The sequence below is a fragment of the Panicum hallii genome, chromosome 1 (genome assembly GCF_002211085.1).
Source record: "Panicum hallii strain FIL2 chromosome 1, PHallii_v3.1, whole genome shotgun sequence".
Lineage (NCBI taxonomy): Eukaryota > Viridiplantae > Streptophyta > Magnoliopsida > Poales > Poaceae > Panicum > Panicum hallii.
Window position 1 is genome coordinate 52,479,776 of NC_038042.1, and position 274,702 is coordinate 52,754,477.

The 274,702-nt window shown below is 47.8% G+C and overlaps 32 protein-coding genes, 2 long non-coding RNA genes, 1 other non-coding gene and 4 pseudogenes across 59 annotated transcripts; 18 read left to right on the forward strand and 21 right to left on the reverse strand.

The window, feature by feature from the left end:
* Positions 1 to 18,321: 18,321 nt before the first annotated feature.
* On the reverse strand, positions 18,322 to 19,486 carry LOC112872578 (annotated as a pseudogene).
* Positions 19,487 to 19,686: 200 nt separating this feature from the next.
* LOC112878622 lies at positions 19,687 to 22,127 on the reverse strand. Its single transcript, XM_025942866.1, has 4 exons — positions 20,940 to 22,127; positions 20,497 to 20,824; positions 20,164 to 20,419; positions 19,687 to 20,063 (listed from the first exon to the last, which is right to left on the reverse strand). Exons 1-4 carry the CDS (start codon positions 22,110 to 22,112, stop codon positions 19,826 to 19,828), a joined length of 1,995 nt encoding a protein of 664 aa, XP_025798651.1. The 5' UTR covers positions 22,113 to 22,127; the 3' UTR covers positions 19,687 to 19,825.
* A 2,362-nt stretch (positions 22,128 to 24,489) lies between these two features.
* On the forward strand, positions 24,490 to 29,097 carry LOC112892492. Its single transcript, XM_025959643.1, has 4 exons — positions 24,490 to 25,140; positions 26,261 to 26,485; positions 26,581 to 26,925; positions 28,073 to 29,097. Exons 1-4 carry the CDS (start codon positions 24,679 to 24,681, stop codon positions 28,538 to 28,540), a joined length of 1,500 nt encoding a protein of 499 aa, XP_025815428.1. The 5' UTR covers positions 24,490 to 24,678; the 3' UTR covers positions 28,541 to 29,097.
* Positions 29,098 to 29,370: 273 nt separating this feature from the next.
* Positions 29,371 to 30,389, reverse strand: LOC112892503. The gene has a single exon (XM_025959651.1). The coding sequence runs from the start codon at positions 30,170 to 30,172 to the stop codon at positions 29,633 to 29,635; it is 540 nt and encodes a 179-aa protein (XP_025815436.1). The 5' UTR covers positions 30,173 to 30,389; the 3' UTR covers positions 29,371 to 29,632.
* A 1,212-nt stretch (positions 30,390 to 31,601) lies between these two features.
* Positions 31,602 to 32,474, forward strand: LOC112889567. The gene is made up of 2 exons (XR_003228130.1): positions 31,602 to 32,123; positions 32,189 to 32,474. It is a non-coding gene; the product is annotated as an uncharacterized LOC112889567 (long non-coding RNA).
* Positions 32,475 to 35,135: 2,661 nt separating this feature from the next.
* LOC112889557 (histone H4) lies at positions 35,136 to 35,839 on the reverse strand. The gene has a single exon (XM_025956268.1). It carries the CDS (start codon positions 35,708 to 35,710, stop codon positions 35,399 to 35,401), a length of 312 nt encoding a protein of 103 aa, XP_025812053.1. The 5' UTR covers positions 35,711 to 35,839; the 3' UTR covers positions 35,136 to 35,398.
* Positions 35,840 to 35,962: 123 nt separating this feature from the next.
* On the forward strand, positions 35,963 to 41,329 carry LOC112889545. 2 transcript variants are annotated; one of them, XM_025956256.1, is made up of 9 exons: positions 35,963 to 36,820; positions 36,897 to 37,033; positions 37,113 to 38,016; positions 38,555 to 38,653; positions 39,289 to 39,652; positions 40,165 to 40,299; positions 40,453 to 40,535; positions 40,650 to 40,755; positions 40,877 to 41,329. In XM_025956256.1, the coding sequence occupies exons 3-9, from the start codon at positions 37,652 to 37,654 to the stop codon at positions 40,982 to 40,984; spliced, it is 1,260 nt and encodes a 419-aa protein (XP_025812041.1). In that variant the 5' UTR covers positions 35,963 to 36,820; positions 36,897 to 37,033; positions 37,113 to 37,651; the 3' UTR covers positions 40,985 to 41,329. The 2 variants fall into 2 exon arrangements, with proteins under 2 accessions (XP_025812041.1, XP_025812033.1); XM_025956248.1 differs by having other exon boundaries at positions 36,897 to 38,016.
* Positions 36,145 to 37,630, forward strand: LOC112898490 (annotated as a pseudogene).
* A 4,498-nt stretch (positions 41,330 to 45,827) lies between the features above and the next one.
* On the forward strand, positions 45,828 to 52,369 carry LOC112891665 (PH, RCC1 and FYVE domains-containing protein 1-like). Its single transcript, XM_025958616.1, has 9 exons — positions 45,828 to 45,954; positions 46,466 to 46,552; positions 47,799 to 47,888; positions 47,990 to 48,076; positions 48,163 to 48,357; positions 49,138 to 51,174; positions 51,322 to 51,468; positions 51,555 to 51,925; positions 52,024 to 52,369. The coding sequence occupies exons 1-9, from the start codon at positions 45,898 to 45,900 to the stop codon at positions 52,121 to 52,123; spliced, it is 3,171 nt and encodes a 1,056-aa protein (XP_025814401.1). The 5' UTR covers positions 45,828 to 45,897; the 3' UTR covers positions 52,124 to 52,369.
* A 196-nt stretch (positions 52,370 to 52,565) lies between these two features.
* On the reverse strand, positions 52,566 to 55,478 carry LOC112891747 (protein REVEILLE 1-like). The gene is made up of 6 exons (XM_025958729.1): positions 55,333 to 55,478; positions 55,095 to 55,199; positions 54,829 to 54,940; positions 54,679 to 54,740; positions 54,005 to 54,436; positions 52,566 to 53,670 (listed from the first exon to the last, which is right to left on the reverse strand). Exons 1-6 carry the CDS (start codon positions 55,345 to 55,347, stop codon positions 53,026 to 53,028), a joined length of 1,371 nt encoding a protein of 456 aa, XP_025814514.1. The 5' UTR covers positions 55,348 to 55,478; the 3' UTR covers positions 52,566 to 53,025.
* Positions 55,479 to 61,669: 6,191 nt separating this feature from the next.
* Positions 61,670 to 64,483, reverse strand: LOC112894951 (probable protein phosphatase 2C 25). Its single transcript, XM_025962807.1, has 5 exons — positions 64,326 to 64,483; positions 63,737 to 64,166; positions 62,693 to 63,057; positions 62,243 to 62,479; positions 61,670 to 62,099 (listed from the first exon to the last, which is right to left on the reverse strand). The coding sequence occupies exons 2-5, from the start codon at positions 64,044 to 64,046 to the stop codon at positions 61,848 to 61,850; spliced, it is 1,164 nt and encodes a 387-aa protein (XP_025818592.1). The 5' UTR covers positions 64,047 to 64,166; positions 64,326 to 64,483; the 3' UTR covers positions 61,670 to 61,847.
* Positions 64,484 to 68,334: 3,851 nt separating this feature from the next.
* On the forward strand, positions 68,335 to 73,428 carry LOC112887329 (calcium-dependent protein kinase 5). The gene is made up of 7 exons (XM_025953476.1): positions 68,335 to 69,456; positions 70,129 to 70,272; positions 70,462 to 70,614; positions 70,849 to 70,964; positions 71,313 to 71,480; positions 72,271 to 72,495; positions 72,959 to 73,428. Exons 1-7 carry the CDS (start codon positions 68,691 to 68,693, stop codon positions 73,079 to 73,081), a joined length of 1,695 nt encoding a protein of 564 aa, XP_025809261.1. The 5' UTR covers positions 68,335 to 68,690; the 3' UTR covers positions 73,082 to 73,428.
* Positions 73,429 to 78,224: 4,796 nt separating this feature from the next.
* On the reverse strand, positions 78,225 to 79,170 carry LOC112879095 (RING-H2 finger protein ATL8-like). Its single transcript, XM_025943437.1, has one exon. The coding sequence runs from the start codon at positions 79,054 to 79,056 to the stop codon at positions 78,520 to 78,522; it is 537 nt and encodes a 178-aa protein (XP_025799222.1). The 5' UTR covers positions 79,057 to 79,170; the 3' UTR covers positions 78,225 to 78,519.
* Positions 79,171 to 79,590: 420 nt separating this feature from the next.
* Positions 79,591 to 85,724, reverse strand: LOC112879094 (uncharacterized protein At4g15970-like). 5 transcript variants are annotated; one of them, XM_025943433.1, is made up of 8 exons: positions 85,293 to 85,724; positions 84,296 to 84,661; positions 83,689 to 84,170; positions 83,452 to 83,546; positions 82,879 to 83,009; positions 82,580 to 82,764; positions 80,125 to 82,249; positions 79,591 to 80,031 (listed from the first exon to the last, which is right to left on the reverse strand). In XM_025943433.1, exons 1-4 carry the CDS (start codon positions 85,596 to 85,598, stop codon positions 83,525 to 83,527), a joined length of 1,176 nt encoding a protein of 391 aa, XP_025799218.1. In that variant the 5' UTR covers positions 85,599 to 85,724; the 3' UTR covers positions 79,591 to 80,031; positions 80,125 to 82,249; positions 82,580 to 82,764; positions 82,879 to 83,009; positions 83,452 to 83,524. The 5 variants fall into 5 exon arrangements, with proteins under 5 accessions (XP_025799218.1, XP_025799217.1, XP_025799220.1 ...); XM_025943432.1 differs by having other exon boundaries at positions 80,125 to 81,773; positions 82,580 to 82,934; XM_025943435.1 differs by lacking the exons at positions 80,125 to 82,249; positions 82,580 to 82,764; positions 82,879 to 83,009.
* A 1,245-nt stretch (positions 85,725 to 86,969) lies between these two features.
* On the forward strand, positions 86,970 to 88,461 carry LOC112890877. Its single transcript, XM_025957750.1, has 3 exons — positions 86,970 to 87,324; positions 87,705 to 87,864; positions 88,085 to 88,461. The coding sequence occupies exons 1-3, from the start codon at positions 87,246 to 87,248 to the stop codon at positions 88,305 to 88,307; spliced, it is 462 nt and encodes a 153-aa protein (XP_025813535.1). The 5' UTR covers positions 86,970 to 87,245; the 3' UTR covers positions 88,308 to 88,461.
* Positions 88,462 to 88,566: 105 nt separating this feature from the next.
* LOC112890868 (UPF0160 protein C694.04c-like) lies at positions 88,567 to 92,598 on the reverse strand. Its single transcript, XM_025957739.1, has 7 exons — positions 92,218 to 92,598; positions 91,461 to 91,607; positions 91,047 to 91,145; positions 90,180 to 90,371; positions 89,925 to 90,044; positions 89,472 to 89,543; positions 88,567 to 89,074 (listed from the first exon to the last, which is right to left on the reverse strand). The coding sequence occupies exons 1-7, from the start codon at positions 92,521 to 92,523 to the stop codon at positions 88,850 to 88,852; spliced, it is 1,161 nt and encodes a 386-aa protein (XP_025813524.1). The 5' UTR covers positions 92,524 to 92,598; the 3' UTR covers positions 88,567 to 88,849.
* Positions 92,599 to 94,993: 2,395 nt separating this feature from the next.
* On the reverse strand, positions 94,994 to 95,961 carry LOC112890906. The gene is made up of 2 exons (XM_025957784.1): positions 95,641 to 95,961; positions 94,994 to 95,535 (listed from the first exon to the last, which is right to left on the reverse strand). The coding sequence occupies exons 1-2, from the start codon at positions 95,730 to 95,732 to the stop codon at positions 95,346 to 95,348; spliced, it is 282 nt and encodes a 93-aa protein (XP_025813569.1). The 5' UTR covers positions 95,733 to 95,961; the 3' UTR covers positions 94,994 to 95,345.
* A 1,611-nt stretch (positions 95,962 to 97,572) lies between these two features.
* Positions 97,573 to 98,505, reverse strand: LOC112890886. Its single transcript, XM_025957761.1, has 2 exons — positions 98,121 to 98,505; positions 97,573 to 97,985 (listed from the first exon to the last, which is right to left on the reverse strand). Exons 1-2 carry the CDS (start codon positions 98,387 to 98,389, stop codon positions 97,817 to 97,819), a joined length of 438 nt encoding a protein of 145 aa, XP_025813546.1. The 5' UTR covers positions 98,390 to 98,505; the 3' UTR covers positions 97,573 to 97,816.
* Positions 98,506 to 101,552: 3,047 nt separating this feature from the next.
* LOC112890897 lies at positions 101,553 to 102,544 on the reverse strand. The gene is made up of 2 exons (XM_025957771.1): positions 102,257 to 102,544; positions 101,553 to 102,161 (listed from the first exon to the last, which is right to left on the reverse strand). The coding sequence occupies exons 1-2, from the start codon at positions 102,469 to 102,471 to the stop codon at positions 101,996 to 101,998; spliced, it is 381 nt and encodes a 126-aa protein (XP_025813556.1). The 5' UTR covers positions 102,472 to 102,544; the 3' UTR covers positions 101,553 to 101,995.
* Positions 102,545 to 108,090: 5,546 nt separating this feature from the next.
* LOC112878450 lies at positions 108,091 to 108,779 on the reverse strand. Its single transcript, XM_025942824.1, has 2 exons — positions 108,565 to 108,779; positions 108,091 to 108,452 (listed from the first exon to the last, which is right to left on the reverse strand). The coding sequence occupies exons 1-2, from the start codon at positions 108,696 to 108,698 to the stop codon at positions 108,275 to 108,277; spliced, it is 312 nt and encodes a 103-aa protein (XP_025798609.1). The 5' UTR covers positions 108,699 to 108,779; the 3' UTR covers positions 108,091 to 108,274.
* Positions 108,780 to 113,446: 4,667 nt separating this feature from the next.
* LOC112878828 (BOI-related E3 ubiquitin-protein ligase 1) lies at positions 113,447 to 115,285 on the reverse strand. Its single transcript, XM_025943058.1, has 4 exons — positions 115,042 to 115,285; positions 114,814 to 114,905; positions 114,350 to 114,726; positions 113,447 to 114,259 (listed from the first exon to the last, which is right to left on the reverse strand). Exons 1-4 carry the CDS (start codon positions 115,086 to 115,088, stop codon positions 113,729 to 113,731), a joined length of 1,047 nt encoding a protein of 348 aa, XP_025798843.1. The 5' UTR covers positions 115,089 to 115,285; the 3' UTR covers positions 113,447 to 113,728.
* A 21,462-nt stretch (positions 115,286 to 136,747) lies between these two features.
* Positions 136,748 to 138,530, forward strand: LOC112898500 (annotated as a pseudogene).
* Positions 138,531 to 138,974: 444 nt separating this feature from the next.
* Positions 138,975 to 142,536, forward strand: LOC112879073 (probable dolichyl pyrophosphate Glc1Man9GlcNAc2 alpha-1,3-glucosyltransferase). The gene is made up of 4 exons (XM_025943405.1): positions 138,975 to 139,814; positions 140,971 to 141,177; positions 141,272 to 141,509; positions 141,763 to 142,536. Exons 1-4 carry the CDS (start codon positions 139,083 to 139,085, stop codon positions 142,131 to 142,133), a joined length of 1,548 nt encoding a protein of 515 aa, XP_025799190.1. The 5' UTR covers positions 138,975 to 139,082; the 3' UTR covers positions 142,134 to 142,536.
* A 709-nt stretch (positions 142,537 to 143,245) lies between these two features.
* TRNAM-CAU lies at positions 143,246 to 143,317 on the reverse strand. Its single transcript has one exon. It is a non-coding gene; the product is annotated as a tRNA-Met (tRNA).
* Positions 143,318 to 149,957: 6,640 nt separating this feature from the next.
* LOC112878756 (E3 ubiquitin-protein ligase ATL4-like) lies at positions 149,958 to 151,494 on the forward strand. Its single transcript, XM_025942970.1, has one exon. The coding sequence runs from the start codon at positions 150,115 to 150,117 to the stop codon at positions 151,267 to 151,269; it is 1,155 nt and encodes a 384-aa protein (XP_025798755.1). The 5' UTR covers positions 149,958 to 150,114; the 3' UTR covers positions 151,270 to 151,494.
* A 13,170-nt stretch (positions 151,495 to 164,664) lies between these two features.
* LOC112886817 (adenosylhomocysteinase) lies at positions 164,665 to 167,365 on the forward strand. Its single transcript, XM_025952816.1, has 3 exons — positions 164,665 to 165,447; positions 166,187 to 166,723; positions 166,819 to 167,365. Exons 1-3 carry the CDS (start codon positions 164,737 to 164,739, stop codon positions 167,026 to 167,028), a joined length of 1,458 nt encoding a protein of 485 aa, XP_025808601.1. The 5' UTR covers positions 164,665 to 164,736; the 3' UTR covers positions 167,029 to 167,365.
* A 1,183-nt stretch (positions 167,366 to 168,548) lies between these two features.
* On the reverse strand, positions 168,549 to 172,615 carry LOC112881604 (phosphatidylinositol glycan anchor biosynthesis class U protein-like). 3 transcript variants are annotated; one of them, XM_025946503.1, is made up of 14 exons: positions 172,394 to 172,615; positions 172,251 to 172,298; positions 172,008 to 172,068; positions 171,856 to 171,888; positions 171,533 to 171,657; positions 171,125 to 171,244; positions 170,871 to 170,947; positions 170,533 to 170,777; positions 170,196 to 170,252; positions 169,946 to 170,114; positions 169,761 to 169,818; positions 169,602 to 169,687; positions 169,466 to 169,522; positions 168,549 to 168,986 (listed from the first exon to the last, which is right to left on the reverse strand). In XM_025946503.1, exons 1-14 carry the CDS (start codon positions 172,524 to 172,526, stop codon positions 168,912 to 168,914), a joined length of 1,344 nt encoding a protein of 447 aa, XP_025802288.1. In that variant the 5' UTR covers positions 172,527 to 172,615; the 3' UTR covers positions 168,549 to 168,911. The 3 variants fall into 3 exon arrangements, with proteins under 3 accessions (XP_025802288.1, XP_025802365.1, XP_025802206.1); XM_025946580.1 differs by having other exon boundaries at positions 171,125 to 171,259; positions 171,533 to 171,597; positions 172,394 to 172,614; XM_025946421.1 differs by having other exon boundaries at positions 171,125 to 171,259; positions 172,394 to 172,614.
* Positions 172,616 to 172,876: 261 nt separating this feature from the next.
* LOC112872805 (pectinesterase inhibitor 12-like) lies at positions 172,877 to 173,849 on the forward strand. The gene has a single exon (XM_025935851.1). The coding sequence runs from the start codon at positions 173,004 to 173,006 to the stop codon at positions 173,577 to 173,579; it is 576 nt and encodes a 191-aa protein (XP_025791636.1). The 5' UTR covers positions 172,877 to 173,003; the 3' UTR covers positions 173,580 to 173,849.
* A 1,050-nt stretch (positions 173,850 to 174,899) lies between these two features.
* Positions 174,900 to 177,383, forward strand: LOC112894740 (probable purine permease 11). Of its 2 annotated transcripts, XM_025962552.1 has the most exons (3): positions 174,903 to 175,257; positions 175,425 to 175,488; positions 176,106 to 177,383. In XM_025962552.1, exon 3 carries the CDS (start codon positions 176,186 to 176,188, stop codon positions 177,179 to 177,181), a length of 996 nt encoding a protein of 331 aa, XP_025818337.1. In that variant the 5' UTR covers positions 174,903 to 175,257; positions 175,425 to 175,488; positions 176,106 to 176,185; the 3' UTR covers positions 177,182 to 177,383. The 2 variants fall into 2 exon arrangements, with proteins under 2 accessions (XP_025818329.1, XP_025818337.1); XM_025962544.1 differs by lacking the exon at positions 175,425 to 175,488 and having other exon boundaries at positions 174,900 to 175,257.
* Positions 177,384 to 182,600: 5,217 nt separating this feature from the next.
* LOC112876581 lies at positions 182,601 to 184,204 on the reverse strand. Its single transcript, XM_025941076.1, has one exon. It carries the CDS (start codon positions 183,833 to 183,835, stop codon positions 182,951 to 182,953), a length of 885 nt encoding a protein of 294 aa, XP_025796861.1. The 5' UTR covers positions 183,836 to 184,204; the 3' UTR covers positions 182,601 to 182,950.
* A 5,312-nt stretch (positions 184,205 to 189,516) lies between these two features.
* On the reverse strand, positions 189,517 to 194,625 carry LOC112887177 (50S ribosomal protein L18). Of its 10 annotated transcripts, XR_003227519.1 has the most exons (7): positions 194,344 to 194,625; positions 193,816 to 194,226; positions 193,504 to 193,654; positions 191,837 to 192,435; positions 190,654 to 190,760; positions 189,853 to 189,905; positions 189,517 to 189,779 (listed from the first exon to the last, which is right to left on the reverse strand). XR_003227519.1 is itself a non-coding variant. In XM_025953287.1 (2 exons), exons 1-2 carry the CDS (start codon positions 194,515 to 194,517, stop codon positions 193,828 to 193,830), a joined length of 573 nt encoding a protein of 190 aa, XP_025809072.1. In that variant the 5' UTR covers positions 194,518 to 194,620; the 3' UTR covers positions 193,696 to 193,827. The 10 variants fall into 10 exon arrangements, 2 of the variants coding, with proteins under 2 accessions (XP_025809072.1, XP_025809110.1); XR_003227521.1 differs by lacking the exon at positions 191,837 to 192,435 and having other exon boundaries at positions 189,853 to 189,893; XR_003227518.1 differs by lacking the exon at positions 191,837 to 192,435.
* A 241-nt stretch (positions 194,626 to 194,866) lies between these two features.
* Positions 194,867 to 208,420, reverse strand: LOC112887135 (protein PHOTOPERIOD-INDEPENDENT EARLY FLOWERING 1). 8 transcript variants are annotated; one of them, XR_003227507.1, is made up of 22 exons: positions 208,063 to 208,419; positions 206,455 to 206,626; positions 206,129 to 206,209; positions 205,896 to 206,003; positions 205,731 to 205,811; positions 205,535 to 205,623; positions 205,293 to 205,435; positions 205,163 to 205,212; positions 204,761 to 204,896; positions 204,583 to 204,666; positions 204,323 to 204,477; positions 204,170 to 204,208; positions 203,378 to 203,419; positions 203,127 to 203,195; positions 202,078 to 202,137; positions 198,855 to 202,002; positions 198,625 to 198,689; positions 198,471 to 198,541; positions 197,524 to 198,238; positions 196,570 to 197,063; positions 195,758 to 196,396; positions 194,867 to 195,638 (listed from the first exon to the last, which is right to left on the reverse strand). XR_003227507.1 is itself a non-coding variant. In XM_025953239.1 (21 exons), the coding sequence occupies exons 2-21, from the start codon at positions 206,512 to 206,514 to the stop codon at positions 195,976 to 195,978; spliced, it is 6,111 nt and encodes a 2,036-aa protein (XP_025809024.1). In that variant the 5' UTR covers positions 206,515 to 206,626; positions 208,063 to 208,419; the 3' UTR covers positions 194,867 to 195,975. The 8 variants fall into 8 exon arrangements, 6 of the variants coding, with proteins under 6 accessions (XP_025809024.1, XP_025809016.1, XP_025809037.1 ...); XR_003227505.1 differs by having other exon boundaries at positions 195,743 to 196,396; XM_025953239.1 differs by having other exon boundaries at positions 194,867 to 196,396.
* Positions 208,421 to 210,539: 2,119 nt separating this feature from the next.
* On the reverse strand, positions 210,540 to 213,944 carry LOC112879038 (protein NRT1/ PTR FAMILY 7.2-like). The gene is made up of 4 exons (XM_025943360.1): positions 213,798 to 213,944; positions 213,425 to 213,617; positions 212,448 to 212,665; positions 210,540 to 212,248 (listed from the first exon to the last, which is right to left on the reverse strand). Exons 1-4 carry the CDS (start codon positions 213,798 to 213,800, stop codon positions 210,809 to 210,811), a joined length of 1,854 nt encoding a protein of 617 aa, XP_025799145.1. The 5' UTR covers positions 213,801 to 213,944; the 3' UTR covers positions 210,540 to 210,808.
* A 21,400-nt stretch (positions 213,945 to 235,344) lies between these two features.
* LOC112888102 (probable protein phosphatase 2C 26) lies at positions 235,345 to 239,826 on the forward strand. Its single transcript, XM_025954457.1, has 4 exons — positions 235,345 to 236,991; positions 237,425 to 237,538; positions 237,625 to 237,889; positions 239,162 to 239,826. Exons 1-4 carry the CDS (start codon positions 235,693 to 235,695, stop codon positions 239,284 to 239,286), a joined length of 1,803 nt encoding a protein of 600 aa, XP_025810242.1. The 5' UTR covers positions 235,345 to 235,692; the 3' UTR covers positions 239,287 to 239,826.
* A 7,408-nt stretch (positions 239,827 to 247,234) lies between these two features.
* LOC112878053 (E3 ubiquitin-protein ligase PUB23-like) lies at positions 247,235 to 248,685 on the forward strand. The gene has a single exon (XM_025942450.1). It carries the CDS (start codon positions 247,271 to 247,273, stop codon positions 248,543 to 248,545), a length of 1,275 nt encoding a protein of 424 aa, XP_025798235.1. The 5' UTR covers positions 247,235 to 247,270; the 3' UTR covers positions 248,546 to 248,685.
* Positions 248,686 to 249,393: 708 nt separating this feature from the next.
* On the forward strand, positions 249,394 to 254,243 carry LOC112876942 (AP-2 complex subunit mu). Its single transcript, XM_025941127.1, has 13 exons — positions 249,394 to 249,686; positions 250,538 to 250,715; positions 251,371 to 251,461; positions 251,545 to 251,639; positions 251,766 to 251,855; positions 252,130 to 252,178; positions 252,272 to 252,410; positions 252,551 to 252,667; positions 252,770 to 252,860; positions 252,930 to 253,072; positions 253,198 to 253,312; positions 253,647 to 253,691; positions 253,766 to 254,243. Exons 1-13 carry the CDS (start codon positions 249,604 to 249,606, stop codon positions 253,844 to 253,846), a joined length of 1,317 nt encoding a protein of 438 aa, XP_025796912.1. The 5' UTR covers positions 249,394 to 249,603; the 3' UTR covers positions 253,847 to 254,243.
* A 388-nt stretch (positions 254,244 to 254,631) lies between these two features.
* On the reverse strand, positions 254,632 to 256,297 carry LOC112898509 (annotated as a pseudogene).
* A 358-nt stretch (positions 256,298 to 256,655) lies between these two features.
* Positions 256,656 to 260,416, forward strand: LOC112874062 (acetylornithine deacetylase). The gene is made up of 10 exons (XM_025937231.1): positions 256,656 to 257,145; positions 257,768 to 258,021; positions 258,100 to 258,208; positions 258,728 to 258,866; positions 258,954 to 259,011; positions 259,401 to 259,418; positions 259,506 to 259,631; positions 259,732 to 259,888; positions 259,971 to 260,004; positions 260,175 to 260,416. Exons 1-10 carry the CDS (start codon positions 256,807 to 256,809, stop codon positions 260,282 to 260,284), a joined length of 1,344 nt encoding a protein of 447 aa, XP_025793016.1. The 5' UTR covers positions 256,656 to 256,806; the 3' UTR covers positions 260,285 to 260,416.
* A 115-nt stretch (positions 260,417 to 260,531) lies between these two features.
* On the forward strand, positions 260,532 to 261,675 carry LOC112874071. Its single transcript, XR_003224883.1, has 2 exons — positions 260,532 to 261,210; positions 261,276 to 261,675. It is a non-coding gene; the product is annotated as an uncharacterized LOC112874071 (long non-coding RNA).
* The last annotated feature ends 13,027 nt before the right edge of the window (positions 261,676 to 274,702 follow it).

Genomic DNA, 274,702 nt, shown 5'->3' on the forward strand with positions numbered 1-274,702 from the left:
GCCTTTTGTTTAGAATGAAGCATTTGCACCCAAACACTCTAAAGTATGATACCTTTGGTTTGTTACCGGTGAGAAGTTCATATGAAGTCTTCTTAAGTTTCTTGTGTAAGTAGAGGCGGTTGATAGCATGACAAGCGGTGTTGACGGCTTCACACCAAAAGATGTCCGACGTCTTGTACTCATTAAGCATCGTCCTTGCCATATCAATGAGTGTCCTATTCTTCCTCTCTACTACACCATTTTGTTGAGGGGTGTATGGGGTTGAAAACTCATGCTTGATGCCCTCATCATCAAGAAATTCTTCAACTTGGGTATTTCTAAATTCGGTCCCATTGTCGCTTCTCACTTTCTTGATAGGGAGACCGAATTCCTTTTGTGCCCTTCTTACAAATGTCTTTACCTTGTCCTGTACCTGGCACTTATCAAAGACAAAGAATACCCAAGTGAAACGGGAATAATCATCAACAATAACTAATCCGTATTTGTTACCCCCGATGCTAAGGTAGGCAACCGGTCCAAAGAGATCCATATGAATCAACTCCAAAGGTTGAGTGGTGGTCATGATGCTCTTTGGTGGGTGAGGTACGCCTACTTGCTTTCCGGCTTGGCAAGCGCTACAAATCCTGTCTTTGTCAAAGTCAATATTGGTTAGTCCAAGAATGTGGTTGTCCTTTTGTAGTTTGGCCAAGTTCCTCATCCCAACATGAGCTAGTCGGCGATGCCATAACCAACCCATGCTAGATTTTGCCACTAAACAGGTCTCAAGCGTAGGCTCACTTTTGTTGAAATCAACTAAGTAGAGCTTGTTCTTGAGGTGACCTGTGAAGACAATAGAGGAATCCTCCCTACTAGAGACTTCCACACCCTTATCCGTAAAGAGACAATTGAAGCCTTTCTCACAAAGTTGTGAAACCGACAACAAATTGTAACTCAACGAATCAACATGTAAAACATCAGAAATTGAATGCTCAAGTGTAATAGCAACTTTACCAAGACCAATCACATCCCCCTTTGAGTTATCACCAAAAATAATATTCTCACTAGAATCTGTAGTTGGGGAATATGATGAGAACATACTCCTTTCTCCGGTCATATGATTTGTACATCCGCTGTCAAGCACCCAACTTGATCCACCGGAGGAGTATGCCTACAAAACAGATTTAGTTCCTTGATTTAGGTCCCCAAATATTTTTGGGGCCTTGCATATTAGTAACAAGAATCTTAGGAACCCAAATAGAGGTGTTAATATAAATATTTCTGTCCTTGCCAACATATTTGGCATACACCTCCCCCTTGCTGTTTTTCTTCAGCACAAAGCATGAACTCAAGCTTTGTCTATATGCATGAGCCTTCGGTTGATAAGAATATCTGTTTGGGGTGGTCCAGATGGTATTTTTCGACTTCTGGGGCTCATTCTTCACTTTGTAGACCTGCTTCTTGGGCTTATCATGAGCAAAGGAAAAGTAGGTGACCTTCCCCTTTCTTGGGGTCGTGACACTGCCGCCCTTCACAGCAGCACTGCTGCGCTTGACAGGCTGTGCTGCTCGGGTTGGCTTTTGTGTCACACACTGTGCAGGTCTATCTGTACCTATCTTCCCTTTGCTGATGAACTGAACACACTCAAAACCATTGATCACTTTGCGACCATTGGTTTTGTTACCCCTTTCATGACCAAGTCCATTTTTGATGTGAGGTAATCTCCCATCCTTGTATTTTGGCCTCTTTTGTTCATCTTTGCCACTTTTGTTCAGCATAGCATTGAGCCTAATAATCTCCTTTCTCATTGCCTCCATGTTTGCAAGGTTAGTGGAATAGATATTCAAATCAACATTATGACATTTTCCACAATCTTGACTAGTGGAGGGAGTAGAGGTGTCCTTTGCTTTAGAAGGATGTGAGGTGCTCTCCCAAAGAAGGTTATATTGCATCTCAAGGTCCTTGTGCTTTTCATCTAAGACACAATACTTGTCATTGAGTGCAATATTTGCCTTCTTTGTGAGAACATGTTCTCTTTGCTCATTAGCCAAAGCTTTGCGCAAAGAGGACACCTCACTTCTCTCTAATGCAAGAGCTTCCTTGCAAGCAATGTACATCTTTTCTTGTGCTAAGAGATCATCATCTCTAGCTGCTAGCTCAGCTTGTACACTCTCTAAGTCCTCCAAAGTTTTAATGATGAAGATTTTAGTTGAAGGGTCTAGTTTTCTAGTTATCTCATTTAGTTCCTCATCACTAGAGACATCATCTTCACTAGAGCTATCACTAAGTTCACTAGAGATATCACCAAGAGATGGTGAGGGAGGAGATGTGGCTTTCAGTTTTACCTTCTCACCTTTTGCCATAAGACAAACGTGAGAGTGGTAGTCATCATCATCGGACATGTTGTTGAAGAGCCTTGGTGTTGAGGACGTCTTTTGGATGGCTACGGTTGCAATCTTCATATCCTCTTCACTTGACTCCTTACTCGAATCCCATTCATGCCCAATGTGTGCTTCTCCCATAGGCTTCTTCTTTCTCTTATACTCTTGTTTGTGCTCATGCTTGCTTTCATGATTGTCCTTCTTGTAGTTGTTACTTTTCTTCTCATAAGGACAATTTGCTATGAAGTGCTCGGTGCTGCCACACTTGTAGCAAGTCCGTTTCTTCTTGTTTGGGAACCTTCTTTGCACAAGCTTGTACCCATTTGATTTCAGCCCTTTGTGATACTTCTTGATGAATAGTGCCATATCATCTATCTTCTTGAAATCTGCCCCATGGTCTTCTTCTTCGCTTGAGGAGGAAGTTGGATCATCATTTTGTTGCATTTCCTTCTCTTTCTTGGGCTGAGAAGTAGAAGTTTGCTTGCTGCCCTTTGCCTTGCTTGAACAGCCTTGTTTGCTTGATTTGTTGGCCTTGAGAGCTACATCTTTGATTTTCATGCCATCCAACCTTGCTTGCAGCTCACCAAGCTTTCTTCTCTCATTTGCTTCTTCTCTTTGCATATCAAATGTCAAAAGTCTTCCAAGCACATCATTGGGAGTGAAGTGCTCAAACTTCTTCTTGTCTCTAATCAAGGTGACTACGGTCTCATTTCTCGGTGAGTAAGCTTCTAACATAATCTTCACTACCTTGTGGTCATCAAGCTCATCACCACCATAGCCTCTAATCTTGCCCACCAAAATCATCAACCTATCAAACATCTCTTGTGGTCCTTCTCCATCAACAATGACAAACCGGTTGAGCTTGGCCATCAACAAATCAATCTTTGCTTTTCTCACTTTATCAACACCTTCATGTGCTAGATGCAAAGTGTCCCAAATCTGTTTTGCAACATCAACATTCATCACTCTATTGTACTCATTTCCATCCAAGGCGCTAAGAAGAATGCTTGTAGCTTGGCCGTTGAGATGGACAGCAGCTAGCTCATCATTTGTGGGAGCTTCGGGATCCTCCGGTCCTTCAAAACCACTGCACACAATTTCCCAAAGACCGGGGTGAAGGCCAATAAGATAGGCTCTCATTAAGTGCTTCCACTTGGCAAAGTTGGTCCCATCAAAATGAGGCAACTTGCCCGCGGGTACATTAATGAAAGACTTCTTATCGCGGTTAGTGAAATAAGAAGAATAATTGAAGGATACAGCGGAGTATTTATTCTTGTTGCTGCTGCTCTCATCCTTCTTCTTCTTCTCACCCTTCTTGCTGTCCTTAGAGACATGGTATGATACATCATCATCACCATCATCCGAACTAGATGATAGTTCACTTGATGATGCTTCATGCACCTTCTTGACCCTTTCTTCTCTTCTCTTGGCTCTTTCTTCTCTTGTGATTCTTCTAGCTTCCTTGCGGCTCAGCTTCTCTTGAAGCTTCTTTTCTTGCTCACGCTCCTCTCTTTTCTTGAGTTTTGCTTCTCTTCTTTCTTTTCTTTCTTTTCTTCTCGTAGCATCGGTGGTGTTTCCTTCGGGAGCATCCTTGAGAGTGGTGTTGCTGGCTGTAGATAGTGACAACTCACTACTACTACCAACATCCTCCATGCGAACTTCTTTTCCCTTGCCACCGATCTTCCTCGAACCTCCACCGGTCTCCATACTTCACGCGGTGAAGCGTATACGAAGCAACGCGGCTCTGATACCACTTGTAGGATCACTGGACCAGTAAAGAGGCCTAGAGGGGGGGGGTGAATAGGCCTGCAAAAACTCAACTCCAAATTCTTGTTAGAGGAGAGTGCGGCACTGCCGTGCCGAGTGTGGCACTGCCGTGCTCAGACAGAACACAAATTACAGAATTCAAAAACTGCTGAAACAAAAATAGATCGAGTTAATTCCTAGGCTTCCTGCAGGTGTCAGCAACACATATATGGAACTAGAACAGGGAACACGGCAGTAGATAAATAGATCGGCCTCAAACCTTGAACAAGAACGAAACTAACCAATAAAGTAAATCAGCACGCAAGACAAGGATTTATCCCGTGGTTCGGCGTCGCCACAAAGGCTGGCCTAAGTCCACGTTGTTGAGGCTGCCACAAAAGGCTTGGGCTTCACCACAAAGGTCGGCCCTTCCTCGTTCTCAAGTCAAGAGGGTGAACTCTTGAGATGAGGAGTGATTTTACTAGCTGCAAGGGAAAGTTACAGACCTCCCAAGGCTGCCACACGAAGGGGCAAGCTCGAGGGCGACCACTAGCCGGCTAGGAGCGAACTCCAAGAGTAACAGACCCTAGATCCGCTGGCCAAACGTGAACCAAATGCTCTTTTGAGTGGGGGAAACAGTAGATCTGCTCTCCAATCGAAGTTTGCTGCCTTTTCCCTCAAGATTTGGTGGTGGGATGTGGAGATCCGCTTGGGGGAAGAGGTGGGAGCAATGGAGGAGAGAGAGAAGAGCTCTGGTTCTGTCTTCTGCGAATATGAACGTTGGGAAGCACTCTTTTGAGGTCTGTAACCGTTGGGGAATTTATACCCCTCTGGTCCCAGCGGTACATTAAGTGCAGCACTGCCGCACCCATCAAAACAACTCTGCTGAATGTGAAATTTTGCTGGCTGTTTTGGTTGAGTATGAGGATGTGGTTTTCAGAATTTGAGCATTTGGTTCAACAGTTGGACAGTAGTTCTTGGATCCCTCTTTATAGTACGGCTTTCCTTAAACTCAATATTCAAAATATAAAATAAATTAAGCCTTCATGAGTCAAGATAGCCATCATATCAATTTGGGGAATCCTCCAACCTGTACATCATCCTCTTTTTAAATTTCCTGCATATCATCTCGATGAATCTCATTAGTTCCCTAATTAGGTGGTCATCAACACCAAAACCCACAAAGAGCTTGATTGCACTTACAGGAACCTCCTGCCTCGTGATCGTGACTCGCTGGAGCAGGTGCAGGGAAGTATTCCTCGTCCTCGGAGGAGTCTGACTCAAGATCTGACCAATGTATCTCATCATCTCCTCCGGGAAGCTGTGCCTCTGCGGCGAGCAGTACCTCATCCTCCTGTGCAACACGGGCCTGAACCTCAGGTGACAGCCGTGCCATGGCAGCACGATCGGCCTGTCTCCCTCTCCTCCTGTCTGAGGGTGCTGTCGGACGGTAAACTAGAAACCATGGAACCTCGTCCTGCCTGTAAACTGCACTGACGGGTGACTCAGCTGGCACGATCATAGAACAAATGAAGCTGATCCAGTGAGCATAAGGAAACTGTCGTACAACGCCCATCCCGTCAGTGATGACATCCTCAATCTCAGCCAGAATAAAGTCAACAATATCGAACGGCTCGTGAGTGAGAATGTGAAGAAGCAGTAGCTGCTGCAGACCTGTGAACCCCTCTGGGTAGCCACTCCTCAGGAGCAACGTCCTCCGGAGTGCCATGTGAACTGCGTAAGCCTCTGGGGTCAGCAGGCTGGGGACTCTGGCGTAGGAGGCTGGAAAGGGCTGGCGGAAGCACTGTGAGATCGCCTCGTGAGAAGGTGCAATCCCGCCAATCATGGCCCTGCGAGGTGGATCTGCATCACCGTAGACCATCTCATGCAGAGAGACGTCAACTAGGTCAACTCCAAGGATCCCTGCAAGTGTCGCTCTGGACAAACCAAACACCTGGCCTCCAAACATGAAATGTACTGCTCTGCGCTCTGGGGCAATCCATGCTGTGGCATAAAAGACTCTGACCCAATCCTCAATATATCTGTTCCTCTCAATCGAGAGCAACCTGGGCAGACCCCTGAAGTGAGTAAAGTGCTCCCTGACATCGGCTCCCCCTGCAGCTGTCCTCAAAGATACCCAGTCAAGAACTCTGTGAGGAAAGATCCTGTGGCCCCGCCTCTGATAGGTCTCGTAGAAACTGGCCTGAAGGAGTGTCCAGAATCTGCGATCAACCCTGCTGTCACGTGTCACCGGGAACCACTCCTCCTCCTGTACACTCCACCTGAGCCTCTTGACCTTTGCCGCATTGGCCTTGGTTAAGTTCTGGAGCAGCACACCTGGCTCCAGATGCACGACAGTGTCCATGCGGAACACTGCGCGCTCGGCCGCTAGGGCCTCGGCTCGACGAGCTGCTGCTGCTGCTGCGGTGGACCTGCGAGGCTCCTGTGGCTGGTGGCCTCCTCGCGTCCTCGGTCCGGTGCGACGCTCGGTCGCAGGTGAAGTGTCACCTGCGGGAGACGTCTGCCGGGTGCGGCCAGAACGTCGTAGAACTGGTGACGGAGTGTCCTGCCCCTGAGACTGCTCGGACTGCACTGTATCTGAATCTGAATCGGACTCTGCCGCTGAAAGTGACTGCTCTGACTCTGCTGCTGCTGCTGCGGCTCTGGTGGCCCTGGCACCTCGGACTCTGCCCATCCCTCTGCCTCTGCCTCTGCCCCTAGCTGGCGTAGCTCTGATCGCGAACGGACGAGCACGGCCTGACGCCTGCTCCTCGGCGGCCTTAGCCACCATCTCGGCCCTCTCGGCCTCTCTCGCTGCGCGAGTCCGCTTGCGAGCGGGCTCCTCGACCACTATCTCCTTCCCCTTCCTCTTGTCACGACCCATCACGACTCTGGAAGTAACAAGGATGCGGCGACGCGGTGGCGTGCAGGTGTCACAGGATGCACGGCCGGCACAGTGACGTACGGGCGGCGCTGCGGTGGTGGTGGTGCAATGCGGTGCAGGTGGCGCGCGGTGGAGCTGCAAGGCGGCGCTGTGGTGGTGGCGACGGCGCGGCCGCAGGCGGCAGCGGGGTGGAAGGCGGTGGCGGCGGCGCGGGCGCAGGCGACGACGCGAGGGAGAGTGGGCGCGTACGGGCGCCGGCGCGGGAATGCGGCGGGCGGCGATGAGCGGACGGCGAGCGGCGGCGGATGGCGACGGCGGCGGACGGTGACAGCGGCGGACGACGGCGGCGGTGACGGGAGCGGGCGAGTGAAGACGAAAAGACGGCAGGAACGGCGAAAGTGAACAGTTGGTAGCGAGTCGGGCAAGAGAGTAATATGACATGTGGACCCCGCAATTTTTCTTATCGCCGGTTGATCCGACGCTTAGGTTTTGAACGCCGGTTGATTGCGTCGGTGTAGTTTACCAGAGACTCTGCCAAATCTGCATCTGTACGCCGGTTGAACCGATGCTTCCACAAATGAACTCGTCGGTTGAACGATGCAAATAACAGTTGATTTTTAGGTCAAATTTGTGATCTGTTCACCAGTTGATCCGATGCTGCGAACTTTGTATACACCGGTTGAACGCCTGAAATGACTGAGCTGAATCTGACACTTAGTAACGCCGGTTAAACCGATGGGTATAGATCCATTGAACGTCGGTTTAACCGGTGAATCCAAAAACCCTCTCTCAGCTTACTTTTCTATGCTAAGTCCAATAAACTTATAAAATTCAACTAAACTCAAGTTAATGGACTTGCATAGGCGACTTTACCCCTCAAAATAAATAGGATAGCTTGCTAGCTTAAATAATTTTCTTTTCAAAAATCAAGGGGAAGTCGCAAGAGAGACAAAGCGCCAAATTAAAATGTATGAGCTATGTCGTAGGAATATTGAAGAAAGAAAGCTTCATACTCATCACGACATTGCTCACAAGGCAATAACGCACCTAACACTTTACTCTTTTCACTTCTCATGAATTGAGATCTTGTACGTAAAACAAGTCTTATTTTCATCAAATGATCTCCTTTGTGACCCTTACGCATGCAATGATAATGCAAACTACAACCGCATGCGAGAGAAAGATAAACATGAAGTGCACAACTATATGACAAGAAATGCATAGCGAGAATTTAAATTCTACTTGTCAAGTTTGATCCCACGGAAAGCTTCTTCATGATGAGCCTTTCTACAAGCCTAGAGGAAAACAAGTGGACCACCACCTCTAGCTAAACTCTTGCTCATCACTATCTTACCATGGTTAGACAAGTGTCCTATATGTATGCATTTTTCTATATGACCTGGCAACTTACATGACGTTTGCCGCATCTAATACATTAAGCTCATTTCTTAGCCTAACAAAGGTACTCTCGTCTAAAGGTTTTGTGAAAATATCCGCCAATTGCTCCTCGGATCTCACACCTTGAAGGGAAATGTCCCCCTTGGCTTCGTGATCACGCAAGAAATGATGGCGAATATCAATGTGCTTTGTGCGAGAGTGTTGAACCGGATTCTTGGCAATTTTTACGGCACTTTCATTGTCACAAAGGAGTGGTATTCTTCCTAGTTTCACACCAAAGTCCAAAAGGGTTTGCTTCATATATAGAATTTGGGCACAACATGCACCGGCTGCTATATATTCCGCTTCCGCGGTGGACAAAGCCACAGAATTTTGCTTCTTACTCGACCAAGAAATTAGAGAACGCCCAAGCAAGTGGCAACCCCCGGAGGTACTCTTGCGATCCACACGGCTTCCGGCAAAATCCGAATCCGAGTAACCCAAGAGATCTAAGCTAGCGCCTTTGGGGTACCACAAGCCTATGCTAGGAGTGTGCTTGAGATACCGAAGGATCCTATTCACAGCAGAAAGGTGTGATTCCTTAGTGTTAGCTTGAAAACGGGCACACAAGCACACACTGAACATTATATCGGGTCTAGATGCGGTAAGGTAAAGCAAAGACCCTATCATAGAACGATAGAGGGATTGATCAATAGGTTTACCGTCCACATCCAAGTCGAGATGCCCATTTGTAGCCATAGGAGTCTTAATTGGCTTGCATTCATCCATCTTGAATTTCTTCAAGATATCTTTAGTATATTTTTCTTGATAGATGAATGTCCCTTCTTTCATTTGTTTGACTTGAAAACTAAGGAAGAAAGTCAATTCGCCAATCATGGACATCTCGAATTCTCTAGACATCATGGTAGCAAACTCATAGCTTAATAAATCATTAGTTGAGCCAAAGATAATATCGTCAACATAAATTTGACAAATGAAAAGATCCCCGTTGACGTCTTTTGTGAACAAAGTGGTGTCCACCCTCCCGATCTTGAAGCCTTGCATGATTAGGAAGTCACGAAGCCTCTCATACCAAGCCCTTGGAGCTTGTTTGAGCCCGTAGAGTGCCTTGTGCAACCTATAAATATGGTTGGGATTTCTCGGATCTTCAAACCCGGGAGGTTGCTCAACATACACAAGTTCGTTAATAAAGCCATTTAAGAAAGCACTTTTCACATCCATTTGATATAACTTAATATTATGATGTGAAGAGTAAGCAAGAAGAATGCGGATAGCTTCAAGTCTTGCGACCGGTGCAAAAGTTTCACCAAAATCCAAACCTTCGACTTGAGAAAATCCTTTTGCCACAAGTCTTGCTTTGTTGCGTACCACCACCCCATGTTCATCTTGCTTGTTTCGAAAGACCCACTTTGTGCCGATGATGTTCTTATCTTTCGGAGGAGCTTCGAGGACCCATACTTCATTGCGGGTGAAATTGTTCAACTCTTCTTGCATGGCCATCACCCAATCCGAGTCCTCAAGTGCTTCCTCTATACTAGTGGGTTCAATATAAGAAACAAACGAGTGATGTTCGCAAAATGAAGCATACTTAGAGCGAGTTCTTACTCCTTTGGAAGGACTACCAATGATTTGACCAATTGGATGATCCTTGAAGATGCGACCATACTTCACTAGCGGTATTTGCGTGGATGCTTGTTGGGGTGGATCATGAGTGACTTGTGCTTGTGGTGGAATATTTTGCTCTTCTTATTCTTGGACTTGGGGTGTTGGCGTTGACACATTTTCTTTGAGGTAGTGGATCAACTTTATCTTGATCTTCATCCACTTGGGGTGCCGTGGAGGTGTTTGCCAAAGATGAGGAATTTACTCCCCCTTGATCATTGTCTTCATGCACCTCCTCCGGCTTGATATCCCCAATGGACATCTTCTTTAAGACTTCTTCAATCTCTTCATCCCCTACATTTTCATAGCCAACAACCTCCTCTTGGGAGCCATTAGATTCATCAAACTCCACATCACATGTTTCTTCAACTAACCCGGAGGTTTGATTGAATACTCTGTATGCTTTGGAGTTTGATGCATAACCAAGAAAGAAACCTTCATCACATCTATTTTCAAACTTACCGAGCCTTTTCTTTTTATAAATGAAGCATTTGCAACCAAAGACTCGAAAGTATGATATATTTGGTTTCCTCCCGATGATGAGCTCATATGGAGTTTTCTTGAGGAGTCGGTGAGGATACACTCGGTTGGATGCATGACACGCCGTGTTGATTGCTTCCGCCCAAAACTTCTCGGACGTGCCATAATCATCCAACATTGCACTTGCTAGGGTGATGAGTGTCTTGTTCTTTCTTTCCACCACTCCATTTTGTTGAGGCGTGTAGGTGGCGGAAAACTCATGTTTGACTCCTTCTTCATCGCACCATTCTTCAATCTTCATATTTTTGAACTCGGTGCCGTTGTCACTCCGGATCTTCACGATTTGGGAATTGTATTCCCTTTGAGCTTTTCTTGCAAATGACTTGAAGATTTCCGGAGTTTCACCCTTATCGCCTAGAAACATGACCCAAGTGTAACGTGAAAAATCATCAACAATTACTAGGCAATAGAGGTTACCACCAATGCTCTTGTATGAAGTTGGACCAAAGAGATCCATGTGTACTAGCTCGAGCGGCTTGGAGGTAGATAACATCGTCTTGATAGGATGATGAGTTGCAACTTGCTTCCCGGCTTGACATGCTTTGCATAGCTTGTTCTTGTCAAAAGTGACGTCCTTTATGCCGGTGATCATCCCTCTCTTGTGGGCTTTCTTGAGGTTGCTCATGCCAATATGAGCAATTCTTCTATGCCAAAGCCACCCAAGAGACGACTTGGTGAAGAGCCAAGTCATGGTGCTTGTTTGCTTTGAAGAGAAATCCACCAAATAGATATTGCCATGCCTAAACCCCGTGAATACCAATGACTTGTCTTTTTCATGAGTCACTACAACACCATTCTTGTCAAAGGCACACGTTAGTCCAAGATCACATAATTGTGCAATAGAAATAAGATTAAAACTGAGTGCTTCTACAAACAAAACATTTGAAATGGATAAATCTTTTGAAATTGCAATTCTATCCAAACCTAAGACTTTCCCTTTTGAGTTATCACCATAGGTGACATGTTCATGATCGCCGGGGTCTTCAAGTGAGGTGAACATACTATCATTGCCGGTCATATGTTGAGAGCAACCGCTATCAAGTACCCAATGTTTTCCACCGGCTTTGTAGTTCACCTACACACATGAGAATTCATTTTTGAGTTTTTGGAACCCAAACAAGCTTTGGGCCTTGCACATGTGTGACAAGAGCTTTTGGGACCCAAAATTGCTTGGGGAGCTTCTTCTTCGACTCCTTAGCAATTTTGCCAATGAACTTGGCCTTCACCTTGCCCTTCACTTTACTCAAGAGAAAATGGTTATTTTGAAACATTGATGAGTAATTTTTGGGTAATTTAGGAAGAGGACGTGATGGTAGGGTGCACTCCCTAGTGTGGTGCCCGGTGACTTGACAATGTTGGCAATATGAGCCAACTTCCTTGATGAAGCTTGTCTTTATCTCCGGAGAAGGAGTTGTAGCCATGTTTGGCTTCGGAAATGAACCAAGACCTCTCTTGCCATAGTCACGGGCATTGTTGAAGAGAATCTCCTTGTGGATGTATTCTCCTCTTGAGAGTTTCTCCACACTACTCTTGAGGCTTGCCACTTGATCCATCAATTCCTTTTCCCTAGAAGAGGCAAGCTTGGGCGCAACATTAGTGGCATATGCATCAATGAGTAGGTCATCACATGAAGTAGAAGCATTGACCTTTTCATGAGCAAATTTCTCAAGACTTGGGTCAATAACTTCATAAGCAAATTCAAGTTCTTGATACTTGTGAGCCAACTCCCAATGCTCTTGTTTGAGATTTTTGTGGCTCTCTTCAACTTGCTTAGCAAGTACAAGTGACTCATTGTGCTTTTTGAGCAAGTCATTGTACTTACTAAGTAAGTCGGAGTGGGCAAGCTCTAACTTGGCATGAGTGCTCGCAAAAATTTTGACTTTGCCTTTTTCCCTCTTGATGACAGATGTATACTCATTGATGAGGTTAGTGAATTCATTAGGATCAAGCTCTTCATCACTATCATCTTCACTATCTACCTCACATACCTTGGTGTTACCTTTTGCCATGAGGCACATAGGAGGCGGAGGTAGAGGTGGTTCTTCATTGGTGAGGGCGATGGTGACAATGTCTTCTTCATCACTTGAGTCTTCGCTTGATGAGACATCGGTTACCCACTCTTGTTTTTTCACAAAGAAACTTTTCTTGGTGTGCCCCTTCTTCTTTGGGAAGAGCTTGGTCTTCTTTTTCCCAAATCTCTTGTTTTTGTTCTTTCTTTCCTCTTCTTCATCATCGCTTGAATCATGGCGATGCTTGCTCTTGTTGTCCTTGTTTCTTTTATCCGGCTTGGGGCAATTTGGACGGATGTGCCCTTTTTCGCCACAATTGTAGCAAATCTTATTCTTGACATCCATTGGCCGGAACATTCCCTTCTTGGAGTCAAAGTTGAAACCCTTCTTATTGATCTTCTCATTTAAGCGTGTGAACTTTCTCATCATGAGAGCAAATTCTCCATCATCTTCAACATCGGATGAGCTCTCATGATGATCATCTTCTTCATTGCTTGAGCTTGAGTCTTGTTTGACCATCTTGACCTTGCGGGATTTGTTTGTCTTGATCTTTAAAGCAATTGACTTGCTTGAAGTTGGCTCTTCGGACATACCAAGAATGCTCATTTCATGAGCGCGAATTTCGCCCACAAGTTCCCCTACTTCCATTGTGTCAAGATCCTCCTTTTGAAGCATAGCATTGATGATGTTATACTTGGGCTTCGGGAGGAGCATGAGTATCTTGCGATTGATGGATGCACTGTCAATTTTGGAAATTTCAAGTGCATTAATGTCCTTGACAATGACATTCAAGCGGGAATACATATAATTGCAATTTTCATGAGCTAGCATTTTAAAGGAATCATACTTAGCTCTAAACAAGTGATATTTTTGCTCACGAACTTTGGTGGAACCTTCATGAATTTCAATGAGCTCCTTCCAAATATCACTTGCTAGGTCCATGCCATTTACTCTAGCAAAGACCTCCTCACTAATAGCTTCGAAAATTGCATTTCTAGCTTTACCATTCCATTTTAATTGTTCGGGGGTGGGAGTTCCGGTGAACCCGACTTTAGTTGCCGACCACACTTCGGGGGCAATCGCATCTAGGTATGCGGCCATGCGAACTTTCCAATAGACAAAGTTCTTGCCCTCGAAGTGAGGCGGCGAACCACCCATCTTGACCATAGCTCTAGGCGGTGAATCCTAATGATCCAAAGAGCAACAAGGCTCTGATACCAATTGAAAGGATCAATGGACCAAGAGGGGGGGTGAATTGGGCCTTTTTCAATTTCTAAAACAAGATAAGGCAATCTTAACCTATGCAAAAATAGAAAGGCACCAATTCACCAACCGGGTAACTAAACTACCTATGCAAGCTAGGAAAGATAAAAGAGATAATGCCTAGCAAGGTAGAGCAAAGTAATGATCCCTAAATCAAGCACATGAAAATATTTGCAAGAAAGATAATGCTTGAATAAGTAAAATGGACAAGGGACAACCGGATTTTTTCCCGTGGTATCGATGTGTTGGCACACACCCCTAATCCACGTTGTGACACTCACAAAGAGTATTGTCACCTCCCAAGTCACCAAGACGAGGGCGCTCACTAAGAGTCTCCGTTCACCATCCCGGTGTGGTGGAGATCAAGCCACGTACAATCTTCTTCTCCGGGCTTCCACAATCCTTGGCAAGCTCCGCGAGAATCACCTCGATCACCAAGATCGCCTAGGTGATGCCAATCACCAAGAGTAACAAGCTAAGGCCTTTCACTTGAGCAAGAACCGATCACCAAGAACGGATGCACACAAGCTTCTCTCTACTCAAGTCCTTAATCTTGCTTGTTAAATGATTGAATGAACAAGTGTATGAAAAGATGAAGCTAAATGTGGCTCTTGACTATAGTATAAGTGTTTGGATGTTGTCTAGTGTTAAGAGTGGTAGAATGACCCATTGGAGGGGTATATATAGGCAGCTCACACGAATAGAGCCGTTGGAAAAAAAGCTGCCAGAAAACTGCGTAGCGCCGGTTAATCCGACGTCCCTCCAATAGCCATCGCCGGTTTAACCGGTGAATGTAAACTGCCCCTTCTGAAAACTAGCCGTTACAGCTTGGGCAGATTAACCATCGTTGCATCGGTTTAACCGGTGAGTGTGGTCATCCATTGAACAACTGAAAAACCAAGTCACTGGACAACTGCACCGACGTCCAATTTCAAATAGCGTCAGTTTAACCGGTGAGTGTAGTTGTCCACTGATCAACTGAAAACCAATTTTCTGGACAACTGCACCGACGTTAAATTTAAATATCGTCGGTTGAACCGGTGTATAGACTTGTCCAGACTCTGCTGACCTCGTTTAACCGACGTATAGAAAACTTGAGGCGTCGGTTAAACCGGTGTTAAGGATTTTTCTGATTTTGTCTTTTCTGACTTGAGTATTGAATAAAATCCAAATATTTCTTGAGATATAAGTTGAGAACCACTTATTTGAGCTTCTAGAAACCTGAGTGACCATTGTGTGCATCCATTTTCAAATGACCATGTCCATGCTCAAGTTACTAAGCCTAAACCCCTCTTAATAGTGCGATCACTACGAAACTATAAAACCTATACTAACCTAAGTGTCCTTCTCAACCTTATGACACTTAGGACTAGAAAGATCCTTAGTCTTGACATATTATTGAGTTGAATGCCGATATCGCCTTTTTGAATAATGAAAATTAGGGGCCTCTTTTGACATATAACCAAATGAGCGATAATGATCTATAAATCTGCACAAACTCATTAGCCACAATAATGGTTATCATTAATCACTGAAACATACCTTGAGGGCCTAGATGCTTACACGGGTCCAGTCAACCGAGCTGACCGATTTCTTGTATCTCTCGTGATTCTCTTGTGGGCCCTTTGTCTCTTATCCGGGGTAAGGTGCTGAGTGGGAGCATTATAACGTAGGTGATGATGCGGATGATGAGTGATTGCTGCTCCTAGCTTCCATTTGTCTTTTCTCTTTTTGGTGCTTGATGCCAAAGGGGGAGAAAAGATTGTATCCTAGTGTGTTCTTAGAGTCACGGTGAGCTTGAGTGCCGTCAAAAACTTATTTGGATATTTGGATGTATGTGAGACTATGTGTTTATTGCTTATCTCGTATTTGAACTAAGTTGGGTTGTAATAACTTATTTATGGATGATGCTATGCTATGATTGTGAACCTATTGCTTATTCTTGTTTATCTAATCTTGGTTATATCTCATCATGGTGCTATAACTTTATTTGGTATGCTCATTATGAGATGGAGTTCATGAATATCTTGTGGATGCATGGATTTAGGGGGAGCTCATCACATATTTACATCCTCAAGCTCTTTTAAATTCATTGTTTTTATAGTTTCATTTTGGTTGTCATCAATCACCAAAAAGGGGGAGATTAAAATGCATCTAGGCCTAATGACCTATTTTTGGTGATTAATAACAACCTAAATGTGTATCTAATGTTTCAATTGAGAATAATGAGCAGGGGTCAAAGAAACCAAAAAGGAGAAAAGAAGAAGAACCAATTCCGACGATTCGTTAAAATTGGAGAACGGTTCCGGTTCAAGAAATGTGGTTCAAGCGAAGATAATTCTTTGTTTTATATTTTCTTGAGTTTAGGAATACCGTACTATTAAGGAGGATGTGGAAAGTGTGTGGTAGAACACAAATAAACCAAATCCGGAACCCATGCCTTGAACAGAAAAATGCAAACCCGAGTGGTCCTGGCGGACAGTCCGCCAGGACACTAAAAACAGCCTAACGGCTAGTTTTTAGTGAGGCTCTATATATACCCCTTCGACCAAATTAACCGGTCAAACTGCATAAGCTGAGCCTCAAGCACATTCTAAACGCTCCAAGGCTCTCCAAAGTGAAACCCTAGCTTCCCCACTCCAAATCATTGGTCTAGGGTTGGGTTTGAGCAAGATCCAAGCAAGATTCAAGCTTTCCCCAAGAGATCCACCTCTCTTGGGCATCTCTTGGCTCTCTCCATCGCTTTCCACATCTATTACTCTTGGAGCTTGGCTCCTAGACGGTTAGAGGTGCTTAAGAACAACCAACTCGTGGTGTGGTTGGATTGAGAAGTTTGTATTACCCTTGTTTCTAGTGAAAAGCTCAAGTTTGACCTTTCTGGTTGCTTGAGAGAGGAAAGGGTTGAGAGGAACCCGGTCCTTTGTGGACTCCTCAACGGGGACGTAGAATCCTTGAGTGGATTCGAATCTCGGGTGAAAAATCTTGTATCTCTCGTGTTTGATTACTTCACTTCATCTCTTGCACATTTGTTATACTTGCTTTTTGTACCTCCGTGTAGTATTCTTGCCCGATCTACTTGTATACCTATCTTGTGCTAGATTGCTTCCGCATTTAGTGTTCCTAACTTGTATTAGAGCATTTCTATTCAAATAGATTTTGTATACAAGTTTTAATTTTCAATCGGTTACATTTCTTACCCGAGACGTCCCAGCGGACATTGGAAGTGCCCAGCGGACAGTCCCAGCGGACAGTCCGCCAGGCAGCCTCGGACTGAATTCTTGTGTGCAGGTTTTAAGCAACGATCGCCTATTCACCCCCCCTCTAGGCGTACTTTCATGATAGCTGCGAATGGAGGCTGACCATAGGAACTTTTGTTAACTGCCAGTGCTCTACTATTTTGTAAATCAACACCATTGTAAACCTCTTACGGTGATTATATGGAGCTGGTGAAAACTGTTGATAACTGTTTATATGGGCTTGTGTGGGATGGTACGGCCTTTGCGAAGTGCTTCTGTTCCGTCGTGGACGGACTCTTTGAACTGCGATAAATTGCTTGATGAAATAGCAGCTACTCTGCTCTACACTTAATTTCCATTTTGATGTGTTTTGAATGCTAATTTTCATGTGCTTTTGACTACATATGGGCTTGTGTGGGATGGTTCCTCTTGCTAATTTTCATGTGCTTTTCAGTTCATGTCTATGTATACTGCTGAGTCTAGTCTACAACATATGAGCAGATTAGCGGTAGGAGCATGTATGTATACTTGCCATTTGAGGTGAGGATTAGAGGGAACTGAACCAGATTCATAGGGATAAAGGAAGTGATGCGGGTTCAGTTTGTTAATTTTTCTGCTCCATCTTGAATTAGTCTGAATAGTGCGTGATCTACGTAATACTACCTCCGTTTTCATTTTCATGACGTTTCAGATAGCTACTTTAGTGTTAGTTAGCCTAAGTTTCCATCCATTTTTGAATTTGAGAAAACTCATATTTGTACAGTAAACACATGCATAAGTTAAACGTGTTACCAAACAGATGCCACATGTGCCTAACATTAGGCGTGGCGGGACATCAAACACTTACCATACTTTTCTTCAGCATGCCTAACCTTAAGCGCGGCAGTACACCAAACACATAACTAAGCATGGCTGCTTAGGCACGCCGCACCTGTGGCGGTTGCCTAACCTTAGGCGGTGGCGGGTTAGGCAGCATTCCAAACAGACCTCTAGATCTAAACTCCAGAATTCACCAATAACAGTGCGTATGCCCCCTTTGAATCCCAATACATCATAAGCTCTAAGATAAGTCTTGCATCCCTCCTCCCTACTCTCCCTATGCACTTGATTCGAAATCGAGGCTCAAATTTGACCCTTTCAGCGAAACTCCAGCAGTGTGCAAGCACCGTGTAGATTCGTACTAGTGCGATATCAGTGCACGAAGGTTAGATGGAGGGGTATGGATCTAGGTAACACAAATTACAAGTTTATGAAATTAGAAATAAACTTTCAGAGTAATACAAATTACAAATTTATAAATCCAGAAATGTAATTTCAAATTTGATAGAGCAAACTGACACAACTTCTTGGACCTAAGTGACTTACGTAGTCGGTGATCCGCACCGGCGCGATGCGCTACCTCCATCAGTTGCCTGCGAGGGAGAGCCCAGATCCTCGCAGCTTCTCCTCCACGATGCCGTCGAGCCTCTGCGCCATCTCCGGCGTCATGTGCGCCTTCCAGTCCCCGACCTCCCCCTTCCGGAAGAAGGCCATGTTCTTGAACGACCAACGCCCCGTCCCGTGCACCCCGTCCCGGTTGTCCCGGACGCTTCTCATCCTGTCCAAGCTGCACAGCGCAACTACAGCTTCAGGGACGCCGCTGGCCACCTCCTCCTCGGTGAACGGACAGCCGAGGAACTCGGCCAGCCTCCTCACTGTCCCCACGGCGTCCTCCTTGAGGTGCTCGTACCGGAGGAACATCACCTCCCCCCGCCGGGCCACGCTCTCCTTCCAGTACGTACTCGGCCATGTGGTCCCACACCGGCCCGAACGGCGACACGCCGCCGCATAACAGGTCGAACGCCTCGGCGAACGGCGTCATCTCGGACCCCTCGGGCTTGATCTCGCCGAGGTAGTGGCGGAGCGAGACGAAGGCGTCCTTGGGGTCCCGGCACAGGTAGACGACGCGGCACCCGGACCCCGGCACCGACGCGCGCGGGCAGGGCCGTGAACGGCGCGGTGGTTTTCGTAGAGGGAGTGCAGGAACGGGACCAGCTCGTGCGGGCTGGTGGCGAGGAGCGGGTGGCGCTCGCGGGCCGGCGCGTGGCGTCCGCGGTGCACGACGCTGTAGACGATCGCCTTGAGCCACGTGGTGCCGGACTTGGGCATGGTGGCGAGGATGACGTCGGTCGGGCGGGCGGCGAACGTGTCCCGCATGGCCAGCGTCGGCGCCATCAGGTGCTCCGGGTACCAGAAGCCGTCGTGCTTCCGGTACGGGGCGTTCCCGAGGCCCTGCCGGGAGGCCGGGAGCGCCGACGCCAGCGCCTCATACTTGGAGAAGGCGTCTGCGCACCCGCTCTCGCCGACGATCATCTCGTCGGGGATGCCATGCCTACGTGACTGGATGCTGCTCTCACTTTTTATGCAGACACTCGCGACAGCTTCTAGCTACTATTCCTCGACAGCGAATCCCAAAGCTTAGAACGTAGTAAATCGGATCGATTGGTCATCTCGATTACAAAAACGTCGCTTGCAGAACTCGTGATTGTTTCTATATTCGAAGGAATGGACAAACGACGCACCTGAAGTTTGTGTTTTAGTACCAGGACAACTGAAAAAGCAAGATGCTTTCTTCTGATGGCCTTTATTTAAGGGGTCCAGATCAATCACCTCATAAACAAAGCAAGATAAATTCGTAAAGAAGGCCAATCCGCTAATGGATGCCAAACTTCTGTCCATTTGGAAGCGATGTCACCATCGGACCCCTGACCGCGACCCGCCACCGCGACCGATACGCAGGCCATCGAACTTCAGCAGAGACTCCACTTCGTCCAGGTCGATGGCGGCCTTGATTACGGCGTCGGAGAGGTCCTTGTCGTCCTTGGCTTCGAAGAAGCGGCCCCGGTCCTTGGCGTCGGCCACGATCTGCCGCCAGATGGTCTTGCCGCTCGCCAGCGTCTTCGCGTCGCCCAGGATCCACAGGCAATGCCTGCGACGGCACAGAGCAGGCCACGGTGAGACAAGACGTTCGTGCCCGCACACAGACGGCAGAAAACCAAGGTAGCAAGCGGGGGAAGCTAGGCGCTCACTTGGCCCGGGTCAGCGCGACGTTGGTGCGGTTGATGTCGGCGAGGAAGCCGATCTTGCCGGCGGTGTTGCTCCGGACGGCGGAGAAGATGATCACGTCCTCCTCGGCGCCCTGGAACCCGTCCACGGACCGCACCTTCACCGAGAACCCGTCGTGCGTCGCGTACGCCCCGGCGAGCTTCTCCTGGATGGCGCGCACCTGGCCCTTGTACGGCGACACCACGCCCACGCGGACCTCCCTCCTCGTGTCAACCGACTCTGGGCACACCAAGTTAAGCTCCACGCACTGTGTGATTCACGATCAAAGACAGATCAGTCGAAACAGCGGAAGATACCTTTGAACAGCTTCTGCACGATCCGGGCAACCGCCGCCGCCTCGACGGGGTTGATCAGGCTGCGGTCGTGCTTGCCGGTGCTCTCGTTGCCGCCGTCGATGTTGATGAAGGAGTAGGAGCCGTACATGGGGCCGGTCAGGTACCTCCTCTCGTAGTCTCTGTTCAGGACGTTCGGGCCGTCGGCTATCGTGCCGCCGTAGAAGCTCACGACGGGGAACTTGCTAATCCACGGGTGCATTCTGTACTGCACGTCGAGGAGGTGCTTGGGCTGCCCCAGGGATGTCAGCCTCTCGAACAGGCTTCTTCCAAATCCTGCATCGTCACAAACCTGCACGAGTTTTTTTTTTAATTTGTAGATCAGAACATTTTAATCCAAACTGACGCTGCAGATTTCACATCATGGCAGGTGAAATAGGGAGTAGCACACAAAAAAAAGGAGTTACCTTGCTTTTCACTAGTGCCGGAAGCTGACGCTCATCACCGATGAGAATGGCGTGACGGACGCCAGGGAGCTGCAGAGGTATCAGCGACTCGCACTCCTTAAGCTGCGCTGCCTCGTCCACAACGAGGACCTCGAATGGCTGGGCCTTCTGCTGGTAGTGCAGACGGTAAGAGCTCGATGCTGTGCAGAGCACGCTCTTTGCCCTCTGAAGCAAGAATTCTTCGATGGTTCGGCTGTCGAATAATTCTGGCAGATCAAAGTGAGCAGACAGGTGTTTTAGCTTCAGAAGACACGAAGTCCTTGCCTGCTTCAGCTCAAAACTCACACCGTCGTGCACATGGCTCAAAAAATTCCGGAACAAAGAACGGTCTGTTCCATCTTCGTCACTTTCAAACAGGGTTCGCAGGCGTTCATCAGATTCAGATTGCACAAGCTCTGCAAACGCATTGAGCAAGGGCGGAACCTCAGCCATGCAGCGAAAATTTTCTCCAGAGGTTGCAGTTCTGGGAAGATCATCGCAGAAAATCCCCACACAGCTCTTCAAATCTTTCTCCAGACTTTTGTAGTTACTCTGAAAGTGGGTCTTGAACGACATTTTATTTTTCTCAATTTCCTGTATACTTTTCTGTACTTCCTGTAGCTTTTTCTGTAATTCCATGATTTTTTCCTTTCTGGATGAAGTTTGCACATTCTCGTTCTTCATCCTAGTGACAAGATCATGCCTTACCTCCTTTTCTTCTAAGATCAATTCACTTATGTCATCTTCGATGCCTGCAGTATACCTTTCATACTTAACCAAAGGATGCTCAAGAAGACTTAGCATTGAACTCAGACAGTGTGTCCACCCTGACCCTGGCATCAAGCACTGACGCAGGCGGCGAATACGGGACTCCATGAAAATCCTATTTAGGTCCCCGTCCGCGCCCATCCTGCCCTCGTTGCCGAAGAGCACGACATCACTGAAGAAGCACATCTTGCTACCTCCCCCGGAGGACTCCTCGATGAGACTGAGGACTCGAGAAGCCACCTCCACCACCGCGGTGTTCGTCGGGGCGCAGGTCACCGTCCTGTGGTTCTTGATCAGCATGGACCACAGGAGAGCGCTGATGGTCTTCGTCTTCCCCGTCCCAGGAGGGCCCTTGATCAGGCGCACGGAGCACGTCGGTTCCTTCATTGCTGAAACGCAGTCCTGGACGGCCTTCAGTTGGGAGTCGTTGAGCTCGAACTCTTCAAGTGCGCCAAGGTCCCCATCCAGAAGACACGAAGGCAGCACTGACGACGACGCATTGTACCCTTGGCCGAACTGTCATAAGAAACAAAAAAGAAATCTACAGACTGTAAAAGTAAAAATTCACAACATATTCACTAGCTACGGAAATGGAGCCACCCATACCTTTGGATTGAGCATCTTCTCAATGATGCTGGTGTTCCTGCACGCTGCAGCGTGCACGTCCACAGCATTCTGTATGCGATTGTACGTGGTCATGTTGATCAGAAACACGGCGACAAGGGGCAGCCCTTCCTCAGGCCTGCGCGACAGCCGGACGACCGTGCCGTCGCCGCCCTCGGCTTTGAGCACGGAGCCGATCAGGTAGGACTTCCCCGTCCGCCCCAGGTCCGTGCTGTGCCTGGGCTTCCGATCCGTCAGCACCAGCACGTCGGCGTCCTTCGGGGTGTAGACCTGATCACGCTGGGGCGCGTTGGGATCGGCCTTCCTGACGGTGATGCTGAAGATGGCCTGGTCAGTGGGGAGCTGCTCCATCCTGACCACATCGGCCGCAGGCGCGTGCTTGATGCCCTCCAGTGCCGAGCAGAGGTCGGCGCGGGTCTCCTCGATCAACGGCATCATGAAGGATTGCAAGTAATCCTTCAGCGAGGTGAAAGTCTTGGGTATCTTCTTAACCTGCATTTGTGATTGGATATTGTTACTAGTCATTTGCATTTGTGATTGGATATTGTTACTAGTCATTTGCTTAAAAAAACATTGTTATGTGGTTCGTCCAGACACATTCAGGTTCCTCAACGACACAAATCACTTTAAAAAAATGTGAGGTAGGCCTATCCTCGGCCAGATACTCCTAATTCAAGAATAAAGAATGGCATATGCATATCTGTTCTGCTTGAAAAAACAGGCAGAGATTAGAAAACGAAAAGCTGAGAAGGCAGATGCTCACCTTTTTCTTTAGGAGATTCTTGTTGAGCACATCCTGGAGCGACCACGAGAACATGTGCCTCTCCAGCTCGCCCTGCTCCCACGACCCGTACCTGCTGGTCGTCTCCTTCCCCCTGGCCGACCTCGCTCGGAAGCCGTGGCCATCAGGCGATTCCTGCCGCACCAGCACGACGTCGTCGTCGCTGACGTAGTAGTCGCTCATCGCCGCGCCTCCGGCCGAGCTCCGGCGACTGACAGATGCTCGACTACTTGCAGTTGCAGACTGACTACCAATGCGCGCGGTTTGCACGAACGCTAGTCGTCGCCTCGGTGATTTATTATAGGGGAGAAGACCAGTGCTATCCTCTGAACTGCCTAGTAAATTTTGAGTTGGAATGCCAGAGGCCAAGCGATTGATCAATCATCAATGGATTCAATGCAATCCGCCTTTCCAATTCTGAGTGGTTGTTGGGCTGCGCATTTGAGTGCGGATGGCCATCAATTCGTCGCCGCGGGGGGAAAGCGAGGAGCAGTCGATCCATCGGAAACAATCGAGCAGTCGCAGGAACCGCTGCCACTGGCTCTGCGCGCCAAACTGACCGCCGTGAACAACCCGGTTTCGAGGTTGACTACTGAATTAACCTTACGACGAGATGCGCCGCTAGCACGTTGCTCCGGTTTAGGCTATCTCCGATCGTCGTTCTCTGTATTCTTCTTTATATCCGTTATTTACAGACTTCTCTACAAGATTCTCTTCTCTATATCTCATTTCTCTCCAACAACGTTCTCTAAATCTCGTTTTCTATATATTAAACTCTATATCAGAAACGTATTTTGTTCCAAATTTCTGTACGTACGTATTTATCATACCTCAAATGCTATGGATATATTTTATTTTTATTTAATCCAGTGTTTAAAACGTAAAGAAAAAATAGAGAAGAGGAGAGAGAATCTCTATATATAGAGGAAACCTGTAGCGTTCTCTATTTTAGAGGACCATTTAGAGAACGCTGCTGGAGCATATAGATAACGGAATCTTCTCTATACATAAGGTAGAGAACGGTTTAGAGTCTCCCAGGAGACAGCCTTAGGAGTACTTCCAGTTCTAGGATTGTCCACTGGCCCATACTGTCGATTCTTGTACCTTTTCCACACTGTTTTGTTTTTGCAGGGGATTTTTTTTCAAGATTCTCCTTTTATGAAAGCATATTATACGAATCAAACCCCACAAAAGATTTGTGGAACTATTGTGCTCCGGATTTGTGCTCCTACTGCTAAAAATAATTTTCTGTGGAAAAATATAAAAGCCATCACCATAGCTTAGAGATTAAGCTACGAAGGAAAACGCTCAAATAGTAGCAGTCGCCAAGTCCGCGTGTCAACCACATGAGCGAAGCGGCTGAAAAACAGACAAGAGACAACCACCTCGCTCACGCAGGCGTACACGGCACAAGCAAGTTCCCCAGTTCAAACGCGCTGAGACCCCCGCAGACCGGAGCGCGTGAGTGGGGAGGAAAAAAAAGGCCCCAGAGATTCAAAACCTCCCAAAACCCTCGCCCCCGCCGCCGTCGCCGTCGCCGTCGCCGCCATGGACCGGGCCCCGCCGCGCGGCTCGCCCCGCGACGCCGTGGGCCAGCGGTGGCTCGCCGTCTTCGCCTTCCAGGCCGTCCTCTCGGCCGCCGCCTCGGCGCTCCACCTCGCGTTGTCCCCGCGCGGCCGCCGCCACCCGCTCCTCGGCGTCCCTGCCGGCCTCCTCCTCGCGCTCCACCCGCTCCTCGCCTGCGCCGCCACGGGGCTCCTCGCGCTGGCGCTCCTCCTCACCGCGTCCCCGCGCCCGCGCCCGCCCCCGCTGCAGCGGCGCGCGCTCGCGACCGCCCTCCTCGCCGCGGCCGGCGCGCTCTCCGTGGGCGCCGCCGCGGCGATTCTCCCCGAGGACGCCCGGTGGGCGGCGGTCGCTGGGCTCGGGTTCCGCGGGGCTGTGCTGGGTGCCGTCTTCGCCGCGCACTACTTCGGCCGTGGGAGGTGGTTGCTCCAGTTCCCCGTCGTGCAGGTGAGTGGATTGGGGGAAGTTAGGGTTTCTCATACATCAAATTGTTTTGAGTTTTCTCGAATTGAAGATGGTCTATAAGTTGTCACGAGGCTGTTGCAACAATAGAAGATGAACTTTCAGGTTTAGGCATCACATCGGTATGCGTTTGGATTACCTGCTTAGCGTGATGGTAGTGATTTCTGATACTAAAGCAACGGCAAGTCTTCAGGCTATTCCTGATTTACTCTAGTATGCTGCATGATTCCTGCTGCTTTCTACAGCTTCATTATAGTTTATTTTTGATTCTATGGTGAACTTATCAGATGTGGAGATGGCTTCCAGCTTTGGTTGTAATCTGTTTTAAAATGATTTATTAGACCTGTCCTGTCATAGGCTTGTGCTTCATCTAGGGGTTATGGTCGAATCTGCATGCATACAGTAAATTATTCCTTCTATTTGTTGGTTGGGTTAGGTTCGCTCTTATGCAGCGAGTTGATACCTGATACCTGATGGCTAGTGGTGACTTCGTATAAACTAATAATCCTTTGAACTTTTTGTTTGGTTAATTTTAAGTGCAAATGATTTCTAATTTGCTTGCCAGTTCAGTTGCTTATACTTTCTTCTGGATTAGTTCGTCTTTGAATCTCCTTGAAAAGATAAAAGCGAAGAATTGAACTCAAGTCTATGTCTTGGTTTTGTGTTGTTGATAGTCATCTATCTATTACCACTATTAATAGGGGCACATAGATAAAATGTTCCCATGAAAACCTGAAAGGGCCATCTAAAACCACTTGCTAAATCATCGTTTATTTTTGGCTGTTGTGGTACTCCCTCCATTTCTTTTTGTAGGATGTATTAGGTTATGAAAATGTTGAACTTCATAACTTTCTGATAGCAGTTAATCAAATTATTTGTATGTTTACTGTACAAAAGATGCATCAATAGGTTCTTGTTGTGGTATTGATTTTGTAGCAACTGATAGTATATTATAAGCAAAATTAATTGTCTAGGTATACTTGAACGACTTTTTTGAACTCCTAATACGCCATATAAAAGGAAAAAAGGAGTATACTTTAGTTCCTTCTACCAATCACTTAAGCATTGGGCCAGTACTCTTAATTGCCACTTCTTTTTTGTGCAGCGACCTCTATTCTATGGATTGAAGATGGGGCTTCTGCCATCTGGAAAAAGGGCCCTGAAAGTGTCACTTCAGGCCTTCTGCCTTTCCTTTGTTCTGATTTTACTACTTCCTCAGCAATTCAGAATCGGAGGCTCTATTGGAAGCCAAATACTCACTCAGATCAGCATTTTTATAGTCACAGCTGGGGTTTCCTTCTGTTTGGAAATAAGCCATCATTTTGTCCAGGTTTCCTTTTTGTGATCCAAGTCTTCAGTGTTTAGAGCATGACTAACTTGAAATCCTTTGATCTGTAATTGAATTTCCCGTCCAACAAATTTCAGGTTGTACATACAAGGAGGTGCAGTTTTGCTCCACCTCAGAGCACTGCCGCTGCAGAGACTAATCCCACGGAATTTATCCTGGAAACATTGGAACAAAGTGATCCAAGATCATTAATACAATATCTTGCTTACCAAGATTTGTGTATGGTATCTGAGTGTAACTTGGAACCTTGGCGCCGAGGTGCCTTCTTTGAGGAATCTGGTGAAACTTATAAAAGAATTGTGACAGCTTGTTTGAAGCCACTTGAGGAGTTTACTTCAATAATTGCTAAAGCCCTTGAAGAGTATTCGCCAGATTCATTGTCACAACAGTCCATACTCTTCAGTGCATTTGATGATTCTCAGGTAAAGCTAATAAAACTTGGGTCGATATAAAACTCTATTTTACTTCTGATGTTGTATTTTCTGCTGTGAATGTCTTGGTTATTCATGTTTATGTCTTGGTTGCTAACATAGTGCATTCTTGGTTGGGCCGCAGCTAGTCGATTCCTTATCTTTGCGGTCTCTCTTATTTGTTCATATTCTAATAACATAATACTCATATAGATATTTTCTCATCTCTATACAGTTTTGATATACTTTAGTTGCGATTACTCTATATGTGTTTTCATCCTCGCTCGTAGTATACATATATTTTGAGTTAGCTTTTTTTATGTTAACAATATCAGAAGTGGGTAATTGTAAGCACATATGTCTGAGAACCATGGGATTTTTTTTATAATAACGGAGGATGGTAATAATTTAGATGTAGAGCTACATGGTTACTTTTAGGTTATTGGTAATAGGGGAGATGGGTGAATTAGATGCAAATTTAGAGGGTATGAATATTAGGAGGGTACTTTATACTCTGTTCATAAATATGTGATGTTTAGGACAGGCAAATTAGTTCATTTTTGAACCAATTAGCTAGCCCTAAATGTCATGTATTTAAGGGCAGAGGTAGTATCATTTTGATAATGGTAGGTGTGAGTAATTTATATAGATTTTAGGGGGTTACTTTAGACTATTTTCATAATGGCATGTGTGGTTAATTCTTAAGAAAACATGATAGATCTGATGGCTATTACTATAAATGGGAATAGATGACAAGTCTCCAGAAGGATCCTCCAGTTAATAATTGTAAGATACCACCAGAATGGAACTGCTAGCAGGCATGTAGTATCCACAATGAATTCTTGCAAAACACGATGCATGTAATAGCAGCAATTTTTTTGGTATTATGGTCAACACATGTAGTTTCAATCTTTGTTTTACATTTAAAATCATTCATGTTTTAATAATTCTGAAAATGTAGTTTTTATATTGTGGTGAATACAACATTACAGTTGTTAGCATTCATATTGAGCATCATGCAGCTAATGGTGTTTTCATTTGGAATGTTTCTATTTGTTTGGTATCTGTTTGACAGTTAATTATTTCAAGTCATGCGGCCAATGGTGCTTTCATAAACTAATGCCTAATTAAAAATTATTTTCTGACTTGTTGATTGTAGATATGCACATGGTGTGCTCGGACATTGTCAGGATTGACTGCACGCTCACGCCAGGAGGACCGCTATGGAGTTGCTCAACTCACTGGCTGCAATGCTGCCGTGATGACCACATTACTGTCTGCTCTATTGGTAATTGAGGCATGTTTAGGAAAGAAAACGAACCCACAGCCCGCACTGGGTCCTGAAAACATTAAGTGGGCTAACTTCTCCACAGGACGAAAAGGAACTGCAATTGCAATTGCAAGCACGCAAAAAGGTGGTTTGCACAAGAAAGTTTATGCTATGGCTGATGTTCTTCGAACTTCAGTTTATCAGATAGTTTCAGCATTCATTGATGACCTGCGAGCAAATGCAAAACCAGCAAGTTTGGAGAAGAATTGGATCAGTGAAGGGAGGAAGCCAGTATATGGTTCGCAAGCAGTGTTGGTTCAGAAGTTGAGTTTATTTATTGAGTACCGTGCTGTCTGAACTTGATTCGATGTCTCTCAGATCCTTAACTGCACTTCAGACCGCACATGAATGGAAGAGTTTGGTTTTTCGAACTATGTTCAAAAACCATTTCTTTCCACTAGAACCTATGAAGGAGATGGAATTTTCCATTCACAATTTTTCGGAGGGGATATGGACCTTGACTTGTGTATTCCTGTGGGCTGCTGTGCATAACTCTCTTCAGCAGGCCCACTGTACGATGCACCGTGGAAGGCGCCCTCTTGGGGAGTGGAGAAACTATAATGCGCTCAATCGGTGTTTCTATCTTGAAATTGTATCCTTGCAAACTAAAGTTGAAGACAGCTGTGTGTTGTATCATGCATGGGATTGGGAAACGGGTAGACTTAGTTTTTTTTTTTGTTCGCTTATCAAGATTTGTGACGCTGAAACTGTTACTGCTAGTTAACTCCACTTTCAAACGAGAGAAAAATTCTGAACGCTTTCCTTTATTTGGTGGGATTTGTACTGTCAGCTTTCTGTGATTCATGGTGGATATAAGTTCAAGGTTATCTCCAGAACAGATACATTTTTCTTCCCATGTTACTCACTTGCAGTTTCTGGGTCTTGAAATTAGGCCCAGTGCACGATTGGTGATGTCCAGTTCATTTTTCTTTCTCTTGCAATATTAGTCTGAACTAAAATTGTCGCGCGTTGAGTTTGATCCCTTCATTGCTTTTTTTTCTTTATTAGTCACACTCCAATGTTCCTGGAAAACGTTCTGTCCAAGTCAGCGATTTGCGACAGTTTAGCGCGTGCTAAGAGTAAGACTAAGCTCGACAAAATCGTAACTCCGGTAGGCAATTTGGCTCTTTCAGTACGATGAAAATGCGTTGGATTCTGAATTGTTTCATGCTCAAGACATGCAAATTGCCATTTGAAGTAGCCATTCTAATTCAACCGTGAATTTACATTACAAAAACTCACGAACGCATTGGGAAACAACGAACATGTCATTGCCTGCCCTAGCTGTCAGTTCCGGCAGGTGGTGGATGCGGCGCGCCGGCGCCGCGCAGCTGTGGGCCTGCGCCCAATCATGTGAAGCGCAGGCAAAGGCAAAGTCCGATGAACCCCTCAACTAACGACCAGAACGTTGCCGGCCACGCCCTCGGGTCTGGGCGCCGCGGCCAGCGGCGGCCTTCTCGGCGCGGCGGCCGCGAGCACCGCGAGCGCGCCGGTCCTCACAGCCGCCTTCCTGGCGCCGGCCGCTGCGGCGGCGGCGGGCTTGGCGCAATGCCCGCGCGGCGAGAGGAGCCGCCCGCGGTGCGCGTCGAGTCCCCCTCCGCAGCTCCGGGACGGCTTGAGGCGCTTCCGGGGCGGCTTGGCGAGGTCCTCCAGCGACCCCACGGCGGCGAGCGAGGCGAAGGACTGCGACCTGCCGTCGAAGAACCTGGACAGGCCCCGCTTGAAGGGGAGCTGCGTCATGAGGCCGGACATCTCGAAGCGGCCCGACCCAGAGCCCGAGGAGGAGCTCGAGGCGTCGTCGTCGAGCTCCGACGAGAACCCCGAGGACGACACCCCCGACGACGTGGACGGCGATCCGATGTCCTCCTCCTGCTCCTCGCACGCGGCGGCCTCCGGCCTCCCGCCGCGGAAGAGGAAGTACGCCTCCATGGCCCCAAATCTCCCGACTCGCCGGAGTCCGAACCCCGATCGGACCAGACGAAAAGCGAGCAACGATCCGAGCAGACGGGGAGAGATGGATAGAGAGAGCTGAAGCAGCAGCGTGGCTCTGACACGGCGTGGGCTTGGGAGACGGACGGGCAGGTATAAATGGGGGGGACGGAGCTGGGCGTGGCCCGGGGTGGGCGGGAGGATAAGAACGCGACGCGCGAGCGGAGGAGGGGATAGAAGAGATAAAAAAGAGGCCGGTTATTTCTTTATCCGCAAGTAAATGCGACGGGAGGCGTTGGATTCGGCATTATCATCAGCATCCCGCGCCTGCCGTGCCGGCCCAGCTATTTCTCTCTCGCAGGTTTTTCTCATTTATTTTTCCCTCTCGGCGAGAGGATAAGGCCGCCACATGGTTTCCGCTCGCCCGGCTTTGGAACCCGCGTGCGCTTGGAACGCTGAGCTGCCTGCTCGCTGCGCTGGGGCCGGGGGGTGGGCGAAGCAGGGCCACACGCTCTCAATTCCTACCTGCGACGCGTGTTTTTCCGGGGAGTTTTCGGTTTTCTCCTTTGCCTGCAGGATTTTTGCTTTTTTGGGGAGGGCCGGCGAGCCGGAGATGGGACTTGGGAGAGATCTCCCCCTTTCGAATTTGAATTGACCTGCGCGGGCAGTGTGCTGCGTGCGTGGCATCCCTATCGGCAGCACTGCGCTGCGCCTCAGCTTATCTGCTGCTCCTGCGGCGACAGGCACAGGGGGTGGGAGAATTTACATGGCCGAAATGAAAGCGTGGCCCCGATTTTCTTTCTTTCTTTCTTTCTCAGTTGCAGCTTGAAGTAGCAAAGGAGCAAAAACTACTTTCGGGAGCAGGGCCAATAATTGCGGTTATCTGGAAATTTCTGAGAACATGCGATCCGATGCTTCATCACATGCGATCCGTATTGTTTTGCAGGTACCTGTCTGATTTTCATGCCAGGGGAAAACACTGAAACCACATGCGTTCATGCTCACCTCTTTCGGACCGAAAATATCTTTCCTCCGGTAAAGGCAGAAATAAATAATGTGCATCTTATTATATGGCACTATAAACTACACATATGTGAACCACATGATATGTGATATGATATAATCTAAGAGTGGAACAAACAGCTTGCCCAAAGCGAGAAACAACACGAGGCCATTAGACGTTACTGTCTTCACCTAAAGCTGATCAAAAGCGCCCCGGGCTCTTCCTAATAAGCAGATGCCCCTCTTGTGCGGAGCTGACTCAGCCGGCCTAGTCCTGTCCCCCTTGACCACTAACCCATGGTCCAATCTTCGCTTTTGGCCACACCTTTTTTTCGCCAGAATGGACCGGCGTTGTCTATTCCTGCACCTTATCTTGGCAGCTCGCGATGATCAACTGTCCCCGGTGGCAAAATGTTGTCCCAACATGAGAGTTCAGACCACAGCAGGAAGCTCTTGTCTGAAATGCCTTGGACAGGTGGTAGCTACTATGCCATTCAGTTTGGGTTCAGCCTCTTGCTAGTATAGTAGCATACGGCAAAGAACCCCACCGTTTCCGCCGGAGAGCATCACGGAATACGCCCGCGGAATCCCATGGAAAGGCGCCAAGATCACCGAGCGATACGAATCTGCCATCCATCAGCCTCGCCGCCGCCGAGCCCCCAGGCAAGTTGCTCAGAGCTCAGCGAGGCCAGCGAGTCAAACAAAAGGATCGAAATATTCAGCTCAGGTAATGGAGGAGGAGAAAACCATATCCATTCTTGGGGTGGCCTGCGGCATGAGCTTATCTGCTGGAGGAGACAAACTATAGTCTACGACAGGTTAGGTTAGTTAAAGCTGAAGACCGGGGCTAGTGCGGCTAATCGATTACGCTTATCCGCAGCTGCGTGCCCGCGTGTCGACAGAAACGGATGGGTATGGGCATGGCCGGGAGTTCGTTCTGACAAGAAAGGTAGGGAGCTGTGGGCCTGCCAGATTATCCTAGTCAGACCAAGATAACGTGTTTTTGGGCGACAGATTCGTAGGCTTCGGGCCCAGACGTGTGACAAGCGGCGCGAGAAAATGAGAACACGATGACCGGTGCATTACGCCAATAAACCGAGCATTGCGTTTCTCTGCAGAGGTGGCAGTTTCAGGTTCGTTGTAATCTTTTTTTTTTGAAAGACCAAAATAATTTTAGACAAGTCCAATCTTTTTGACATGTTTAAGACTCTCGAATTATTGATATATTTATGCTCATTTCTCCTACAACTTTATGTACTAAACATGTTTAAATTGAAATATTACTCCCTCCGTATCAAAATATTTGTTACCGTTAATTTTTTTGTTACAATTTTAATCATTTATCTTATTTAAAAAATTATGTTATTACCATCTACTTTGTTTGTGATATGCTTTACTATTATATGTATCTTAAGTATGATTTAATTTTGTATGTTTGTAATAAATTTTTGAACAAGACGAATGATTAAAGTTGTAAGAAAAAATTAACGGTGATAAATATTCTGATACGAAGAAAGTACCATGGAATCCCGTTGAGTCGGAGTTACAGCGTCGTATTCATCAATCAATAAAATAGGCCTTGTCACCTCCGCAAAGGAATCGCAAAATGGTTATTTATTTGTCCGCCATGACGCCTGCCGGCTGCATTTTAGAATGGGCCGTTTACGTGTTCAATTGAAATTGGCTGGGCTTATACGAATAGCAGTACAAACTACAAAGTCGATGGCCTGTTTTACGGACTTCCAAGCTGGACCTCCTCCACCGACGACGGCGACAGCAACGCCGCCTCCCAGCAAAAAATAGAGACGAGGAGCGTTCCTGGCGCCGCCGCACGAAACGATGAGGTTACAGGGGGTAAAGTGCAAAACATCAGATAGCGATTAGAATCAGGGGGTAAAGCGTAAAAAGTCGTATCGCAATTAATAATCCCGATCCAAACCAGGGGGTAAAATGAAAATAAATCGTGATCGCGATCCAAATAAGTAAGGGGGTAAACTGAAAAGGTGAATCGCGGCGGCGGCTCTCCGGCTATCCTCCGCCGCGGCGGACGCGGGCTGGGGATGCTCCAGAAGTCGAATGCGGTGAGGATGAGTCCCGCTGCTTCAGATTTGAAGCCTCGATGAGAGAGCCAGATGCTGGCGTCCGCGTCGCGGCGATGGTGCGGCGGCGCGGGCGAAGGAGCGGTACGCGGTTCGATCTCCGGCGAGCAACGGTGTGTGCCCTGTTCTTATGCTCCACAGGCAACGCTAATGGTGCACGGCCACGGATTCCTAGCAAGCACACCATGGGGCGTCGTGCTCCCTGTGATGCGTTGCTCTGTTTTCTGTCGTTCCAAGCTGCAGGGCAAGCTCAGATGAAGGGCGACAGACATCGCAGTGCATGGAGCTTTCTTTTTTTTTATCTTTGCGGTATTCAGATGCAAGTTCATTAGTGCATGGCGCATTGGCGTGTGAGAACTGAAGCTGATGCTAATCTGATCGAATTAGAATGAATTCATTCTGCCACACCGGAGCTGAAGAAAGTTGGAAGTCTGAACATTGGAGTGCACCAGCTTACACCTGAGCCAAGCATAGTTACGATTAAATATGTAAGTGTTGGTTTATTGGATGCTCTTTATACACAGTAGAATGCACTTCAGACGAATATCGCTTTTCAAATTTCTGGAGAAATATATGGCTTCACAATTCATCAGAAAAGGTACTCTGGTATCACGACAGCTGGTATTCAGAGCTGATTAACTAACAAGCGTTCAGTTCGACCCATGGCTGCCCACCAATTCTAATGCAACGTACAAGGGCAGCAACTTTCGATCCACAGCACAGAACTCTGAACATAGAAAGATGATGTCCAAGGAGATGAGGAACGAGGCTGGAATCTGTCATAGAAACAAGATGCAACGCACTTCCATCAGATATCGTGGAGACTCTGCCCTTCAGTCTTCTGAATATTGAGCTCTAGTGACTTGTAGAGCTCTTCTTCTGGGCTGAGCTAACCTGCAAATACTTAATGCCCAAGAGTCCAAAAGGAGAAAACCTTCCGGCAAAAATGAGGCACAGTTTTTTGTTCGTCGATGACAAAATAGAGGGAAAACTGAATTGCTACAAATTTTGGTTCTAATTTAAACAACCTTTGCATTTTTCTTCTAGTGATGAAGCATTGCTCTCTGAACCCAGGACAGTGAGCATATTGTTGTAACGGCAGGCGCCTTGTTTGATTGTGATGCTGCTGAGAAGAATCATTTATCAGCTTTGCGCAATGTTGGTCACATCCTCAAGGATGTGTCTCAGTATCTGGCATTAATCGTGAGCGTTGGGATGCGCTGAAGCTTGCAACAGCTCTGAAGGTGATATGTTGCCCTGAGAAGAAGTCGATTTTCGTGAGGTAAATCATACTTTCTCTTTTGCATGCGTTCTCAGCTGCTTACTGTCCAATTCATGCAAGCTTGAACCTCATGTAATGTGGCGAATCATATTCCTTTCATATCCTTGCAAAAGATGAGCTATCAAAAGAGACTGCAACACAGGTCAGATATGCTGCTATTCAAGAATTGAGGCCAGTTTCAAAGTCTATAGCATCCTGCGTCATTCAATTGCCTGCACAAACTGCACCAGGTTTGAAGGGACTGAAATCACAAATGCCCGAAGAAACATGGCATATCAAGATCTTAATTAACAGCAGATTGCACAGGAATTAAAACCAAATCAGAATTCAGAGCCCGTTTGGCGCAGCTTCATGTGGCTCCAGCTCCATCTGACACAATATTGTAGCAGCACTGTAGCACAAAGCTTCTTTCCTCTCACATCCGGCGGAGGAGCCGGAGCCACCGAGAGCCCGGCCAAACGCGCCCTCAAGGTTTCACAGAACAGGTGCTGCCTATCCGTGACAGAAATTGGAACTCGTGTGTTACAAATCAGGTCCAGGGTTGCAGAAAAGAGTCACAGCACCTCTTAAAAATCACAAGTGCCAGAAAGAGCCATGCAATTGGACGTCGATCGGGGCCAACATTTCATTGCTGGAAAGGAAACGAAACTGAGATACAACCGGCAGTTGGAATTCTTAGAACTTCGAGACCACTACATCACATCCATGTACTAAGAACAAAACACAGCACAGATCTACGAATCTGACCAATCTCTACATCACCAAACGAACAGCACAGCACGCGCAACCCAAATGAACAAGCAGTCGAGCACCACCGCCAACAGCTGCAAACGAGGGACGCGCTCAGCCGCCGAATCCGTAGAGGGTGCGGCCCTGGCGCTTGAGCGCGTAGACGACGTCCATGGCGGTGACGGTCTTGCGGCGGGCGTGCTCCGTGTAGGTGACGGCGTCGCGGATGACGTTCTCGAGGAAGATCTTGAGCACGCCGCGGGTCTCCTCGTAGATGAGCCCGGAGATGCGCTTCACGCCGCCCCTCCTCGCCAGCCTCCGGATCGCCGGCTTGGTGATGCCCTGGATGTTGTCGCGGAGCACCTTGCGGTGGCGCTTGGCGCCGCCCTTGCCCAGCCCCTTGCCGCCCTTGCCGCGCCCAGACATCGCCGAAGCCGGAGAGGAGGAAGGCTCTGCTGCCGCGAGGGATTTGGTGGAGTTTTCGAGTTCGCTGGAGGTGGCTGCTGCGGTGGAGCGGCGGATTTGGGTTGGATTTATAGGGGAGGATTTGGGAGGGGAGCGCGAGGGAGTTGGGGAAATTTCGCGTGGGGGTTTAGGCGGGAGGGGAGGATTTCGGGCGACGACCGTTTTGTTGGACGGGCGCGGTCGAGACGTCGGATCGAGGTTGGAGGGTGGGATGGGCTTTGGCGCTTGTTGCCGCGGATCACTGAGGTGGACAGGTCGATCCGTGGAGTGAGGTTCGCAGACGTTGGATGTGATCTGATGGTGGAGGACTCGTTACCTGGGGATGGGGCGGATCGCTGACGTGGCACTTGTTTCGGTGGATTGCTAGCTAGTGGTCCAGCAGTCCACCAAAGCCCATGGGCTGCACGGACCCATATGTACCTGCGTGAGCTCTCTGTTATTTATTTCAGTACTTTATCCATAAGATATTGCTATATAAAAAGAGTAAATTAGTTTCTTGATCCCAATAAAATTTACGTTTAGTTTTTTGATCCTTTTCATTTGATCTTGATTATTTAGCCTCAAAACGAATTTCTTCTTGATTTTAGAGTTAGTTTGACAAGTGAACGGCATTAATAGCAACATGAAATAATTTTTTTACCTAGAGCTAAAATAAGTTATAATTTTATTTTGTGACTGGTGGGACCCTCTATTCTTCCACCTCCGTCTTCTCCTCCGTCTCGCTTGCCCGACCCCGCTTCGATGGCCTCTCATCTTGTCTTGGCCTCTCATCATTATTCTGGAGCTCAACAGCACACCTCGTGTTCACCTCCAGCTCCAGCTCCAGCTCGCCGGCGTTCCTCGCCCGCGCCATCGCCAAGCCGCACAGCATCTCCTGCGCGCAGGTCCAGCGCCCAGAACCAGCCGCCGCCGCCGCCGCAGGCGGCGAGGCTGAAGCGCGCGGGCGGCGCGGACTCCATGGACTGGGTGGCCTCGTCGCTGACACGGCGGTTCGGGATCTGCACCGGGGTGGCGTGGGCCGGGTTCCTGGTCGTCAGCGTCGTGTCCGAGCAGCTCAAGACTCGCTTCGAGGTCGCCCAGCAGCAAGCCTAACACCAAATCAGTGCTCCCGTGCCTGACACTTGCATGCCGCTCTCGTGCGCCGCAGGACGTGGAGCAGGAGCAGGAGCAGGAGGTCGTGCTCCCCAACGGGATCCGGTACTACGAGCTGCGCGTCGGCGGTGGCGACGCCCCGCGCCCCGGCGACCTGGTGGTGATCGACCTGCAGGATTTGATGCGTTTCGCGTAATTTCGAGCTTTTCTCGGAGCAGTTTTGGTTGATTCCGCGGCTGATTTTGATGCTTTTGTTTGGTCCCGTATGCAGGCTCGCGCGGCCGGCGCCCAGCCCCGCAGGCCCCTGGCTGCCGCGGCCGGCGCCCAGGCCCGAGGACGAGGTGGATCCAGCGACCCTACGTGGATCCGGCGCCGGCGCGAGTGCATCCGCCGGCGGGAACTCCATCGCCGCCCAAATCTCCGCCGCCGCCAAGAAACCAGCGCCCGAGCACGGGGTAACCTTTTTGGGCTCGCTCCAAAGGGTGACTCGGGTACTCTGGTGTTTTTTGCACGCGCTGGATGTGCTGGTTTATAGCAGCCCTGGACGGAAGGAAGCGTCAAAAACCAAAACGAAGTTTGATTTTGGATCAGATAACTAAGTTTAATTGAGAAAGGGTCGAGAAACTAAGCTCAACTTTTCTAGGCTGAGAAACTAATTTAGTCATATAAAAAACCAGTAATCAAACATCTTATAAAAAATAGTCAAATACCTACTATTCTTGTTGCTCGGACCACAATTGTGTGCATATTCGTTCGTCTTTTCTTTTTGATCGGATCAAGGATGTATGAAGTTATCCGAAAAAAGGAAGTATGAACGAACACGTGCTCTACGTGCCGCGAGCCCACGAGAGCCCGCCGGACCGCAAACTCCACGGCCCCGAAAACACACTAGCGGCGAGCCCAACCGTGTCCCCCCGCCGCCGCGCAGCCAAGAACCCGCAGGCTCTGTGTTTTCAAGGCCACTCTCCGAGCCGTGCGGCATGCTCGTGGTCCGCTGAGATATCCGATCGCAATAATCTCATGGCCGGCGCCGGCGCCGAGCGGAAGGTCGCGGCGGTGCTCTACCACTACCCGTGCCCGGACGGCGCGTTCGCCGCGCTCGCCGCCCACCTCTACTTCTCCGCCGCCGCCCGCCCCGTCCGCTTCTTCCCCAACACCGTCTACGACCCCATCAGGTAGCCCCACCGAACTAAAAGCTGGCCTGCCTTTGTTCTCCTCCTCTTTCGCTCTGGAGCTGCTATCCACTGCAAGCCCAATGCTCACACGAGGTCTGCTGAGAACTGCAATACTGCAGGCAGTACCCGCGTTTCAGGTGTACACTCTGGCAGTGCTGTACCCTATTGCAAAACTATTTGACTATAGCCGCAGACTTTCAATTCGCTGATTCCGATTTCCAAATGTGTAGTTATCTGATTGTGAACGGTGCTATGTTCTATATATGTTGAACCCTAACTGATTTTAGGAAATTCTGCTCTGGACCACTGGAGTTCTGTTTTGTTGGGGGAGGATTTAATCTGTAGTTCTGGGCTCAGTTTATCATAACCAGTGCTAGATGTAACTACCTCAGATGGATTTCATTAAATCATAAAATTGACAGGATCTCTTTTGGTATTTATGTGGGATGTTTATCTTAGCGAAACAATCTCTTATGCTGATGCTTTTGCTCTAGTGTCCTTCTGCTATGACATTATTTTTTTACTATCTGCTTTGTAGGAGTGATTCACTTCCATTGGATGAAATAGAAGATGTTTACCTCCTTGATTTCGTGGGACCTCCTGGTTTTGTCGAAGATATAGCCCCTAAGGCTGAAAGGTATGTAATCATTTGCACTCAATTTTCATATCTGAAGTTCTTTTTTTGGGAGTCCGGTGGTTTTTGTGGATTTTGTTAGTTGGAATCTGGTGCAAAGTTAAGTACTAAGGGCAGGGAGTTGGAATTGATTAATGTAAGCGATTGTAATAAACTCACCTCTATTCTCAGTTCCTATTTTGTTAAGGGAGGTAATGGCATAAAATCACACAAGTAAACTCAGTTTGGGTAAAAAGATTCTGTTCAAAGCTAGCCTTGGGATTACAAATGTGAGCTGGGGTGCTACTGTAGGTCAATTAGATACAGTTTTCCAGTCACTGCACTGTGGTTTCAAATCCTTATTCTTCTTGAAAAACAATGCACATCGCCTCCTCGATGTTCTCATTTTCTTTAATGCATATGAAGGTTCACCGAATGTCATGTCTACGGCATGTAATTCAACAGTGGTTACCTTATGCCATATTCTGTTCCACGAAATTCATCACTCAAAAACTAAGAGGTTTCTGTCTAGTTCTTTGTACACATTGCAGTCATTTGAAGCTGTGTGAAGTTATGTATTCGGTCATTTTTGTAATAGTATTCTTGCAACCTCTGTTTGTTTGAATACTTTTGACCCTTTTAATGCTTATCCTGTTCAGAGTAACAATTCTAGACCATCATAAGACTGCTTTTGAGAGTTTGTGTGGGAATTCCACACTTGGGCAAAATGTGACCAAGGTGATAGACATGCAGCGTAGTGGAGCAACAATTGCATTTGACTTCTTTAGAAACAAGCTCTTGACGGAAGCTAGCATCTTATGGGGTAGTGAAAGTGATAAAGATGTAGCTGAGATCAAATACGTACCGGACAACAAGGTTGAAACAGTGCACAAGCTTTTCAAGTTTATTGAAGATGGGGATTTGTGGAGATGGAAACTTCCAAATAGCAAGGCCTTCAGCAGTGGACTAAAAGATCTGGATATTGAATTCAACGTCAATGCAAACAGTAAATTGTTTGATCAGGTAATGACCTGCCTGGTGTTAGTCCTTCGTTGCAACAGTGATTCCTGCATCACAAAAACAAAATGTTGCTCCTTACATCACATGATGTTGTTTTACACCTGAATTATTGATTAGTTGAAGTTGGCATGATTATCTTCTCAAAGGGTCAAAGCTGCATCTAAATGAAACAGTTGTTTCTTAAATAATTACTATAATCATTTGCTATTGCATTCAAGAATATTGATTTCACAGTTATTGGTATTAGTTGAACAATATTCATCTGGTCATCTTAAAGGTTCTCTAGTCAATGGAAAATTTGATGAAATTATCAATTGCACCACAATGTGATAAAGAAATTCAGAAAGATATTTCCTCAGAAGTTATCTTCCAAATTTCGAATACAGTGTAGCTCTGCGCTATTTTCTGGTGCTACTACACAACGGTAGATCTATTATTTCGACCATCAGACACATGATCATCTTCTGCTTCTACTGACCATCTTCTGCTTCTTCACAATACCCTGGTTGTGACAGTTGTTGGAGTTGGATCCTGAGCATGTCATTTCCCGTGGACAAGTGACATTGTTAGAGAAGCAAAGATTAATAGACGATTGCCTAGGGAAGTCCTATGAAATTTCACTGGGATGTGGCCAGTTTGGGAATTGTCTGGTAATTCTACTATCCTTACACACATTGTTCTTCATACTGTGTTCATGAAGTTCAGCTTTTAGTGAGCATGAAATATTTTATTTCTTTTCCTACCTTTGTATTCACAGATCATACTTGTTTACTAATATAGTTTTGCTTTGTATGGTCCATTAGGCTGTTGATGCTGATGCCATTTCAAATTTGAGAAGTGAACTTGGACATCAGCTAGCTAGCAAAAGCCGTAATTTGAATCTGAGGCAAGTTTTTTTTTTTGTTTCCTTCTATCAATAGGTATTCAGACTCACTTAAAATGTGCATTTGCACTTAACCACACCATATCATCATTATGTGAGATGTGCCCTTTTTTGCAGAGGCATTGGGGCTGTTGTATACAAAGTCCCTGAGTTGCATAATGACCAGATGCTGAAAATAAGTCTAAGAAGTTTAGAACAAGAGGACACCACTTCAATCTCTCAGGTACATCGGTTCCCTTATGAGGTTTCTAAGACCTCACTTAGCTCATGAAAGGGGTCTACGTCAAGGCTCAAGACTGATTCTATCGTACAGAGGTTTGACGTTTGATCTTGCTTGCTTGTAGGAATATGGTGGTGGGGGACATCGGAATGCAAGCTCGTTTATGTTGAGCATTACAGAGTTTGACCGGTGGAAGGTTGGAGCTGAACCTTCTCAAACAGAAGGTGCTTAATCATCTGGCTTTGTTCATTGTTCTGTACTTCTTTTAATCAAGAAGCTTTATAGCGGAGGAAACAGCAGGCAGAGAAAACTTAATGCAGCTTGTTAAGAGGTTGTAGTGTGGGCACTTGCTTGACAAAGTTTGGAACAATCAGCGCAGGGCTCTAGTTACTTGGACACTAGCTTAGACTCTGAATAGGGCTACAGGAGGGCTAGCATGTACCAAGCTCTTTTAAGTTATTGAATAGATTGCATTGCAGCGATTGGCGACTATAAGCAGTTACATGCGTCTTGTTACATGAGTGCTATCATGTAAGAATGTATCATCGTTATATCTGCCGTGCCATTAAACTGTCAACCCTATGTGCCCGTCTGCTGAAACTGGGCTCAACAATGAAGAGGACATTTCCTCTCTGAATTCTAGTTCTTCGGCTTTCATCCGTGGTCATACTTGACTTGCCCTCGCTGGCCCTATGCGCTGCCATGGTGGAGGATGGGGATGGTAGATAAAGTGCCACTGCAGAGACCCGTGGGCCGTGGCAACCGTGGGGATCGGCGCAGCTGTTGGTTTCAGTTTTTGTATTGAGTTTAGACAAAGTTGGCAATGCGTGACTGGATGGAATTTTATCAGGATAAAATTTCAGACTGGACTTAGATTGTGGTGACGCCGCTGTAAAATGAAGGACGTGAATTGGCGACTTAAAATTTCAGGCTGGACTTGAACTGGCTTCGACCGCGTGGGCCGGGCTAGGCCGCCATACGGTACCAGATGGGCCTCCACCTGAATTGGTGAGCTCGATCCGCTAAGCCCAGCCGAGCTCGTTGGTTTTTGTTACTCTCGAAAAGGGAGGAAACAATTTCCTCTTTCAGAAACGAGAAATCCTTTTGTTCTCTGCATCAAAAAATTGACCAGGACCTGAGTACCTGAGCTCTTTGCGAGATACTACACATTAACAAACATGCTGAGCTGCTGCTGGTTCTGCCTCAAAGAAGTCAGTATTAATCTGCAACCATAACAGACTCCAGCATCACGTCGCGCGAACACCGCGGTGCCGACGAGCACACAGATGCGCGTTTGAAGGCTCCCATGTTGAGGCCATGAGAGAGAGAGGCGAGGCCTGCCGCATGCTGCAGGCTGCTGCTGCCGGGTCCCTGCCCCAAAGGAAGTCCTGCTGGAGGCTGGACGGTGGCCATGCAAAGCTTAGCCCTCCTCGCACTATCTATTTGGGTCCCGACCCGGACCAGATCGACGCTCAGGCCATGGCTGTTCGCCTGTTCCTTGTGTCCGGCACGCGACCACTCGCAATCATCCATGTCCCTCCCTCTTCACCCACCTTTTACCCGTCGCATGTCTTCCCCGTGCCCCTCAGCCTTACACACCTACAGTACTCGAAAGATTCGGTTCTCACTTCGCGGTGAGCGTGAGATCGACCAAGGGGACTTGCCGGAACCCCACCGCATGCGCCGGCGAGGGCATGCCCAGGGCGACGCTCCAAAGGATGGAAGGAACACTCCTGCCTGCCCTGGGCACGCTGCTAGCTCGTCGCTGTGCGCAAACAAAGCATCCATACAGTTCCTTGAATCGTATGGTTCGTGTGCTCTTCTTTTGACACCAAATTAGAACTATTGCCGCGCGCGCGCGGCCGGGGGAGGGAGGAAGGAGAAGGACGCGTGATCTGGAAGGGGTGTCCTACGAATCAATGCGAACCTAAGATGGGTAGGGCATGGGCAAAAGGCCCACCGCGCAGGCAATTAGGGCGCTTTGAGAATTCAGGCCACGGACAACCTCGAGGACTCTCCAAGATACTACTGCTAGGTAACCTGGCTTTGAGCCTTTGATAAAGAAAAGCTACCGGATCAGGGATCACAAGCCATGTTTTTTCAAAAAAAAAGAAGGATCACAAGCAATCGATCTACACTGATCTGTCAATGTTTGGGGGCTTACAAGTTCGTAAAAAGAGGCTGAACAATGAACGGAAGGCGGAAACATGCACGCATGATTATGTTCAGAGACGACGCGTCGATCTTTTTCCCCTTCGGCCTGCTTTGGAGAACCAATCCTTTGGTGGTGGAGCATGCGGCGAGGTGCTTGCGCATCGTTTTCAAGCGCTTTATGATGTCACGGTACCCTAAAGAGGAGGCAGCAAGCTAGGTGAGACTGAGGGCGGCAGCGGCAGCAGCGAGCTGAGCCAGCACTCGATGGCTCCCTTTTGATCCTCCTGTGGCAATGGCAAATGCATGCTCGTCCTCGCACGAATTGTTGCGCTGGCTGGGGACATTTTCTGTCACGGCAATGAGCACCACTAGTAGACTACTGCAGCATGCATGCTTGGATGCTAGCACAGTTCGTCGCGTTTGGGCGGCAGCTTCATCTGGGCCTGGACGCTAGCGACTGGTGCAGCCTCCTCCTCCTCGTCCTACCAACAAATGGGGAAGTGAAATGCAAACCACAACACTGACAATGTACATGGAGAAATGTAGCAGGTGCCACTGTGCCAGGTACGATTCAGGAGTCAGGACTGTAAATCCACGATAGCACACACGCGTGTTGGATCACAGGAAGTTGGCAGATTTTGGAGCCGAAAGCAAAGTAGCGTCAGTATAATGCCTTCTGGGTATGCTGCATTTTGTCAGTCTGCTTTGTCTGAAAAAAACTGAATAGCAACAGAACAGATCGCAGAGATCAATGACTGTGCTGTGCTGCGCATCGGCCATACCAAGATGAAATTTACCAACCTCTCCGATATGAAGCCCTTCAGTACCCGTGGGGCCCACCACGGTACGTGCCCTGCTGGTAGCATCAACCACCACCGTTAATTTTGGCCAAATCACCCAAAAAGTGAGTCCAATCAGGCTAGGATAATAGGGTTTTGTTTCGCATGGCCGCGGCTTCAAAAATAGTTTCAGCTCTAGCTCTGGCTTCTCTAGTGAAACTAAACCTATTTGAAAAAATATTTAGTAAAACACCTTCTTCAACTCCAGCTTTACCTCCACCGAGGTGAAAGCCATTCATGAAGCCGCCACGATTCGTGGCTTCACCTCCACAACAGCTTCATACACCGGTTTTGTTTCCGGCTTCATGGACGGCTTTATATATGGAGCCGTTCTAAAATCACCTCTTTGAATTGGCTTTATTGGGTTCGTTTCAGATGAAGCCGGTTTCGGAGTTGTTTTTGAAGCCTCGCTGAAGAGCCCCTAGGATTGGTACGGCTTCACATGCCTCACACAGTCACACTGTTGTTTTCCGCTGCCAAACTCCCCTCTTGCTCATGCCCATCATCAATGACAAACTGAATCTTTTTTTTTTTGAAACGAACAAAGTGAATCTTTTGGTTTGCTAGATTTAGCAGCTAAAGATGTAGTGCCACTGCTGCATAACCTGATCAGAAGCTACAATTAGATGCTACAACAGATCAGGAGGACAGACCTAAGGTGCTTGATTTGCTCTCTTTAGACTCTTACCGTGCAGCAGATGAGCAGGGCAGTACTGATGCCAAGTTGCCGCCAGCATTGTTCAATGCCACTGCAGCGACGCTGCATGGTAAAAGCAAAGGCACGAAACCTATCGATTATTACGCTTGCGAGGGCGAGAGACAGGACCAGCCTTACCGTGTTCCCTGGCCGCCACGCTTTGTCCGTTTCACATGGCCACGGTCGCCGCCACCCCCACCCTCTTCTGTCTTCTCCACATCCCGTAGCTGTAACGACTTCGTCGCCGGCCGCGTTAACTTAACCCAGCAGTAAATCTTGTGCTTGGCCTGCTGATCGCTGTAGGCCGTAGAGGCAGCAGTACGGCGTCCTTGGCGACGCGCTCGCACGGAACGCGCAGCCGTCAGTTCGCATTGATGCCGACGCGACTGGCGTACGATGAGCCGGCAGTAATGTAATCGTCGCGACGCGACGCGCTGAGTAATGAAGGCAGTGGTGGTGTGGCACTCGTACTGCACGGGGGTAAATGGGTCCATGAATGATCGCTTGCTCACGGAGCAATTAGGGAGGCCCCGTGGGTGTCGCCGTCCGTCACGGCCGCGGCCATAGCAGGAGGAGAGGACGGCGAATCGGCGATGGCAAAGCCTAGCCTCCATGCCATTGCCATCCACTGCTGCCCCAGAATGCCAGAACTCCAGAAGCGATGTTCAGAGCCATGGAAGCATTTTACTTCCGCCTTGCTGAGCAACAGCAGGGCAAGCAAAATGCACAATCATAATAGATCACATGAACAGGGGTGGAGGACTTTGCAACTTGCAAGTCCGTCCATAACAGCTGTTCTGACTTCTGATTGGATGCTGAGATGTTAACACGATCGGATAAACGCCGAGAGTACTGTCAGGTGCTCGGGAAGAGGACGGCCGCGCCCCGGTTGTTCGCAACCGCGACAGATCCTGACGTGGAATCCAACATTTCAGAAGCGCCCAGTACAGGCAGTGAGATCGTATAGATACCCACAGCCACTACGCGTATTCTGCAATGCTAGATTACTAGTAGTAGTCTACTACCCCGAAACATTGCCCAGTGGTAGAACGGAGAGCGAGGCTTGGAGCCTTTCGGGGAAGGGTTACCTCTGCAGTTATGCTTCTGGCCGGCACGGGGAGATGTCCTGCGTCTGCTGTGTGCATGTGTGGGTCGTCTCTGCCTCGTCTCTCTCCTCTTTAAGCGCGCCCAGCTGAAACCGCTGCCGTTTCCCGTTCCGGCTCCCTTGAATCGCGCGCAACTCGCCTCCCGTCCTCTCCCCTGCCCAAGCTCAGCTCTCAGCTCTGCACCCTCTCTTTACCACCTCCTGCTCGCTTTCATCCTTTCTCCGCGCGTTCTCTTTCCGTCGCTTCAATGGCGACTTTTGCTCCCTCCCACTGTTGATCACAGGAGGTCTGGACTTCGCGCAGGGCGCTGCCCTCCTTTGCGTCCGCTTAATCTTCCCCGCTGGCTGCAATGGCTGGCGGCTTTGAGGGGAGGAGCTCTTCCACTACAACCAGAGGAGTCGAGCAGGTACGGAGCCGTTCTGCTTGCGCCTTCTTCCAGAGCATTGTGGTAGCTCGAGCAGATCTACGCGTAAGACATGGGCCAGCAGCTTGCGCGCTCCTATGTCTCATCTTTCCTTTTGCTGCTTGTTCCGGTTTCATCTCTGCATTTCGCTTAAAATGAAGGAGATGTTCTTCCTCTTCTTCGCGTCTCTTTCTCTGGGGGAAGCCAGTAGACACCCTGCATTTTGTTCAGAACAAGGCATGTGAATTAGACAGCATGATGCGCATGATTTCCCCTTTCTGATGCGCATGATTTCTTATGAATGCGTAATCTGAATGGCACATGACGTTTCCTTCCGTGCATGTCCCAGCTCTGTTCAGTACATATATTTTCCTGTCTATATCCTTTGGGATTATGGATTCACATGACAATATCAATGCTGGAAAAGACGCAACTTAGATAGAATACAGTTTCATGTGTTTTTTTTGGGAAAAACTACAGTTTCATGTTTTGGTAGCTTGTTTCCTTCCTGCAGGCCATTGTTGCTCTCAAGAAGGGCGCACATCTTCTGAAATGTGGCAAGAGAGGGAAACCCAAATTCTGCACCGTCAGGCTATCTTATGTGAGTAGCTTTAACTCTGTAATTATGCAGTGCACAATGCTTCAAGGTTACATGTTCTTCCATTTGCTTCCTAATTTTTATTTTTTAAGTGATTGTGCTATACAACCTTGCATCTGTGTGTCTTTTTCTTGGCTAACTAAAGACCTATAGGCTAACAGCGACACCTCCAGAATTCTAAAGTCTGCTACCTGACTATCGAAGGAGATGAGATTGATGAGGGCAGCATTGACCTTTTATAACTTTTAACACGAAATTCCATCTATAGGAACATATATCTGTCCACATTTTCTATATCATTTTTCTTAAGAAAGAAGAGACTAACTTGGAAATTTTGTATTAAGAAGAGAACAAGCACCCGAAGTTGGGCAGGAGAGAACTCAAATCTAGGTGATGGAGGCGTACACCCATAACTCCCATCAATTGGGATAGGCTTATTTCCTCTATATATGTAGAAATTTCATGAAAAAGATAGAGCTATCCTAACACGCAGTTAAACAAGTTGACAAACAAGTTCATGTGAAATTTATACCAAAGGTAGATTAAATGTCACTAAGATAATCTTCAGTTTCTCAAGCATCTCCTTCGTTAGCAATGGTTAGAATCCCATCGATTATTCTGCCCGACTTTCGACTGATCATTTATAGGTATCCATGTTTCCTTCCTGTTGACAAAAAAAAAAAAAAGCAAAGCAGATGCTACAGTTCTGTTGGTAATTTTCAAATGGCCATGCTACATTATTCTTACACTTACGAGGGATTGTGTACCAAGATAAACTTGCAAGCCAATTTGGCTCCAACAAAATCAACCAAGTAAGAACATTTCAATCAATCCCAACAATATATTTATCTCATTTAAGCTATGTAAAGATTAACTAGAGGTTGCCACAGCGACGAAATTATGCTCTTCTCCTGACTAGGCAAGGAGAAAACAACAGAAAAACAAATAGAGACTGAACCTACAACAAAAAATGGGAAAACTGATAACCAGCTGAGGCTTTCATAGGCTACTGTTTCTCCTTGTCCTGCCCAACAATATCAGAAGCCGTTATAAAAAAATATATATCGGAAGCATGCTCAGCTTTGGGTTTACTAGGTTTCTGAAGCTTGCTATGTATATCGGTTGAGTAAACTGAAAATGAATGTCTTCCACTTTTACATTCTAATATACTAAAATATTAAATATCTGAAAATTTGCTCCTTTGGGTCATATACTCACAATAATGTATTTGATATTCTCCTATTTGCAGGATGAGAGAGCACTAATATGGTACTCCAAAGAGAGAGAAAAACGTTTGTGCTTGAATTCTGTGTCCAGTGTCATTCTTGGACAAAAGACTGTATGTGATTTTCCTTTTCACCAAATATATGCTATTATTTTTTAGTAGTAACACATTATGGTTGGAAGACACTGATTTTCTGAGAATTCAATATTTTACAGACAAAATTTTTGTGCCTGCATTGGCCAGAAAAGGAACCTCACTCCCTGTCAGTTATATACAAGAACGGTGACTCCTCACTTGACTTGGTATGTCCTACTCCATTGGCCACATAGTTTGGAAGTTTATAATCTATTTACTTATAGCGTATTATTTGGTAATAATGTTTAACCAGGTCTGCAAAGATAGAGATCAAGCTGAATGTTGGTATTTAGGCCTTACAGCCCTAATATCAGCACCATGCACCCCACTACTTCTGGTAAATTCAACAAATAGCCGTCGGATAAACAGCTGCACAAATAGCCCTCCCAGCTATATTCAGCAAAGGAGTAGGCTCTTTGCTGTACATGATGGAAGAAATTTCACTAAGGTTCATTCTGGAATTCATGCATGCATGATTTTTGTGCAGGAAATTGATATGTGCGAGTTTGACATTGCTAGTGAAGTTTCTTATATCACACTAAGTAGCATGTTCGAACTCGAGCAAAACAACATAGATGGTGATTGTGATATTAGGTCGCGCTGAGGTTATATCGATGATGGCTGACCTGTTACTCCCTCCGTCCTGAAATATAAGGCATCTTGGTGTGCCATAACTCAAACTATTCTAAGTTTGACCAAGTTTATAACCTCATATTTCAGGACAAGGGAGTAGTTTATAGTGTAATACTATTCTCTATCCGGAAATGATGACAACAATATATCCACTAATGGCATTTAAACTAAGATGTTCAACAAACCTTTAAAATGTATATTCTTTCTCAATTAAGTATGATGGTATGGCTGATGGTCGTAAATAGCCATCTCAACTGCCAAACATTGGTTACAGAATAATTGCGTGTTAGGATTGTATTGAGTCAACCATTTCAAACTTCGGTTACAGATTACTTCAAATGTATTGAATTTGAAAATTAGAAAATGTTACTAGTAGAGTTGTCTTGCAATGTATTTTCATCAATATAAACTTTTGCTATGTTTTATAAATATACTTCGTGACAAAAAGTACAAGTCAAAGTTGTATTTTGAAGACCATGCCGAAGTCCGAAACATCACTTGTGAGCTGTGACTGGAGGAAGTATGGTCTAATTGCATCATGCTTTTACTTGCAATTTTTCAAGTGACAACTTACCCAAACAATTTACCCATGAAGGTACACTCACTAAATGTCAGTCCGAGGTTGATACAGAACAGATACTTGCATAGTAATTTGGATTGCTCAGAACCGTTCTTTTCTCCAAGACAGAGAGCATGGTCAGAGCTTGATTCCTACTTGGAAAAGATTACTCCCGAATTGGTAAATCGAGTGAAAAACAATTTGAGGGACATAAAATCTGCTGAAAAAGTTAAGGACCAAAGAATTACGCAAATGCCTAAACTCAAACAATCTGAGGGATCAGATGCAGCACCAGATTGTCTGAAGGACATCTTTGTCTGGGGTGATGTTCTGGGTCATATGCTAGATCATGGACATGTTTCCGCGGCCAATGTCTCACTTCCAAGGTTGTTGAAATCAGCACAGATTTTTGATGTGCAGAGTATTGCCTGTGGAGAGAAACACGCAGCAATAGTTACTAAGCAAGGTCAGGTATTCTCATGGGGTGAGGAGAAAGGTGGGAGATTGGGACATAAAACAAGTGATAGTGTCTCTCATCCTAAAATCATTGACTCTCTTTCCTCCATGCCGGTGAAAGCTATTGCATTTGGGGCAAAGCACACCTGTGCAGTTTCAGTTTCAGGAGAACTTTATGAGTGGGGTGAAGGGATTCATAGCCTAGGGTTGTGGAATGATCAGTGTCGAAGAAGCCAGTGGTTCCCGCATAAACTGATCGGTACTTCGGATTGCATCTCTGTGTCAAAGATTGCATGTGGTCAGTGGCACACAGCTATCATATCCTCCACCGGCCAGCTGTTCACATACGGAGATGGTACATTTGGTGTTCTTGGACATGGTGACACATGTACTGTTGCTCAGCCGAAAGAAGTGGAGTCCTTGAGGGGGTTAAGAACCAAGTCTGTCGCATGTGGGCCATGGCACACCGCTGCTATTGTGGAAACATCAGGAACTCCCAAGAGCAATGCTCCTGGTGGGAAGCTGTACACATGGGGTGATGCAGGTGGAGGGAAGCTGGGACATACTGACAAAAAACCGAAGCTTGTACCAACTCGTGTTGAATCACTCGTTGACTGTGATTTTACTCAGGTATCCTGCGGTATGTCAATAACAGTTGTGCTAACAATAACAGGTGTTGTATTTACTATCGGAAGCAAGGAGCATGGACAATTAGGGAATCCTCGACCCGAGAACACATCTATTTGCATGGTTGAAGGGGCACTTAAGACTGAGTTTGTGAAAGATGTATCCTGCGGCTCTTTCCATGTTGCGGTCTTGACAATGAATGGGAAAGTCTTTACATGGGGCAAAGGCACAGAAGGGCAACTTGGTTTAGGGGATTATATCGACAGGAGGTCCCCAACTTTAGTGGAGGCCCTGGAAGATAAACAGGTGGACAGTATAACTTGTTGCTCCAATTTCACTGTTGTTGTTTGTGCGCATAGGACAATCTCGTGCAAGGAACAATCTGTATGCAGCAGTTGCCAGTTGGCATTTCGGTTTACAAGGAAGAAGCACAACTGCTACAACTGTGGTTCCATGTTCTGCAATTCCTGCAGCAGCAACAAAGTTGCAAGGGCGGCCCTTGCACCAGATAAGAGCAAAAGGTGTCGTGTTTGTGATGCTTGTTTTAATGAGCTGAATAAAACTGCAGGACTAAGAAAAATGAGTTCCAGATCTAAGATACAACAAGAAGAAACATCTTTAACAGAATTAAGAACATACACACCAAAGTTATCACGCATGCTTAAGGAAGCAAATTTCATCATGGAAAAAATGGGCTCTGCACACAGCCCCAACCAGAGAAATCAGGAATTGACCACTCTGAATCAAGTGCAAAAACAGAGGTGGGGACAAGTAGACTGTCCCAATCAATTCAAATGTGCACGAGACAGCATTCCATATTGGTTGACATCAAAGAAACAGGCAATCGATGTTTGTTGTATAGGGAGAATGATTGATCCAGCGTCGCAAAAGACTGCTACCCCTTTACCACAAGCTACAAATGATAAGAGAAAAGGACAAGATTTGATGGAAAAGATACTGTTGGAAGAAGTGAAACAGCTTCAAGCACAGGTTATTTCTGAAACTTTTTAATTTTCTAGGGGTCCTCAGCCTCATGTTAACTTTTGTATCTTTCTACCAAACGATTTCGTTTTTTTTCTATATTTGAAATTATTGATTTGCTTGAGACATATGGTGATCTTGCTCTTATCTAAGCAGGTAACCACCCTAGCAGAAGAATGCCGGCATAGGAGCTTAAAACTTCAGTTGTATAAACGAGAACTTGAGGAAACCTGGTTGATAGTCAAGGATGAGGCCACAAAGTGCAAGGCTGCAAAAGATATTATAAATATTTTAACAAATCAGGTAAATCTGACTTATAACAAATACTAACCTGTTTAAGATTCTTTCTGTCTGATGTCAAATAAGTTATCTCCTGCAAACTTATGCAGAGGAATGCTTTATCAAAAAAACTTTTAGATGGTCTGGAACTAGATAATTCCAGTATCATACCTGACCCACCCGACAAAGCTATTGTCTCTGGCAAAATTCCACCGCTAAACAGCAGCAGGGATCAATGCAACATAGAGGAAGTGGATATGCAATCTACAGCATCTTCTAACACTGTTGCGGTGGATGACTCAGCTGTGCATCAGAATGGCAGAAGAGCCTCCAATAGCAGCAGAGGTTTTGATGGAGGAACAGATAGCACAGTTGCTCCTTCTGACTCCAATGGCGTGATCGAGCAAATTGAGCGTGGAGTGTACATTACAGTCGTTACATCCCCCAGTGGTAAGAAGGGAATCAAGCGAATCCGGTTCAGGTGAACTGCTGAAACCCTTGGCGATACTTTTCAGTCATCGTGATTTTCTTATAAATTGAATAATTTTTACGATATCTTGATCATCCTTGATCTCACAGCCGGAAGCATTTTGGAGAGGCGGAGGCGCAGAAATGGTGGGAAGAGAATGAGGGCAGGGTATTTGCAAGGCACAGCAGCATGGAGTACCTGGCAACATAATTTGGTAATGAAAATGTACAGGAGCTGCCAGTTTTTGTGACAATATCAGTAGGAACATGTATATAGCACCACGATACAGTTCAGACGTAGGATAGATGAGGTAAATGGAATCATGACAATTTCAGGAACTCATCATTTGCTTCCTAGCGGATGAACTGCATTGTATCCTTGCTGTGGATTTAACTTAGGCTCATGATTTTGCTTCAAACAGTTCAACTCAATTCTAATTTCTACACGAGTCTTTTTTGAACGACAATTCTACACGAATTTAAGCTTGTGTTCGATTGCTGATAGGATCATGCTGGTGTCTGCAATTCGGATTCCTGACGCAGGAGTAAATTTGTTGGCGGCTACTCGCATTTGAACGATCACACTCACAGGCTTCCGATTTGAAATTGCGCAGTGCTTTGAGGGTCCAAACCCAAATTCAGGACACCACGATGCCTCATTCAGAGATTCAGACTGACAGAGCCTGAAACATTCTGTTCGTGCTCTGTCCATACCATTTCGTTTCAGATGGTACAAGCCTAGTTTTACATCTGGTCAGACTATTGAGGAGTCTATGACACACAACCCCCTCCCTGAGATCCCAGGTTAGCACAGTCAGCTACTGACCCCGGAACCTCCCAAGTTGGAGCAAAATTACACGATCACACTGCCATCAAAAGGCGGAATATTACAAGTTTTACCTATATACACGTATATACCGAGGAGTAACAACTAACAACCAGGGCTGCTCGTCCACATCTGGAAAATTCACGTGGTTGTGGTCTCCCAGCTGCTTCTGCAGCATAGCCATATCCAGCAGCTCAAGACAGCGGAGCAAACCTAGGCACCTAGCAAACATCCAAAAATAGCATCGTCACTTTCGTCTCACTGAGCCTTCCGTGTGCGGACTGTCGTTACAAGCACAGCCTCGTCAGCTCGCCGTCGGCCTCCTCCCCGGCCGCCACGGGCCGCGGAGCCTCGCTCTCCGCCGCGCACCGCTTGTGCGGCACGAACCCTCTCCGGCTGAAGGAAGCCGAGCTCGCGCACCTCGCCAGCCGCGGGACGGGAACGGCAGCCGCAGCCGGCGGCACCGCGCCGCTCTCGCTGGTGGTTTCTTGCCCGGGGCCGTGGGACTCCGTGGCGTCCGAGTTCTGCGCCGCCGGAACGGCGCTGGAAGCCGTGTTAGAGCCCGTCCGCGACCCTTCCCTCTGCGTCCGTTTGTGATCCGGAGGCTCTGAAGTCTGGTGGAGCTGCTGGGCCGAAGGCGCCGCCTGCGGGTAGAACAGCGCGCACGGCAGGCTCCCGTTGTAGGCGAGCCACGGCACCACGGACTGCGCGGCGAAACCGTCGGGTTGCGGGACGAAGCACATGAGCTGCTGCACGGCGCCCGGCCATGGATTCCACGAGCTCCCTCCTGCTGCAACGATCGCAGGTGAAGCACCTATCTTCAGGTCTCTGCCGCTTTCCGGGTGACCATAGGAATCCTTCACCACAACTTTCTTTCCGAACAATTTAAAGACTGGAGCTTCTGTTCCCGCTTCTTTTGCATCGCCGAACACCTGAAATTCAGGTTCGAGAAATTTGTAAGATTTTGAAGGTCACAATTAAGCAGAGCACATTATTTATGCATAAACAGCAAAGGACAGAGACAATTATGGAACTTTGATCCAGAGAAATCTAAAATCTGGGTCTTGAGACTTGAAAGTGATTTCAGCAGAATTATTTCAGCCATGGAGTCTATTCTTATCTGGGAGAATTGAACTTTACGCCGCTATCCTTTACATACTTTATATTGTTATACCACGGTACGTTGCCAGATTGAAAGAATTTATGCTTCACGGTCACGAACTAATATCATGTAAGCTGCCTAACTGCTCAAGAAAGAGAATATACCTTGGCATTTGCTGTTCTCGTCGCCAACTCATCTGTTGCTACGCTTGGCGACACGCCGCCATCCTCTCTGTTAATGGTCGAGGCCGGCGAGCCTCCGCCGTTGCCATGCTCATCTGAACCGGCGGCTGACTGGGACGGCGTTCTGCTGCCGCTCGAGCTGTTCGCGAACACGCTGCCCAGCTCCTCCGCCCGTAACACCGTCCGCGCGGTGGTCAGCACCGACGTCGGCGAGCCGTCGTCCTGGTCGCGCGGGGAGTGCGTCCGCAGGGGCGGCTTCTCCAGCTGCCTGAGCGCCGGCACGTGCTTCTTGGCCGCGCCGTCCACCTTGCGCGGGTACGGGTGGGCCGGCTTCCTCTTGGGCCGCGGCGGGGGGATCTGGATCGCCGGCGCGGCGCCAGCGGTGGTACTGCTCCCCGACGATTCCCTGACCACCTGCAGCATCACGGCGCGATTTCGACATCAGAAAAAAGGCGCCCGTCAGGAACGCGAGACGACCGTCTCTGCTCTACCACCATGATCGATTGGGAGGGTGTCTTACTTGGGCAGCCAGTCAAGTGACACACACCCCATTGATTGATCATGGCAACACCATAATTGATCGAATCATGGCAGACGGGCAGAGATGAGAGAATTGGTTTGTTTTACACGAGAGAGAGGCGGGACGGTTACACGACCTTGGTGAAGAACTTCTGCGCGTGGCTCCGGATTTGCACGGCGGTCTTGGTGCCGATGTGCTCTGCGGGCAGAGAAAACGAGGGTGAGCGTCCGGCGGCCTCGGCTTGACCAAGCGCCTGCGCGGGAGGGACCGGCACGGCGGCGCGTACCTTGGATGCGGCGCCAGGCGCGGCCGTGTAGCTGCAGGGCCTCGAGGAAGCGCCTGTGCTCGTCCTCGGTCCACTTCTCCCGCTGCTTCGTGATCGTGTACGGCTTCCGCGCCTGGTCGGGCAAAGCGTGGAATGGAAGCGAGAGATTTTCAGAACACGCGGGCCGGCACGGATTCCGCGGCGACGCGGCCAGGCGCGATTCGGCGCCAATTCGGGGCGTGGAAACAATGGAAAAGGGAGCGGAGGGCGGCCGGCCCTTGCCGTACCTTGGGCACGTGCTCCTCGCCGGACAAATCCATGTCGCCGGAATCGAGGGGATCCTTGCGGTGATCGACGGCGACGGCGACCTCGTCGGTTGCCATCTGATGTTCCTGCGGAAACAGCAGGGGGAAACATCCAATGATCAGGTCCCAAGAACGCCGCCCGAGCTCAATCGCCGCCGCGAAACGATCCTATGCTCCCCGCACACGCCAAGGAAACAAGACGGAAAGATCAGCGAGTTACCTCCAAACAGGCCATCTCCGGTTGCCACCACTGCAACTGGAAGGCTCGGCGCGACCCGCCGCAAATATCGCGGCAGCCGCCGCCCTGTGCGAGCTCTTGTCGCTGATGCGGACGGGGCGAGCGCGGAGCGGAGGAGGGGGGGCAGGGGAGGCGAACGTTAACGTAGGCCCGGCTCGCTCGCACTGGAGAAGAGAAGAAGAGGGGGGAGGCCGGGAGGGGTCGAGGGGACGGGAGAAAAAGAGCATGGGCGAGGGCGCCACGTCGGACGGGATTTTTCCGCTTTTCCCGTCGTGTTTTTTTCTTCTCCCCCTCCCTCGCTTCTCGTGGCTGCGTTTTTCTCGGCCGCGGCCGGAATAATCAATTATCCGGTGGGTGCGCGGAAATTGGAGGAGAGGATTCGGGAGGCCGCCCGGTCTCGTGGCTGTGGCTGCTCCTCCGGCCCCGTCGCTGTCACGTGCCGCTATGGCAAAATGCTCCCCTTTTCCCCCGAGCCTCCAGAATTTCAGCTCGTGGCGTGGGGGTGGGGATTGCATCCTGACGTGTAGGCCCCACATGCAGGCACGCAGCAAAGGGGTTAGCAAAGGGGTCTTTTTTTGGCTCTATTGCAGTCGATCAAAACGGAAACTGATGTCGATAACCGGCAAAAAAAAAAGACCAAACAATACGCCTTCTAAATTGTTAACCGTTATGGCTGATGCTTGTGGACACATAGTTGGACATCTTCTAGCCAAGCGTAAACTCTCGAATCAACAAAAAAAAATGGGGTGCGATCAACTGGCGTGACGAAACATCTGGAGTTCTGGAGGGACAATATCAGGAGCAGAAGAAAGCTACTGCTAGGAGTAGTCAACAGAAAAAACTTGCAGCGGCCTAAAAGGAAAAGGAAAGGGAGAGAAATTCCGTGGCCATAAGAATCGCGGAAATATCTCAGCCTCTAATTTGGAGCGACGGGGCCGTGGGCGCCTGTGCGGACGGATAAAAAAGCGCGGGGCTTTCGCTGCGCTTTATGACACGTCACGCGCGCCCACCAGCGGAGCGCCGGTCGCTGCCGCCGTCTGGCCACAAGTGGCGCGGCTCCTGGCCACAAGCTCCCCCTGTTTTTTCTTTATTATTCAGAAGCTCCAACGGGTTGGCGATGCACAGCCCGCGAAATCTCCTGGCCACATGTTGTCCCCGGGGGCCCAGGCGCCAACCTCGTCGCCCCTCGAGGGGATGACGCGCGGGGCCGCGGCAGCATCTGTCGCGTGGGGCGATGGTTTGTTTTGCTAGTTCGCGCGGGGAAACAAACGGCAGGGACGTACGTGGCGGGGAGGCGAGAGGGTTCGTAGTGCGCCGCCGGATTACTTTGGGGGGTGCCCACCGGTTTAGGTCTCTGTCATGTCATCGCTCGACAGATTTATTACTTTTGGAACGCAAGCACATGGATGGATAATGTCGAAGCCGGTTTGATCCGCTTCCTGCAGGTTTTGCTGGTTACAGGGGGATTCTGAACGAATGGTTGAGGGTGAACTTACCTATGGGCTTTTCTTTTCATCGACATGCACACTAGGGGGTGCGTTAGGTTGAACTATAGCGGTAAAGAAAACTATGAGTTATGTAAAAGATGATATAAGGTTTTGGGCTATGAAAAACTGCAAACCGTTTCGTGGAACAATTGTGATTTTTGAGAAAATCTAGTATTAGCTCTCTCACCTATCAACGGATCAAACATATCATCCACACCGCTCTCACTCAACTCTCTTCCTCTCTCACCGATAAGCGAGCCCTGCTCGTTAGCATTTACTTCTTCCTCCCCGAGCGCGCGGCGGAGCCGCCTAGGGCACTAGCGGCCGGCGGAGGTGGCCTGAGGCAGTGGCGCACGCAAGCCTGTGGTGGAGTTATGCCCACAGAATCATCGTTTCTCTATTCTTCACTAAGAAGTGACCACCTATCAATCTCCCCTATCAGGTCCTTTTGATCCATCTTTGATCCTCTTGATCCATCCTTTCGAGGTGAGCACCTTCACACCCTCCTCTACCTTCCCGAACTCGTGCCCTTCCCTTTCCCTACCACCATCAAGCTCCTCACAGCTCCTAGGGCCGCAACCATGGCCGTTCGGAGCCGACCACCTTCCACATCCTCACTCATACCCGGAGTCTCCAAAACAGATCATCCTCATTCTCCTCACTCTCCCCGTGCCCTCGAATTCAAAAATGGTTGACCGGGAGCAGTGCTCCGGCGGAGCTCCAGCTGCTGCTCATGGCGGTGCCGCCTGGGGACGTCATCGTCCTGCCTCTGCTAGTGGAAGAGATGGGAAAGAAGAAAAAAATAAATCGATACGCAACATAACTAGTAGCAGGTGGGTAATTTTTATGAAAACTTAGAATCTAAAAGCAGGTGAAAGCAGGGCGAGGGTGCTGTGAAATTTATAATAGCTAACCGTTACTTTTGGCTATGGTTTTGGGTGAAAATCAATCCTTTTAGTTAGTTTTTGGCTTTCTAAAAAGTTAAAGCAGTTGAAAAATCCAACCAAATACACTCTAAACTGCGCTAGGTGGAGCGTAGATGTGAAACTCTAGCCACTCACGCGTCGTCACCTTGTGGTTGCATCTTAGACCTGTATGGCGCTCTTAGCCTATTCTATTCTAGGATTTCTAAATCAGTTCGGTTTAATTACGTTCTTTCTGTATGGTGCCTTCAGAAAATATCTGGTGGTACTCTGCCATGTTCTCATCCCTTGCATACATCAACTTCGAGCCTAACAAACTGCGGTTTCGAGGTGAGACACTCCTTCAACGGTTCAAGTCCCCTTCGCGGGGATAGAGGACCGAAAGCAAACCTGAACGATTAGCATAGCCCTATGCCACCATAAGGAGACGATTGATTCCTAACACCAAAACCGGCAAAAAAATAAAAATTCCACCCGTTCTTTTTTTGAAGGAAAAAATCCCAACCGTATGAGCTGAGCACGGTTTGCTCGTCTGTGCAAGAAACAATCAAAGAAAGGAGCTCGAACGGCGACAGATCCTGCGCAGAGGATGTCTCCCATTTCATTTCCCATATAGCTAGGTCCATTGGCATCAGGTTGGCCTTTTTGCCTTTGCCGCACGAAACGAGGAATGCGTTCTGCTGGACCCTTCGAGGCCACAAGCATGACTGCATCAGTGATGTAATGTTGGCTGCTAGCCAACTGGCTTGTATTTGTTGCTTGTGTGGGCATGCATGCTCCTTCCATGCATGTTACCTATGTATAGTGGCTAATGGAGTCTGCTTTCTGTGAGCCATTTCTCCCTTTCCCCCCTCCGTGATGAGATGAGGTGGCGTTTGCCATGCAAGTGAAAGGAACTGGAAACCGTATGCACTTTAGTTACGAAGAAATGGGATATGGAAGTAACCGGGGCAAAGCACTTCATGCTTCTACATAAGTGGTAAAAAGTTGCATACGTAGATGTCGACATCTCGTCTCGTTTGGGGCGCAAGGAAGCTGCTCTTTTGCTAGACTTTTGAAGTTTTCCTTCTGCGTCAAATGTCAATGAGAAGAAAACTCTAGCGGCCGTTAGGCGCATCTTCGTCCCAAACGTTTGGACACCAATTAGAAGTATTAAATAAATATAGGCTAATTACAAAATTAATTGCATAAATGGAGGCTAATTCGCGAGATGAATCTATTAAGCCTAATTAGTCCGTAATTTGATAATGTTGTGCTACAGTAAACATGCACTAATGATGGATTAATTAGCTTAATAGATTCGTCTCGTGAATTGGTCTCCATTTATGCATTTAGTTTTATTGTTAGATCATATTTAGTCCCGGTAATTGATATCCAAACATTCAATATGACATGAATTAAAAATAAATCACCGGATCCAAGCGCCTCCTAGTATTAGTGTTGGATATTGAAGCATGAAGCACGTGACCGTTCCATACTGCTTCAGCTTCTTTTGGCTGCGGCTGCCGCTGCAAGCAGCCGTAGCCAGCTGAAGCGAGCAGCGAGAGACGGTGATGCCAATTTGACAATTTCGTCTGAAATCGGTTGTTCTGGCCACTGAAGATAACTGGGCCATCCATAGGTTGACTGCGGGACAGCTACTTCAAAGGAGCTGGATGGTCGAGCCTTGCCATTTTTCTCGGTCAGTTTTGCTGTCTTCAGGCGTCACGCGTGACATACGGTGTTGCATACTTGCATGCACTCATACCACGAGGAAATGGATGCGCATAATAAAAAAACTGAAAAGGGGCTTCTCCTCCTCTTTTTCTTCGATCAAAGTCTTCGCCTCCTCTCACGGTTTGGTTTGGGCCCCCAGCCGCGAGAATCGAGGCACGGCCCCCTGCCCTTTGCTTGAACGCAACAGACGGGGCCGCCCGCCAATTGCCTCTGACACGAGTCCCATGCCGGCACGAAGTTGGTCGCGTTTGGCGCTCGCCTCGCCGCTACCCGGCGGACACTTGGCGGTGCCGCGGCCCGCGGGTGCCACCTCGCACCGCGACGCCGCGAGAGATCTTTGCCGGCCCTACCGCCATGGATGAGCTTGTGGTCATGGCGCGCCCGCGCCGACTCCCGAAGCCTCCGCCGCACTTGGGAAGACGCTCCAGCTCACGTGTGGCGTCAGGGCGTCGCCACCGCCTGGCCGGCGGCGGCAGATGTGGCTGGGAAGGGAGCACCCTGCAGCCCTCTGCGGGTCTTAGCTGTCGCGCCTACGGCGGTACACGTCGGCTCCGGTTTGATAACTTGGCATCATCAGTCGCCGCCGTTCACTGCGAGCATCGTGTCATTTTGCTCGCCAGGATATTTTTTTGGTGCGACGAAGAACAGGCTCCTAGCGTGGTGATGTGGGAAAAGGTTACGCTCAAGCTTAATATATGGTCTCCTACCGTATTTGTTTCGCTAGGATAAGATTTTGATGAAGAATTGTTCCATTAAACCCTCTCTCTCTTTTTTTGAGAATCCATTAAACCCTCTCTGAATTGTAGGGTATTGGAGTCCTGTAATAAAGTTCCCTACAAATTCTATGGAAAAGGATTGAGTTCTTACAAATCCTATGAAATTCATAGGCTTGCTCTATAAAGATTTTTTTTAGAGGTGCTCTATAAAGATTTTTGAGGGATCCTAAAGAGGTCGAACCTCATGAAAAGTTTCCTTTATCACTATACTCCATCCATATGCCCATAATAGGTCCCCATGTCTTTTTATTCCGTAGAATTCAAGATGTTAGCACATCCTACCCGTACGTTTTTTTTATCCCTGTGTTTCTAGAATTTTGCATTCCAATTAGACCCTTAATATACAGTTTTTATAGTACAAATATGATGATAATAGATTCGTATTAAGCAATACTTTATTATGATTATAATTTTGTATCACATAAATTAAATATTATTTGACTAATTCTTGGTCAAAACTTTATCCTAACCAAATGAAATGCATGATCTCAAATGCAGGGGATTTGGCATGCTATTTGCTTATTCTAAACTCAGGATCATATAGAAGTATTCCGTGCTACCACTTTTTCTAAGAGAAAACATCAGTACATCACACTACTTTTTTTTGAAGAGCATCATACACTACTGGCCACGCAGGTCAGGGAGGGCATGGGCGTTGCACGCTGAAGCGTGAGGCTGGGCCGAACGACGCTCACACACTAGGAGATGTGAAAGCCTGCCTTAGCAGTGAGATTTTTTTTAGATTAGCTGGGCTACTCGGCAGGCCAAGCCGCCGGCCGAATGAACCCCTGCCTGCGTGCAAAATTGCGACTAAGATTTTTTTTACCAAGAGCAAATCAAATCCTACTGGCCCACTCCATCTAGAGGTGGTAACTCATTATTAGCTCTGGTGGTCTCTTCACAGTCCAATTTAATTTTTATATATTTTTAACTTAAAATTATATAAAATTAAAACTCGATCCTATTAGAATCCTAATAGGATCCGGCTCTTAAATTATCACCTTTATCATCTTCCATCACACCACGCCAGGCCTTCAGGCGCTCAGGTTCTACCCCAGTGGACCTGCTCTGCGTCTCTGCCAGCAACAACCAGCTGGTCGGCAGGAGCGCGAGAAAATCACACTTAAAATCTATGTCACTGCGTGTCCAAAACTCAGCTATTTTTTTTAAAAATCAAACAAAGCAGAAGAGCTGCCATTTATATTAAAAAAATAACAAATAAACTCCAACCAGTTAGATCAAGACATCAACCTAAACTGCAGCCAGTTGGACCAAGACATCAACCGCACACAACTCTTGCAACTAAAACAACTCAAGTGAACTCAGCTAATACGTTCTAGGCTTTTAAGGCAATCAATTCTAGGCGTTCACAATTGCGCAGAACATTTCAAATCATCAATATTAATTGTACTAAATATCGCCTAACACCATGAGCCTCTTATTGCAAGAAATATCAGGCCTCACAAAAGTGCCATTAAGTATTTGGAGTACTCGGCAAAAGCAAAACTCAAAACAAGCCTGGTGATGCATAACACTCTGATAGTCAGATGCTACTGGAATGCCGTTCATCAAAATTGTGCTGCTAAATTAGCAGGTCAGGATATGGCAGTTACATCTGAAAACCTCGAGGGGCCAACTGAATCCGCAAACCCACGGACTGAGAGTTCTGGCACAGAAGTATCCCTGTGTTGCAGTAATCCATGATCGATGTAGACAACAACTACTGTAATGTCATCATGGAAGAAGCGGCGCACTCCCTTTTCAACTTTCTTGAGATCGTCATATCTCATTTCCCTCTTCTGCGCAGCTTGTTTCAATGCTGCTCTTACTAGTCTCTTTGCAATTCCCTATCAGAATTATGGACATTAGACTTGAAGCTTTCTAATATGGAGAACTAACCGTTGCCACTTAGGCCTTTGCCCAAAGACCAACGGAAAAAAAAGATTGATTTATGCACATGTAACTGTAAGTAAAGATACCAAAGACATACTCTTCGTGGATTGTTGTAGACAATTTCAACAGCTTGCTGATTTGTCAGGTGCTCCCAAAGACCATCAGTTGCAAAAATGATAAATTTATCTTGTGGGTGAAGCGCTCTTGTACATATAGAAGGCTCTGCTGTAAGAACAGGCCGGCGGAGAGGCTCAGGAAGGCGGAAACGAGTAATGGAGGGATCAAGAGCAAATTCCCGCCTCTTCAAATAAGCATCCCCAATTGTCCTTGAAACCTATAAGCAAAAACCAGGAGAAATGACCATAAGGACATCATTAAGTTTGGCACGAAATTCTCTTTCCAACAAGCTAAAATATTACTAGTATGTCACCAAGAAACAATAAACCTGTGAGTTCAATTTACCGAGAAAAAAAAAATTAAACCTCAAGCACCCTACACCTTTTACACCAAAAGAATGTATTTGTTGCGGTAACAGTTGTTCACCAACCTGAATTATGCCCTTAATGCGCCAAACACCATGCTTGAGAACAACAATCTGAGAATCATCTGGATGACGTGATATAAGTTCCTGCCTCACTTCCTCCACACTTGCATTATGATCTATTGTGAGTGGCTCAGCAACAATCTTGTTTGATCTACCTAAACTGCCAACTACAGCCCTGGAATCACCTAGATTAGCCACATACAGCGTCCCTCTCCATATGACACCAACGAGACAGCAGGATCCAACTGCTGCAATCAAAGGCTTTATAAAACGTGTTCTCCGCACAAGCGTCAAGAATCCTTCCTCAGTAGCAGAAAATGCACTCCGAACAACGTCCTCAGTTATTGTTCCATTTTCTTGAGCAAGTCCTACAAGATAGCAGAGCAGAGGATATTATTTTAGCACAATGAGGATAATTGGATCAGTCATAGTATGTTTGCCATTTGCAATGATAAGAATCAGGTCAACCAGCAGGTACTTAGAAGCACCTCAACAAAATAAGTCAATCAGCTAGAATTACACAGCATCAAGTTGAGCAACTGAACACAACAAGAATCTACCTAATCTGCTATTGCCAAGGACCACGAATACTGATAGCTCGTCCAATGATCAGAATCCACTCAGTCACTGGCAAGAGTATTGCGTTGTCCATTTCTGCTCATGAAACAACAGCATACTTAATGAGTGGAAGTAATCCATCATGTATTGCACCGAGAAAAAAAAAAGCTATCAACAAAGGTAGCTACAATTTTCCAAAGATGAAGAGTTCATATTCGAGAAATAAAAGTTCTAATTTCCCTCAAGGAAACATTAGCCACACCATTGGCAAAAATGCAGCTGTTGGCAAAACAGCTCTAAGAGGGAATAGTGGCCGATCAAAAAATGGCAACACAAATTGCAACCGACAGTCAAAGGTCACTATTAACAGGAAAAATATACCGTCATCAATCAGTCTGCTAAAAAGGTGCAAAACCTTGGGAAAAATCATCAATGTTCTACAATTGAATTGAGTGCTTCATTCACAAGTTGAGGGCGGTGAGTACTTACGGATAAGGTGTGCGAAGAGGTGGTCAGATATAAAGCGGGAGGCCTCGGCGCCGCCGTGGCCGTCGTAGACGCCGACGAAGGTTGCGGCAGCGCCTGTCTCCACCTGGCTATGGTCCTCCAACGTCTCGTTGGCCTGCGCGACGGCGAACGAGAACTCACCCGCCGCGTGGCGCCCAATGTCCCGCGACCAGAGCAGGTCGTCGGCGACGCCGCCGCGGCCATTGTCGCTGCCGTCCTCATCCTTCCTCGTACGCGCGTGCCTCCGGACCGGGCCCAAGCACGCGGCAATCTTCGTCAGCCACGACCACATCCCTCATTTCCCTCCTGCCGCGCCGCTCCCGGAACCCCAGAACCGCACCGAATGGGGAATTCGCCCCCCCTTCCTAGCGTGTCTCGGAGATCAGAATACCCAAGAACCAGCAAAATTCACCTGCGACAAGACGAAAATTAGAGGTGGAAGGGCAATTCCCCGTCCTTGCACGTGAATACTACAGTTTTTTTTATTTCCAAAAAAAAGAATACTACAATTTTTATTCAGATTACTTCTCCTCGAAGCACGAGAATCGCAGATTGGGAAAGAAAAACTTACCGAGACGCCCGCGTATTCGTGCAACGATCGGAATTCGCCTTATGGAACCAGAGAAACCATCGGCTCATGGAGATTTGACTCTGGAGTTCGGATCGCCAGTGGGGTGGGGGCGGAGACCGATCAGTACCTCGGTTTGGAAGAGGTGGACAGGCGGCGGCTCAGCGTGAGTTTTGCAGGGGACCGGATTAGCAGAGGAGCGATTTATAGACCCATTTTGCCGGAACGCCCCGGAGGTTTGAGGTTATTTACGAGCGTGGCAGCCTGGAGAAAAGTGCAAGAAAGTGTACCGAAAGGAAAGGCAAAAGCGCCCACCTGTGACCGCGACTGCAATCGTTGGATTGGGAGGGGCCTTGACTCGAGAACATCTTTCCACCCTCCCGCCGTCCCGCCACCTCCCATGCTCCCATACTCTCACTTTCAGAAAGCACATCAAAATATGCATGAAAAAAATATCCAAAAATACAAATGAGTAGATGATGCAAAGATGCGTGTTCTTGCACAATTTAAGAACAAACATAAGTTTGTGTAAGGAGAAACAAAAAAGAGAAAAATCAGCATATTTATTGGGTTGGGTGCACTCTTTATGTAAATCCACAACTCACACCTATTGACAGGTTTATTTGTCTTTTTTTTTCTTCGAGTACAAAACTCTTTTCAACCTCAATTTTTGCATGAGCATGCATCTTTACATCATCTATCCATTCATATTTTCGGTTGTTTTTTTCGTGCATATTTTTATGTTTTTTTGGAAGTACGGGAGCACGGGAAGGGGTGGGAGCACAGGAGACGTTCTCCCCTTGACTCTCTCTGGCTTCTGCAGAGGAGTGCACTGATTATTTCACGCGTACACTTTTACCAGTTTCTGGATTATGCATTTCTTGCAGTGCTGGGGCAAAATGACCGAGAAGAAGAAGCGCCCATCTCGATCCTGAAATACTTGGACGGTTCGGTAACGTCATCAATAGGTTGTAGGTCATCTTTACCTTAAAGTTGTTTTGTTGCCACACTGAACTGTATTTTCTTGTCTGGATAGTTTGCTTGCTTCCCTGCGAACAGCAGTCTGAAAAACTCTGCGTCGGCCCTAAGCGGTGAGCTCCTCTGGTATATGGAAGGCACTGAGGATCTGAGCGGTGGCAAGGTTACAGCGTACACAAAACCTTTCGCTGTCAATCAACAGAAGCACTCACGATTCTGTACAGAGAAACGGTGCAGCAAGCAAAAGACTCCTCGCCGATCCTCTGAGCTCCAGATCAGGCCATGATGTGAAAAGAGCGCGAGAAAAGCGCAGAAAAAGGCGCCCACGGAATGAGGTCAAGAGCAGCAAGAACCCCGCGCGGGAGGGGAACTGGACCGGACGGCCGCGTCACCCAACACCGAATGACCCAACCCCAACCGTAACAAAAAGTCAAAGCCACCCACGGCCGGAACGAACGGACGGCCATGAACGAACCAAAGCACGCAGCAGAAACTTCCGGAGCAAGTCACCCCAGAGGCTGTGCGTCCGCGTCACCGCTGCATGCAGAGGACCGGCCGGTTTTCAGCTCGGTACGATGCCAGGAGGAGAGCGCCGGCCGCGATAAGCAGGGCTAGCGATAGATAGCCGTCGCCGCCTCCTGGCTCCTGCCCACCGGAGGCGTAATTATGTAAAGCGCGCGCGGCCCGCGGGCGAAAGGGAAAAGCGCAGCGAACAAAGCCCGCGCGTCACCGGCTACCTGTGAGCCGTGTCCGCGCGCACGGCGCTTTGATCGTGCACGCAGGAGTGGTCCAGTTCCAGCCAGGGGCGGCCTTCAATGAACGCGCGTGCGCGTGGCCTGTTTTCTCTGAGGTCTTGCAACGTCTGTCGGGCATGCAACGGCCGGCGGCCCGGGGGGTAGGCAGTAGGCTGGCGATCTCCGGCTCCGGCGATCGAAAGGCGCGGCCGCTGATGTGATAAGGCCGGGCAGGGGAAGTTGGGGTGGTGCAGATCGGTGGTGGGCCGCCCCCCGGCGAGGTCAATGGTCGCTGTGCCTCGAGAGCGGGCGGCGAGCGGTGGCCGTAGGGATGTAGCGGGCGGGCGGGCGCAATGATGGCGGGCGGCAGTGGTGGCCGTGCGCGCGCGGGTCTCGAGGCGGGACGTGACCTGTGATCCGAGTCAGAAGGCACTAGCGCGCGCCATTTCAGCTTGGGTCGTAGGAGCAGCAGCATGTCTCTTCTTTCTTTGATTTGTCCAGATCCGGAGATGACGAGTGGCGCGGTCAGCCCCTCAGCGGCGTACGCCGGCAGAAGACCGTGCAGTGCCTTGCTTTTGCTTCCCTTTCTGAAAATCGCCATCCCTCACTGCTCAAAGCCGATGGCCGATAACTGACGCTGCTAGGCGATCGCTCGAACCGTCTGTGAGGTTTGACCCCGGGTCTCTCTTTTCAGCAGCAATGCTTGCAGCGGCGAGGCGTGGGTTCGATCTTGGGTGGTTTTCTGGTTCCGCGTCTCTTTCCTCTACCTACACGCTCACACCAGCGCTCCTTAATCGTCGCTGAACCTTCCCGTGAGCAAATTAATCTGCGACTCCGCGAGAGGACTTATCACATGGCAGTGCTACGAGAGCAGTACGTCAAGCTGGTGGGTGGAGCTTCAACTCTGGTCAACTTTTCATCTCCGAAGAGAGATCAATTCGATTTCGGAAATCGACAAACCAATATGAAAATGTTGAGCGGATGGCCATTTTGGTTTGTAGTATGGGCCAATAGCCTAGTATTAAATAATGTCGACGCAACATAAGGAGCAGAAGGTGGCCCGTGGGCCTTTCGCGATTTGAGTCATAGAATCGGCCTTGTCAGGCGAATGTAATTAGTGCTGCTACGTTCTTCGAAAAAGGAAAAACCGTGCCGCTACTACTAATAAAGCACTAAAGCAGGAGGAGAAGCCATGATGGCCGATAAAGCTTTCTGGGTTGAAATGGATCCCATTCTCATCCGGTGACGACCAGCGTGTGGGCCGTGCCGTCGAAAGTTGGCTTGCTGCCACCACCACCACCATCCAGTCAGTCACCAGACCGCCTCTTTCTCAGCGCCCATCATTTCCACTCCACTCCACTCCACTCCACTTGGCACTCGCCCTAGAGGAGTACTGCTACTGGCTGCAGTTGGCCTCCTCGAGCGGCTAAAACGTCCACGGGCCAAGCCGCAACTAGCTACAAGCTTCACTCCTCGATCGGGGTCCATGTCCGTGCGGCGCCCGCATGTCAGCCCCACAAAGGGTGCCGTCGCGCGCGCGCGTCGAGCGGCAGCGCCCCTGATCCCCCGCCGCCGCACGTAGCCGCTTGCGGTGCGCACGGTTGGCCTGTGGTCCTTGGTCCTCCGACGAGTCCGTCCGATCTTACTGGTCAGTTCAACAGCACTTCGACTGAAAAACGGCCTCCAAAGTCGCTGCTGCTAGCGCCTAGCAGATCTTCTTTGGGCAGTTACTGAAAAGACTAATGCTAATACTAAACAACAAAAAGGAGGCGTTGCAAAAATTGTAATGCCCCACACGACAAGGTCGTTGCCCAATGCCCACGCAATGACGCAAGTAGGGTCTTTTTAGATGCACTCAAAATTCCAAATTTTTACAATCTCTCTCCGTCACATCAATTTTGGGACACATGCATGGAGCAGTAAATGTATGTAAAATAAATAACTAATTGCACAGTTTAATCGTACATCACGAGACGAATCTTTTAAGCCTAGTTAGTCCATGATTAGATAAAATTTGTCAAATACAAACGAAAACGCTACAATACCAAATGTTATAAAGTTTTACAATCTAAACGGGCCTAGAATTCTTGCGGACTTTTGTTTTTTGTGGAAATAACGTCACTCAACAAATGAACCAAATGAGGGAAACCTTAGCGCAAAAGAAATCAAAAGCAGCCGGCAGGGAAAAAGAAACCGACCAAAACCTTTCCTGCACGACTGGATGATGTATTTGTGATTTGTTGCGGCAGCAGCAGCTGCGCTGACAGTGGCAAATAGTATATCCTCGCCCGATCCAACGGGAGCAGCGCCAGCCAGAGGAGACGCAGCGCGACCGCAGCAAAGCAGCCTTCGCTTCGCTTTCCTCGCGGCGTGACCGCGAAGTCGCCGTGAACCCTCCTCCCCCTCCCTCCCCTCCATCCAGGCCTCCAGCGCTCAAGCCCCGCCGTGCTCTCTTATCCCCCGTGAGCCCCGACATCCAGGCCCCGCCGCCAATCCGCACCCGAGGCGCTCGCCCCTTCCCGCACCTCCGATTCCGCCTCCGTTCGCCCGCCGCCCGCCCGCGCGTCTCGTTTCCGCGCCGCGGCCTCCTCGCCTGGACACCGGAGGAGGCCGTGAGGTACATGCGCGAGGGGTCGCCGCGCCCGCGCCCGGGGTGATGGGCAACACGTGCGGCGTCACGCTGAGATCCAAGTACTTCGCCAGCTTCCGCGGCGGCGCGTCGCAGCGGCATGACGCGGCGGGGTACGCCCCCGTCGCCACCTCCGCCGCGGCGGCCGGTGACCCCGCGCCGCACGGGAACGGGAAGCGGGCCGCGCGCCCTGCCGAGGCGGGGCCGGGGGCGGCGGCGGACGGGTCCGCGCCGCCCCCCGCACCGGGCATGCGGCGCGGGGCGCCGGCCCCCGCGGAGCTCACGGCCAACGTGCTCGGCCACCCGACCCCGAGCCTCCGGGACCACTACGCGCTGGGCCGCAAGCTCGGCCAGGGCCAGTTCGGCACCACCTACCTCTGCACGGACCTCGCCACGGGCGTGGACTACGCCTGCAAGTCCATCGCCAAGCGGAAGCTCATCACCAAGGAGGACGTCGAGGACGTGCGCCGCGAGATCCAGATTATGCACCACCTCGCGGGGCACCGGAACGTCGTCGCCATCAAGGGCGCGTACGAGGACCAGCAGTACGTCCACATCGTCATGGAGCTCTGCGCGGGCGGGGAGCTCTTCGACCGCATCATTCAGCGAGGGCATTACAGCGAGCGCAAGGCGGCGGAGCTTACGCGCATCATCGTTGGTGTCGTCGAGGCGTGTCACTCGCTCGGGGTCATGCACAGGGATCTAAAGCCCGAGAACTTCTTGCTGGCCAACAAGGATGACGACATGTCCCTCAAGGCTATCGACTTCGGCCTCTCGGTTTTCTTCAAGCCTGGTGAGTCACTGTGGGTTGTTGTGTCCATTGCGCTTGTTTTGTCATGACGTTAATTGGTGAAATGTTGATATGGTCTGCATTGACTTAGTACTAGACATGTCTGATGTATGCTTTAGTTTAGTATCGCTGACTGGATTGTTGATATAGGAGGTTCTGTTTGGAAATAACACTGCCGTGAAGACAATGGTGTGCTTTAATTTTATTTCCATGCAATTTTCCAAGGATAATGTAAATTGCAACTGTGAGAAATGATTTGTTGTATGTTGCAATCGTTACTGCGTGTGACACTTACAAATATTTGTTATGCAAACCATTTGTGACTCAATGTCACTTTTCTATTTACTGTTTCAGGAGAATCATGACAATTTGTTATTGAGATTACTGGCACAAAACATTATTAAGATAGCATTGAAAGGGGGAAGCATTACTGAAAAACCTTATTCAAGATAACATTACTGAAATGAATAGCAAAATTTTCTGGCGATTCTTTTATAGCTGAGGGCAAGTTTTGATGGCATTCAAATTGCCGTGTCATTTGTTTCCTTGAGACGTCATTCTAGTCTGTAAAGACAGCCAATACGAAATGCATCCGTTCGATTAGTATGTTGATGTTTTCATTTCAATGATGCACGCCTTTAACCATATTTCCCTTCGTTGTTTATTTATGTTTAGGTCAAATTTTTACCGATGTTGTGGGGAGCCCTTACTATGTAGCTCCAGAAGTGCTGCGCAAACGTTATGGACCAGAAGCTGATGTGTGGACAGCTGGAGTAATTCTTTACATACTGCTAAGTGGCGTACCACCATTTTGGGCAGGTACTGGTTCATCTTTATTTTCTTACTATCCTAAGTGAAACATTTTTTGTTAATTTGTAGTCTGTCAAGTCATATAAAAGGACCCCCACAATGATTTTGACCCAGACTCTGGATGCCAACCCATAGTCATTTTCTAATGGATAGATCATTTTCTCTTCTGGACTGATTTTCTAAATGTACTTGTTGCAGAGACACAGCAAGGAATATTTGATGCTGTTTTAAAAGGTGTAATTGATTTTGATTCGGATCCCTGGCCTGTAATATCTGAGAGTGCAAAGGATCTTATAAGAAGAATGTTGAATCCTCGCCCAGCAGAGCGCCTGACAGCACATGAAGTTCTATGTTAGTTTCACCTGTACAGAGCTTCTTTCTTCCCTTTTCTCTACTAATTTCTTTGGTTTGTTGAACATGCTGTTCTTCTGTACATTTATTTGGTGCAGATACAAGTACATGCTAATCATGATTGCTTGAAATTATGAACAATGATTCTGCACCCATTTTTTAAATTCCTAGCATTGATATCTGAATTACATGTACAATTGTTTGGATATCAAAGCTCAATTTTCTTGTGCTCAGGTCATCCGTGGATTTGTGACCGTGGAGTTGCTCCTGACCGGCCTCTTGATCCAGCTGTCCTCTCGCGCATTAAACAGTTCTCAGCAATGAATAAGCTGAAGAAGATGGCTTTGCAGGTGAGTTCATTTAATTTTGTTTTGGTGGATTATACAGTCTCATTGATTATAGTATGTAACAATGCTTGATACTGCATAACAGTGAAGTTCCTGCCATTTGTCTTGTGAAGTCCAGTGTTTCCACTGGATTAGATGTACATTTCATTACTTTGATTGAGATTACGTAAGGTTATCAATTATGATGGTGGATCAAGAATACTAGTATTTCTGGTACCAGCCCAAGTTATTAGTATTCTTGGTATATGTTCAGTTATATTATATGGTGGCATCATTCTCGAGTCACTGTGTTCTATTGGAGCACCTGTGCTGAGTTTTCTGCTAATAAAGAATTTGTTTTTGCTCTACTAGGTAATTGCTGAGAGCCTTTCGGAGGAGGAGATTGCGGGGCTGAAGGAAATGTTCATGGCAATGGACACAGATAATAGTGGTGCAATTACATATGATGAACTGAAAGAAGGATTGAGAAAATATGGTTCCACACTAAAGGATACTGAAATTCGTGATCTCATGGAGGCGGTAAGAGATCAATTTTCGCTAGGACTTACTTTTGGATTTGCGAGCTGCTATGAGACAGCTTTAGTTTGTTAACAGAAAAGGACCTTCCCTAAAGCTTCAGCCAGTAGTTTTTTCTGGCACGTGTACAATGAGGCATTAATATTTGCATTGGCGTGTTTATGATCAGTATTCTTGGATGTATGATTTGATTCATTTGAGCGAAACATAGCCTGTGACTAGGATTAGGAAATCTGATATGCCATGTATATTGTTATGCTTTGTAGTGTTAAGGTGGTCTCTGTTTGTGCCAAAGCTAGGAATGTTTTGGATAGATCTCTCTTTGATAGAAAGCTAATGCATCTGACTGATCTCCAGAATTTTGCAATTGAATAATTTTTTTCTCATTTTCCTGTTTTTTTAATACTTTATAAGCATGGAAGACCCTAGCAACGTTAGGTATTACTAAAGATGAAGATCCCCCCCCCCCCCCCCCCGAATGATCGGTGCGGCGGTTAGGCATCCTTAGATGAAAGAGTGGTAAGGGTATTAACATCAATGTTTTTTTAAACTCTGATGAACATTTTCTTATATGTTATAGCCATTTTGATCATTTTGATTTTGCATGTCCCCTTCAATCAATAGTCTCCATATTGAGGGTATGAGTTATGATGTACGGATTTTAGATTGAGTACTTTTTTATGAATCTCTGTGGGAGTTACCGCCTGGGTTTGGTATTTAGAATCAGTCATAAACAGTGAATAACTACATGGCAACTGCTTACATTTTTTTTTGTTTTATTTGAATTTTTCAGGCTGATATAGACAACAGTGGGACCATTGATTATATAGAATTCATTGCTGCTACATTGCACCTCAATAAACTGGAACGCGAGGAGCATCTAGTTGCAGCCTTTTCGTATTTTGACAAAGATGGCAGTGGTTACATTACAGTGGATGAGCTTCAGCAAGCTTGCAAAGAGCATAACATGCCAGCTGCTTTTCTTGATGACGTCATTAAAGAAGCTGACCAGGATAATGTAAGTGTACTGGTCTTTGTACAAAATTAACTTCACATTAGATTGGATTTATATTTTAGTTAAAAATGCATGAAGGATGCACTGAGTCCTATTTTATTATCTTTTTAAAGAAAAAAACTTGCTTTTGTAGCCATCCTTGGACAAGAATGCTCTCTGATTAATATATTGAACTGATATGTGCCTGAACTGCATAGTGTAAATTCTTTTTCTGGAAAAAATTTGATCTGAACACTTGCAGATTGATATAAACGTGACCTGAAGATGTATTTGTTTACTGTTGCAGAACCTATAAATTCCCTTGCCCATTGATATATGTGGTATTTCTTCTGTGCGTTGTTAAATCAATATATTTACAACTTCTGTTTGATACGTGTAACTTGTTATATCACCTTGTACAGTGATCGTTTTGTCATACAGCATATGACAGTGACCTGACTACCCTTGTTCTGTTTTTCTTAATCAGGATGGCCGCATTGATTATGGGGAATTTGTTGCCATGATGACAAAGGGCAATATGGGAGTTGGGAGAAGAACAATGAGAAACAGCTTGAACATAAGCATGAGAGACGCGCCTGGTGCCCTCTGAAGTCTGAAGAGAACATCCAAGAAGTGCAGGCTGCGGCCTTTGGAGAGCTTCCAATTCGACACGGACTCTGCCTACAAATTTTTTATTGCTATTTGTTGTAGCATTGTAGGTGTGTGTGTGTTTCAGGAATTCAGGGTGCTGTAGGGTTACTCCTGTTATTACCTCTGTGAAATGTGTGAAAAATTACCACGCATTAGTTGGGTTGCAAAGCCTTTTCCCTTCCACTAATCGCGAGTCGTCGTCATCTGGAGCAGGTCCATAACATAACACCAAAAGATGTCTACCTGTAACCGTGGATATTTGAAATCCTGATATGAAAAGGAGGAATTTGCAAGCTGGTTTATGCATCTGTAGTTCCTAGTTTGTTTCATTGTTTGATCATGCGATGCGATGCATAATTTCATGGTGTGGTTTTATAGACTCCAAATAGTGAGCTTACGGTTTCAATAGAAAAATATTTTGCCTTTTCTTAGGACGCTAGCTTACGGTTCAGTTTTCTTTAATAAAGTGAACTTTCTCTGATAGAATCCAATCTGATAAAATTATAAAAAAGTATGGTATGAAACATTGATACGAGAAATTTCTTGCAAGCTCTGGCTTCTAAGCCTTTTGAGTCTAAAGCAGTATTCTGCTTCAATTAATGTTAAGTTTGGTGTGTTAACTATAGCCAATGATGTGATAAAAAAAAGTAGACATTTGAATTTCCATTTACACGCTTCTAAGTTCATTTCTCTTTTTTTGTACATCCAATATATTAATTATTTTTGAAACATAATATATTAATTATCGACCTGTGAACAATTTGCACACAGTATTCATCCAAATCAGGTAGGCACCCCATGCAGCTTACATGTATGATAAGATTCCCAAGCGTGGCATTGTCAGCTGTGACTATGGCATCAGGAAACAGTAAGGGTAAATTCCTTGTACGGTTCTGAAAAAATAGTAGTCCTTTATTTAGCTCTAAAAAGTTTAAACTCCCTTCTTTAATCCTATTTTTATCTTCTATTCCTTCCTCGACCCGACGTGAGCTCTGTTAGCCAGTTCCGTTAACGCCGTGAAGGCCGACGTTCCCGCCGCCGCGACCGCCCCTGAGCCTGTCGCCCGCACGCGCTGCCCTCCCCCTGCACCGCCGCTCTCCCTGAGCTCCAGCGCGGCCAACGCGCCCTCCACCGTGGCCCCCGCCGGCCCGGACGCTGCCACCGCCTCCACGGCCGCCGACGCCGCGCCGGCCTCCACCGCAGCCTCGATCTAGACGACGACGGAGAGCAATCGCGCGGGCGAGGACGCAGCAGCGGATGGCGGACGGAGGAAAGGGGGCGCCGCATCAAGCGGTGGGCGGAGGACGCCGCGACGGACGGCGGGTGGGGGGAGCCGCGACGGGCAGCGGGCGCAGGAACCGCGACGGGCGGCGAGCGGAGGTCCCGGTTCCCCTCATCCAGCAGCACCACCAGGAGCACCTTCGCGGCCAGCCTCGCCGTCGCCGGCTCCCGCACCGCGGCCACCACGCCGGTCACCACCCCCGCGGGGACCGCCCGCGCCGCCGCCTCCATCTCCCGCTCCACCGCCCGCAGCGCCGCCACCACCTCCCCCGCCGCGAATTTCTCCTCCGCGTCCAGCAGCGCGTCCCGCCCTGCTCGCCCCGGAGCCCACCGCCACCGCCCCTGAGCCCGCCGGCGCCGCCGTCGCCGCCCCTGAGCGTTGCTGCTGGAATACAGAGAGCCGCTCCTCGTCCTCATCTCTTTTTTTTTCTCCGCACGAACCGGCGGTCGCGGCTGCGGGAATGTCGGCCTGCACGGCCTTAACGGAACCGGCTAACAGAACTCACGGTAGGGCCAAGTAAGGGATAGAAGATAAAAATAGAGCTAAAGAAGAGCTAAAGAAGAGAGTTTGAAATTTTAACATACTGTCATTTCTTTCTTTTAGGGTCATCTAACATTCTTAGAGAGATGTTCCACAGCAGAAGAATTGGCTCCAAAATGCAATCAGCACGTTTCTGAAGGACAAAACAATTACAACCGGCAAAAGATACTCTTAAACAAATAATCCTTTTCCGAACATAAGTAATGCAAGCACATGCACACTCACAGAATATGGAACATTTGGCTCAATATACCATGTAGAAGAAAACACCAAAAGAACGGAAAGAACATCTGACCAGCTGTTCTTACATCTTACCCAAAGATGGAGTTGCGTTACTTGCTTGAAGATGCCAATGCTTTGATCTTTTCATATAAAAAATCTTCAATGTCAAAGACAACAGCAACATGTAAACAGTTTTCCATTGAGTGGGGGAGCATGAAGCCAAGTATTAAAGTAACTGCACGACTGACTGAACAAATGCAGTTAACCAAAAAAAAAGATGTTCTTGAAATTGCAGCTAATTTTCCGATTTCGAACAAACGTAGTTGAAATCCATGGCAGGCGACAGTTATCTCATCTTCGACTAGTGATTGAGCTGGTACCCATGGTCGACGATGGAGCATGGGAGAGAGGGGAGCCAACTGCTGCTCTTCATGGCCCAACCGACGAGGTCGCGGGAGAGATAGGGTGGTTGAGGCTTGACAGAGGCAAGGCCCGAGCCCGGATTCTGGAAGGGGCCCGACGGGGAAGAGGCAGCGCTAACGGAAGAACCGGAGTTGTCGCGGCGGCGCGAGCGGTGCAGGTAGCCGCCGGCTGTAGAGAGCCGTGAGGGAGGAGCTGCAGAGGCGATCTATCCGAGGCGGCGAAGTGAGGGTGGGGAGCTAGCTGATAGACGGACTTCGGCGTCGGCGTGAGCACCAGAATAGGCGAGACGATGGGGGCGCCACGGCGAGGTCGAGGCGGGAGACGGGGGCGGCGACGGAGACGGAGACGGAGACGAAGGCGGGTGGAACTTTCGCAATTTACCCCCTAAATATATGCAAATAACCCCCTAATTCGGATCGCGGATCCGAATATATGCAAATAACACCCTAACTTGGATGATATATGCACATACCCCCCTACAGTTTTGTAAATAACCCCTTGTTAACTCTAAAGTCCAAGACGACGGGAAACGGACGCGCGCACGGCTCGGCTCCGGGCTCCCCCATGCACTCGTTTGGCTCGCCATCGCCATCGCCATCGCAAGACGCGATCCACCGCTCGCGAGTGCGCGACATGCCATGGCGCCACAGGCCAGCGGTGGCTCGAGCAACCGGCCGTTGACTCCCGGCAACTTGCCCACGGCTCCAAGACGCCAGCGCGGCAGCGCCGCGAAGGATACGAGCACCTGCCGTTGTCCCCTCTCAATGATGCCACGCGCCATTTGCTATCCATCTCCGCGGTGGAGGGAGATATGGTTAACAAAACCTCAGTGCGCGGGTCAAAATCCCCCATGGCCGCTCAGTTGAGCCGGAGGGTCGAGGGCTGACTCGAGCTAATGCGCGCGGCAACACTTGGAACTCCAAGTTCCAAGCACGCAACCCATGTGCGCCGCCGCCGCCTACGGGGAAGCTTCGTCTCCGGTCCATCCATGGCGGCGCCCTTTCCACCGCCGGCTTCGTCATCAGGGCACGCTTTCCCCGTCCGCGAGGAAGCATCCGACGACATCGGAGCGCCCAAAGAAGCTTCAAGAAGATCTCGTTTTGAAAACGCCGCCAGATTGGCTCTAGAATTTTCGGAGACGCATCATCAACAGATGGGGATTTTTATATGAACTCTCGTCATGGCCATGGTTGGCTGGCACGGTGCCAAGGCAAAAGAGTGAGCTTGGCCTTCTCGCGAGCGATTGGGCTCCATCCAGCAGCCTCAGCGACATCAGCCTACCCAACACCACTAACCGTCAGTGCACCGCCATCCATGGATGGATGCGAGTGAAAGTGCATGCTAGAAACCACAAAATATGTTATCTTTCGGATTAAACTAGCTCGCTGATTTGACTTGCCAGCGTGCACAGGTGCCAGGGTATTGGTTGACCCAAGTGATCTAACACTACCACTGGCCACTGGAAGCTAGCAGGAAGGAGTGTCTCGGTGTTTGTGTGGTCCTTTTTTGTTTGCTTGCTGCGCACTTTCTTCTTCCAAACGCTGATAAACTAGTGACATGTGAGCATTATGGTTTGCATGGTGCATTTGCTTAGGTGGCTGAGCTACTTCAGCTTGGATTGTGGCTCACTGGCTCGTGGAAGAGAGGCTGCGAGCGTGGTTGACTCCTTTGGACCCGAGAGGTCGTGGTCGGATAGAGATTTCCAAGGATTCGGCATCCGGCTCTCCTTTGCCCTACCACTCTGCAGGGAAGATTCTAAGTACTGTTGTTTATCGCTGCTCATTGTGAAAACTGATGCTTTTTCCTCTCAAAAGGAAAAAAACCGATGGTTTGCCTTTAAGGCCTGTTTGGTATCACAGTTTGCCTAACTTTTCTGCCTAAGGTTAGTTCTTCAATTTGGACGACTAAGGTTAGGCAAGTTGTGGCGCCTTAGGCAGGATACCAAACAGGCCTTTAGTCTTCAGATCAAGTGATCATATCCGTGTATACTTCCTAAGAAATCATGACATGGCACTGTATTTTCTTTCAGATAACTGCTGCTACTTGTACAAAAGGAGACAGGCCTTTTGGATGGAATAAACGGGAAAAACCTCGCAAAAATAATGGAAGTCACTCGAGTATCTTAGTGATTTCAAAAAATATCTTAGTGATGACCAGTGCTTTATAATCTTGCAATACGGATTCGATTTTTGGATTGTCGACTCTCATGAACACTGGCCTGGTAACTGAAATTCAAACGGGCATTCCTGATGCACAGCTGAATCAACAGTTAATCGAGACTCTAATTCACATCCTCTTCAGGTCTGTTCGTTTCCTACTCTCTAAATTTTAGACCCATCACATCAAAGAGAATCTTGCTATTTAGAAGTATTAAATAAAATCTGTTTATAAAACTTTTTGCATCTAATTCGCGAGACAAATTTAATGAGCCTAATTAATCCATAATTTGCCACAGTGATGCTACAGTAATCATCCGCTAATCATGAACTAATATACCTCATTAGATTCGTCTCGCGAATTAGCACTAGGGTTCTGCAATTAGTTTTGTAATTAGACTTTATTTAATACTTCTAAATGACAAGATTCTCTTTGATGTGATCCTCTAAACTTTAGGCCCCAGGAAACGAACGCACCCTCAGTCCAACTTATGATCATTTTATTCAGACACTCCCAACAGAGACTACTAGATTCAAGCCTTATATCATTGCACATATGTACAAATAATTTACAAGGACAATGTTTATCCATCAATCAGGTAGGTACACACATCTTGATGCTTTGTCCTCCCCATTGCCAGGCCCCAGCTAATCACACTACTCACACCTACAAAGGAATGGAACCTACGAGGCTAAAAAAAAGAAGTTCACCATTCACCAATGAGCTTGCTGCTTGCGCACTGGGTCCAATTCCTGTACTGAGTGCGCACGGCACTAGGCCAAGAACGTCGTCCCCTCGGCGCTGCAGGGCGCCTTCCAGAGCGCGCTGATGCCGAGGCCGGGGCGCGCGCCGCAGCGGCGGCACCGCTCGCCGGCCGGCAGCTCGGCGGCCAGCACGCGGCGGCAGGACGGGCAGGAGGAGTGCCCGCGCAGCCACGTGTCGACGCAGGCGGCGTGGAACGCGTGGCCGCACTGCGGCAGCACGCGCATGGCCTGGCCGTCCTCGAACTCGGCGAGGCAGATGGCGCACTCGTCCGCCCCTTCCCCTGCCGCCTTGCTGCCGTCGGGGACGTACGTGACCGTCGGCAGCGAGCGCAGCACCTCCTTCTTGACGCCCTTGTTCGCGGGGGGCGGCGCCCGGACCGCCGCGACCCAGCGCCGCGAGCACGCGCACCGGGCGACGAGGCCGAGGCCGAGGACGCAGACGAGCGCGCAGAGCAGGCCGGCGAGGATGAGGATCATGTCCGAGTTGAGGGAGTCCGCCGGCGCGCCCGAGCCGGACGGCGGCGCTTCGACGAGTAGTCTCGCCATGGCTTTGCGCTAGCGGAGACGGCGCGAGTTGCGAGCTGAGCTCCGCTGTCGTTGGCTGATGCGGAGGCTCTGGGCAGGCAGCGTGAGAAGTGTGCTGGAAGGGGTTGGTTTGGTTGCGCTTTTATAGAGCGCCGGCCGCTGTTGATCCGTGGCTTTTGGTCTTTAAAAAAAGAGGAGAAAGGAAACGAAGGTCGCTGCAGGCAGGCCAGTGGAGAATGGTTTGTGTGGTGGTTGAATCTGAAAGCAGGGAATCCTTTTGGGTTTCAATAGCCCTTCGCCGTTTCAGGGCTTAAACTGGAACTCGTAATGCTCTCTTTCAGTACTTCTTTTAGCCAAACATCTGTAACTAGTGACAGACTCCCGGCAAGGTGACTTCTAATCTTTTCGAAATTCCCGAATTTTTTAAAAATCTTTTCAATAATATCTACAGCCTTAGACATCCATCAGACCATAAAATCTCCTCATTTATCAATTATCATCCCCATGTGAACCACATGAACCATAAAACCGCACACATGCATATTTGGTTCACATATCCTCTACCCTCCCTGTTAATATTATTCCGCTTCTGTCACTTCATTGGAACACCATCCTAATGCTAGTAAGGCTCATTCCAACAACTGCACTCCCATGGTTTTTTCTGAGCAATTTTTTCACAACCGTCCGGATCATCAATTCTGAGCAATTTGAAGCTGCTGAAGAATTTTATTTCAAAAAAAAAAGCTGCTGAAGAACTGTTGAAGCAAACTTACATGTCTAATGGCTTTGCACAAATATGGTTCGCATCGTCGTTCAACACCCCTTCTCCATGTCCATCGGCACTAGCGTCTTGCCCCTTCCTGTCATTTCTTCACCAACTCACTCACCACCATGTCCATCAACCCTTTTCTCTTCGTCTCTGCTTACTTGCCGTCGCTGCTGCTAGTTCCCACTGGTAGATCCATGGCCATGCTCCTCCTCCCCGACACGGCGCTCCTAACAAATCCAAACGGCATCGATTTTTTCAGCATATATTTTTTTTTGCTAGCTACTACACGAGCAAAGATCTGAATCGTACGTCCTGCATACCTTAGCCGCCATCAGTCATCACAGCACCGCGAGACAGATCCGCCAGACCCAGAAAAGAGGGACACTTGTCCGTCCCTGGAGCCACAAGAGCGGCGCACTCCGCCGCGGGTACAGGCGCTTTCGGTTGCCCCCGCGCTACCTGTCACCCCGCCATCGATCGCCTCCATGTGCCGCGCCAGCGCCACTGACCTTTACCGGCGCTCACCGGGGTGCGACCGGTGGTCACGTCACGTCCATTTCGAACCCACCCCCGAGAGACCTCCTCGCGGCCGTCCTTTAGATCCCGCGCGCCGCCGCGCGGGGCCGGCGAGGCCCCCCCGGCAGACGCGTCGCCCGGCACCGGCAGGCCGGCATGTATGCGCTCCGAAAGGCGCGGCGCGTCGGGCGGCGTTGCCGTTTCCGTGGCACTGGAAAGACGATGCGCGCCTGCGCCGCCGTATACCGCGAGCGGCTACGGCACCGGGCGATCTGCCCGTAAACGCCGCCGCGTGCGCCGTGCCCGGCGAACTAGTGCGCGGTGACGTGAGCAGCGCACATCCGGAGACCGGGAGACGGACGGACGGAGGGGGACGGCCGTGCTAGCTCGCTCGCCGCGGGGTCTTTCCCCGGGGAAACGGGCGCGGCGGAGCCCGCCTTTTTCCCGGCGACCGCCTCCGGCGGCGCCGCGGCCCTGCTGCTTCGGTCGGACCAATCGGGTGGTTAGTGGTAGTGGCGAGCCAACCCAAAGCGGCCTCCACTACGCGCGGCTTCGCACATGGGGGAGGGCCGGGCCTTTTCGCGCGGCACATGCCAATCACATGCCCGCCCGGCAATGGCGTGCGGCTGAACTGACGGCCGGCGGGCGGGCCGGCTCTGGCTCTGCGGGTACGACCGCACTGTCGGATGGATCATGGACCGACGTGTGGATCTCGGCATCTCGCCGGGGCACGGCGGAGGACGAGACGAGCGCTCGGTGCTCGCGTGTGGTGATCTGTCGATGCGCGGCGGTTGGGCTGGTGTTGGTGGGGGCGCAGCTTTTCGGACCTGATTCCTGAGACCGCATGTTCCCTGGCCCGATCCTTTCCTGCCTGCTTTTGCTGAAAGGGGCAAGAGCCGCGGCGAACTTTCAGTTGCTGGCCGGGATGGTCCTGCGGGCTACGTGTGCGATGCAGAGATGGCCGGGGTACGCCCCGCACCCAGTACAGTAATCTACTGAATGATGGTCTCTTTTGGAAGGAACAGTTTCATTTCCTACTTGTTTGTAGCGAGAAACTGCAAGAGATTCAGCTGAACCGTAGGTGCATGAATAAAGCGACGCAAATTAAGATAAAAAGAAAGAAACTGCAAGAGATGAGAAAGGGCGAGCTGTTTTGGCGACTCACTGAATATGACCGAGATGATGAATTCATCTTCCAAGGATTAAGAGAGGGCCATCCGAGATCGCAAGGACTAGAGGTTTATGCGACGGTCACTTCAGCTCTTTAGAAAAAAGACGAACGCCACCCTTGCCCGGAAGGCCGGAACAGTCTGTGTCAAGAGACGGGGACTGATCCCAAAGGTGAGTATCGCACAGCCGTATAATTGCCTTCGGAATCCACCTGAAACAGCCTCGTTACTACCACCTCACGTTAATGGCGGCTCTGCTTTCTCTTGGGGGTCCCCATCAGACCCTGCATACCAATATCCACAGAGATCTGTTGGATGGGACGGGGCACAGCCTGCACGCACATTTCCAACTGTACAATGATTTGGATCGGGCAGCACTTCCAGCAGTGAATACCAGAATATCAGAAAAGGACTTTGGAATCGCACGAGCTCAAAGCCGGCTTCACCGAATCAGAATCGCTGCACGGAATTTGAAGTGAGGAGGGATGAACTCCTCATCTTGAGGATATAATCAATGGATGTGTAGATTGGCCGAGCTTTGAGAAAAGGCAATGGGTGCTTCAGCTTTAGATCCAAGGTGATTAGGACTGGCAAAGCGTGCGGGCATCTTGGATAAAGACACTGGTCTTCAGATAAGATAAGATTGGCCTTAAGTGGGTGACATGGGAGGGAGATTTTATCTTTTCTAGTCATCTGAATAGCAACACTAGGGACTGCAGCTTCTGATGCACATGGCTGAAACATCCAGGAGATGATCATCCTGAAGAAAAAGTTATAGCATTTCAGGTCCACAGATTGGATTCACTGGTTGCTGAGTGAGCTGACGTGGAAGCTGATTAACTGATTTCATAATTCTTATGGGCAACCGCCAAAAGACTAGGGGGAGTTTTTATGTTTGGCACTACAGATTAGTTTAACTGACTGTTCAAATTTCATTCTTCTCATTTTCCACACCAGAAGTAAATTGAAGAATAAGTGGATATTTCTCCACGAAATTGTTCATGTAGAAGTATTGCCCAAAACTGAGACCGCTTGAGCAATTGCTTCATGTATCAAATTTTCTGACTATCAACATGAGGGACACCCTCACCTGGAAAACGGGGAGTATGGGACCATGCCAATAACAGGTGGGCTCTCCCTTGTCCCATGCTCGGAAGTCAAAACGACCTTGAACAGCTTGCTTCACTCTTGTTGGGCAAACTGCCTCTTGCCGCCACTCACTATGCAGGCAAAACACCTAACACTTGATGTAATTTGAAATATTCACATCTATGGCTGCAGTTCGAGATCAACCATTTTAGAACAAAAGTTTTGGGAACTGCAAATAATATAGAAGGGGGAGAAGAAATCTTCTACCCACGGTTGATTTTCCAATGAGGAGATGCACACCATTAGTCAAAGGTATAAAGTTGGAAGCAATGATATTGATCAGGCACCAGCTTTTCCTGAAAGACAAGATTTGCATGTAAGCTGCTATCCAATGGACAGGGCATCCCAGCAATTTAAACAAACCATTTCTGCTGTAGAATAAAAGTCCTAGTAAGGTCTCAAAAGATGGCAAGAGTTCTGCCTCTACATTAGATTGGGGAACCCAAATATTTACAGGATAGCTCCGTAGAGCAGATTACGGTACAATTTCGGATCCTATTACACAGTTCCAAGTCCAACGAATAACATTTAGTGACATACTACTCCATCAGTTACCTTTCTCCAAGATACTCTTTGATTCCATGCACTAATTGTAGCATACTTAATAAGATTTCATCCAAAAATCTTACTATCACGCTATCTGAATGTTGAAGCAGTGTAGTTACTACATCTCTTATGATGTTCCTTATTGTTTAGCCCTGTGCAGGCTCCTAAGATTAAGTTAATACTTATGCTAGCAACAGTGACTACTAGCTAAAATATACTGAAGTAAAGTAAGAAAGAAGAAAATGGGACAGCAAGCATAAAACTAACCTTTGAAGTATTTCGTTCCGTCAGCATACACTTACGTTGACATGTTTAACTGTTTCAACTCCACAAGCATGCCTCACGGGCTTAATAACGAGAGGCTGAAAATATAAATTAAACATTCAGAATGCCATCAACATAAAGGACATTGTCCTCATATACAGAATACATGCTACACTTCATTGAACCACAAAATGTTTTTCATAAAAGAGTATTAAACTCAAATCGAAGGAGGCATCACACCTGCAATTTTGAGGTACCCTCCATGACAGTGCTCCAAAACGTTTTAGGCTTGGTGGCATTGACATATAGTTCCTCCAGTCTTCCATCATGATTCTCAAGTCATGAATTTTGCTCTGCAGTCCAATACAGCAGTTTGCATGCATGGTGCAAACCTTATTTAAATCTCTGCTTGGCTCACAAATGCCACCAAAGTACGATGTACTTAAGAACTTAATTGTCAGACCAATATCTGCAGTGTAAGGATCGTGCTTTATAAAATTAAATACGTCCTGATCATGGTACCCAGGATACCTAAATCGAGAAGAATACCAAAACTTGTAAAATTCTATGCTTTGATCATTCGACTTCACATAGTTGAATCCTCCATTGGCTACGTTCCTCAAGTCCATTGCATTGCCCACGTAGTGATCGCATGCAATCTGGAAGTCTCCCTCAGAATGAAAGAATGGAAAAGGATTGCGGAACCACATGATATCAGCATCCTGAAATGCAGGAGGGAAGAGATAGTTATATCAAGTGAAACCACCAAAAAGAAACCCACAGTGAACAGTTCAAAAGCTGAATATCAATGCATTAGTACACGGTGAATGTAAAGGCATAAGTTTACCGAGAAAACGAAGCTGTAACCTTTTTCAAGCACTAGCCGCAAGAAATCCAGCCTTTTCCACATCATTTCAAGGTACCCAGTGGTCTGAAACCTCTTCTCTTCAGAAAAATCGACATCTTCAGTTGTAAGAGCAAAGCAATAGGGATGGATCTTGACACATCGTTTATATGCCTTCCAATCAAATGCTACTATCACAAGATGTCTCAAAAGTGAACTAGTACCAACACCACGACGGAAACTATCGATGAAAAGGTCTATCACTGAGCCCGGCGAAGCCCATGCAGCATTCAGGGTCGTCAATATTACGGTCTTATTGTCCATGGAAGCCTCCTGCAGAACCAGCTCTAGTCTGAGATCTTCGCTGTCCTACAACAATAACAATTGTGTTAATTGAGATACAAAAGTTACAATCTCTGCGTCGTGACTGAACTTAATATCATATTAATCAGGAGGATAAAATTGGAAGTAAATCCTTGACTGGAGCATAAGAGCAACAAAAATAACAGGTTTATTTCTAACATAACAGGAGGACATTATTTAGTTGAGAGCATGAGACCGTGCACAAGTTTGCACCAGAAAAGAACTAATGTATTTTTTAATTCACAACAAAGCATAGCACAGGACAACCAGTTGTCACTTGTTTATTCCACTCAGAGTACTCCAACTAAGAAGTAGGATTGCAAAAATAAGTATCATAAAAAATGACCAGTTTGTCCAACAAGGCCACAACGTTCACATTTATTAAGATATCAGGAATCGTTCCATGATCTAAAAGGGAACCCACCCAAACACCACTATATCAGGACCAGGATGCAGGAATTGCTAGGTCTGAGATGCGAAATTAACAGGATCGGGAATGTTGAGACCGCATTTTGGTGCCTAAGTAGCAACATGAAGAATACCCAAAAACATGCTAAGCACAAGGAACAACTAGGATCAATAGAATTCTGAGTGAGAAAATCAACAAACGTAACAAAAAGGAGGAGGCAACCCCCACCAGATCGTCGGTGGGGAAGGGATCGGCGTCGCCGTCCTCCGCGGAGACCTCAACCGGAGGAGGCGGCGGCGGGTCCCACTGCAACAAGGGCCGGCGCGCCCGCGGGATGTACACCGGAGCCGTAGCATCCGCGGCGGCGCGGTACAGCACGGCGCAGGGCAGCGCCACCGCGGCGGCAAGGAGGAGCACCGCCGCCACTCTCCGCAGCGCCGACGCACGCGAAGGCCGCAGCGGCGAGTTCCCGCTGAAGCGGCGCAGGAACGTGACGGAGGATTGGGCCAGGTCCGTGCGCGGCGGCCTCCCCATTGCAGGCAGGCGGTGGCCAGGGACGGGCCACCGACGCGTCGGCGACGGCAAGGGCTTCAGACGAGACGAGGAGCCAGTCGCTCAGTCTAACGGTCGCGGGAGGCGAAAACCAGCCAGGATCCGAGACCGGGCTTCGTAGGCGTAAAGTGGTAACCGCGAAGGCGGAAACCGCCTTTCCCTGGGGACTTGGAGCGGTGGAGCACGCAGCGCGAGAGAGGACACTGCTAGATGTGCCGAGGGGTGGTAACGGTGGGTCGCGTTCTGAGAGCGTCGGGTCTAATTTTGTATAATTTTAAATTAAAAATATATAAGTATGTGTTTGGTTGAAGGGTTCGAGCGGATTAGATTGAATTATCTTTTTAAGATATTTGGTTTGAGAATAAGATGAATTGGATCCGTCCTCTGAGAGGAATATTCTCCTCGTACGCGGGTCGGAGTGATCTGTCCAAATCAAGCGGGCCACCTCAACCTACTTCGACGTCGTCCCGGCTCCGTCTGTTGGGCGGTCGGTGGGAGCGGGTAGATGTGGCTGGCGGGACCTGCCCGAGCGGAGCAGCGGCGCCGCGGCCTGCAAAAGCTTGCGGCCAGCAGCGACGGCAGCTCGCGGTGCGAACGGAGGCACGCAGGGCGCGGCGCGGGCAGCGGGAGCGCGTGCGGCGCGGCCAACAGCGGCGGCAGCTAGTGGGAGCTCGCGGCGCGCGTGGCCGGTAGCACGTGGCGCGGCCAGTAGCGAACGGCCGGTGGGGCCGAGAGCGCGCGGCAAGAACAGCGAGGAGCCCGCGTGGCTGCTCGAGGCAAGCTTGAGAGGATGTATCTCACACACATCTACCAAGGAAATGAGCCAGAGGAGGCTCTAGAAAAGGCTCTAGAAAAGAGAGCACATGAAAAAAAATAAAAGAGGATGGCAGATGAGCTCTGTGGATGATTATTGCTATAGTGTGAAATCAGCATCCATACCATCCCTTCAAATTTCTCTAGCCAAATAAAAAATTAGAAATTGAATCCATCTCTCTAACCAAATACTATGTGGGTTGGATCCAATAAAAAATAGAAATAAACTTAATCCATTATAAAACCAAACACATACTAATCAAGTTGGATCATGAAGCTAGATCGTGAAAAAATCACCGGACTATAATCCGTTCGCACCATACCGTATGTGCCAGCCACCGCGCGTGCGAGGGGTGCCGTCATCGCGTGGCAATCCAGCGCCGCTCACGTGTCCCGAGCGGAAACGCACGCGCAGCCTCTATGACCGTGCGGGCCATGCGCAGCCTGACCACCGTGGGACCCACGTGTCAGTGAGCACGGGACGTTCTCCGGGTTTATCAGGCGCGGCCACATTAGCGGCAAGCCGTTGGCCGCATCTAACTACCGCCGGGGCCAACGAACTTTGCTTCTCCTTCCCGCATGTTCTCTTCCTCCTCCTCCTGACCTCCTCCACTCGTCATCCACCACTTGAGCCCTCCTCCTGCAGCTCCAGATCTGGAAGGCCGGGGGGCAGTCGCGCGCTGGCAGAAGGGGAACGGCGCAATTGAGCCGAAGCAGAGGATTACAGGGCCGTTGAGGCGCAGGCCTCTGTGAGAATTCGGGACAGAGGCATCGCGTAGCTGTCATTGCAGAAAGCTCGAGGAGAAGACACAAGACATGGATTGGTTGCCCGGGGAGCTTTGCCTCAAGATCTTCCAGCTCCTGGATCACCAGTCCCTCGCCTCCGCTCCCCAAGGTTTGACGCCTCCCTCATCAGTCATGATTCTTGCATCCCGGCGTGGCAGCGATTGCAATCGTGCTGTAAATTCAGAATTCCCCATGGTCTGAGTTCTCAACTGTCCAAATTAATTAAGACGACCCTTGTTTGGTTAACAATGACAATTCCTATTTTGATCGGCGAGCCACTGACTTCTTTCTGGTCTCCAATTCTCAAATCGGGTCAGCTGTATATCCTGTCCCCTGTACTTTACTGAAGCCTGAAAATTGGCTCCTGGCTGACTGGCATTGCATCGACAGATAGCTTGATGCTAGCAGAAAGCATGTAGCACGGTAGCAGAGTCTTGTTTCGGTGAGCTACACATAGCCTTGACTGGGACGATGCTGCTCCGAGCTCAGTTTGCAGGAAATGGAGGGCGTTGACCTCCGACGATGAGCTGTGGCGCAAGCTGTTCAGCGACAGGTGGGGAGCGGACGCCGCGGCGTTCTACGCGCCGGAGGGCTCCAAGTCCTGGAAGGACGTCTTCGTCGTGCAGGACCGGTGCGACCGCTTCGGACTGTAAGCCACTCACTCATCTGTTCCACAACTTCTGATGTTGCCAAAATTTTTTTTTTTGAAAAGCTTCTGATGTTGCCAATTGGCACCAGCACTCAGCAGCTTGTGCTACTGCTGCTGCTGTACACTTGTACAGCAACAGTTCGGGCATGGCCTGCATCTCCTTTTGTTCGGCATGTGCATGTGTGTGACTTGGAGTGTGACCGTGCCACGTTGTTCTCAGGGGTGTCAGAATCATCAGGGAAGGGAAGGAATACTACCTGATCTACCAGGGCGAGATCCAGAGGTACTTGGGCTCGCGCCAGGACACGGACGGTGATGGCGGCAAGGACGCGCCGCGGCAGGGCGCTGAAGACGACGAGCAGCGGCAGATATCGAACCGGATCCTGTTCTTCCTGGGGGATCTGGAGGCAGCCTGTGCGGACGCTAAACGTGTCAAGGGGTGAATGTGTTACCCTGTGCGGCTGCGCCCCTCTCCTGGAGCAAATTGCCGCCTGTATGTTGCATAATTGCATAGCTCGTGCATAGTGTGTTGTTCTGTACTACATGCATAGTGTTTCACCCTCAGTTTATTTATACAAAATCATGTGCTTACATTCACCGTTCATTTTGATTCTAGTATAGCCACATAGATGGTAAGTCGACTTGATCATATGCTTTGTTTGTATGACACTTTAACCTATCATTGCACACCCAGAACCATGGTGACTGCCAAACAAGGGCAGCAAACAATAAGTTCCACCATTTTTTTTAATAAATTGTCACATTCTAGTCATTACCAGATTCAAAGGAGAAAAAGGAAGAAGAATCGACCTCTTCTGTAAAATGAGGATAACAGAATACGAACTCTCAATGTCAACTACAACTACGGGTCAATGATAACATGGGCGAAGGCCCAATTCCATACTGTGTGTGCTAAAGCTCCGACGTGTTTACCAAACATATGGTAACATGGGTAAGACTGTTACTGATGGATGCTTCGGTTGAATCAGCATTTCAGAGCAGCTCTTGCCATCTCCAACGCTCCCTCGTAGGTCTTGTTGCCGCCGATGAAGCCACTCATATGGACAAACACGCATCCTGGAATGCCAGTTTCTGCAGACAGTTCATCATCTCTCATGCCCCTCCACTTCTCTGGCAGAGCCTTTCGGCTCTCGAACCTGTCAGGAGCAACAGCAACGGCTTGTACTCGCCAGCTCTTGCTCCTCTCATCCTGCAATTATGTGGCGAAAATCAAATACATATGTGGCATGGTATTGGAGTTCAAAGTCACCAGGCTAAGAAAAAGTAAATAACAAGACTGAAAAATGTATTACAAGCAGTTTGATTCTATTAATCAAGACTGAAAAATGAGGAATCTATTGATCAAGACTGAAAAATGAGGATTCTATTGAAGAGAATACAAAAAGTTGGGGGAAACAAACAATACCAATTATTAAAATTAACAATCAGCGGCCAGTAAACATAAGTTTAGAGAAACTTGTTTTTCTGTAGTGGCTGAGAAACAATCAGTTTATGGCTACAACAACAGCTGCAAATTGCATCATAAATGAACTAAGATGTGTCAAATTCATACTGAATTGTACTCTGAGAAGGGAAGGACTCCTTACCTGATACAGCACATACTTGGTCAGAGGATCAATCTTCAGCTCCTCTTCAAGCTCGAATAGATGAAGCTTCCACTGTCATAATATAAATGTGCACTTGTTCAGGTTACATGTTCAATATGGTAGTCAATCAATTTAAGCAAGTTCAAAGACATAATATCACTAAATTAAAAGGTTAGTTACAATTGGTGAACATGGGTAAGCCGAAAGTTTGAAGGTAGTACTTAAAGCACAAGCCCCTGTTTTTTTTTGTTATTTTGGGTGCTATAAATTTCAAAAATCCCTTTTAGATGCCATAACAATATTGAGCACATAAAAGATTGTAAAAAAAAAAACCACCAGACAGGTCAAACATTCATAGCTCCATATAGTATCCGAAACAGAGGCCAAAAGTTCAGTTCTGGATGTTGGTAAGATCCAGATTTATGTGACACAAAGAAAAGGTCAAGATCTTACCGGGCAGAATCTATCCAAAATCATGATTTCTCCACTCGGGTCAACCTTTCCTCTTGATAACAGACACTCCAGGACAATAGATCTTGCAGGTAACCATGATTTAACATGAAAGCGAACACTCTGGCATTGGAGATGAATAATATTGTCATATAAAAAGAGGTCTGCTAGCGAAACACATAGTCTGACAAGGGATTCTGATGCACGGAATGAACATAACATATTATGGCACCAAGGCATGAGTTGAATGTCAAATACCTCCATAAATTCACTTCCAGATAGCATCATGGCCTGTTGAAATGCAGCGTTCTCCTTCTCAGGTGACTGGTCTGGATCAGTCCAGTCCGGATTAAGACGTCCAACACGTGAAGACAAGTGTGTATTGTTCACATACTTTGGTGGTTGGTCTGTGTCATATTGATTGATTCCATTGTCAATTGCATCAAGTGCCTGCGACATATTGTGTATTGCTTCTTTAGATAAAAAATAATTGGTAAGAACTCATAAACACATGGATGAGTGTAAAAAAGTGCAACTAGATGTGTCTCGAAAACTTGATGTCAGCTGATAGTTGTGGGATTGAAGCTTGCCAATTATAAAAAGGGCAGCACAGCCAGTAAATAGTGACATTTGGTTGTTGGTTCATTAACACTTTCTTTCAGATTTAAGAAGTGGTAAATTCTTGCCTCTGAAGTCTGAACAAGTCAAAAAGAATTTATTCTACAAAGATGGGCTGAGCAAAGTGGGACTTTCAACAACCCTAAGCGCAGAAACAAACTCATATGCCCTAAGTTTTATGCGATACCTGAAAAAATTACAAAGTCCATAATTCCTAAGCAATGAGAAAACATACATTAGTTGCTGATATTTCCTCAGTTCACGAGATCAAAAAAAAAATAGTCGATATAGAGGGGAAAGAACAATTAAGAGGCGTCTATGAAGTTTCTCAGTAGCCTATGTCAGACATATGTTCTAGAATTTCAAGACTAACTAGGAGCTGATGATAATTGCTATTTTTAAATAAACAAATTAAAAATGACAATCCAAGGGTTAGCTTAGACATTTACTCATGATATACAAAAAAGGGTATACTGAACTATGTTGGTCATGTAATCAGAATCACACCTCAACAAAGCTTTTATATATTGCAAGATACAGGCGGTGAACATCTTCGTGATCTTCATTAAGTCCAAGCTCCTTAGCAATTATCTCCTTACCAAAATGCTGCAAAATCAGGCAAGTTCAAAAAATAAGCACTGTATTAATGTAAAAAATAAAGATAAGATAAATACTACGCAAAGTGCAACTTGTAAGCCTCAACAACCTAGCAAATTAGAAGAATGATGTGCATATAAAATAAAAGCCATGCATCCCACTAAGGATCCACCTGATGCCGAGTGTAGTTGAAAACCCTTTAGCATATACCAAACTTCACTACAAAGATTTCACTTTGGATGGTAATATGCCTAACTGTTATTGCTGATTGCCCTGGAGCTGCTCGGAGAGAAATTCAGAATTAGCATTGTCCATGGGGAGTACCTTGTAGACAAGTCCAGCACTGCTAAGTTTTGTGTTGAATCCATGTCCAAAAACCTCATTGAAGCCCTTCTGGTGATGATCATATCGATGCCGGCTGGGATCATAGACACCACCGACATCAAGCACGGCATCCAGTGTATCAAGGATCTATCACAAAGTTCAATCAGAAATGGAGGTAACAAGTTAGTGCACTTGCAAGATACAACACTAATAATTGCACTTATATACCAACGACAGATTCAAAGGCAATGAACGAATGCATTATTCCTCCTGTGAATACGAAGGTGATTCAACAGCATGCCAAACAAAGCAACACGTTAAGCATACATAGGTATGTTGAATTCGTGTCCCAGATGACCGGAGTCAGAAAGCACGTTCACCAAATTTTTAAGGTTTCAATTCAGAACCTATAATGGAGCAGTGTGAAATCTAAGCAAGTACAAGGGTATCACTGATGTGTTGGGGATCTTCATCCATTTCTCTCAGTATCAGAACATTAGTGCACATGAACACACGACATTTGGAAATATCAACACTATTCAACAACATAAATTCGTAAACGAGGATATATAGAGTCTGTCGAGTCTACGAAGTAAGAATCCTCGCACACAAACCTGTACGCCAGCGCCCAGAGCCCCAGACAGAAGCAAACCTTCACTACCCACAACGAAACTGTGTGTGTGTGTGGGGGGGGGGGGGGTGCGGGCTACCCAGGAATGCTAAGCTAATCGAGCCAGTAGGGAAGCGAGGAAGGGACCTGGGGGTCGCGGGTGCGGACGACGTCGGCGCCCGCGAACTGGGAGGTGAGGCGGATGAGGAAGCAGCCGAGCGCCTCGTCGCAGTGGAAGCTGCCGTTGTGGGTCCCCACTCGCCTGCCGCTCCCAGCGCCGTCCTCGCCGCCGGCGGGGGCGGACGAGTAGACCCTCAGCCTCTTCGGCGAGGAGGCAGCCGCCGGCGAGAGAGACGCCATGGTGGGGAAAGGGCTCCGGATTTGGGATCGCCCCGTGCCGAGGAGAGGAGACGTGACGGCTCGCTGCAACACCCTCCAGGCGGCGCCGAGCATACTTCACTAGGTCTTCCCGTGCGGCGCGAGCGATGGATGGGTCAGCTTCGAGAAATTGAAAACCAGCGTTTCTCAAAGTTTGTCAAAAGAAATGCCTCAAAGCCAGCTCTACCCGGCCCATAAAAGTGGCCGAACGGGGTCATCCGAAGCCGAGATCAAATAAGAGGCCGGAATGGGCTTAATATATGAAGTCCACCCAAGCCCATTTGCGTGAAGGTACTTGATTGATCCGGACCCCAATTGTATGCCACCATGATGCCTATGATGGACTCACGGAGAAATGGACAAAATGACTTATCAATCGAAGACTCATGATTTCCGATTCAGATTCAAGTATGCATGACCCGTCATTCCACCGCCCGCCCTGTGATCCCTCTCGATTTTCTACACCGCGTCCCTTTCTCTCCCCGGCTCGCCGGAAACCATCTTTTTCGTTTCCACCCTCTGGAGTTTAGACCTATCACATCAAAAAAAATTTGCTATTTAGAAGTATTAAATAAAATATATTTATAAAACTTTTTCACAGATGGGTGCTAATTCGCGAGACAAATTTAATGAGCCTAATTAATCCATAATTTGCCACAGTGATGCTACAGTAATCATCCGCTAATCATGGACTAATATACCTCATCAGATTCGTCTCGCGAATTAGCCCTAAAATTCTGCAATTAGTTTTGTAATTAGATTTTATTTAACACTTCTAAATGATAAGATTCTCTTTAACGTGACACCTTTAAACTTTATACCGTACGAAACGAACCTACGAAACGAAGGGATCGGCGAAAGAAAACTTTCGATACTGCGCGTGCTACAGTCCGAGATCCATGCGTATTCGGCACCAGCGCGTCGTGCTCCCCTTTCCGACCGCCCGGCGGGCGCGTCACGGAGGCTTGTCCACTTGCCCCGCCCCTGGCAACGACAGGCGGCGAAACCGACGGCGACGGGTGGCCCAGCCCAGCGCGGCCGGCCACGCTCTGAACGACTGAACCGGCCTGCTACACTGTTGCTGCTGTGCCGCCGCCACCTTTTCCTTATTGGAGCAGCTGGAGCCAGTGCACCGGCACTGGCCGGCGCCCGGGGTCTCGTCATGTTTGTGTGTCGTGTGATCAATCAAAGCATGGCTCGGCAGGTCGCGCGTCCCCTTTTCCTCACCCCGACTCATCATGACATGCGTGCCGCACCAAGAGCGTGTCGGCATGCACGGACGGCCGGGCGCATGAGATGCTTTGTGCGCTTGTGGCGCACGGGCGCGACATCATACGATGCCATGGTGCAAAAGGATCTGCCGTCCGGTGCCCTGCTGGCCGGACGGCTACGTCAGCACGGTGCGGGTCGGTGGCGGAAGTAGGAATTTTGAAAAACAGGAATTTTGAATAAAGGAGCCGATCGGACACTTTATACTTATATGTGAAAAAATATATAAATATATATACGTATTATCAATATTTTAGATAGCGAAAATATTTTACGTATATCTTTTTTACTTTATACAATTTTATAGCATACAAGCAGCCATCTGCTGACCTATTGCAAATTTACAATCTCTTTCTTTTTTTAAAATAATACAAATATCTTCTTTTTTAGTTTAGCCACGTGAAAAGATTATAACATATTTTAGTTTTTTCATTATACTATGTGTCTTTAGGATAAGAAAAATAAATATGGGTATATAAGAATAACAATCGCTTACTGCGGTTGATGGCCTGTAGCCTATATATGCGTAAATTGTATGTACGTCTGCTTGCTAAGGGATGAATTGCACGACTGTATGTCATGCTACTCTGTACTGGCTGTGCTACCTAGCTGCATTCCCCGCTGCAGCCGGCAAGAAGTCGAAGCAGAAGCTATCATGCATGTGAGTGCCAAGCGGCTTCCGATTTATTGTCAAAGATTCAAGCCTCAGTGGTCCATAACATCGGAGTCTTCTGGTTGGGTTTGACCTAGCTGCCTAGCTAGATGAGTATATACGTGCGTGTTGTTGGGTAAGTTAAGGGTGATAACCGAAAAACTTAAGTACAAAGCACCGTTATATTGATGATCTATATATTGAACTTCAGATTTAGAGTATAGGTAGGAGGGGGCCGTGGGGCCCCAAGAAATACGCTCTGGGTTTGTTAATCGGCTCGGCCGGCGATCAGATTGGTCCCGTAGCTTGTTTGCACGGGCTGAACGGCTTCAAAATTAAAAGGATGGCTGAAGTCAGAATCGTAGTGCGGTACTGCACGCCCAAATAAAAAATATCATCAGTATTCCTGCGAGCATCACAGCGCGAGGTGTCGCCAGCTGTCCACCTGCCCGCCCGGTCCGGTTCGCATCAAATGATCGCGCGACACCAGTCGCATGAAACCAGCACGAGATGTTGTGATCATCAGGAAACTTTCGTACACGCGATGATAACCATTCATACGTACAGGTACAGACGTGTCGGCATTTCTGAAAGCACCACAGCGTTTCCACATCACACACGACGTTGCAGGAGCCATCTTTATTATTTCCTCACTAGACTAACAGTAACATTACTCCATGACAAGGTCCGTGCGTGCAATATGCATAGCATACATGGATCACCAGGCAGCCAGCACACTAAAGAAAAAAAAAAGAAACAACCACCACACACCACACACCGGATGCTCCCAAAGGGTTTTCATCAAAAAAACACAAACCCGTCCGTGTACATGAAGGTGGCAACCTCCGGTGGTGCGTTTCGTAAGGTAGAGAAATACTCCTACGTGGAAAGGGAGGAAAAGGAAAAGGAAAAAAAGAAAATGCCATGCATAGACTGTCCTCCTTGAGGGAGGGGGAGATTCGAGAGAAGTTTCTCGTTACAGGGCCAGGATGGACCCGGCCCGGACCTTGCCGCGCTCCTGCGGGCCTTCGGCTTCCCTGGCGGGCAGGGCCCCATGCGTCACCGCCCTGGCGCTGGCGCCGCTCGCCCTCTCCTTCCTCTCCGCCGCCTCGTCCGCCGCCATCTGCGCGCTCCGGCACTCGTCGCTGCAGAACGCCGTGTCCCCTCTGCTCGCCGGTGGCACGCATGGCCGGTTAGCGCGCAGCTCGAACGGGGAAATAACAGGGGAATAAAATAACGGGGGAAGAAGGGAACAGGAGGCGGCGCCGCACCTGTACATGAAGATGTCGCGGTTGCCGGCGAGCGGCCTCCGGCAGAGGAAGCACGCGTCCAAGAAATGCACGCTGTGCCCCGCTCCCCCCATCGGTCTTCGTCTCCCGCTGTCCCCCCTTCTACCGCTCGACGACGGCAACGCCGAAAGGAAGGGGAGCGTGCGCGCGGCCGACTCCGCCGAGATCGGGAGTCTTCCTCCTCGCCGCCCGCAGGCCGCCGCTGCAAAATCGTCCGTGCTCTTTTTCCTGCCCCCGTACTTCCCTGCGCGTCTGCGTCAAATGCGTGGTGATGCTTGGTGGGGAGGCAACGCGAGGTGGTGCGCGCTGGCCTTTAATAATGGCGGAGGCAGGGCTGTCCTTGCGCGCGCCACCCCCCAAGGGCTAGGGGGACCGCGTGGAGATCGTTGTGGGCCCACCTGTCAGCCGGCGTCACCTGGAACCCCGCGTTGTGGCCGGCGCGCTGGTCACGGCCGGGGTGCGGGTCCGCGGGCCCCACGCTTCCGATTCGCCCACTTGCAGCGCTCCAGCTTTCCCGGGCACTGTCACGAACCCGCGCGGGCGGCCCCACTTGCCAGCGAGACGTGGACGGAACCTCGGCCGTTGGGGAGGTGACGACGACGACGACGACTCCTCGCCGCCGGAGCCCCGCCCGCGCGGGATGAATCTTCCCGTCAAAGTCGCCGTGCCCCGTGTGCCCGTGGGATCACAACAGCCTTGCATTGCCGAGCATACAAAAATGCGAAAATGAGCGAGTCCAACGTGGGGAATCTCCAGCGCTGCCGCAGGAGACTTCGAAGATCTCGCGCAACTTGTGCAGGAATGCGGTGTCAAGTTCAGTCTGAACCCTGAACCCTTGCTGCTCGCTTCTGAACTTTTTGATGCGCTTCGATGCGCCTGCAGTACCAATGAATGATTCGTGCATGAACTTGCTCGAGAATTTTTCGAGGGGGGCATCTGGCACCACGCACCAGCCTTGAGAGAGAAGGGAGGCACGGATTCGTCGGTGTTCGGTGCGGCATGCTCCGCAGGGTTCAGAGACCTTGGGGAGGCATTTTCCCGAGCAGTTGAGCTACTCGCGTCGAAGCATCAACAGGCCTGCGCTGCAGCGACAGCGAGCGATCCTGCATGCATTGCTCCGTGGCCTGAATTCGCGAAACGCTGAGAAGACCTTGACCCCGGAGGCCCGGAGCGCCTCGATCAGTAGTGGACGTCCGCGGCATGGCCGTTTCTGCTGCGCTTCTCCAAGGATCTTTTCTGTGACTGTTTTTGCACAGTTGATGTGTTGCATCCATTGACCAGTAGGAGTGGCAGTGCTTGTTTCAGCGGTTCGTTCGGCAATACAGACAGCTATTGGCAGTTACCGCTGAAACTAACGGCCAAAGTAGCATCGGTCACTCAGCTTCAGCTGAAAGCAGCCCGTCGAATGGTGGTGAACTGATGGTTCACTAAGCTGAAAGTCTGCAGCTAGACGGCAGGTGTGAATGAAACGGAAGCATGAGGAGAGCGAAGACCGATTCAGATTGTGCCCTCCTGGATTCCTCAACCCGCGGCTGCTCACGCCAGGAGAGCGCACGGTTTGGTTCCGCATGCAGAGACGGAACCGCGATGCTGGATCTTTCCCTCTCGAGTCCCCGCCGTTTTCCTCGCGCTTCGTTGGCAGTCGCTCCCATCGATTCAGGCCTGGCAATGTCTAGTAGGCTATTATTGGAGCCGTCTCGCCGTAATTCTAGCGCCACTGTATGGAAATGTTTTCGCAACGCTACACTAATTTTTGAGGCTGGTCAGGCTACGATGCAAACGAACGACCTCTGTTCTGTGGAAATCGCACGCAATTATTCTTCAACAAAATCACGCAGGAACTTTGTGGAAAAGATCAGAGCTCATTCGCTGGCTCCAATGGCCCTGGACTCAATCAGGATTCAGGAAACGATGGAACGAAAACGAGCGAGGATTGGATTGCTCGTTGTAATTGCATTGCAGGACACAAAAAGACCTCCGCTACCTTCCGTTTTCGCGTCGGGTACAGACGGAAACAAAGGGGTCGTGGCTACTTGGCCCTTGCGAGGGGGGAAGAATCCTTGTCTAGTAGTACTAGGAATGTGCAAGAATCCGTCCGTCATCATTGGGTACGTGGGGGGACGAGTCCGGGAGGGACCGGTGCGCGACGTGGAACCGTCTAGTGCTGTGGCTGGAGCTGCCGCTGGGGACGGTGTTCCCGCTGCGCCATGACCGCCGCCGCCTGCTGCGCCGCCAGGAGGGCGTGCTGCTTCTTCCTCCGGTGCCTCACGCGGTCCATCTCGATCTGCTCCCTCCTGCACTCGTCGCTGCAGAACGGCGTGTCCCCTCTGCGCTCCCGGCCGAGAGGGCGGCGCACGCACGCACGCACGCAACGGCGGGGTGTTAATCGCTTCCTCAATCGCCCGCAATGGAAAACAGCAATACCAGGAGCGCGGCGGCGCTAGCGGGCGAGGCGTGCCGACCTGTACATGAAGATGTCGCCGCAGAGCGCCTTGCGGCAGAGGGTGCACTCGTCCAGGAATTGGTTCGGCTCCTCGGCCTCCGTGTCGGGGACGCAGAACATGGACGGCGCGCGGCGCGCGGACGAGGGGCTCCGGCCGTCCTCCGCCGCCGCCCTCGCGCTGCCCTCCGTGGAGCGCCGCGGCCGGTGGGCCTGCGCGCTGCCGCCGGAGAACACCGCCGCGAAGTCCGGGTTGCCGAACGCGTGGAAGCAGGACGACGTGAACTCCATCCGGCCGGCGCCGGCGTCCCCCAGGCACGAAGCGCGCTCGCGCGGGCCGGTCGGTCCAGGAGCTGCCACACCGCACACGGCCGGAGGCTCAGGACGGCAGCTGGGGCTTGGAGGGAGGAGGGAGCGGAGGGGTTATGTTTTAAACGAAGCCAAAGAGGGTAACGGCTTGGCGGTTAATTAACGAACTCCTACCTGGCTTCCTTCGTTGCCAGGGGAGGGTTAGCGAGAACCAATGGATGAAATGCATATGTGGTTAAATCTGGGATGCCAGAGTGGTGACTTGCATCGTGCTCTGGCATACAACTCTATTTACCTCGCGTCTGCGTCACCTAAAGATAGGTAACACTGCTAATAGCTTAGCATCTGTTATAAGCATTTGTCAGTCGTTTACAGTTCATCGTGCATGTACTTACATATGACCTAGGAGCAACCTTAAACTCTGTTGGTTGCTTCGGTGACATTTCAAGTTCAAACACTAATAACTTTCTCCGATCGGAAATATAAGTCCGTTGGAAAATCGGCATGATCTATAGATCACGATTTGACTAGCAATATCTCAAGATCGAAGATAAGTTAGGGGCAAAATGAACTTTACTCGAAAATATGTACTATATAAATTATAAAGTAAATAGGACTATATATTATAATTTTTGTAATAAAACTAGTGATGCTAATGTTATGTTGTCATTCTATTAAAAATTTACATATCCTGGATCAAAGGTAAAAAGGTTTGATTTATATTTTATCTAGCGACGGGCTTATATTTTCAATCGGAGAAAGTATTTCAAAACTACATACGGTAGAATTTGTCGCTCTTCAAGTCGTGGTCATGAGTTCCTTGACAGGTGGGATATTTTTCCCTCTGGAAAGGGGAAAAACAGATTCTCCCTGCCCCTTCAAAAAAAAACAGATTCTCCCATGGCGACACGCTGAGAACATTGTTTTCCAGAACCGAAGTACTCAGGCCATATTGCTACCAATCTTGTGTATTCATGAACATGTTATGGGTGTCAGCCCATATGATGACATACTAAGGGTTCCTTTGGTTGAGCTGTGTATTCCTGATAATCTGATTTCAGCTGCCAGCAGTGGGAAATCAGTTGTGAGCTGCCAGCTGTGGGAAAGCTGAAAGTTGTTTGGCTGAAACAGCTATCAACCGTGGATTCTGGATACAAATATCTGTTATGCCCCTATTATATATAGAATAACAACCAATCCATATGCACAGAATAACAACCATATAAGCAAATAATTGATCTCCATCCATTAATCTACACTGCAACAACATCTCTGACACATATATGCAAAGAAGAAGGGAGGGAGGAGAAGAATGGGAGGGCGTCGGCCGGACCAGGGTGTCGCAGCATCTCGGACGGGGGCAGGGAAGTCGCAGCACCTCGGGCCGGAGCAGGGCATCAGCGGCGGCAACAGATCCCGCCGCGTGCGCCCGGCGGGGAGGCGAAGCAACGACGACTGGCTGACGGGAGAGGCGGAGCAAGGCGGCGGCGGCCCAGGCTCCGGGGGTCCGACGAACGGACCTGGCGGACAGGTGGGAGAGGCGGAGTAAGGACCGCGTGCTGGCGGGAGAGGCGGAGCAAGGACGGCGCGCCGGCGTCGGCCGGAGAGGCGGCGACCGGCGGCGGCGCCAACCCTAGCTCAGCTAGTGCTCGCTCTGGATAGGGAGAACATGCGTCGGGGAGAGTAAGGAAAGAGATACTAAACAAACCATTACCTCATAACCAGTGACATGGTAGGTAATTTCCATCCAAACAGAGAGAAATTTGGGGGGAGAGCAGCTTTCACAAATGAACCAGAGGAATTAGTAGATTTTTGAGAATCACTTCACCTACTGGACCTCTTTGGTTGAGATTGTAGCTTGAATCATTTTATGGAAGTCAAAACAAAGGCACCCTAAATGGTCCGCTAACCAAGCTCTCTAGTAGGCCAGCACGCGGCCACTGACGAGCAAAATGCAAATGGTTCCGTGCACGCTGCTTCTGGAAAACAACAGAAATAGACGTTCTTTTATACCGCGAACTGGCGTCCGTTTCGCCGTCGACGATGCGTTCGTGTTCGCCGGGCGATCCAGCGACTAAACTATCCCGGCGTCGCCGTCTGGGTTGGTCGCTCGGCGTCGCCGGGTCGGGCCCTTAGCTCTCCTCACATGGCGCGGCAGCGGCCGGAGGGGGCACGCCGCACGCGCACCAGCTAGCAGAGCCGGCCGGCGCACGGCTGGCCACGGCCGTCGCGCCGCGGCGCTCGCGCGTTGCCCCCCGGGCGCCCGGCACTCGCTGCCTGCTCGAGGCGCGCCGCGGTCTCGGCCCCTGAGATGTCGTAACGTGTCAGGAATCTCGCGCGGGGAGGAGCTCCGCCCTCCGCAAGTGTGGCTTTTCTTTGGGGGTTTTTTCGGAGGGCGCTCGTAGGCTGCCTAGAACGATTCTTTCTTTCTCTCTCGCTCGCGCGCTTTGGAGCGTGCGAGGTGGGCACGTGGTTGCAACTTGCGAAGCACCAGCGGTGGTGGAACGAACAGAAATAATTGATCAACGGAGCTCGTCGATCATCGGTGGGGGAACTTTTGCTTTGTTAACTCGAAAGAGCACTTTTCTGAAGCACTGTTCCATCAGTACTTCTGATGGTTAATGATATGACCATTTCTGCTCGTAAAAGTCAGACGTGATCGTGCAGGGTTCGGGATCGATTCCTGCGGCACGCCCGCCGTACGAACAGTACGGCGCCGTAGCCTTCAGGGTTGCTGCTTCGACGCTGCACTGGAAGTGTTCTTCAGTTTAGCTCCGACTGAAGAAATGCGTGCAGCTGTTATCGTACTGAGCAGGAAGCGACGTTTTCTAATTTTTCAGTTTTGGGTGAGACGTTTTCTAAACAGCTCATGGAACACAAGGAGTGACATACGCCGTGAGTGTATATATATATATATATGTATGTATGTATGCCAGGGAGGCACGAATGGTCAGTTTATTAGGTGGTTTGTACCTAGTGTGTGTTCAGCCTGGACATGACGGTGACAGGTGAGGGGATGGTATGGCTTGCTTTTTGCAGTGTCCGGCGCATTGCAGAATCTTTTTGCTCTGTTCAGGTTGATGATGCAGAGTTCGTCGCTTGATGCTGGTACCTGCAGTTACTGTAATCCGTTGCGACTTGTTACTGAATACGGAAAAGCCACAGCTCGCGCTTGATGGTATTTGTTCATGACAGTTCGTACCAGGATGTTGGAGTACATGGCAATCGCACACAAACACACAAAAATACCAGTTGCTGGCGCTTGATCGCGCCAAGCAACGGAACAAAAACCTGCACTAATAATTCGGTAATCCACACAAAAACTGGGCCAAGAGACGATCTGTCCTTTCTCCGAGACATCAGGGACAAAGCCGATTCCGGCAAGAAGCGCCCTCTTCGCGTCCCCGTAGGCTCAACCGCTCAAGCAACTTCTCATCGCGTCTTGTTCGTTGGCAACCGACGAGCTAGCTGGAGGCCACATGCGTACCACGAACTTGGGGCATCGATGATTCGACAACATGCGCCAATCAGTTCAGGCGCTCGTATGTCGTAGTAGTGTTTCGGTTGGATGCCGCCGGCTTGGTCGATCTACCGCGCCCAGAGGGGGATCCTCTTCGGGCTGCTGCTCTGCCGCCGCTGCCGCCGCTCACGCTCCCCCTTCGCGGCGGCGGGCTGCTTGGAGCCCCTCTCCCTCGCCTCGTCGGCCTCGATCTGCTGCTGCCGGCAATCCTCGCTGCAGAACGGGATGTCGCCCCTGCACATCCACGCGCGCGCGCGCGCACCGATCAACAACCAGAACGGCGGCTCCTCGCCAATTTTCACCCAAACGTGTTGGTGTTTGACAGTTACCTGTACATGAAGATGTCCTTGTTCCCGCCGAGATGCCGCCGGCACCGGAAGCAGGCGTCGAGGTAGTGGTGCCGGAGCTCGCCGGCGTCGCGGGACGCGCGGCGGGTCCTCGGCGGCGGCGAGCTCGGGTCGCGAGACGCAGCGTGGCCCGGGAAGCCCGCGTCGACGTAGCTGGCGGTCTGCCCGGAGCTGGGGAAGTAGTAGTAGTCCTCCATTGGTTCCTTGGCTCGTCACTGCTTTTCCTTCTTGCTGTATATTGGCCGGGACCAGGACAACTGGACAAAGGAGGAGGAGGAGGAAGGTGGTGGAGTTCGCTGGGTGCGAGACGAGCGGGGCTTTTAAAGGGAGGAGGACAGGGGAAGGGTGCGCTTTTCGTTTTGGACCCTCTGTTTTCTGTGGGGTTCCACGGTGCAGACTCTGCTCGACAGCTTGAGGTGGATTTTGTTCTTGCTTTGTTAGTGTGGTTTGGAGGATCGTGTGGTTTGGTTTGCGTTATAAGTGTTTCCAGGTATTTCTTTTGTTTTTTAGTTCCTTGGTTAGTAGGTTATAAGAAACAAGAAAGAACCAGTTTATGTTGAATAAAAACAAATTAGGTGGAAATGTTGACCTTGATTTCAGTAAGACTCGCTAAAAAACATGATTTTATCGTTTCAAAAAAAAATGATTTTACGTTGATTCAACTAAACTATCAATGTATATGTAAATTCATGGATCGATCATATGAAAGTATGAATCTAAAAAGTGGATTCATGAAAATATTGTAACAATCAAGTTTGACCAAGGAAACACTTTTGAGATGATGTATCCAAAGTAAACTTTACATTTGTCCGGAAGGCATCAAATATAAGTTGCTTTTAAACATTAATCATATATATTTCAAGCAAAGAGAAAGTAAGAGCGTCGTGGTGCTTCGTGAGAGCAAAGAGTCTGAGACAATTGATTCTTAAGATTAGTCGCTGATATGTGGTTTTGTATTTTTTTTTTCTTTAGCCTTCATCGCCTACCGTTTTGTTGTTTAGCTTCAACTCTGCTATATCAATATTTTTTTTGGGAGGACAGCTCTAGCAATAAATTGAACGGCAAATCTCTTGCATGTTCTCTTTTTAGACATGTCCAAGCAGACTCAATGATTGATCCAACATTATAACTTGAAGAGAACATTTATTTAGCCGAGAGATTAAACCGGAGGTGGATATATACAGCCAAATGTTACATGATTTTTTAGACTCTAAACCTCAAAAAAGGAATTTCACAAAAATAAGAAAAAAACTATAAAACAAAGAAAAAGCTAGAAGAATAAGCTTCGATCTTTTTTCTTATAGAGAACTCTTGTAGGAGAACATTTAATACGAGAGTATATGACATGACATATTGTCACCCGATGATTGAAAAAAAAACTAAAGTGGGCAAGCAAATATGAGAGGCCACGATAACTTTAGCATACACATATACACCTTTTTTCTTGCTCACGAGTGAGATGCTAATACCGCAGTGCCTTTGTAAAAGGGGAAAATACTATAGAAAAGACAACAAGCCAGTCGTAGAGCAAAGACATAAAGCTGGAGGCGCACGCATTCTGAAGGTTCCTCACAACCACGGGGAGCAAAACAATCTAACAATGCAAACATCCTCCAATGAGAGGTGGATCCTCCAAGGAGAATAAGGGGAAGGTGGTCAGGCAACTGGCCAAGTTGCAACAAAATCTAAAGCTGGCTCCTTTGAGTGCTGTGTGGCGAATCCGGCGGCCGAACAAAACCAGGGTGCAAGGTGGCCGCCCTGCTATTATAACGAGCAGCAGCACCTCGTGGGGCACCAAATCCAGGTATTTTATGCGTTTTCCGTTGGTGTTTTAGAAGTTCAAGTACATGGACCATCCAAGTTGAAGCCTATATTAAAAGTTGGCTACTAGTATAGCTCAGTTGGCTCCTGGTTTTGGGGGTGGCCCTAAGTCGGAAGGGTATACTGAGCTGGACATGCTTTGCTTGGTCTCAGAATAGTACTATTTGAATTAAGGTGCAAGTTACGAGTTGAACTTAGGTTTTAAGTACTGTAAGATAGGGTTTAGCCAAAAGGATAGGGTCAACTTTCTTGTATTGGATTTCAAGGTCCGATAACAAGTGGCGTTTGTTTTTTTTTTTAAAAAAAATAAGGACATGAAACGCGAGTAAAGTATAGGTTTTGTCTTTTTGATTTCTGTTGTACGTGAACGACATTCATGACAAGGTACTACAGAACTTTTTCTTTCATTCCTCACAAAACAGCTTGCCCTTTCTTTTCTGGCGAAAACACACACAAAAAGGTTTTTCTTTCCTAGGCCGTTGAGTGGCAAACTTGAGAGCAGACATGGAATTTTGAAGAAATCAAGGCGAATATATGCAATATACACTAGTGTGACTGTTTGGTGGACTTATTTGAAAAATACGTATATTGTTTTTCAAAACTATGGTTGAATACAGTGCTTGTGCACCACGCTTGTGTTATGTCTCTGTCAACTGTCGCTTTCATGACACCTCCAATACACTGGGTCTGGTGCATCCCTTCTATTCTTTCTTTTTGCAAAAAAAAAAAGAATCATGGCTCTCTCATTACAAATTAAAATATTAAAATGTTTATGATGGGGCAACATGAGGTAAGAGCCATTATTGAAAGGAGAAGTGGTGGTGCAATTCTGCGTACATGCACCAGCAACCCATTTCTACGACGGCGCACGCGTGCAGTACCAGGACGGAGTGGCTGCTCACCGTCGATGAAACTGATGGAACGCGCAGGCCGCGCCCTACACGTACGCGCGCGCAACTGTATTCGCTGCTGCTCGTGTGCGAGCGCAGCGTCGTTTTCGCCGGGGACGCGACGGGAACGAACGTTTGGTTCTCGGCGGGACGTGTTGGGGGCGCCGCCTTGGTTACGCCGTTTCCGCGAGAGAAGACGCGGTTGCAGTTTACCTGGACTCCAAGTATGGAGCGCGAGTCCTGTTGGTGGCCAGTCCGGCCGTCCTGCCAGTGCCAGGTCGCGTCGGGCGCCCTGCGAAGCAAAACAAGGTGGCACTGCACACGCGTTTGCTCCCGTTGGACTGCAGGAGGCTGGGGGCACCCCGTTTGCAAAGCAAGCTAAGCTAGCTATTAAAAAATACCGGTGATCAGCTAGTACTTGATACGTGCGGCGACATGGTGGTTCTCGCTGGAACCATGTGCCGGTCCCAAGCTGCTAGTCTACAGCATCAGGCAGCATCAAAGTTCTGATGTAGTCTGAACAACTAATGCAACCCCTTCTGCCCTCGAAATTTAGGGCACTTGCATTTATGATTTGGTATGACAATAATAGAGACACGGCCGATCGTCCCACCTAGGGCTGGAAACGAGCCGAGCCGAGCCAGGCTCGGCTCGGCTCGCCTTGGCTCGGTCATCTAGCGAGCCGAGCCTGGCTCGGTAATTTCACGAGCTGGTGGAAGAGGCTCGGCTCGGCTCGTTATCGGCTCGCGAGCCGGCTCGAGCCAGCTCGCGAGCCACAACTTTTATTGCATCACAGATTCACGGATCAAGACATCAAGTGTTTAACAGCAAGAAAAAAATGCATAAATTGTTTAACAACTTTTATTGCATCACAGATTGGGAAATGGGAAGAGAAGTTAGGGTTTAGGCGTTTAGCTAATGCCTAATGGGCTTTAACCTTTTGGGCTGGCTGCTGGGTTGGGCACTTGGAGGTTTGGCCTCAGCTCGCGAGCCGGCTCGCGAGCCGGAGCGAGACGGCTCGGCTCGGCTCGGCGTTTTTGCGAGCCCAGAAAAGAGGCTCGGCTCGGCTCGCGCGAGCCTGGAACGAGCCGAGCCGAGCCGCTCCGAGCCCGAGCCGAGCTTCGAGCCGCGAGCTTTTTTTTCCAGCCCTAGTCCCACCCCAGCTCGCGTGGGCTAAATTTTGAGAGGTGCTGTCATTAGGAATTTATAGAAATAGTGATCGTAGCTAATAATAATAAAAATATTTATGTTGCGTTGTCTATTATTTGTTAAGTATTCTTACACGTCTCACAACGATTAACGTGAAAATTCCAAATCCTTTAGTTTCAGTAAGATTTATTAATTACTTATCGTCCTACGCATTTAATCGATTACAAATCTCAGTACAATAATATGGTTCTTCATCAAACGCCACATGGAGCAAGAGCAACTAATAATGTCCCACTAGCACATGCATACGCACCGTAGACAGGTTGGTGGCGCTGCCGCACGAGTGCCAGTCCAACCAAACATCGATCACAAAACCTCAGAAAAAAAGAAAGAAAAAAACCCTGCATCCAGCACGCCTGTTTTCTCCCGTTCCCGTGGGAGGAGCTTCGTGCTTCATTTTTTAAGAGCTGCAAAACACCAGCTCACTACTTAATCTGACGCGACGATCTCTTGCCCCTCGCCGGAACCATGTGCCGGCCGGCCGGCCGAGCTACTAGCCTAGTACAGCATAGGGCCACGTCTTGCATCTAAGCTTTGCTCTAAACTGGTGCAACCTTCTGGTCCTCGAAACTTAGGGGCTTGTTGCCTTTAGAAAAGCCTCGGCCGCACTTGATCGCGTCACCACATGGAATGGAATCTGGTTAGGTGGTGGCCTGGTGGCCAACGTAGGCTCAGTTCAGCTGATTGGGAACTCGCACCGGCAGGAGAGAATGTGCATGGGCGGCGCGCCACACCTGCACGTACAGGAATGAGCGGGTGACCAGTCGCTCGCCGTTCCGCGTACGGAGAAACCTTAATTTCGCGGAGGTTTTACACGCGCCGGTTACGAGCTTTTGGGGCTACTGATGGTGATGCTAGGAGCATGGCTACTCGCTAGTTTCGGGAGGGAAGAAGAACCATGCGCCGCCCGGCGAATCTGTATGGGCCTAGTGGAGCCGTCGGGTTGGCCGTCTGGTTCCAGTAATTGTTCCAGTAATTTGTTTCTCCGTCCGTGGCGTGAAGTGCCTGGGCCCCTGCTGGCTCGGTTATCCGTGATGCCATAGGTCCAGGGCCGGGCCGGCATCTGGTTGTTGTACTTTTGCCGGTTAGACAGGCCGCACACGTTCTTCGCCAAATTTTTTTATTTTATATATATATATATTCGCAGAAGCTGCTAAACCATTAGAAAAGATGGTTTGTTCAAAAAATAATTTAAAAAAGTTTTTTTTCAAATTTTTTTAGAAAAAGGTGGGTTTTTAGCATGAAAGTTGAAATTTTCGCCGCCTCTAGACTGGCAGGGAACCAATGTGAGAGGTAAGAGGGAGGAAATTTTTGGGTGGAAAGGGTTTCTTAAAGTATAGTAAAGAAAAAAAGAAAGAGATAGTAGTTTCGTAGGAAAAATTTAATTATAATTATTAGTATGATAAATAATATTAGTTTTTTTATATATTTGATCAAAGTTGAAATAGGTTAACTTAATAGAAAGTAGAATTGTATCCTTTTTGCACGAAGGGAGTAAATCTTTTGAGAAAAGCGAGTCTCAAATAGGACCAACACCGTCCGGCGTTTCTCAAATATTGCAACTACTTGCAGACATTTCCCCGGGATCGGGCACACATTTTCCCCAGGCTCGGACGTCCAGTTTTCTCTCGAATTTAAGCTAAGGTGCTCAAGAAGGGCGAGTAAATCGTTTTGAGAAAAGCGAGTCTCGAACAAGGCCACCGTCCGGCGCTAGAATAGTACTATTGCAACCAGTACTTCTGACACACATTTCCCCAGGATCGGGCACACATTTTACCCAAGCTCAGACGTACAGTTTTCGCTCGGATCCAAGCTCAAGAAGGGCGAGATCAGAAACGTACTGATTGCAAAGGGACAACATTGAAATGCTGGGAAATGCCATCATGTACACCCATTCCTCTCACACTCTCGCTCATCACATACAAAAAAAAAACGTGATCGACAACAACGAGAAAGAAAGAACTCAAAGATACTCGAGCCGGTCGGACTGTCGTTGCTTTGCTTGCATCTAACTCATCTCGATCGGACTGTCGGCTCCTGCTCGACTCGAGCCGATCGGATGCTGCTCTGCGCCTGCTGGTTAGTTCGCGACGGGCACGTCTGCCGCGATCCGGACGCGGGCGGGCCGGGCGGCCGCAGGCGCCTCGTGCCTGTGCTCCGTGTTGAAGTTGAAGGGCTTCTTGTTCTTCCGCGCACCCACGCCGTCGCTCACCATCCGGCGGTACCGGCACTCCTCGCTGCAGAACGGCGTGTCCCCTCTGTTGTTTCGCAATCAGAACACCCGGCTCGAATCATCAAATCAAATCCGCATTGCGTCGGCAAACGTGAAGGAAGCATACAAGCTAGGCAGGCGCACGGCGGCAGACGAACCTGTACATGAAGATGTCGCGGTCCCCGGCCAGGCGCTTCCCGCAGAGGGAGCAGGCGTCCATGGTGGCGCGGCAGGTCTCGCCGCACTCGAGCGGCTCGATGTCGAAGAACGAGTTGGAGGAAGAGGAAGCCATTGTTTTCACTTTTCAGGGTTGGAGTTGGAGATGACAGCTGAGCCTGAGGAGGAGGCCAGGCCTTTGGGGAATTGCACTACTGGACTGGATCACTGAGCTGAACGGGTCTCGAACGTTGCTGCCAACGACTAGCAGAGCAAGAGTCTCTCCCCCTCTTATAAAGGAGCAGAGCAGGGAGAGGACGGGGAAGAAAAGGTGCCCGTTTGCGTTAGGTGCGGGGTGGATACGCGAGAAACCACGGCTAGATTTCCAGGAGCCTCTTCTCCTCCCTCCCGGCCCCCTCGTACCCGCCCGCGTCGCAGCTGGCCATCGCATTCTGGCCGTGCGAGCGCCGCTAGGGGCAACAAGAAAGGCAAGCCGCAGCGCCGGGTTTTGTTCGCTTACCCGCGTGCCATGCCCCCTGGCCCTCGCCCCGCCTCGGTCGCGCCGGCGGGTGTCAACTGCGATGCCGCAGGATCCACCGCAAGATCGTCTGCAGGCAGCAACAACGGGGGGTTCCGATTCTTTATTGCCCGGTTGCCCTTGCTTCGATTCTGTGGGGCCTCTTTGCCGCGCTGCTGGCTTGGCGGTCGACTACTCTAGTGCGCCGGCGTCGCCACGTGTTGTACACTTGAATTTTGCCCTGATCAGGACAGCCTGGTATTCTTTGTACGGCGTTTGCAGCTTACTAGTACTTATTTAGTGTAGTGCAATCAAGCGATGGTGAAAGGTTGTTGTGAATAGTCACTGCTGCGCCAGCGTTTGAAGCCCAACCTTGGCAGCTGAGACGTCATGTTTGCTGGCTCAACGACGGGGACAAGCAGAGAGGCTGGAATCTGGACGGACCCGCCCGACCCATGTTTCCTCGCTGTTTTTAGGCTCTCGGGCCAAGAGGTTCGCCGAGAAAATGGGCGAAAGGGCGAGGAAGCCGCGGGCGGGACGCTGGTGCACTCCGACGCCGAATCGGCGACGCGCGCCGGCACGCGGCTGGCCGGCCGGCTACTGCTGCGGCTTTGCTACCATGCTATGTGCTCTGCTCGGTGGGCTCGCCTCTTACCACGCGCCGCGCCGTGTCTCTTTGTCTTGGCCTCGTTGGGTTTTTCGGCGAGCTTTACCGGTGGAGGATCCGGGGCCAGGGCGCCGCGACAAGGCACCGTGCCTGGCAAGGCCGATGCCGCCGTGCGGGTTGGGTGTTGACCCGGCCTGGAACGAAGTCTCCTTGTCCCTGACGAGACCTTGACCCCGTGGAGACCGAGCTGGAGGCCGTTTTGCGCGGACACTGGCACTAGGGGCGTGATTGGTTTCCTTGCGCCTGCAGCCTGGCTCGTACCCAGCGAAGCAGGCTCCCGCAGGCCAGGCTTCTCAGGTGCAGAGCTGTTTGTTTGGTTTCCGTTTTTATCCAGCCAGGCCAGCTAGCGAAGTTGTTTGGATGCCTGCACAGCTTGCGCGCGCACCTGCTTTTTACCTGTCGGCGCGCATGCTGAGCGCTCGTCCTGCACCGCCCCAGTCAGGCTCGCCAGCTACGGCCGATTTTTGCGTTCCTCCAGAGCCAGGCTCGGTACCTGTGCATGTAACCAAACGGACTGAAACTGCATCCCGCGGGCATGGCTCGAGGCTGATGCGGGAAACCAATCACGCCCCAGGTTACCGTGCGACGCACGGGGGATAGCGGAGGAGGTTTCTGCGTCTGCGCCACGCACGGGCTGCGCAGCGCAGAAGATGTCCGTGACGCACACGGACGGTGGCAGAAGATTTCCGTGTGAGCTGATACCCCAGTTGGTCGAGCTTGACGGTCATGATCGCCGTGAATGCCGTCCAACATTGGTGGTGTTCCTAGTGGTCTAGTACTCCGGTGCAGCCTCCATTTCCTTGATTTTTTCTGAGAGGGTCTCCATTTTGTGGGCGTCTTCCAGCCCATTAGACCCACGACGCCATCTTCTACCTCCCATCCTACCATCCTCCGCCCCGTGCGCCGCCCACCACTCCCCTGCGGGCCACCGCCCTCCGCCTCACTGGCGTGGGGGCGCCGGTGAGGCCCGCCCTCCCTCCTTCCTCCTCCTCCTCCACTCCACCGTTCGCCCCCGCCACCACTACTGCCCTGCCCATCTCCGGAGACTCGACCCCGCCGTCTCGATCGTGCCTTCCGTCCACCCGCCGCCGGCGCATCCCCGCCCTCCTAACTTCTCCGGCACCACACCCCCGCCCGGGATCTGGCCCGACCGCCGGCAACCAACACTCCAGCTAGCGGCACTTCAGCGCCTCACCGCCCGCCCACCGCCCGCCCACCACCTGTTGATTCCTCCCCCCACCTTCTCTTCTAACACCGGCAACCATTGGAGCCCCCACCCCACCCCGGCAACCCAAATCCTAACCCTAAACCACCGCCTTGACCACCACCAGCGGCCGGCGGCGATCTTGCCGCCGGCTGCTCCCGCCCACCTCCCACCCCTTCGTTCCCAAGGTGGGTTACGCGGGGGTGACAGGGGCGGAGCTTGGCGGCGGGAATGGAGGTGGTCGGAGGAGTAAGACGAGCTGCGCGTGGTTTTGGGTCGTTATGGGCCAGTTATTAGGCTACTGTTGGGTTATATATATATATTTAGTTATCTACCTTCCGAGATGGATAGAATTGGCACCATTTCGCAGGCCGTTGATAAGAAAGTGCTAGGTGTGTTAGGCCCGACACGTGATCTAGTCCAAAATGGGTTGGGAGGCTCGGGAATGTCATCGTTCACTGGGCCCAAAATGAGTTTCATGGCCCATCAAGCAATGCAGCAGCAGCAGCGATTCAACAGGCCATAGCCTATATTGTTCGGCCACTGGCCCATTACATGCAGGCTTGGCCTACCGTACTTTTGTCTCGACGATCTTGCAGGCTTTCTTTCTTTCAGACTTCCTCAGCACCCACAAAAGAATAGAAAAATGTGCAAAGAAGTTGATTGATGATAAGCGAATTTGTCTTTGAGCTAGTCATCTCATGTAGAAGATCAAAAAATTTCCTTTCTTGCTGATGCATCGGGAGAAGGCAAACATTGACACAAAAGTTTTGCATTCAGATATTCTAACAGCAACTGCTGGATATATCATCACTTAACATCAGGGTCAACGAGCATGCTGCAGCTGCACCCATAATATTCTTGCGGGTTGGCCTGCTGATGCGCCACGGCCGGGGTTGACAAAAACGCATGCGTTTCTAAACATTATCGAGAGCGTCCCGTCAGTCGTAAGCCTAATTTGGACGGGTTCCCACTCCATCCGCGCATCCATAGCCTTTCCGTGGAAGCATTCCTTCCTTCTCCCCGGATCGGCCGGTAGGAAGGGCACGCCCCCGGCATGGGAACGGAACGCGACGCGTCGGGCGATCGAGCCATCAGCCACGGGCCAGGTGATCGACAGGGAAGGGTCAGGTACGCAACGACCGGGGTGTGATTCGCGGTAATCCCGTGAGGCACCGGATCAGATCTCTGGCCCCTGGCCATAACAGCGACCGGATCCCCCCCGTAACCCCGTGAACGAGAGAAGAATCAGATCGGATATGCATATGGCCGCATGGGCATGGACGCAAAGGAGACGGCACATCGGGACGTGTAAAGCGCGCCGGGGTTCGCACTGGATGGGGGTGGTAACTGCGAGGACACGGTGCGGCCACGGCGCCATTGCGCGGCTCACAGGCAAGCCGTGCTGATCGTCCCTGGCACTGCCGCGTCTGAATCTTCTTCGCATGCCCCGGCAACACCACTGCGACGGGTTCGTGCCACCGCGTGATGTGTGTGAGGGCATCGGTTAATGCGTGCAGGACAAGCCTTAATGAGGCGTACTGACGGCGTGGAATCGGTACGCTTTGGACGGACAAAACTATTCATTAGAAACTGACGCCCGAATTCATGCGCTCCCCACGGCGCTTGTACAGCGCCCCGCCCCGGCGTCGCCTCCTCCTTCAATTGCTGCTGATGAAGTCTTCGCGCCGGTACGAAGAAAGAAAGAAACAAAGCATCCGGAGATGCGCACGTCGAGACGGCGAGTTGGAGTACGAGCCGTGCTACGGTCTAGCGTAGAAAAGGAGAGTGGCATGCATGTGGTGGTGCCGATGCGGGTTTGCGACGGCGAGCAGCCGTAGCCGCTGCCACGGGAGGAGGCGCCGGCGCCGCTCCCGCCGGCCGGCTTCCAGTCCAGCCACAGTAGTGGCAGTCTGACAGGCCTCCACCCACCCACAGCCCCGCGCCCGGCCGTTCCTCGTGGCGGGCTGCTGCTGACTGACAGATCACGCGCCGGATCTCCCACCCGTGCCACCTCAGATCCGCTTCCCAACACGACGACCGCCACCGACGGGTGGGGCACGCACCTCCTCCCCCGGGCCGCGCCGTGCGCCCCGCACTAACTGACCTCTCGCGCGGCGCGCGTCCGTTCGTCGGTTGCTCCTCCCACGCCGGGGATCGGCCAAGGGCGCCGCCAACCGGCCGCCGCGCCGCGCACCGACCTCCGCCCGTCCTCGGCTACGGAGGTCTCCCCGTTTCGCGCGTCATCCGAGGAATGCCGCCGCGCCCTTGCTGCAGGCCTCGGGTCGCATCGGACGGGGCGGCGTCACCGCGGTTGCGATCGCTGGTGTAATCCTTGGCACCGCTCGCCTGCCCATCGCCGTATCCGGTTGCGCGGACGTCAAGACAAGCGCGGCGAGCAAATTAGGCGCGAGCATGGAAAAAACCTGCTCTCTGATTAGTGGTGTCCAGGAAGAAACAGGAAAGCGACGGATTGAGAGAAAGAAATCAAAGATGTGTGGCACCGTTCACCTGCTGCACTTGCTGCTTATACTAGTATTAACAATGAACTTATCAATTGAATTCTCCTAAACCCCTAGTATAAAAAGGAGATTTGAGGAAGGGATGCTCGAAATCGATATGAACAAAAACTTGGAAAAAGAAAAGAAAGGGGAAGATTCTAGCTTTCCTACGGCTTCTTTTTTTCTCTCGTTTTTTGGGAAGGCATTGATGGGTTCCTGCACATCACGCACTCACCGGCTCACGGGATGGATGGCCGGATGAGGCGAGGACGACAGCTCAACAGAGGATGGCCTCCACGCTCCCCGTCCGCACGCACAGGCACACCGGGCACGCCATGGCGACGTCCGCGTCGCCGGCGGCGAAGCACTCGCCGCACAGGGACAGGTGCCTGCAGGGGAGGAGCACCACGGAGGCCGGCCGGAGGCGGCAGCCGAGGCACGCGCGGTCCGACGACGGCCCGGCGCGGCGGGGGTCCACGTACGCCGACGACGAGGACTCCGCGGGGCCCGCGTCGCCCGCGGCGGCGAGCTCCTCCACAGACGCCCGCGCCGCGGCCGCGGCCTGCTGGAGCTGGGCGTGCAGGGTGACCGCGGCGGCCTGCTCGGACAGCGCCTTCGCCTGCCACGCCGCCGCCTCGCCGCGGAGGCGCGCCAGCCGCTCCTCCAGCTCGGCGCCGCGCCGCGCCTCGCGCTCCGCTTCCGCCGCCTTCTCGCGGAGCCGGCGCGCGGCAGACTGGTCTGCCTTGACCAGAATCGCCCGGTTGTGTCGCCGCAGCCGATCGGCCATCGCCCGCCTGAGCTGCTCGCCCTGTGCCCACGAACGTACGGGCGCATCAGGACTGGAACCAAGAAACGAACTTGCGATGGGAACAAACGGATTGCGGGGACTACAATTTACCTGTTCCCGGATGAACCGGTCGATCTCGTCATCATGCTGCTTCACCTGCGCGGCAAGCTCGTCGGAGACGGAGGCGAACAGCGATGGCGACGACGAGCAGCGCAGGGCATTCATCTGTTTGCTCTCCTGTTGTTGTTGTTGCTGTTGCTGCTGCTGCTCGTCGAATGCCAGGCGGAGGCCAGTGGAGACGAGCGCGGTCGCCGCGGGGGACGGGGACAACGAGACTCTGTTCTGGTTCTGGAAATGCGCCATGTTGACAAACGACGTCGACTGCTGCGGCTGGAGTGCGAACAGATTGACGTAGTCCTCCTTGGCCGGCGGCGGCGGCGGCGGCGGCGCCATGGCCTCCCTTGGCCGCTTTCTCCGATTCCCACTCGCTGCAAAGAAACCGAAACCGTCACAATCCAACAACCGTAGGGGTGCGGCGTGCAGCGACATCGTCCTAATCAGCAATCGGCACACACCTCCACCGCTGGAGAAGTAGACTGCCGCCGGCGAGACTCCGGCGAGCTGCGGCGGCCTGGGCATGTCCATCTCCTTCCTCTCCTGCTCACCTCTGCGACAAAGACCAACCCGTGAGATCACTCGCCACCAATCGAAGGCCTCCCGGCAGCACGCGGGCACGGCTCCCTGTTACGGGCGGGAGGAGGAGCGAGACGACGCGCCCTGGGGCGGAGTGGGAGGAGGCGCACCTGTCGTGGAAGAGGAGATTGGACGGGTACTGCGCCTGTACTGCCATTGTTAAGGAGGAGGGGCGGGAGGCAGGCAGGGGGGGAACGAGAAACGGATGGGTGGTGGGTTGGCGCAGCGGGCGGGCGGGAGGTCACGGAGAAGAAAACTTCCTCTTCGTGGTTTTAATAGCTTCGCAGCCGTGGAGGAGGAGCCGAGTCCAATTCCGCGCACCCACTTCGCACGCTCGCTTTTAAAAACCTCCCCCTCCCCCTCCCCCTCCCCCTCCCCCTGCCCCTCCCTCCCTCGCTCGGAACGGAACGGGGGGATCGCGTCGCGCGCTGCCTCGGCGGCGGCGGCGGGCGAACGGACGGCGCGAGATGAGCGAACGGGGAAGAGCCGAGGGGCTCGCCCGGCTAAAATTGCTCGCGGTCGTGGCGACGAAGATACGGGGCTGCGCGCGGATGGTTAAAATTAGGCGGCGGATCGCAGCGGACGTGGTGGTGGGGGGACGATTCACAGCGCGATCTGGTGCGGCGTAAATGCGGGGAGATTAACGTGGGTGGTTTCGCTCCGGGCTCCGGGTCTCGCTACGCGATAATGAATGATGGCGGAGGCGTTTGGAAAAGTCAGGGGGAGCCTTCCTTGATGCACTGGCTTTGGCGTTAATCTTTCGGGGATTAGCTGGGCTGCCGGGATAAAGGGGCGCGGTAGAACGCTCCGCCAAGCAAACGTACTCGTGCACTCGTAACCAGCTAAAGATATCGGCCATAAATGTTTTGCGCCACCTAATTTGAGCCATTGGCATTTAGTAGTGGCATCTTGTTCGGGGCTTGTTTGCTTGCTGGGTTAGAATTTGGGACGATCATTTTAGGTGAATCGGATCCGGAACAACTGGCCGATTGGGTGTAATCTCGGGAGTCTTTTGTGGCATGTTGTTGATTAATCTAGGATGATCATGTATGCATTTATTTATTTATTTATTTTTTGCAAAAGGATTGTCATGTATGTACATATTTTGCAAGTAAGCGTGTACCTATTAAATGTAGAAAAACATACTCACATAAAAAAATTTTCAGGACAAATATACTCGTATTATTTTCAAATATCTGAACACGATACACAAAGAGTAATTGTCGTAGCCAAATTTTGAAATGGCTGGTTGTATCTGATCCAGGATGTATCTATTAAATATGGCAAATGGAAACAAATATGAAATTATTGCTCGTGACAGATATATGCTCGTGTGGTTTTCAAACATCTGAACAGGACACGTATAATTTAGTTCTGGCTACAGCTTGAAAGGGTTAACTGCATGCTACCAAAAATGAGGAGGGATATGTGGTATGGGACCTTAAACGTTTTCGTTCGTGTATCTTTAAGATTTATGTGCTGCCAAAAAAAAGATTAAACTTTTTTTGGAAATGCAAAATGGTAATTGCACATTGATCATAGATCGAGGAAACATCAAAGTCAGGTGACAAAATTCAAATTTGCACTCTATCCTAGAATCTTCCAAGCACTTGATTTTCCTGGCGCCTTTCACCCCCAGCTGTCAGATATTCAATCAAATGGTGGTGGTAAGCGAACCGAGCAACACGTCGCGTCGGATTCTCTACGGCGGATAAGCAAAGCTATGTGTGTAAATACAGGACGGCGATCAATCGTTGAAATTTTCAGTGTTGGCTCATTTTCATGCGCATGTTGTTGATAAGAAGGGATTTGTGTTTTTCCTGATGGAAAAAGAAAACTGGTGTCTTGTTCTAGAGCAGTTTGGTTTTATTGGAGGCACTTGTTTGAACTTGCTTTCATTTTCAACGCTTTCATTGTCTCGTGAAAAAAAAAATGAAGGCTGAGTAGCAATCCGGAGGAGATTGATGCATCCAACCCACTCCTGAGTGGTTCGGATTTTTGGGTTCCTTCAACGAAAAATGACGAATTGACCCGAATCCTCGCGATACATATTTTCTTTCTTTATACTTCTCTCAATAACTCTTCATATTTTTTATTAAGTCTAGCCAGTTTCATATATATCCCAAAATACAAATTGCCAAGTAACAACTTGATCATCATAAAATGATTAAAGGGACGGATCAGCAAGTTGCCAGTAGCACGTCGTGTTAGAATTGGAGGTGATTAACAGGAACGACGCAACAAACAAGGACGCGTACATGCTCAGCTCCCTGCACACGACTACTATATCTGATAGGAAATTATTGTTGCTTTCCGGTTGGTTCTTCCCAGCCCGGCCGCAACAGCACATACATGCATAGCTTAACTGCCAAGTACTAGCGAGCACTGGCGTGCGTAGGACCCAAAGCCGGATGCAGGCAGGGTTTATTGACCAGTACGTGTTTCTAGTTGCGAGGTGATTGGGATTTGGTGAACATCATTAGGATCGGACAACTAGAACAAGCCTCCCTCCTTCTGGGCAGTTCCAATATAGTGACGAGGATAATTTTTATAGCATTTAATATGCGTAGAATGTTTTGCTGATTTAGCAATACAATTAAAGAGGAGAGAGCGAGAGGAAAAGATCAAAAAATTAGATCTCATGCAAGAAATGGTTTCTTGCATTAAAAATTAAAGTCTAAGAAACTACACAATACCCATTAGGATAGATATCATAAATATCAAGGTAGAATTAAAGAGTGGGAATGAAGAGGATCGGTAGAGAGAGGAGAAAGGTCATTGGAAGAATGTATTTTATAACCACAATTACATGTTATGCATTGGAAACTATATAGTTTTTTAGGTGATGTTTGTACGTGACATGATATGTTATAGATACTACTGTATAGTTTTTTTACTTGGGACTACGCTCAGAAGCGTGGCGATTGAAGCAAGACGCAGGCAAGCTAGCTGTACAAAAGCAGAAGGAAAAAAAAAGAGAAAGAAATATCCCCGCCCGAGAATATTTCTGGCGATCGGAGGATGCAAAAGGGAGCCGGCCGGCTGCCGAGCTAAGAATCGAGTGCTGGCTGCCTTCTTTGTTCCCGAGGGTGGCTGTCAAACTGATGCGGCGCTGCATCTACCTTCCTTGCAAACAACCCTCTCCGTGCCGTCGTTTTTTTTTCTTTTTTTGCGCCGGTCTGATTTGGCATGCCTTGCTTTCTTCCCGTCGTCTCCTACTCCTCGACGATGCGCACCTGCACGTGATCGTGATTGATTCTAGGTTTTACTTGGACGGCCATCTGGAGGTGGAAATGTAAAGTAATCCAGTGGTGACAGAAAAGGCTAGTATCCTGGTGGCATTGGGTTAGCCTCTCGCTAGCTTGCTGGTGCTGCTGCTTTGCCATCTCTGGCGAGCGCGACGTCCTGGCGAATTAGGGGGTGAGACCGTCTAGACTAAAAATAGTCTCCCCATCTGCAGCGCTAATCCGTGACATAATAGCACCGTGCTGGCGTGTGCGTCCATGGCCACGCGAGAGTACTCGATTGGAAACGCACGCATGGATGCCATGGCCCGATCAAATCCAATGTGTGTTTGGATTGTCAATCACACCGAAGCCAAACACACTAGCGGAACAGGACAAGCTGACTGCTATGCGCGTGTACTTCAGCTGGTAGCCAATTAGCCGTCGCGTACACACGGAAGACGCAGCCGCCTAGCAGGCAGGCACGGTGGATTTGTTGATCGACCATTCATTCGATCGGGGCCCCTGGCCGGCTGGCTCGGCTCCACCCGTGAACGAACGGCCGGTCAAACCCGGCGCCCCGCTGCGTGCGCGCATGGTTAAAACGCGGCGGCGACGACGCACGGGAGACGCGAGAGCGAGGCGGGCGGGCAGCTTCGTTCGTCCGCGTCGCGGGCGGCGACGGCCGGGCGCGCGGGGGTGGGTGGCGGTGTCGCGGTGGTGAACTGGTGACTGGTGTCTGGTGGAGTGGTGGGCGATGATTGGGAGGCGCGCGGGGAAGGGAGGGAGGTTCGCATGATGCGAGGCGCGGGCGCGGCAGCGGCAGCGTCGTCGTACGCCCGTCTCCAACCCCAACACGCATTAAGTGCGGGCAAAGGAAAGGCAGGCGCGCGCGGTGGAGGGGGAGGGGATTCGGATCGAAGGTGGTGCCGGCCTGCCGGGCGCGGATCGGAGCGAGCGGATGCCATTGCCATGCCGCGCCTGCGCTCCCGTTGATGGCATCACAAGCATTTCGTTCCGGGTGCATGGGCGTGGCATGTGATCCTCCTCCTCCGGCCCGGCCCCTCTTTCAAACGCTTGGGTCCATCTTTTCAAAAAAAAAAAAACGCTTGGGTCCCGCGCTCTGGCCTGGCTCGTCGTTGGACGTGGTCGCTCGCGGATGCCTGCCAGTTCCGATCCCTCCTGTTCTCGTCGTGGTGGACTGGCGCTGGTGGTTGTTGCTGTCATGTACTCATGTCATGCACGCCGCCCCCGTCCGCGCGCCCACTCGGGGCGGTGGAACTGGATCCCTCGTCGTCGCTCGTGCTTGAGTTTCTGGTGGTGTGAATGTTTTAGTTTGATCGATGATCTGTAGGAATTAACCAACTAGTAGTCGCTCAGTTTCTGTTTCGCGTACTCAACAACGATGTTTATCAGCATGCTGAAAAGTATGAGACAGCGACGGTGCCCGATGAACCACCAGCTGGAACTAGAACGATCTATCCGGATCCGGCCGTCAATGAACGAACGGTCATACACACGTAGCCTACGCATACCTTCTTCACACCCAGAATTTAACTATAGGAGGGGCCAAGAGACTCCGTAGAAAATGAGCTTATAAGAAGAAAATTTCAAACAATAGAGTATATACGACTCCAATATAATATGGAGAAAAATATTATAGAAATAGTGTACCAGTGATGCTGTTAGATGCGATCACTACCATAAATATTCAACCACAGGGAGCTAAAATTATATCTCTACTACCCAGTCACAACTATAAGCATGTTTAAGATGACTTATCCTAGTGCGGTTTTCTACTACAGAAGCCGGTTAAATTTAGGATGAGAGAGAGAAACGAATTTATACTACAATATCGCTACATTGTGAATGACAATGGGGAGCCTGAGTTGGAGCAATTTTAAGATTTAGTTGTAGGGTTATAGTTGATTTTTATCTCTTAATTACTTAGATGCACATTTCAAATAATATTTGTGATCCATGCATACTTATAACCATAAATCAGCACATATAAAAGAAACTAAACTGCCGTTGATCCTGGGAGGGGCCATGGCCCCTGCTGGCCCCTCCCTGGCTCCGCCACTGATACCACACCACCAAAGACCAAGGCGAGCTACACCTTTGTATTTGTACCGTACCACCACGACCGGCCGGCCGGCCGCCTAGCTGTGCCACATGTTACATGCCATGGGGAACGCCAGTAAAAACAAGGAAGGTATGGCCGGGTGGCATGCGAACATGGAACACTTGAGCGCGGGTCATGTAAATTGCTCCCGTCCGGATCGCATTCGGTGGACGGGACGCATGTGCCGGCCGAGCCACGCCCGTCCGGACAAGCAGGCATGATGGCCTGCGGCGAGCTGTGTTCCCGGCTGGTTCGCGGCCATGGTGTCCGGTGGCCACACCGGCGTCAGGTGCGACAAGGAGCTCCCCCCATCCTGGCATCCTGAAGCCGCTCTGCGGGACCAGCGCAACGGCCTACCTGTCGTCGCCTCGGAATACCTATACGAATACGATGGCCTGCCGCGCTGCCTTCTCAGTTCTCTCCATATGCTTGGACCATGCCCAGCAGGGCTCGCTGCACACGCACGCACACATGGAGATGCCTGTCCAGAGGCGGCCATGCGGATGACCTGACCTACTACTGCGCCAACAACCAGTGCCATCGATCTAGAAACCAACAGTTCTAGTCCTGTTCCTCCCCGCAGCAAGTCTTGTTTATTTCTGGCACGTCTTATGAGCGCATGCATGATTCTTTTGAAAGGATCGCATGCATGATTCAGTCTTATCATCATCAGTTCATCACCAGGCCACACGCATACACTAGCTGTTAGCATACCGTCTCCAACGCGGACACGTCGCCCCGGGGCTGTATTCGGAACACTCCAAGGTCGCCCATCGCTCACGGTTCGACCGACAGTCGTCGTCGTAGCTATCCTTCCTTATCGCCAACATGTATAAAAAGGACGACGCACGCGCATGATTTCTTCCTCTTTTTTCTGAAGAAAAATGGAAGCATGCCTGCGCTTCTTCAGACTATTTTCTGAAACTGTACTTGTGCCGCCCGCCGACGTACGTATCCTCCTTGCGTGTGAACTGCTCCCAAGTTCTTTTTTCTCGAGGGCTAGCTCGCTCCCTCCGATCCTCGCTTTCCTGCCGACTCCACCGCATCGGACACGGCATGCCGGGCGACCTCGCTCTTTCTTTCTCATGCGTTTCGAAGCGACTTTACACGAGAGAAAGGACGGCGGCGGAGGAAACGGGCGGTGCCCCGAATCGGAGGACCGTCTCCTTTGCGTTGCGAGTGGAGTGGACTGCCGGCCAGTGCTAAGCTTCGCGCCAATCTTTGGTGTTTGTGCATCCTTCCCTTTCTCGTCCTTTTGCCGTGCTTCGTCTGCCTTTGCACAAACATCGCGTGTTCGTCCATCGTGCGTGTGACGCGCATCGGAGAAACCAGAGCCGTCCGTTCGTCCACCGGCGCCGGCGCCCACCGGATGCGTGCCAGGCAAGTGACGCGACGCGATGCACGTGCCACCAAGTTTAGGCGGCCTGCCTGTCCGGACCTGAGCTCGATCTGGCAGCAACGGGCTAGAGGTTGGAGGCGTGAGCCACACCCGTCGTCCCGATCGATCTCGACGTCGCTCGATTCAGCTAGATTTTCAATTCTGCCGTTCACTCTGCAGCCTGGATTTCTTCCCTCTTTCTCTCACCGAAATTTCCAGAGTCGTAAGAGCGTTCCTCCTACTCCTACGTACAGATGGAGACCCGCGTGTATACACGACCAGATCCTGGATGCTTATCCATGGTGTGAAAAAAGTAGGCGGCGGTTAACCTCCTAGCTACCGGTCTTATCGACCGGGACAGGCAAGCATGACGACCAAGCAGAGCAGCCGGTTTTTCTTCTTCTTCTTTTTTTTTCTGGAAAGAATGGATCGAGAGGCCGGAGACGCTTTCACGAGAGATGCCGGCACTAATCGGCGCCACTACGGAAAAACTTAACTAAAAACCATGGCAGGACTCGCAAGCGCAGCACCTCTTGTCTGACGATTGGCAGTCGACTCCGATCCTTCAGCTCGGCTGCTTTGACATCGGGATAGATAGATGCTACGCACCTGCTGCCGATACATGACACCACCAGCTACCTCCATGCTGCCATGGGGAAAATGGCTGCAACCTCTTCCGCTTCCTCCCGAGCTGATGACGTGAGGAGAGCGAGGTAACCTACCGTTTTCTAAATGGCGCGGCGTGGACCCTCGACAGAGCCGTTTGGGAATACAATCCGGCCAAAATTATCGGGTCAATCGCTGCGAAAACAACGGATGCGCATGTGTGTGTGTGTGTGTGTGTGTGTGTGAATTGTGATGATGGTAGCTAGCTTGGAATTGTGTTATTTGTTTGTCGGGTTCAAACTTCAAACTTGAAACCATGTCCTGTCCGCGGGATGAATGGTATTAGCGGCTGGCCTGGAAGAGGATGCGTACGATGCAACGCAATCATGCGCGATATTTGTATAGAGATTTCTGGTCCCTCTCAACGCCTAAATACGGCCGGGTTTGTGGGTGAGAGCAGCACCGGTGTCATTTTCTCTCATCAATTTTTTGAAGGGAAAATTCAAGAAACTCTTGTATCATGCATTGGAGTAGTACTTTCTTTAAACAAGGAAGTTAATCATGTACTTATCCATTTCCGAGCACGTAAAGCAAGAACCACCGGTACATAATTGACCCAGGGAAAAGAATAGTAAAGAAAAAAAACAGAAAAGCAGTGCATTATTGTGGCTCTGAACGGGCGCTTAAGGCTCCCTTTGGTTCAGCTTCCAGGAAGTGATTTCAACCATGGAAGCTGAAATCCCAACCAAAGGGCTTAACTATAGAAATCGATTCTCCAAAATCTAGTGATTTTCACAGTACAAATGAGAAAGCTGGTACCCCCCAGCTTTGCACCGCGTTTCACCGCGTTGAGGTGGAAATTACCCACCATGCCATCCATTACACACGTACCGGTTCGTCTATTTCTTTCTCCCGAGCGAACCAACCACCCCTGCGCCGCCGGCCGCCGCCACCCCGCCGCCCGAGCCCCGCCGCCCCTGCCCCAGCCCCGCCGCCCCGGCCCCGGCCCCGCCGCTCCCCGCCCCGGCCGCCCCAACCCCGGCCGCGCCGCCCCCCGCCCCGGCCGCGGCGCCCCCGGCCGCGCCGCTCCCGGCCCCGGCCGCCCCGCCCCCAGCCCGGCCACGCCGCCCCCGGCCCCGGCCCCGGCCGCCCCGCCTCACCCCGCGGCGCCCCCAGCCCCGCGCTGCTCCCTGCCCCCGGCCGACCCTCTGAACGAGTTCCCCTCGCGGACCTAGTGCTCCCCCACCACCCTTCGCCGCCGGCCGAGCCTCCCATCGCCGGAATTTGAAGCCCCTCCGGCGCAGCTGTGCTCAAGGACCACATTGCAAAGATTAAGGTCTTTTTAGGGTTCTCGGTGCATAAAGTTAGGGACCTGGTTGTAAAGGTTAAATTGTATAGAGCTGCAACTTGTAAATTCGTTTAAAATTCGTAAGGCAAATCAGAAAAATACAACCTAAAATTTATTGAATCCCTTATGTTGTGTTCTACAAGCTTATTGGCTAGTTTTAAAATAAAACTTGTTCTACAATAAATAATAGTTTTGCATATTGCTACATAAGTACATATAAACACTAATACTCAACTCAGGGATATAGCAGGGATATAATAGACATTTGTATCTAGAATCCACAGTTGACAGCTGTTTCGTCAAACAGTTTTCAACTTTCCCACAGCTGGCAGCTTACAGCTGATTTCCCACAGCTGGCAGCTGAAATCAGATTCTCAGGAATCCACAGCTCAACCAAACGGACCCTAAGAATCGCATTGCTGCTGGAGAACCCCATGCACGCCTGCCGCCTGGTGCCACCATATGCTATGCGCTTCTGCCGGTGTGCTTCCGTTGTCACGCTCACACGTGACGAAACGGCAGCAGATCGCCGCCATGGGCATGATGAGTCATGCATGCATCCTTGTGGTGGCCGGCCTGATGAATGATCTCTCCGAGTCCGGCCGATCTCGATCGATCTCTGCCAGGAATAGAGGTCACGCCACGCACTCACCTCCTCTGCTTCGCTGACGATGCGCGCAGCAACGACCAGTCAACAAGCGTTGCTGCGGCTGCCGGTCTACCTCTCCGGCTCTCCATCACTTGGGTTGTTGTTAATCCAGGCTAGATCGGCTAACAGCTTCCTTCTTCCCCAATCACAGGATCAGACGGCCCAGGCACGTGCAGCGGCCCAGGCCATGTGCCTGTCTGCCGTGAGGCGCGGCCTAGTGCTACCCGAACCGCCTCGTCCGGCTGCTGCATGGACGTTGCTGCTTGTTTTTTCCCGCGCGGTCTAGCTAGCTAGCTCGTGGCTCCATGCCTCGTAATCGTAGCTAGGGATTCCAGAATCCATCCATCCATCCAGCCTTGCCTGCCTTTGTAAATGGAGTCGCCACTGTGTCCTGCGTGGAGCTTTGAGCGCACAAAAGATGGCCTAGCGGCGTGCAAGCTGATGAGGACTTTTTGAGATGCCGGCCGGCCGTCTTCTCGGTCAGTTCTCATCTCATCTCTCATACAAATCTCTGTGGGGGGAAGAGAGGGGAAAAAAAGAAATATGGAAAGACAGTCTGTGTCAGGCTGCTGAATTGCTTATTGCCACTGCACTCCCCCCACTTAATCAAAGATGGCCACCGGGTTGGGAATTCAGAAATGAGTTGGATGCCTCAACCGGAGGTGGTTGTCAGCCTCAATAAGACACGGCGCTTTGTGAATATTTCCGCTGCTGCTGCTGCTGCTGGCAAACCACTCAACGGAAACGTGTATGATGGCACGATAGCCGGAAAGATTTACAAAATGGCGAGAAAAGAAAGGAAAAAAAATCCGGCAATCATGGCCGACGCACACACGACCATATAAATACGGATCGAATAATGCAGCTAGCTAGCTAGCAGCAGAGGTGCGTGACGAACACAGTGCCGCATCTGTTCATCCTGCATGCTGTCCTCTTCACGACGCCGATCGGTTCAGGCAAGCATGACGGTAACCAATGCCATTTGCTGCTACCATTACCGTTTCACCACCGCAATCAATCCGCAAAGGACGACATGGGGGACGCCCCGTCGCCATCCGAAAGATCCAAAGGCCATCACCACGGTTTCTCCCTTCTCCGTGGCGGGGACCGTGGCGCGAATCGGCAAGCTTCATGTGACACCCTTGAATACCCGTGCGAAAGACGGGGGCACGAAGTGAAGCCAACCCGAACCGGATCGGAGAAAGAGAGATGCCATGACGAGTGAGGTTGGTCAGAGGGCAAGCAAAGGCGGGTGGGGGAGGTGGAGAACCGAATTCCCATGACACGCCAACCCCACCACCACCTCATGCTCGGCACGGCAGCAGGCTTCGATCCATCAGCTGAGGGAGTATTTATTTCCTCCCATGCTTTAAGGAAAGAAGAGACCAAAGAGATCTGAACAAAGTGGGGGAGCAACGGCTCGGCGACCTCCGTGCAGGTGCGATGCCGACGAGCAGCAGCAGGCGGGGCAACAGCAACCGAATTGTATATGATACGCCCCTTCAAACTGGCAGGCAGGGCTGGTGCCGAAGGGCCTGTCAGGCAGCCCTGCTTGCTTTCAGAGACCACTCCACCCCACCCAACGGAACAAACGGGCATTATTGCTGCTCATGGCCTGGGAATTTTACAGGGGAGATGTCAATTGAGGAATCGGATACATTCACATCTACAATAACTGATGGGTGGAGAAAAAAATGTATGTGCTCCTACAACTAACTGTTGAGATATGCAAGTAATTGCAGAAAGCGCCTTGAGGGTGTGAGGCATCTACCTGAAGGCTGAGCAGTCTAGGTGACACTTTCAGCAGCAGTTCAGTACCATAGGGGCTTTCGATTTTCTTTGCGGATTCAGTCTAAGCAACTACTGGTAGATAGATAGGGGGCTGACACAAGGCTGCGAAACTGGACAGCCAAGCTCACGCATGCTTAGTCGCTAATGCGCTTTCACAGTTCTCGCGAATCATGGCCGTCACCACCGGTGTCTTTCTCCACTGAATGCAGTGCTCGAACCGAAGCATATGGGTGCTGTCAGAGCGGGGCGGGGGCGACCCCCTTTCCTTTGGCCCCAAGCTCACACTTCTCCACGCCATGCTCATCCTCTCCTCCCCGTTCTTTAGCCAGGCCAGCCACCTACTCTGCTGTTGCTCACATTGCCATCCTTGTCCCCATTCTTTTCCATCCTTTTCTTGCCTTCCATCCGCATCTCTCTCTCTCTCTCTCTCTCTCTCTCTCTCTCTCTCTCTCTCTCTCTCTCTCTCTCTCTCTCTCTCTCTCTCTCTTCCGTCCCTCTAATCTCTTTCGCATCATGCAGCTTCTTGGTTGGATAAACACCACAGGCTCTCGCGTACAGCTAGGTGTTTCAGCCTTTAATTATGGTAACTGATGCTGCCGGAGACTGATGAGAGTGTTTCCTGGAGGAGCACCAATCTCGCCGATCGCCATCACATGCGCTGCCTTTATATTATTACACGCCTCTGATCTTCCTCATGTGAGCAAGCCCCAAGGTCACACCACCTCTCTGCTCTCAACAGCTCCTCCGTCTCGCCAACCTTGCCTCCTCTTCCCCCTCTCACCAGTCAGGCAGAGTCATCACACACAGGCCACAGTGCTCTGGCTCCTCTTGGACGTGTGCGACCTTCAAGAAATGGGAGCGTGTGCGGTGTATGTGCCACTGTGCCTGTGTGTGAAACATCATACGACTGCACACTGAACCAAAGCTTGGGGCGTCACAGCTATCCTCCTGCGGGATCCAAGGCCATGATGATCTGATGCCACTGCTAAACCAAAAATCCTCCGATCGATGCACTTGCAAGCTTGTATGTGACCCTAGAAAATATGGTTCCAACTTTCACACAAGGTTTATCCTATGATGCGTCAATCGCATCGATCACTTTATTCTTCAGTCGAAAAAAATTAGTCCTGAGAATCGTAGCTGCTTCCCTCTAATCCTTCGGCAGCTACTCCTACGCAAAGCAAGCAACAAACCTTATAGGTAAGAAGCAGTAAGCAATTAGGGTTCAAGATAGGCAGGTGATTTGCAGCGGCATGTGCATTGGTCCTTCCCTACGCAGCAGCTCGAGATCACAATGGGGAAGCCTTCCCCCAAGACGCGGTGCATGCGTGGCCTCTGGGCCTGACCTCAGATTTGTTTCTACTGCCCGCAGCAGCTCGCAGCAACCATTACTCCGTTCTGGTGAAGAGCGCCGGGTCAGATACCTAAATCGCGATGGCTCGACATTATTGTCAACTAACGTGTGCCCGGCCGGCCCCCTGGCATGGCATGCCCTTCCAAAGGGTCGGTCCTGGGACGCCCTGTGCGTTGCCCATCTAGTCCACAACACCATTGCACTGTCTTCTGATGCCGTCCTAATGGGAGCCAGGATCGAGGCCAGCCGAGCCCAGCAGTACCAGCACTCACTCACCGGCCGATTCCCATTCAAAAACGTGAATGGGGACACACTAGGCTACTGGAGAGGAAAAGAGGGGAAAAGGGTCGCCGTTGTAGACAGGAATTGATTTGGACTTTGCGAGCCACATGAAGGCAGGCCAACCTCTTCAGTCCTCCCGCACCCCACTTGATGGCAATCACATGAAATGGGCAACGCTTATTATTGTTTACTGTTGCTTCAGATTCATCTTTCGAAAGGGAAAAAAATGATTCTTCAGATTCCGTTTCACCAGGTGTACAAAAATGTCACTGCTTACCTGGTTTTAAATAAGGTGCTGACCTAACTAGATTTGAAGTGATAGTGGCATCTTACTGGTTATATTACCAAACACGTGAAAACATAAATATTTTTCCTATGAATTTACTAAAGCATAAATTCTTCACTAAAGCGGTGCTCGTTTTACCTTTACATGCTAAAGAAGTAAAACCAAAATATTTTTTTCTCAAACATGTTGACAAACCCGGTAATTAGTTGGTCATCCTATTCAGACTTTTTCCAGAGTTTTTTAATTTTGCCCCTTTTTTCTGTGGATGTGGGCTACCATAAGGGTTGCCCACTCATGCTGGTTCACGAAAGAGTAGTCCACCTATAAAATGGGCTCCAGATGGTACCAGCTAGACAATTGTTTTGAAACGAACCTATCTTACTGAATAGGCCAAGATGCAAACCTAATCCAATCAGCATATCGCGACGAGGAAAGAAGAAGCACATCATCTGCTTCGTGCATAATCTAGATACCATGAGCCTGACCTAACACATCTGATGGCTGTTAGTTTGATGCAGGCATGCACATGGCTTAACAGGTCCAAAGTAACCATGGCCATGCATGCCGAGAACAGTAGAGGATTCTTTGCTTGAGCATAAGGTACAGAGGACTTCCCTAGAGTTCACAGGTAAGCATGGGGAAAAGGTTGTATTCTACGCTGCCAATCCTACTATTACTAATTAATTGGAGGTTCCTTTTGAAACCTCCACGTGAAGCCACCTAACATTTTATGTGGACACTCTGAAAAAATAGAGAAATTCTAAAAATTCTTACAAAAATCAGAAACATCCCGCCATCAATCCAACAACTCTAATCATAATAGTCATATGATCTGTTATCTTTTTTAATAAATTACTTACCTCTGCTATTATAAAAGTAGACTAAAGTAACCCCCTAAGTATATCTAAATTACCCACCTCTGCCATTGAAAAAATCTAAAGTAACCTCCTAATCTTCGTGTAAATTACCCATCTGCCATTATAAAAATAATGCAAATAACCCCATAAATTTGCATATAAATTATTCAATTATATCATTATTAAAATTTAAAGTAACCCCTAGATCTGAATCTAAATTATATAATTATAACAAAATATTAAAGTGCACCAATATAAAATTCTAAATTACTTTTCTATCATTATTAATATATTATTTATGTTATTGTTTATATGAAAATACTACCCACGATTTGTGTCACCATGTATTCATATATGATGGAAGACATAAGAATACCAATTCACAAACAAATAGTTCAATTAAATATATAGCAAACACATATGGAGGTGTAATGCAAAATAAAATATATTGCAACTAGATAATAATAAATATGTATTTTAGAGTATGTGTTAGAATAGTTAATAGATGAAAGAGAGCATGATATAGATAATTATAATTATTACCTATAAATTTTATTTTTATATTAATTTTAATTAGTCCGTGCGGAAGCATGGGTTGATAGGCTAGTGAATCTAATGTTGTATTATACCATCACAATTAAAGTGTTTGATCACGCGGTACAAGTATGCCATGTGCTTCAAAAGATTCATGCCACAGGTGCACCAATGCACATGTATGCTTAGAGTACAATTTCACAATCTACGATAAACTTGTTCATTGATAAGTTAGTTCACAACTACTTGTATCAATTAATGCTATGAATTAAACTGCTTCTATTTTCCCTATTTTTCCTTGCACTTCCAATATTATTTATTTGTCCGTTTCTTTACAAAACTCAAAGAAATGAATCACGAAAAGGTTCAGGCTTCAGAGACTTTGGTGCTAATTAAGTTCATCCAGCAGCTGGAAACTTCTTCATGGTAGCATATACACTGAGGTAAGACTGATAATTGCTCCATGACTCTGTTAATCTTAGGGCAGAAGCACATGCTGCATCTGAGTCATCATCTGATCCATCAGCACTGCTAAGTGACAGCCAAGAAACATAAAGAGATGAAGAAGAGCGAAAGGACAGCGGCGGTGGAACAAAGCAGGAAATATAAGGCAGATGAGGAAAATCGCAAGCAAAGCCCATTGGTTTCAGGAGCTTAGACAAAGCCAGCCAGAAACAGGATTGGCATCATCTCTCTATTATAGTGAGCCCACCCTAAAAATACTCTCTAGGATCCTTAAAAAACTAGTAGAAAACAGCCAACTGAATATATAATGGCACCAAATGGGAGCTGAATTCAATTCTATGATGAGCGTGACTCCACCAAAAGAAGAAGCTGAATGACAAAAAAAGAGGAAGCACCGAAGGAGAAAACTTTGGCAGGTAAAAAGAAGGGAGGGAATTGCTTCGGAGGGCCGTGGTGGGTTCGTTACATGCTTATGTTGGGTGAGTAGAAAGATGCTAAAAGCAAAGTGGATAGGGATGGATGGTCCTCGGTACCGGCTGACAGATAGCAACTGAGGCTGATCTTCTTTAAAGATAATAAGTTCAGCTCTGACCATTTTCTGAACCGCTTTCGATTACTTACGTTAGAAACTTGATGTTGGATACTCCAAGGCAAAGCCTTTTAACCTATTCGCCAAGATGATTGCACACATGAGAAATGCAAAGATTGGGAAGTGGAAAATAAGTCACACCTCACACACACTGCCAGTCAATTACAAGACAATGAGCACTAATAACCAAGTTCGGACAAGTTATCCATAGAGACAACTCAACAAACATATATATTATCATATATCCTGAGTGAATGCAAGTTAGTGTCTTTGGCATTTATGCAAAGCATGTCCATAGTACATGCACGAGCTAGCTAACTTTGGACATAGCTTCTGAAATTGATAAAAACACTTGCATAGACAAACACTTTGGCAGATGGCTTTTACCCTGGTCCCTGCTAGTCCACTCCATGAGCATATTCAACACTGAAATTTTGGTGTCCCCTGGTGTTGCAGTATGTCACACCCTCCACGAACTTAAACTTATTTGAGAGTTAGTAGTGAGTTTCTACATCATTGCTCTAGATAAGATATTGGAGATAGTTTTTCTGATTCGATCACCTAATACAAGCAACTACGTTGCCCCGTGACAAAACTGAATGAGATAAACACTTGAGTGCGGAATCCTTGCAGATATGTATGATGTTGAGAAAAAAAATATCATAGCGCCATCACCACTTTACACGTGCTCCCATATGTTGATTTGGCTGGCCACCACCAGCAAATCTTTCTCAATAAAAGGTTGTCAAAGGAGAGGGATGGCCGGAGGCGGACAGTGGCTAACCAAATCTGAACAAATTTACCGATGGAAGACTACCAACTAACCATTAGAACTTAATAACAAACTACGCAGAATATGCCCATTTATAACTTATACCTAGATCAAGAGGCAGGATTGCACAAACAAACAAGTATTACCCGGATGCAATGAAGGTTCATTTTTTTTTTTGAAAGGAACTGGCAAGAGTTTTGGCGTTCTTATATTAATATAGGAGAGTGTGAAGGTTCCAATTAGCTAGAATGGGCCAGAATTGCAGAAGCACAGATTGAGAGAAGGTGCCAATATATAAACATGGAGTAATGATTAACCATTGTAACCTAGCGCGGTATCGAAATAGCACAACTCAGTTGAGATTGCAAGTACAAACTGAGTTTCAAGTTTAATATTCACGCGCCAGATTAGCATTAATAAGTTTCGTTAAGAAAGAGATTAAAATCAAGAAGTACCAAAGACTTCTCTACGTACTATAAGATGAATGTGTGTGATAATCAGTCGCCTATAACTTGAGCAATTAAGCCATTAGAGAGAGAGACATACCAAGCATGTACGGATCCGGCGATCCGCAGAGGGCAGACGACGCGGCACACCTGCGACGGTCAGCGGATCAGCCTGCTGAGATGGAGAATTGGAGAGAGCGCTCGGCACCGGCCCAGAAAGAACCTATGGATCTCGGGGGAAGAGACAACAACGCTCTGACCTGCCCAAAAACCATTGACAGCCCAACAAGAATCCAAGGTTTCAGTCATTCAGTTCGTTCATGAACCATCTTCAGACTTCAATACATTCCAAGAACCATGACCTGATTCCCTAACACCAGCAGCGCTGGTGCACGAACACTTTATTGAATTATTAAAGCACCATTTTTTTCTCTCCAATACATTTCAAGCAACGTACAAAAAACATCATAAATTCATGACCTAGATCCTCCTACCCCTTGCGACCCATGATCACTTAAAGGCTTGCTTACTCGTTAGCAGCTTTAGAATGGAGCAGCCACAGGCCACAGAGGTCGAGAATGAAAAACTTTATTCAATTATACAAAATCATTTTCTCTCTCGAATATATTTCGAATGAAACTCTCCAATATATTTCCAGCATCACGCGAGGAAACATCATTGATTCATGGCCTAGATCCTCCAAACTCTTGCGGTCCATGATCTGCTTGACCCTTACTCTCCAGCAGACGAAAGATGTCACTTGCTAGGCCGACCAGAAGGTCGCTCTCTCCGAGTTCTCCTCTGAAATCGGATCCTTATGGGCGTCCCCCTGAAACAACCATATATCACAGTCCCTTGGCCGCGCGGAGGCATTGGCCGATATCTCGAACGACGCATCACTGAATCGCCCAGCGACCAGAGTCCAAATCGACGCGGACGTCAGCCAATGACGGCAGCATATTACCGTAGTACCCGCGGCAGGTGCTGAGCTCGTCGACGAGGTCGGAGATGACGCGCAACGTGGACGCGGCCTTGGTCGCGGTGATGTTGACGGCGGCCGCCGACACCCCGCGGAGGTCCGTAGCTGCCGGGTCGCCGGAGAGCACGCCCACGCAGTAGTCGTAGGGCCACAGAGGTTTGAGCTCCGCACACGTCGCGTTGATGACAGACGAGCTACCGGCGGCGAGCACGGGAGCGATGGCCACGGCGAGGAGTACAATGGCTATGGGCTGAACCATGGACGATGAGCTCATGGTGCATATCGCAAGAGATCCCGTGAGATTTATGGAGGAGAAGGGGGTCTGACAAGGAAAGTAGAGGTAGATCGAGCAATAATTAATCAGCATTAAATTAGATATACTACATACTATATATACGAATATATGATCAATGCCCTTAGCTTTCCTGATGGGGTGAATCGTTTATACTAGGTGGTAATGATAAAGGTATGATTTCTATCCCGATTCCCCCACATGAAAGTTGGTCAAATAATATCACCACTCACCAATTAAAAACCAAGCTAGCTACATGGTTGAAGATCCGTTCAAGTGATTGGTACATTTATGTTTCTTTTTTTTTCTTCCTCATCTGATAAAAGAGGCGTACCGTTTTATATTGTTGTCTGTCGCATTATTTTAGCTTTGATGGCCGAAATATATAGAAAAGTAGATAAATGTTAATATAAGGCACATGTAACCGGATTAACCAAAAATTTACTTTTATGGCCTCCTTTGTCGCTAAGGGAAAATGGAGGAATTTTAGAGGATTAAAATCCTCTAGGAAATTCTCCTACAAAGTCGTTTTGAACAAAGGATTGGCTTCCTATAAACTCTATAAAATTTCTGTGGAATGACTAGTTACATGGTGATTTAGGAGGAATTGTACCAAGAGGTTGAACCTCATGAAAAGTTTCCTTTGCATTACTCTCTCCCTCTCTCTCTCATCAAATTTCTGTGCTTCTCCTGTCTTCTATCCAAACTTACACTCTTGCACTTTCTTGTTTTTTTATTCCATAGGATTTAAAATATTAGAGAGTTCTATTCCTACATTTTTTAATCATGCGTTTCGAAGAGAATCTAAAATATGTTATTACATTTCTTTGAAATACCATATTTTATAGAAATTATCTTTCAAAGTTTCACTTCATAAAACCATATCAATGTCTTAAATATGTTTTTAACGGCACATGCTATCTTTTAGTATACTTCCATGAACATTTCATGTTGATTGACATACTGCTCTTAGTTTGTATTTCTTTATTTTAAATTATTATCACAAACATAAGGGTCGTAGATGTCAATATATTAATTGCACTTGTAAAACTATCATTAAAAGATGATTATCACATAAATATAATTATATTTAACATATTATACTTGTATACTTTCTAGTAAATTACTAATTTTGAAATTAAAATAAAAAATCTGTATTCCGATTCCTACTGAGACTGTGACACAAATTACCTATATAAAGATCCCATATAGAATATAATTAGTTAACAACTAATTTTGAAATTAAGGCTAGAGATTGCTATGTTAATCGAAAAAAATGATACCCCGTGCGTTAATAGTGGACGCCCTCTTCCTTTGTTTCCTTTGAAATTAAGCCTACACCATTTTCAAACCGAGATTGGACTACTTTACACCTATTAACTCTCAGTGTTGTCTGCACAACGCACGTGGAGCTGTTTGTACTACTCCAAGTTTGAGATTACTTTTGCAAAACTCTATAAGCAACGTATGTATTTGAGGCAGTACTGAGGGTAATTTGGTCAGCAAACCGCCGGATGAACACACTACATAGCGTTTCATAATGAAAACTTATTCAATCATTCAAGCATCGTTTTTTTTCTCTTCAATACATTTCAAGCACACGATACGAAAAAATATCATAAATTAGATCCTTGCACCCGTCAGCAGATTTAGGATGGAACTTGCTAGGCGGACCAGGAGGTCGTTCTCCGCGTTCTCCTTGAAAACTGGATCCTTATGGGAGTTCCCAGCAAACAGCAGTATATCGCAGGCCTGTGGGTACCCAGTGGCATTGCCCGACATCTCGAACGATGCATTCTCAAATCGCCCAGCGCCAAAGTCGGCGGCGACGATCGCCAACGACTGTAGCATGTAAGCGTAGTACCCGCGGCAGATGCTGAGCTCGTCGACGAGGTAGGAGATGACGCGCAGCGTGGACGCGGCCTTGTCGGCGGTGATGTTGATTGCGGCCGCCGCCAACCCGCGGACGTCCGTCGCAGCGGCGGCGGCCGGGTTGCCGGAGAGCACGCCCACGCAGTAGTCTTAGGGCTGCAGTTTGAGCTCCGCACACGTCGCATTGATGACAGACGAGCTGCAGGCGGCGAGCCCAGGAGCGATGACCACGGCGAGGAGTATTATGGCTATGGGTTGTACCATGGATGATGAGCTCATGGTGCCTGATGTATGCCAGGTTCTTTGCATATCGCAACAGATCCCCGTGAGATTTATGGAAGACAAGGGGGTCTTGAGAAGGAAAGTAGAGGTAGATCGAGCAATAATCATTATGTTAAACTATGTGTACTGTGAGGAGGAACCGGAGCCGGTCGGAGCTCTCTAGAACAAACCCTTAACCGGAGGGGTCACGCACTGCTCCAGCCAAAGTTTTAGATCCTATACCACACGGTTTCAAATACCAACCCAAAGCCTATCCAAGAACCTATTTAGCCACTGACAAACCGGGCGGCGTCAACCCCACCCGGACTGGTCAAGGCCAGCCGTGGCCGGAAATTGACCGGCCGTTCCCGGCGACGGCGAGGCCGGCAGGCGGCAAGAATCGGCGCCAGCGCCATAGGAGAGGCACGGAACGCCCAAGTCACCGCGCGGAGCATCCTAAAGACCGGCCGTTGATGGCCGGCGGCGAGCAGCGGCCCATCCAAACGGCGGCGGCAGCGTTCCGACCAAACGACCGGCGAACGTCGCAAAACAAGAGAAGCACGAGCATCAGAGGCTCATCATCTTCCGATTTTGGGGGTTTTACGACGAGAACGGTGGCCAGAAGGTGGTCGTCGGATTTGGACGCAATTCTGGAGCACAAAAAAATGTCCATCTGATTCTGCAAAGCAGCACATCTATTGACAGTATAACTCTTACTCTTTTAATTTTTGTGCTCCAGAATTGCGTCCAAATCTGACAGTTGTGGATTACAGGAGAACAGAAGTGGCACAAAGTCATAAGCTAGTAAACAAAATAAAGACATGCATTCACAGTTTCCCATGTAAACAAAATTCCTGAATATGTCTCTATAACATTCAGAACAAGAAATACATAGCAACCTAATTCTGAGTAAATGTTTGCCAAACATAACGAACACTGATGCTTTAACTGCTGGAGCCTGGATCCTCCATCAATACATCTCCGGACAAACTTCAACTTCTTGAGCCTGAGAAACAAAACAAAATATCAATACGTGTTGCCGACTTTTTAAGCGAAGTTAAAATGAACAACTTCATTGGCAATTATTCAGGTACAAAGGAAGCGTGAGTTGTGTCTTTTTCCTGTACCAAAGATAAGGAACTTTGTTCAATGTATGGAACATATCATCTCAGAATTAACATGATTTACGGATCGCCAACTGTACATGATTTGTGCACAATATAGATTGAATGGAACATGCACAGACCAAATTCCTAATCGAATTGATTAACACTATGAAAGATTTCTGCACAGAATAAACACACAAAGCATATCGGGCAAATTCAGATTAAATGTAAATTGGCCTATACAAGGAAGTAGGAAGTAGGAAGGAGTAGGAAGCATATCGGGCAAATTCAGAATAAACCCCCGCTGTCCCGATCCCAAATTCGCGTGTAATCTCATACCCCCTCACAAGGAAGTAGGAACAATTTCTTCAAAAAAGGAAGTAGGAACAGCTTATGGGAGATTGACGTGCATGCATGCATCCGTAACTTTTACCCAGCTGGCCAAAGTAACAAGTCGTAGTCGTAGCACCCTGAAAACCAACGGGGTGCTCGTCTGCTTGCAGTTCTGGTTATCATCGTTGTCTTAATCGCAAGGTGACACGATCGACAGCGGTCGTGTCAGCAGCGTTGTTGGAGGCCGCTGTGATGATGGTTGGGCCGATGGAGAGCTGCAGCTTCATCTTCGCTGTCGCCGCGGGGGGTTCTTGGGATGCGCCAGTTGTGATGGTGGATAGAGCACTGCGATGCAGTCTGCAGTCTTGAAATGTAAATTGAAAGCACGTACTGCGGCAAGCGCGTTAGTTATCTTGTACTGCCAAAACAAAGATGATCAAAATAGCGACCTAGCTTGGAAATGTCAAGTAGGCATGCTACATGTAGTAGCCATTATTGCTGCAGAACTAGCTTGAACGTGACGACAACCAAAATTGGAATTTTCGTTTTTGCAGTGTTGGCAATTCGCCGCGTTGCTTATCTGAAAAATCAAATGCAGTTTCAATTTTCTCAGTATAGAAGGGCCTGTGCAGCGCTGCACATCATCAGGCTTCTTCAGTTGAATTCATATCTTAGAAAATTTTCTGGCAAGTTCACAAGCACCTCAAGATGCTCCGTCTAGCACCGCGTGTCAGCTCCTACCCAGCTTCCCGCCGCCCGAGAGGAGCTCCACGGCGGTCTTCTGCGTCGACTCCAACGGCTGCTGCAACTTCACCACAGTGCAGGCCGATCTCGACGCAGTTCCGCCCAACAGCCAGAAGAGGAGCATTGTGTGGATCAACTCTGGCATCTACTTGTAAGCATACAACAAACATTTACTCTAGCATGTTTGAGTCGACTTGATGTACAGTAGCGATGTGAGCTGAGCTGATAATTGTGTGTCTGCATTTCAGTAAGCAGGTGACTGTGAAGAAGCCGAACGTCACGTTTCAGGGACAAGGCCCGAAGGCGACCACGATCGTGTGGAACGACACGGCAAATTCTACACACGAAACACCCGAGAGCGCATCTGTCCAGATTGATGCACCTGGCTTTGTTGCAAAAAAATTAGCTTCAAGGTATAGCTGAATCTTTTATGCAATGATTTGATGTTTCTCTTCAGCAAATGTTGCAGGCCTGATGTTCTTTCTCTCATTTTTTTCATCAGAATGCAGCACCAGCTCCGAAACCTGGAGCTGTAGGCGCACAAGCTGTTGCCATAAGGATCAGCGGTGACGAGGCAGCGTTCTGGGGCTACGGCTTCTTTGGCGCCCAAGACACTCTTCTTGACGATCAATTCAGGCATTATTTCAAGGAATGCTTCATCCAAGGAGGCATCGACTTCATTTTCGGGGATGGACGGTCCTTGTACGAGGTAATTATCACGCTGCTTTTCCATCTCAATGACCGGAGCATTCTGAGGTGTTAACCTGTTTAATTTTTCAGAACTGCACGCTCAACAGCATCGCCGAAGAATTGCCCAAAGGCCAGGGCTCGATCAATGGAGCAATCACCGCACAAGGTCGAAGGTTTCCAGATAACAACAGCGGCTTTTCATTCGTCGGCTGCACCATCCAAGGCTCTGGTAATATCCTGCTCGGACGGGCGTGGCAAGCATACTCTCGCGTCGTGTTCGCGTACACCTACATGCCAGCCATCGTGGCATCAGCGGGATGGGGCAACTGGGCCAAGAGAGCAGAAAACAGGAACCTGTTTTCAATTCATTTTCTAGAACGTCTATGTTTTCAACTCAGCTGCAACTCTACCTCGATCGTGCTAACTTGTTTGTGCATGGATTCCCAGCACCGTCTTCTACGGCGAGCACGGATGTCGCGGAGATGGCGCGAACATGGCGGGAAGGGTGGCGTTTGCCAGGAACCTCGACGACTCGCAAGCTCGCCCATTCCTCGACGCATCGTACATCGACGGCCACGAATGGCTCAAGCCGTTCGATGACGCACTGTTCGCCTGAAGCCATTCTGGCGCAAATAAAACTACTTAGTGGCTTGGATTGATCAAGCTGTGGCAGCCGTTCAACGGGCTTGACGGGCTTGATCAAGCAAACACGGCCCGACTACAGGGTGCGCGATCCAAAAAACAAAGGCCACAATCGAACCATTAGCGGGCTACAGCCCAACTCCTCCCGTTAGCGGGCTACAGCCCAACACTACCGTGCACCACACACCTCCCCCACGGGCGCCGTGCTCCGCGCTGCCACGTGCATCCGATCTTCCCCCCGACGGACCTCAGATGCCGCCAGTGCAGCGCCACCGAGCCGGGGCAACGCCCGGCCGGCGAATGGCCCGCATTCCTCGGCGCCGCGTCGTCTCCGTCTCCGTGCCCGGTTCAAAACTCCTGCGCCGCCGACCCAAAATCCGCCGACGGCGGCAGCCACGACTCGGCACGAAAACTCGGCCCGTTCTGTAGCGGCCCAACAAACCCCAAGACCCGCGTAGGACGCAGCCCCTCCCGTCCCCACCACTCCCGAGATCTCCAACCCGAACCACCCACCCGCGCCGCCCAGATGGCCGCCGGCACCTCGCCGGTGACGGCGGCGTTGGCGGCCTGGGCCTTCGCCGTCGCAACCTGCGTCAAGCTCCTCCTCGTCCCCACCTACCGCTCCACCGACTTCGACGTGCACCGCTACTGGCTCGCCCTCACGCACGCGCTCCCCGCCCGGCAGTGGTACACCGACGCCTCCTCCCAGTGGACGCTCGACTACCCGCCCTTCTTCGCCTACTTCTCCCGCCTCCTCTCCCTCCCCGCGCCGGTCGTCGACGTCACCCTCGTCTCAATCCCCGTGGCCGACTCCCCGCCCTTCGCACATCTCCTCTACCTCCGCCTCACCGTCGCTTTCTCCGATCTCCTCCTCCTCGGGTCCGTCCTCTTACTGGCAAGGGACGCGCGGCAGAGGCAGCGGCCGTTCCTCGCTCTCGCGCTCGTCCTGTGGTCGCCGGCGCTGCTCGCTGTCGACCACGTCCACTTCCAGTACAATGGATTCCTCATGGGGCTTCTGCTGCTTTCGCTCTACTTTCTCGAGCAGGGGTGGGATCTGGCCGGGGGAGTCGTGTTCGCTTCGTTGCTGTGCTCGAAGCACCTGTTCCTCGTGGCTGCGCCGGTGTACTTTGTGTATTTGTTCCGGCATTATTGCTGTGGCCGAGGTGTCGTGAAGGGGCTAGGAAGGCTGGTGCTGATGGGTGCTGGAGTGGCTGCTGTTTTTGCCGCAGCATTTGCCCCCTTCGTGTACTATGGACAGGTGAGTGAGCTTGCTTGCTTGATTCAGTTTTGATGAAACAACTTGCTGTCTTTTTTCTCGAGTAACTTGCTGTGTTGTCTCCATACAGTAATTAGTGAGTAATGCGGTACTTAAGTTAATTCAGTTATTTTGACCTTGAATCTGGTAGCAAAGGCTTAAAATTTAGTAATGCACCGTGTACCTGTTATTATCGAATTTCTTATGATAGAAACTCCAGCATGACCCTCCTAACAGCTAACGTTGGTTTCAGTTGTGAAAATTTATGTAGAGTTTGACTTGATAGGTTGTTGGTTCTTTGTTATGTCTGCAAGCTCTGAATTAAAATGATGTTTCCATACAGCTAGCCATCATGCAAGTTCTGCAATTTTGTGCTATTAATCATTTTGCCAAATGAGTTTTTGAATTCTTGTTCTAGGATATTTGAATGTTTAAAATCTGCACTCTTAAACACTAGTGGATATTAGTAAACGTCAAAACTCATGGGGATTTTGTTGCTCCACTTTAGCAATATGCATATCCATGTACCAGCTTTATTCTCAGTTTGACTTCATGATGGCATTCCCTATAATACAACATTGTCTGTAACATCTGCAGTTTTCCTGGAGTTAATTGAATTAATTTGATGTTGAATCTGGTAAAGAATGCTTATAATTTAGTTTAGTAATGCATTGTGCAGCGGTTTTATACTTTTCTCTTTCTTATGATATGTGTTTAAGCTTGCATCAACTGCCCTAGCATATCTATGAAGTTTTCTTAGTAATACCATGTTGTTCACAGTTGGTGTTTCCATACACGATTTACCATTGTGCTGTCCTGCTAATCCCATGTGCCAAATGAAGCCCTGCAGTCTTGTAGATATATGAATTTCCAGAGCTCTTGTCTCTTGAACTTCAGGGATTGGATAAATTTAACTTTTTTTTTTGAAAACTATGGATAAATTGAACTTTGTAGGAAGTTCAGCGCTAAACTTTATCAATATATGCCCATATGTCACACGTTTTATTCTTTGTTTGGGTTAGCAAGGGCATTCATAACACAAACATTGTCTGCAATATATGCCTTTTCTGTTCTGGACAATCCTCTCAACAAGGGCATTCATATATGTGGGTTTTTTTTTAACATGACTACAATTCTTACTGCACTAATGATTTTGCAGATTCAACAACTATTTAACCGATTGTTTCCCTTTGGCCGAGGCCTATGCCATGCTTACTGGGCTCCAAACTTTTGGGTATTCTATATAATACTTGACAAGGTCCTTGCATTTCTTCTTAGAAGACTAGGCTTCAATATTGCCATACCTGAAGCTTCATTTACCGGGGGGCTTGTTGGTGATTCATCTCCTTTTGCTGTTCTTCCCAAGGTTCTCTCTACCATCAGTTCTCTGTTCGTTTTGTTTATTCCAATGGAACAGGATGAATGTATGATTTCATATCTGTGAACTTAATGGATTGCAGGTCACCCCAATTACTACGTTCTTATTGGTCATACTTGCCATGACTCCATGTCTTGTCAAAGCATTGTCTAATCCCCAAACCAAGCATATTGTTAGATGGGTTTCATATGCTTGCACATGTGGATTTATGTTTGGATGGCACGTACATGAGAAGGCATCACTTCATTTCACTGTCCCGCTTGCCCTAATTGCCATGGATAGCTTGAACGATGCCAGACATTACTTTTTCCTATCTATAGGTATGTTTTGCTCTTGGTTATACTTCAATATTTACTCAGTTCCACTTGCAACATTTTCTGAAAAAAAAAATTGGTTCCTTTTCTGTCCATGAAAAAAAGATTCTTTTGTCATATTCTTCGCCTCAATATCTGCAATATTACCCATATTACCGAGTATGCTTTTTAGTAATATTATGATTGTGACATCAGAAATGTGATAAACCTAGCTACAGTTTAAATGCTGATCATTTTCTTAAACAAATTATGTCTGCAGTTTCATGCTACTCTCTATTCCCGCTGCTGTTTGAGAAACAAGAGTACCTGATAAAGGTGATGCTGCTGTTGACCTACGCTGCCCTCATGTGGGTAGGTTTTACGTCACATTTTGCTGCAAACTCTGACCAGGAAGGAAAGAAAGTAAATCGGTCAGGAAGCACAGTGAAGACGAAGGGCTTCGTTGGATGGATTGGTTTAAGCTATCTTTTGGGAATTGGAGCTATAGAGTTATGGTCTCAAGTATTGCACCGTCATGTATTTGGCGATAGACTCCCCTTCCTACCTCTCATTATGGTGTCGTTCTATTGTGGAGTTGGAATGATTTACTCCTGGATGTGGCAGCTCATGTATATAGTCAGACATACATGATATATAACCAGTGACTTATAGAAGCATTCATTTGCCTTTCTTGGGTTGAGACTAACTGTGATGACATGCTGCCTGGACTAATGTATCTGACAAACATTGTCATGACTGGGATGGCCTTCTCATAGTTTCTGAAGTCATTGTTTGTTTGAAAGAAATTTTGGAGATGCAGTGTCTTTTTGGAGATGTAATGTCTTTTTGGAGTTGTGTGATAGTGTCATGATGTAATGTTACTTTCTGTAACAGAGCTGTATGTAACAGCTTGCTTCATAGGTCGGTTCCTTTTGTTTCCCGCATGTTTATGATTTTCATAGCTTGTGACTGCTGCCCCGACCGCCGAGCAATTGTGTGTATGATGTATCAATTATTCAATTTCATAGGAAGAAAAGAAAATAAACAGAATGTATGATCTCTTTGTCATGGTGCTGCTTGCATGCCTCTTTCATTCGTCACATGGACATGTATAATCTGCCTATGCTCATGAATGCTTCATCACATCATCCTGATTGTGTTTGCAAAACGCCCTTCTGGGACGATGCACGCCGAGCTGGCGAACACGCAAGTGATGCAAGCGGGTCGACGATTGCTCCACCGGCGTGCTCGTAGTCGATTTCTGTTTTCTTGATGGCATCCTGCTTTGCTGTCGTGTTCTCTGCTCAGCTAACTTCTTCCATTTGCTAATAGTAGTTTGCCAACGCCACATTTGCAGAGTGCCAGTTGCCAGAGCTGCACGTCTGCTTATCCTGAAGCAAATGGGTGCACGGCACGTGGCTCGCAAGTTCGGCCGCCGTCTATGGTTCCAGAGCCTCCGGCGCATCTCGACGACGACGAATCAAGAGATCACCCGGCCCAGGTTGAGGACAGAGCATGTCGAAGCTATATGGCAGCAGTTCAGAACTCCAGATACGCGCCAGTCTGCTGAACCTTTGCTCTCACCAGAAAAGGATGCGTGATTACACCCATTGCTGAGTGCTGAGTGCTCTGATGTACAATGCTAAAACTTAAAGGGAGGATATGTGAAATAATCGAGAAAAAATAAAAGAAAAGAAAGAGATGGAGAACAAAAGAAAAAACGGAAAAGGAGGGAAAAAATTGATCGGAAGCCCACCGAAATTTATCAGAGCCAGGTTTCGATCCTGGGACCTGTGGGTTATGGGCCCACCACGCTTCCGCTGCGCCACTCTGATTGTTGTGGTAGGGTTAAAGTAAAAGCCTATATATTCGAAGTGCGGGCCGATAGTCAAAAGCAGCATGGATTTTATTTGAACTTACACTAAACTTTCATGGACCACGTTGCATTATTAAATCGCACTTGCTAGCTTCACTGCGTTCACAGATAACCGTCTTCAACTAGAAATTCAGCTAGAAACCGCGATGCTGATTCTATGCGCCCAACAGCATTCTCACATAAGCTTCTCTTAAACTTGGCATCCACGGCACAAAAACGAAAAAACAAAGAGCTCGACAAACAAAAGCCAAAGTGAAACGCTGGCCCCTTTCTGCCCTGATCCCAAGCCTGCGTAAATCGCCGATCACCTACGGCCTTACTACCAACATCTCTGCCTTTTTCTCCAGTTGTCCAGAAACCCAAAAAGGCGCCCGGACACCTGCTTTCCTCTTTCCACCGTCCCGGATTAGGATGTTCACGTTCTTGGTGAACAACAAGTTGCAGTCTCGCAGCCATGTTTGACTCGTTTACCTTCACAAAGCTCTCTCAGACACACATAAAACTTGCATGGACCGGCTGCTTGTGAAAGTAGAATCATCGAGCCAAGCTGCAGTCACCAGTCAGCACTGCAGTCAGCCACGGTTCCTGGGTTTTCCGTATGGGTCCAAACGCCTGAAAGCTCATGGGCTCTGTCTCTCTGGCAGCATCTGGTGATCGGCGACGGGTGATGTCATGGGGAATTAGGTCACATGAGAACGCGCGTCACTTCGCCTGGATTTGTATCTACCCTTCCGAGCAACCGGTAGTGACATATTGTAGCCGGTAAAACCCCGTGTTCAGAGTCGCGATTACGACAGTAATTTTGTTTAGTCTTCAGGAAAGTTAACATCACGTGTTGTTAGCATTCACACCAGGTGTTACTCCGGACACGGATCGAGCAATTGACTAACCAAGAGTCGTTGGCCGGCTGCGCTGCCTTGCACGTCAGCAGATCACCTTCCATGAAGCTGTTACCACGTCGGTATTAGGATAAGATTTGCATTGCTAGTCAATAATTCGATGTGATGACGACCAGGTGGCAAGTAAACACGCAGTGGTCAATGGTTCAGCTTCACGGCAGGTAAACTGAACACGCGCCTGGAGCAAAACTCAGCAGAATGATCTGAAGGGCTCCGGCAGGGTACAGTTTCAGACCCTTTTCTGCTCCATTGGATGGAAGGGGTGCAAGAAAAAAAAAGGAAAAGGCAAACATGATTCTCGAGTATCTATGGACTGTTCGGTTGTTCTTGACAACTTCCATCATGACATCATAGCCCTGGGAGATTGTTCAAAGACTAAAAAGGTCACGGAGCAGGCAAGTGCAACTTGCTGCTGATTCATCATGGCATGGCATCAGGGATGAGCGAATGAGCTGGGATAGACAGAGGGGCGGGGAAGACAGGAGGATCTTGTGAATCATGAGGCATGGAAGAAGGAACAAGAACTCAAATTGAGCACCAAACAGCTGCCTGCTTCTCAAATGGCATGACTGCATGAGGTATCCAAGAAGATGCAACGCGCAGGCCTGCCTTGAAGCTGCAGCCTTAGCATTGGTCACCATTTTTTTATAAGAATTGGCATGCCATCTAGTGCAAGGCAGCGCTTTCTTCTGGTCCATAATAACAGAAAAGAACAAGGAATCATCTTTTGCACTTTTTTGGCTACTTATAAAAGTGTGAGTGTGATCATAGTTCAGAAAAGTGCAAATGTGTAGTAGAACCGGAGGACACTAGTTCAGCAAGTCCAAGTGCGATCTTACTGTAAAAAAAAAGGACTCACTTTTACTCTTTACTATACCACAAGTACTGCTAGCCAGTACCAGCAGGAGCTAACGGCATTTCACATCTCAAGAACAGATTCCAAATGGAACCACGCACTCGATCCAGAGCCAGTACGAACCATCGGTATTAGCAACAAATTTGACCGTTAATGACATCATAAACAACAAAATTTGCCAATCTCGATCATTTCAAAGGAAAAAATGACGGTTCCTCATACACCTCGGTCCCGGATCCCTAGGCCCCCTGCACGGCCCTGCCGGCAACATGAGAAGAAGAAGAAACTGTAGAAACATCAAGCAGGCTTGTGTTGCATTGCACTGTTTGCCCATTCTTTAATCCTCTCGAAGAACCTAGCATGCTCGCAAACACAACAATATTCCTGAACTCCTCCCGGTTCCAATGCCCCATGGATTATTGCATTAAACAAGGCCAAGGCGCCCTAATCTAGCTCTGTTTGTTTGTTCTCAGATTCTCACGCTCCAGCCCACGGCGAATCGGCGATGTGATGGGTGCGTTGCGGCTTGCCGCTTTGGAAGGTCTCCAGGGGCCCGGATGGGAGGACAAAGAACAAGGTTGTAGTGTGTCTCAAGGCATCTCTAGCTCCGTAACTTATGCAGCTAGCTTATCCATGCCAGCCTCTCGGCCCCCGGTTATGTTGGCGTCAAAGGGTTTGAAGTTTTCTTTCTGCACAAAGGACAAGGCACAAGACTACAAATCCTGGGGCACCTCGAATTTGTGCGCATGTTTTCCCATATGGACCTATGCTGACTCTAAACACAAGCCTAGTGACATAGAGTAGTGCCTATAATTGTGTGGTAATTAACACCAGAATTACAGGCCGGTTGACACATGCATGGTCAGCAAGTATACAGCTGCTTCTCAGGAGGGGGAAAAAATGGTCATTCTACTTCTTTTTTCGAAAAAAGGTCATTCTACTTCTAGAAATCAGCATTGGTCACCAGATCCAGGCAAACTTACAGCATGTGCTTGGTAAAAAAAATTCTGTGCATGTAAATTTTGCTGCGATGAAATACTGTTACCTCGATGCTAATGGCTGTCGTGTACGATGGAATTCCGATTGATCCGAGAAAGGACGCGAGAGGTTGGGCGGTTAAATCCTCTTGCCCCGTGCCGGGTACAGGTCCGATCCACCAGCTCCTACTGTTAGGCTTTACGACACGAGAGGCAGCGTGGACAAACAAGGGTTAATTCTTGGGGCCATGCGCCATTGCAGCCTCGCCGCCGTAGCCGCCGCCGCGCATTCAGATCTGCATCAACTTCAAGTTGTGTGCGCGCGCCGGCCATGGCCGCAGTGTGGCGGATCACACCTCGCATGCACATCTACGCCTGTTCCCTGGAAAAGATACCACACGAACTCCAAGTGTTGTTGGAACGGCATGAGGTTATCCATGTGTCGGGACCCTTGTAAGTTAGCATGATGTTCCAGACACCATGGTGGCTATACACATCAGGTGCCAAGTGGTCGATCGAATCCCACCAATAGTGGGCAACTGGCGGATCTGGCGAGACAACTCAAAACACGGACCCAGTTCAAAAAAAATAACATAATATTAAAGTATGCTTCACAGCAAACCCATTCATAAGAAAGTGTCAAGTATTTTTTTTATTTTGTTTTCTAGAAAAAATATAAAAAATGCTGCTCGGCAGATTGTCAGTGACAATAAACATAATCGCAAAAAGGATGGCAAAGTTCTTGTGCGAACCCCTAATTCTGCAGCAGTGGAATGAGATAATGTAGAGGTTAGTATATAAATATAGTACGCATATGAGCGTGTACCTTCTGACTCACTGTGCTAGCTTTAGGCAGAAGGTGCTCATCTTATAATCTTTTTTTTCACCAGTGCATTAGATCTCCTGTTCATTAAATCTTTCGCAAAAAAAAAATCCTGCTCGTTCCTCTGGAAAAAAAAAACCGTCCAAACAGATACGCTACGATTGATTAATTAATGAGAATGGAACACGGCATTTTCAACAGCTTCCACCGGAGGAGTATTGGCATTACAGGGCACCAATGAATCCTGCCGACGCGCTTTGCAGATACTACTCTACGAGCAGCATTAATTTATGCAGTCCGATACAAATATTTGCATCACGCATTGGCATTTACATAATCCATGCGCTCGTCGAAGTGCATCCATGTGAGGCAATTAAGTGATCATCAGGAGACAGCATGCCTCGCTGCGCTGGATGCTAAAAAATAATTCCACACCTATTTCTGATTAATCGGTCATGGAATTATCCGTACGTGATGTTGTAGAGATAATAATTTCCTGTGGTAAATATTATTTTTATTATGCACACTAATTTAATGGACCTAGCAAGCTCACTGCTCGATAGCAAGCACTACAGGTTTTACCGGCGCATTATTATTTCTAGCTGCACGACGCTCCTACCCCCAACAACCACTCTACGCATGTGCAAGAGAATTAGGAGATGGCTAAACAATTCCAGGTCAAATTCCAACATGTCTCCAAATCATCCTCAACGATTGCGAGCGGGTTGTTTAGTCAATGCAAAATTATCGAGCTAGCTAACATCATAACTGGCAGATTGGTTGTCAACATATATCGAGCTAGCTAATTAAATAATTGAGAGATTTTTTAAAATTAGTTATATGGGTTCTTACATTTACCAACACCAAGGATAATTCTTCAACAGCAAAAAAAAGAAGGTAGAGGTACTCCAGCATAGAAGAGAGGGAATCTAATAAATAATCCAATAGACCTTTTCTTCTAGATTTGCCGGTAAATCCTCATGGTATAGGCCATGAGTGCAGTGAAAGCAAGGGGCCCACGAGGTTGATACGTGTCTGATGGAGTTCATAAATTCCCATGGAGGCGATGTTATGGCTGGAGCATGGCACGTACCGAGAGCGTACCGGCAGGGGCATTACATTGCTCAGAGTACTTCTGCTCGATCGATCTGACGGTGTTGCTCCCTATACAACCCTGTTTAATCTCGCAAACCGACACAAAAAAAACAAGTTACCGCAACACGCATTTGCAATGCAAGTACGTTATTTTCTCTGACCAAACAGTTTAATCTCATGGGTTAATCGATTCAAACGCGAGCAAACACCTCGTTGATCCGTAGAGGTCTCGATCGCTAGCTAGGGTTTTACCATAGTACACTAGCTAGCTTAGGCACTGCTGCCGCTAGTGATCTGATGCGAATTCATGGCTGATTTGATGGGATTAACTCTGCCTCAACCGATCTCTTGTCGGTGCTGTAAGTGCTGTTATTCTAGCTCGCGACGGCCTGTTCGGCACAGTGCTGCGCATGATCGGAAAGGGCCTGAGCAATGCAGCTTCTTCCTGAAGCCCTCCCCTGGCTGAGCCTGGCCCTGGCCTTTTTGGGGTGCAGCTTCCCAAGTAAGCCCCGTAGATTGTGTTGTTTGATCCAAAAGCTGATTGGTTGTAGACCCCGAAAACATAAGGTTCTTTTCTCTGCCCTCACGGCTCAGTTGCTGATAGTCAACAACTGAACACTATCAGAAGGGATTCTTCAAAGAACATTATCAGAATTAAGAAGGTGCATTGGAATCTAATGCTGATACCTGACAGGCGCTTAGCAAAAGAAATTAAAACTGGCCTGGATGATGGGGAAAGACGTCGTCCCCCGGGTTTTTGGAGTGAGAATGGTAGATGATGACTCGAGCAGAAACCATAGGTGGTTGCAACCTTTGTCACCTAAGTAGCCTTGCATGCTCCATTCTTATCTGCATGCATGAGACGTCAAGGCATTCATCGAAGGAATTAAAGCTGAGTAGAAACATGTTTTTTCTTCTTTTTTTTTGCTGGTGTCCTATTGCTGTTCTGTTATCTTCATCTTTCTCCGCCATTCACATTTTTTTTGGTGTTGTGAGCTGTGGCACTTTGCTTGCCCTGGATGATGACAGATACTAGATAGTGACTGATTCATTACTTTCCTGGACAAGCTGCCAATGCATTTTCAAGCTTGTGCTGTTTAGGGATGGCTGCTTTCTGTCAAATGATCAAAGTGCATGCATTAACTTATCTCGAGAGTTCATTTGATATTGGAGAATCCTTAATATACTGGCGGTAAATACTATCCTTTTACTTTGAAGGAAAATCATAGGGGTCACTCTTCTTTGTGAAAGTTACTTTGGTGAAGATGATGTTGTAGACTTGGCAACTGTCATATTGTTGATTTGGATGTGCTTACTCGTAACATGTATACAAATCTTTTACCTAGTCATAGGAATCCTTTTCTCGAAATTGCAAGGGGGTATGATGGTCTGACCATAGGAAAAACATATTCTAAGCTTCTAAGGATACTATACAATGGTATTATTTCGCAAAGATGGTGCAATTTCTCACGGTTGGTCTCGGTAGTATTCATGATGGATGGGTATTCGGAAAACCGTGGCCGCACATTGTAGAAAAACACTTCGGTGACCAGACCAAGTGGTAAGCTTGAAAGAAAAACGTAGAGCAAGCTACAATAATCCACTGGAAATTACACCCACCTGCACCAAGAAAGTTCATTTGACTTGAATTGCGAATTAACAAGAGCAAGTTCATCGACTAAACTACAGCCGGTTGACCTTACTTGTACAATTTTGCTACACCTCACACTCACACCCTAAAAATAAATAAAAAAAATTCGTTCAAAACACTCACACCCCAAAAGAGAGAGAACCAAGGCAAGTCACCAGCACAAACCCCAGATCAGCAACGAGATCTTGTAGAGGAGAAACTGAAAAAAAAGGTGTCACATCCTCAGCTTCCTGTGAGCCACCCAGGAGGCTGTGATCTACCAAGACTACCATTCCATTACTCCTCCCCACCTCAGCAGCTCATCTCTTACCTATGGCTGCCGCGGCTGCTGCCCCCCGTCCGCCACGCCACCACGCACTCCAAAACCCATAAATAAAAGGCGCGAGGCCACACACGCAGCAGGCCGCCTTAAACACACCACCCCCCTCTCGTGGGCTGCGGCTGCTCCCCCCGTCATGGACGCCCTCCCGCCGCCCGCCGCCGGCGACCCGTTCGCGGCCACCCTCCCGCCGTCATTGCCGTCCCCGCCCCCGCCGTCCTCGTCGTCGTCGTCGCTCAATCTCTCCCCCTCGCTGCTCATCATCGCCGCGCTGCTGGCGTTCGTCTTCTGCGCCTCCGTGTCGATCCACTTCCTCCTCCGCTGCCTCGCCCGCGCGTCGTCGTCGTCATCGTCGTCGCACCCGTCCCCGAGCCCGTTCCTGGCCAGGGCGCGCGGCGCGTCCGGGGCGGAGGCGGAGGAGGTGGGGGCGGGGTCCGCGAGGAGGAGCGCCGCGGCGGTGGGGCCGGAGGAGGCGCATTCCGCGGAGGCGGTGGACGACGAGAAGGAGCGGCTGATCGCGTCGCTGCCGCTGTTCACCATGGCGTCGGCGCTGGCGGCGCTGCCCAAGAGCTCCCCGGACTGCGCCGTCTGCCTCTCGCCCTTCTCCCCCGACGCCGAGCTGCGGCTGCTCCCGGCGTGCCGCCACGCGTTCCACGCCGCCTGCGTCGACGCCTGGCTCCGCACCACCCCGTCGTGCCCGCTCTGCCGCGCCGCCGTCTCGCTCCCGCACCCGCCGCTCCCCACCGCCGCGCCCGCCGCCGCGGGGCCGGGCGCGCAGGAGCCGCTCGACGCGCGGGTCGGCAGCAGCAACAACAACTCGAGGAGCTTCCGCGTCGAGATCGGCAGCGTGAGCAACCGCCGCTCCTCCGCCGCGGGCGACGACCGCCGCACCTACTCGCTCGGCTCCTTCGACTACCGCGTCGACGAGGAGGTGGAGGCCGTGGTGTCCCGCATCACCCGCCCCGCGGTGTCGGCGGCGGCCAAGTCGGCGACCCACCAGGCCGCGGCGGCGACCCCCGGCGAGGCGCTGGCGGAGGCGGCCGGGTCCCGCGGGTGGCTGCGCGAGTACGTCGACCGCCTCGCCTCCTCGGCGTCGTCCCTCTCCGGGCGGTGGAGCGCGCGGTGGAGCCAGGGGCACGGCCATCACAGCCGCAGCCAGAGCCAGAGCCACCGGCCCGACGACTCGTGGCGGTGGGACCCCGAGGCGGCGGCGGGGGCGGCGATGCACCGCGCGCCGGACGAGGAGGAGCCCGGGTTCGTGGCCCTGTACCGTTGGATCGTCGGGGTATAGCCAGCTGTAATTACGGGACCTCGCGAGGGCGTTTTTGCCAACTCCTTCCGTATTCTTTCTTTCTTTCCTTTTTATTATTTAGGACTCCATTGTAAAAACACAACAAACATCCAGGACCCAGAGGTGAGCGAGAGTTTAGCGTCTCCGAAGCTTCTTCATCCATGCCGTTCATCGACTTGTTCGTAGTTGTTTTCCGGAGCTGCAAAATGCAATGCGATTTTGGAATTTGAGCGAGCCGAACTACGAACCAGGACGCCAGGCCAGGGAAACCGTGCGGCAACGTGCTCCTTCCTCTCTGTGCCTCGCAGCTGGTTGGGTCGTCGTCCTCTTCCTCTCCTCTGAGAGACCGAGGTGGTGGTGGTGCGCGTGTGGTTGTCACTTGTGTGGCATCCATCCCATCCATCCATCCATGGAGTAGTGCGCTGCAGACGGCAGACTGCCACCAGACTCGCAGTCAGTCGTGTCCACTTACCATGACAGATACGTGGATGGGCCGGCCGGGCCGGGTCCGGTCCGGGTGCGCGCAGATTTCAGGCCACTGTTGGATTTGGAGATCCCTTTCCTGCGACGGCGAGGTCCATGGCCGTTTCTTGCAACTGTGCAGGATCAAGACAAATGCAGACGAGTCAAGTGTAGTAGTAGCGAAGTGCCAGTACAAATTCTGGAACCGTTAGGATAGACTCTTCTTCCATGGTCATCTCTGCCTTGGCGTCTGCCGGCGGTGGCAAGTCCGTCTTTTGTCGCGGCGCCGGGGAACTTAAACCTGGCTGCTGGTGCCTGGTGGGGCGGTGGTCCACGCCCTCGGAAACGGACGGTGTTGGTGCGAGCGTCGACTAGCATGGGCACGCGCAGGCGCAGCTCGTCGTCAGTCGTCGTGGCATCGACCAACCTCGCCAAAACTCGGGTCCTTGTTTACGAACCCGGTCTGCATCCTTGTTTACCAATCTGCATACGCGTCGACGGAGGCATACGTACACCCGACACGGTACGACTTATATGGAGTGTACCTAACTCTTAACTCTATGAACTGAGATCACTTGATGTCTTGATCGAACTCACTGCTCAAACTATATCCATATTATTGAGAGAGAGAGAGAGAGAGAGAGAGAGATATTCATGCTCGTCTCCATCGACGTGGACCTGCTCATCATCAGCCGTTGATCAAACGTTGACGCGCTTGCCCACACGTTCAGAGGAACCGGCCCTGCCAGCCACCAAAACGCACTGCCCCGGCCGGCCGGCCGGCGGCAGCCCACAGAGTATCCGGCGGTCGGTACTACCGAGACGCCGCGGCGAGGCACGGCGGTGGCAACGCATTGAATTGAGGGTGAGCCGATGGCCCCCTGGAGCAGCGATCGCAGGAGCGCCGGCCCAACCGCGCGCGCTCGCCCGCCCGCCCCCGAACGGAATGAATGCCCGGCCATTAACTCCGCCTTCCTACCGCGGCGGGGGTGACACCGCTCGGCGCCAGCCGCTGTAGCCTGCCGTGCTCCGCGGGAGAGGAGACGCCGGCCGCGCCGTTCCGGCGGCCGTCGCTCCAGTAAAAAACCGCGGCCACCGCGCGCGTGCAGGAATGTGATTTCTCGCCGGCCGGGCGTCGGCTTCCTTCGCTTGCCCGGTGGCAGTGACAGCACGAGCGTCAAGTGGGTGGGCTGAACCTGAGAGCGGGCGGGTGGGTGAAGGGATTGAATACCGCGACGTGATAGAGCGTCGGTTTGACCGTGCTGCGCTGCGCCCATGCCATGCGTGCGCCAGCGTATGCTCCCTGCCCTGTGGACGTTGCGCAGCAGCGCAGGGCTGGCCGGGTGCATCTCGCCGTGGCCGCGCGCCACGCGGGCACGTTGACGTGATGCCATTGCCACTCCGTGGTAAGCTCGGACGCTGTCGCGCCGCGGCGGGCGGTCACCCCACACTGCGCATGCGCAGAGGCCTTTAACTCTCTGGACGACGAACATGGTAGGACATGGGCTCAGGCCAGCCGGTTCAGTTTTTGGAGAGTTTTTTTTTTAAAAAAAGAGTTTTTGGAGAGGGAGGATGCGAGAAAGGAATAGGGGGTCGCCGGTGCCATTGCGACGCCCTACTCTGCGGTGCTTCGCGGACTCGATAAGCGATGGAGGTGGTCTCGTTTCCCCTGTACGGTGCACTGTAGAACATGAGCGAACGCATCACGCGTGCACGCACATTTCGTCAGAGCGAGCGACACTCCTCGTCCGAGGCGAGGAGAGGGCGAAAGGCTACAGCCTACAAGTGGTAGTATGCATGCACAGTACCTGTGCGAATGCGACCGCTGCTTGTCACGTAGCCCTGCGCGTGATTGTGCCCCTCTCAACACCGCGCCGCGATGGCATCGCGTCAAGCTACTGTAGCGGGACAGTCCCGGAAGAGGAACCGGACGACGACCACTCGCCGGCGGCCGCCCGGTCTCCTGGTCCCCCCCCCCCCCCCCCCCCCGGGTGCAGATGGAAACCGTGACGGCATCGGCGGCGGCCATTAGCGGCCGGTCCAGTTGGGCCGCCTACTCCGCGTCGCCGTCGTCCGCTCGGCGCCGCGAGCACGCGCGGGGGCGCACGGAAACCCTAAGGCCACGCGAGGACGGCGAGGGCTGACATGCGCGCGCACGGCTTTTCGCAACCGAACCAACGTGGTTGGGGGCGTCGGTGGCATGCGATTCAGATGAGCAGAGCATGCCATGGGCTTCCCTCCGGTTCCGTATGGTATAGCTGATGGAACGGGCAGGTGGTTAGTAGAGTCATTTAGGTAGACTGGAGCAGTATCGGCAGCAGCAACTGGACAGACTTTGTTGGTCTGACCATTAATCGGGTTCAGTACAGTTGCTGGTAGCAGCAGGCAGTGCCACGGCCACACATGTCTGCTCTGCTCTCCGGTCTCCAGCGCTATTCTTCCGTTGAGATTCACGAGCATGGAGGAGACTTGCACAACATCACGTCTGTTGACCTCACAGTGAAGAGGTATCCAAAGCCAAGAGAGTGCAGCGCCTGCTTGGTGGGCCTGATCGAAAAACAGACATCTTCCGGATGGGCCTGTCCGGGAGGCCTGCTCAGGGCGCCTGTCTTGTGGGCCTGGTCAGGGCGCCTGTCTAGTGGGCGCATCATCATACTGTGTTGTCCATGGGCTGGGCTAATGATCGATTGAGGGGGCACTATGTTGGGCCTGTGGGGCACAAACGGTGAGATTTTTGTCACTATAAGGCTGGACTGGAAGTTGAGCGACGGCCTGTGCCCTTGCTGGGCTCTTATTGGGTCCGTCCCTGGTTTCTATCACGATGTCAGATATGTCTTTATGTCAAGGAACACATTGTTGTCATTTATGAAGGCACTTCAATCGTTGGCCATGAATTTTGCTTATGCTTATACACGACGCATTTTACTACCTACTTTTGAGGCGGAAAGTTTCCTTTAAGACATACATGGCACCATGTCAAGCCTTCTTTGCCAGTTTTAGACGGTACGATGTTATCCTTTTCTTCTATAAGTGATGCTACCCTTTTATGCTTACCACAAGATCTACGATGCCCTCAGGTGAGCTTCTTTGCCAATTCAACGTGAATGCTATTTCAGGTAAGAGTTTGGCTGCTCAATGTTTCATATTAACTGAGCATTAGGCACTCTTAAAGTACAAGGAAATTGAATCACCATGCTTATGTGAAAAGTGGCATCTCAAGATATGACACTCAGGCCAAGCGAAGTTTAACATGTGCCGTCCACGTGACGCCGTCTGGAGCCGTACATGACGCCGCCTCCACCCCCGGCGCCAGCGTCGCCATTCCAGGCAGCGCCGTCCAAGCTCCGCATCCTCAAGCGTGCTCAGCGCCCGTTCAGCTCATCACTAAAGTCTAGCCCACCTGCACCTTCAACGCCGAGCTCTCCAGCTCCTACCATCCTAGATCTCGATGAGCCCCCTTCAAATCCCCACCTGCAACTCCCCCTCCGCCTCCCAGATTCGGACAGCCTCCGGTGCGGGGTGTCTCCCAGGTACCTGCCACGCCCGAGTCGGAGCTTCGCCGCTCTTTTGCTGATGTTGTCAGGTCCTCCCCGATGCTTCCCTCCGCTGCATTCAACTCCACCACCAACCCGACCAAGCCGCGGCTCAAATCCATCGTAACTATGCTAGCTTGCCGCCTGCGGCCCGTCACCTCGCCGCCCGTTGCCTCGGCAGCAGAGCTACCGCCCCCTCCACCCGCACCGCGCCATCCCCCTACGCTTCGCTCCTTCAATCCACCGGATCCAGGATGGACTCGCGTCAGGGAGCCGTACTGGTGGCGTAAATCACCCGGCCGCGGCGAGCATCAACCACCAAGGTCACTTCCCCGCAGTGGGCATTTCTATTCCAAGACCGACAGCAAGTGCTTCATCTGTTTGGCCTCGGACCACCGGGCAGCTTCCTGCCGGGATCCAGTTCGGTGCTCCAACTGTCTTCGCTCAGGCCACCGGGAACGTGAGTGCAAGGCTGCCGCTCGTCGACAAGGGGGTGCAGGTCCGGCGCCTGCACAACGCTGCAACGGGTGTGGCGACAACACCAAGCTCCTGCCACCACCGCCGTGCTCAACGTCAACGACCATGCTCCAACTAGGGGACCCCACCACCAGGCCTGACGACGACCACTGCTTTGTCCCCACCACCTACGACATCGAAGCCAACCTGCATGAGTGGGAGAAAAATGCTGCCATCTCCTGGTCCCTAACTAGCTCGCCGTCGATGGGCCCCAAGGAGATCGAGGTGGCAGTCCGTGATGAGTTCTGCTTGTGCCTTGGCAAAGTGCTTGTCACCAGGCACCACCCCGAGGGGCCACCAGGAGATGCCAGGTACTAGCAGGAAGCTTTCCTCATTAAGTTCCTAAACCGCCACCGGTGCGAGCAAGCTGTCAAACAGGGATATGTCAAGCGCAACAGCATCGATATCCGCTTCATCAAGTGGCGAAGCTTGCGCGCAACACTCGGCATCTCCCTGCTCTTCCGCGTCAAGCTCTGCCTCGATGGGGTGCCGAGGCACGTCTGGAACGTTGACATCATGGAACGCATCGTCGGTGTCCGCTGTGCTTTGGAGGACATTGAAACCAATCTGCAGCGGCCGAAGGAGACAAAGACGATTGATGTCTGGGCATGGACAGCAAACCCGTGCCTAATTTCCAAGCGAGTTTGGCTTGTGTTCACAAGCAAGGTGAGAGATGCCAAGCTTTCTTCTATGCAGGTGAGGGAGACGCCGCCTAAACACTGGCAGCAAGGGTGCAAATATCCAATAATTCTTCACCTGGAAGAAATTCACGACTACACCATCGCGACGATGGACGAGCAAGGCGACATCTCGCTGGCAAAGAGGCGCCTCCCACAGTGGCATCTGGGGGTCCTTGATGGCGCCCCCGTGCCAACTCCTGCTGTCGAGCCTCTCCCTGACTCCCACTGGGACTGGGACAGGGGAGACAGGCAGCCCAATCACGGCAGGAGGCATGACGGCATGGGAGGGAGAAGCCGGCGCTACTACGATGACCACCCCGACTTCGCCTGCGACCATGGGTGGCGCCACCACGATGATGACGAAGACAACGATAAGCACGGCCGCGATGGCCGTGTCGGTCGGGACGGCCGACGCGGGCAAGACAAAGGAGTTAGCACTAGTGCCGTTCGTCACGAGCGCGAACGCTCACCGCGATGCCGAAACTGGGGACAAAGCAGCGGCAGGCACCATGCTGCATGAGCACCGGAGGCCGGTGCCAGGCTCCCAGCTCCGCTACCCCAGCAGGGACTCCTGCAAACCAAGGGCGGGCGGCGCTACAGGACCTCTTCATGATGCAGGCCAAGGCGCTGCAAGAGGTTGCTCAGGGGTTCCTGAGTGCTCTGGGGCACGACGATGCAAGTAAGATGGCGGCCGCGGCGTTCTAGCTACTCAACGACTACATCAACAAGGCCTGTGCTTTGGTGGCCAAGCTAGGGATCTTGGAGGCCCCGGCACATAGGAATGAAGCCTCGTTCGCAGCATTCCACATTGCACCTGCCGGGGTTGCCTCTGAAATCCCGGTGAGTGCAGCGTTCACCCGAATCATTGAAGCTTTACCGGTGGCCGAGGCAACTCCTAGGCCGGCGGAAGACACCTCCGTTGCAGCGGTGGAGCTCGCCCTTTGCCGTTTTGAGCTTGCAACTGCGGCGGGCATCATTGATTTTGGGCCTCAACCTGCTTCACCTATCGACATGCCTCAAGTCCTAGAAGCCCAACAATTGCAGGGAAACGGGATGACACAAGATGTGGAGATGGCTGGAGAAGAACAGGGCACTGTTGCTGATTTCTTTGCTGCGCCGATGCCGACTCTAGCAGCTTCTCCATCACCAACGCCAGCTCCACCACCACGTTGGCGCCCATGCCGTGTCTTCGATATGTCTACGGTACGACGTAGTGCAAGATTATCAAATGCACCTCGCATCCCTGCAGTCCAAAAAGCGCAACATAATCTTTGCCGTAAACTGGGACTTCTTAATAATGATATGCCACAAATTGAGAGCACTCTGCAGGAGTATATTGCGATGTTTCATGGCCCTCTGCCGCAGGACATATCGCCGCACTCATAGCAATACTCAACATCTACGACGACGACGACACGCTTGATCACGTGCTCGTAGGCCTGGTGAATGAAGGGGTCATCGAGCTGCAGGCTGATGTCCAGGAACTTCAAGTGGCGGCAGGAGCGGCACAGCTTGATGGAGCGCTGCTGACGTCGACATGAGGACAGAAGCGAAGCACCCGCCACAATGTCCGATCGAGCTAGACTCTACAAACTATTGCGTCGCTCCACTCCTTCCTAGCGTTGTTGTTCTGCGATGATCATTGGCCACACCTGTGCTCTCTGTTTGGGCGTGCCTGCCTACTATGTGCCTCTGCATGTTTCAAAATGACAGCACAAAAGATCGACATTTTGTGCTGGAATGTTAGAGGATTGAATCGGCATGCACGCCGTGATGCTGTTCATGAATTGCTAGCTGCACCACTCTTTCACGTTGCATGTCTTCAAGAAACAAAGTTGAACATCATTGATCAGTTCACAGCACCATACCTGGGAGGGCATCGTCTTAACAACTTTGCGTACAAACCTGCTGGCGGACTGAGTGGGACACGAGGAGGAATTTTGTTGCTGTGGAATGACAACTATGTAGAACTGACGGACATAGTCATTCAAGAGTTCCACATCTCCGCAAACAATCATCTCGTGAGAAAATTCAAATTCCTTCCTCCCCACAACTGTTTATGGGCCGTCAAGGTACACAAGAAAATAAGCTTTCCTTTAGGAGCTTACCACTACCAAACCGATAGGGAAGATACAGTGGCTTATCCTAGGTGAATTTAACCTGATCTACAAGATGAGCGACAAGAACAATCGCAACCTAAATCGCAGGCTAATGGGACAATTTCGTGACGCCCTTGAGGAGTGTGATCTCAGGGAAATCAGATTACAAAACCGGAAACTCACTTGGAGCAACGAGAGGAGAAATCCCACCTTGGCAAAGTTGGATCGTGTCTTCTGCAATGCCGAGTGGGATGCAGTCTTCGACACGCATGTGCTCCATGCTCTGCCCACCTCCCTATCAGATCATTGCCCAATTTTTCTATCTAACCAAAGTGGACCGCACCGGCCGCGTTCTTTCAAGTTTGAAAACTTCTGGACCAAGTTGCCGGGCTTCCGCAAAGTCGTGGCTGCTGCATGGGACAGCAGCTCGGAACACCATGAGCCCTTCCACAAGCTTTATCACAAACTGGGAGAAACAACTAAGGCCCTAAGAAAGTGGAGTAACTCTATTATTTCAGATGCAAAGCTGCAGCTACACATAGATCATTCTAAGACTAGACTTAGCGCAAGAATGCCGGTAATTGTCCGAAGGAGAATTACACTTGAGAAAGAAACTGAAGACCCGCATTCTAGGCTTGGCGGCAGTTGAAAGAGCTCAGAAAAAGCAAGCATCCAGAATAACTAATCTCAAACTGGGAGATGCAAACACTAGTTTTTTCCACAGGAGGGTAAACACCAGCAGAAGGAAAAATCATATACAAAGGCTAAAAAATGGAAGAGGTTGGGCAGTCACACATGAGGAAAAGGTGTCGGTAATCCAAACACATTTTGATGAAATCATGGATGTCCGCCGCAACGGACCACCGACCTCAACTGGGATTCCCTCGACATTACACAACATGATCTAAGGGGATTAGATGTGCCTTTTATGGAATACGAGCTAAAAAATATGATCAACCAAATGCCATCGGACAAAGCACCAGGGCCGGATGGATTCACGGGGGCCTTTATCAAGTCGTGCTAGGACATCATAAAAGATGACATCATCGCTGCTGCAAACTCTTTCTACTCCCTAAGATGTTCCAGCTTACAAATCATTAATTCAGCAAACATTGTCCTGCTGCCAAAGAAAGAGGGTGCTACTATGATAACGGAGTTTCGACCAATCAGCTTGATTCAGTCCTTTGTCAAGATAATCACAAAGGCACTTGCTCTCCGTTTTGCCCCGTACATTAACGGGATTGTCTCAATGAATCAAAGGGCGTTTATCAAGAAGAGAAGTATCCATGATAATTTTTATCAGTTAGGAACACGGCAAGACACTTCCATAGAAATCGAGCCCCAACCCTTTTCTTCAAGCTGGATATTACCAAGGCTTTTGATTCTGTGAGATGAGACTACCTACTAACTCTAATGCAGAAGTTGGATTTTCCTGACCGATGGAGGGAGATGATCGCCCGCCTCCTCTCAACTTCTTGCTCATGAGTACTGTTAAACGGAGTTCCAACACGGCCAATCCGTCATGGCAGCGGTCTGCGTCAAGGCGATCTTCTCTCACCACTGTTATTTGTCATTGCCATTGACCCGCTGCAAAAGCTCCTCAACTTGGCAACATAAAGGGGAATTTTCAGTAAAATCAGAGGCTGAACAACAGGTATCCAAATTTCCCTGTATGCTGATGATGTTGCACTTTTCCTAGCACCAACTAAAGAAGAAGTGTCCGCCCTTACAGAGCTGCTGACGTTGTTTGGAGAGGCAACAGGGCTGAAGACAAACTTTCAGAAATCAACAGTGATGCCTATCCGTTGCAATGGCTTCAACATCACGCCTGTTCTTACGGATTTGCCGGCAAAAAGGACACAATTTCCAACCAAGTACTTGGGCCTCCCCCTGACCACTGTTCGCCTGCGGAGGGTGGATTTTCAACCGCTCGTCGTTAAAACGGTGGCAAGGTTCAATAGTTGGAATGGCCGGAACCTAAACTATGCTGGACGGCTCACATTGGTCAAAGCAGTCCTCACATCACATATTGTTTACTTCCTAACAGCGCTACGAGCACCAAAGGCAGCCTTGCAAGACATCAACGCAAAGCGCAAACAATTTCTCTGGACTGGCACTGAAAGAATTAAAGGGGCCAAATGCAAGGTGAATTGGACACGGGCTGTGAGATCAAAGAAAAATGGAGGTCTGGATATTTTACATGTAGGTAAATTCATGAGGGCACTTCGCCTTAGGTGGCTATGGCGAGCCTGGAATCTGGAGGACAAGCCTTGGGTCGGCGAGCTTCCTTGCAATGAAACATACCACCATCTTTTTGCGACAGCAACAACCATCACAATTGAAAATGGAGAGAAAATATCCTTTTGAAACAGCGCATGGATTCAGGACCTCCGTCCAAAGGATCTGGCACCATCCATCTACACAATCTCAAAGAAAAAGAATAGAACGCTACAGGAGGCATGAACCGGCAACACATGGATCAAGGATTTGAACCTCCTGCACCCGTCTTTCTCCGCACAGCTATTTGCGGAATTCGTGCAACTGTGAAAGAATGTTCAACAGGTGAATTTGAGGCCGCACGTTCAGGATGAAATCTAATGAAATTTTAACGAGTCTAGTTAGTTCTCGACAAGCTCAGCTTACCATGCACAATTCATAGTGGCGATCAGCACAAACCTCAACGAAATCATCTGGTCGGCTTGGGCACCTCCAAAATGCAAATTCTTCAGTTGGCTAGCGGTTCAAGATAGAATCTGGACTGCGGACAGACTATAGGCGAGAGGCTGGACGAATAACCTAGCTTGTGTTCTTTGCTGCAGGGTTCCTAAGGCTAGAATGCACCTCTTCTCCGAGTGTAGGTTTACCAGGCGTATTTAGGCTGATATTTCTACTTAGCTGGCGGAACCGTCGCTGCATCCAATAAACTGGAAACAAACAGCCTTAGTTCATGAGTGGTGGTCGATATTGGCCGAGACACAAGGAGTTCCGCGCAAAGGTTTGAAATCCCTAACCATCCTTGTATGTTGGGAAGTTTGGCTGGAGCGCAACGCTCGCATTTTCAACGCCTCAGTAAAAGTTATTTTTTATATCTGTATTCTCCAACAACTTTTCTATATCCCGTGCATAGTCTAGAGAGCAATTCTCGCTCTCCATCTTTAGCTAGCGAGAAATCCGGAATAGAGAAGATTTATATTTAAATATCCAATTCACGAGACCATTGGAGGGTAATTTTTAACCAAAATCTGTATTTCTAAAGATATAATAAAGAGTTTTTGAAGATGCTCAGAGTGATTGTTTTTCCCATACTGCTGATGCCTGACGCAGATTGAAACAATTACACCTCACAAAAATTACCAGTTGATGCATCGCAATGGCGTTCTTTTATACTATGACAATGACAGCTTTTATTTAAGTAGATCCGAAATGTTTTTTTTGAAAAAGAAGTAGTATATCTGAAATGTTTTTTTGTTTTGAAAAAGAAGTAGTCGATCTGAAATGTTTTTTTGGAAAAGAAGTAGTAGATCTGAAATGTTTTTTTTTAAATAATAATAGATCTGAAATGTGGCCACCGCGTTTAACATGCAAATGTGCAATGCATCCGGACATCTGGCAGCGGTAGGTATAAAGCCAAAGCCAGATCTGCGCTGTTGCGCTTGCACGCCGTGGGGCCTAGAGCACACCGACTTGTTGGCCGCACGCACGGGCCACCAACCACCCGGCACACGGGAGCGGGGCAGGCGTGTCCGCTTGCGTGCGCGCGCGCATCGGCTCCGCAAGAAAGGACGAGCAGGCCCGTCGGCGTCGATCTCCCGGGCCCCGGCCGTGGGCGCTCCACGCCTCCACCACACCAAGGCACACCAACCCCCGTGAGCACTCTCTCTGCTAGTGATGGCAAGGCGAGTGGCGGCGGACGCAGGAATGGAAGGGGCGGGCGGCGCTCGTTGCCGGCGAGGCACGCAGCGCGCTCGGAGCGAGAGCCAACGATCGTGTTGAGCAATGTCCTTATGGGTTGCCATGCCAACGTAGTAGCAGCACGTGTCGTGGCAGGAGCTGCCCTGGTTTTCTGGACTGGATCACCGGAAAGCTTCCGGGGCAAAAATATCTGGGCCGGGTTCCGAGCCACTGCTTTTCGGTGCGTCGTGGGGGTTCATGCAGAGTGCTCGGATTGTAAATGTTTGCTATTTTCGTCGTACGGCTAATGTTTTGTTTTGGGTGCGCATATATTCCCTTTTCTTACTAAAATTGTTTGAAGGTTTGGCTATAAAACACAAAAACATGTCCAAACAAACTTTGCTTATAGTCGTACGATTACCCTTGGCCGTTCGAATTGTATAATTTGTCGCATAATTATATTTTATTAGAGGACAGATCCACAAGAGACGTGTCCTTATATTTATAGTACTGCCACCTCCAATAAGAGAATACATTTCATTTAAGTGATACCAACTAAAATTAATTTCTTGGATGGACTATCTTCAGGTTTGTCTTGTGTACTCTTAATTAAGTTTGATCCTGTGGATGGTAAACGTGAAGATTAAGTTTGATCCTGTGGACTCGTTTTGTGAGAAAGACCGGGGGTTATTTTCCCTTGTCTTTTCTTCCTACAGGACACACCATGACGTGTACCTGCTAAGAGATTCCTGAGTTGAGACTGTTGTAGCAGGCCATTCTTAAACAAGTGCGCCGTCGTAAAGCACTCTGATCACTAGCATCGTATTCCGTTCATTAGTTAGTCAAACTTCTGATTGGAGAAATCCACTGCTCATTGCTCAAGCATGTTTTTTTTTTGAAAAACCATTGCTCAAGCATGTCATCCCCACTACCTACGGTGGTTGGTGAACGTGCTCGGTGTCACAGAGATTCGGATCCATGGTTGGTGGTAGGTATTATAGCCTAGGCAACCATACTAGCATACGTTGACATGGGCCACCAGCTGCAGCCTGCAGGCAACCACTGCTAGCTCTGTGGGTTTGGTGTGGTAGTAGTTCTGCGTCGCCGTCAAGGCCGTTCGACCAGCATTGGAGAAAAGAGAGAAAAGTTGTGGAAAATTAGCTGCCATGGCACGAGGATGCGCTCATCCGACGAGTGATGATTTTAATCTCGTCAATGGATCTCAGCCAAAGTTTGGCGAAAAATCTACTGGACTGGAATTGAGCCGAATTTTGGTTGGCGATCGACCCGAGCCACGTGGCTGATGGCGAAAAGGATGTTCCGTTAGGCACGTACTCCTCGAGTCTCAATCCAAACCGATCCACGACCAAGTGCGGGGAGCAATCCAGTAAAATTTGAGATCTTGATTTATTTTACGGGTACTAAAAGCACTTTAAAATTCAGTTTCTTCTACGAAAGGGGCAATTGCAATTTTCGAAGCTAGTATTCGCCGCTAGGAAATGTCAAAGATACCATTGAAAATGTTGCTCGGGTAACTTTTTCTTTGGTTGATATCAGATTTAGGGTGTGTTTGGTTCAGCTGTGGGCTATGAAAACCTGCTGTCAGATGTCCGCTGTGAAAAAGCTGCTGTGAGATGCTTGCTGTGATAAAGCTGAAAATCGTTTGGTTTAAACTGCTACGAGTTGTCGACTGTGAAAAATTATATATTATCTTTATGCAAATTGACAATATACAATATTTCGATCAATTTTTTTTCATTTAAATATTTATTTTTTTATATAAAAATATTTGGAGTTAACTTTTTTTATTCTTTTTTATTTTTATTTTTCTATATATGAACATCTTTATTTTCTTATATATAAAAAAATTGAAAGGGTATATGTGTAGTTTTTATAAATTTGAAAAAGCTGCAAAATCAAAATATAACCTACTTTCAAATTTGAACTATAGGAAAACAGTTTTTTCAGTTTAATTTCTGAAAGTAAAAGCATGTTCAAAAAGCTGAAGCCCCACGAGCAACCTTAGCTCCACCAGGGACCTAACGGAGAGACCCAACACAGCAACAAAAAAAAATCTCCAAAAACCCCTCGCCGGCTCACCCACCCCCACCAATCCCCACTCAGATCCGACAGCTGCTGATCGCCGCTTCCGGCATCCAACGGCGCCGCGGGATCGTCTCTCTCCATAAAACCCTCTCCATCTCTCCCATTCCACCCGCCGTCTCCTCCCATCCTCCCATTCCCTCACTCCCAGATCCAATCCGCCGAGCTCTCCCGCCCGCTGCAATGGCGCTCTCCGTGGAGAAGACCTCGTCGGGGCGGGAGTACAAGGTCAAGGACCTGTCCCAGGCCGACTTCGGCCGCCTCGAGATCGAGCTGGCCGAGGTCGAGATGCCCGGGCTCATGGCGTGCCGCGCTGAGTTCGGCCCGTCCAAGCCCTTCGCCGGCGCCAGGATCTCGGGCTCCCTCCACATGACCATCCAGACCGCCGTCCTCATCGAGACCCTCACCGCCCTTGGCGCCGAGGTCCGCTGGTGCTCCTGCAACATCTTCTCCACGCAGGACCACGCCGCCGCCGCCATCGCGCGGGACTCCGCCGCGGTCTTCGCCTGGAAGGGGGAGACGCTCGAGGAGTACTGGTGGTGCACCGAGCGCTGCCTCGACTGGGGCGAGGGCGGCGGCCCCGACCTCATCGTCGACGACGGTGGCGACGCCACGCTCCTCATCCACGAGGGCGTCAAGGCCGAGGAGGAGTACGAGAAGACCGGCAAGGTCCCCGACCCGGAGTCCACCGACAACGCCGAGTTCAAGATCGTGCTCACCATCATCCGCGACGGGCTCAAGGCTGACCCCAAGAAGTACCGCAAGATGAAGGACAGGCTCGTTGGAGTCTCGGAGGAGACCACTACCGGAGTCAAGAGGCTCTACCAGATGCAGGAGACCGGCACCCTCCTCTTCCCCGCCATCAACGTCAACGACTCCGTCACCAAGAGCAAGGTGATTCTTCCTTTTCCTGCCCTTGCGTAGATCTAGATCTTCTTTTACCATTCTTCCATAACTCAAGTCTTTATGGATGAATCATGGATGCATAAAGTCTTCACAGTAGCTCTCTAGAAGTGGTTGCTAGCTGGTTAATAACTGGTATTCCATTTAGTATGGATCTGTGATTTAGATCTCTATTGGGCAGATCTGTTAACTGCAATGGCTTACTTGTGCTGCTCAGTTTCTCTGATATGTGTGGTTCAATTGTCGAGTGACTCCTAAATTACAGGAAATCAGGTCAATGTTGTCCTTTTCGGTTTGATCCGTATCTTAGTCCATGGGTTGCTTACGTCTCCTAATATTAGTTTTTTTTCTTGTAACTTGCTAACAGTATGTGCATATTTGGTGGATGTGATGGCACTATGACATCATAACATACTAGTAATATGTTGTAACCTGTTTACTTAGTCTGTAAGTAGAAGCGTCATTTTTTTTCGGTCAGTATACCTGCTTAGTTTAAGGTATGTACTGTATGCCTTGTCTTAACTTAAGTGCCTGCCGTGCGTTTTCCTAGATTCTTTAATGTACTCTTTCTGAAATGTCACTTGCTATATGATACCTGTAAGTGTAAACAACTATAATTTTGCAGCTACAAATATGTTTTCTTCTAAATGGCCTGGCATGTTATTAGCTTTGTAGTTCCGAAATGCAACTGTTAAGGTTTACAGCTCTGATGTGTTTTACCTTTCAACAGTTTGACAACTTGTATGGTTGCCGCCACTCCCTCCCTGATGGTCTGATGAGGGCCACCGATGTTATGATTGCCGGCAAGGTCGCGGTAGTATGTGGTTATGGTGATGTTGGCAAGGGCTGTGCTGCTGCCCTCAAGCAGGCTGGTGCCCGTGTCATCGTCACTGAGATCGATCCCATCTGTGCCCTTCAGGCCCTGATGGAGGGTCTTCAGGTCCTTACCTTGGAGGACGTCCTTTCCGAAGCTGACATCTTTGTGACCACCACTGGTAACAAGGACATCATCATGGTTGACCACATGAGGAAGATGAAGAACAATGCAATTGTCTGCAACATCGGTCACTTTGACAATGAGATCGACATGCACGGTCTTGAGACCTACCCTGGTGTGAAGCGCATCACCATCAAGCCTCAGACGGACCGTTGGGTGTTCCCTGAGACCAACACTGGCATCATTGTCCTTGCTGAGGGTCGTCTGATGAACCTTGGATGCGCTACTGGTCACCCCAGCTTTGTTATGTCCTGCTCATTCACTAACCAGGTAAATATGTCAACCAATACCCATCCTTGTCTTGTCCATGTTAGCTGGTGCATCAGCAATTAGAATTATATCACCGAGTCTTGTGCTTGATACAGGTCATTGCTCAGCTTGAGCTGTGGAAGGAGAAGAGCTCTGGCAAGTATGAGAAGAAGGTGTATGTGCTCCCCAAGCACCTTGACGAGAAGGTTGCCGCTCTCCACTTGGGCAAGCTTGGTGCCAAGCTCACCAAGCTCACCAAGTCTCAGGCTGACTACATCAGCGTCCCGGTCGAGGGCCCCTACAAGCCCGCTCACTACCGGTACTAGGCTGAGAACATCACTTTGCTGGCCGGTTGTGTTATGTGCCCATACGGAGCTCGCCGCACCGGCTCCTTTGAATGCTCACATGCGCCGTTGCCTAGAAGGAATTTTTATGGTCATTGCTTGAGCGGTTGAGTCTGGTTGAGTGGGGAGAGGTGGGAAGAGGTGTTTGCTTTTGCGGAGGAATAATGGCGTAATTGGTTGTAGGCTGAGTTGGTGTGCGTTGCCAGAAACTACATAGTTTCTGATTATCATTTGCAAGCGATTTGCTCAAGTTATGTATCTTTCATGAATAACTTGCTTTCTTGAAGAGCATATTTAGTCTGATCCTGAATTTTGCTTACGTCTGGTTGGTTTGTGTCCAGCAAGCTCGTTGTGTCTACACAGTTCAGTGTCTTTTATTATGCCTCTGGGCCTGTTTTAAGATTTCTGATAGAATGGGGATGGATCAGATGAGCTTTGCTGCAGTTATCGAATTGTATGTGCTGCATTGGTTCAGTGTTGTCATGGAATGCTTCAGCTTGCTTGTTGGGAGTGGTGTTTCCGCTGCCAAAGTACGCAAGTTCGTTGAAGGTCGTTCGAGCTGAATATGGGTGTATTTAAGAAAGGAACCGGAGAACTGCTCCACCAATACATCTGGTCATCTACTTCCTCGCCGGTTCATGGAACCAGGAATTTAACTTCTGTAGCATTACAGCACAAAATAGGATGTTTTTTTACACTGCTGCTTAATTAGCTAGCTCATGGGAACTGAACTGAATAAGCAGAACACGCTTAGTAGTAGCAGCAGGGTACTGAATTATGCGAAGTTGAATTGTACATGGCAACTGAACTGAACGGGACGGAACTCAACAACCGAACTACTGATCAGCAGAGAGTCAAACTTGGAGCTTGAGCTTGCTAGCTGCTAATGCTGATAACCAAACCCTCCAGGCTCCAGCAGTCTGGCAAACACACGAGGGACATTAACCTGGTAAGCAGAGTAGCGCAGCCGCTTCTCTCTCCCTTTTCTTTGGGAGAAGAAGATTAAGGGACGTCCAGCGCAGGCGCGGGCTCGCGAACTTGGCATGCGAGCCGCCGCCGCCGTCCGTGCTTGAGGCCACGCGAGAGCTGACGCGCGGGGTAGGGGCTGGGGCGTCGATGGTATGCAATTCAGATGAGCAGAGAGCAGGGCATGTATTTCTCTCCGAACATCTGACGATGTAAAACCGTAGGTGGTTACTAGCGTCATTTAGTAGTTAGACTAAGACAGGATCTGCACCAGCAACTGGACAGATTTTGTTGGTCTGATCATTAGTCGAATTCAGTACAGTTACGGGTAGCAGCAGGCAGCGCCACGGCCACACGGTAAAGCCAAACATTTCTCTGCAAATAAAAGGACTCGATCTCAACGGTAGAATAGCACTGGCGAGCAGACATGTGTTGCCGTACCCAACAAAGTTCATGAGCATGGAGGAGACTCAGAACAACATCACGTTTAGGGACCTGAGAGTGAAAAACACAGGCATCCAAAGGCAAGAGCGTGCTACGGGTTAATTTTCATCTTAATCTGGCAAGCCGAAAGTACAAATTGTACATGTGGTCAATTCAACCATGCAGTCCATGCTGGATGATTGACATCACAGCACTGACTACAATTAGTCCGAGGGAGAGCCCTTCCGTGTTCCTTAGTCTTTGACTCTGTTAAAGAGTTTGTGGTCCATATATTGTACAAAAGTGGGGGCGTACAGTACAACATGATACACAAATTGTGAACTACATTTACAAACTCCAGGATGACGAGTCGTTTGAGTTCAAGAGCACCAGAAAGAAAATTGCAAGCATCGGAGGTGGAGCTTCTAAGAAGCTGAGGGACCAAGTAACTGTCACAGTAGTCTTAGCTTACCAAGTTAACTTGTCACGAGTAGTCTTAGCTTTCTGTCGTGCTTTATCATTGAACCTACACTCTCTACAACCAACACAGTCTGCAAATTTGGCAAACAACAATTTAGGATCTAGATATAGAAAGGAGCAGAAATATGACTTTGGTAAGTCTGAAAAACTGCTATCTTACAACAGATCGACACTCAAAGCTAGAATTCCAAAAGACTGTCGGAAACAGCAGGTTACCATACAAGAAACTGAAGCCAAAGCACAAGCATCTAATTCACAGCATCTCAAATCGCTTCTATATAAATGTGCGTTTTAGAGGGTAAGACATAAGTTTCCCACACTAGATTTTAAAAGACACTTAAATTTAAAATTGGTTTTCAAGCCAGACCAATTTTTGGGCTGAAAGCTAAAACATGAAAAGGCTAGGTTCAGGTTTCAAGTCCCAAAAAATATCTCTAAAATCATGCTCAGAAGTCCAGATAAGTTAAAGGGAGACTACATTTTAGCTTAAGGGCGATTGAACGGCCGGCATGGTCACAAAGGAATAAATCTACAGAGGTGTATTACTAACCTGAAGGCAAGTATAGGCCAAACCGGTGGCAAAGTAGAAATTTGCATTACCAGTGCCCTGAAAATAACATTGTGTTAGTGATGAACCAGTGCCTTAAAGAATTGACATGTTAAGCAAGAGAGATAGAGAGACCAACCCTCCAGATCCACAAATTGTGCATGACAGGGCTAAGGAGAGATACTCCAATATATCCGAAAAATAAGAAGAATGTGAACTGCATCTCTGCAATATGTGAGGATAAAGAATTAACTCTATCGTAATCAATTAAAAAATCTGTAAATGAAATTTTAGCTACCTGCTAACTCGTTGGCAAATAGGCCCAGAAGACCTAGATACAGAGCTGAATCTCCAGCCTTTACAAATCACAAGAAGATACGATTTTAGAAGAACCATAGTGCAATTTTTTTTAAAAAAAAGAGACCCCAAGGCACTAAATTTATTACAAATATCATACAAAAAAAATTAAAATGGTATACTCACCGAGGGATATGATTTCAACATAGCGACGATTGCTGTGTAAACAAATGCAAGAAAGCACGGACGGTGCTTCAAACGGATGGCCAATGGCAAGACCATGAAAAGAATGTTCATATTGAAGACTATAAGAAAGAAACTTCTGAAGAAATCAAAGACTTCAGCAAAGAAGTACCTGCATTAATTTCCAAATGCATGAGACGCATGGAAATATGCTTTACTGCTAATCACATATCATCATGTCATCAACACTCACCATAAAACACCAATATTAGGCGATAGGTCCTTCACAGTAAGAATAAAACCATAGGTCCTGCAGAACCACAGCACAGTAGGTAATTTAGTGACAAAAGAAAACTGGTCAATAGGAAAAAAAGAAACTATCTACGAGATGAAGCTCAAAACCGAGGTTGACATAATATCTTGATAACTTCTAATAGGGCAAAGTAACATTACTAGGATGCAACAGTATGCTAATATCTGAAATAGAATCACAAAGTCACTCCGTTCTTAGCCAAACTAGTTAATGCTTCCAGATGAATTATATGACTACTGAAGAAACACATATCACGAAGAAAAAGAAGACATCCTACTTTTCAAACATCTCGTTAAGGCCACCAACTTTCTTCAGAATCATGCTGCTCAATAACAACACATAGCAAGACCAGATGATTAGCCAAAATATGAAGTGCAGTACTGTCATCCATGAGAATCGTTGCACTTTCAGGCTAGTTCGTTTATCATATTCTGACATGTCACTTTTACTGTCACTTGAGCTTTTCACAAGAAATACTTTTGTTGGAGGAGCATCTGGACCATACCCCAACAAAAGAATGACCTGCCAAGGAGTTAAGAAGCCAACAATGCAGTTTAATGGCAGATATGATAATCTGAAGAAAGAATAAATGGAAATTGCGGTTATGGCACGAACCGGTACGATTAGAATTGCAGGATAAAGAGAGAGGTGGGTGGCCATAACATATCCAAAGGCAGCAAGAGGAGCCAGACCTACAAAGTTACAAAGATGTTTCAGTATAGAACATGGGATTTTCAGGTTAATCCAACAGTAGCATTCTAACTTCCATGTTCAATTTTAAATGGAAATCAAAACACAATGCATGGTTAAAATTTGGGTTACACTTTCCATATTACAAAAAAGAAACCACAAAATTGAGTTGCTCTTACATGAACAGGCTCCATAGACCATTATCACAACCATTAAATTCTCGATTGGTGATGTACACGAACCCACGCAAGTGACTATTGCCCAAGGGTTCCACAAATATATGAGAGAAGCGATATCTCCTGCACTTACATTAGCTTCATGAAAAGTATAAATAAGAATAATTAGTAGCAGTATAGCAGATAGTAAGCAATCACAAGCTGATTAAGTATTGAATGCATGGATTTCAATTCTGAAACCAGTCTTTTTGAGAAAAAATAATCTTACATTATTTCAATTTTGCAGTTTGTAAATTGCAAGTATCAAAATAATATTAATATTGTAAGGAACATTGAGTCGTAATAAGTACAATAGTGGTGCAACCGTGCATATTCCAAGGAAAGAACAAAACCTTAACTGATATGACACACCTGAATTATTTACTGCTTTTGTGAGGTCAAGTGACTTCAAGCTTCTGTTCCGTGACATTTGGAGTTTACGACCAGTAGATCGAATAAGCATGGCAGCTAGAAAATCTACAGCCACAAAAATCAAACTGTGTCGTGGATTGATGAGTGATATAAATTACATGATTTCCAACTATATAAAAATTGAAGGAAGACATTGGAGGTTTAATTTTTTATTTGTTCTGAACAATTACATGCTAAGCAATACAAGGACATAAGGAACAGTGCCTATAAGAAAACAATTATTAGCAAATGTGAATTTTGAGAAACAGACATTATTTATTTACCTGCAATAAACATGAGCATGCTTGCTACCAGATCTGTAATGCAATGGAACATAATGATGTTAAAATTTCAAGTGCCAATTCATAACATAAAAAAAAGCTGTGAAGGTATAGCAAGTGTAATGGATTCGGTTAAATTACAAGTAGTGAATTACCTGTTACTAGTTAATGGGCCAAGAACAGACAGCAGCAAAGGCGAACCGTGATACATAGAACCTGAAACAAAAAAAAAACGCGCGACAATTATCCTTTCAGTTCAGAATCTAATGCTTAATTCATCCACTAGCGCGTATCCAGCAACACCATTCCTCATCGCTAATTCATCACTTGAAGGGTGAAGATACAAACGTTAAGTGAAAAATCAGCAATGGGAGCAAGGAAGGGGGCGGGTAACGTACCAGAGTAGGGCGACATGGACGCTTGCTTCAGCCAGTAGCCTTCCGCCACTGCAACACACAGAGGAGGCATATGAGAAGTCCAATTACGGCGATGTCACACAACGGACGCGGGAAGGCTAGGAGGAGGTTGGGGAGGTGCTCACGGCGGCGTAGGGAGGTGAGCGGGGTAGAGACCTCGGGGCGGGAGGCGAGGTGGAGGTCCCCGCCGAAGAGGACCAGGACGAGGCGGAACCCAACGGCCGCAGCAACCATCGGCCAGTAGTACCGGATCGCCATCTCCGCCGCCGGCGCCGCAACTCCGATCTGAGCAAGCAGCCGCCCAGTCTCGTCTCGGCTGTAAGTCTGTGACCGGTGGAGCCGGAGCAGTTTGTGGCAGTGGGCCTGTTTTGCTTACGGTTTGGGCTGACCAAAGCCTATCGTAATGAGCCCATTTTGTTTGGGAAAAAATCAGCCCATTTCAGTATCAGTTAGGCCTGCTCGATTGGTTAAGTGCGTTAGTTCCAGCCTTTCGTGGTTTTCACCCGACGGCCCTTGTACAAAACTACAAATTCTTTGATCATAACAAATCCTTCGAAAATTCTTCTAGAAAAAATCGAACATTCTACACACAACTACTACTATTTAGCCACGAGCTGGGCACCAACCAACTGCCGGCCGTCTACAATCGCTGAATCGCCATCAAACACACTCAAAACCTAACCACAAGAAGCCGAGCTTGCTTTGCAACGCAAAACCGTCGAGCTAGGCCACACCATGAAACTGCTCTCCTCCGTGCTGTTCCTCTTGCTCGTCGTGCCTGCTACGTGCAAGTCTTCCACGCTGGAAGACGCGTGCAGGTCCTTCGCCGCCGGCCACCCGTCCATCGGCTACGACTACTGCATCAGAACCTTCCAGGCCGACAGGGCGAGCGCCGCGGCGGCCGACGCGCGCGGCCTCGCCACCGTCGCCGCCAGGATCGCGGGGGCGAAGGCCAACGCCACGGCCGCGCGCGTCGCGGCCCTAAGCGCCGTGGAGACGGACGCGAGGCGGCGGGACCGGCTCGCCGTGTGCGCGGAGGTGTACTCGGACGCCGTGGACCAGCTCGCCCAGGCCGCGGAGGACCTCGCCCGCGGCGAGGGCGCCGGCGCCGACGACGCGGTCACGCAGCTCAGCGCGGCGCTGGACGCGCCCGGGACGTGCGAGGACGCGTTCGGCGAGGCCGACGACACGTCGCCGCTGGCCGGGGAGGACGCCGAGTTCAAGAAGCTGGCGACCCTCGCCCTCGCCGTCGCGGCGTCGCTGACGCCGCCGGCGCCAGCATCGCCGGCTACACCGATGATTAGTGATTAACTCCATCCTAAGTTCAGTAATGTGCTTAATGGAGTACGTAATAAGCATGGACAAGGAGAGTGTTTAACTATCTACTCCTAGAATGTTTTTGAGTTGTTTGCGTTTGGTTTCCCTTGTTGTATGGAGTTTGGTTGGTTGTGCAGTGCCGTGCATGCCTCGCATGCATGCGATGTGGTGTGGTGTGGTGTGGTGTGGTGGGCGAGTGGCGTCTGGAATCCGTGTCGCGCCTTTTGCTGGTCTTTGAACGTGGATTGTTAGCTGTGCGGGACACTCGAGCCTTGAGTGGAAGCAGCGCGTGCTGCCGGCTGCAGTGCACTTTTGCCTTTGGGCCTTCCTTTTTTCACTTATGGTACGTGGGCAGTGGACATACGTGGTGCCGAATCCATAAGCCCGGATGGGCAAAACACTTGTTAGTAGTCGCCGACAGCAGGCTGCTCAGATGCCAAAATTGTTTGGATCGGGTAGTTTTCATATAGAAAGAATCACACGGCGCGTCGGAAGAGCTCGTTGGTTCATGTTTTGTCGTACCGTGCCTATTGCGCATGATACCAGCTAAAATAGTCCGATGTGGCAAACAATTTTGTCCTTTTGTTTTGAGAGGGCAAACGTTTTTGTCGATCAGTTCTGCTTCCAAGCCTCGATATTCCAGCATCACGTTCCGAGTAAATACCAAACTGGGCTGGGCGAACTGTTAAGCCCGCAAAAAATGCCCTCTGCCCGCCCATGAACGAAGCAGGCCGAAGCCCACGAGGTGAACGGTGTTCTCGGCTCTCGCTTCCGGAACCAAAATACCGTCTCGCTCATCGAGAGGGCCGCGAACCATCCAAGTCGGTCAGAGCTGGCGGACGCGCCAACGGCGGCGGCGCGCGCGACCAGCTTGCGGCCAAGAGCCGCCACCGCCAGCATCCAGCGCAGAAAAATCTCGCCGCCACGTAGGCACCAGACCACCCCGTATCGCCGGTCTGTTCGCGGAATCTCATTCCCCCAGCCCGATCACCATTCACCACCGCGACAGCAACAGTAGCATCCTGTTCCCGTTTCACCTCTCACGCTATCTTCTCGGTATCGCCCGCGTCTACAGCAGCCGTCCGCGTCGCGCAGCACTAGCGTCTAGCGGCACGGGCACAGTATTCCCACGTCACCATCGGGGAATCGTTTGGGTGTCGGGTCAACTCCGGCCGCCGTGCTACCGGCCCCGACGAAACCGTTCGGGTTGGGTCCCGTCGGCCGTCCCGTAGCGGGACGAAAGAAAAAATGGTTGCGATCCGGAGCGGGCGAATGGGCGATCGCTGAAGTCCCTCCCGGCCTCCGACGCGCGACAGCGACGGCGGGGGTGGCTGGCCAACGGGCAACGGGAAAGGTCCAAAAAAGAGCGGTGTCCGGGTGTTCCACGGGAACGAAGGAGGAAGGTGCCTCGCTTTTCCAACCCCCGACCCCCCTCCCCCGTGCGGCGCTCCCACGCTGAGTCGCTGACCACTGCCTCGTCCTCCCCCCACGTTTCGCGCCATCTCGTCTCCTCTCGCATCCTCCTCCCTCGTCGCGCGCTACGCTACCCCAGCGGCCCACTCGAGTCGGATCGCGCGCAGGGGGGACGGCATGGCCGGCGACGACGGAAGCAGCGGGGGCGCGGGCGGGGGAAGGGGCAGCACGGAAGATGAGGTCCAGATACAGATCGCAGGTCAGTCCCCCGCTCGCCCCCCTCTCTTTCTGCTTGAACGTGCGCTTTCTTTGGTTATCGTCGTCCGTTGTGACGACGACTGACGAGAAGAGCGCAGAGATTAGATTCGCGTCCCGGTGTGTGCGTACCTCAGATTGATACCTTCCTCGTTTTGTTGGGTTTTCCAGACGCACGTCGTTGGGCTGTGTTCGATGAATTGCGCACGAGGTGTTCGACGAATTGCCTGCCGGTGTACGTCGGCATGTTGGCTCAGTGGATTTTAGTTGGCAGTTAACAGTTGGGGTTTGGATCATCTTTCCTTTTCTGCGCGCGCGCCCATGATCGCCTTGCCGTCACTGCATGTTCTGCTGATGCGCGCACGTCCGTTTTCAGTTACTGTTCCCAGTATACAGTGAACCGTTTACGGCATGTGTTAAATTGGTTGTCTCCAGGAGCTGGTTCAGTCGATTAATTAGAACGCCAGATATTTGCAGCATTCCACAAATAGGTGTCACAAACCTTTGCTTTAAGTACTATAACCAGCCCTGTTTTAATCTTTTCTTCTTTGGGAATAATGTGACTTTTTAAATAGCCCTGATGGTTCCCAGCGTCTGTGTAAGCTGTAACAAAGAAGCCATATAGATATCGTGGACAAATTCCTTGCATCAAATTTGGAGCACTATTGGGATGAAGTCCCATTCATCAGGATATGCAGAGTTTCACTTGGTTCGTTTGATTAGGCATGCTTAGTTTGAAAGGAAAAATAACCTACTGTTTCATTGGGGATGTCCTGTTAGCGTGAGTGTTTAGGCTTAGCATTTGCAGTTTGACATAACCTGTTGACAATGCCTTCCATATGTTATTTGCAGGATCATCCAAACCTGAAACTTCTTCCACTAACGAAACAGATCCTCAGAGCTCTCCTGCCAAGCATTGGCATTGGTGGTTGATGGTTGTTCTAAACATTTTCTTCCTCATTGCTGGTCAGACAGCATCAACACTCCTTGGGAGGTTCTACTACAACCAAGGTGGAAATAGCAAGTGGATGTCCACATTTGTCCAAACTGCTGGCTTTCCTGTGCTATTCATCGCCCTATATCTGTTCCGTTCAAAATCTACACAAACAGCCACCGCTAGCCCTGAGACTTCTGGCACCAAAATTACTCTGATATATATTGCCTTGGGGCTCATCATTGCTGCAGACGACTTGATGTATTCCTATGGCCTATTATACCTTCCTGTATCAACATATTCGCTCATATGTGCTAGTCAGCTGGCCTTCAATGCTGTCTTCTCATATTTCCTCAATGCTCAAAAGTTCACTGCACTGATTTTCAACTCTGTAGTCCTCCTTACCTTCTCTGCTGCACTTCTTGGAGTTGATGAAGATTCTCAGGGTACCAATGGTTTATCGCATGGGAAGTACATATTGGGTTTCGTGTTGACGCTTGGAGCATCAGCCACATACTCCCTGATTCTCTCTTTGATGCAAGTTACATTTGAGAAGGTTATTAAGAGGGAGACTTTCTCAGTCGTCTTGAACATGCAAATATATACAGCACTTGTGGCAACAATAGCTTCTCTTATCGGGTTATTTGCAAGTGGTGAATGGAAGACTTTAGAGGGAGAGATGCATGCCTTCGGCTCAGGGAAGCTGTCCTATGTGATGACACTTCTGTGGACTGCTATATCATGGCAGATAGCTTCCGTTGGAGTGGTCGGTTTGATCTTTGTGGTGTCATCACTCTTTTCAAATGTGATAAGCACACTAGCTCTACCCATCATTCCAGTTTTTGCTGTGATTTTCTTCCACGACAAGATGGATGGAGTGAAGATTATTGCTATGTTGATGGCCATCTGGGGATTTATTTCATATGGCTACCAGTTATATGTTAATGACAAGAAAGCTAGGAAGACTTCAGTTAGTGTGGAGGAGAGTTCATAAGTGCTTGTTACATTGTTCCCCACTGCCAATATAAGTTGTTGGCACTGAGTGAGGTACTAGTTATTGTAGCCAAAAAAGGCTCAATCTAATGTTGCACAATTCTTAGGTATATACCTCTATTAGTTCCTATGTACGGTTGTATCATTCCAAAAAATAAGAAGATGATAATATTTTCAGACACATGTGCTCTATAAGTTTCTCATTGTCTCTTGCATGACTGAATGTTCTTGTTGCAACTGTTGTACCACTGTGATATTGTGGTGCTATTGGTTTGCCACAATTTAGTATTTCACTCCACCTAGGTGGTGGATGCTGGGTACTGTTTATACTACTTCCCTTTTGTGATGGGACTCTGGGATAGTGTTGATCTGATAGTTGTGGTAGTTTGGGTGGGAAGTTGCTAATTCATGGCATCAGTTAACAACCTTAGTAGTACCACTTTGACTTGCATTTATATTTAAGCTCTTGCCTCATGTTGACATATAGAATGAAACCCTTGTGCTGCCTTATCTGAAAACTCATAGGTCGTCATTACTTTGAAATTTCTGACCATAAAAGAACCCATTGAACAAATTCTTATTCTACATTTGTTTCCGGGAGTCCTTTAAAGCACAGACTGAAATATAAGGTATGATTTCTCACGACTCTTAACAAAAGCTCACCTTCATAAATTTTGGGTTTCATGGTTTCATAATGAATCAGAATTCTACCAAGAAATACATGCTATATGTATTATGTGTTGAAGCCTTGAAGGCAGACCGACAGAGTATGGATAGCATCTTTCACTTCTAGATCTCCACGCTGATGAAGCAGGATCATGAATCCTTGCGAACATGTCTGAATCATGATGTAGCAGGATACTAAAAATGTGTAGTTAACAGTGTCAAACTCCTTACATGAATAAGGTAAGGAAAATGTATAATTGGATTTGTTTACTTATATTTCGCTAATTGGTGATGTTAACAATTCTGCTTCAGAAAGGTGTTTCAGTGTGGTACATTCAGTGGTTTGATATACGTTACTGCTGAAACTGACTCAGAGAATCGTCCATGGTTTCTTAGTTTTGGCTACGTCTATGTGAAGCCCAACTGAGCCATATTGTTTTCAGCTGAATCTATCTGCGTCCAACCTGGATTTTAGTGTTATCTCCAACTGGCGAACCTGAGCTATTTTATTGTTATGGCATATTGGAGTATTGGACATGTTTTGGTCATGAGGATTCTGCAGCCTGCATGAGTAGGGTTCATACCATTACAATGGGGCTCGATCAGAAGTAAGTACCATCTTCCTGTATATCCTTCGGTTGATTTCTTACGACCTAGAAAACGATTCTCGGAAGTTTGCATTTTTCTGGTGTCAAAATATATGTAAGCATATGAAATATTGGGGACTTGGACATTTGAAATATTTCTGAATCCAATGCAATAAGAGTCTTCAGTTTATCTCAGGAAGCAAGTATTACCTTGCAGAATTTCTGAAGTACTGTACTTATTAGAATGTAAATGAATTTCTGAGTACTGTACTCCTTATTAGAATGTAAATGTACATGGCATTGCAGGCTGTCTGTCTGAGCAACCATGGCGGTCGCTTGTTCTCCAAGCATGACATGCCAACCACAACGATTTCGCTCAGAATCGCTGAGGCAGCGCCTCTTGGCTGGTTGAACTTTGATTCAACAATGAAGGGGTGGTAGCAAGCATTCACTTGGCTGCGTCAATGTTTGCACCTGGGATGTTGCAGAGTAATGCTCCTACGATCCTATCACCTCAGACGCGCTCGTAACGAGCACAATTCTGTTGCCTCTGAGGCGCTGTTCATGTTGGTAAATATGTGACGAGATGACTGGGCCGAATCTATTTTCGACCAGTTTCTTCTAATGACAAAGATAGCTCACCACAGTGCAAAAGACTTCCTGCACAAGGCGCTGACCAGACGGCCACAGAACTCCTGCTGTCAGACCAAACTATTCGTGTGACGCAGCATCGGTACAGCGGATACAGATGAGCTTCAGGTCCGTTGTAGTATTGTTGTCTTGTAGAGCAAAGCTCCTGCCGATTCAGAGAGTTACCGAGGATACAGGTGGATACAGGTGTCCAGTTTTTTTCCTGCCATTTTGTACTCCTATCAGAGTTCACTTATCCGTACCTCACCCCTACGAACTCACCAATGAACTAACTGCACTCCAGATTGACACGTTGCACAGATCAGCCCTTTGACTGACTCGACCACCGTGTTCGCAGACCACTCTTCGCTCCTCGGCCGTGGTCCTCGCCGCGCGTCAGTTTGAAGCCGAAGTAGTACACATGATTAGCTTGCACGGAGCCGCAGTACCACGGATGGGTCCTAAACCGGCAACACCTCATTCAAGCGCCTTCGGTCCGGTCCGTTGTGAACGCAGTTACGACTTACGAGCCATCCGCTTCACCTCCGCTGGCGTCGACAGTTGACACACCGTCTGAAGTCCGGGGACAGACAGGCTCCTCCATCCGCGCGCGCGCGCGAGAAACATTCCTCTCGAGACCGGACTTGGATCCGGAAAGGAGAGATACGTGCACGACGCGAACCATCCATGGCCTTCAAGCTCAATCCTCCTCGCTCCCCGCGGGCGACACTGCCACCGCCGGATCAACTGTTCATGGAGCCCGAGACCGGAACAAACGTAGAGTTTGTTGCGACGCGAGGCACTCTGCTGGCTGCCGCCGCTACTCATTTTATCCATGGCCGCAAAGGAAAAACAGCACGAAAAAGACTAGAGCGGCAGCGACCAGACGGGTCTCCTGCTGTCGTGCGTCTGCCGTCGACCCGACAGGAGCCACCACCACCGCAACGAGCGCGCCGCGCCACCGCCACCTGCCCGATCCCACCACCACCACCACCACTGGACATTGTTGTGTGCGCGCTACGGCTGCGCCGCTGTGAATGCCGCAGCGACGGCACACGCGCGGCCGCCGGTCGGTCGACCGCACCGCACTAGCGACCGATCGGGAGCCCAGCCTCGCCGAGTGCCCGGCCCGGGCGCGGCCGGGGTCCTCGCCGTCATCATCGCGATGGCGCCTCCACCCCACCCACCACTAGCGTGCGTGTGTCCCGCCTCGCCGCCGGCCGTTCACGTCCGCCGTCGCGTCGCGGCTAGCTGGGCGTCCCCCGCGAAAACTACGGGCGCATTAAGCGTGATCTCGAAGGGAGGCGAAAGAAAGCTCCCCGACCCCGAGTGGCAGACTGGCAACCTCCCGGCCGGGCCGACGCAGGGTGCGCGCCATGATTGCGTGCTCCAACTCCACGGTGGGGTTTCTGATTCTACCGGATAGGATTTACTTCCGTCTCTCTCAGCGATCAGCCTGAGAAGTCAGTGAAGCTGGGTTCTGGATGCTTCAGTTTCACTCCATGCAGTATGATATCCAGGCCAAACGATCTCATCTTCGATGTAACGGCACATAGAAATGAGCTTGCGAAGGTGCAGGGGCACCTCTGCCTGATGTGCTGATCGCGTGGACTTTGCTGGGGACAATTATCCAGGTTGACTTTTGTATTTTAACCAGGTCAGACCAGAACAGGCAGGTTGACTTTTGCAGCAGCCCATTGGCGCGCAAATCCCCAGCGTGCGGCATGATTAGGAGTCAGGGCACCACTAGTAGGAGGAGCACGTAGAATTTCCAGATCTCAGCGCCCCACGGGGAGAAGCAAAACAAGTTGAAACCCGACGAGCTCTCGGCGAATCAAACAAAGCCCTGTAGCCACATTTCCGACGATTAAACAAATCATCTGCTGGGAAGGGTACAGAGTTTAGTCTATCTTTTTTGGCTTCCTGTCCAGGATAACAATAACATGTCTGGCATTTCAAACACGAGAGCGATAGAAAAAACACAAAGCAAGCTCAAAAGTCCAACCTTTTTTTCCTCCAATAAACTACGCTTAGCAGGTCAGCTTAGCCACATCTCCCAAAAGCATGCCAAAACCGACAGTATCTTATGTTGGGTGCAGTGGCTGCAGCAGCTATCTGTGATGCGAGCTGTGCTAACCCCATTGTTCATTCCTGGCGCTTTGATACGGTGATGGCACCTCATCGGCGCCAGGAGCAAGTTAACAAAAGGATTGCCGATATGATCCAAGGAGCGTGCAGACACAGACACAGCACACGGCGCTACTAGTATAATGTGTAGGTTCACACATCATCATCATCACCAGCCAGTCAAGCTAGCTAATACCCAACGAATACAGCGCCGTCATCATGGCATGTTTCACATCGTGGACAGCCCGGAAGTCACTTAGAGAGGCCCTAATGCGTGGAGAATCTTGTTCAGATCCCCCCGGATTGATGTCGATCTGAAATTAGTGTAGGCATTTCAGGAAGACTGTACTGCTGGTACGTCTTTTCTGTTGAAGAAGACGCAGCGCTTGTGACCACGGTCTACTTCTTCTTCTCGTCGTCGTGTCACCGTGCAAAAATTCGGAAGAAGAGATGGCCAAGAGATCGTCAGCTGACTCCAATACGCACAGAGGGGTTGGGAACTTGGGATTATTGAATAGGTTGGTTTGGTGTACCAGCAAAAGAGTAGTAATGGAGGGACTGGGCAGCCATCCACCATCAATATGCTGCCTGCCTCCATGTGAATCCTCTGACCAAATGGAATTGAATTGAAATATAGAATTGATGCATCATGTATTGGCTCTCATCTCGTATTCATAGGCCATATAGAGTAGGCTCGTCCTGTTTAGCTCTGAAAGACTAAGGGTGTGTTCGTTTCCTGGTGCCTAAAGTTTAGAGGGGTCACATCAAAGAGAATCTTGTCATTTAGAAGTATTAAATAAAGTTTAATTACAAAACTAATTGCAGAACCCTAGTGCTAATTCGCGAGACGAATCTAATGAGGTATATTAGTCCATGATTAGCGGATGATTACTGTAGCATCACTGTGGCAAATTATGGATTAATTAGGCTCATTAAATTTGTCTCGCGAATTAGCACCTAGTTGTGCAAAAAGTTTTATAAACAGATTTTATTTAATACTTCTAAATAGCAAGATTCTCTTTGATGTGATGGGTCTAAAGTTTAGAGGATAGTAAACGAACAGGCCCTAAGTTTTAGCTTTATCACGAAACTCTTGCCATTTAGAAGTATAAATAAAATCTATTTATAAATTTTTTTACAGACGATGCTACAACAAACATCCGCTAATTATAAATTAATATATCTTATTAGATTCGTCTTGCGAATTAGTCCGGAGGTTCTGCAATTAATTTTATAATTAGTCCTGTTTGACATGACCTCCGGAACAAAAACACCATTCAGATTCAGACCTCTTCTCGTTCAGACACAAAACGTTCAAGAACCTTCTTTTACTAATCTCTGTCCGAATACTCCTCTCTCTCTCTCTACCTCCTCTCGCTATCTCTGGCATTTAATTCTGTACATGGGATATATAGGACCTGTACCATAGACATCATTAAGTCTAATCTTTTTTCTGAACCCAAACATGATCGAAAAGCTTGGATTAGAGAGAGTTCTACTATTTTGCAAAACATCAAGATTACTAGACAGCTAGCTGTACAAACATGAACAAGTACTTGATACAAGCAGCTCGTTACATTGCAGTAGTAACCTACGCTGTATTTGTCAACGGAGTGGTTTGGAGTTTGGGTGCGCCAATCTTACAGACTCTTCTTCACAAGTGGACAAAATGTAAAAGGAAGAGAAAAGCTAAGAAATTGGACTAGCAATCCTGATTTGGTGGTGGTAATCAGGGGATGAAAAGGGTAAAAATGGAAAGATCACCGGAACCGGCCGCCGCCGGCGAGCTTCCTGGAGCGGCAGCGCGTGACGGGGGCGGCGGACGAGAGGTTGTGGAGCGGCGACGGCCGGAGCTCGCAGGAGAAGGCGCCGGGGTCCGGCGGCTGGACCGGGCGGTGGCGGCGCCCCGGGCTGGGCCGCACGAGCGGGCTGAGGCAGACGGCGAAGCCCGACGGCATGCTGCTGGTCTGGCGGCGCCGGCACGGGGTCTTCCGCATCGGGGACGGGGACGGCCGCCACGGCGGGTCCGCGGCTGGCGAGCTGCTCTCGTCGCCGCTCCCGTGGCTGTCCCGCTCCGGCGAGAGGCCCCGGTTGCTGACCACGCGGCAGGAGCGCCGGGGCGGGGCCGACGGCGGCGAGGAGGAGGAGGCCGCGGCCGGCGCCTGCTTCTTGCGGCGGCGCGGTATGATCCCGGCGAGCCAAGAAAGCTTCTTGCGCTCCCTGGCGCGCCCCCGATGCTTGTCCTCCACCTCCGATCTGTGGTGCTGGCCGAAGAGCGTGGCGAGGACCGAGAACTTGCCCGCGCGCCGCTTCTCGTACTCGTAGCCGATGTCGCCCTCCTCGAGCGCGCCGCCGCCGCCGTAGGCCGGCCCCACCTGCGGCGTCCGGAAGAAGAGCAGGCTCGGGTGGTGCCTGAGCGCGCCGCCCCCGCCCGCGGCGTCCGACTTCCTGCGGGACACGTACGGCGACACTGACCTCGGGAACGCCGCGGGCTCGGGCGCCGGAGGGGCCTGCGCCTGCGCGTGCGCGGGCGAGGAGGACGCGCCGTTCCGCTCGGCCGCGAGCACGAGCAGGCGGTCGCGGAGGCACGTGGCGCAGACGCCGCCGGCGGCCTGGAACGGGTGCTTCTTGCACCTCATGCCCATCCCGCCGCGCCTCCTCTCATATCACCTCACCTCACCTCGTCGCCGTAGCCTCGCGCTCCCTCGGCACGGCCATGGGTGGGTCGGTTGGTGGGTGGACGGATCGACGACGAGGAAGCGAAGCGAAGCGAAATTTCCGAAAGCGCAGACGCCACCTGCCTTCCTCGCTTTCGGTTACCCCCTTCGGGGATCGCTTAAATTTGGGTGGGTTTTGTTTAAGCGCGGCGCGGAGGAGGAGCCGAGGAGGGATTGGCTTGGATGGCTACGCGGCAGCTGCAGGCGAGGGGGCGCGTGCGTTTGGGCGGATGCGAGGGGAGAGAGAGAAGAGAAGGATCTTTTCGTCTCGGTCGCTGCGGTTTCCCGGCTTAAATAAGGTTCCGTTAGACGGAGCGGGGGCGGTGGAAGGAAGAAGCAGGGTGGACGGGGCCCGGGGGGGGGGGGGGGGGGGGGGCCGGGGGTAAAGATGTTAACGGGTACCCGATACCCGAAATCCGACGGGTAAAAATCCTATTAGGGGGCGGGTTTGGGTAAGATTTTATACCTATAGGTACGTAAACGGGGAAAAACTCATACCCACCAGGTACAACGGGTATGGGTACGGTAACTAAGAACCCGTCCTTGTTACCCCCGTACCTGATTAAAGGCAGGAATCTCACAACAAATAGCCCATTAAGAAGCAAGCCCAAGAAGCCCATTAAGAAGCAAACCCTAACCGAGCACCTCAACTCCTTCCCAGCCGTACGAATGTTGATATTTTGAATCTCTGTTGAATGCTGAATTTTAATCTCTGTTTAATGCTAAATTTTAATCTTTTGAATGCAAAATCAGCGGGTATGGGAAACCCGCGGGTACCTGTTACCCATGTGGGTATGGGTATGGGACGAACTCCTACCCGCGGGCGGGTATGGGGATGGGTATGGGTACAGGTTCGCCCTGATAGATATGGGTATAGGTTGGCAAAACCCGTAGGTATTATACCCGTTGACATCTCTAGTTTGGGGGGGGGGGTGTCAAAGGGACGACGAGTTGCCGGCAGCCGGCAAGGGGAGGGAGAGGCAGGCCGGCCGGGCTTGCTTGGGGCGGCACGAGCGAGAGCGACGCTGTGCTTGGCGGCTCGACGGCATCGGCGTTCCGTTCGCTTCTGTGGCTTTGGTTGGAGTGTTGGACCCCCGGTGGTGTTGGGTGAGCCGACGAGACCTCAATCATGACTTCGTGGCTGGGTGGTGGTAGATTCGGCGTTGCCTGCGCCTGGAGCCCTGGACTGCATTGGATTGGGTCGAGTTCCCTTTGACCTGGACTCGGACGGCCCCAACTTCCTGGTTTGTGCTTGTGGTGTGGGCGTGTGGCCACTGGTGTGGTGTGCCGTGGCAACGTGGTGGATTTGGATTGCAACAGCGACTACCGGGGCAAATCTGATAGGAAAAAGGTGTGTTTAATTTGGCACGTTTGCCCTTCCCGTGCACGCACGTAGATGAGCCGCCATGGCATGCCTAAAACAGATACTCCTGCAGGTCAAAAGCAGCCACGAAATAAGTTAGCCAGAAATACAGTGTCCTGGTTTCTCTACGCTCCCATGCAGCGATGGCCGATGAGCCCCCAATCCAGAAATTTTTATCGTGCCATTGAAGTGCCACTTGCTACTTACACCTGGGGCCTTGTCGGGAGCATAGAGGACTTTGGGTGCCAGAGATGGCCCCACGACTACGTTGGATCTTCGCCGACGACCACGTGCGTATTTTGTCATTTTGGAACTGCCAAGCATGCAGCGATACTTCCATGCTTCTTCCTCACTGAGATACTCGAGTGATTCTCTGGTTTCAGCTGCGCCGCAGAATTGTCGCTTGCCCATCTAGCATACTATTTGACTAGTAGACCCCGACCCAGAATCCATCGTACACGCGCGCATTCAAGTCGATGAAGATGCGCTGCACCACAGTCCGCACGGTTGGTTTCGGCTCGCAGTTCCCACCGCACGGGCCTCGCGTCATGTACTGGGATCTCCAGAAGAAGCTGCTCCGCCCACGGAGCCGTACGTGCTCTCGTGCGCGGCGGCGCGCGTACGAACACCTCGCGTTTTCTCCACGGATTTGGTTCGAGGGTACAGCGGACTCTTCAGTCCCAAGGCTCAGCCCAGAGCGAGCGATCGACCTTGGTTGCTTGTTCTTCTAGAAAGCCGGGGCTGCTGGTCTTGGCGCTGATGGAGGAAGGCGAAGCGGGAACCGGTGGGTGCCAGTCGTGGACGAGGCGGGGGAGACGCCTAGCTTCAGGCATGCGTGTAGTCATGTGCTCACGTAGAGGGGGATGCCGGATGCTGTGCCCTGTGCATAGCTCGACGCCCTTTGGTCCTTTGGACCTGGACGACCTCCGGCTTCCGGGTTGGGTGAGGCGCCGACAAGACCTCATCATGATGAGTTGATGGGTGGTATAGTAGGTTTCGGCGTTGGCCTGGTCCTGTCTGGTTTGGATTGGGTCAAATTCCCTTCGCCTCGGACTCAGAATGGTCCCATTCATAAAATGTAGGACCTTTTTCTTACCCTTTTGTTCATGCATGCATATAAACACGGGCAGGGTTGTTAGGGCATACTGGCTGTTACACTTCCGCCATCTCTTCAGAATATGTCCAAATCTAGAAATTTAATCCATTAGGATCGGCCGTACTATCTTCGCAAAACGAAAGGATCAGCTGCACCAACACGCACTATTCACTATTCAGTGTCACTTGTTTTTTTGCGAGTCACTACTCAGTGTCACTTGCTATTTGCATCTACTAGAACAGACTACTCATCTACCAGCTGGGAACCGCACGATTAATTGAGCTTTTTATATTTCGTTTGGCATAACTTCAGCTTCTCCTAAATGGCTTCTAAAGCAGCTTCTCCAGTGAAGTAGCTTCTTTGGTGAAGCTGAAGTTATTTTTAAAATTATTTGGCAAATCATGGATCTGCGGGAGAAGCTGGACGAAGCTACAATTTTCGGCTTCTCCTCCCTAGTGTAAGCTGAAAATAACTTCACCAGATACTTTATGGATAAAACTGCTGGAAAAATACCCCTTTTAGCATTTTTGAAACTCTTCTCGAAGCTGTGCCAAAAAAATCTCTTAGTAGGGCCAACGGTCTGGATCTTTCGCCGACGAGGCGACCACGCGTGTATTTCGATACCACGCAACATTTCCAGGCTTTTTCGTCAGCGGGATATTCAGTGCAGGATTCCCTAGTTTCTGCACCGCACAGAACTGTCCGCTCGCTGAACTGAATTGACCACCGTGGCTGCAGAGAAATAGCCCCCCGACTGCCTGCACGCCCGGCCCAGGATCCATTCTACGAGCATAGAAACCGAAGAAGAAGATGCACGGAGCTCGATCGCGTCATGTACCCGATCTCCAGAAGGTAGCTGCTCCATTCACGGGCCGGCGCGCGACCTATCATGTCCGCGACTTGGCATTTCGTCCTCGTCCCGTCCGTCCCCGGGCAGGGAGGCGTCATCGGCCGTCGCCGTCGCGCACACGGGAAAGCGTAAGCGGCGCGGCGGCGGTCTCGCGTCCGCCCCCGCCGGGTTCCTTGTGCTCCCGGCCTGCCGTGCTCGTCGCAAGCACGCGCGAGCGCACGCCACCGCGACCTCCCGAAGCTTCGCCGCGCCGCGCGCGACAGGGCGACGAGGGAAACGAAACGCAGCGGCGCGGCCTGCCTGCCTGCTGATCCCGTCAAGGCCGTGGAAAGATCAAAGCGGCGACAGGCTGACAGCTCTTCCTTATCCCCGGCGGCGGTAGGGTTGAAAGTTACAAGTGTGCGCTGCTGCCTCTGTTTACGGAAGCGGACGTCGCCGGCGCCGGGGCGCACGCATCTCGCGTTGCTCGGTTCATACTGGCAAGGAAACGGACAAGGCAAAGCAAGCGTCGCCATCGCAACATTTTTTATCAACCCCTGATGGGGAGAAAAATAATCGCGTCGGTTGAACCGTGGCGATTATTGTGTGTCTATCACGATCGGGATTTGGCGACGCAGCTGCACGCGGATGCAGCGCGTCAGCTTCTCGGATTATTAAACAGGAAGGGTTGACCAGGTCGCTCAGTGGCCACGTCACCTGCCGAGATATCAGGTGGCGGCAAGGCATCAGCTTCATTTTTAAATTCCCTATAAAAGAATCATTTTTAAAGGAGATGGGCGAGACAGCAATGCTCGTTATCTTCTGCACTGCATGCTCGGAACGTGAGGATTCAGCCGAACATTTAATCCTCTGGGAACCATTCTGAATTTCTGTTCCGCCCGTTGGTCGTTGCCAGGGTCAGCTCTGAAAGCCGTTCCTTCAACCTTGCAGAAAGGGGGAGAAACGAATTGATAGATGCAGTCGCTCTAGGGGCACGGCAATCCGCCCGTCACGGCCCTGCCACAGAGCGAGCGCCGTGGATCCGGTCAGATTCGCCTCCCTCGCGCGCCCTCGGGAAATCGTTGCAGCGGAGGAGGTAGTGGTGCGTGCCAATTGCCTCACTGGCACGGTGAATGCCGAAGTCCAGTAGACTGACGAGTGATGGCTGCCGTGATGCGCGGAGATGACACGCCATTGGCAACTTCCGCAGCCGCGGGGCATGCCAGGACCAAAGGGAGGAGAGGAGACGTCGCCCGCCGGCTGCGGGCGCATCGCGCGTGGGTCGGGGTGGAACTTTGGAAGCAAACAATGAGACAGGGGGTCACCACGGACACCTCACACCTCTATGCATTGCGGCGGCAACGGTCGAAGTGGGGTGCAACAAGGCGCCCGGTTCGGCCACCGTCGGCATGCCAAGTGCCAGCCAAGCCCTGCCGATGCTCCTGCTGGGCTCTTCTCAATCAAGCAGCCAGTGTTTGACGGCCTGTCTCTTGACCTTGGGCCCAGTTTCACAGTTTCCATGGGCATACAGGTCCGCCAGATTATTTTTACGGCTACTGACAATCGCCCTCGTAGTTAAGAACTTGGGATGGATGGATGGCAAAGATCGAGACTCACCTGGAGATGGAACTGCAAACGTTGAGCTCCAGTTACATCACGAGGAAGATGGAAACATACCCGGTTACAAGAAGCTACCAGTCCTCGAACCTTAGCATGCTCGATTGCTCGGCTGGATCATTTTAACTCCAATATCCGAGGACTGAAACAACTGATATGGCTGTACATGGTAACAGCGAAGTCAGCAGCGGCAAATAGAACATCAGAAAAACTAGGATGTTTAGAGTGTAGAGAATACAAAGCAGTGATGCAGTAAAGGATTCCCCCCGCACACCTCTAATAAGGAAGAGGAAAAACATTTCACCAGAAACGCTTCAAAGAGTCTCAAAGGAAGAAAACCCCGGCAATGCCTACAGGATATGTAAAAACTCAAATGGGACAGCTTGCGCTCAAACCAGGGGTCAGCCGATCCAAAATTGCTTTCTTAGTAACACTTGGACTGAAGCAAATATCAAACTTCATGGTCCCCATCAATAATGGTACCAGGATATGATCATTGATTAGAAAATAGATAGGCACAGGATCATATGCTATGATAATGCAACACTTTATCAATCCCCGTGACAAACAGGGGCATGATCATACATAGGTTACACCGTTCCACACTGACTTACCCGTCAAGTAACGGCAAATGAACTTTTCAGGCACAAAGATGCAATGCGTCATAGCACAAGAATTCATGTAACAAAATCAAATGAAGACACTTAAGTTGAATCACAGTTTTCAAAACTAGGTGCAAATGACAATTTCCAAACTTAGTCATGCATCAAAACCTTGTCTGAGTAATAAATTTCAAGCAAGTGAGAACAATAGATTATAGAGTATGTTTTGTATATGAAAACTTGGAAAATCCTTGCCCAATCACTTGCCAAGGTTGGTTAGAATTTCTCAGTCGATGTGATGTCACATTTCAAGCCACAAGAAGATATCACTAGTTTAGGAACCCCACCATCGTAGCCGACATCTTCTATATGACACAAAATCACAATCAGAGAAGCTGAAAAACTCTATTTAAATCAAGAACAGATCGAATAGCTTACCAAGTCCACAGATGGTTGCTAACTCCGATGAAGGCATACTGCTGGAGAATCCGCTGACACTCCATCGGAAAAGGAGGAAACCATTCTTAAGTTTCAACCACATCTTGTGATTCTTTAAAAATAACATCTATATATAGAACATATATAAGGGCATGAAGAAGTCATCAGCAGCTAAGAGGGTTCATCACACCCAGGCCTACCCTTTTGAGTAAGAATACCCTTCCCTTTTGAGTAAGCATACGCACTGATTACTAGTCATATCAAAGCGTATTTGAAGACGTTTCAGTTTCTTATGTTGCTTCTTTCAACATTGATGTTTTTTTAGTCAATCATAGAACAGCGTTTTTCATTTTCATTGGACAAGCATCTCCACGAGGTCTTGTGGGGCTCCATGTTTTGTGAAATAACACACAAACTGAAATCTAGCATATATGCATGCATTTTCTTGATTAATTTACATTCAACTGTATGTCATAAATATAATTAAAGTGAGGTCCTTTACACCATTGCTTGCTAATTTCAGCATTCCATAGTAATAAGCCAATGGCAATTTCTTGTAATATGAAATGCATGATATGCACAAATATTTGCACTTATAGATTTCCCAAAGCTGGCTTTGTGATTCTAAAAAATGTCTGATCTTTTAAAGAGTTGTAATTGAGCTACTTTCAGATTTCCACGTTCACAGGAAACTTCATATCATCAGCAAATGGGGCAAATGGTAAAATTTGGACGAACTCTATCCCAGATTGGTATCTCAAGGGTCGATCCTAAGGTGAGCAATCTGTGCTTTGACCTCACCAGTTAGAATGTCTACTTTTTTTCTTCAAAAAAGAATGTCTACTTTTCCCACATCAATGACAGATTGTAAGGATCTCCAAGTCAAATTGCTGGTGTTCTCCACCATTCTGCGGCAAGATTTAAAAAAAGTTAACCAATTAGGAATGATATAAGCATCTAAATTAATGTAACATAATCATGTTTCGTGGCAGGAAGGATGGCAACGAAAGTTGAATGAGCAAAGAGGCCTGGAAGTGTACAGAAAAATTCCTAAAGATTCAGAATATTCTGAACAAGAGGAAACAGAGAATCGTCTACAAACTGCAGAGCTTCATTCTAGATCCCAAAGCTTATCTTCTGCTGAAATTTTTTATCTGCTGTCTGTAAATGTAAGTATATCAAGCCAGCAACCATCCCTATGTGCCTAGTAGTCCGATGCTCTATTTCAACTTGTAAAATTAAGCATTCGTCATATCTACCAAAAAGCACACGTGGTCCAATACTGCTCAATAGGGACCATGCATGTTCTATGGAAGATTGAAATACAGTACAGTGCAATTTTCACATTAATCAACCCACATGATATGATACCAAGTCATGCTCCATGGTACCAGTAACCTTCAATTATTTCATCCGAAACACTATTGCATACTACAATACTTTAGTTTATGATTGCATATATCCAAATTATTTCCGTTACCAAGCACTAACAACGAGAAAAAGATAACTATTGGTGCAACAAAATGAGCTTTTCTAAAGAAAAAAAAAATGCTCATTCAAGTGAAATAACCTATCAATTGTGAACTGCCAAACATATCCAAAAGCTTGCAATTTATCCTATAACGGTCAAACATGGAATTAATCATCTTATGGCCCACAGTGTATTCTAACAGTGCTTGCTTTACTGATTTGCAAAAAAGCCTAGAATGCAGAGTAAGATGCTCTATCACATTATACTAAAACAAGATAGTTGAGATGTCAAAATGGGATAGAATTATTTCATTTGATATGATATCTGTCCAGTAGCCATTATATTTCACGGGATAAGTATCATAAAGTGATTGTGCTGTGTTTCTTAGAGTATAAGTGCATTCTCTGGGAATGGTACACTGGATATGTGCAAGGATGATGATGGGAACAGCATGCTCAATATCGATGAAGAGATCAAACAAAGGGTGGATGAAATTAGGGTAAAATCAAATACCAATGATTAAATGCATATTGTAGATGTTTGTAGACCTGATCCGATAGATTCTCCAACAGGCTCTACTATCGAGCGGAAATGTTCACCACACAAGGTTTCAGAAATACAAGACCGGGAACACAAATTGTGTAAGCAAAGACAGGACTTCTCAAAGATAAGCAGGCTTTCTATTTTGCCATTGACACATATAATGTTCTCCAGATGATCGTGGCCCCAGTGGCAGAATGGTTGAAAGCCAAGCTATTGAACATAATGCAGAGGGGATATGGAAGTAATAGAGAGGATAAAAGACTCCGAACTGCCCAGATGCATGCAGCCCTCTCAGTTGCAAGACTATCCACAGTAGTTGCAGGGACTATTGGAAATTGCTCATTTGGGTCAAACAATCTGAGTAGCATTGCCATGACTGACAGGAGAGAAGACACTGATATGAAGATGCGTGCAGCAATTACTTCAGCTGCAGCACTGGTGGCAGCCTCATGTGCTGAGGCTGCAAAATCTTCCGGAGCTAGCAAGGAACAGGTTTCATCAGTCATCAACATGGGATTAGAGACTAGAGCACTGGGAGATTTGCTCACACTGACTACTAGTGCAGCAGCCTGTAAGATCAAGAACCATATCAGCTCCTTTCTTCCAGTTAAAACATATAATAATATGAAATCATGGTTCTTGCTGCTGCAGGCCTAAGAGGGGTTGACGGCCTTAAGATGCGGACAATAAGCAACTATTCCTTTGAAGGCCACATGAACAGCCAGAAAGATGCCATACTTCTTGTTCGGACACCCAAGGGTATAGACAATTAATTCACCAATGACTGATTTCGCCCCATTATACTACATTTCCACTAATAGAATAGAGTTTGGGGAAAACAATTAAGTAGATTCATTTATGCCTCCATGCAGGAAGGTTTCATACCAGGATGGTTTCTGTGCAGTGCAAGTATGACAATATAATCCTAACATTAGGCAAGAAGAGTCGTTTCAGAACCTCTGAAAAATGTGAGTATTAAATGAGATCTATTAATGTATCTTATACAGAAACAAATATAATACATACTAAGGTCAAGAAGAAATGATGATGAGCACTTTATAAATAGATAATTTGCATCACTCACCGTTGAGGAAATATTCCAACACAGTACAATGATATGACAGAGACAAACAAACTCAAAAGATCTAGATGATACAGTTCAAAAAAAGCAGATCTAGAACTATGTTACTTCCAGTTTGTTGAGCAGGAAGGTATCAAAGATGAGTAAAGTGCTAGAACTGTGAGTCATTGTCATTTCCTCTCAACAAATTGTTGTCGTAATCTCATTTCTCTTATTGTACCATTTACCTCCATTTTCTTCCAGATGTAATTTTCCATGAACAAGGCGAAGGAGAAGAGTTCAGCTATCCAACAGGTGAACATAACTACCGTGCAATGAATCTCTCAACATCTGGTGGAACTATTCAATTATTATTTGAAGAGAATGAACAATACAGCTCCTGGAGGACATACATCAGCTATCTAATGAAGAACAAGAGAGGGAAAGGAAACCATTTTACAGAGTCATAACTTGTGCATAACTCCAACTTCCTAGCAAAACCATGTATTCTTATCCTCTGAAGTTTGAAACACTATCAGTAACCAATATTACACAATAAAACTTACTGTTATCTCACCTGTAAGTACTCAAGGATGATGGAATTAAGTAGTTGGGTACTTAAATTTGAAGCAAAATGGGATCAATCACTGGATTACTTTGTCTTCAGATTGTTACTGGCAACTCGTACTTTTCATTTGACGGATTGTTATGCAAGGGTGCAAGTCAATCTGGAAAACGGAGTGGTGAATGGTGATCAAACATTTTACAGTTATGTCAACCGAGAAACAGGTCTAAGACCTTTCATGTTATATATATTTTTAGTAGTCAATAAGGAAACAATTTCCATGTAATAGGAATCGAAACTAACACACAACAGCACTGCCCCTACCCTGAAACTTGCCTAGACGAAGATGATACCATGCTCCTTAATCGTATCGATTATGATCCCGAGCTTGCCCTCGATCCGCTCGTTTTTCTTGGGCTCGTAGGCCAGGGCGAAGACGTCGGCGTCCATGGACCGCTCGGCGATGAGCCTCCCGATGGTCCTGCAGGCGTTGTCGTCGACGAGGGACGGCAGCGTGAGGCGGAGGTCCTTGGCGTTGGTGGTGGCGACGGCGATGACCTTGCTGGTGCCCCTGTGCATGACCTTGGCGTGCACGAAGCGCTTGGAGAAGAAGACGTTGAGCAGGAAGGGGCGCATGTACATGTCCGTGCGCTGCTTCCACGACTTGCGGTTCGGCCGCTGCTCCGCCTCCCCGCGCGACCGCCGCGTCCACGCCGCGCACACCAACAGGTTCTGCTGCGGCGGGGTCGGAGGTGGGTTAGAACAGCGCCGGGACATCATCGCGGCAACGAATCGAATCGACGTGCGGCGGTGTGCGCGAGAGAGAAGGGGGGCTAATAAGAGGGCTCGAACCTGGCGGTTGCCGGGCCCGTGAGCCGGCGCCGGCGAGTGGAGCTCGAGTCGAGGGGGCGGCAGGATGCGGGAGACGGCGATGGAGGCGGACCACGAGAGTGAAGACGCGCGGAGAGAGGGCGCGAGGGAGTGGCGCGGTGGCGGCGTGGCCGTCGCGGGGTGGAGCGAGGCCATGGCAGCGTTGGGGAGGGGTGAGGCAGCCGAACGGGAGGGTTTTTGCCGGAGGCCGTCTTATCCAGAATTCAGGCGGACTGGCGCGTTGCTCGGTTTTGACACTTTCTCTTCGATCAGAGAAATAGCTGCGGCCGCTGAACAGCTGAACATATCAGCAGCAACTAAAACCAGCAACAGCATCGATTTCTCAACGAGAAATTAGTGTATGATAAGGAGTTGATCACACTAGCATAGATAAATTTCTAAATTCTAACTGGAGCTCTCTCTCTTTTTTAATTCAAAACAGGCTATGCTTTGCAGAACTTGTTTTCTGTTTGCTGATGCATAGTTATTGCGGAAACTATAATTCTGAAGCAAAAAATGCTCAATCCTCAGCATAGATCAAATAGGTCAGCATATGGACAAAGGTCGTATGTCCTTGCAGGTCCTAAGAGGCTAAGACTGAATACAAGCTCGGAAGTCAGAACTAGTTTTGAGCAAAACAGTAAACCTCAATCATCTCGGCGTTGCTTTGCAGTGATGCAACTCCAGATCAATATGGAATCGTGCACATTAAGTTGCAGAGTTCCAGGCTTATAGCAGCATCCAGCGGTTCTCCAAGCCCCCTCATCACCAGTCACCTCATACAGCGAAAGCGAAGGCCGTTGACTGGCGTGACAACCGAGAAACAGTCCACAGGGCCACAAGTCCACAATGTGACCATTAGCATCAATTTATATGCATGTATACCTATGGTCCTCTTACCTCCAATGAACCAGCCTTCGAAGTAAAAAAGAAAAAATGCCTTCAGAATCGCTATTAAACCAGAAACTGCAATCCTCATGTGAACTGGAAGACCAGTTTATGATGATATTGATCCAAGCATTGCTCATTCGTTTGCAGCTGCATTGGCTCTAATCATTCTTCTGTAGCTACATTGGTTCTGACCAAGAGCCAGCATTCCTCTTCACATAAGCTGCAATTGACTCTGATCATTCTTTTGCAGCTACATTGACACATCATACATTTCTGATATAGAGATGGAAACCAGCCCTGAATAAAATAGAGAATGATCAAAACATGAGAAACAGCAACGAATGGGTGATGCCGAGGGCCTCCTCTTTCCCCTTCTCTGTCTGTACCTGCTCAACAAAATTTCCATGTGGTCGAGTTACAAGGTCTGCCCTCAAACACAAATGAGGGAGACATTTCTACATCTAAGATTCTAGACTAGCAATATACATACATGTATGGAAATTACCCAATGCCGCCATTAGTGCAAACCCATCCCCCAAGCTTGTCGGATCAATGTGACCTCACCAAGCCAACAGCTTTGCTCCAGCCAACCATGATCAAGCTTGCAGCACATCTGTGCTCGGCTGAGCAATCGATCTATATCCTTGGGCTCCTGCCAGAGGCAATCTTCTCTCCTCTTGATAGGAGGGACATGCCATCAGGAACAATTTTGCTCATCTATGTTCATCCGATGTCTGTGAAATCTGAAAGAGGCTCTAACTCCTCAATACCAGGAAGGAGAACAGAGTCATCCTGGTCCGGGAGGAACTCGAGGTAGTCAACCTCTTGCCACAGATCCTCAGAGTAGTTGAATTCAGAATCGCTGATACCAAAGTCAGATAGGGACTCGCTAATGTTGAAGTCAGCTGCATCTGGCAATAATTGACCAGGCATCCGGTGAAAATGACTCGAGGCAATTGGCACTTCCTGATGTGATTCAGTAATCTTCTGGATTTTGGATTTGGGAGGTCTTCCACATTCTGATGCTGCTTTGTGCTTTCCTATGGTCTTTGGACCAGATTTGTGCCGGGTGGCATCATTTATATGGAAAGCTGATGATGCCCAATGAGAACCTTCACCTTCGTAACAAGCTTCTGATGCTATCCTGCAAACAAGAATGTAAATTGCAAAAGCATTAGTTCAGGTACCAGAGGTGGACTAAATATTAGAAAAATTCAAGAATTCAAATAATCACTTTTATATCTCAAATAAAAAATAAGTATGGTATTGGCCACCATCACTACAACAGCAAAGCATGCAGCCTTGTACAACGCTAACCTGAATCGGTTCTCAGCTTGTCTACAAGAAAGCCCAGACAATAATGATTGTTCCACTGGTTCCGCAGCCTGTTTGACTGGCTCTGGTTCTAGTATGGACACATTCACTACAGATGGGAAGTCCTCATTATAACGATGTTGATCTGTCAAGAAATCCAACTCTAATTCTAAATAATTCCGGTGGTATTCCTGATTTCTCATCGGTGGCGGAATCGCCATTCGTGTAGATTGAGCCTGAGCATCTGCAAGGGCTGTCCTCACTAGATTGGCGCCTGGTCTAAAATTTACCATGGGCCAGTTCTCACTTGATCCACCAGGCTTTTTCGCAGGAGAAAACATATGTAGTGCACTAGAGTAAGTACTCGTAACACGGCGGGGATCACGCCAACATTTTGATCTCCAGACAGACGAAAGTACAGCCATGAAGTGTTTTTGGAGAAGCAATTCATTGTTAGGAAGTTCACTGGTCACATTCACCAACATCTGAGCTTGATCCTGAAAAAAGACATAATAAATCAGCAATTTGCAACACAGCTACTAAGTTTTATGTGAGCAGTTGATTGTGCCTAAAACTTGCTCAAAATGCACTTTAACAGGCTAAGACCTGGATTAAGCAAGGAACGCAGAAGTACACATGTTCTGCCTGCATGGATTCAAGCTATGCTGGATGATAATTGGCCATATAGACAATTCAAAGAAATTGTCTATGCTTACTAGTTGTTGGTGCTTACCACATACCAGTTATGCTTACTAGTATGTCATGAGTCATTTTTCTGACAAACTGGCCAATTTAGAAGCCAAAGATCAAGAAATTCTACTTCAAGTTACTTCAACAGAGGGTTTCTATGGATAATACAAATTATGTCTGGAATGTTCACTTGTTCTTAGAACTATTTTAAGAAATATAATAAAGTTAATCCTTGGCAAAATGTGCTCAGACATGATATCAACTCACCTCAGATACTCTCAGTATAGCCTTTCCAGTCCCAGAAGGAACCTTTTCATTGTTAGAATTATCTGCTGCTGGCATTGCATGTTTGCAGAATAGTTCTCGGTATCTCTCACAGCAATGCACAGGATGACGATATCTTCCCCTATAAAAAGCCCCACCTGGTAAGGAATGAAGAAAATCACTTGCCAGTTCCCAAAGAGGACCATACTCATGTACAGTTCCACAAAGAACTGCATCTTCCTCAGATGTCCATGAGTCTGAAGTACAATCGCGAGACCATAATCCCTTCTTTTTTAGTCTCTCAGGCTTTATTAAAATAACACGTTTTACTGGCATGCAAGGGATGGAGATTCTGCCATCACTCTTAGTTCTAGATGATGATTTTGGATCTGAATCATTAAGCTCTTCCCTCAAGTGCCTAGGTGACAAGGCTTCTGAGATACAACTTGATTTAGTGAATTTCTTGAACTTCTTCAAACTTCTGCTGCTAGCATTTTCTTCCTCAGTAGCAGACATAATCTTCTTACGCTTGTTAGAATAATGGCGTGGCGAGTCATCACTTATAAGCTCAGGTGAGGGTGCATTGTCATCAATGCTCATTGTATCTATAGAGGTTTCCTCCAGTATGACTTCTGACTCAGACGATAAACGCCCTCTTTTCAAGGATTTGAACTTGCCTGTCTTCTTTTTGTTCTTTTTTGACTTTCTACGGTGACTGCTGCAGAAGGATGTGAAAATGAATAGTCAATAGTGTATCAGAGGGAAGTTATAGCCTAAGAAAAAAATGTCAACAGCCAGAGAAAGATCCATTTCAAATAATAAGTGGGTACATAACGTGCTAATACTGCAAATTGACACAGAAGTGAAGTGCAACCGAGAACAAAAAAAAAGTATAGTAGTGTGTATACATTAACTAGAATTGTCCAAAAGAAAAAAAATCCATTCACTACCTCATATTATCATTCATCTCCTCCAATTCTTTTGCTGCTTCCCGAGCCTGTCTTTCCTGTTCTTCCAGCAACTGCAATTTACACCATGTCAGACTAGCAGGCATTATGCTTCAAGAGAGGCGCATAAGAATACAAGTTAGTAAGTCTAAACGACCTGCTTTTGAGTTAAAGCCTCAACATGTTGGCGATAGGCTGTTGTAGCAAAATCAAGATCCCATGCTGCAATTGAGATTATGTTAATATACTAAAGCATAAAAAAGGAAAGATAGACATATGTTTATGTGGACACTCACTCAGCTAAAATGCAGAAAATGCAAGTGTGACACTGAACAAACTCTTCCAAAGTAGCAAAAAGGACATTAACATTGGCATAAAATTACTTACATTCATAAGAAAGTGGTTCCTGATCTTCATCGATTTCTGCTTCTAAATCCTCTTTGAGTTTTTCAATACGATCGAGCTCCCATTCTTCCTCCTCAACATTTACTTGATGATTTATAGCAGCTTTGTCAATTACTGGATCCCAGAGTTCCATAAAGCGCATTGCATATCTATCAATTGGCCGGAGCTGGTTTTCAAAGGACGAACTTGCTTGTCCTGCAGCAGCTGCGGCGGCAGCCATCTGTTTCACATCAGCAAGCATGTCTGTATCTTCATCACCAACAGCCAATGTAAGAGCCTTTTCTTTGTTTAATTGATTGATGGGCAAAGCAACATTCTTCTCCTTCTCCACATCCGAAGAGTTATATCTGTGTTCTTCGTTAATTTGTTCGTCGGGTTTTACATCCTCCTCATTTACCAATTCATCATCCTCTGGTCTACCAGCAACCTCCTCACTGAACTCCTGATTGTCCACGGCTTCTTCCTGCTCCAGCTTCTTAAGAGCCATATAGTCAGCTTCATCTTCTGCTTGTCTAATAGCCGCTTCAACATCTGCATTTGACAACGCCACATCCAAATCATTTGAAGATCCAGCACTTGCAGAGCAGTCCTTCTGCTGGTCTTCCACACGAAGAGTGTGGCCGGAAAAAAACTCCATAGGATCAAGCTTCTTGAAGAACTCTGTATTGTAGCTACCTCGCTGTATCACTAGATCATCAAGAGCTCGTTTCTGATTCGCTTTCTTCAGAATGTTCTCCTCTATAGTACTTTCACTAATGAGTCTATATATGTGAACTTCACGAGTCTGACCAATCCTGTGACATCTGTCCTGTGCCTGTTGGTCCATTGCAGGGTTCCAGTCACTGTCATAGAATATGACAGTGTCTGCACCTACTAGGTTGATTCCCACACCACCACTACGAGTAGATAGAATAAAAAGGAAAAACTTCGGATTTGTGTTGAACCTCTGCATCAGGGTCTGCCTTTCTTCTGGCGGTGTAGAACCATCTAAACGTAAATATGTATATCCATATAAATTTATGAACTCTTCCAAGACATCAAGCATCTTAGTCATCTGAGTAAATATCAAGGCCCTGTGCCCTTCTGACTTCAAACGCCTCAGCAGAATAGCAAGTTCCTGCAACTTGCCACAATCAAACTGGATCAAACGCCTATCAGGAAAGTAAACCTGACGCCGAACAATAGCAGACCTTATAGGAGACAGAATGGGGGAAAACTCATTCATGCATTTTTCTCTGTACACCGGATCAATAAAAACAGGAGACTTTCCTTTGCTGCACCAGCAAACAGGAGGAGGAGCTCGAGCAGCAGGAATGGCAAATGTAAATGATTCAACAATATCAAGCATTTTCTGAAAGCGTCCCACAGATGGAAGAACAAGATCTGCAAGGCTCGATGAATAATCCATGTGGCACAAAGGGTTGTTCCTCTTCTCGAGAATATCAGATACAGGATGCTTTACAGTCAAAACTTCTCTCATGTTTGTGCCATAGACAGGCCTCTTTTGACACCGTACCCTATTCCACCATGCAATGGAAGCTGCCCTTTCTCTAGATTCCTTTATTCTCTCCTCCTGTAGGGCTTTCTGAATATCTTCAAAAATATTCATTACATTACTTCCCTGATGATCCTTATTAGAGCAAGAAACATCCAGATCAGAGTCCCGGGAGGTAATACCCGGAGGAAAAGCAGCAACCACCTCGTCAGATTCCCAGGAACTCATGCTAAATTCATTTTGAGTAAACAGAAAATTCATTTCAGATAGGTCAACCTGAGAAAATGGAGTCTTATCAAGGAGCATGCATACTGAATAGCTCAGATGCATGTTAATCCCAGGCATGTCAAATGAGCTTATTATTGGGCGACCTTCAAAAAGATCTGGATGGTTACAGACCTTTCTAAGTTGCATAATGATACTTATCATGCCAAAATAATTCCCACTTGCTAGTGTTGCTTGTGTCTCTGAGCTAGCAATAAAATCTTCATACAAGTTCCTTTGCCTTCTTGAAAGTCGGCAATATATGACATGCTCATGCTTCTTAGGTAACTGTTTCTCAACATCTCTTTTCAGACGCCGCAGTATAAATGGACGAAGGACATTGTGCAATCGATCTATAACTTCTTTATTTACTTTATCTTGGCCCTCCACCATACCTGAAATTGGATTGCAGAACCAATCTTTGAACTCCTGATGAGACTGAAATACATGAGGCATCAGAAAATGCATCAGGGACCAAAGTTCCATAAGGTCATTTTGCAATGGCGTTCCAGTCAAAAGAATGCGTCGCTTCGAATTAAAATTAAGTAAAGTCTGCCATCGCTGTGATTTCCAGTTCTTTATCAGATGAGCCTCATCAAGAATAAGATATTTCCACTTTTTTCGCTTAAACACTTTAGAGTCCTGGATGACAAGCCTGTATGTTGTGATGCAAACGTGGAAGTAATTTGGTTTCATCCAGCCCTGACGCTTTTGCTTTCTCTCCTTTGCACTTCCGAAGTAAGTCAATATTTTAAAAGCAGGACACCACTTGAGAAATTCTGTCTCCCAATTTAGCATAACACTAGTCGGTACAACAATAAGATGAGGACCCCATATTCCCTTCTCACACGCAAGGTGTGCAAGCAAGGAGATAGTCATGATTGTCTTGCCTAAACCCATTTCATCTGCTAGAATTCCATTAAGCCTCTTCTCATACATAGCAACCAACCAATCCAACCCTATATGCTGGTATTCTCGAAGCGAGTGCTTAAGAAGGAATGGGAATTTTGTGCGCACTTTGGTTGTCATGAAGGTGTTACCAGTTGGTTGTGCTGATCTGGCAGCAGCTGCAGCGTCAGCAATTACATCATCACTTTCATCTTCATTAACCATGTTAACATCAGTGAGATTGTTCTCTTCCACAAAATTTTGTTGTGCACAAGGCTCTGGTGCTATTTCTGATTGCAGAGAATTAGCACTCACATTATGTTCAGTTTTCAGCACATCCATGGATAGGTGATCCACAAATGTATCACTGTTCACTTCTAAAATGTTCGCAGATTGGTTATCCAAAGACATATCAGTATTAGTCTCTTCAACAAGACAGGGTGAATTCTCCAACTCCGTTGTTTCATGATCTGCATAGCCATCCTAAATATAAAAGAAGGTATTACAAATGGATCATAGTGAATTGTCAAGAAAGCAAGTGGGAAAATCGAAGTATACCTTCTGGTACATCGCAAGTTCTTCTAGTGGTATCTCACTCTCCTTTTGCAATAACTTAATCTGCATAAAGGAAATATGACCACCAAACCATAGTTAGCAGAACCCTAGTGGGACCTCTGTCATTGCAAAGCTAGTAAATTGGGAGCTTATAAGGAACTAATAACCAAAAAATGGCCCTAGTCCAATTCCAACCTCCGAAACCCTTAAATCACAAAAAGGACTTGGCTACATAAAATTTTGGATGGAGCAATGTTGGCCATCAGGCCCTTCTGCATAAACTAATATACTGTGCATTTTGGCCTTTAGGCATTGTTCTATTGAAAATATAATATATTGTGATCCTCCTAATTTAAATATAGACACTATATCCTTTGCAGTTAGTTGTACGTTCTCCCATTCAATTGGCTAGTTTCTGTTCACCAGTCAAATCGCAAACCCTAGAATTAAGGTTTAATGTCAAATGCCAGTTCACTGTGTGCGTCTCCCTCCCTCCCTCCGTACATGCATGTGTGTGTGTGTTTGTGAGAGGGAGGGAGAGCAAAGATTCTGACAAAAGGTATAGAAGGCCAGTAGCATTACTCAGAGTCCCTAATGGCTGCAAGAATCTAAGGGCACTTTCCTAAAAAGTCCACAAATGGATGCATCTCTAATATATACACAGTCGCATTTAAAGTATGAGTCAGATTCCTTCTCAAAACTGTGCACTTTTAAGTGGCATTCGTCTAACGAAAGGAATCTTTGTACATTAAATGTGAAACAAAACTTGTATGATCATTGACCAAGGTGCCCAAACAAAAATTTTCACTAATTTCATATCTAGATAGTTGATATACACAGCACTACAGATTTAGAGTTCAGATCCAAAATTAAACATCCAAACTTCTGGAATATGGAAATTGATAGCCTTGCATAATTGCATATGATAATGCTAACAAATGAATCTCCAGGAACTAGTGTGCTGCCAAGTTTATGCTCGTTGCAATAAAAAAGGAACTATGCATGACAATGCAAACAATTCAATGATATTACATATTGATGGCTGAAATCACCTCGTCTAGATGATCAGGAACTTCTTTCTTTGCCAGCTCCTCCTCCTCAGACAAAGTTGCTTCATCATCCTGTCAAAGAGATGACCAAATATTATGAATCATGGGACATACACGACAACTTTACTAATGGATGAACTACGTTTTCCTGATTTTCAAATATAAACTCACATCCAGGTCGTATGATGTAATGGCAAAACTATTAGAGGAAACAAGAGAGAGATGAGGAAACAAGTTCACTATGGATATGCTACCTTTCCTTCATCTTCATCAGAAGCAACATAGTCTTCATCCTCCTGAAAAAAGAATCTCAGTTATATTAACCACACAACCATACAGTCCACAAATAGGAAAACCAAAAACTATGCTTTTGGCCAACATTCATCTAGTTCACCTAAAAAACAGACCACTTGATCTAGCTTTGCTACCCATGACGAAGCCAAAGCTGATGCCAGACACCCAGGTACAGTTAGTGGAAAATAATTGAGCAAATCAGTCAACATCGACATTGCCGAAATAATTTGTTTGAAAATCTTGTGACCTTCTTAATATTTCCAATTACTCCTCCATGCCACAATGTATAAGTGGTACGTGCATGGTTGTATCTATATTTTACTAGGAATTGTAGCTTAAATATGCACATTCAGTAATCAAGAATGTACTAGTTATTGCTATCTTTTCCACTCTTCCACATAGTTTTTGAAGCTGTCAGTAGAGGTTGAATAGCTGGAGATTTCATGAAATAGGGGCACTGTTTTCTTGATTCGATATCTAAATGAAATAGGGGTACTCTTTTTCCACTCTTCGATAAGAAGCTAAGTTGGGCAGATACATGGGTAGTCCATGCATAGCTACTGTTAAAACTCAGTTTCATACCACTTAGGCAACTGATTCCAAAAGACCACTTACTAGTTACTCCCATTTACCACACATAAGAATTATTAACAGGGAGCTCATCATCAGGCAGTGATTGGGAAGAAAATATATAACATTAAGATGAACGAGAAAGAAACTATAAAACAACAATATAGATGATTAGAACATGCCTGCTCATCGATAGAAGAGATATTGCCATTACTTTTTCCCTGAAAGGTTAAGAAAGTAAGGTGGTATAGTTAGAGAAAATTCTATGTCCAGGATCCAAAAAATTGAATAAAGAATAAACCCAACACGGGCACAAATAAGATGCAGAAGTGTACATGATTCTTCTTAACAAAATCAGCATAAGATTGGTCGTCGTCGTCTTCCTCAGAAGAATTGCCATCGTCACTTGAAGAGTTGCCATCGTCACTTGACGAGTTGCCATCGTCATATGATTCTTCATGATCGTAGCCATTAGCCTGGTTCAAAGAATCTGAAAAGGCAAATAAAAAAAAATCTGCATCAATCAAAAGAAATGTGATCCAGGAGTCTAAGCAAATCATCTTACTAATGCATGAGGGTCTCTACACTATCTCACCTACAATCAAATTCTTCGAGCCTAAGTTACTTAATGTGTCTTTGCTGTCTGGGCTGCTTTCCCTGCTAACTGAGAAATATTTGACTGATCAAATTATCAATTGGATGTCAAGTAGTGCGTAGAACTGTTCCCTTCTATGTATGGAAGTGGGTAAAAGAGAACTGTTGTCGGAGATCACCTTTGGTTTCTGTATACATCTTGAGAATATCATCCAGTGGTAGGTCTCCTTCTGCCTGTAAAGCAGCTAATTCTTCATTGCGCTCAGCTTCGGTAATATGAGCTTCATCCTCATCAATTGTGTGCTCATCATCTTCCTGCAGCATTCACACATACAAAGTGTGATTCATATGCAACAAAGTGTCATTCTTGTACATGCACCTAACAGAATGTTAAAATCTATTCAACAACTACAACTTAGCCTTTTGTCCCAAGCAAGTTGGGGTAGGCAATGTTAAAATCTATTCAATATAATGAATTCTCACACTAACAGAATATAATAACATGCCTTGATACATAGTATTCCCTACAATTATACTTTCAATAAAAGAAAAAACTGAACCAGGTAACTGAAATGGCTTACAGGCTCTTCATCCAAGGAGCTCTCATAATCATCGTCCACTTCCATATTATCTGCAAACAGAAACCATTTAAACCAAGAAAAAGAAAAAAAAAGATCTTTGAGATGCAAAGTACATCGTTAAGCTACAAACCAGGATCATCAGTTATTGCTGCATTTACATTCTCTTCTGCTACTTCCTCAGGATGAGATGATTGATTTGTCTGCAAAGTTCCGTTTTCCAGTTTCTGGGGATAGGGCATGTCCACAAGGTTTTCCGCCAACATTGTCGAATACCTGGTGAAAATCGTATCAAGGAACAGGACAGGACATCAATATACAGATAGGAATTAAAAACTTCTACATGTCAAATGAACAAAAGTGAAACTGACATACCTTTCAGTTTGACCTAAAAGGAAATCAAGCTGTTTATCAAGGGCCTTTTTCTTCCTCTCCTCAAGCTCCAGTTGATGCTTATAGACAACCTGCTTTCCTCAAACCAAAACAATATAGCTAAATTTCTTCGAAAAAGGAATATCCTAAAGCATGTTTTACAGTAATAGATGACATTAAAAAGAATAAATGAACTTGCCAGCTTTTCTATTTTTATCCAGAACTTCTTCACATCCTTAGAAATATTAACGGCGACTTTTCTCATTCTATGTTCCTCCTCCTGTAAGAAAAAAAATCACCAAACTGAGAAAATAGATATAGCTAATATTTCATAGATGAGATATATAACACAGATGAGCCAAACCTTCTGTTTTCGCTCCCCCTTTGTTGCTTGGTCAACTATGCTCTTGTTGGCTCTTTGAGCAATCTTTTTTGCCATAGAAAACTTCCATTTTCTTTCAGAATCAAACTCCTGCAACATACAAATTTAAGCATGCCCCCAAAAAATTATAGTTACAATTTCATGATAAACCAAAGCGCTTTTCCTCAATGAGGTAGAAGGATTGCAATTTGAAACATAAAATGATAGCAAGCAACCTTTGCCAGCCACACCATCTCAGCAAGAACATGGTCCCAGTGAACTTTTGGCCGTCGAGGCTCCCTTGGGTGTTCAAGAGCCTGTACCAATGAGATCATAGTTTCAGGTAATGTAATCAAAACCAAAAGGTAAACTGAGTATAGAATTTACTGACATTAAACAATGACAGAAAATGTATAAAGAACAACACTTCCCCCATTAGGGCCATGACACCATAAAAAAATGGCAGTATAAAGGTTTAAGTATAATATGCCAAGTAAACCTGTGCAGGAAATGAAGAGAGACGACACGATAAATTCATGAACTATCAATTCTGTGAACTAACCTTCTGACGCCTAGCTCTTGTCTCATGGTCTAGCTTTGACCGGGGACCTTTCGATGCCATCTTTCCAATCTCTTTCACAAGACTATCTCATATCATAGGGCATGTGCAGCAAACTGGGACTGGCACACCAACAGTACAGTAACTGTCACCGAATTAGTTAGTACCTGTGAAACTGTAGTGATTTGTAGTGAATAACAAGAAAAATGCTGCAAATGTGGCGAAATGCAGATGATGCAGTATGATGATTTTTTTATTGCTGCAGGGAAAGCAGAACTCCAAGCAATAGTGGTGCATATTTCTGAAACACCAATAGGTCTTAATATTAAAGCATGACAAAAAAAAAGATGACTTTTCACACTCCCCATTTGATCCTTTGTGACGATTTTTTCAAGAATTATCAGCTAACATACAGGAATTCACATGAACATCAAAGCCATTCGTACCACACTTTTAGGACTAGTTCCTGGATTAACTACGTTCTGTAGCTATTTGGCATTCTGATTCACTAAATAAGACCAAGAGCACAGTCAACAGCTAGAATAATAAGAAAATGGAGGAGGTGGACCTATACACTGAAAGGCAAAAGAAGAACAACTCATCCGACAATCAACCTAAAACTCGTGGTCAGACACACGCTTGCGACGCCTGTTTTTTCGTATTTCAATCATGGAAACAGCTAAAAGAAAACCCACAGCTACGTAGCAGAGTAACATTTCCTCTAGTTCCGAGTAGCACTAAATCCATGCCATAGCTATCTAATCAAGTAATTCGTGAAGTTGCAGATAAATACTATTTCAAAGCTTGGCTACAGAACTAACACTCCATGCCAACTGACAGAGCCATGACACAATATCCCCATATCATGACACTAACTGAGCTAATGAATCATGCATTGAGCTAATACAGGCCGGCGACGACTTTGATGAAATCAATTAATATCCCAATGATATGTATAAAAGGTACAACACCATTCAGACTTCAGGGCCTCTCAGATATGATAAATTTCCCACTCAAGTGACAGAAGTATAAGGTACTGACATCATGTTAGCCCTAGGATCATGCAGAATAGCCACATTGGCATTGTTCAAACTACAAATCCATACGGCATTGCCTCGTAACATACAACTACACGCAATGGAACCTCAAAACCCAAACACCGCAAGTCCCTAATCACTAACAACACAAACTCCACTGAAAATGGCTAAAGCCCCCAGGCAGAGCAGTGCCGATAAATAACTGCTGGCAGAAGCCCCAGTATACAGCTAGCGGCTGACTAGGCGTGGAGGTTCTCTTGAAGCCTCAAAAGCTCGGAAAATAAACCAAATCACCTACACAACAGTGTGGATGGATTGGAGAGGAGAAAAATATAAAAATTGGTTCAAGGATCGCCGCAATAAAGGTAAAGAAATTCTGCATAACAAAACGAGCAATCCGTCCAAGGAAGCTAGGGGTCCTAGCAACAAACAAGAAGCATCCAACACAAGATGGATCGGATCCCACGCTATGACAGTGGCGTCCAGCGGCGGCGGCCTCAGAAATGGCGCGAGCATGCAAGTCTAAGAGTCCAGCTAGGTTGAAATTAAACTATGCCACAGTCAAAGTACCAACCTGCGGGTGCCGCGGCGGGATCTGGGAGCCGCGAGACCGGAGCAGCACGCGCTGCCGCACTGGAGGGCGCCGTCCGGCGGCGCTGCCACCCGTGGTGACGGGCAGACGGCGTCGACCTGGCGCTGGTCGGCGTCGAACTCGCGTTGGGGGCGCACAGCCCACAGGACGCAGGTGGCCGTGCAGCCCTGGACGGGATGCGCTGGCGGCGGCGGGTCCTTGCACCGGCGCCGGCGTCCGGCGAAGAAGGGGACGCACCGGCGGCCGGAGCGCGGGAGCAGCGAGGCTAGGGTTTAGGCCTTTAGGATGAATGGGGAACGGGGAGGAGGAGGCGAGTCGCGACTGCGAGGGGGGCATCGAAGCGACGCGACGGGCGGACGGCCGTCGGGGGGCGCAGAGTCGCAGGACGCATCGGGAGGATGGGAGATTGGGCTCTGGACCTGGGCGGATGGGCCGGGTATTACGTGGGTAGACTAACGGGCCGGACTAGTGAGCATCGGCGCCCGATACTGGGCCCAGACCAGGCCCGCCTCGTATAATATGAAGAAATCTTATTATCCTCAAAAACATATGAAAAAATCTTATATCCTACCGTTACTAACTAATTCCTCGTGGGATACGCTAGAAAAAAATAAAAATCACAAATATAAGGCACCAATTTTTTAGACTCTAATCATAATATCATTATAGCAATCATCTTTTCTAAAAAGCACACACCTCTGCTACTATAAAAATAATCTAAAGTAACTCCATGCATCTATATTTAAATCATGCGTTTCTGTCCTTACAAAAAATATCCTGAAATAACTCTTAATTTTTATTTAAATTTCCCACCTATTCAATTACAGAAAAGTACACCCTAATTTGCATCTAAATTAAACATGTATGCTATTTTAAAAACAACCTAAGTGGCATCTAAATTTGAATTTAAATTAATTACATATATTATTATGAAAATATCTTCAAGTGCACATTTATATGATTTGCCTAGCTATTTATTTCATTGGTCTTTTTGGAGCATTTCCTTCATTGTTATATAAAAATAATAGTTTAAACGATGTGCGCTAATATATAAATTGTGTATACATGTATAGAGGAAGCGATGCGATTTGCGAACGTGGATTTTTCATGTTAAATGCGTAGCTCACATTAAAGGTTCATTTAAAAAACTATCAAATACATATGCAGGTGTGACGTAGAGTGGGGAAAAACTATGGATGTGGATGAAAAGTATATAGATTAATTACTAACTACCACAATTCAATAAAGATGAGTATGTATATATATGTACATTGTACATTTAGTAATGAGAAAGAGTGAAAGATAAACAATTTTGGTTATTGGCTATAAGCCCTAAGTTTTAATCAATCTATAATACTTATATCTCATAAAATTATTAGTCTGTGCAGGAATACATGTTCGTGAACTAGCAAATATAACTCGAGTGTCTTTTTACTTTTCCTCATAGAAAGGAAAGAGAAACTTCTTCTCTAGGGAAAAATTCTACTTTCATCTACTAACCTTATTCACCATGAATTCTGAGTCAGTTGTGGACATTATTTTAATGAAACATTTTTGAAAATTATAAACCACATTCTAAAACTTGGTGTCATTTGTAAAATTGCTTCAAACTCATAAATATGGCTTTGACATTTGACATGCCAATAGACTGTCTTGAGGTTCAAAAGTCTAGTCCTAAATCTTAAATGCTTGCAAAATGAAACTCCAAAAATCGTATTAAAGTTTGGAACGCGTTAAAATGTAGCTTATGATTTGTTCTGTAGGACTTTGTACGTATCTTGTTTATAGTTTTGGTTTCCCATGTTTGCCATGGATATTGTTGCCTAGTACTTTTCACAATAGATATGAAAGAAGGTATGAGTTGTGTATGTAAACCTTACTTCCAAGATTATGTGCATTTGCATGGGACCATTCTGATACTTCCTGCTCATGATTGAATGGTACAATATAAACAGCTCAACCACATCATGTACCCTTATATTAATTTGCAAGATCCTTTCATCATACTACACCCAATTTTATGATCTAGAATTTCAAGTACAACTACCACCGCATAGTGAAAATAAAACAAATATATATACGATACAATGTTAAGATGTTTGTCCCTTTTGCCATGGCCTTGAAGTTTTTCCTTTTCTCCTCTCCACGCCCTACAACGTGGCCCTGATTGTCTTCTCGAGTGCACTCTGGCGAAGACAAGGTGTTTGGGTTAGAGTTAGAGTCGAGGGGGTTAAGATTCTTGGGTTCAAGCTCGGCACTAAAGGTGAATGATGATTGGCAAGGCGCATGTGGTGAAGGATGCCCGATTAGTAGAGTTAAGAGGCAGAGGTGTTGGATAGTCTCGTAGTGGACGAGCTGTCAAATATGTGCGGAATCAATTGGTTAGATTCATTGTTGTGAAACATATCATAGATGCTTATATTTTCAGTCAATCATTCTTTCAGTAGATGAAGCAATGGTGGAAATAACAGGACTGGTCAGTAACAGTCGTGGTCTCTTGTTACATTTGCCAAAAAATGCGAACAACAATCAAGGCATACGTTATACACGGCACAACAACATGCTTGTATCTAAACTGCTGCTGGTTCTTATTCTTTAGTCGTATCAGGATCCCCTCCCCATGCTTGTCCTATCATCAATGAAAGACTCGTGGTGCTTAAACCGGCCGGTTCCCCTCAAGAGTCCGGTCTCCATCTCAAGAACGACGCGCGACACGCGCCCAAGGCAGTCATGCCATGCGTTCGCCACCGGGGGATGCCACCTGACCTGCCGTCCCCTCCTCCTCCTCGTCGTCGCTGCTCCTCCCGTCCACCTTGCCGCTCCCGTAGCGGCTCGCGCACACGAGGTACACCGCGAAGTCCGCGACGGCCAGCATGGCGAGCAGGAAGTAGAACCTGTCGAGGTGTCCCTGGTTCAGGTCTCCCGGGATCCACCCTGGCCGCCCGCGCGTCGTGGTGACCCTGGTCACCGCGCTCACGATGACGTCACTGAAGTAGTTGCCGAGCGACATGGACATCATGCAGAACGCGCTCCCGAAACTCTTGAGCCCGTCGGGCATCTGGCCGTTGAAGAACTCGAGCTGCCCGACGTACATCATCACCTCCGACACGCCGATCAGCGCGTACTGCGGCACCTGCCACATGATGTGCAGGTCGCTGCTCATCGCCGTGGTGGCCCCGGCCTTCCTGAAGTGCTCGACCGTCCCGGCCGTGGCCATGGCCAGGGCGCCGACGACCAGGCCGAGGCCCATCCTCTGCAGCTCGGTGGGGCCGGCCGGGCGCCCGGTGAGCCTCGCCAGGAACGGGCAGATGGCGCGGCGGTACAGGAAGATGGTGGTAGCGACGGCGAGGATGTCGAAGGCCGACATGCTGGAGGGCGGGACGGAGAAGCCGGCGAACGGGGTGGTGCGGCGCATCGCGGCGCCCTGCACGACAAAGAGCGAGGCCATCTGGGTGAAGACGACAGAGTAGAGGATGGTGCAGAGCCAGATGGGGAGGAGCCGCAGGATGCTCTTGACCTCCTCCACCTGCGTCACCGTGCACAGCTTCCAGGGGTCGCGCGCGCCGAGCTTGGTGTCCGCGTCCACGTGCGCCGCGCGGTCCAAGAAACTGAAGCCCTGTGTGTGCAGGAGCTTCCTGCCACCGGCATCCGCCTTCTCGTCGTCCTCGTACAGGGTGACCACCACGCCGGCCGACGCGCCGGCTTTCCAGTTCCTGCAGGCGGCGAAGGCGACCTGGCAGACCCTGCCGATCGGGTTCCCGCCGGGCTGGAAGTAGCGGTACCGGAGCGTCCCGCTGAGGAAGAGCAGCAGCGCGGTGGCGGCGGCCGCGGTGGATGCCCAGAACCCCAGCGCCCACCTGCCCTCGTCCTCGAGGTAGCTGAGGAAGGTGTTGGAGAAGAGCGAGCCGAGGTTGAGGGCGAGGTAGAAGTAGCTGAAGAAGGAGACCTTGGAGTGTGCCTCGGCGGGGTCCTCCTCGTCGAACTGGTCGGCGCCGAAGGTGGCGATGTTGGGCTGGTACCCGCCGTTGCCGAAGGCGATCATGTACAGCGCGATGTAGAAGATCCCCAGCTCCTTGCCGGAGTGCTCGCCGCACGGCGCCTGCTCCATCCCGCACCCCTCCGGCCTGATCAGGTAGAGGCGCGACGACACCGACAGCAGCGCCAGGCCCTGCACCAGCAGCGTGGTCAGCCCTGTAATCTTGGATCGATCCACGTACGTACAGTACAACATGGCGGCGATCCACTTCGATCGGATCGAATAGCTTTCCATGGGGACGAAATCGATACTGTGCTACGAGCGTACACAGAGCATGTGTCTGCTTGCACGTACACATCAGCAACTAACTGTTCACTGTGCGACTACTTACGAGCACGAAGATGGCCTGGAAGATGGCGCAGGTCTTGTAGCGCCCCCAGAAGGAGTCGCTGAGGAAGGCGCCGATGAGGGAGAACATGTACACGGTGCCCGTCCACTTGCTGACGTTGTTGGCGGCGTCGCCGTTGCTCTGCCCCAGCACTCGCGTCAGGAACAGCACCAGGTTCACGTTCACGCCGAAGAAGGCCAGCGTCGCCAGGCCCTGGTTCACTGCAGCCACAAACACACCACCGTCAGCAACAGTCGATTCGATCGATCCCCACTAACCAAGTCGTACGACGTGCCAATTAGGTCCGTTTGCCAATCGACAGACGTCGACGTACGCCCGCACACACACAGTACCGGCAAAAAGGTGCTCGACAAGCACGCAAACAGTATGGGGAGGCTCGGCTTTCGGGGGGCTCCGATCGAAAGCAATGCGGAACCGGGCGAACAGCCAGCCGGGGAGCGCGTCGCTTTAGCCGTTCCGGTGGCCGGCCGGCCTTGGGCCTGCGCGCGGCAGCCACACATCACGACAGGGCACGCAGATCGGCTGGCAGCTGGTGGATCATGGACCTCCATCCCCTAATGGGATCCTGATGTGGCATGAGTAATGCGTGCAAGCAGCCTCCCCGTGGCCGGGAGCCCCCCGGTTCCGAGCGCTGCGGTGCATGGCCGATGTCACCTCACGCTAGCTCAGCAGCATGCAGGATCCCGCATAGGAAAGACCTGGCGCCCCACCGCCACTTCGGGCAGCGGCACTTCAGAGCAACTCGATCGATGATCGTGCATTCATGTGTGTTGCAAGAGTTAACCGGCCGAAAGGCCACAGCGTAAAAAGTTTTCTCCTTTTGTTTCCCTGTTGCTAGAAATGAATTTGTCGCGTGCTGCTAGCTAGTAGGTGATAATTAACAGCGGATTTTATTTCAAATTTTTAGTAAGAAAGCAAGAAGGGCAGGAAGGGTTGAGCAGCAGAATTATTATACATACCGAGGATGAGGCCGCCGGCGAGCCATCCTCCCGATTTCCCCTTCACGGCGGGGTGGCCCTTGATGTCGACGGAGCCGTCGAGGGTATACTCGCAGCACTTGGTGGATGGCATCGGCGCCGGCGCGGCCATCGTTGTCTCCTCGTCTTCCACGAGGATCACCGTCATCTTCATGCCCCCGTCGTTAATGGCAGACTGCAAGAATCGAGCTAGATACTGTTAGTTACTGCCAGTGTCTCACTCTAAAGCTCATACACACACATGCCCATCATCTATTAAGAGAACTTCATGAAGAAAAAAAAAGAACAGCTGAAAATTAAGCAGCATGCATGATGGCTGCATCAAGAACGATCCAGAGAGTGTATTCGCACTAACCATTTCTCCCCTCCTCTCACTCACGAGCAAGCTAGTCGATCGCCTCTACCGACGTGTGCACGCAGCGCGAGAAGCCGAGGCAGCAAGCTAGCTAGCTGCTTGTGTGAGGAGGCCTGCCGGGCGAGAGGAAGAGGATGGCGATGGATGGACCTGATGGTGGTAGAGCGAGGGAGAGGGGGTTGGTGCGATTTATAGAGCTCGGAAAGGGCCGGGGCCGCCGGGCAGCGTGGCTTACAGCTTAACGTGCAGAAACAAAAAAGAAGCAAAAAAGAAAAGAGGCTGGCTGGGGCGAGTGTAAGTCTTACTCACGTGATGTCACTCGTGCAGGTATCTTAGGTAGATGCACCACAAGGTGGCGTCGCGATCAGCGGTGACCGTCGCCGCCCCTGCTACTATCTTTTTTTTCTATTTCTCCCCTTCCATCTTTTCGGGGGGTGTTTTTTTGCCCCGTCCGCGCGGAGCCCCGCTCTGTCACGCAAGGGACTCGGCCCGTTCTTGGTAAATCCCGGCACGCTTTACTCAACCTCTCTGGTTGAATTTGGGATGGTGGCGCGGGCAAACATGTTCTGTTTCAGTAACTCTCGTACTGGCCGTGGGCTTGTCGCTTGCCGGTACCGGCAGTATTGACCGAATAAACTTTTTTTTAGTAGCGCTACCGGTCTGCGTTTAGCCGAGTGACAGCCGTGATTCCTTCTTAGAATCGCTTCTGCCGCGAAACGTGGCAAGAAGCGCGCGTCAAAGACGTGCCTTGTTGCTCGCTCTGCAAGCCTACATCAGGACTGCTGCAGGAGTGGCATTCTACTGTGCATTCGGCCGTGTTTTGCCATGCCCAAAAAGTTTACGTTGCCCGTGTAAACCGAATGTATTTTGGTACAGGATATAGTGATGACAGACGGGCCAAGCTGCTGCACAAAGAATCGGCTCCAATGCGCGATTCTGCAACGAGAGAATAAGTCACAATACGATGTGGATCATCTATTTAGAAAATCTGAAGTTGACACGATTGAAAAAAGTATTAAAAAAGGTAACAAAAGGAATTGCTCTAACTCTTTGAACGTAACTGTTACAATTTTTATATTTTTTATTTTAAGAAATGGGATAAATAGGGAAAAAACTACCTATTAGATCTAACTAACCTAATGTAGCCTAATTATCCATCACCTATTAAATCGAGCTGAACTAACTTGAGCTGATCATCTGATGCGACGGGTGTGTGACAAGTCATATGACAAACATGGGAAAACTGTAGGTAACCTTTTTTTTTTTGCGAGTGAAGCTGTAGGTAACCTTAACGTTATACACCTAACATTGTATGCGTGACAAACTTGCAAAAACAAACAAAACAAGCTATATGCAGCTCTATCGTGGATGCTCACCATTTCAAACTTTCATAACATGACTAGTGTGCATGATGTTTTATGACACAATTTAGTGATAGTACCTGAAATGTGAATGGGTTGTACATTTTAATAACAGTGTCCTGACATGACATGTAATGGAAAAATGTAACTAATTGTTGGACATGAGAGTTGGTTATACATGTGTAACATACATTCATGATAGGGGTCAGTTTGTTTTGCGGAAGTGACAAATGCAAATAAGCAATAAACATAACTTATCAAGACAAATCATGATAATGCACATATATATGGTTCTAAGAGATAGAATAAAGCAGTATCGTGGATAAGAGACATTAAGTTCTTAGAAACATTAGAAACCGCATGCATGTTTTGTGCCCATTGACATGGGCTCAACTCATTCGACGATTAATTGTCTTGCTAGTCATTCGGAGGAATTGCGCTGAGATATTATGAAATATGATGTAGGCTGTAGTTTTGTGACATATAACAAACTTTCCAAGGGCCTATTACAATTTATTTAACACTAATAATTAAACTAATAAACTTTAAGAACAGAGTATAATATGAGGGAGGCGACCCGCATTTCAGTGGCCACACTAGTTGAAATAATAGACTTTAGAAATATAGTGTACTCCGAGGTAGGCTGATAATATTTAGTACTAGTTGAATTAATAGATTTTTCAAAGTACTGTACAATATGAGGTAGGCCCATGAATGGACACCTTATTACAATTTATTTAATACTTCTTTAAATAATAGACTTTAGAAATACAATATACTACTAGGTCAGCCTATAATATTTAATACTAGTTGAAATGATATGCATTAGAATCATGACTTACGTACGTTATATTTTTTAGACGTACATGACATTTGTTTTGAAAGTTGTAGGCGCGGCGGAATGTTTGCTAAGATGCATGTGACATGTGTTTTAAAAGATGTACATGAAATTATGTATGTGACATTATGGTCGTCAAAGACGTACAAAATCAGATGGTTGTGTGCAAAGGTTAGGCAAAGCGTGGCAGCAACAAATTGTATGGCAAACAAATCATGCGCCACACTGTGGCCTAGTTTGGCAAGAAAACGACTGTATGCAATGTGAAGCATATAGCTAACAAAGTTTGGCAAGCCGTGGGTGTTTCCTGGGCATGTATTTGGTGAACAGATGTAGTAGGTATTTTTCTTGTATAGACGGGGCGTGGTAAAACCGAGATACTATACCCAATTATTTCTCTTTTACCTTTAGTTAATTGTTTTATCTCTTCTAAAATTAAGGGTTCAATTTTATTTGTTCTCGTCCCTCAATTATGCAGTGGCAGCAGCAGCTGACCTCGACCAATGTTACTGAATTATTGAAGCGCATCTCCTCCGGATAACAATTATTCAAGCACCTGATACTGATCTGGGAATGGTGGTGGCCTCATGCTTTGGATATATATATGTACATACATATATATATCTGAATCTATTCAGGTGGCGCAGGATCAGTCAGAATCAGAGATTATCCAGGTACATGCATGGCGTGACAGGCGCAGGCTAAGCATCGGTCGCAGGGGATCGAGGATTTGATTCAGGACTGTAGATCAACAGGGAGCGGCGCGTTTACCGCCACCTACAGGTAAAGTTTCTGTGGACGAGGGCGCGGGCGCGCCGCTCGGCCGCTCGCTGTCGGAGGTTGCGTCGACACCGGTGGACCGGCGGCAGTGGCTGCCGATGCGCCACCGGGTTTTACCGCCGGTCCCTGAGCCCCCCGCGCACTCGTCGCTCTCGCCGCGAGCGCACGGCGGCAGCGAATTCGCCGGTGGCGCTCCGGCCTGCGCTGGCCCCGCCGATCTCGGTGTCAGTGAGCAGTGCGGGGACTGGCCGCGGGCTCTGTGGCTCAGAGCGCCCGCGTGTTTTACAGCTCACCGTTGGCCACTGTTTGGCTGCGATCAGGTTGGCAATCGCGTACACGCGCGCGCGGGCCGCGGGGGTCCGTCAGCTTTGATGTGGCGCCTCTATGATCTGGGTGTTAGTCGCCGCGGGCTGTCAAATCCCCGTCCTGTCTTCTCGCGGTGTCCAATGTCCACTTGCGGCGCTCAAGGGAGGTCTCAGCTGTTTTCAGCAATCAGCAAAGCCAAAGCATAGCCCATAGCCGAACGGATCGACTGATTGCCCCTCTCCCTGGAGCTCCAGCCGCGGCAGCGTATACCAGCAGTAGCTGCACGAACTACTAGTGCCCTGTTGATTCAGGCTAGGGCTTACGATCTGCCCGAGCCCAGCCCTAGACTTGGGCGGAGCCGGATTTGCCTTAGGTCTGCATCCGCTTGTTAGTGCTTGCTCCTTGTGCCCAGCCCGGCACACGGCCATCTTTTGTGTCGTCAGTGCAGGTTGCTACTTTGCGCTGCAATGGCCGCAGGCGATTACAATCTGACAAAACCTCTCCATCTACTGTTCTACCTTTTACTTTACATATCAAGCAAGCAGCATAGCTGATTTCCCAAAAGTAACCGGCGGGGAGCAGACAGGGCTATAGCTAGTGAACCCGCAACAGAAAAGAGCAAGTAGGAGCACGCTTTTGCCGCGGCCCAATGGCGTCGAGCGACGACGCCTGCTTTCCGCGGGGCGCCCTCTGACGAGCTGCACGTTCTGAGCTTCTCACCCGGACACACTACGATACGATTGCAGCACGTTGGCAATGACTAATAACCCGGCGACCATTTGGAGTCCTAAAGGCCACCGTGAAGTGCACATCAAGCAAAGCTTACCGGGAGGACACTACTCCAATCCCCCGCCACCTTTGACGAATTTTAAAACCAAATCTGCAGATCATCCAATGTGAAAACGTACTCTAGTATGTATCCTCAGATACATGCACTGCACACGCGCTGAGAATTGCTGGTGATCGAACGCCAACTAAGCCGGCCGAGCGTTTCTGCCTTTCTTGTTAGGCCAAAAGCAGCAGCCCAGACTCATCCCTAATCCCGAATCCCGTCGTCGTCGTCTGCTTCCCATCTTTGGACGCCGAGTTCGCCATGGACGTACAGGAGCACCGCGTGGCGAACGCCGGCCGGCGGCCGCCCACGTCGATCGGCACCCGTATCGTTTCGCCCCCGCGATCTGCCGGGACGGGCGGGGAGCGTCCTCCGTTCTGCTCCCTCTGTTCGCCAGCGCGCGCGGCACGCGTATAAGTGGAGGGGAATATCAGGGCGTACGCGCGCGCCCTGTGGTTGGCTTATCGCTCGCACGCGTGCCCGCCATCCCGCCCCGTCACGCCCCACTTCTCCGCTCGCGATCGCCAGGCCGGGCGGGCGGCCCCATCGACCGCGACCGGTTCCGACGACGACGTCGGCGTCGACCACCCGATCGGCGCCTCGGCCGGTCATGCGTCCCCCACCACTCCGGCGGGACCCGGGAGATTGCCAGCAGACGCGGGCGAGCACCGCACGCTGCATGCAAGCGCACAGCCACAGCCACTGGATAGGCAGCTGGCGACCCGTGTGCCGTGCGCGCGACTGCGACGAGCCCGAGCCGGGCGGGCGCCGCCTGTGCATGCGGTTGTTGTGCCCCGACACGGAGGCGTTGGGCGAACTATTTCAGGTTCCGGTCGTTTGATCACCGGTCTTGGAATCGCTGATCGGACGCACAGGCCGACACGACACACCAGCGAGCAGCGATCCGCAACAGTGGCCGCGCACGAGCGAGGGGCTCCCCGTGAAGTTGCGTTCCCGGCAACCTGCCCGCGCGGGCGTCTTTTGGTTCGACATGTGCAGCTTTCGCTGAAGCCCTTTTTTCCTTCTCGCACACTGCTGGACTGGACGACGCTGCTCCGGTAGACGCTCGCATAGTCGGAGGGATCCTGACCTACCGTTCTCCGCGGCGCGAGTCCCTTTACCACTGCAGGGGCGGAGCGCGGGCTAGCGCGTGACAGCAGTGTGATCCTTGTCATTCATTCATTCCTACGAGCCCCTTTCAGTGTGGGGGCGTACCGTTGAATGCGCCCAAACGTTCTTGTCGGCAAGTCAGGTATGATGGCAGGGAATATGCATATAGCCCGAGTAACAGCATTGTCAGATGCGTGTGTTGCATTGTGTGCATCGGCACCGCTTTTGTCTGCACTACTGTGGGTCTGTGGCATGTAGCTAGGCGTGCAGCATGTGGTGCGTGAATGTACGAGGAACATGTTTGATGAATGATGTACTCCCCATTTCAAATTATTGTTGTTTGAACTTTTCTAGATCCATAATTTTTACTATGCATCTAGACATAATGCATAGTAAAATCTATATATCTAGAAAATTAAAATAACTAATAATTTGGGACGGAAGGAGTATCACGGATTAAAATGAACCATCAGTATACCCTCTCAAAAGGTAGATGAATAGTCCCAGATTTTTTTCGAGAAAATTATTCAGATATAGTATATTTGATAAAGTAAGGTTCTCAAAACAAAACATACCCAACATTTGATAAACTGATAAAGTAAGTAATTGCATTGTGCTTTTCCAGTGCATAAAGATCGATTTCATAAAGCGGGGCCGAATTAGGTAATCCGTGTCGTTACTGTCTTCCTTTTCCTATTTCATTCCTTTTCTCCCGTGCTATTGATTCGGCAAACTTACCCGGACAGGGCGTCTGACTACCTGAGGTACGTCTGCATATTACAGGAACAATTTCCAGGCTAAACAAATCCAGCCTGTTTCAGTGCGTTCAGATGAGTAAAGAGCGATGAGTAGACAGCGATTTCAAATCTATTTAACCAGCATGGATTAGGACTTCCAATCATTACTTTCGTAGCTCCTCTCCGATGAGATCTGCATACCACACATATCTGGTACTATTATTCTAGCTCGAAGACACGTATGGCACGCATGCAGCTGCGTTTTCAGGTCACCAAGGAGCAGCTGGCTAAGTGCATTCTAGCAGATCGTCTGACAGGAGCCTGATTGCTCACTTTACAGTCCGGGAGAGCACTTAATCTAGTGTAAACGACGCATTTCCTCCCTAACCTTTTCGCTTTACTCCTAATCGTCGCCGTCGTCACGGATCAACAACTAACAATTCCGCAAATCTTCCAGACCTCACCAATCTGTCGCGTCACAGCATGCGCTCGGTCGCCACGGAAAACGCCGGCCGGCCGGCCTGCTCGCCGGCCGCTTGCTCTCCCAATTTGTTACGGCTAGGCTGCTAGTGCTAGCTAGGCATACCGGTTTCTTGATGTAAACCGCGCGACATGACACTAGGGTGCGTGACATACCTAATTCGATCTCCACACTACCCCCAGCCGGGCACTTTAGGTGGTGGTTACAGGCTGCGTACGAAAACTCGACCGACCTGCCGCTCGCCTGAGACCAAGCGCGTGCCGTTGCTGTCGTGGCATTCGTGCGGCGAGCGGCGCCTCCTACTCCCTTTAGCCCGGCCGTCACCCTCCGATGGCGCCCCACCACCACCCCCGATCTCTGTCCGCCGCTCGCGCGCGCGGACGGACGGACGGCGAAGTGGACGGGTGCATGCGCCGGAGGTATAGTAGCTGTAGCCACGGCCCACGGCAACTGCATGACAGCTCGAGCCGTCACTCGCGTCGCCTCCGACGGAGAGAGGAGGTGCGGTCCGGAGTCTGGACGTCGACGAGGCGGGGGCGGAAGAGGAAGAGATCCAGAGCACCGGTACGGCGACCTGACCCGTCGAGGTTTCGGCTAGCACTGCGGGCCTGCGGCTGTGGTTGCTCCGGTGGTTGGTAGCTGTTGGGAATCGTCGTGTGCCTGCAGGGCTGCAGGTGGTGGAGATCGATGGCGTGCACCTCCTGGATTCTGATGAGTACAGATCAAAACTCCCTGGCTCAGGACCTGCACTACCGTGCCCGTGATTTTTGGAGGCCTTTCCGTGGCTGACATGCGTTGATCACAGAATGAGATAAGCCGTTAAGCCTCATGCAATGGCAGATAAGTGAGCGATCCATGCATCTGTGATAGGGTTGGTTAGGTCTATAATACTTGCTGCCTTTTTTTTTCGTCCTATACGCCGACAATGACATGCTTGTGTTGTTGTCAGTGTCACACTGTGGCTGGGCACACGAAGGATGCTGACGGTTAAAATTTGTCCATGCATTGTGCAGGTAGCCAAGTGCAGGGTAATAGGTATAGCGCATACCAGCATCATAGCGCCAAATCTCCCCACCACTTGCTTCATCTGTCACTGTACCCTGTAAAAACAGCTGAACCTGGCCGAAGATAAGTCAAAAAAGCCGACCTTTTGCAGCAAATTCTTTGGTCTTAAACCTCTAGGAAAACGAATCCGGTATTTGACAGCAATAGCCAATACTACTAGCTAAGGTAGGTCTGCTCCCTGCTTTTCTTTCTTATAACCTTTTTCTATTATCAAAATTTGACAGAAGGAGCATACATTTGCATGCAAATTTCGAACATAATACAAAAATAAAAATAAACGTTACAATCTGTCACTTCGAATCAATTCCCAATGATTTAGTGCCATGATTGCTTTTGACAAAAGCATACCAAACATAGAAAGGTGCTTTCAGATTTGAGTGTTGTGGGACTCGACAAACAGCACGTCTTGAGATTTTCAGTATCCAGTGGGAGCATAAGCTCCACAACTAAACCCTTTTCTACAGCCACATATGACCTGAAAGCCATATAGTTTTTCTCGTGCACAAAACGTGCCCTGAAGCAAGCTGTCAGCATGATCCGAACCATCATATACACTTCCACAGTGTCGGCTGTTGCCAATAGCACCCGTCCAGAAACAAAGTCTTGTTAATAGTTCAAAGCCATTCGATTTGGGGGCCATATCCGAAACGTCGTTTCGTTCCACATCACCGTGGATCCAGGTTGCACTGATAGGGATAAGCTAGAACAGTTTCAGGAATACGACTCTGGCCCTGATAAAATGACAAACAGGAACCTTCAATACACAAACTAGAATAGGAAATAGCCAAGAACGCTTGCAATGGTGGAACTGGAAAATTGAAACCATTGTACATGTTTTTTAATTATAGAAAAAAAATCGATGCTATTTCGATACACATACACAGATATACCGTATATATAGTTGTGAGGTATTTTGATGGGCTCGTTTTTCAGATTTGAAAATGGAGTTGGTGTTATGAACTCCTATAAGGACGAACATATAACTCCATACAAGTATGTAACAACTATATATTAATGTACAAAATATTTTTTTTGTATAACTATAATTTTGCTACATAGTATAAATTAATCATATCAATCCACAATGTTCTAATACGCCGTACCAAAATAAGCAACATAAAACTTTGTTCCTCTCGGCAAATGACAATTATTTTGTAGTCTTATTTGGTCAGTCCACATCGTCACACCCTAACCACACACCAAATAGTCTATATATCAATGTGAACGTTGTAGCATATTTTGTTCTTCATGTGAACATGGGAAATCTAAGCGCCTATTTGCGGAGTGGAGTCTTGAGTTGCACGGTTTCATTTCTAGGAACAGAAAGGAGTTGTTTGGATGATTATCCTTAAAAGCACACTGAACTCTGAACATGAAAGCTCTCCTATGAGACAAAACCCACAAATTCTATCTTTCTAATACAAAAATAGACCTCAGGTTGGCAGCCATCTCCCACTCAGACAGTGTCTTGAATTCCTGATAAGGATATATCGGGCCGGACAGCCAATTTAAGGCGCGGGTCTTCTTGGGTTGGATCAAATCACCACAGCCTTTTTTTTAACTGTGCAGAGACATCAATGAGATGATAGCCTGGTCCAGCAGCCCATTCTAGGCCCAGTTTGGAACAGAGCCTAGCAGACGGGCACACGGGTCACGGGCCGCGTGCGGTGGTGTGATGACCAATCTCTCCGCTTGCGTGCACGGCAACCTCCCAACACACAACTGACGCCGCTGTCTTCCGTTGGTGCGTGCGATCACCCACCAGCCACCACCCGTGGACGGACATGAATCCCAAGAGATGACGTTGCCATCAATCCCTGTCCGAGGCGGCGGCAGGATCAACCAAGGACGTAAACTTCGGCCCATAGACTTTTATGCAAAATGTTTTTTTTAAAAATATTTTTGTGCAAAACCTTAAGCCAATCATTTTTCGACTGACAGCCGTAGGAGGGCCTGGCAATCTTGCTCACACGCTGCTCGTCTGCAGCTCATTTCGAACTGGGAAGTTTCGCCCATCTAGCCTCCCCTAAAATACGCCGATCGGCGCAGAAGATCCGGGCCGCGATGTCAGACTCGTGGAAAAAGTACACGGCACGTTTTTCTCCAGGTACAGAGCCGTCAGTCTTCAGCCTTCACCGTTGCGCCCGCGGCCGTCCGGCCCAATTGTCCCAAACGCCAAGCCGATCAAATCCTCCTCCGCCGTTGCCTTCCCCTTTCCTTCCCTTTCCCTACTACACCTGCCACGGAACACGCGCGCGCTTCCATTCCCAGCCCCCGGCGAAACGGAGCACACGCCACCGCCCACCAAGGGACCCTTCCCGAGCAGGCTAGCGCCCGTCCTTGCCGTCCTCTGCCTCCTCTCCTCCAGGGGACCGCCGCGTAGCGGGGATCCGCCCCGGCACAGCCCGACTTCTCCGCTTGCTGGTAAGGAATCCCTGTCCTGCTTCCTTGCACGGGTTGTTCGGAGAGCGAGCGAGTTCCGTTGCGCGGGGTACGTAGGAGTAGGACATGATATTTTCTCTGCTGCTACGGCTCCGACTCCGAGCGATCGGATCCGGATCTCGCTTGCTGGGATGGATGCCCCGATCCGCCCATCCAGCTAGCCTGCCGCGGAGTGATTCCGCGCCAGCGGCGGGAGGGCGTGCCGATTGATGGGGTTTAACTGGCTGCGAAACTCGTGTTATCTTCATCTTTGACTCGCCGTAGAAATCCGTCTATTCTTAGCCTCTGCGGCTGGCCCAAATTAAGGTCAACGGGTGGCGGGGTAGGCAGGCTGGCCGGAGCTTGGCTATTACTGGCAATCATGTGAGTGTTTTGGTGGTTGCGGAAACACAGATCGTACCTACCTTAAACTAATTGAATAATTGAGGGGATTATAGCATGGGTAGATGGTATTAATAAACTAAGGGGGAATCTCCCTTGCTCGGAGGTTGTGGGGGAGAACTAACCGCTGTCTCGTTAGAGATCAATTAGTTCGTCGATGGACTAAACTCTAACGAGGCTCGAGGTTGGTTCTTGGGCCAGACGGAGATTGTTCATACGACCCGTTGCTGTTTCTAGTTTTCTAGCATAGCTGCTTCAATCATTTCAACTTGTTCCGGGTAAGTTCTGCAATGTTTTTAACCTTGTTATATGTTGTTAAATTTCATGGATCTAATAAAATGGGCAGTTGGTTCCCAATTTCTAGTTTGGCTAGGGATTTCTTTTTGGTAGCATGAATATCAGTATTTCAGCAGGCCAGCCATATTTATTTGATTTGACTATTAGACAAAAACTAGCACAATAACAAGAAGATCTGTCCTTCCCTCCCCCCTTTCCAGTCATATGATGAGGTGAAAATATATGATGCGGGTAGGACGTTCTGCAAATTCCTTTACGCAGTACAACATAGAAACTTGTTTTTGCTTCTTTTGTCCATGTGAGCTATTGAGAATTTGATACATTACTTTGCCTTGAGATCTGAAGAATAGAACATATGCTTACCTTTGATTTATCTCAATTGATAAAACGAATAATAACCAGTTAACCCAACAGCATAACATATATGATATGCAATCAAGAGTGAAGCACTAACTAGTTTATGGTTCACCCACTGAAATGCTCACACTATATGATGCTTTGAGTCTGTGATCTCCTGTCTTGGTAATGCATAAAGTAAACACAGTGATAATTTCACCAAAAACCTTGTTGTTCGAGAAACATGCTAATTCCTACTACTGTTTCCTTAATTCCAGTTACCTAAATTACTAAATTTGTGGTTTGGGAGTGATTAAGGTATTGTTGGTTCAAGTAATAGAGAGGTAGTATTATTGCCATGTGCACTTTAATTGCCATTAGGATGACAATATAGTAGTTTGGACCTTGTTGGTTAATACCTTGCATTTTGTTTCTTCACTCCAGCAATGTGCCAGCTGACAGTGATGGAAGTTACATCTGTTCTTAGCTATCTGGTGTTTAAATTTAACTGACTTTAGGACTATTACATTTTCCTTTTCCTTTGGAAGTACTTAGTAGAGGGTAGAGAAACTATTCAGCTGGTATCCTTCTTTATGACAATCAGTTAGTCAGTTGCAGCATAACATGTAATCTAGTCCAGAGTTTTCAGCAACCAATTTAGTAGCCAAATGATGATTTCTCCCTTCCAAATTGTTTCCCCCCTAGCCTTCAGGGGCTCCATTACTGCAGAAATAGTAGTGTTTTTTTTTTGTTCTGTTCCTTGGTTATCTTGCTACTTTTACCATGCCATATATGTTACATTATGTGCTCTTCCCACTTCATCGCATCACAAGTCTCTAGAGTTCTGATGGCCTTCAACACTCAAAATGCAGCCTTCAATTGATGGCCTCACGTTCAGCACCGACCGAGCTAAGTCGGGAAGCTGCTCGTCAGTCTCTGATCGCAATCTCCCAGTCTGTTCCGGAGACACCTTCGCCCCAGGCGGTGAAGACACCGACCTCCACTGCAGAGAACGGGAAGCTTGACGATGGGGCTGACAAGTACAGATCAAAGCTGATGTCCATCACAGACCTGTCTTCTGACGCCCAACCTATGCCGTGCCCTCCCAAGGATCTTACCGCTTAACCGTGTGATGGTAGCTGATTGATGTGGATTTGCGTACATAATGTATCAGTGCTTATGCTGATGCTCTGGACATTTCACTGTCTTGCATTGAACTGAACTTCCTTTTGTTACTAGTCGTTTTTCTTGGCAGTTGGTGCCCGTTTTATGAGACATTAAGGGAAACAGGTGGAAATATATTGTACAGTTTCCTGACTGATGATAAGGAACAAATTAATCTGAACATGCTGTCATGCGCTTATGCTTGGTTGGATTCTTTTCTCCGTAAGGACATTTTTGGACAGGTCGAAATCAGGCCAAATCCTGTCGGATTGGCATGCCAGTCTGAAGTGGATGGGTCTAATCCCCGTGTTCCATTGCTAAATATGATGCAACCCGTGAGGATCTTTTCCCTTTTTTGCATTCTCAATCATGAATTCTCAGAAAACGCAGCAGAGGGCTCATTAGCTCATCTGAGAAACACATATCGAGGCTTAACCAGATTATTACAGCGTTATGTGTGCAACTGATCGAGTGAAGGGCTAGGCCCAATGCCCGCACCAAGCAGGCGGGCAAGACGCGTCTCTTGGCAATTCTGCCAAACGCGAGACCCGCCCCTTCCGTGTCCAATCGGCCGCAACACGCGCGCGCACGGCACGTGAGCGGCAGGCGACTCGTCCTCGCCGGAGACGAAGGCGGGGCATCCGCGTACGCAGCTCAGGATCGCCTTCATCCACCCCGACCTCCGGACTCCGGTAACGAGTCTCTCTCTCAAGTCTCTACCGGCCTCGCTGTTGCGCATTTTCTCATTCGAGTTGTTCGGCTCGATCCGACAGTTAGCGATCGCCCGCAGGGACCAGAGCCATCTATCTAGGTTTTAATTGCTTCGCATTTGGGAGGATCACACAGACAGGACCGGAAATCAACATTGTTCTGTTTCCGATGGCTGCTCATTTTATCTGCTTGGATCTAAACTCAAGAAATAGTGGGATTTATCCACAACATAGTGCTTTGCTTTCCTAGGAATAACTAAGTCTCATTTTGTCTGGTGTGAGAATATAGTAGTCTACATATATAACTTTTGTGCTGACACAGAGATTGATGAGTGATGAATGAGGATATATGTTTCACCTCATGTGGGAGTGGGATTTACTGATCCTCTGACCAGTAAAATATGTTCCTTTATTTTTAAAATCTTTAATGGCCAGCGTTGTAAGCAACTCCTGCTTTATTTCTTCTTAGTACAACAGAAACGCATCGCTGCTGTGTATTATCGATCTTTTTTAAAAGAAATTAGACTGTCAATTATGGAGTAATGGCCCTTGTGAATGTTTGAAATTATTCATATCTATGAACCAAACACTGGAACTTTTGCAAGCATATGGTTTTAATGCTTTAATTTTAGAAGATTTATCATGTTCAACACTTAATATTTTCACATATTTTTGTTTGATGCGACTAATTCTTCAAGTAAAATTTGGTCCGATTGAAATTAAGGCCATCTTCCCCTACTTGCAGGTGGTGCAGAGATACTGATAGTTGATATGGCATGCCAGCTCACTGCCCATGGACACAATGTCCATTTTTTGACATCGAATCATGGCAAAACTCGGTGCTTTAAGGAGTCTGTCTTGTAAGGTTCTGTGTCCATTTTTTGACATCGAATCATGGCAAAACTTGGTGCTTTAAGGAGTCTGTCTAGTAAGGTTCTAAGCGCTAGCAAATGTGTATATTCTTATTACTCTTCTGAGTGTATCTGCAGTCCATTCTGAAGTACCATATGCCAACCACCCTTCAAATAGATTCGCAAGAAGTAGCAACCTTGACCATTAAACTTATTGTAGTGGCTTAGATTAGTCTCTAAATGCCATCAATATCCATCTGGAGATCTCTGAATTATTCCACCTATACACTTTTATCCTTCCAACTTCTAGTGACAATGGTCAGTCAACCTTGATGTAGAGCTTGATGCTTTATAGTTTATTCTCCTATTTGTTGGTGTTTTTTACCAGATAAGTTCCCACTTTGCATTGTCTATACACTGCTCTGTTGATCTTTCTCTTGATGCACTCGTATGACCTGCTGTTAAGAAGTGTAATTTCCACGCAATTTCTTTTACATTTCCATTTGTACATAAAAAATCCGAATCCTCTGGCAGTCTATTTTGCAGATTGTTAGACAGTTTCAGGTAAACTGATGCATAAACATTACACAATTATGACTGCTATTACCATTTTTTGTCATCTCTAATGAACCTACGATGAAGTAATTCTTACGAAGAAGTTTATTTTTGGCCATCCAACTATCGCCTCAGTTTAATTTAAAACCAGAAATCTTTGGCCAGTCAACTCTTAAAACTATTTATATTTGGCCATTGGACGATTCGACGGTGGTTTTGCTGACCTGGACGTCGCATGGTGGTGGGCCCACCTGTCAGCCCTCCTCTCCTCTCTCTCTCCTCTTCTCTCCTCTCCTCTCCTCTCCTCTCTCCTCTCTCATATCCCTCTCCTCTCACCCTGCGCCGAAAGCCGCCCTCCCCCCTCTCCTCCGCCTCTCCAGCTTGCTCGGCCGGCCGCGCTGGCCCGCGGTGGAGCTGCAGCTCGCTTGCCCGGCGGTGCTGGCCTGCAGCGGAGCTCGAGCTCGCCTGGCCAGCTGTGCTGGCTCGTGGCGGCGGCCGTGCGCGGAGGGGAGGTGGTGGACGCAGAGGAGTCGCGGTCGGGGTTGGCGGCCCCTACGGCGCGCAGCGGGGAGGAGGACCTGCAGCGCTCGGCCTCGGCGTCGGCCTGGGCCACGGCTCCGCCGGCGGATCTGGGGACCGGCTTGCCGGGCCTGGTGGCCTTGCCTGTCGCGGCCTAGAGCGCTGGGCGCGCGAGCTGGAGAGGCGCGGGGGAGGGCGGCGGCCGGCGCGGGTGAGAGGTGAGGGATAGGAGAGAAGAGAGAGAGAGAGGGGGAGAGGAGAGAAGAAAGAGAGAGAGGAGAGAGAGGAGGGCCGATAGGTGGGCCCCACAGGCATGTGCATCCATATCAGCAAAACCACGGCAAAGCAATGGTTTTAAGACTTGTCAGCAAAACCACCCTAAACTGTCCGATGACCAAATATGAACAGTTTTAAGAGTGGAGTGGCTAAAGATTTCTAGTTTTGTAGTTTGATGGTTAAAATTAAAGTGAGATAATAGTTGGATGGTCAAAAATGGACTTCTTCCTAATTCTTAAGCCTCTTGACTTTCTGTCTTCTCTAATAAATGTCCAGGTCATTTTCCAGTTTCTGTTTCTGGTGATTGCTTGCTTCATCATCTTCTTTTACCTTTGTCATGCTGTTTGGGTATATCTTCGATGTATACTTCCGGTATGCGTGCTACTTTGGTGGCCTTCATTTGAGACCATATTAGTGGACCAGGATTCTGCAATGATTCCACTGCTTAAACTAAAGACCTCTCCCGTTGTACTAGCATGTATTTTTTTTTAAAAATAAATCCCCTTGATTTAACTTCAGGAACCCAATAGATATTCCTTTGTGCATCTTTTCGGATTGTATATTATTTCCATTTCCCTGACGTGTTGCTTGCAAAGCACACTTCTATTCTTCTGAAGTTATATCGCAATTCGCAAGCCCATTGATAAAATTGAAGCCATGACTGATCTTGTCCTATGTCACTGTATTGCAATTTGTTTCATTCCTTGTTCATAATCTAGACTTTTGTGACACATGCTAAAGGTGTCCGTTTTTGTTTTGAAATCAAGGTATGGCGGATTTAATTCTAGTAAACAGCAAGTTCACCGCATCTTCATTTGCTAGGAGCCTAGGACCTATTTTGTTCGCCATGCCAGATGAATTGAACCTGCTATTCTGCATCCAGCATTCTCTGTTGAGCAGTTTGATGAACTCCATGCTTACAAGTAACCAGAAAGACCATATATATTTCTGTAGCTCAGATTGTCACCATATAATTTAGTCTCATATAGTCACAGGTAAATCACTCTTGTCAATATCTTAACCTAAGATGCCATTTCTTTAATGCTATTATTGATTGACCGTTGTGCAGGCTAAATTTTAGATCAATTGAAAGAAATGAGAACCTTGAACTCGCTATCTCAGCATTCACTTTGCTTCATTCTGATGGGTCCATGCCATCCGGTAATGATCTGCATGAAGCAACTTTGATAATTGCTGGTAACAGATATTCCTTTTTCCTGTTGAAATAGAAGTCAACTTAAGGATCATGGATTATATACAAATATAAACTGTGTTTATCTTCATATATGAATTTGGTACATACCATAAGGTGGGTATGATAAGCATCAGAAAGAAATATGTTGAATATCTTGAGGAGCCGAGAAGGTTGGCTGTTAATGGGTTTCTGACCATGTCACATTTGTAACATCATGCTCAACATCTGAAAGGAACAGACTTCTTTCTAACTGCCTCTGTGTCCTTTTAGACTCTAAAGGTATATTGGGCACTTGCCTTTTATTTTCTTGAGCTCAAATGTTCTGCTTCAACCGCATATCTTAGAATGAGCACTTTGGCATTGTTCCTTTAGAAGCTATGACAGCAAAGAAACCTGTAATTGCATGCAATAGTGGCGGTCCTGTTGAGACATTTGCAAACTAATTGGCAGGTTTCTCTGGAACCATCCCAGATTGAATTCTTGAAAACAATGTCCAAATTGGTAAACAGTCATGAGCTTGCTGTTAGGATGGGTAAAGAAGCACGGAACTAGATGATGCGGAAATTCTCCACTAGGATATTTGGTGATTTGAATATAGAAGTTGATATTGACAGCTTTATATGGAAGAGTTTTCCAGGCTAGATAATGTGTTCTCTGATGTTATTCTTCTACTTTGGACCTCTTGATACTTATATAGTAATATAATGAACCTCACCTGGAACTTGGGCCCAGCCCAGGCCATCTTGTCTTGCTGCAAATCTGCACTAGCCTTTACATTTGTTGGTTCCTCATGTTAACATGTCCTTTGTAGTTCTTCAGGCTTCACTTTTTTTTTTGTTTTGCTGGATGGCACATCTGGACATATGGATTTTCATGTGTTGAATCACCTATGGGAGTCCCTGTGCTGGGAAAGTGTTGCAAATTTATTTCCATTTACATAAAATCTTTGAGTAAAGGATAGCTGATGCTTTTATAATAAAAAACACCGTGGATATGTGCCAGACAATAGGCTTGATGGTCTATCACTCTATTATCTTTAACGTGACTGGTCCAAAGTTTTGGACAGTCATTTTAATTTATCTTGTCATATTTGCCCCCTTTTGTAACAGTTTAAGGACCAATCTTTTCAAGCAGCTATTGAACATCAACAACTCTTCTTCTTATTTGTTTTGAATTTCAATGTTATTTTTCCTCACGGATCAGATAGCAATATCCTGAAACTTCAGCTAATCTATCCATCTGTCATATGCTTTATCTTGACCATACAGCTTTGTGTTGACTACAATTTTCATGGTTCATGATAGGCATTTCTCAGCTCTTTGAGTGGATCAAATCACAAAGAGTTGGTTGATGCAATGGTAAAAATCAAATGCAATATGTGATCAGTGTAGGTTGCATAGGTGCATAGGATTATGTATTACTTAAGGATAGCGGCCAGTTTTCATTCAGTAGGGTTCATTCTCCAAGCTATTCTTTTCCTGGCACCGCAGGACCAATCATTCCCAGAATAGTGGATTTGGTCTGCTGGGTCCTGCTTCCTGAAGCTAAGCAGCTTTGCTGCCGGTACCACAATAGATATGCTGGCTTTTGGCCGTCAAGAGGGACATAAGGCTAGCTTGATGGTACATTTATTTGATCTCTAGTCTCAAAACAAAAGGTCAATGGTCTGTGCTGCAAAAGGTGCACCGGGCTTTCTTTACTTCATTACCGATGTCCTAGTTCTCTTAAGGGCCCATATCTCTACACATTTGTAATTGTTCAGTCCATCGTGCTCCAGTCCGTCCGTAGCCCCGCTAGGCCCTAACCATTATTCTATCTGCCTGCCTTGGACTTGAGAAAGTATATTATTATTGCAGAACTTTTGGTTTTAGCCCTATCCCCATGTTGCTCTATTCTAAATTAATCTATGCTTATCTTAATCCATGTACAGGGAGACTAACAGAAGTCCAAGATTCCTTTCTCCCGGATGGATGGTCCCAGTTGAGTTGGACGTTTTTGGTGGGAAGCGGACAAACCAAAGCAGGTTCTCATTTGACACCTATATTTTTCTAAACAAAATTAGTCCTTGCAGGACGTTTTCCAACAAAAATAATTACACCGAGACATAAATTTGCAACCTGCTAATCCATATATTCTCCCACCTGGATTGTGCATTTATGCCCATACTTTAAAAGCACAGGAAAGTTTATTCCTTGCCATGGGAGCAATCAAGAGATTGCTTAGACCACTAGCTCACTGATGGTTGACTCGAGTGTTGTTTCGAATCATCAGTCGGTTGGTGATTCGATCTGTTCATAGCTTGTTATGACTATTTGAGAACTTGGTTATGTCGAAACGTAAAATCTTAATAGAACCAGTTCGTTGCTGGCAAAATTGGATCGGAAGTACTTATAGAGGTTGCTCTATACTTTATGATCTTAAGGATGCCTTTCCCCTTTGGTGGCCCAGTGGGTTCCAAATCACTCAGCCCGGTCAACCAATCTGACCAGTGCTGCATCGTGGGTCCCAACTAAGTTAACCTACTAGGCTTCCACTCATCAAGAACTTTAACTACTGTCTTGTTACTTGCAAACAGTTTGTTCTCTCTTGGTCTGTGAGTGGCGTCGTACTCTTTAGACTTTTTGCTGCATGTGATAGTGAGAGAGTGGTGCAATTGGCAGAACTAGGCCCTGCTACCCCTGCCTCTATGATAACTTGGACCCCGGTCTCATTTTTCTTTTTAAAAAGTAAAAAAAAAAAACTGGGTCTGCTTTCATGCACCCTGTAGCCGAGAAAGAAATATGTTGAATATCTTGAGGAGCCGAGAAGTTTGGCTGTTAACTTAATGGGTTTCTGACCATGTCACATTTGTTACATCATGCTCAACATCTGAAAGGAACAAACTTCTTTCTAACTGCTTTCATGCACCCTGTAGCTCCCTGCTCAGACCGGAGCACCGCACTAAATGAAGAACGAGAATAGGTAGGTGGGACTTGGCAATTGGTCTCCCTCTTAATTAAAAGAATAAACACAGTTGAATCCAAGCCAGTGATGCTCGAACCTGTGATGAGATATGTACATCCGTATCCTCCATGGATTGAGATATGCTTAGTTCCTTGGTCCGCCAATTTTCAGTGAAGCTGCAAAGCTCTTATATATAAACTTGTAAGTACTTAGGTGCGGCATCTTTGTTAGCTTTCTAAACGTTCGGCTACTGGCTTATTGTTCTCGAGGCAGATTGAATTACACAGTTTATCATTATTTTCTTTACAGAAATCTTCTTCATATAACTGAACATTTTTTCCTCTCGAATTTTCATATCACCAGATTTAAATTAATTCTTGCTAGGACTGAAATAATCCATAATGTTGTTTAACTGAACTGTTCTCCTTGCCAATATCTTCATTCTGGGATTAAAAAAAAGACAAGATCATTTTTAAAAAAAAATGAATACAGAATGCTACCATGCTCACAGAAAGTAGCCTGGCTTTGGAAGACTTCAGGTCCTGTTCTGTTTTTCTTTGATATATCTCTTTCTTTGCAGGGTGGTTCTATCCTATACAGCTATACTACAGCACTGTTCAGACTTGGAATGAGCCACCCACCCAGGGCACCCACCCGTCTTTCAGCTCTTCAGATGTTAACATGCTGTGTCGTCAAAAGATTAGTTCGTTTGTCTGTCTTGGCACAGGTGGAGTCTCTGATTTTTTCCAATCAACTTTTCGATCTCATACATTTGTCTGTTGCCCGCTGAGATTTTCAGAGTGGGACGGGGGACAAGTACACGGCAGAAAACAACGGGAACGCAGTTCGGCACACTGCATCTTTCGCAGTACTGTGAATTTTGACTTGCCAGGTACCCTCAGAATCCAATGCCCCCCCTTCCTCTCGCTAACTTTCGGCCCCCCTGCTATCCTCACGTGAAACATCCTGCAGAACTCTTCTGTTCCTACATTTGCCCATGTTTGGATCCTTCTGTTTGGTTGCGCGATTTTGAAAAGGAGAAATATGCTGTCCAAACCCCCTCAAACTGTGAAATCTGTTATTTTTTTAAAAAAACAGTGAAATCTGCTTAGCTTTCAACTCAAATAGCAGTTAAATTGATGGTGCAAGTTAAATTGATGATGCAAACGGCTTCATGAAAAATCATGTGTAATACTCACAATATAAGAGCCCGTTTGGTAGGGGTGCGGCTAGTCTAAAATGGAGGCCCCAGTTCCAGTTTCTCTGGTGGAGCGGCTTTTTTGGTGGGGCTGAAACCGTTTTGAAAAAATATTTGGCAAAACGGATTCATCTGGCTGGTAAATACAAAGAAAGTATGAAATAACCACAATACCCTTCTTTTTTACTTTTCATTCTTCTCATTTATTTTTCTTTCTTCCCTTCTCTCTCCACCTTATCCTTTCTTCTACCATCTGCCTCCGCGCTGGCCACGGACCGTGCCTGCCTCCGTGCCCGCACCCTTCGCCTCCGCGAAACACCTCTGTGCCGGCGCCAGCAGCCCCTGGTCCCTCGACATCCGCGGCAGGCCGCCTCCTCCGCCTCGGGCTAGCGCCAGCGGCCTCCGCCTCCTCCGCCGTGGCTTGCCGCCTCCTGGCCTCCCGCCCCACCCTGTGTGCGCACTCCCACCGCCGCCCAACCTCCGGCTGCCGCGAGGAGGTGCAGCGCACGCGGGGCGGGGGCAAAGGTGGCAAGCGAGATATGAGAAGCCGCACAGAGCCACGTTTTATGGCTCCTCCTCCACCAAATCGCTCCAGAAAGCGAAAATTTCGAGACTTTACCGCCGGAGTCAGATGCGTGCATCCCATTTGGGAGGGCTCTAGCAGGAACCGCTCCCGGAGCCCTGCCAAAGAGGCTCTAAATTTGCATGGTATACTTCCTCCTCACCATTTTATTCTTTCTCCCATTCACCTCGTGCTCATAAACTGCTGTAGCTTTTTTTGAGCTTTACGAAACTTTAACTTTGTAAAACACCATGCTCCACTGAGGCACTCACCCAAGTCAGAGCGTACAGTATTTTTGTTCGGGACCGAGGGTGGGCCCACTAGTCAGCCGGCCAGCCATCCAATTCGAGTTTCCTACGCTCTGGCTGGCCCGCCAAAGCCATCCAATTTGCCGCGCCACGCCGCGCGGATTTACGCATCTGCCCCTGGGTGGAGTCCCATCCCCCGTAAATAAACCCGAGTGCGGGTGGCAAGCTCGAGGCGGAACGTTGACTCCTCTCCACTCCCCATCCCCTCCACGTCAACACCGCGCCGCCACGTCACCGCTCCCCCCCCCCCCCCCCCCTCTCCCCCCCTGCTCTGCGGCGTGAGGAGGGCGGGTGCGGACAAAACGGCCACCCACCATACCAGCTCCACCTGGCACTCTGCACTTCGACCCCTCAGTTAAGCATCGATTTGCAGCTCGGTCCTCCGGGGCTCTGGCTTTTGCCTAGGCTGTGTGTTCCCAAATTTGCAGGGAAGGCATCGAGGAAGAGTGATTTTATCAAACCGGCCCTTCGCGGCTACGGCGCTGCGTCTAGTAGTCATAGCGCACGGCGCACTCACGCACGGCGCCCTCGTCTCCCTCCTCGGCCAGTGCGGCGTACTGGTAAAAAAAGGGCACTCGGAGTAGCTTGGCCAGTGCTCCACACCGCTCGCTTTCCCCCACCGAAGACGGAGCCGGAGCGTCGGATGCCATGGGCAGCGGCGCGTCGCGGCTGCTCACCGCGTGCGCGTGCGCGCGGCCGGCGCCGGCGGCCGCGGACGACGGGCCGTGCTTGGACGACGCGCTCGGCCACTCCTTCTGCTACGCCGCCAACTCCGCCGCCGCCGCCGCGGGCCATTCGTCCTCCTTCCGCCACGCCATCTCCGGCGCCGCGCTCTCCGCCAACTCGTCAGTGCCCGTGCCGATCTACCACTCGTCGTCCGCCGGCGGCGGCATGCTGCCGCAGTACTCCTCCGCGTTCCACACATCCTCGTCCTTCTCCTCCGCGCCGCTGCAGCTCTCCAACCTCTCCTCGGGGCCGCTCTTCCTCTCCGGGCCCATCGACCGCGGCGGGCAGCTCTCCGGCCCGCTCGACCAGGCCGTGCCCTTCTCTGGCCCGCTCCCAGCGAAGCCCACCAAGCCCGCCCCCTCATCGTCGTCGCGAGGCTTCTCGAGGCGGTTCCGGAAGCCGTCATTCGGCAGCTTGCGGCGGAGCGTCTCGGAGAAGAACCGGCCCTGCGTCGTGCCGCTCCGTCGCGAGGACGGTGTGCAGTGGGCGCACGGCCGCGCCGGCGAGGACCGCGTCCACGTGGTGGTCTCCGAGGACCAGCGGTGGCTCTTCGTCGGCATCTACGACGGCTTCAACGGCCCCGAGGCCCCCGACTTCCTGGTCGCCAACCTCTACCGCTATCTGCTGCGCGAGCTCCGCGGGATCTTCTACGAAGAGGCCGACCCGGACTCCAAGCGTCTGTGGCAGTTCCTGGCGGACGGCGACGACGAGGACAGCGAGCTCGACTTCTCGGGCTCCGGCCGGTTCGCGCTGTCGCTCGCCAGGCTAAAGGAGCGGCGGCAACCCATATGGGCCCACGCCGCTGCTGCTGGCGACGGTCAAAGCGGCAGGGAGTGGGAAGTTAAGAGGTTGACGGCCGCGCCGGCGGTGAGGGACCACAGTGCGGTACTGACCGCGCTCACCCGAGCGCTAGCTGCTACAGAGTCGGCCTACCTGGACATGACCAACCAATCGATGGGCACCCACCCGGAGCTGGCGGTGACCGGTGCGTGCCTGCTCGTGGCCCTGTTGAGGGACGACGACGTGTATGTAATGAACCTTGGGGACAGCCGCGCCATCGTAGCGCAGCGACGGGATGATGATGATGATTGTGTGCTTGGAACCATGCGGGTGGAGGACATTGGTGTGGGCTTGGAGACCGAGGCAAGGATCCATGGGTATTCTGCGATTGGGCTTGAGGCATTGCAGCTGTCGACTGATCATAGCACAAGCATTGAAGAGGTAACCTTTTTGCAGACATAGCTGATTCACTATATTTGTGTGTGCTGACTTAGCTGAAAAGATGAGCCTGCGTTCAATATAATTGTTCAGACCCAATTGCATTCTGTGAATACATGTGCACTATGTGCATTGCCTGTTCAGCAGCATGGCATCTGCAGATGATAGTTCTTTTTGTAGTATTTGCATTCATATATCATAGGATTATTCAGAAGGCAGCTGTACTAACATCTCAGCACAATAACCGTATAGAGCAATTTTCTGGTTCACGCTGTATTGTCAATATCTCATCCCTCTTTCCCTTCATCATTGACATTTACATTGGATCCACTAGCCAACCTTTTTTTGTTTAAATGTGTTAGTGGAAAGGAATATGGATGTTTTAGCCATGAATTCTTTCTGCATATGAACTATATTCTTTCATGTCTATGTGCAGGAAGTGCAGAGGGTCAAACGCGAACATCCAGATGATGATCAGTGTATTGTGAATGACAGAGTTAAGGGCCGTCTAAAAGTTACCCGTGCATTTGGGGCAGGGTATCTCAAACAGGTAATAGGGACTGCAGGTTGATTGATATGGTAGGCTCAATGATAAGAGAAAAGTGGTAAATTTTAAGTCTGTGTATGTTTGTACAGGCAAAACTGAATGACGGATTGCTAGAGATGTTTCGCAATGAGTACATAGGTGACACACCATATATATCATGCACACCTTCTCTTTGCCACCACAAGCTCTCCACAAGGGATCAATTTCTGGTTCTTTCGTCTGATGGCTTATATCAGTATCTGAGCAATGAGGAGGTAGTTCTACATGTTGAGAATTTCATGGAGAGGTTTCCTGAGGGTGATCCTTCACAGAGTTTAATTGAGGAGCTACTCTCCCGTGCGGCAAAAAAAGCCGGTAAGCTTACAGTATGACCCTCTTCTTCTTTACTGAATGCAAATGCATTCATTTCTTGATCTATTGGCACTATAGTTATTCATGCTGCTTTATGTACTTGGGTGCTCGCACATTTTCATCTCGGATGGCAGACCAATCTTTGTAGAATAAACATATCTGTATGCATAAAAACTAGAAGTAATTCTACATAGCAAAGTTAAAGATCAGTTGTCAAAATCTCTAATGTCAGTTCGCAGCATGCAAGAATCCTCTGACCAAATTTTTACTACCCACACTTGATCTCTCCCTATAGGTTTTTACAGTGTTCAGATTTTGTCTGAACCTGTTTGATGCAATGATATGTACTGCTTTCCCTTCCAGCTTTTGATAGAGGATTTTTTCTTAGTCAAGATTCAATCTTTGATCAACATGCATGATAGTTTTTTTCAAATGTGATGTTGCTGATTTGAAAGCTTTCGCAGTACACTTCACACTGATAGCCTGTGGTTCTGTTTCTAGACAAGCTTGTGCTAGTTTTGATTGGGGTTTACTGACCTACCACCTAAAGCCGTCAATTATGGGACAGTTCCTCGCTGAAATGTGGCCCTGAGTCTCACTTGTCAATAAGGAATACAGATCCTCTGCCATACTGCACATAGGAACAGTAGTGCAGGTCGTGCTCTACAGTCTACAGTAGCTGGCAGTAGCACAGTAGCAGATGGGGTCCTCTGCAGTTGCTACTATTATTGTAGAGGTGGCATTAATGTCCATCAAAGAGTCATTGCTGTGGCATCAAATGCATGTATATGAGCTAAAGTTTCCAGTGTTATTTTATCCTCGGGCCCTTGACGCAAACTGGTTCAGAGTAGAGTTTCATGCAAACTTACAGTACAAGGATTTCAGTTCAAATCATAAGCTTAATAAGTATTATATTATTGGTGTAAAGAACACTAGGCTCCACTTGATCATTTCCACTCAACCATCAGAAAGTTTTAAACGATAGAAGCTATCAGAATCGTCCTTTGATTGTGCTGCTAGCTATTAAAATGGGTATGTATAAATTTAAAACATGATTATACAGTGCGCTCGGCAGCTCTGTAGGCTGGAGGGAACAGTGAGCGCCTAGGTGCCAACTATAAGAAGTTAGAACAGAGCATAGTTGAAGATTTGTCATACAACTGTAACGTGGTTTGGAAATTTTGTTGTATTGGCCATACAACTATCGAGGTTGAAATATCTTTGTGGTCATCCATGAGCATTATGCCGATACTAACCTGGAGTTTGTCTTCTTAGGTATGGACTTTTACGAGCTATTAGATATACCTCAAGGGGATCGAAGAAAATACCATGATGATGTCACCATCATGGTTATTTCTCTCGAAGGGAGAATCTGGAAATCCTCTGGAACATATGTGTGATGTTCAGCTGATCCACCATCAGTGTTGGTATTTATTCTGATGCAATGTTCAGCTGAAACCTCTTCAGCCGGTCAGCACCCCAGGCAACTGCATATATGCTCGTCAAGAGAGAAAAGTCAGCATTGCATACAGATATATGCAGTCCTCATACACTTGTCAAAGTGGAATTCTCCAGATGGAGATCATCGCTGATCCTGATATGAGCTTTGGCACAGCTCATGCCCATGAGTTAACTCCGAGATGCATTAAGGTTGCAGAGATATGACAGCCCATGTGGGGAGGATCTCCTTGGCAAAGCAGAGCCAATTTTGCTTTGTTTGCCGCCACAGCTTTCGTTGGTTAGTACTCACCTCTGACAATTTTTTCCACCTCGTGCTGTCATAGAGGTGGGTTCATTCATCCTTGGGGAAGAAGACATTTAGGTACATGCTGTTTTTTTTCTCATTCATGTGAGGAATGAGCCTGTATTATATCGAAAACTGGAACTGGTCAATTGTCATGGCAGAGAAATTGATGATTAGCACCTCGTTTTGTCCTGAAGGTGGCTCTCCTTTGAGTCTTTGATTGGTCTATATATATCTGAGATTGAGGTCCCTAAAAGAATGGGCCAGAGCTGTTAGTTTTTTCTTTTGAAATAATAGAGCTGTTAGTGGCCATGGAAGTGTATCGCCTCCCGCGGCAAAAACCACTCAATGCCTTCTCACTCTTGGCTGGTTCCTTGCCTCAGAAAGGTTATTATCAGGAGTCGGGACTCTCTTTCCATCGCGTGCATGAAGTCATAATGATTTTCTTTCTTCATGTGCATGGTTTATTTGTTTGCAAATGCTGACAGATTTAACTTGCCAACATGTTGCAAAGGAATGATTAAGAGGCTCAGAGCATGTAATTTCTGCAGTGTAGACGGAGCATGCAAACTGCAAACCTAACAGCAACGAGAACTGATTTTTTTTTTCAAGATCCTATCTCCGCCAACTGGACACCTTGTCAAACAAGTTTTACCACAAACACCCGTGCTTGTTGATTCGGTCAAGGACTTTGAACATTTGTCCAGCCAATTTCTGGCATTTGCTTTTGCAGTTGGCAAAGCACGAGCTGACTAATCCAAAGCTGCACGTCAGTACGTGCATTCAGTGGCGAAGCTGTGAAATGAGATTTTCCTACTAAATTCTCTCTTTTTTTTTCCATCTTATATACTTTGTGTTAACCTCATCTACTATCTACTATCTTAAGAAAGGACTTGTTCTACAACCTGCTGGCAAGTGGGGCCTACCTTTAAATTGCATTCTGACTTGTTTTTCCTAAGAACTAGCAAGGTGGCCCGCGCTAGCTAGTTTGTTTTTTGTTTGCATTTTCTTTTTACTTTTGTACTTTAACCGAAGAGATCTTTTGGTATTTTATTTACCTCTGATTCGCTCTCGTTAAATACTGCCCGCAGCTTTCTATGTACATGCATTCATATCAATCATTAATTTTTAAGTGCTTTATTCCATATCACCTTGGCATATTTTAATACTTTAAATTGCAATTTTTAAATTTGAGAATTGAGTTTAATATTAGGTCACAAGTGCACATTATAGCACGTAATATCTAAATTTGATAATTAATTGTAGTATGGTATAGGTTTGTCGTAGTTATTAAATATATTTATCTATATGTGTTAGTGATGCTGTCAAAGCCTACAACTTGTAACTTAGATGTTGCACTTTGATTTGTGCCTTCCAATATTTTGATTATTATTTAGCGAAAGAATCTCTAGTCTAGTTGGTCTAGTTGTTAATATCTCAGTAGTATCCAACAAATCTAGACATTAACTTCTTGTCGTAGTGAATTAAAAATAGGCATGGATTAAATATTAAGTTATATTAAAATAGTTGGGCCCTCCCTCTTGACTTTGGTCAAAAAATATCTTATATATTTATTTTCACCTATCCTTGCGAAACTTTATATATATATATATATATATATATATATATGACAAGTTTTTTCTACACTCGCATGTAGCTACTCTTATCATCAGAATATCACCGTGCGTATATTCGTATGCTAATTCTAAGATACTTCAAAGGGATATATATAAAAATTTTCAAAAGAATTCTTATTTTTTAAGTATATTATGATTATATCTTTAGTATATACTAGTATATAAAAATTAGCATGCCCACATACTCTATGTATGATCATATACCCAACGTATATACCATTATAGATGGTCTAATATGATCACATACTCTAGGTACATACTTTTCATTGGGTCAGATACGTCCTACATTATGAGATACATACGTGAGAGTAGCTGCAAGCGAGTGTGGAAAGTATTTTTCATATATATATATATGCTATATTAATATATATTTTTTTATTCAACCCAACCTATTGGTATTTTTTCCTCACTTTTGTTAATGTAAATTCTTGGTCTTTGGTCCATCTGACTGCATAAATTACTCCACTTTAGAGTTGTGCCATCTGTCTCAAACTCTTTTCTTTGATTTCCATTTGCTCTAGCTATTTTTACTGATTTCTCCCTCTTCCATTTTTTTTCCTCTACACATTTGAAATCGATTAGTGTGTTTGGTGTCCTATGCACCTAATAGAGAAGTTCCCTGTGGAGTTCGACTCTTGCTGAGTTTAGATTGTGCGTCAGAGGTTGCTTTGGTCCAATTGTTAGAATCTCTGAGTAGCATCCAACAAATTTAGACCTGACTCCTCGTCGGAGTGAATTAAAACGGGCTTGGATTAAATAAAAAGTTATATTAAAATAGGTTGGGCCCTCTCTCTTGACTTTGGTCAATTTTTTTGGTTATTTATTTTTTCCTATCGTTGCAAAACTTATATATACACATATATATATTAATAAATATATTTTTAATTTTTTATTCAGCCCAACCTATTGATATTTTTTCCCACTTTGATTATTGTACATTTTTGGTCTTTGGCCCATCTGACTGCATAAATCGGTCCACTTTAGAGTTGTGCCATCTATCTCTAACTCTTTTCTTTTATTTCCATTTTCTCTAGCTATTTCTACTGATTTCTCCCTCTTCCATTTTCTTCCTCCACATATTTGTAATCGATTAGTGTGTGTCGCATCCGATGCACCTAATAGAGAAGCTCCCTGTGGAGTTTGACTCTTGCTGAATTAGATTGTGCATCCGAGCTTACTTTTTTCCTGAGTGGCAGTGGCTGTCGGAATCATTTGTTGTATATCGTAGGCTATCGACTTAATTGGCTAGGTAATGCTTCAATTGGCACGATGCTGCTGTTGTTTTTTGGCATCTTTGAGGAGGATTAATATATTATTTGTTAAATATCTTAGGGGGAGCAAGATATTTATTTTGATTGTATGCATGATGTTTGTTTGTTCGTCGTAGAGCATTTTTCTTAGACAATTGCTTAACGTGAGCCATATGTCTCAAGTTTCCAATGCCCCTGTTAAGTTCCTGTTAAGTCTAATATGTTTGCCTTAATGTTGCATAGCATATGTAACACTAATTTGATACCTTACTATTATATTTTTTAAGCAATGCTTGACTATATATTTCTATTTACGAAAATTATTATGTTTGAGATGACATCTTATAGGAGGATTATGTCGTGCGGTAATCTAAATATGCAAAGCATTACCTATAACTGATTAGAAGATTTTCTTGTAGACATTGTTTTTGGCTTATTTTCTTGACCGGTTCCTTTCCGATTCCAAGTACATACATATGTGCAAGTTGTGGAATATATGGAATATTTTAATACACGTGGTAAGCTAAGCGGTTCTTTTGTCATGCCGTAGCTTTAGCCTAAATTGGACTGTTTTGATTAGTTTAAACCATTGCATCTTTATTGAATTTGATATGGACTCTTCTAATTATTTTAGACCGTTAGATCTTCATAAAATCCGACGGTGTAAATTTTTCTCTTTTTTAGATTATCGTGAGAATTTCTAAACTCTCTCGATGAACGTGGTGACTTTTTTAATACTCCTTTAATAATAGGTTCTTTGGATCCTGCACGATTCTTTGGATCCTTTATTCCAAACCTTGAGTATTTGGATTCAAGGTTCGGGAGCTGCGGGACACGTGTCATCAGCTGCTAATTTTTCAAATCCGTTGGAAGATAAGAACAGAAGACTCAAGATTAAATTGACCCTCAGCCTGATTCTACGAGTCAACGTAAGGTTCAGGGGCTACTCCATATGGAGTGCGAGTTCAATCGCACCCTATATAAAAGAAGACTTGACAACTACTCGGGGCACGAGCACTTCACAGACTCGACGCAACCAAGGAAGTAGTCGGAAGACACCTTCGAGATGAAGTTCGGGAGAACTTGAAAATGCCTTCAGAAGTATTCGAACGCCTGCAGTACTCAACTACGAAGAGCTCGGGGGCTTGTCAGACCTGGGCACACGGGACTGTGCACATAGCGTATTTTTCTTAGGATACGGGATGAGACATGGCCCGTGCCCTACATCTGTTGTAACTACTCGTAGTATAATAGGACTATTCATATAGTAGTGAAACTAGTCGGACACGGTAAGAAACTATTCGAAAAGTACTCGGGCAACACTTCTAGGTTTGTACCCGACTAGGACTTTCATGTAAACCTATCCCCCAGACTATATAAGGGCGGGCAGAGACCCTCTCCAAACAGAAGATCACCCGATTACCACCTAAGACAATACAAACCACACATGACGTAGGGTATTACGCTCTCAGCAACCCGAACTTGTCTAAACCTTGTATTTCTTGCACCTTTGAGTTTCTGATGTCGGCGACACCCTACCTACAAACTCACCACCTCGAGGGTATCTCTCGGTGAGCGTGGTGATAAAACACTGATAGTGGGGCTCTCATTACAAAACGGTTGTCAAAATGGTTACAATTCTTGGATACACAAATGAGTTGACAGAGTGTTTGCAAAGAAGTGAGCAAGATATTCTCAATGCAATTTTACTTGTTGGTGTGGCAAAGAATAGAATGCAGCAGTTGAGGGCTGATGGGTGGGTTGCATTCCTTCAAAGGGTCACTTTATTTTGCAATAAACATGGCATTCATGTTCCTGCAATGGAGGTTGCTTATGTGCCTTATGGAAGATCAAGACGGTTTGCTGCAAACCAAACAAATAATGATTATTTTAGAAGAGAAGTATATATTGATATTATTGACCAAATTAGTCAAGAACTTGATACTCGTTTTGATGAGGTTAATATGGAGTTGCTTTCTTGTATGGCAGCATTGAATCCTTCCAACTTATTTGCTTCATTTGATTCCCACAAGGTATGTAGATCATGCAAACTCATTTTTTTTCATTTCCGGTTCATGCTTTGTTATGACTTGAAATATCAATTTATTTTGGTCTTTTTATTCTTATAAGCTACTTAGGCTTGCTGAATTTTACCCCAATGATATTCCACGCAATGCTTTGCGAAGACTTGAAACGCAACTTGATAACTCTATTGATGATGTGAGAAAAGATGATAGCTTTAAATGTCTAAACAATCTTGTTGATCTCTCAGTTAAGCTTGTAGAAACAAACAGGGACCAAGTTTATGATTTGGTGTATTTGCTTCTCAAATTGGTATTGACTTTACCGGTGACAACGACAAGTGTTGAAAGAGCATTTTCAGCAATGAACTTAGTCAAGAGCAAGTCAAGAAATAGGATGAGTGATAGTCTTGAAGATATCCTGACCACCTTCATTGAGCGAGATATGTCCTTTAATATGAATGAAGATGATATATAGGAGACTTTCATGGCCATGAGAAAGCGTAAACCTAAGAAGAAATAGTATTGTAACCTTATCTGAACTATTATAAGCGTGTTCGCTTCATTTGATGCAAGTTTCATACTTAAATATGGATTGGAGATGTTTATAAGACATTTATTAATCTGTTGTGGACTCGTGGTATTCACCACTGTTTGCAGTTACTGTGAATCAAATGGAATGCTGATTTTCAGCTTTCCAAAGGCCACTCAAGTATTAAACGTAATGGGTAACTGGAATCAAAGTACCGAACTTCATAGCAACTTAGCAAGGCACTTGCTAGAGCTGGATTCCAGTAATCCGCGGATGCCAGACTACATCCGATCAGAATTTTTTTATCAGATGGTCCGTCGCAACATTGATAAATAACAGTTGCAACATCAGAAAATAATATTTGGAACATTACAAAAAATATATACAAATAATTCTGACATCCGATTTGAGGATGGAAATTTCACTGCAACATTGATACCATGTTTCATGCGATACCCACTACGAAACATAAAAAATAATAATTATAATATTAATGCTTGTCTCTTGCAACATGTGTGGAGCATCCGTTTTATGGACAGACATCGGACGTCTGTTCCGTAGCATTACCGTAGAAGTATAGCTGGATTCCAGGCGGCGGCGAGGTTCAAAGCCGCGCGCGGAGGGATCAGGTGAAAAGTAAACCCTGCCGCAGGGGAATCCCGAGGCGAAAAATATGAAATCACCGAGATACGCTTGCTTATGATTGGGTCACCGCGTAATAATCAATCCGGAGAGCAAATCACCTGTACGACCAGCACGATCTCGCGGCGGATTAGCCCCGAGCACCCGATGTTATTCTAGTGGCATGCGGCCGGCGATAATTCCTCGCCCGTTTGTTCTACGCGGGCTGGTCAACTTTGCCGATGATTCCTTGTGATCATGAGACGCGTCTAAGTACTTTCAAATTCTCTTTCCCTGTCTTTTTTTTTTAAAAAAAGGGCCGTGCTGTGATGCAGCTTTGTCCAAGAGTGGATTGTGGTTTTTCAAAAAGGAGATTTGAAAACAAAAAGAGGGTAGGAAAGCTGTACAGTGACATGGATTGAATTTGCAGAGCCGAAACTTGAGCATAGAGTTGTCGCGCATTTAAGGATGGTTAGGTGGCAGACGGTTCTCTGATCGACCTATTTCCGCTTCTGCAGACGAAAACTTCGCCTGCCAGTTGTGGTTGATGTTTAGAGGTCGTGACCCCACGGTCAGCTTAAGGTTGTGCTTGTGACAAACTGCAGGGTTTACCTGTCGTGTGTAATGCACGTTAGCCCTGGCTATCAGTTGTGCGTTACCACTAACTTTCTGCTGTGCACAGCACAAACAGAACTAGTAAGCTCCCAATCTGAACCTTCTTCCCTTCAGATAACCAGTCCGGCTTTGCAAGTTACTACCAGGCTACCAGCTGCTTGCAAACACAAGCCATTTGCAGCAGTCCTGCAAAGACCAATCTTATCTTACCTCGAGCAGAGACCATCCTTACTCGAAAAGGAAAACGTACAAATTACTACTCGTGAGTTTGAATGTTAGACCCTTCGGATTTGACCTGGCACAAGTGGATCCGATTTGTTTACTACGGAAAACAGGGAATGCATCTCACACTGGGGACAGGAAATAGGGCACGAAGCATCGCCGCCCAACCGCTCGCAACCAATGCACCGATACGACCAAGATGATCTCAGCGTTCGCAGCACCCAGCGCAAGATCTCATCTCACGACGTCCTCCCCCAAATCTCTCCACCATCTCCACCGAGCAACTCCTCTGAAGATGCACCTCACATTTCTAAAACGTCAAGTAAAAGTTGCAGTCTCACATCATGTAGGGCCTCGTTTCAACAAAAGCTTACATCATTCGGTCTCAATTTGCGTAGTTTTTGACGGGCAAACATCACCCAAAGCCTGCCTCATTAATGTGCCTGTTCATCAGTCTACAGCAATCTTCTGAACTTCTCATGGCTCCATAACCCCTCAGCAGTCACCACTAAGCCACTAATTCTGCTTAAAAAAATGCATTTAATCTAGTTTATTGGCCAACCTTGCAGTGTGCAAAGCATCTCTTACCATTCCGGCCTCGCTGACTATTGACTTGCACCAACGCCAGCCCATCATCGTGCCGTGTGCTAGTATTAAGGCCTCGTCGCATCACGGCCGTGCTTGGCCAGCGAAGAGCAGCGTGGTGGTCTGCATCGGCATCGCGATCTGCGGCGAGCCAGCCATGGAGGAGCCCCCTCACCTGTTCCTGTGTCCCATCTCCATGGAGCTCATGGACGACCCCGTCACGGTCTCCACCGGCGTCACCTACGACCGCCGCAGCATCGAGCAGTGGATCTTCGGGTACGGCCGGGCGACGTGCCCGGCCACCATGCAGCCGCTCGCTAACCTCGACCTCACGCCCAACCACACCCTCAAGCGCGTCATCGGATCCTGGCTCGACCGCGGCTCGCCGTCGACGTCGGCTTCCTCGTCGCCGTCGACGTCGTCATTGTCGAGCCCGGCCCACGAGCTGGCCACGCCGCTGGCGCGGATGCTGGAGGCGGAGCGGCTGCGGTCGGCGCTGGCCGACCTCGAGGAGACGCCGTTCAAGGTGACCGCGCTCAAGAACATGGGGGCCCGCATGGCCGGCGACGTGGCCATGCAGTGCGAGTTCGTGTCCTCGAGCGGGATCCAGGTGGTCGCCGGAGTCATGGCGCAGGCGCTCGCGGAGAGCGCCGCGGGCGGCGACTTCTCCGCCTTCGCGGCGTGCGAGGAGGCCGCCGCGGTGCTCGCCCTGCTCCCGCTCGCGGACGCGACGTCGGTGGGGTTCGTCCTTGCGCCGGAGTGCATGAGGCCGGTGATGGCATTGCTCCAGCGCGGCAGCGCCGAGGCGAGGCTGCACGCCATGGACATCGTAACCAAGATCTCCAATGCGGGCGCCGGAGACTGGACCGCCGGCATCGAGGTTGACGACGTGCTCAAGTCCCTCCTAGAGCTCCTGTCCGACGAGGTTTCCACGAAGCTCAGCTCCCGCGCGCTCGACGTGCTCCTCGACGTCGTGGAGCGGTCCCGCAACGGGCCCGCCAAGGCCGTGGAGGTCGGCGCGGTGCACGTCCTCGTCGAGCTCCTCGCCGACGCCGACGACCGCCACGACGCCGAGCGGATACTGCTGCTGCTCAAGCGCCTGTGCAAGTGCCCCGAGGGCCGCCTGGCCTTCGCGGAGAACGACCTGTCGGTGGCGGCCGTGGCGAAGACGATGCTGCGGGTGTCGCAGCTGGCCACCCAGCTAGCCGTCAAGGTGCTGTGGCTCGTGTCCGTGGTGGCGCCCTCGGAGAAGGTCCTGGAGGACATGGTGCTGACCGGCGCAGTGGCGAAGCTGCTGGGACTGCTGCACGTAGAGACCCCGCCGGCCACGAAGCAGAAGACGGTGAGGATGGTGAGAATCAATGGGGGGTTCTGGCGGCAGTACGCGTGCTTCCCTACCGATCTCAGGGATTACCTGCGGCTGCTCGACTGATTTGTTCATTGCTTGGTTGATTGGTTTGACCAATCGTATGTAATTAATTAAGCAGAAAACAAAAGCTTCGAAAGAGAAGATTTGGAAACTTATTGTGGTCACATATATAGAAATGTGAAAGGAATACGTACAGATATATACTTGATGCACACATGGAATCGCCTCATCCAATTGCCCTAGAGAATGCTTGAAGTTTATGAATTTTACAAGAATTTGGCAACAGACACTATAAACATGTTTCGAAACTCCTAGTATGAAATCGGATGAGAGTTTTCAACATCGGATGAGTTTTCATATCTCGGGACGAGCGCCACACGGTTCAAATCGAACGAGAGAGTTTTCATATGACCAAGATCTAACTAGTTCTTTTCCCTCCCAATTTCTTAAACTTTCAGAGGTTGGCAACCAATAGGATCAAGCACTTCATCAATTAGTCAAAACACATGGTATTTGGTAAGATTTCCTCGCTAGCTCCAACCAAAAAATGCTACCCGTCAAAGTTGAAACTAATGATCTAAAGGCATGATTGGACAAACTTTAGTAGGAGCCTATTTAGAAAGTCTGGCTTTGCGTGTTTTGGTTCCACAACTAAGCAATTCTAATATTTCTGAAATTTCAACCTAAAATTCATTTTTTTAGTGGTCCTAGAACTCATTTTTTTGTCTTTTCTTTAATGTTATTTTTTTCTTTCTATGTTACTTTTTCTGTTGGGAGGGTTTTATTTTTGGAAATATCCAGTGCGGGACCTCAACGCCAGCTGAAATTGAAAGTTGAAGCTTCGTGGGCCCAATTCCAGGTCACGTCCAAAAGCCACCAAGCAAATACGCCATCGTGAAAGGTCTATTCTGAAAAAAAGAACACACCGAAAGGTCCCGGACGGGAAGACGACTTGGTGCTCGTGCTGCCGCGAGATCTAACCAAACCCCGCGCCCTCCTCACCGTCCGGCGAGCCCCGGACCCTGCAGATCACCGGCGCTCGAGTGGTACCCAGAGGCGCGCGGTGGAACCGGCGGCGAGATAAGGGCCGCGCCGAACGCTCGGGCCGCGGGCGGGCGACGATGCCGGTGGCGGCGTCGGCCATCTACTTCCTCAACCTCCGCGGTGACGTACTCATCAACCGCCTCTACCGCGACGATGTCGGGTATGCTGTGCCCTCTTGGGCTTGGACCCTGTAGATCTAGTGGCTCCAGGAGGGATCGACTTGTTGTCTTCTAGCTCGCGGCTGCGCAGATCGCGAGAGGGCTAGTTGGGTGGATTGTGGAATTCTATCCATTTTTATTTAGAGAGTGATGAATGTTTAGCTTGGCGGAGCTGGAATGGGAGGCAGGCCTTGGCGACTCACGCGTCAGGCGCTAAAATCTGGTTGTTGTCATCCAGAGTAGTTCGAATTTGGAAATGATGTTAAGTTTTTCTGGCTAGCAACTGTGGAGATACTTCCCTTGTGAAGTGGAGCAAAGTGCCTAATCACTGATTCGGGGAATTTGTTCCAAGTATTCACCTAGACTCCTAGAGCTGTTCACCTATGATTGCCTTAAAGGAAGACGTGACTGTGTACTAGGCTACTAAGTTTTATCATTTCAATCTAGTGATTAATCCACAGATTTTATCACTGTGCAGTTCACTTGATCATTCTCAGTTGGTTTTTACATTAGGCGAAACATTTGCAGTGAAACTTTATGGACTGCACATTTGGACCTATTTTGAAATTTAGGATCTGCATAAGGTTTGCATTTGTTCCATAGGTAACATTTTATATCATTTCCCCTATAATGCATATGTTCAATACCATACACATTATTTTCTCGATGATGCTGAAATGTAAATTACTAGGAGGATCACCACAATCATACTATCATCTATTATCTTACTGTGTCTGTAACATCAACTCTGAGGATGCATTTTACTCCCTTCATTTTCAATTCCATGTTTTTCTTACTTGGTCAACTCACATTTAGTGACTAAATCCCATTGTATTCATATACTGTTATGCAGGGGAAATATGGTTGATGCGTTCAGGATGCATATTATGCAAACAAAAGAACTTGGCACATGCCCTGTTCGGCAAATAGGAGGCTGTTCCTTCCTTTACATGAGGATCAGTAATGTTTACATTGTGATTGTGGTTAGCAGCAATGCTAATGTTGCTTGTGCTTTCAAGTTTGTAGTCGAGGTATGTGAGTCTTTTTTTGATATAGAAACTTTTAGAACAAAATTTGCATAGCCCACAAAGTTATTTGTACAACCTTGATGGTTTGGGAGTTTTAAATATGCGTCTTAAATTGTCAGTACTGATAAATTTAGCAGCATAAATGATCACCCTGTTCTCCCACATTTTTGCATATTAATTTCATAATTTGTTTATAGTAAAGAAGAGATGACTTGGTCTTGTAAACCATAACGGAAAGCAAAGAATGTGCCAGTACGAGGAAAGAGAAAATAAAGGGGAGAAGCATACATCAAGACTTGGGAGACTAGATGATTGAGTCCACAGACATATAGTTACGAAAGTGGTATCAATTGGTCACTTAATGAACTGGACAGTTTTTAGGAATTGTGTAATAGGCACTCTTTCTTGATCGAGAGAGTACAAATATATGGATTCATTAACTTGAATTATTATAATGTTAGGATTGTATCACGAAGGTTGGCTTTATATTGCAAATAGAACTTGTTATTTGCTAAGGGTGAGGAATTAGATTTTAGCCCTTCTTAATTAAATTCAGAGATCTAAACATCATCCTGCATTCCTGCAGCTTTCCAAAATATTTTGCACTGGTCTATGTTATTGTTTATTATCTGGGCTGAATATTATTTGAAACTATCAGGCAGTGGCTCTCTTCAAGTCCTACTTTGGTGGAGCTTTTGATGAAGATGCCATCAGGAATAACTTTGTTTTAATATATGAACTTCTTGATGGTAATGCAGCATCTTGTTTTTTACTTCGCTCACTGCTACAATGGATATTTCTGTGCCTTTATACAGTCTTTGATACTGTGCAGAGATTATGGATTTTGGTTATCCTCAAAATCTGTCACCTGAAATCTTGAAGTTGTATATAACTCAAGAAGGCGTCCGGTCACCATTTTCCTCCAAGGTCAGAAAATGTGGATCTGAAATTTGATGTGATGGGCTAAAAGTTTACCAAAAGCTGCATGCTGATTGGTGTTCTTCTATGAAACCATCTAAGTACTACTTTTTTTTTTAATTTCTGTGCTGATAGGCCTCAGACAAGCCTGTTCCAAATGCGACCCTTCAAGTCACTGGTGCTGTTGGTTGGAGAAGAGAGGGTCTTATGTACAAGAAGAATGAGGTACTTGAACTTTATTTATGAAACTTTAAGGTGTATTTGGGAGCAGGCACTAGCGATGTTATGTGTCCCAGTACAGCATAAGGCGCTTGCAATGGCCAGGATCATGCATATATTCCAAAACGCACCCTAATTCCTGCACATATTATGCATGTGCTGTGTACTGATTTTTGTTTGATAGTTTGCCTTTTTGAAAATTTGTTTCACGTTATCTTATCTTGTCCCGATCTTTACCTCTGCTCATCACTGGTGGAGTAATATTATCTCTTTTTTTCAGGTTTTCTTGGACATAGTTGAGAGTGTAAACCTTCTAATGTCTTCAAAAGGTACTTTACGGACCCATGTCCTTAAGAGTTACTCAATTGTCTTCCTTGTATTAAATGATGCTCCTTGTGCACATATATCTGCCATTCCTGCAGGGAGTGTTCTGCGATGTGATGTGACAGGAAAGATTCTTATGAAGTGCTTCCTTTCTGGAATGCCTGATCTGAAGCTGGGATTAAATGACAAGATTGGGCTTGAAAAGGAAGCCCAACTGAAGTCCAGGCCTACAAAGAGGTTACTTTCTTAGTTATTATAAAATCTCGAAGAAAGCTGTGGACTGTTTTGCTGCTTAACTATTGCTAATAGATTGTAAACCTTCTATTTTGTTATTTCTGCTATATTTTTTACTGACATTCGTCTGCTATTTCTTACAGTGGAAAGACCATAGAACTTGATGATGTCACATTCCACCAGTGTGTCAACTTAACAAGATTTAACTCAGAAAAGACAGTCAGCTTCGTGCCACCAGATGGTGAATTTGAATTGATGAAGTAATCTTCTCAATTTCTTTTGTGCTTTTAATTCCTTCCCTGGTAGACCAGATTTTATTAACTGCACTTTGGCTGGCTTTTGATGGATAAATTTTGTTACAGGTACCGAATCACAGAGGGTGTCAACCTTCCATTCCGTGTTCTTCCGACAATTAAGGAATTGGGTCGAACGCGGATGGAGATTAATGTGAAAGTAAGTGAGGCTATATTTAGATTGCTGGATTCATAATTGATTTTACTGACATGAACCTTAATGTCACAGGTCAAGAGTGTTTTCGGTGCTAAGATGTTCGCACTAGGTGTCGTTGTCAAAGTACCAGTTCCAAAGCAGACAGCGAAGACTAGCTTCCAAACAACATCAGGCAAAGCAAAATACAATGCTTCGATTGATTCACTGGTGTGGAAGTATGTGCTGGTTACCTTGATCTAGCATACATCTGGAGTTGTTACGTTTTTGGAACTTCTTTCTACTCAGCCATATCACAAGTGATAAGCGCATTTGAACTGATGACACGCTTCTAAAACTACAGGATCAGGAAATTCCCTGGACAGACTGAGGCAACTATGAGTGCAGAGGTTGAGTTGATCTCTACCATGGGTGAAAAGAAGTCATGGAACAGACCACCTATTCAGATGGAATTCCAGGTAACACCCACACCTCCTTTTGAAGATCCTTTGTGATCTATACTTAATTTCATCTATCATCTGCAACTTGGAACTGAAAATGCAAAATAGCGGAGGGCTCAAGAATAGTTTATGAACTGAGTTTGGGCCTACACGAGAAATTGAATTGTAGTGTTTCATGTTGGAACTTGTTTGTTCAGGCATTGCCTTCTAGTGTCTTATGAAAAATATCTACCCATGCTAGGTCATTCTGATAGAATATGCTATCGAACTGATCATATGGTTATGTTGTTTGAGTACTTTCTCAAGTCTCAACACTGTCCTCCATGCTCTATCTGATGCCTCTTTCCTGTAGGTTCCAATGTTCACGGCTTCTGGTCTACGTGTTCGGTTCCTTAAGGTATGTAGAACAAGTGTTGATGTGAAACCTTGCAACATCTGAGATGAAAATCATCATGTGATACATTTTTCCAGGTCTGGGAGAAGAGCGGTTACAACACTGTTGAGTGGGTTCGCTACATCACGAGAGCAGGATCATACGAGATAAGGTGTTAGTGACAGATAAAATCTTTCAAGCTTCATTGAACAGTTATTTCAAGGATCCACAGAGGTCTCTCTGTACGGCATCATGCATGATTATAAAGCGCGTATAATGTGACACAACTATCTCCAAACCTTGTATTTTAGCAGGGGGGGAAGCCAGGGCAGACCAGACAGTTTCCCCTTATGTTCTTCTATTCACTGTAGTCTGGGATATCTATTCGCCCCCTCGTGCCCTGTTTGTTTGGTAGGGAGTATTTTTGTTTGTATATTTGGCGGTAGCGTTCCTTGTTGATCAATATACACCCCTTATCAGTTTGTATTATTTTTCGCCTTAAATGGATGAGTGGTTTCACTTGGCATAACAGTGTACAAACATTTGATGCATAAGATTTGGTATAATTGCAGATTAGCAGTGTTTTGATGTGAAGATGCTACAGGTCGCATTGTGTTCCTGCCTACCTAGTAAATATTTTCAGAATTTTTTTGTGAATGAGGATGATTGTCGCATACTACATAGTAAGTACTCCATCCATCCAAAAAAAAATTGCAACTCTCGCTTGCCAGGAGTCAAACAATTTCGTATTTTATATAAAATAGTACACATCTGAAAATTAATCACCCAAAGTGCCTACTGTAACATCCACACACTCAAAACAAAAATGCAAACCCATTCTTTTTCAAAGTAACTTAAATGTAGGTTGACAATGCAAACCCATTCTTTTTCGAAGTAACAGCCACATGCTAGAGCCGGTGCGCATGTTCATTCCAAACTACAGACTGCCATTACTACATTATCATCAAGTCTTTAACTTGTAATTGCACCATTCAAATTCACAAGATACATATTTCCACTTGAGTGTAACAGCTTTCCCACATAGGTACACAACCTTCATCCGTCAACTTATAACAATAACCTATCTTTGGTCCCAAGATTCCACCACATATTGGGACGTCCCCATGCTCCGGGACCTCGACGGTTCGTGACACCCCTCCAAGAAATCTTCACCTGCAGCTCAAATGGTTCTTTCCCGGCAAGACATTCATCAGCTCCATGCCCTAGACTGAGCTGAAAACATTTACCTCGTTCATGTTCACAGTGCATAAGGAGACAGACAAGGAGTACCAATTTTTCATCCACTGGGACAGCTACTAAACCACGAACAGATTCACCACCGCCAACAGCAGCCACTTTCTTGTTGTACAGAACGATCTTGTTTTTCTCATTCCTAGTAGTCCAAGCAGTTACTTTGTCGATGAAATCAGATCGCCCCTTCAAGAGACTGACTGCGAAAGATGCTTCCACGGCAGATGGAACAGGAGTATACACCAATTCAACTGTGCTCAGGCAGCTATACAGAAAGTTAGTCTTGGGTTGCTTTCAATGACAGCGGCACTGGGCTCTAGATAACCTTTGCTGAAATCTTCATCAACATCCTCATCGCCCTTGATCTTCAAATTTAACTCAAAATACATACTATCACTTACAGCAAGTGCTCGATACGGGCCCATCAAAGTCAGTGTCTCATCCTGCGCAGGGATTTAAGAAAAATAACGTAAAACGTGCATAAAAAGGAACCAAGCTCGATGAGACGCTATCAAGAGAAATTTGGGTAGATGCCACACAAATATTCCAAGTTAGTAAAATTGCATTAGAAGATACAACTTCATAAATTTACAACGTCTTCCATCCTATCATGTTAGTAAGATAATGCAAACGAACTAGATTATCAGGGCTTATTTGGCACAGCTCTAGCTCCAAAAAATTTTGATGAATGGATTGTAAAGGTCAGCAAACGGACAATGATCGAATTGGACACAGGCCTTGGAGGTTATTACTTGGGGATCATCCCTGCCACGCTTGAACAAATAGACACATCTGTAGTCATACTCGTCCCTTGCCAACACAGTACCGAATACGCTAATCGGATAACCCCTGTCGGACTAGGCAACCTTGATTGCCATGACATTGACAGAGTCAGCCAACCGACCAGCATGATGAGGGGAAGGGATCTTGTGAATCGGTTTCCAAGGCGCACCCGCAGCTGTAAAATCAAACCAAGATATGATTTAATTTTATACATTTATTGCATCAATAGACACATGCGATCGATGAACAAATTGCTAAAGATAATGCGCTAATCCAGATGTTGGTTGGACATTGATGCATATATGAACTTAGTGGCAGCGAGCATGAGTGATAAACGGACAATGATCGATCACAAATTTACTCACACTCTTTATCCAGGTCAAAGAAGGCTATGTTGAATTCACAAAAGCGGGTAGGAGCAGAAAAACCCAGCTTCTTGTTGTATTCAGTGAGCTCTCGGCAGCGAGCCATGTGAAGGATCTTCACCACCTTCTCCTCCCATCTGAGGTTCGGCTGCAAAAGAGCTACATTCCGATCATCCACATGCAAACCCATCTCCATCTTCTTCTTCTCCAGGGATACCTAGTTGCCGGCTTCCACAATCTGTGGCGGTTAGCTTTGCAACCTGAGGAAAAGCCCTACACCTCTACCTGGTTTTATATGTGTCCCGCCGATTTTTTTACAGAAGGATCAGGTGTGTTGCTGTACTGTAGTCTGACATGATTCGTATTCGATGTGTTTGTTATCAGGGTCTGGCATGGTTCTTTCTCCTATTTCTCAATCCAAAATTTGTGGGAATATTTCCTTGCCAGTGCTTAACAATATATGGTCAGATTGGGGTTGGGGACCAAAAATTCGATAAGAACTGTGGGGGAAGCTGTGGCTTGTGATCTGGAAACGCCGGAGTTCGGAAGTGGCACGCATCTCCGTGCCAACGGCGGCAAGCGGCACATGTCTCTTCATCGGATCGTCTCCTGCCCACCTTGCACATTGCTTTCCTAATTCCTAGTTGCCCACGGCCCAACGCACAATTCTTTTCCTCCAGCTCCACCATTAGCCCACGCCGCCGCCGCCGCCCGAGCACCCGCGTCCCCGCCCTTCCGAGATGACATCTCCGGCGCCGGCGCCGCTCAAGGACGCCGTGGGCGGCCTCGAGCGCGACGGCTTCGTCGCCCTCCTCTCCAAGCTTATCGGCGAGTCCGCGCGCCTGCAGAACGACCCGCCGGTCCACAGGCCGCAGGAGGACCTCGTGGCGCGGCACGTCGTCGACGCGCTCCGCCCGGTGTCCACCGAGGCCGGGGGCGGCCCGCTCGTCGTGCGGAAGGTCAGCTACGCCGAGGGCAGGAGCAACGTCATCGTCGAGTACCCGGGCACCGTCCCCGGCCGCGTCGTCTCCTTCGTCGGCATGCACATGGACGTCGTCCCGGCCAACCCCGGCGAGTGGGTAAGTTTGCGTGAATCCCTTCTGCCTGGTCATATAGATTCGTTCTATATACCGATTTTGTTATGCTCATCTGATTTTGCAAATCTTCTCCATTAGTTGGTAGTTTCTAGTGTGTCTTACCTCTGACCTCTGAGAAGATGCGTGTTTGCTTGATCTGATAGTTACTCAGTTGTACTTGTATCGTGTTTGCTTGATTCTGATAGCTGCTCAGTTGTACTTGTATCGTGTTTGCTTGATTCTGATAGTTCCTCAGTGTAAATGTCAGTCTGCTATATTGTCATTTTTAGTAATGAATCGATGGCCTGCTTCCAAAAAAAAAGTAATGAATCAGTGGCAATATGCACGGTGCAATGTAAGTGGGTCTACTGATGTAAAAATTGCACAAATTTCCAGCACTGCAATGACTAGGCGAACTTGTGGGAATTCTGTTGTAAAAGTGCTTATTAGTTAGTTCTTTATACTGGCGTATGCTTTCCTTCTGTAAAAATCATTTTGTTTCTGTAAAATGGATAGTGAAGTGTTTCAGTAATAGCGGTAGTTTTTTAACCATCCGAGCCCAATCAGCCATCATAATTGATTCTTGATTTTAATTGGTGAACTTTGGTCATCCAAATTTCTGCAGGACTTCGATCCTTTCTCACTAACCTTTGACAGCGAAGACAAGGATAAGCTTCGGGGACGTGGGACAACTGACTGTCTCGGCCATGTTGCACTGGTGGCTCAGCTAATGCGGCGGCTTGGTGAGGTCAAACCACCCTTGAAGCATTCTGTCATTGCCGTGTTCATTGCCAATGAGGAGAACTCATCTGTCACTGGCATTGGTGTTGATGGCCTCGTGAAGGATGGCTTGCTTGACAAGCTCAAGACTGGACCCCTGTAAGTAGTGCCCCATCAAAAACTGCCATGTTGTTTCTGGGGATTATGTGTTGATTGGCTATTGTTGGTGTTACAAAGGTTCTGGATAGACACAGCTGATAAGCAACCATGCATTGGCACCGGTGGAATGATTCCATGGCACCTCAAAGCAACAGGGAAGCTGTTCCACAGTGGTCTAGCACATAAGGTATTTGATTCAAACGTGTCAGATTGCTTCAGTTCGGTCATGTGTTCTATGGCCCTTGCTGAATTGGCCGGACAGTTGGAGTTGCTTGCCTAATTTGGGGAAAAAAGTACTTTTAACTGTTATACAATTTTGGAGCTAGGCAATGTAATTTTATCTGTTACAGAACTATCAGATGTATATCTGGTTAATCTACACCTTTCTAATCTAGCATTGCGGAAATGGACATTCTGTTTCTTGGCCTTGAAATAGAGGTGCCTTTAGTGTCAACAATGGTTATTTGTATAGGTAAAATTAGGCTGCAGCTTCTGAAAATTGCTGCTATATGCTTGCTCTCTCTTTCATCCTTACCTAAGAACCTTTTTGTGAGAAGTTCCAGATATTTTTGTTTATTCTTGGCACCTGTAAAACATCTGCCATCAGCTTTACTTGTATGTTTTAATTATATTCTTTTTGAGGCAGCACCATTATTGCTTTTGAAGTATGCTGACCTTGTTTTTATTTTTATTGCTTTCCATCCAGGCCATAAATTCGATGGAGATGAACATGGAAGCACTAAAAGAAATCCAAAAAAGGTTTTATACCGACTTCCCTCCACATGAGAAAGAGAAAGTCTATAAGTTTGCTACTCCATCTACAATGAAGCCAACTAAATGGAGCTGTAAGGCCAGCTCACACATTTTTAGTAATTTATTCGTGTTAATAAAATATATGAGTAAATAATTGTGTATTGCTTGATGCTTTGCAGATCCTGGTGGAGGCCTCAATCAAATTCCCGGAGAATGTACAATTTCAGGAGATATAAGGTAAATTTCTTGCCAAATTTTTAACTTCAGATCCTTTCGTTGTGGTCAAAATCAAATGTTGATGTAGGCCTTGTATGCTGGCATGGGACCTGTGGGGGCACAATCCCCTACAGAGCCTAATGCAATTCCATAGAGAACTCTTTAGCTTTAAGGTTGCGATTGCCTTTGCCTACAAGTGATCAGTTCAAAATCCCATTCGATGAAAAAGAATGGCCCCACTCTTAAATATGCCTATGGAAATGTCTTGTTGGGTAGAAAGATTCTGGCAACCATTGCTTCTTGTACATTCAAGAAAGATTCCCTCCCTTTTGCTGTCCTTTTCATTTTATTCTTGAAGCATCTAATTTGGAGTCATTCCTGACCTTGCATTTATTTTCTGTCTATTGCAGGTTGACTCCTTTCTATAGGTAAGGACATTTATAGTGATATGCTTCTGCTGATTCTTCTACTACTGCAAATGATATGTTGAAGTGACAGTTGCCATTATCATACAGCACTTCCCATGTTGTGGAGAAGTTGAAGGGATATGTGGAGGACATAAATGAGAGACTCGAGACAACTCTTGATACCCGTGGTCCCGTGTCCAAATATGTTCTTCCTGATGAAAATCTGCGAGGAAGGTGAAAGATTTGATATTTTTTACTCTGTTATTCTTTAGACTTTAGCTGTAACCATCAAGGTGGGAGGACAACGAAGATTAGCAGTGATTTGTTTTTATAGGCTTGAAATCAGTTTTGATGGAGATGTGATGAATGGGGTGGCCTGCAATCTGGAGTCTCGAGGCTTTAAAGCATTATGCAAAGCAACTGAGGAAATAGTTGGCCATGTGGAACCATATTCCATCACCGGGAGTCTACCTCTGATTAGGGAATTACAGGTCTGAAAAGTTTAATGTACAGATTTACTTTCTTGGCCCTATCTCCATGAACTAAAGCAAAGTCATTCTGAAACTTCTGCAGGATGAAGGATTTGATGTTCAAACAGCTGGATACGGTGAGTGCTTAAGCAAACAATGTTTTAAGACTTCTGTTGGTCATATGGCCAATGAACCAATCAATCTCCTATACTAAACTGTGATTACTAGTAGTGATGCATATTTTCGTGTCACCTGCATCAAATTGAAATGTTTATGTCCATCTTATGTTGCTACTATTTTCCTGCAGGCTTACTGAAGACGTACCACGCGAAGAACGAGTACTGCTTGTTTTCCGACATGGCCGAAGGCTTTCAGGTATTTGTGAGCATCATTTCACAGCTGGAAGAAGAGGTCTGAGCCGTCTTGTGGGGATAGTAGAGTGCCTTCAATTGAAATTACTCGTGTTGCTCAGTGCATCTTTTAGAACTCTTCCCAGTATAGTCCGTGACACGGACATCTAATAATAAGATGAGATTGTTGGCGCTCGAACTCGTCTGTTTCCCGTGGAGACCTGCCCCGTATTTACCGGAGTTTTTTCGCGAAGGTTGCTTCCAGGTTGTGCTTGGGCCTCGCTAAAATGTCGGGGTGGGCTTAGGCCTGCTAATGGGGTGTGACTTGCACCGTACCCAACCCCACCCAAAACTAATATACTTATATACCCAACCCCACCCACCCCACCCTAATAATTAATTTCTCAACTCTAACCAACCCGCACCACTTAAATAGGTAACCCATAGCTAATCCATGGATACTACTAAATTTTAGAACCGTACACAAGGGCACTTGCATACAAGAGTGACATTACAAGGCAGGAAGGGCCCTTGCATACAAGCAAGGCATACCGGGTCACTCGTTTCAGTTTATATAACCAACACTGATCATGCCACACATTGCCAGCCACACATTACAACCCACCAGATGACCAGTATAAACTCTGAGACAATTATTACAACAACTGAAAAATGCATGCTCTCCCTTACCAAAATATAAAACCAAACTTAATCAAACCAATGCCCTGCAACGCTTATCACCTTCATGCAACATTCCTCAGCACTCCCAACCTGCAAGTATTATTGTGAACAAGCACACTTTCGTTCATTGCCTAAGCTATGTTTAACTGACACTAGTAAGAAAAATAGAGAAAAACGATCATGTTATTTTATCTTTAGGAGTCATCTCAGCTTCTCATGACTTGCTCTTGGACTACACACACAAAGATTATTATGTCAGGTGGCTGTAGATGCAAAGGTACAACAGAAATTACTCTTCAAGAGTTTGTACAGGTGGGTGAATTAAAATTACCTTCATTGGTTGGATATTTGTACAACTAATCTTTGCAGCAAACCAGGGCTTCAAGAGTTTGTGGTGTCATCGAGCTTCGATTGTCATAAGAATCCGATCACCCAAGCTGAATGCAGATTCAGAAGAGACGGTGCTGAGTGGAATAGCCAGAACAACGCGTGCCATAGCTGACAGCACGGGGTGCTTGTTGGAGTTTGTCTTCCACCAAGATAAGATTTCAAAATTTTCATTTCTCTCACTGGTTCTTCTTCCAAATAGGTATTAAGTTCTGATTTTTCAACCCAGCTCCCTCTTTTCTGAGATCTAAACTGATCAAATTTTCGGTGGATTTTTCTCTTATCTTGCATTAGCACTGGTGAACGGCTCACCATGCTGTTAGACACATCAACTTGAGGTACTGCATTTGTACTATTTCTTCTTATAACCTCTTGATACTTTCTAAAGTATTTGCCCAGCCAATCTTTAGCCAAATTTAAGCTCAACTCAATGTCAATAAAATTCTTACATACTTTTTTATAGAAGTAGTCTAGAAAATTAAATTTGTGTCTTGGATCAAGTATGGGAGCAATAACAAGGACCATGCTGTAATTGCCATCCCAATACTTATCAAATTTATTATATGGTAGAACCATCTAAATTAATCTAGCTTAAGTGCGCTAACCATCACCATAGAGACAGTTCGGGCTAACACACACTTAAAACGGAGTAAAACGACAATGTGTCGGGTAACATCCCGATGCAACCACTGGAATTTCAATCGAAACAATGCATACATACAATCCACATGAAGGTGAGCCCAGAGATTACAGCAATCCACAAATTTTACATCACAGAGTTCAACAGGAATTATTATTATGAATCAAGTTTGAAAATATTTATAGACAAGTACTTTCAGAGTTTAATAGTGCAGTGGAAAATAAACAATAGTTATAACGACGATACAAGATATTATGATGAAACCCGTACATGACATCATTCAGCGTTATCATCGTCGGTCGAGGACGCATCCCATTCCACCGACCAATCAGGAGGAAGAGTATACGGCCAAGTCAAACTAGCAACTATATCCTCAAAGGTCTCACCTGAAAATAAAGCCACAAGCAAGGCTGAGTATACTAATACTCAGCAAGGCTTACCCGACTAGCGGTATATACTTAGCCGACTTCTAAACATGCAAGGTTTTTGGAGGGCTATTTTTGCCAAAAAGCCTTTAAGAGTGAGTCCTTACTTTCAAGTTTGAGCATCAAGACAGTGGGGTGGTACATTCCATGCCCTGGTTCAATCATGTACTTAAGCTTGCTGATTACCATATTCTCGGCATATTCTCGGCATGTGGTTAGTACGGTTAAAAACTTAACCACCACTACTACACACTGCAACCTTACCATAGACAGACGGGGCCTCAATCATCAACAGGAATATCGTAACATAGCCCCGTCCGTCGACCTTATAATCCAATATAAGTAAAACAAATAACTTCTATATCTCGCGAGTGATAGGAAATTACTCGACTTTAACCTGAGTTCTATTAGCATGGCAATCTAGCGACCGACATATACTAGTGTTCATATCATACATGAATCTAGGATTTCAATCCACTCCTACAAACTTAATGCACAATACCATATATAAGGAAAAGTTACATAAGTTTAAAAATAGGGGTTATACTTCGAGGCTTGCCTTCCTGAGAAAAGCTAGTCTTGGGCTCTTCCAAACTTTGGTTCGGGTCTTTGATGACTTCAGTTAGATTGATTCGAGCTTCGTGCGGCTTACTCTCGAGCTCCGGCACTAGCTCGTAGGTTCCGTCGGTGAGTCGTCGATTCTATATGAATGCATATGTATGATTTATTTTGATGGTACAAGATAAATAACTATTTCACTATAAAGTTATAATTCAACCAAACTTAAGTTAAATTGTAAAGCACTTTTTTTTTCCTTGGACAGTCATTTATCGAGTCGTATCTAGATTAACTAACTTCAATAAGTAAGTGAGAGATTTTATCATTTTATAAACGGTCATTATTCAAAAGTAAGTATGGATTAAAAATAAAATAAGTATTAGAGATAGTTTCTGGTGTTGAGATTTTTAAGCAGAGCATATTACTTAAATACAAACTCACTGTAAAATTTCCAAATCATTTTCATTTAGTAGATTAATTATGAAAAATATATTAAACAGCTAGTGCTTGGATCAAGATCCATTTATACAGAAAAAACCATGCAAAAACTGATGCTCAACATTTTACTGAGTACTGCTAAACTTATGGTGGGTCTACTATAAAATTTTCAGGTTTTAGTATGCAAGATACAGAGCATAGAAAATAAGTCAAGATACATTTACTTTAATCAAGATTTATTTCTACAGGCAGTTCCACAAAGTTTATGTATCTCAAACATTTCCAACATGTAATCAATGGTAGTCTCTTGTTAAAATTTTTATTTTTCTAAGCACCAGAATTAGTCACTTTGATTTAATGCAGTTTTTGTTAACTAAAAATATATGAGCAAGTTAGACAGAAGTAAAAAGTTTCAAACTTTGTCTATAGCATTTATGCATTAAGGTTACTCTATCCTAAACGTTTCAACCTCAACATATCAGTAGAACAACATGAACAAATAACTCTAGCAAAATTGCACATGAAACAAGATCCAACAAGAACTACTCGTAGAGATTTGTTCTGGCCTTGAGACTTTTACTCAAGTCTTAAAAAGCAGAGACTAGCTTACGGTCCAAAAATCATCCACAGTACTGTCCTAGATCAAGAGATATATTTATAGGCTATTTAAAATAAGATTAATTTTAGATCAAGTTATAGTTTGTAACTGGTCATCCTTCTGTGCAAAAGTTGTAGGATTTATCAAGAGGGTTATAACAAATTTTAGTTTGCATTTTTCTGATTTTTCTATGATTTTAGATTGATTTTACAATTGACAGCCTCTTGAAAATGAAAATTAACTCAAGTTCTCGCAGATAGATCCCCGCATCTAGCAAAAAGGATAAAAAAAGAACTTGGTGATTGCAATGTAGTCCCTGGGTGGGGCTGCCATGATTGGGGTGAAATCCGGCGAAGGGAAGGAGGTGGGGAAGCATGAGAGAGGCGAGGGGAACATGTTGGTGTGCTCGGTTAGGGCTCGGGTGGTTGGAGGAGGGCTGGCCGCGGCAGGTTGGGCGTACGGGGCTAGGCCGAAGAGGTTCAGTGGCACGAGGGGAACCGATTCCGGGGGTTAGCTCGAGTGGAGGAGGGCTGGAGGGGCGAGTTCGACACGGAGGGGCTCGCCAGCGGCAATGGTAGCTGTGGGAGCTTGGGTGCGCGTTCAGGCAGGGACTCAGGTGGCCTTTTATAGCCACGCGAGGGAGAAGGGAGGTGGAGCTGGGCGTAGCATAACGGAGGGAGACGCGGCCGGAACAAGGCCGCGGCAAGGGCGCGGCATCGCCGGCGCGCGTGGCTCGGTCACGGGAATCGACGGCCGCGTGGCGCGCGCGTCGGGCATGGGTGGATTCGGGGCAGGGGTGGGCGATTCGGCCGCAGGCTTGTCGTGGCTTGTCGAGGCACTGCCTTTTGGCACGGCTCGCCAATAGACATCGCCGGCCAGGTGGCCGACGGCCGCTGCCCCTCGACGGGACAGAACAGGGGAGGGCGAGAGAAGGGCCAGGATTTAAATTAAATTTTCTCAAAATTTTGAACAGAAATTTGAAAAACTTTAAACTTGAAAGTTGTAAGGAATTTGAAAATCTACGACTTTCATTTTGGGTCAAAGTTCATTTGAGCTTTAGTTTAGAAGTTATTTTAAATTTAAGAATACTATGATTTGAATTCTTATTCATCTCATGTGTTTAAAATTTGTATTTACAAATGGTGTTTGAAGTAAACTTTGTAAGGTACTAAAAATATGAATGTATTTTTTATACTACATTTGTCATAAAAAGTGGAGCATGAAAAGGTCATAAACACAAAATGAAAAAATCTCACATACACAATACATACACATGCACGTGCACATTCATACATATGCATATGCACACACATAATTAAATGCATTGTTTTAATAATTCTGGGTTATTATGTTTTATGCTATGTTTAGATTTTGTTTCTTAGGATTTTAAACACATAGGGTGTTACACCATTGCTCTTGCCAATTTTTTTTATGACCTGATGTTGCCATGCATGAATTCTTAAAGCTTGGTGGATGTAAAGCACGTTGAGAAGAAACAAATGTGCTATTGGAAATCTATCAGCTAAGAATGCCTTTGTAGTTTCTTCAAAAACTCCAAAAAACTTACCAATGGATTTGGCTTTGCTTCACTCATCCTCGGTTGGAAAGGGTTGCTTCTGTGATGTGATGTATCACTTCAGCACAATCTTATACTCAACTTCCTCTAGAATCATGACATGTGTTAACTTCCAATGGTTCGGAACATCAAGCACTAAATGAGCTTTCGTGGGAAAGCATTTCCTTTCAGCAATTTCATTGAAGGCTTGAATTCGCGATGCTGATGAATTGACATGCCTAACCAAATCCCTTATCAATTCTATTGCAGGGCCAGCAACGTTCATTCCATCTTGAACTAACATATTCAGTACATGAGCACAACATCTAATGTGCAAATGCTCACCACCAAATAACATGTCAGCCTTTCCATTTTCTTGCAATAGATCACACGCTGCCTTGTTATTAGATGCGTTGTCAAGTGTTATCGTGAACATTTTTTCTTTTATGCCATAATCCGTTAAACATCTTGTGAGCGCTTCTTAATTGCTATACCACTATATGGATATTTCATATTTCTAAAAGCAATTATCTTTTCTTTAAAACAAAATCAGGATCAATATAATGGGCTGTCAAGCAAGTGTACCCTATCTTCAGATTTGATGTCCAAAGGTCATAGGTAAAGTAAATCCGAGAGTTAATCATCTAGAGCTCTCTTCATCCTCTCAAACATAGAGACACAATCATTACGAATGGTTTGCCGCCCAATGCAACTAAATGTGGGTTGTAATGACTCCATCCAAGGTTCAAAACTTTCATCATCAAAATTTTTAAAAGAAACTATCAGTACATACGGATAGGGGTACCTCCTGCTAGGGTGTCCAACCCGAAGGGCGCGAGGTTATCCGTAACCTCGCCCTATGCCATAGGGTAACGGGCGTATAGCCCGGGCCTGACAGCTGGGGTCACGGTCTCCGGACCTCACCCGTACTCGTACTCTGCCAGGCCCGGCGCCTCCACGTGCCCAGATGGACAAGGCGCTCAGGAACGGTCACCGAGGGCCCAAACCACCACGGGGGGTCCGGTGCCGCCACGTGTGGGAGCCGGACCCCCTAGGGGCCTGTGCTCCTGGGCTGGCCTCGGGGGCCCGGACCTCCCTTCCCTCGAGGAGGAGGTCCGGCGCCGCCACGTGCCACAGAGGAAGTGGCTGCTAAAGCAGCTCTGCCACGTGTCTGGTGGCAGTAAGCCTTCTGCAGGACGCCGACCTAACTACCGCATTAAATGCGAGTAGGTGGGCTGGGCGTGCCCATGACAGGGCGTGGGCTGCCCACTAACACGTTGGGCAGGTATGTTGACACCACGGTAAGCCCGCCTGTTACCGCGACGGCGCGTCACATCACCGTGCTCTGCGCGCGGGCGGGCGGCATGTAGTCACATCACAGCGCCGCGCGTGTGAGCAAAGGATAATTATGATCTGCTGCAGGAGAGCTGAGGCGTGCGCTGCTACAGTGTACGCGGAGGCTACAGCGCAGCGCGGCAACATAGCCCCTTCGCCTGTCAGCGGGAAGTGACCCAACATTTACAGCACGTCTTCCACTGTGCATGTCACTGACAGCAGGCACTGTGCCGATAAGGCGGCACATGACCATACCCTGGCTGTAGATACGCACATCAACTTCTCGATCAAGAACTACAGGAAGAAGCTGAAGTGGAAGATCTCTGTATTTGTGGCATTGAAGGCTCCATTGTGTATATGTCGTTGGGTCCACCTGTCGGAACCCCGCTCAGTCTACGCACTCTCCTTAAGTCTGTAAAAGGGTGAGCACGCACGTTAGAACACAAGACACACGGGCATTCGGAAGCTTTTAGCCCCAAGCTCTAAGTTTTCATAAGCAATATAACACACAAGTGGACGTAGGATTTTACGCTCCGGCGGCCTGAACCACTCTAAACCCTTGCATGTTTCCCGTGTCCGCCGGCCTCTTGATCTGGCGTTCGTTGACTTCCCCCAAACTCATCCTAGACAAGGATTAGACGGATGTATTTCGCCACCCGGCTGGAGAAATCCTCCGACAGAAACCTCCGCTCTAATACACCTAAGTAATCATTAACTCTCAGATTTTTTTGGAATTGAAGAGAAATGGACCTTGGCAATATCAAAACAAATAGCGGTAAGCAAATTCTGCATATCGCACTTGCATGGCAATATCAAAATAAATGACACCCAAACCTATCGCACTTTGGCCCTAATCAAAAGGATATGTGCATATAGAGAAAAGTTCCAAAAACAGCTCTGAATGACTATTCTGTATGAATACAATACTAGGACTTTTTCTGCTATAAGTAATAAGAGAAAGGTTCATGGGAAAATGATGAATTGAGCAATCAGAATGCAGAAAGGGAACTACAAAGCAAAGCCCTATTTTAATGGTTACCATGTAACTAAACTGGATGGAGCTGCCCACAGTGGTTGTCGATCTGGGCCTCTTCCGTGAGCCGCAAGATCAATCACCCCCTCTCGTAGACTAGCAGGGCCACCGTAGTAGTACTAGATGTAGGGTAACGGGTAGGCTACGCTAGCATCACTACCGCATATACCCAAGATACTTGCGAGTAGAAGATCATAGATCGTTACCACTAGACGCGCAGCGCAGCGGAAGAAGTCGCGCGTCGATGTAGAGGAAGTAGTCGATCACGTCCCACGAACCGAGCTCCTCCGACCTTGATCCCAGCAGCCGATCAGCGCAGCAGTCGCAGCAGTGCCTCCACGGAGTCCACACGTATGGGGATGAAACGCCGAGCATCGGTGTGCTAGCACCGCACACACGGCAAGGGCGGCGGCCGAGAGAGGAGGGCGACGGCTAGGGAGGTGGCGCGGCTCACAGGTTGTTTTGCCCCCCTAGCCCCTCCCTCGTATATATAGGGCGTACTAATGGGCTTCTATCTCATAGGCCCATTAGTAACCCTAATCCCTCTTGGATCAATATCCTCTTGGGCCTTTAAACCGTATTGTGATGATGGGCTCTTGGGCATATCACCAACAATCTCCCACTTGCACTAGAGACAATCATACAGGCAAGCTTTCCAACATTCCAAACCCCTTAAGTGTGTGACCCGTTAGGTTCATGTGTAGGTGGTCGTGATCGGAAATCATTTCTGAATCACAAGTCAATAGCGGCACCTAGCAGGGCATAGTGACTCACAAATACACATAGATATACTCATACACTGATCCCTTTGCCACACGATACCAGTCAAGCTCAAGGCGAGATGCGTGCCACCTTTGTGATAGCTCGACCATTCTCTCGATCTAATAGTGGATTCTATTAATAACTAACCTTTAGTCATAATGATTAACTCTTAAATCACTTTGGCATGGCCATGCACTTTCAAATCCAACTATCTCGAGGGGCCCAGAGATATCACTCCCGCTATCTAGGAGGGGCAAATTCTATCTTGATCCGCTCACATCCCATTCCCTATTTCATGACACACCTGTAAGCTACTTTTGTAACTACCCAGTTACGGAGTAGCGTTTAGCAGCCCCAAGATGCACCACTACACACAGTGAGAAACAATGGCGATCTCAGGTCTAAGGATCCCGTAGGTATAACAATCAAGAACAACTGATGGCACATAACAAATAGCAATCCCAACATTGTCTTGTAGTGGGTCAATCCAACACCATGTTCACCAACATGTGTCCACATCATTAATCCGATATCTCCATATCCATGATCCGTGAAACATGATCATCAATTAATGTATGTGCTAGTCTCAACGTCGTTGTTGTCGCACATAACGACATAAACTAGGGATAATTTAGAATCATATCATTGTCAACAAAGAGTTTCACGAACAAGTCACGTACTTGATAATCAATGTAAAAATAATCATCCATGGAACAAATAATAATTATTCATCATTACATAAACATACTCATGACATAAAATCTCCCATGCACACTAGAATTACTGATGTAAGTATCTAATACCCATAGATCTCATGTGAGCCTCATGCTTTGGTTGTGGGAGAGGCTTCGTCAACGGATCAGCAACGTTTGAATCCGTGTGCACCTTGCAAACCTTCACATCACCTCTCTCAACAAAGTTACGGATAAGGTGATACTTCCGCAGTATATGTTTGGACTTCTTAGTTGTTCTAGGCTCCTTTGCTAGTGCAACGGCACCACTATTATCACAATAGAGGTCCACTGGACTGGACGCACTAGGAACAACACCCAAGTCAGAAATAAACTTTCTGATCCAAACAGCTTCTTTTGCAGCTTCGGAAGCTGCAATATACTCGGCCTCTGTCGTCGAATCAGCCACCGTATCTTGCTTGGAACTCTTCCAGCTCACTGCCCCACCATTGAGGCAGAAAACAAAATCGGATTGCGATTTGGAGTCATCTTTGTCTGTTTGAAAACTAGCATCAGTGTAACTATTTACAAGGAGCTCATCTTCGCCTCCAAATATTAGGAACATATCCTTAGTTCTTCTAAAGTATTTAAGGATACTCTTTACAATTGTCCAGTGAGCTTCACCAAAATCTGACTGATACCTGCTCGTAACACTTAAAGCAAAGGAAATATCTGGGCGCGTGCAAAGCATAGCATACATGATCGACCCTATGGCTGAAGCATAAGGAATCGTACTCATCCTCTTTTGCTCATCAAGTGTCGTAGCACACTGACTCTTGCTGAGAGTAATGCCATGTGACATTAGTAAGAAACCTTTCTTGGAATCTTGCATATTGAACCGATTCAATATCTTGTCAATGTACGTGTCTTGGCTTAATCCAATTAGACTTTTTGATCTATCTCTATAGATCCTAATACCCAGAATGTAAGCCGCCTCTCCTAAATCCTTCATCGAGGGTTTAGGGTTTAGGAGTTGGAATATCATTTCCGATCAGTAATATGTCATCCACATATAGGACCAGAAACATAAGTGCGCTCCCACTAGCATTTTTGTAGACACAAGGCTCATCTTCATTCTTGATGAAGCCAAACCCTTTGACTATTTCATCAAAACGAATATTCCAACTCCGAGATGCTTGCTTCAATCCATAGATGGACCTCTGAAGCTTACATATTTTTCCAGCATTTTTAGGATCGACAAAACCTTCAGGCTATGTCATATACACATCCTCACTTAGATGTCCATTAAGGAAAGAGGTTTTAACATCCATTTCCCATATCTCATAATCATAATATGCGGCAATTGCTAGGAGAATCCGAACAGACTTTAGCATTGCGACGGGCGAAAAGGTTTCCTCATAGTCAACACCTTGAATTTGTCGGAAACCTTTCGCCACCAATCGTGCCTTATAGATGTGAACATTTCCATCCATGTCTAATTTTTTCTTAAAAATCCACTTACAGTCGACAGGTCTTACACTGTCAATTTGATCGACCAAGTTCCAAACTTGATTATCATGCATGGATTTTAACTCGGATTCCATGGCTTCAAGCCATTTGTCGGAGTCGGGTCCCATCATTGCTTCTTTGTAGGTCAAGGGCTCATCATTTTCCATCAATAATACGTGGCGCTCCTCCGCAATAAGGAGGTTGAGCTTGTCAGTAGCGCGACGTGCCCTTATACACCTTCGTGGGGGTGGTGCCTCAACTACGGGTTGTGCAACATCTTGCACATCCCGTGGATCTTCAGTGGGTGCTGAAACAGTTTCGGGTGTTTCCTGAATTTCTTCAAGTTGCATCTTGCTCCCACTAAATCCTTTTGAGAGAAACTCCTTTTCTAAGAAAACACCATTGCAAGCGACAAACACTTTGCCTTCCGCCTTATTGTAAAAATAATATCCTTTGGTTTCCCTAGGATACCCCACAAAGAAGCATTTGTCTGACTTTGGAGTGAGCTTATCTGATATCAAACGTTTGACATAAGCCTCACATCCCCAGACTTTGAGAAAAGATAATCCGGGACGCTTTCCAGTCCATATCTCATATGGTGTCTTCTCAATAGACTTACTTGGAACCCTATTCAGTGTGAACGCAGCAGTTTCAAGAGCATAACCCCAAAATGACAATGGAAGATCAGCTTGGCTCATCATGGACCTAACCATGTCCAACAAGGTTCGGTTCCTCCGTTCGGATACCCTATTCCATTGAGGCGTTCCGGGCGGAGTTAGCTGCGGTATAATTCCACATTGCTTCAAATGATCACCAAATTCAAGGCTCAAATATTCTCCTCCACGATCAGATCGCAGAAATTTAATTGTCTTGCCTAATTGATTTTGTACTTCATTCTGAAATTCTTTGAACTTTTCAAACGATTCAGACTTGTGTCTCATTAAGTAGATATAGCCATATCTACTAAAATCATCAGTGAAAGTAATGAAGTACTGAAAACCACCTCTGGCTATTGAGCTCATTGGTCCACATACATCGGTATGTACAAGTCCCAACAAGTCACTCGCCCTCTCACTATGACTAGTGAAAGGCGCTTTGGTCATCTTTCCAAGCAAACAAGACTCACATGTGTCAAATGATTCAAAATCAAATGAGCTTAACAATCCATCTTTATGGAGTTGTTCAATGCGCTTCTCATTTATATGACCTAAGCGACAATGCCAAATAAAAGTGGGATTCAAATCATTTGGTCTAAGCCTCTTAGTATTAATGTTACAGACAGATTTATCCTCAAGATCAAGAACATATAATCCATTCACCAATGGACAGTGAGCATAAAAAATACCATTGCAAAAAATAGAACAACGTTTGTTCTCTATTAAATCTTAAAATCATCAACTTCTTCCAAACATGAAGAAGAAATAATGTTCTTGCTCAAAGTAGGAATGCAATAACAATTATTTAATTCCAAAACTAATCCGGAGGGTAGAGATAAGTGGTAGGTGCCGACCGCCAACACCGCAACCTTTGCGCCATTGCCGACACGAACGTCCAACTTGCCTCTTGCAAATCTTCTAGTCTCACTTAGACCCTGCAACGATTTGCAAGTGTGAATCATCGATCCAGTATCAAATACCCATGATTCACTGGAAGATAATGCAATATTAATTTCTATAACATTTATACCTGAAGTGAAAGTCTCACTTCCCTTCTTCTTCTTCTTTTCTTCCAAGTACTTCTTGCAGTTCCTAGACCAATGTCCCTTTTCATGATAGTGGAAGCTTTCATCCTCAGAAGTAGGGCCAGATTTGGCCTTAGGTGCTGGCTTTAGCTTAGAGCCCGAGGACTCACCACTGGAACTCTTTTCCTTGCCTTTACCTTTGGGATTAGGAGGCGTCCAATGCTTCCTCTTTTTGTTCCCCTTCTGAATCATCATCACATGATTGGGATTCTTCTTAATGCTCTCCTCTGCTGTCTTTAGCATCCCATGCAACTCACTCAATGTTTTATCCAAGCCATTCATCTGAAAGTTCATGATAAAAGGCTCATAGCTCGCCGGGAGCGACTGAAGAATAATATCAGTAGCCAAGTCTTGGTGAAGTCCAGAACCAAGTTTGTCCAAAGTCTCAATATAACCAATCATTTTGATCACATGAGGACTGACCGGGCTACCTTATGGCAGCTTGCACGCAAACAAGGACTTTGAGATATTGAACCTCTCAGTCCTGGCTTGGCTCTGAAACATCCCACGCAGCCCCTCAATCATGGTGTGAGCATCCGCATGCTCATACTGCTTCTGCAAATCAGGGGACATGGTGGCGAGCATCAGACAGCTGACATCAAGTGAGTCATTGCAGTGCTTCTCATAAGCTCTGCGATCAGCAGTAGTTGCATTGTCAGGGAGATCATCATGATATGGCTGCTCAAGAACATACTCCCTTTTCTTTTGCCTGAGAACAATTCTTAAGTTGCGGTACCAATCAATAAAGTTTATTCCATTCAACTTTTCTTTCTCAAGAACAGAACGCAAATTGAAAGCGGAATTGTTAGTGGCAGACATGATCTACAACATTAAAGTAAAGTAAGAGTTCAACACTAAGTTTATGTAAAGACTTTCATTAACTGATTTAACAAAATACAACCTACTATATCAAAGTCATCTTCCCTCTAATAACATATAGTGGTTCAAGATCCATAATCACTAAAATCCTAGTGAGATTTAGCATCACGGCTAGAAAAGTAGTGATACAGGTAAGCAACAAATTACTAATCACATCTCTATGCGACTCTTGTTTGTTGGGTGGCATCCAATGCCCCGGCCCCAACTCCATGCCTTAAAGCCCAAAACTGTTTTGATAGCTTTGTTGAGTAAACCAAAACTATGCTTGTGAATGTCTGACATCCACCCTATACAAAAGTGATAGCTGAGGGTACTCTACTTTGGTAAACCTACCACACAATGATGAAAATTTATAGGTGCAGCTATTGGTAAAAGGCATCAAAAACTCAACCTTTTCTGAGGGAAGCTATTCTATCATGATTAAAACATCCACCATATGTAAATGCATGAAAGAATAGTATGATAGGAAAATAAACATCACAGGCATATAATCATATTATATTGTGAATAGTATGGCCTCTTGCATCACAATGGGCTCCATCGCCATGGCTCCAAGGTGACCTCCATTGCCATCCGTCCTGTCTTGTGGTGATCATCATCGCCATCATGATTGAAGCCTCCATGAAAAGATACTAAGCTACTACATCTAATAGCTAGTGAAATAATTACATGAGGATTCAAACATCACAAGTCGACACGCAGGTCGTTATACAATAATGGTGCAACTTCAACCCGGTTGTGTTAACTTGCGACACACAGGCCGCACAAATCATCACATGACATTGAGGCCATACCATTCACATCACACCCTGCAAAAACAAGTTAGGCGTACGACGTGTTCTACCAAAGTAGCGCTTAGAAAGTCGCTATAGCGAGAAAACAACGGCGGAAATCCCTATGAAATCTCATCAGAGTGATCGCATCACCTCAAATCCGAGCCATTCATAATGCCTCAATTTTCACTAGGTCAATCACATTGACCGTGCAAACTTTCCACTTGAGAAGACTGCATCTACACATGACCTCGATCTGTTGGTTCAATCTGCTGACTATGCACACAATTAGTCCCTGATGGTGATTCCAGCCGGTAGGGACATATCGTATGCATAACAGAGAAAGAACACGAACTAATCTTTTTGTCACATGCCGCACAATCAACTCGCTCCAGTTTTAACACCTTATGACCAATTGATCTAATCAAACCATGCAAAAGTAATAGACCCAATCTACTACAACAACATATCACGTATATGCTAATGATCCAGACCAAAAA

Bases quoted from the DNA above. Each gene is read 5' to 3' on its own strand.
- LOC112878622 (XM_025942866.1), bottom strand. From the start codon at position 22,112: ATGAAGGAACCGACGTGCTCCGTGCGCCTGATCAAGGGCCCTCCTGGG. The intron at 20,825-20,939 runs GTAACTCCTTTT...AAACTCGTGCAG, and splicing joins CGGCACTAGTGAAAAGCAAG to GTTTGTGACGATGCAGGATT. The intron at 20,420-20,496 runs GTATCTTCCGCT...TGGTGTGCCCAG, and splicing joins CGTGCAGAAGCTGTTCAAAG to AGTCGGTTGACACGAGGAGG.
- LOC112892492 (XM_025959643.1), top strand. From the start codon at position 24,679: ATGGACCGGGCCCCGCCGCGCGGCTCGCCCCGCGACGCCGTGGGCCAG. The intron at 26,486-26,580 runs GTTTCCTTTTTG...AACAAATTTCAG, and splicing joins TAAGCCATCATTTTGTCCAG to GTTGTACATACAAGGAGGTG. The intron at 26,926-28,072 runs GTAAAGCTAATA...TGTTGATTGTAG, and splicing joins GTGCATTTGATGATTCTCAG to ATATGCACATGGTGTGCTCG.
- LOC112892503 (XM_025959651.1), bottom strand. From the start codon at position 30,172: ATGGAGGCGTACTTCCTCTTCCGCGGCGGGAGGCCGGAGGCCGCCGCG.
- LOC112889557 (XM_025956268.1), bottom strand. From the start codon at position 35,710: ATGTCTGGGCGCGGCAAGGGCGGCAAGGGGCTGGGCAAGGGCGGCGCC.
- LOC112889545 (XM_025956248.1), top strand. From the start codon at position 37,652: ATGAACGAACACGTGCTCTACGTGCCGCGAGCCCACGAGAGCCCGCCG. The intron at 39,653-40,164 runs GTAATGACCTGC...TGGTTGTGACAG, and splicing joins ACAGTAAATTGTTTGATCAG to TTGTTGGAGTTGGATCCTGA. The intron at 40,536-40,649 runs GCAAGTTTTTTT...CCTTTTTTGCAG, and splicing joins AGCCGTAATTTGAATCTGAG to AGGCATTGGGGCTGTTGTAT.
- LOC112891665 (XM_025958616.1), top strand. From the start codon at position 45,898: ATGGCTGGCGGCTTTGAGGGGAGGAGCTCTTCCACTACAACCAGAGGA. The intron at 46,553-47,798 runs GTGAGTAGCTTT...TCCTATTTGCAG, and splicing joins GCACCGTCAGGCTATCTTAT to GATGAGAGAGCACTAATATG. The intron at 47,889-47,989 runs GTATGTGATTTT...AATATTTTACAG, and splicing joins TCATTCTTGGACAAAAGACT to ACAAAATTTTTGTGCCTGCA.
- LOC112891747 (XM_025958729.1), bottom strand. The intron at 54,437-54,678 runs GTCGTGTAACCG...GTGATGCTGCAG, and splicing joins CGCAGAAGTTCTTCACCAAG to GTGGTCAGGGAATCGTCGGG. The intron at 53,671-54,004 runs GTATATTCTCTT...CCTGAATTTCAG, and splicing joins CGAGAACAGCAAATGCCAAG to GTGTTCGGCGATGCAAAAGA.
- LOC112894951 (XM_025962807.1), bottom strand. From the start codon at position 64,046: ATGTGGTCGTGGCTGACGAAGATTGCCGCGTGCTTGGGCCCGGTCCGG. The intron at 63,058-63,736 runs GTAAGTACTCAC...GCTATCTTGTAG, and splicing joins CCTCTTCGCACACCTTATCC to GACTTGCTCAAGAAAATGGA. The intron at 62,480-62,692 runs GTTGGTGAACAA...TTTTGCTTATAG, and splicing joins GCATTAAGGGCATAATTCAG to GTTTCAAGGACAATTGGGGA.
- LOC112887329 (XM_025953476.1), top strand. From the start codon at position 68,691: ATGGGCAACACGTGCGGCGTCACGCTGAGATCCAAGTACTTCGCCAGC. The intron at 70,615-70,848 runs GTTAGTTTCACC...TCTTGTGCTCAG, and splicing joins GACAGCACATGAAGTTCTAT to GTCATCCGTGGATTTGTGAC. The intron at 72,496-72,958 runs GTAAGTGTACTG...TTTCTTAATCAG, and splicing joins AAGAAGCTGACCAGGATAAT to GATGGCCGCATTGATTATGG.
- LOC112879095 (XM_025943437.1), bottom strand. From the start codon at position 79,056: ATGGCGAGACTACTCGTCGAAGCGCCGCCGTCCGGCTCGGGCGCGCCG.
- LOC112879094 (XM_025943435.1), bottom strand. From the start codon at position 85,598: ATGGGGAGGCCGCCGCGCACGGACCTGGCCCAATCCTCCGTCACGTTC. The intron at 84,171-84,295 runs GTAAACTTATGC...CCTGCATTTCAG, and splicing joins GTTACAGCTTCGTTTTCTCG to GATGCTGATATCATGTGGTT. The intron at 83,547-83,688 runs GTGTGATGCCTC...TTATATTTTCAG, and splicing joins AGGGTACCTCAAAATTGCAG to CCTCTCGTTATTAAGCCCGT.
- LOC112890877 (XM_025957750.1), top strand. From the start codon at position 87,246: ATGGATTGGTTGCCCGGGGAGCTTTGCCTCAAGATCTTCCAGCTCCTG. The intron at 87,325-87,704 runs GTTTGACGCCTC...CTCCGAGCTCAG, and splicing joins CCTCGCCTCCGCTCCCCAAG to TTTGCAGGAAATGGAGGGCG. The intron at 87,865-88,084 runs GTAAGCCACTCA...CGTTGTTCTCAG, and splicing joins CGGTGCGACCGCTTCGGACT to GGGTGTCAGAATCATCAGGG.
- LOC112890868 (XM_025957739.1), bottom strand. From the start codon at position 92,523: ATGCTCGGCGCCGCCTGGAGGGTGTTGCAGCGAGCCGTCACGTCTCCT. The intron at 90,372-91,046 runs GTGTGATTCTGA...AATATGTCGCAG, and splicing joins TATATAAAAGCTTTGTTGAG to GCACTTGATGCAATTGACAA. The intron at 90,045-90,179 runs GTATTTGACATT...CTCCAATGCCAG, and splicing joins CTGGAAGTGAATTTATGGAG to AGTGTTCGCTTTCATGTTAA.
- LOC112890906 (XM_025957784.1), bottom strand. From the start codon at position 95,732: ATGGGGGGAGCGGGGCACAGCGTGCATTTCTTGGACGCGTGCTTCCTC. The intron at 95,536-95,640 runs GTGCGGCGCCGC...ACCGGCGAGCAG, and splicing joins CGCGACATCTTCATGTACAG to AGGGGACACGGCGTTCTGCA.
- LOC112890886 (XM_025957761.1), bottom strand. From the start codon at position 98,389: ATGGAGTTCACGTCGTCCTGCTTCCACGCGTTCGGCAACCCGGACTTC. The intron at 97,986-98,120 runs GTCGGCACGCCT...CCGGGAGCGCAG, and splicing joins GGCGACATCTTCATGTACAG to AGGGGACACGCCGTTCTGCA.
- LOC112890897 (XM_025957771.1), bottom strand. From the start codon at position 102,471: ATGGAGGACTACTACTACTTCCCCAGCTCCGGGCAGACCGCCAGCTAC. The intron at 102,162-102,256 runs GTAACTGTCAAA...GTGGATGTGCAG, and splicing joins AAGGACATCTTCATGTACAG to GGGCGACATCCCGTTCTGCA.
- LOC112878450 (XM_025942824.1), bottom strand. From the start codon at position 108,698: ATGGCTTCCTCTTCCTCCAACTCGTTCTTCGACATCGAGCCGCTCGAG. The intron at 108,453-108,564 runs GTTCGTCTGCCG...GCGAAACAACAG, and splicing joins CGCGACATCTTCATGTACAG to AGGGGACACGCCGTTCTGCA.
- LOC112878828 (XM_025943058.1), bottom strand. From the start codon at position 115,088: ATGGCAGTACAGGCGCAGTACCCGTCCAATCTCCTCTTCCACGACAG. The intron at 114,727-114,813 runs GTGTGTGCCGAT...GTTTCTTTGCAG, and splicing joins CTACTTCTCCAGCGGTGGAG to CGAGTGGGAATCGGAGAAAG. The intron at 114,260-114,349 runs GTAAATTGTAGT...TCGTGGGCACAG, and splicing joins ACCGGTTCATCCGGGAACAG to GGCGAGCAGCTCAGGCGGGC.
- LOC112879073 (XM_025943405.1), top strand. From the start codon at position 139,083: ATGGCCGCCGGCACCTCGCCGGTGACGGCGGCGTTGGCGGCCTGGGCC. The intron at 141,178-141,271 runs GTTCTCTCTACC...AATGGATTGCAG, and splicing joins CTTTTGCTGTTCTTCCCAAG to GTCACCCCAATTACTACGTT. The intron at 141,510-141,762 runs GTATGTTTTGCT...TTATGTCTGCAG, and splicing joins TTACTTTTTCCTATCTATAG to TTTCATGCTACTCTCTATTC.
- LOC112878756 (XM_025942970.1), top strand. From the start codon at position 150,115: ATGGACGCCCTCCCGCCGCCCGCCGCCGGCGACCCGTTCGCGGCCACC.
- LOC112886817 (XM_025952816.1), top strand. From the start codon at position 164,737: ATGGCGCTCTCCGTGGAGAAGACCTCGTCGGGGCGGGAGTACAAGGTC. The intron at 165,448-166,186 runs GTGATTCTTCCT...ACCTTTCAACAG, and splicing joins ACTCCGTCACCAAGAGCAAG to TTTGACAACTTGTATGGTTG. The intron at 166,724-166,818 runs GTAAATATGTCA...TGCTTGATACAG, and splicing joins CCTGCTCATTCACTAACCAG to GTCATTGCTCAGCTTGAGCT.
- LOC112881604 (XM_025946421.1), bottom strand. From the start codon at position 172,526: ATGGCGATCCGGTACTACTGGCCGATGGTTGCTGCGGCCGTTGGGTTC. The intron at 171,658-171,855 runs GTAAATAAATAA...TCCACGACACAG, and splicing joins CATGCTCATGTTTATTGCAG to TTTGATTTTTGTGGCTGTAG. The intron at 168,987-169,465 runs GTTAGTAATACA...CCAAATTTGCAG, and splicing joins TGGCCTATACTTGCCTTCAG to ACTGTGTTGGTTGTAGAGAG.
- LOC112872805 (XM_025935851.1), top strand. From the start codon at position 173,004: ATGAAACTGCTCTCCTCCGTGCTGTTCCTCTTGCTCGTCGTGCCTGCT.
- LOC112894740 (XM_025962544.1), top strand. From the start codon at position 175,176: ATGGCCGGCGACGACGGAAGCAGCGGGGGCGCGGGCGGGGGAAGGGGC. The intron at 175,258-176,105 runs GTCAGTCCCCCG...TGTTATTTGCAG, and splicing joins GGTCCAGATACAGATCGCAG to GATCATCCAAACCTGAAACT.
- LOC112876581 (XM_025941076.1), bottom strand. From the start codon at position 183,835: ATGGGCATGAGGTGCAAGAAGCACCCGTTCCAGGCCGCCGGCGGCGTC.
- LOC112887177 (XM_025953287.1), bottom strand. From the start codon at position 194,517: ATGGCCTCGCTCCACCCCGCGACGGCCACGCCGCCACCGCGCCACTCC. The intron at 194,227-194,343 runs GTTCGAGCCCTC...ACCCCGCCGCAG, and splicing joins ACGGGCCCGGCAACCGCCAG to CAGAACCTGTTGGTGTGCGC.
- LOC112887135 (XM_025953239.1), bottom strand. From the start codon at position 206,514: ATGGCATCGAAAGGTCCCCGGTCAAAGCTAGACCATGAGACAAGAGCT. The intron at 205,624-205,730 runs GCAAGTTCATTT...TGAGGAAAGCAG, and splicing joins GGATAAAAATAGAAAAGCTG to GTTGTCTATAAGCATCAACT. The intron at 198,690-198,854 runs GTAAGTAATTTT...TCTCAATTGCAG, and splicing joins GGAACCACTTTCTTATGAAT to CATGGGATCTTGATTTTGCT.
- LOC112879038 (XM_025943360.1), bottom strand. The intron at 212,666-213,424 runs GTATGTATAATA...TTGTGGCTGCAG, and splicing joins CGCCGGCGGCCTCATCCTCG to TGAACCAGGGCCTGGCGACG. The intron at 212,249-212,447 runs GTAAGTAGTCGC...CTGCTGGTGCAG, and splicing joins TCCAGGCCATCTTCGTGCTC to GGCCTGGCGCTGCTGTCGGT.
- LOC112888102 (XM_025954457.1), top strand. From the start codon at position 235,693: ATGGGCAGCGGCGCGTCGCGGCTGCTCACCGCGTGCGCGTGCGCGCGG. The intron at 237,539-237,624 runs GTAATAGGGACT...ATGTTTGTACAG, and splicing joins GGGCAGGGTATCTCAAACAG to GCAAAACTGAATGACGGATT. The intron at 237,890-239,161 runs GTAAGCTTACAG...TTGTCTTCTTAG, and splicing joins CCGTGCGGCAAAAAAAGCCG to GTATGGACTTTTACGAGCTA.
- LOC112878053 (XM_025942450.1), top strand. From the start codon at position 247,271: ATGGAGGAGCCCCCTCACCTGTTCCTGTGTCCCATCTCCATGGAGCTC.
- LOC112876942 (XM_025941127.1), top strand. From the start codon at position 249,604: ATGCCGGTGGCGGCGTCGGCCATCTACTTCCTCAACCTCCGCGGTGAC. The intron at 251,640-251,765 runs GTCAGAAAATGT...CTGTGCTGATAG, and splicing joins GGTCACCATTTTCCTCCAAG to GCCTCAGACAAGCCTGTTCC. The intron at 252,668-252,769 runs GTAATCTTCTCA...ATTTTGTTACAG, and splicing joins GGTGAATTTGAATTGATGAA to GTACCGAATCACAGAGGGTG.
- LOC112874062 (XM_025937231.1), top strand. From the start codon at position 256,807: ATGACATCTCCGGCGCCGGCGCCGCTCAAGGACGCCGTGGGCGGCCTC. The intron at 257,146-257,767 runs GTAAGTTTGCGT...AAATTTCTGCAG, and splicing joins CGGCCAACCCCGGCGAGTGG to GACTTCGATCCTTTCTCACT. The intron at 260,005-260,174 runs GTGAGTGCTTAA...ATTTTCCTGCAG, and splicing joins TGTTCAAACAGCTGGATACG to GCTTACTGAAGACGTACCAC.